This window comes from Coloeus monedula (genome assembly GCF_965178545.1).
Source record: "Coloeus monedula genome assembly, chromosome: 1".
Classification (NCBI taxonomy): Eukaryota; Metazoa; Chordata; class Aves; order Passeriformes; family Corvidae; genus Coloeus; species Coloeus monedula.
The window spans coordinates 83966465-84244161 of NC_138781.1; the positions used below are offsets into that span (position 1 = coordinate 83966465).

General features: G+C 38.3%; 1 protein-coding gene across 1 annotated transcript; it reads left to right on the top strand.

Moving 5' to 3' along the window:
* Positions 1 to 203: 203 nt before the first annotated feature.
* DNAH5 (dynein axonemal heavy chain 5) lies at positions 204 to 114026 on the top strand (the record flags this gene model as incomplete). The annotated part of the gene is made up of 79 exons (XM_082303292.1): positions 204 to 260; positions 4588 to 4722; positions 6504 to 6588; positions 7035 to 7198; positions 7641 to 7853; positions 8395 to 8532; positions 9116 to 9292; positions 10065 to 10178; positions 12113 to 12220; positions 12924 to 13046; positions 14931 to 15146; positions 17360 to 17467; positions 18159 to 18244; positions 19023 to 19344; positions 24425 to 24631; positions 26291 to 26462; positions 27807 to 27952; positions 30031 to 30193; positions 30678 to 30920; positions 31840 to 32030; positions 32111 to 32210; positions 33493 to 33629; positions 34990 to 35191; positions 36098 to 36333; positions 37542 to 37760; positions 38493 to 38555; positions 39440 to 39678; positions 40840 to 41080; positions 41550 to 41749; positions 42516 to 42669; positions 43341 to 43504; positions 44151 to 44307; positions 45296 to 45508; positions 46960 to 47184; positions 48476 to 48648; positions 49751 to 49929; positions 52352 to 52539; positions 53121 to 53315; positions 53982 to 54116; positions 54852 to 54959; positions 55696 to 55849; positions 57486 to 57632; positions 59956 to 60197; positions 63699 to 63875; positions 64281 to 64485; positions 64976 to 65118; positions 65844 to 65978; positions 67505 to 67627; positions 68623 to 68836; positions 69462 to 69685; positions 71675 to 71870; positions 74774 to 74946; positions 77529 to 77659; positions 78521 to 78674; positions 79345 to 79612; positions 80211 to 80442; positions 81939 to 82053; positions 82264 to 82440; positions 86173 to 86376; positions 87688 to 87867; positions 88729 to 88866; positions 89459 to 89594; positions 91027 to 91343; positions 92588 to 92743; positions 93174 to 93356; positions 98009 to 98252; positions 99263 to 99377; positions 99833 to 100023; positions 100865 to 100986; positions 101831 to 101980; positions 103608 to 103853; positions 105144 to 105363; positions 105989 to 106194; positions 106974 to 107177; positions 107783 to 107998; positions 108803 to 109015; positions 110415 to 110567; positions 112293 to 112527; positions 113875 to 114026. The coding sequence occupies 79 exons, from the start codon at positions 204 to 206 to the stop codon at positions 114024 to 114026; spliced, it is 13887 nt and encodes a 4628-aa protein (XP_082159418.1).
* Between the last annotated feature and the right edge of the window lie 163671 nt (positions 114027 to 277697).

A 277697-nucleotide genomic window follows, 5' to 3' on the forward strand; every position in this document is an offset into this window, starting at 1 on the left:
ATACAGAAATAAGGTTTATAGTTGCCTGTTTTTTTAGGTCCTTACTCTATTTTCTAGAGTTGGCGTTCCTAGTGAAAAGGAATGAAACAAATGCAAACAAAAGGTTGGGGGGAAGAGTGCAAAATGATGAATGTAGGAGCTTTCTCCATGGTTTAGGGCTTGTTCCTGAAAAACAGTACTTGATGCTTGTATTGAATAGTACAATGTTTAGAGCTGGAAGAAAGCAACTTTGGAAACGGAGCATTGGCAGAGTGATAAAGGTAAGGAAAACTGAATTTTGAACTTGGTTTTGGCTGATAATTATATAATTTGAATAAAGGTGTGTATTGAGGGGGGACGGCATAGAAAAATGTGTGTTCTAAAATAGGTATAAGTGGATGATGTTGGTTGCACAATTTGTTTTGAAAGGCAAATTTGCATTGGAGGTGTTTATGCATTTGGCTAGTGGTACTTGTATCTTGTCCAGATTGTTGCAATGGTCTGGTAATGGTCTAATTTCACAAATGCTACATTAGTACATTGAAGAGTTTGATGTTAGATCTGGCAACAAAACAAAGGTGGACTCTGCTACCAAGGAAAATAGAAATGTGACTTCACTTTTCCCATACTTCTAAGTTGGGAATAGAATTTTGAAGGCAATATTTACCATTGAGAAACAACAATAGAATATAGAAGTCATTAAGATATTTAGACTAATTTTAAAAGCTGGTTATTTAAGCGTACTGTTCCTGAGTTAATGCAGTGTGATAACACACGTGCTGAGCTCTGATACTCGAGATTTAAGAGTTAGCTAAGGGGACTGCCCTAATTCTTTAGGGTTTGTATTTTTTTGGAAAGAGGAAATTAAAACATTGAAACTTGAAAATTGAAAACTCAGGGTGCTTGAAAATGTGTAAAATAGTTTGCAGTTTACTTTTGCACGGAAATTCATCAGCAAGGATTTTGTAATATAAAACATATTAGCAAGTTAAAGGAGCTACAAAGGAATTCCATGTAGGTTAAATAAATTTTGGATAAGACAGTAAATTAACAATAGAACCATTCTCACTTTTTGACTCTTTCACTATTGAACTTTCCAGTAAAGCCTTTCTCATCCATAAGACTGATTTCAGCATGTCCAAATTCAGTGATGCACAGTATTCTGACAACAAAATGCGTCGTTTTCTGGATAAAGAGCGTTCAGAACAAGTTTTATCTTGTGTACATATGACTTGCATACTAAATAACATTCTTGCTAATTCTATTCAGGGCGTCTGCACCAGCAGCTACAGTCTGTAACAGAGAAGCTGGCATTAGTCAATAGCTGGCTTCTGAGCCTGTTGTTTCAAAAAAAGAATCCCTGGAATCTCTGACTTGTGCTATTTTAGTACCTTCTGCTTAAATATATATACTGTGTACCAGCTAGGAAACTTCTTTTAAATTTTAATCGAATCTCCATTTATTTCTTCAGACTGATGGTGAGATGTTTATGGGTTTAGGTATGTGTGAAGATAGATTTAGGAATCTCTCCCTTTTCTTCAGGAGATGATGTCTATTGAAATCAGTTTCCTGTGCCAAATTGTTAGTATTTAGGTATTAGGAATTTTAAGGTTTTATGTAAACATAAAACAAGCTGCTTGTTATAACTGGACTAACCATCAGAAAAGGACTTTTCAGTTAAGTAGTTTAGCTTTGGATATTCATCTGTTGTGGAACTCTGTCATACGACCTTTCTTACCATCGTAACCAAGAGTGGTAAAAGAAACTAAAACTAAACTTGGCTGTTTTACCTGTGTTGTTCTTCACATGAAAAACTGAGCTGAAGCTGTACCATAAAAAACTTGGACAATCATTCCAGGTATTTAAGTGACACAGAGTTTATATCTTGTAAATACTGCTCCTTCTGAATCTTCCTACATCATGGGGCCATTAGGAAGAGGCTTTGATGTATGACCTTGATCAGAGTTGCTGCTGCTATTTTTCAGGATTTGCATGTCAGTGTTACTGCATGGAACAGCGATTTGTCTCTTACCTACATAAATGATAGCATGTGTGTTTCAACATCCTTCCATATTCAAACCTTACCCTTTCAGTGCTCTAATTTTGAATTACACAGAGCTGTCTATTCTTGGGTAATTTTTTTGTAGAGATGCTATTTAGACCTATGTACTTCTGTAGTGAATCCTGCAGGATATAAAATTACAAAATCTCTTAGGCCGTGACCACAATGCTGGTTGAAGTGAGATGTGAGGGTAGCTAAAGGGGAAAGGGAAGAATGAGAGGTAGAAAGCTCAGCATTTTCTTGTAATTAACTCTCTGAGTTTCCTAATTCCAAGTAAAGAATATCTTAAAAATTTATTCTTCTAGTAGCATGCAAATGGAAGCTCAGAACCTAGACTGGAAGACAGTTTCCAGTGAAGCTTCTTAGTGTTTTTAAATACGTAAGTTAGTGACTTGCTATTAAAAGCACTGAAGTTAGGTTTCTTCTACTTTTCTGTGTACAACCTAATCCTAAAAGTGAGGTAGAAGTCTTTTCTAATGACTGCAACAACTAATGTGTGAGTTTGTGAGAGCAACACTTCATTTGGGGAGGAAGTTTGTAGACATGGTAACTCATCAAAATATAGAAGCATGACAGCTTGAATTTCATTGAGTGTTCTAGGATTGCAGCAACTATCAGGAAAAAAAATGTATGGAACTTGCGTTAGTTATAGAGATATCCAACATATCAATGAAAATGCCTTTCAGTGTGATGTGATAAATACAAGTCAATGTCCTAATCTTGATAAAACTATAGCTTTACCATTTAGTTAATAGTTTCCTGTTTCTCTAGGTATGGTTCATTAAGTAATTTAAGTTAATTTTTTGATACCTTAATGAACACTCTTGTTACTGGACTTAGACATCAAATAATTCCCCAATGCTGTATGAACAGCTATGCACAATAGCTTGTATATGTGTTATAGGGTTTGAGACACAGCACTTAAAAAAATTTAAAAACTGGAAACAAACATCAGGGCATGATTGCTCAGTTTGAGAAGAAGGTGCTCATGATTTCAGTCTACACAAACAGCAACTTGTAGAAGAAATGAAGGCTATGAACTTGTCAAGAGCATCTGTATAGGTGGAGCTGGTGACTAACAACCAGTGTAAGATGTAGTCTTGTATAGCAAAATATCTGGAGTTCTATGTTGGAAACACTGGCAGAATACAAAAGTAGTCTCTCTGTAGTTTAGGTAAAACAAAAGGCTTCTTGCTGTAATAAATAGAAACTAATTGGTAGAGTATTGGTTGTATTTTTTCTTTTTTTTGTTAAAGATGCCCTATCAGTCTGTTCAAATTACTGGAACAGTAGTTTCGAGGACTCTAGTGTTATCAACTAGTGTGAATGAAGCTGATTCAGACAAGGTGGTTGCTTTTTGCATGTCTAACTAGGAGGAAAAGTTCTGCTCATGTTTAAAAATATTTAGGAAAAGCCAATCCTGTCATGACACTTCACTCAGGAAACTGGAGACCATGTTAGGGTATGAGAAAGGTAAAATAGCATAAAGTACGTGTACTACTTAATCTGCTACTGTACTCTTCAGACACATCTGTGTAAAGAATAGGATTTGTATGTTTGTCTTTTATATGGAAAAATATTTCTAATGCATCCAGCATTTATGAAGGCATGGTAGTAGTTACAAGTTACCAAATATTTGAAAATTCCTTTAGAAAGTAGGAAAGATATTTACATAAGTGTATAAAGTATATTATGCAGGTCCTTTTGGCTCTGCAAAAGCTTGTGGATAAATCACTTATGCATACTTTATAAAGTTACTAGTTTTCTCCTAATCACTGGGGAAATAAGGATTGAATTTACCACCAATGAAACATTATTCTAAATTTCTTTTGAAAATGAAATGATATTGAATCTTGTAATCTGCAACCACAATAAAACCTGTAACTATTCCAGAAGGCTATTTTGTCTATAATGTAATGAGGTGTGTTACATATGGGAATTCAATTTAATTAGAAGAGTAGGCTTACTGCTTGAAGAATGGTATAATAGCTATAGTTAAGCACATTTGTAAACACTTGTGTACCTTGAGGCTTGTGGTTTGTTTTACTTCTCATTATATTAAAGAGATAATGTATAAAACCCTAGCTTCCTCCAGCAGTATCTGTCTTTATTAGAGAATGCTTACAATATCTTCCATGAATAACAAAGATCAGTCAGAATCCTGACTTGACTTGATGATCATACGTGACTAGACTGAAAAGCTGAGACAAAGGACTTAGGGAGTTGAAGATAACTTGCAGAATAATGGAGCTGTACATGCAAAATACATTTTTTTTCTACAAAACCTTTCAACAAATTAGCCTTCTGTACAACATTATTTATGATAGAAATGTTGTGATAAATCTGAAAAGAGAACACCAGAAACAAACTGTAAAATTATAACAAAGGCCACTTCTAAAATTTTTATTTGAGTGTCATAAAAGCATAAATCACAAGTGTGGAAGAATGTAATAGCCTTTACTTTTTAAAATAAATAAAATTTTTTTTGTTTTTGTTTTCAAATTAGATAGTGAATTTTTCATTGTCCACTTTGTGTTTTATAACAGCAAAAGCTCAAGGAAGAGAGGGAGGCTAAACGTGCTCATCTGGATGGCAGGCATGATTACTTACTGGATATCATTGCCTCTTGTGTGAATCTGGACAAAACAGAAGTAGAAGATGCTATTCTTGATGGTAACCAGGTAATCTGATGAATTTGAGAGTGAAGCTCATAGTATACTTTGTAACTAATATTACCATTACAATTCTTGGTGAGATAGTTGGCAGACTTCATGTCTGAGATTACTCAAGTCTTCTCCTCAAAAAAATATTTTTCAGCATGTTTTAATTAAGTTGAATGAAAGTGTCCTTAATTCCAGGACCTATTGTAACAATATTGATTTTTAAAGTGATTAAAATTTCTCCTTTACAGTGGTTATAGATAATATGGTAAAACCTGTGACTGTATTTCATAGTGAAACCACAGTGTGAAGTCTTCCAGTCCTTGAGTATGCGACACATAGAGGTTCAAGAATCCACAGCAGGTCCCACAATGTTTTTTCTGTAAGGCTACCACCAGTGTTTGTGAGACTACATTGAGACCTAGTTTAGCAAATTAAAATAGGTAGAAACTACTTGACAAAATAGAATGGCTTATGTGATCTGACTGACAGCATGAGGGCTAATTTATATATTGAGATATTGAAAAATATAACTTTTTAAAAATATCACTTTTTTCCAGGTAGACAGAAATAAATCTTCTTTTACTTCCTGACACTAAAGTAAACATGGCTGTGTTTGGGTTCTTTTGGTTTGTTTTCTCTCATATTCTCTTTCCATCTGTGTGCCTTCAATTTATGCATTCCCATTTCAGTGCTAATATTGTTGAGAAACTGAAGAAAGATCAGTGGAAGACCAGTAAGAGAGAGAGAGGGACACAGGGCACGAGAAGTATGAGATGAGGGAGAAGGTTGAGTGGCAGTCAAATAGTAGCCTCCAGTTGCATGAAGAGTGGTTGCAAACATGACAGAGCTGAACTACTCTGTGTTTGCAGATGAAAACTCCAAAGACAAAGCCACATCTGCAAAATTGCCACCAATGGCCACCCTTCTTCATCGGAAGGGTAATGCAGCATGGGAATATGTTACTTCAAGTCACTTGTGGAATTTCTGTCCTTGGGCTTTTTGAGACTCAGCCTAGGAAAAGCTCTAGATTATCTGAGCTGTTGTTGGTGATACAGAAGGCTGGCCTCAAGGCCTCCCAGAGGTCCCTTCCAACATTTCTGTGACTTTGGATGATAGCAAATGCACTGTGCAGAACACTGCCATGCACATTAAAAAGCGGAATTTGTTTCAGCCTTTGTGCATTCTATCTCTAAATGGGTTTCCTGGCAAACTATACAGCCTGAGAATAGCTGTCAGATGAGGAAAATATTGGCAATGGCTGTACTTGGAAAGAAAAAAGTGTAAGAGTTGTTTTGACCTCATCTTGGAGGGCTCAGCCAAGGTTTTCTGGAATAGAAGTTTGTTATCTTGGTGTAACTGAGGCTTGTTATTGATGGAAGAGGGATAATTGTGGCTTTCTTCCTGCTACTGGTGATCTTTTAGCCTTTTATTCTGCACGGGGAAGCACAAATGGTACCAGCTAATGTTTCTGAAAATAAACTTGAAGGAGCCTTTTCTGCTACAGATAGCTATGTAGTTAGAGACTACATGAAAGAGTGACTCACATCTAGAAAAATAATGGGTTAGGCCAGACTTTCAAGTACTGAGACATGGATCAGCATACAAGCATAAAGCAACTCAGTTTCTTCCTCAGCCTGTATGGCCTATACAAGAGACTTGTGGACTGCACTACCAATACATGCTTCAGTGATGTTTAATGGCAGCCTTGAACTGATGGAGAACTGTGAAATCAAATCAGTGATGTATCCTAATGATTAAATATCTTAATGTGTCAATGATCTTAACATGGTTTCAAACAGATAGAGCGCATTGACAGATTCTTGGCCCCTGGAGGTCTGCGTCATCTGATGTTCTACTATCAGGATGTGGAGGTAATGGATACAGGTAAAGCAACTTAAATTCTCCTGCAACATCTTATAGTTGTGCTAAGCAAATGTGCAAGGAAAAAGCAATAGTCCACTACATTTTCTGTTTTTTCTTTAATTTTCTTTTTCAAGTATTAGGGCAGTATCTACAACTGCATGATAGAGCCATATAAAAGGGCCTTAAGCCTGAACCATTATTTAGAAGGAATAGAAAAACAAGTAAATGCATAGAAATGAAAGGCTTTTGATGCAAGAATGGCAAAACTAGATGAAATATTTCTTACTGTGCCATGAAGAGACTGAATGCTGCATATTTTCTGTGGATAGTTCCGTGAGGTGCCTCCAGGATACTGGGAGATGAGATACTCAGAGATGCACAAATAGTGATTGAACTGTTTGTGCAGAAAACTTTTCTTTGAAAAATAATCAACGGGTCTTAATTGTCTCTTTTGTTTGAATCTGTAGAGTACTTTGGCCTTCCAGGAACAGGAATGAACACTCATTTGACCAAGAAGAAGAAACTTAAAGTATTTGTGACAGAGGGAAAAGGAGTTGCTTTAACTGGTGTATGTGTTTTCTTCATTAGATCTAATTTTTCTAAACCCATCACAACTGAGAATATCTATCAGGTAAGTCAGTGACTGCTCACCTCTGTACAGAATCTTGTGTAAAATTCATTTTTACCATGGGGTATTTGCTCTCAGCATATAATTTGACAGCTCTTGACGTGGAGGAATGAATAAAAGGACACAGATGGATTAAATTAAACAGGACAAAAAGGGAGTGGAATGGAAAAACAGACATTATCTTGTGGCAGCAACTTGAAGTATATCATAGATATGAAAAAATGATGCTAAGGAAGAAAATTTAAGACAATCCATAATGACAATATGTCAAAATTAGTCAATACCTAAATACTAAGGTGTTAAATTTCAATAAAATCTAGAAAATTAATTAGTAAAACAAAAATTATTAAATACTTTATATTTATTATATACTTTTGTATATGTAAACTGTATATAATTAAGTTTTCACTGGCCAAAGACCCCTTGTATTGTGTCTCTTTTACAGGAAGTAAATTTTAGTATGATGGATATAGGTCGAGATGGCTTATTAAGAAGTGTTGAGCAGTTGATATCAGAAATCTTCATTCCAGCCTTGCAGACTATGGACCATGGCTGGATTGCACCTCAACAAGTTCCCAATATTAAGCAGGACTTCCTTCGTGCCCTTGAAGCATTTGTTAGTGTCCTATCAGGAACTCAGCAAAGTCTGTTGGAAAAGGTAGTATGTTCATATGGTAAATAGAAAGTGAGCCAGCTGTAGAATGTCTCTATCTCTGAAGCTTTTGAATTAACTGCTGTTGTAGATTACTCATAAACATTGCTTTTGTTAAACTGGAGAATAACCCATCACTTCTGTTTGCTGTCATCAGTACCTTGTTATACTTTATTCTGTGGTTTTAACAATTCTGTACGTGCTTCTGTTCTTGTTTATTCTGGGGCAGTTCTTTAGACCTATCAGCTTATTGACACTCCAATGGCTTTGGTCACTCTTAAATATGGAATTTTTAATGTATGACAGACTGTTGCTTTAACTATTTGTTTCTACTCAGCTTTTGTGAAAGAAAGGGCACAGCTGCCTGGCTGGTGAATCCTCCAGATTCTGGAGTCCAGTGCTGGCTCAAACCAGTTTAATTTAGTCTGAGCTGGGGATAGGAAGTGAGATACCCCACGTAGGGCAAACAGTTAGTCTATAGAGTTCCTAGATTATTTGTCATGAACATTCAGCATTTCTTTGTTTTTTTTTTTCACTTGTGTTTTAGGTCAGCCTGAAGAAATGTGAAACATATGACCTAAAAACTCTAAGAGGACCTTCTGATTACTTGATGGCTGCTAACAGCATAGATGCTCTTGAAAAAATAGAAGTCTGCATTAAAGAATGGACCAAACAAATTGAACAGGTGATCCATGGGACAAATATGAAATATGACATCTGCACCTTGGGAGATGAGTTTAATCCTGTTGGTGTTATATCTACCTTTCTATAAATTTAGATGAGTTCAATCTCTTTATTTTAAAGTACTGTTGGTATGTTTTTTGTGCTTTTGCTTCTCAATGCGAATATTATTGAGAGTTTTTTCTATCCACTAGTAAATATAGGATACACAGTTTGAGAAGATTAGTCCCCTGTCTTTGATAATCATCTCTTGTTAAAGTACAAAACAGTTAGTGGTTCCCAGTGGATTTAATGAAAACAAAAAGAGCACAGTGAGTGAACACTATTCTCAGTACACATTTGTACTTTGAAACATGCTTTGCAGGTTATTTGCATAAAATGTAACTGTCTGTAACAGTGCTCACGGAACAGAAGGAACAGTATCTCTTCTTTAACTTTGAAATAAAAGGACCAAGAAATCATATGAGGTGGAGGCTAAGTTAGGTAATTTATCAGGAGAGGTTAATACCAGGTGTTAAATGTAGAATTAATCCATGTTATCTCTGCAGATATTAACACCACTCACTAATATTACTGTATGATGAAAGGTTCTTGCAGAAAACGACCAGTTGAGAAAAGAAGCAGATGACCTTGGACCACGAGTAGAGCTTGACTACTGGAAAAATAAATTGTCAAAATTCTACTATCTTATGGAGCAGCTGAAGAGCCCAGATGTGAAGGCAGTGCTGGGAGTACTCACTGCTGCTAAATCCAAACTGCTGAAGGTTTTTATTTTAAATTATGATGGATACAAAGAATAGAAATGCTCTTTATATCCAAGCTCATTTTGATAATGTATGTAACAGTGCTGGTGGGGAAAACATTGAAAAATTTTTGGCTTTTGTTTTCTTTTTCCTTCTCTATTCCTTAGCTTGAGTAGATAAAGTTTTAATCTAGTTCAATTTATTGAAAAAGACTGGGAATCCCCTCAGTCTAAAGCCTAACAATGTACTGCATTCACACGGCTCAAGAGAAATAAATACTTAAAAATATTTGAAAAGTTGATTATTAAATCAGAATATTGAATTAATGAACTGGATATTTAATGACGAAAAAACCCAATCCCCCCATGTTTTAGGCCTCCTCTTTATGTTGTTACAGTGCCTGTCAAAATTGTTTGTGGGATCATAACTTCTTACATTGGCATAACAAATTTAAAGTCCCATCACCAACAGAAAAATAATTAAATTAAACAAAAAATCTTGTCTCATCTAAATGAGATGTGGAACAAATACATAGTTATATATCCATCATTCATATATTTTAGAGCAGCTTGACTGGACACTGGCTGTTGAGCTGAGTGGTCTAAACTGTACGTTCACAGTCAAGTTACTGAAACAACAACAGGACCTCATCTTGGGTGAACACATACAATTCCAAAGTAACAGATCTGTGCTTTCAAATGTGTTTAGAAGCTAATGACCAACCAGAATGATTTCAAAACATTTTTTTCTGAAATGCATGGTTTTATTTGTTTTTTCAACCTTCTGCTCTTAGAAGTGGCGAGCATTGGATATTCGCATCACAGACGCAGCAAATGAAGCTAAAGATAATGTGAAGTATCTATATTCTCTGGAAAAACATTATGATCCATTATACAATAATGATCCCGTAAGCAAAACTTTCATATTCTTAACATAAATGTCTTGAGACAAGCAACATGAATATATTCTCTAGGATTGGTTTGGAAATGAAATAGAGAAAATTTTACATATGCAACTCCAGTTTGAGATTTTGTGCAGTTGTGGTAAAAGTGGCTTAATGGGAATCTGGCTACAGAATAAAGTACTTGTTATTTTCTTACCATGGTATCTGTAAAGCTTTTGATATGATGAAGAAACTGGATTCTATGCTATGGGAGAAAGTAAATTCCTTATAATTAAAAAAAAAAAAGGAAAAAAGGAAGAAAAAAGAAGTAAACCTAGTGCTATGCTAAAGACAAAATTTGATCTTTTGTCTTTTTGTTGGTGGCCAGGTCATGGTTAGACTAACATTTATAGGGCAATTTTCAGCTTCTTGGGTTGGGAAAGGATAAATAGGAATATGTAAATATTAAGACATAATTATAAATCACCTGCTCATACCGTAGTATGAGAATGCATAGGATGATGCAAGCATAACAAGTAATAAACAAAACCAGCCACCCCAAAGTACAGGATTGGATGAAAGAGTCTCCTTCTCCCATTATCTGCTAAAATAGGTGGCAAATCATTGCTTTTATTAAAACTGGTTTTGCAACTGACTGTATGTGTCTTGCTAGTCAAAGAAATACGACTAGTAGCCACGAAGACTCAAAACTTTGACCCATCCTAGCTTCCTCTCTCTCCCCTGAAATTTTTCCTAAAACCAAATTGCTTCCAAACAGTGCTCTGGGCAACCATGTTTGTTTGCGTTTACTGGGTGATATTAGAGCAGTGTGTTCTTTCAGTGTTTCCAGTCTGCTATTTGAGTTTCTCTATTGAAAGGTTGGCATGATACCCATAAAAACAGAGTAAAAGTGACTATGCTTGCTACTGGCACTGTGCAGAGTCTGTTGAATTGGCCTGCTTTGTGCTTCCAATGAGGGTTTTCACCAACAAGAAAGTGGTCCCCGCTTTGGATGTCTAGTTTTGCAATGGTGTAGCACTTGGGATGAAAGCCATAGAGGCATGGAGTGTACAGCCTTTCCCTTATTGATATTTACCTGTACAGTTTTGAGAATGAGTTTGTCAACAGAGTAAAACTGTTATTGCTTTGGAAATTTGGATGTGACAAAGAGCTGTCTGCAAAATCTTTGTCTGATCTGGATTGAAGGAATACTATGCTTTTGAAATTATACTTTTCTTAAAAGTATTTAGTAAAAGGCATTTCTCTTGTACACAAAACTTACTGAAGACCATGGGGGTGCGGAGAATTAAAATGGTGTGATGGTGTGACCTTGGCTATGCATCAAGCATTCTCTCAACCCCCATCCTCAACAGGATGAGATGAGAATATAGTATGAAAAAGCTGATGTATCTTTTCAAGACAGGAACACCACTTATTTTAATCATGGGCAAAACAGACTTAACTTGGGGAAAAATGTCTTTATTACAGTGAAAATACATTTGGGTAGTGACAAACAAAATTAGAAATTAAGACCGCATCTCTGCACCACCAGGCTCAGTTTCACCCCTCCAATCTCACTTCCTCTTCCTCCTCTCTCCAAGTGGCGAAGGGGTTCTCTTTATATGCAAGCTTACATCAGGTTTAGCAACTGAGCATATAAACATACTATTTGTGAAAAAAATAGTTCTTTTGAAGAGGCCTTTGCTTCTACCAAATGTCACTTACTGATCTAAATTCTTCCACGCAAGACTCTAGTGAAATTTTTTCCCCAAAATTAAATTGAACAGCTTGGGGAATTATGTAGGACAGGCAGCTCTGCAGGAGAGGCCCAGGTAGACAGGGACAGAACCATTCTGAAGACCATGTTCATAATTCTCCTGCATTCACTACTTAGGTGTTGTGCTAATGTGTGGTAACAGAGGTACAGAGCAGAGTTCAGACTGTGTGTTTCTTTCTAGGTATCCATGCTGGATGCTATTCCAGGACTCATAAATGCAATTAAAATGATTCAGAGTATCTCTCAGTATTACAACACTTCTGAAAAAATCTCCTCACTCTTTGTGAAGGTTGGTACTCAGTGGGAAAGGAAATCTTACCAGATTGTTTTCTGTGTTGTTCTTGAGTACAAGAGAAACACAAAGGAACCAAGCAATCGGAGAGGCAGCACTTCGGTCACTTTAATTCTGCTTTTTGAATGTATAGAGAATTGGAAATAGTGATAAACTACTTCAAATTTAGGACTTATTTTACTGCCTGTTATTTGGAGTTGTAGGAATATTTTCAGACTTAAATCTCACCCCTGATGTGAATAGAGTAACTTTTCTTTACGAGTTTTGCCTGTTATGAATGGGGTTTTTTGTACCTTAAATTCATATTGCCCTTAAACCTCCATGTTTGTATAAAGAAGGAAATGGAGCTGGAAGGACAATCTATTTTTTAATATATGTACTCTTGTGGGCTCTTGAGTTTATCTTTGTCTTCAGAAGAGACATAGTCTTATGACTTTGGTCGTAAGATGCTATTTCAAGGCTGGTACAAGATGTGTGGGTTTAGGATGAGCATAGTTAATCAACAACAGTTTTGTTATGTCATGTTCTGGAGGCTGGCTGCTGCAAGGAGGACAAGCTGTCGATGTGGCTGGTATTTGGTATTGCTATTTTTCAGGCTTTAGGCTAGTGGAGTCAGAGGAGTGGGATGAGACTGAGGGAATGGCAAGACCTGCTTCGTCTTGAAATGCTGTTTTATTCACAAAATTAAAACTGCTTTTAGGTGACCAATCAGATGATCACAGCATGTAAATCTTACATTGCAAACAATGGCACAGCCACCATCTGGAATCAACCGCAGGAGAGAGTTATGGAAAAGCTGCAAGCAGCTATTAGACTTAAACAGGTAGGTGGGGAGAATGTATGGAAAACAGATTATAAGGTGATATTTAGGAGGGCAGGAACAGGAAAACTTTATTTTATATGAGAAAGCAATATTATAGTGAAGAGAAATGAAGCAACAGAAAAATATCCTTTGGAACTGGAATGCTTGTATTAGAGCTAACAAGGAATTAGCTAACAACAGACAAGTCTGTTGTCTGTTGATCTTCTGGAAACAGAATTTTGATGCTTAGTCAATCTTAACGATGCTTATAAGAAAATTGCTTGGATTTTCATGCCTGTGTTTCTCTAGGTAGTTTCTTCTCACATGATGTGGAGGGATATGCAATAGAAATTAAAAGAAGGAGAGTTACTGAACTGGATATATTTCAAAGGTGTGTGGCCAAGCTATATATTTAGAAAGGACAATTTTGTGAACTCAGAAAAATTCAGTTGTTCAGTTTGCCTAGACTTGTTAGGAAGATAGCCTTTTTTTTTGTGAATACACTTCCATTAAAAGTTTTAAATTTCATTTTTATTTTTCCCTTTTTTTCCCCCCCTTAAAGCATAGCCTTATAGATAACTTATCTTAGAAGGCTTCTCAGCAGGTATCTTGTTCAGCCTTCTGCTCAAAGCCAAAGCAGGGGCAGCTAAGAGATCAAAATTGGTTTTCCAATCCTTTTCCAGTCCTGTCTTGAAGTTCTTTATGGATGGACACATTGCACAGCCGTTTTGGGCAGCCTCTTTCACTGTTGAACTGTCCTTGGGATGAAAGATTCTCTCCTTACATTCAATCAGAACCTCATCCATTTCAATTTTTGTCCTTTGCCTCTTGGCTTCTGTCCATGTGTTACTGTAAAGAAGAGCCTGACTGTGTCTTTTGTAACCTCTCTGTACATATGGGGAGCTTCATATAGGCTTTGTCCATTATTTTTTTTTTTTTTTATTCCTAATATGTGCATGGAAGACTAGAGCTTTATCCTAACACTCCATGAAGCAACAAATCTTGCTTAGTTCTAGGACAAATTAGTGTAAATTTGTGTGGCATCTTACCCTCAGCAATGAGTACTAAATTTGTATTTTTCTATAAAGATACAACAAATTGTCCAGTTGCTGCATGAAAATATGCTGAAAGATTAGGTTTTTATTTGAGTCTTATTAGTTCCAGAAGCATTCAGAAATTCAATAGATTAACACAATTTGAATCACTAACAACTTCAGAAAATCTGAACGCCAAGTAGAGTTAGGAAAATCTGGACCCTTTGTATTGATATCTCCAAGTGGGGTTATTCATACATAAATGTGATAAAGAGAATGAACATTTTATTATAAGGAAAACTACTATTGAAAGAAACCATTTAAAGCAAATCTGTTGATTATGTATTCTTACTTTAGGAAGAATTTAGCATGTTTGGAGTAAGGTTTGTTCCCAGTTATGAATGCAGAATGAAAAGTGGAAGCTGCTATGGAGCAGCATTAAAACTTCAGAAAGGGTTTTGTTCTTGAAAGTGATTTTTGAACTGTGATTATTCAGTAAATCTGCTCAGCATGTAAACATTTTCAGACTCTGGAAACTGAAATCTGGGTTGTCATCTTGGTTATTCAGTAAACACATCAAGCCCTGCTATGAAATGGAGGGAATAGAATTTCCCACTAGCTAAGTATATGTACAAATACATATATGTGCAGTTCAGTCATTTGATAAAGAGTGTAAGCCTTTATGTAATGGTGTGCTGGATTAGTTTTCAGAGGCAAATTCTGTTACTCTCTTATAGTGTTCATGATTGTTTATTAATGAAACTTCTACTTGCTATCAGGTTAGGATAATACCTGTCTGTAAATTTTGTTCTAGCTAAAGACAATGCTTCCTGTTATATGCTTGACATTCTTTTAAATGCTTTGTTTTAAGGAGTATCAAAATTGCTTCCACAAGATAAAAGAGAATTTGAAACAAAATCCAGCTGAAAGACAATTTGATTTTAGTGAGATGTATATATTCGGAAAATTTGAAGCCTTTCATCGTCGTCTGGTAAAGATAATAGATGTTTTCAATACTATGAAAACCTACTCAATTCTAGAGGAATCTAAGATAGAGGGATTGGAAGGAATGATCATAAAATATCAGGTACACATTAGATTTTGTATATTGTGTCAGTCTAACTTGAACCTTAAAAAGAAAACTGTGACAATCAGAGAAGTGTTTATTGAGAGAAAAATTAACTCTTTAATTGTGCTAAAATTACTGGATGATAGCAATCTAATTATGTAATTACTAGGGAAATGAGCAGACAAGATGAAAGAAAAGGTGTAAGTGGACATGTGAAAGAAGTATGCTAAAATCAAAGGTGGTTGAAAATAGCAACAAAGTGCGGGGGCTCTGTAACAGGAGTAATAGGAGCATGGTTTTGTGCTATGATCAGAAGGAAAAGTGAGAAGCGCTGCGTTTCTGTCTCTACAAATGTTGGGCTAGCTAGGAGTGTCCCTTTGCTTGTTAGTATTACTACGCAGTTTTCTTCCCTGATTTTTTAAAGAGAAGTGTGGCTTGAACAACAAGATGGAGTTCTAAGAATATAAATATGTTAAACCACATTCTTTTCCTTTGTTCTTTCTCAGATAGCTTTCTTTTCTACCAAGTGGAGTCTTCCCTCCTTTTACTGAGCCTGAGTTAGCTTACTTTTCGTGTAACTTTATTAGTGCAGTATCATAACTACGACACTTGTAAATGTTAAAATAAATCAGAAGTATTCAATGTGTTGACTTTGTAGACAGCTTTTTGAGATCACATATGATATAGTGGCTGTACAGGCAAATATGGTAGTCTGGTTTGCTTTACTCTGTCCTTTGCCTTTTTGTTATGGTCAGGAGTCACTAAGTTTGCTTTAGTGAAATAACTATAGTGTAAAATGTGAGCATCCCATGGTCCTTCCTGGTTCAATTTACTCCCTCTGCAGTCCGGGGTTTTGATTCCTTGAATACATCCTTCACAGTAGCCAGTTTTCTGCTTTGTTCTATTCGATAGTCTTCTGAGAGTTAGCCAGTTAGTACAGCTGGAAGGATAGCTTGGTCTGAGACTCTTCCATGTAGGCAGGACAGGTGTGGACTGCTCTAAGTTTTGCTTCCAAGAGCTGGTCTCCAAAGCTGTGCCACCAGGTTGCTGAGAATTTTCAGATCATGCAATGACAGTACTATTTTGGTAGGCTGGCACACAGGGACGTTTGTGTTTGGGACATTTGTGTTGGGAAATCTGCCTGTGACAATTAGTCCAGGCTATGATGCAAACTCCATACAGATACACCTCATTATCCATTGCAGCACCCAAATCCTTAAATAGAATTTTGTGTGAGACCCAGCTACTGTAAAGTCAATTGCATTTGGGATAAGGAATGCTTAGGTAAAAAATCCTACATGGAAGTTTCTGGATAGTTTGTATAAAGGGTAGAAAAGTGATCTCACTTCTTTCTAACAGTGACAAAACTGAGGTACTGAAGTATTTGATATGGACTATAGCTATAGTTAGTTATGTGACTGATTATATGTCTTGAAAATTTTTTGCAATAGGAACTTACTATTTTGCTGTTCTTTATGCTTTAACACTTAGTCCCTATCTAGGATTTGCTTGTTGTTAGAGGAAAAGATAGAATTTTTATTTACAGCAATGCAATGAAACTGAATTTCAGTTGACTTATGATAAAATGATGGAAGTCAGCTGAGCTGAAAATATGCTGAGTTTCACAGTTACACTGTGGCAAACTACTAGGATGTTGAACAGTAGTTTATCATTAGAAATCCTTCATCTGTGTGTACAGCTCAAGGGAGATGCTGATTAAGATATACTTTCATGTGTGTGGACAGCAGATGTGTAAGAGAAGCCAGGAATACTAAGTTGTGGGCTGGTGATGTGCTGCATTTTACTGTGCCTTTTGAATAGTCTGTTTACACATGGAATCAGTTGTTTAAAGGACACGGGAATAATAATGTGAAAATATTTTTCTATGTTGAACTTTAAGTTTTGAATAGAAATTAACATCTGCATGACAGAATGTCTAATGAGTAACAAATGTCCTTGATGAAAAGCAAGAGTCTGAATTTTCTCAGTTCTAATTGACTTCAAACAGAAATAAATAATATAAATGAAATTCGAATGGGCATTACACCAACTTAATTCCTGCAAATATTTCATTTAAGTGGTTTACTTATATTGCTCAGCAAGTACTGGGAACTAATAGCAAAGGTAAAATGTGAATGTGAACAGCCTGTTGTGCTAAATATTTGGTGTGATAGGTCTTTTTGATAAGACATTTTTTGGTAATAGTTTTCGTTTTCTGTGAAACTGTTTAGAGCATTGTTGACAACATGAAGAATAAGGATTACGATTTCTTGGAACAACGGAGAACTGATTTTGACCAAGATTATGAAGAGTTTTGCAGAGGCATAAATGATCTTCATGTAGGTTTTATGATACAAACAAGAATTTAATTTACTGATGAATCCTTATTATCCTCTCTGAGTTACCACCAAAAAAATTATGCAAATCTCAAAATTTGTTCCTGAAATTGAAAAATTATTCCAATATATTTCCACTTTAAAGCATCCATTTACTATCTTTCAGACCAGTTTCATGGAATAGGCCATTGAGGGCCTCCAACAAAAGGATTTTTCATTACTGTATTCTAGCAAGAAAAACACAAAAATGAGTGAGTTCATTGAGTGAGTGGGAGAGTAGTACAAATAAGTCAGATAATTAATTTTCCCATAGTTCTGAAATCACAAGCTGGTGAAAGGAAAGGGTATCTGCAGAAGAAAAAAAATTATAACAAATGTCTTGCTTTGGCTGCCAAAGAAGTAAGCAAGCATTCTTTGAGGCCTCTCAGCATGGTGAAATATTGGAGGGTACAGAAGGTTTTGTTGGTTGCACAGCTACAGGGGGATCTTGGAAAGAAAATGCCTTGAAAGTTGGCTGTGTTTTGTTTAATTATTGTGGGAAGGAAGAAAGGGAAAAATAATACTTATTGAGATAAGTTTCACATAAATTATCTTCTAATATATTGCATGATAAATACTGTCAAATAATACCTGGCATATTTGAGTTGTGTTCCTTATAGACTTCTCTGATGTAGAATTATTTACTCTTCTTCAGGATCAATTAAGGAGTTTCATGGACATCACCTTTGAAAGTATGATGAACACTGAAAGGGCACTGAGTATGTTGCAGAAGTTTGAAAGGTAGTATGTCCTATTTAGATTGCTAAAGCTCTCCCAGGCAATGGAAACAAGACATTGAGGCTGGTGGAAAGGGCAGTGGGGAGTGAGGGGGGAGGAGAGCAGGAGGCATTTTCTCAAATACGAGCAAAACCAACTCAACCTCTTCACACTCAACTGTTCAGCCCTGTTAAGGGTTGTCTTCTCAGTAGCTTGAATGAATGAAAGCCATATTTTTTTGTATCAGAAAATGCACAAAATAAGTGGACTTCGAACTTCATTTTTTGAAATCAGCATAAGTACAGGAATACTTTGTCTGCTAGCATATTTGCCTTAGCTTTGTGCTTTAACAATGACATTAATTTTTTACCACAATGCAGTTCGAAGAGAGTAAAATTCTTTTATTAAGAAACAGTGAAATTTGTCTTTATAAATTAACATTGTTCCAAAACAGCCTCATTCTTTATTGTCAGTTGTTGTATTATAATCTGTTTAAGAGAATAGACAGCTAGTGGTGAATCGGTTACAGTTTGCTGCACATAATTTCAGCCCAGTGTTTGAAAACAGTGACAAAACAGAAAATGTGTAGGCTTACTTGGAAACTTTTATCATCTGGTCTAAATCTTGGTTGCTTGGAATCAGGTTGTGACAGCATTTGTTCAAGCTGAAAACTCTACTGCTAAAGTAGCTATTTTCTAAAGCATGCAAGGGAATCTGGAATGACTGTATTTTCCAGCAATGCAACAGAGGGATTTCAGAAGTGTTGAAGGAATTTTTTCATGATTATTATTTTTCTAAGCAGATTGCGAATCCCGAACCTTGGCATTGATGAAAAGTATAAGAAAGTATTTCAAAACTATGGACATGACATAGAAACTGTCTCTAAGATCTACACTAGGCACAAGAAGGACCCTCCACTGGCTCGTAATCTGCCTCCAATAGCTGGTAAGATCTTGTGGGCACGCCACCTATTCCATAGGATCAAGGAGCCCATGGAGACTTTCCAGAGACACCCGACAGTTCTGCAAACACCAGATGGCAAGCGCATAATCCACAACTACAACAAAATAGCAAAAGTTCTTATGAAATTTGAGGTGATCTACCACAGGGAATGGCTTCATCAGGTAAACCAGCTGATTTTGATTAAGATATTCCTTAAAGAAAAAATTTAAAAACTGCAGAATCCCTGGTTTGTAGCAGTAGTCAGGTATGCTTTAACTACAGACTTCTGATGACGCTCAAGTGAAGGATAGAATAAGAAAAGGTACTTTAAAAGAAAGTGTTCCTGTTAAAAAACCAGGGCCTGTAGTACCTGCAGTTGAATTTAGGAACAACTGAAAGACCTTCATTATAACTAAGAAGTTAGAAAGAAAAATATTTCTTATGGAAACGTATAACAAATATCCAGTGGTAATCTTAGCTGCCCCTCTGTCTCTGCCATACTCTTCTTACTTGGGTGCAAGATCACCATGTGCGGGGAGAGGACCTTTGTCCGCTGGTTGGTTTAAGGTGAAAGCAGACACAAAGGTTTCCTCTGCCCTGGACAATAAGAATTTTATTTTGAGTGACAATCCATGGGTACACTTTGTAAATGTAAATGTAAAAAGCATCCAGTCAGAACAGATAATAGCATACTCAGTGCACTAGTGGGCTTTGAGCCTGTCGCAGGTTAACCCTGATAGGCAGCTAAGCACCACACAAATGATTCTTCACTTCACCCCATGCACCCTCAGTGAGACAGCGAAGAGGAAAGGAAAAGCAAAAGCAAGAAAACTTGTGGGTCAAGATAAGTTGTTTAGTTAGCGAAAGAGAAGTGGAGGAAGAGAGAAAAAGGGAGAAAGAAATAGAAAGAAAGAAAAGAAAATGCTGCAGAGGCAATCTCTCACCAGCTCCCATGGGTCAAACAATGTCTAACCAATTCCAGAGCAGAGGATGGCTAACCCCTTCAACCCCTGACTTTCCCTTTTTATTGGTGAGGATGATGCTGTATGGCATGGAATATCCCTTTGCTTATTTTGTAACATCCTTTTGTTATTTCATGACATCTGCCTGGTTTTGTCCCCTCACAGCCTCTTTTGCACCCTTCATCCCCACTGCCAGCCCCCAGTCTATTCATTGTGTGGACAGAGTGAGAATGAGAAAAGGCCTTGATGCTGTGTGAGCACTGTTCAACTGAAACATTAGTGTGTTATCAGCTTTGTTTTGATAACAAATCTGATGACACTATACAAGCTGCTATGAAGAAAATTAAATGCAGTCAGAGAAAATTAACCCAGTCAGAACCAGTACAAAGTAATTTCATTTCCTATTGAGCATTTTGGGAAGCATGTGTGTAGGGGAAGGGGCAGGTCAGGCCATGCCCTGGCGAGGCAGTGAATTGTCCCACACCCCACCCCTAGAGATGTATCCCAGCCCCACAGGGGCTGTCAATCTCTGGCACATCAGAGGCACTGATCCACACCCACCTCTGGAGCCCCTAACCTGGCTCTTGAGTGGCCAAATGACTGGAACTCCCACCTGGGGGTATGGCCTAGGAAGGCCAAGGGGTATTTAGGGCCAAACATGAAGCTGTCAGATGTCTTGACCCCACTTCCTCTTGGAATTTCTATCTGAACACTCCTGGAACCCAGGAGTTGCTATCTGTGTGTGTGCTTTTCTATATCTCTTCTGTCCTTCTCTCTTTATCTTTCTTCTTCTAATTCCTGCTTCTTGGAATTTTTTGAGTAACTTGAAATCGAGTGGGCTTAGAGTTTGCGAAGTTGAATGGGCCAAGGTAATGCTTTGAGAAGTGTTTTACGTTACTTGAATGTTGTAATAAACCTTTTGCCAAAGTTCTCTGATTTTCTAAAGTTGCCAGTTTTGTTGTTTTGATCTCTTGAGAATATCTGGTCAGTATTTCTCCCATGTGTCTGAGTACATGAATAACCATAAGCCCATTTTGTGTGCCTCGTTGAACAAGTTGTTTGAGGCCTTACAGGCAGAACACTTTGTAGCCTGAATATTCTGCAGAGAACATGGTTTACCTTAAATTCTAAATCTCATTTAACTCATTTTGCCCTCTTGGATTTTGTAAATAGAACCTCTGACTACCTTTATATTATCAGATGGCTTTTGCAGGGTCTACTTTAAAGCCTTGAAATCTCTGCAAGTTTCTACTATCCTTTTGGCATATTTTTTACCTCCAGTTTTTTTGTTGCCTTGTCAAAGAGCATCTTATAGAAGAATTGGCCTCAGCCTTGCAAAGCTGAAAAAGAAGGATCAGAATCTCCAGATTGCAGTTTTGAGGGTGGTGTCACACCTATCAATGCATCTGCCTGTTGTTTTTGGAACTCAGGCCCAGCTTTTGTACAACGTGGGAAACTCTGGCACTGATAAACATGAATCTTCACATGAATCTTCTCAAAGCTAGTCTTAGGCCAGATATGGGACCAGAGGTACCAGCTGCCTTTTCTCCAGTCTGAATATATTAAGTTTTCTGGACTCTTACTTCCTCTTTCACACTTGCATTTGACACGCAGTGTGAAATGTAGTCTAAAGAGTCACCAGATTTGATTGTCTGATACTGTAAGTGGGAATGTTTGTGTCAATTTGGTAAAGTAAGCCAGGAGAAATAACTGCAATATTAGAGTACATAAAATACGCTGTATTGAGACTTAGTGCAGAATATATATTATTGATGATTAATCCGGTGTTGAGTGCAAGTTGGGAATCAAGGAACCTGAGCTGTTGTACCTCAACTGTTTTTTCATTACAGATTGTTTCAGGTACATCAGATCCAAATTTGGCACCATTAACCTGTGTATAGTAGGTCCTGCTTCCAAGCAGTAATGAAAACTGCTGTTGTACTTAGAAAGATCTTTAACTTCAATGCTTATTCTGCTAACATGGGAAGTTCATATTTGTTTTCATGTGCTCTTCACAGAGAGCTGGTGCGTATCTCTCATATTTTATGGAACAAATTGTACTGAGCTGGATACCTGCATCATTCAAAGTATACTGATGATAGTTTTCACTGCATTGTCTCATCTATAAAGACTAAGGAGAATGTTTGATTCTTATGGGACTACATCTGTCCGTTCTGGCTAGATGATCTAGTGATCAGATTTTCTGACATGTACCCTGCCTTGATGGAGCAGCCAAACAGATTTGCCTTTCACTTTTTGTAAAATAACTATAACATCCCAGGCATCTCCCCTGAACCGGTGCCTACCTTTATGAGGTGTGAACGATCTGTGATCAGATTCTGATCTGTACTAAAACAACCTGTCTGGTTTCTGCTATAGCAGAGTCAAATCACACTTGGTGGCTGTATAAACTCACTGAACCCTCTCCAAACTTACTAGGTTGGAACAAAGGGAGGTGGATTTGAACAAAATTTCAAGTTTGAAACATACACACATGCCTTGAAAATACATGAAAAGTATATCCACTTTAACATACATGCACTCGTCTACCACGTACGGCAAAAAAATGTGACTTCTGCTCAGTAATCTCTTCTCTAGAGGCAAGAAGAGTGCACACAGGTGTGGACATGAGTGTCACAGAACACAAGGACACAAGGTGGAGCTCCTGCTCTACTCCTGAAGAAAAGAAAAACGAGAGGGGGGCAAGTGTCCTGTGGGGAATACAAATGGAACACAGTAGGGCTGTAGCTCCTACTACTTTTTATTCTTCTGTACAATGTATATGTTAAACTTACTGTCACTTTCTGAGATCTCCGAATATTTTTTCCCCTCTTTTTTCTACACGTTACTGGATGATTACTGTCTTATTAATCTCGTTATTTTTTTTAATAATGTGAGGGTTTTTTTTTTTTTTTTTTGCTATAGCAAATGATGTTAACTTGGACATATTAAAATAATAAATTACCTGGAACTGTAAAAGCTACTATAATTATCTGGCAGTGTAAGATTTGTGCCTTCAAAGTACCCCTCATTTCCATTACCAGTTTCTATTACCTTAACAATGAAAACTGCATGAGAAGAAAACATAAATGGGAGAGGAAGACTTGATAGTGGGAATAACGAGTATGAAGCTCAACAATTAGTGCAGATTTTCTGTTGAACTTTACAGAAAAAAATCAGCTTCTATTTAAGGCAGTTGTGCTTTTTTTTTTTTTTTTTGAAGACTGATGATAGTGGATAGAGCATGACAATGTCATTGACAAAACTTGATTAGATGATTTCTTGAAAAATGCTGTGTAAAATGTCTTGATAGTACATGATACTGCTGAAGCAAGCAGCATACTCCACTATATTTCAGACGTTGAAAGGTGGTGCAAATCTTCTCTGTGTTCCATTAAAAAAAACTGCACTGAAAGACATCAATGGGTTATGAAACTACTGCCTAGAAATAAGCTCCATCTCAATGTAATGTGATACATGAAATTTGAGGAGTGAATAAAGAGCAATAAAATTACGTCAACAAAAGGACAACTTGAAAACAGGAATAGCAGCAAAGTTTTTAATGTAGGAAAAATTTGCCTGTCTACGGCAGGATTGCTTCTTCGTGTCAGCCAAATTTTCAATGTGTGGTGGTCTATGGAATGCTCTCCTTTCTAATCACATACAGAATAAATGGTCTTCTAATATTTAAAGAAAGCAGTTAAATCAGTTGTGTGATTAGGCTTTCCTTTTAAGAATAATACAAAAAAAATCTCTAATAAACATTAATTTTAGTATTTTAAAAGATTTGCCTGGAAGTTGGATATAGCTTGCAGTACCATTAAGATTGGAATGTGGTATATATTTTATTACTGGAAAACACACGAAAGGAGAAACAGGGATAAGTTTATTCAAAAGATATATGAAGAGGTTATCCAAGAATATTTAAATTCATCAAGGTGGTTGTATGTGGCCTTATTGCAGAATGTGCCATAAGTTCTAAGGAGATGAGGGTTAAGATATAAGATGGTTGAAGCAAGAACATCTATGGCTCTGATTTGATTTTGGAATGTGAAATACAGCTTACAGCATCCAAGACCCAATAGAAAAATATCTGTCAGATGAATAGCAATTTGATTGTTAAGCATTTGGGTACATACAGATTGTGTTATTAAATTTTTGTTTTGGATTCGTATACCATATCAATCTTTGTCAGCAGTACTTTATTTTAGTATCTGCCAAAAGTGATATTTATATCCAAATCAAAGTATTTTGTTGTAGTGGCTTGTCTGATAAGGAATGATTACTTTGTTTCCTGCAGATTGAATTAACTAAAAGAGGACTTCGAGCAACTCTCTTGGTAAAAGATCCAGAAACAGGAGAATTATTTGTGAATTTTGACCCTCAAATACTAACTTTAATCAGAGAAACACATTGCATGGCTCACATGTGCCTTGAAATTCCACTATTTGCAAGTGTTATTCAACAGCAGAGAGACTGGTACAAGAAGATTGTCAACAATTTGCACGTGGGTTTACTTTAGTCATTTTAAGTATGTGTACTGTACATTAAGATGCCTGGGTTCTATCTGTATAGAAGAAAAAAATGAAGATCAATGATTATGCACTAAGAAAACATTTGCAAATCTATTTTTTTATTTGTATGACTGTCTTCACGCACTTAAAAAAAAAATTCTTGGCTTTATGTTTTCTGTGAAGTTACTTTGCAGATGCATGGGTTTGGGGAAGGTCTGCAGAGTCTGGGACAGAGACGAGGATGGGGAGGAAAGGAGGCTTACAAGACGCCTCGTGCTGTAGCTTGCTTTCTAAGTGATAAGCAATTTATCTCTCATCCAATAACAAAGTCAACATTGGACAGCATTTGTTTTGAGAGGATAACTGAGAGGGAGGAACAGGTAGTCTGCCTTTAAAAAGTGTAAAGCATGCAGCAGGTACCAGCTTTTTTTTCCAGTGCTGGTGTTTTACACAGACATCTGTGGAATAGTTTAAAAAAGAGAAGCTGAATCTTCCCTTTCTCTCATCTTTTAAATCCTTTGGATCATTTTATCTGCCTATGAACAGAGAAGATTCTTGATGACTCAAGATGGGGATTCAAAGATAGGTGTACAGAAACCTACAGCTTCAAAGGACTGCCTGGTTCTGAAATGACAAAAGAAAATCATATATCATAAAGCCTTTATGACTTTAAGTCATAATGTTATTGCCAAACGTGTGAGACTAGATCAGTGGGTTAAGGAGGCATTAGAAAGAAAATAGTATATTAAAGTTCTGGTAAGGCTGATCTTATTAGAACTGCTGGAAATTTCATTTAGATGTATTTTTTCCTTGGGTTTTTTGTATTCTCTAACTCTCACTTACAGACTGAAATTTGCAAGATTTTTCTGTCATGTGGTTTAAGCCCAGTAGGCAGCCAAGCATCACACAGTTGCTCCCTTACTCCCCTCCTTGGAATGTGGGAGAGAATCTGAAGGTTAAAATATAACACATGTGAGTTGAGATAAAGACAATTTAATAGGGAAGATTAAAACTGCATGCACAACGAAAATAAAATAAGGAATTAATCTGGGAAAACAAGGCAGTATCACAGCTACTTGGGAAGACAAACACCATAGCTCTGAGTGTCCCACTCCCTCCTTCTTCCTCCAGCTTTCATTTTTAAGCATGATGTCATAGGTATGAGATCACATTAATCAGTTGAGGTCCTGGCTGCCTTCCTTCCCAGCTTCTTGTGTGTCCCCAGTCACCACCAGGGTGGTGGGAGAAGCAGAAAAGGACTCAATGCTGTACGAGCAGTGTTTAGCAATACCCAAAATATCATTGTGTTAGCAACACAGTTGTGGTCGCAAATCTAAAACACGGCATCATGTGAGCCACTGAGAAAGAAATTAACTCCACCACAGCACCAGTGCAAAAAAGATTATTTTCTGTGTGAAGCAGTACTTCACAAAGAGCAACAAATACATATAGAGATATAAAGAGCAACAAATAGTGAACTTCTGCCAAAAATAATGAAAACCTTTCCCAAGCAATTGATTGTAACTTCTTAAGAATTTCAGAAATGTTCACACAGGTGAATTTTCTTAGTTTAAGTGATCATAAATATGTGTATATGAAGAGGTTAAAATCAGTGTATATTAACTAATGTTTTTGTTCTCTGGTTATTTCAGGTGATGTTGGCAGAATACAAAAGAATTAAACTGAAAATTCAACACCCTTTTGAACAACTGATGGCTCCTCGATTAATAAATGTAGATGATGCTATCCAGCCAGGTCTAATGATACTGAACTGGACATCCTTGAATATTGAGAAATATATTAATACAGTTTTTTCTAAACTAGGTAGGTTACTTGCTTCCTTCCATTAACTTGTGGTTATTTGTTTTATAAAAATGCAAGTTATACTATGAGATTACAATTCTTTACATGATTTGCACCTAAATGATTTATACATAAAAGATATGAGAATTTTCACCTGTGCTGTATTTCATGAAAGAGTTGTTTTATAACACCACCTTCTTTTTGTCTTGTATCTTCACCAAATTTTTACTAATGTATATGTTAGGCAGTTGGGATTACACCAAACATAAAGTACTGTGCAAAAAGGTCCAGTGTATTTTGAATTTAAGAAATGATAGCTACTTTTTAAAAGAGATCCCAGGTTTCAGACTTTTCCTAGTCCTACTTTTTTGTTTCTATACTGTAAAAACAACTGCTCAGGGAATAATTCACTGACTCAGTTGGCACTGTCATTGCTCAATAGCATTTCATATTAAGCTTTTTTTTTTAAACATCAATCTCTTTAAAACTAATGTACACACATCTTGGACAACAGCTTTAGAAAACAGATGAGCTTGTAGTCTTTTCAAAAGATTATCACAAGGTTGCACTGAGATGCGTTTTTTTTTCTGAAGATACCAAATTCTTTTTTCTTTAGCTTAATTAATACAGAAAACAGATTTTGTTTCTTGAAATTGTGTAAGTAGTTAGAGTGGAAATTTTCTTCAGTTGAAATGGCAAATTAAAGTGCATTTTGGATGGTAGCCTGACATTATGCTCAATTTAATTTTGAATAATACAAGAGTCTGGAACAGGCACCTTGCTGCTATTTCAGCTTCAGCATTGAGACCAGATTGCTATTAAACTTTGAAAATTCTAGTGATTGCTTTCTGTTAACTATTGTTTGGCTTCCAGCATTTGTTTGAAGCATAGAGATTTTATTTTCTGAAAGTTTATGTTGCTAGTAGGTTCTCCAAGTTGTTACTAGTTCAAGCTATAGGAGAAGGTGAAATATTGCTGGCCCTCAATTAAATATTAATGTCTTCATATTTGAAATATGTATCCTTTAAGTTAATCTTATATATATTTATAATATGTATTATATTTTATATAATAAGCTGCAAGATATATATTTGTACAGTAGATTATAGTTATATAATATTATAGCTATCTTTTAGCACATAGATAGCATATGCTAGGTAAGCATGTGTTATGCAAAAAGTTAATTAAGATTCTTATGGTGAAGCTTGCCATATAAGTTTAGATGTTTGAAGTAAATTGGTTAAGGTGTAAAATTCATATTAATTGAATATGATAGTTTGTTGAAGTAAAAATTTAAATGGGACTCTGAAAAGGCTATTGATTCAAACTTTAAGCTTGTCTTGAGTCTTCTGTTTTCTTCAAAAGCTGGGCTGGAGTTATTGCTTGACCGAGTGAATGACTTGGTTGAATTTCGTATTGATGCTGTCCTTCAAGAAATGAATAGAGTGGCACTCTGTATGTTGCCAGAAGATGAACCACAGAGCTGTGAGGAATTTCTTCAAAAGACTAAGGTTAGTAAATAAAAGTTTCATGAAGAAGAGATTGATGACTTTGAGTTGAGATATTTTTCTTTTTTATGAGATAAAAAATTCTGAATGCAGAATTTATGAAGCATGTATGGGATATGCACAGAAATCCCCACTTGCTTGGCTGGGACCTTAAAAAGGAACAAAAGTAGTAAATGCAAAGGGATCCGAGTTGAGATGCTCTTTTCTATTCATTATTAATGTCAAACCAGGTAGTGTATGATATTTTTTTTATGCTTTCATATCACTCAAAAATTTTACCTCTATGATAGTATCTTTTTTTTGTCATTATTCCAGTTTAAGTAAGGGAATTCTCCAGCAGTTGCCTGTGGAGAGCAAATACTATGGAAAGGATCATGTAATGAGTATCTCAAACTCTCCTGAGTTGGTAATGGGATGTGTAAAATATATGCAGAAGTACTTGGGTGAAGGTGGTCTGGGAAAAGCCCCTTCCTTCACCCCACCAAAATACTTTTATGTTGATGGTAACTAACCATAAACATGTAAATTTTTGGTTAGAAAGCTGATTAAGGTCATAATTAAATTGAACGTCAGAATAATTTTTTGAGGTAATAGTAAGGTATTCTTGCGTTTTAGGTTATAATGTCTAATGTGTTTTCTCCTTAAATAAACTTTGGTTTGATAAAGACTGTAAAAAATCAAGTAGATAATCCCCATTCCTTTTCTCTTGCAGCAATAAATATTACAAATGAAAGTTTTGATTACCTTGGTGTATTTTACTTTTTGGCCTTTTCTCTTTTGGCCATTGTAACAGCTCACCTTGTTGTTAAATACAGAGTAAAATTTAAAATAATATTATATGGAATGAGTAGTAGTTTGTAAGCTTCACAATCCATAGTTGTTTTTGTTCATCCTGCTGCTACCTTCCTGATTGGGCAGGTAATAAAATGTATATTTGCTAAGGTAAAAATATGTGAGAGTGAGCATGAAAACCTCTCTGCACTGTAAGATAACTTGAAAACTTGAACAGCTACATACCAATTACACACACACACATAGCAATTACAACAGCCAGTTGATTTGAGTTAGCAGAGTAAGTGGTATATGAACCCCAGCTACGGGTGCAATGAAAAGAGTAACAGTTTGTAAGCTTATTGTAATTCTTAATTAGAGGGGAGTAGAAATAACTTCTGTCATCTAACAGGTGTCTTTAAGTTTCTAAAGAAATTGCTGCAACAAAAATAATTAACTGGTGGAAAAATCCCAGAGTACTTTCTTTAGTGGTTGCTGTGATATTGCAAGTCATATTTGCCTTCTCTCTCAACTCAACAGAATCATTAAGAAGGCCAAAGATTATGTCCTAAAATTTGCAAATGGCTGAATATTTCCAATAATTTTTAATTAAACAAAGGCAGTCATGTTTGTTAAAGCTGAATGAAATATAAGACAACAAATAAGAAAAGAAATTAAAAGGCCATTATAGGTAAAAATTATAGTTAGCTGAAGCATACATGATTGATTTTTTTATAAGTATTGGAGAAAAATGATGCACAATACTGTAGTAGACCTCTGAATTTTATTTAATCTCATTCTTTGATTTCTTCTCTCTCCAGTTCATAATTTTTGTGTTTATTCTAATAATAAATACAACTTGTATAGGTTTTATCTTCTATTTAGCAGTAAATGGGAAATATGATTGGCTAATACTCATTATGGAATAGCCAATTAATGTAAAATGGCAATGATTAAAAGAAGTGTTGAATCTCCCATATCTACATTGGAAAGTTAAGAAAAATTAAGAAGTGCTTGCTTTTGGGAGTCTTTTGGTGGAACTAGGCTTTATAAACATTGATTCGTAACTTTAACTATGGATGAATCACGTGATTTGAGAAAGAAGGCAAAGCAACGTTGAAAGGCATTTGTGACGTCTTGTCAATACTGAATAGTTTGGAACAAATGAATTTCAAATTAATGTTGTATATAGATCTGGTTTTTCACAAATCTTAGGCCTTGACATTTGTGTTAATAAAGGCTGTTATGACTGTGAAATTGACACGAGAATTGTGACAATAAGAGCATACCTTTGTTTTGGTTTGACACAGGAGCTCTGTATAAAAGGTTCTCGGACTTTACACTTAAAAAGCTCACTGGTGGAAGCCGCTGCTAATGACCTGATTGACATGTTACTTGACACTGAGGAACAGGTCAGTAAAGAAGATGAGAAGTCAATTGTACCCAGTGGTGAAAAAAGGGCCAAAAATACAGGTAAGAAGATTGCTTTGCATTGTATTGCTTGGTGTTTGTTTCTTTTTCATGCTGATTATTTGTGTTGGGGGACACTGTAGCTTAGCTGATTGAAGTACAGAAGCGTACCTAATGTCTAAAGGCTTTTCTTTGAATTTGCCTGGATAATGAATAATCTAACAGTCATTTATAATCTACAAAATAGGTCAATGTTATTTATCCAGTTTGCATGTTGAAAATTAGTGCCATAGAACTACATAGTAGCCTTGGTTAGTTGCTGGACTTCCTAGAGAAAGAGAATAAGCAATAATATCTAAATTTTGATGATAATCATACTGAATAAGACAGCAGATAGGAATAAAAGGCATGTTACACTGAGGTGCAGATTACAAATGAATAATTCTGCACTTCTTTAAAGTTATTTCAGACACCTGTGGAGGTGTTGCTTCATTATATTTTCAAGTCCTATAAGTCAATTTGACTAACTAGATTTATGATGTTTTAGCAACAGAAGAGGAAAGAAGATCAAAAAGCTTGACTTCCTCAGGAAATTCCAGTGAGATGTGGGCTGGCCTGTCTCCTACAGCAAAGAGGAAGAGAATGGATTTAGAAAAGTTAGAGGAAGAAGCCAATGAACTGCTTTCTTACTTCAATAATCGTAACATTGATGCTCTTTTGAAAGTCACTCGAAACACCCTGGAGACCATCCGCAAGCGCATTCATGCATCTTCCACCATCAACTTCTCAGGTGGCTGCATTGTACTACATTGCTCTCTTAGGCTATATAAAGAAAAACGTAAATGTGATATCCATAACTGTATAAAGAAATCACAAGTGTAAAAGAGGGGAAAACAAAGGGATTTTGATTAAGCTGTCTTGTTAAGTTACAGTTGAAAACATTGTATATTTCCAAAGGTATTTTTTTCTTGTGACAGTAGGAAAGTGTCATTACAATGCTGTTTCTCTTAGGACTCTCACTGTACTGTTCTGAAGCCAATATTTTATTTGGAGCCTGACTTGGTAGAGAAGTTTCTGATAAGACCTTGATAACTTGATAAGTTATCACTCAAGTTATAAATTATCAATTACTAACTTGACAAGTTAAGACTGATAACTTGATAACCTGGCCTGTTTGACCTTGGCTTTTACATAAAACTGAATGAAAAAAATAGAGGTGTGTTTTTTCTCTTACTAGTTGCCTTCAGATATTTGCATGCATGGAACACTCCTTTGAAGGGTTTTATTGTTGCATGCCTTTAAGAAAAAAAAAAATAAGGGCAGTTGTCCTTGCTCTCTATAGTTTATAAGGCATACAGTACTATGAGACTCTAAGGAGGTTCTGTGCCTAATTTAATATGCTGACTGGGAGTACCAGCCAGTAACAAAATTGTCTGCTAAACAGAGTTTAGCTGCACAGAGCAAGTTGAAGAGGAGCTTCATGGAGAAGAATAGTTTTGCATTTACTTTTCCCTTGTGCTGCTGTAGAGTTTAGCAGCCTCTCTTATAAATTACTCAGGAATTCTTTTTCCCTTCAGAAATTACACTCAATACTCTACACTAGGAGATAGATTTATTTGTTTATATCAAAACAATGCCTAGCTTGATGTCTTGAAAAAAAATATGAACAAAGTTTTTGGTTTTGTCTTCTGTTTTTTTCTTTTATGTAGAAAATCGCAGTACTTCTAAGCAGAAAAAAGGTGTTCATCCTGTAATTAGGACTAATATTAACCTATCTATCCCTAATATCATCATGATACCCTCTTTGGATGAGGTACAGCAGACACTTATTAAAGCTGTAGACAGTATTGTGAAAGTAATGAAAGGAGTTCAACAGTGGAGTATGGAGAGAATATCCAAGGTTGGTGTCTTAACAGCCTTCTTTAGAACTAATGGTGCAAAACTGCTGCAAATAAAAAATAAATGCTACTCTCTCATCAGAAGAAAGTGTTCGAGAGAAGAGTTGTTTTGTTGCGGTGTGGGAGCAGAGAAAGTGATTCTGACGATGAAATGAAAGAGACTGGAAAGAAAAACATCCATGGTAATGATAAACTCTGACATCACTAAATTTGAATGTTAGGTAAATGTGATTTATACAGAATGTATTGGAAGATATTAATTACAAAATACATCAAAACCAGTAGACTTGATAGATTTTGAACTGCCTCATAGATTTTAAATTGCCTCAGAGAAGAAATCTCTTTCTCATTAGAAACCAGGTTTGCCACTTGTCCTGTGGATTTGAGTACGGGGATTTTTTTGTTCTTGAAGAGTTGCACTGCTTTGGATTATAGCACATATATTGGTTACAATTATAGTCACTTTTACTACGCAATAATCTTCCATGATTTGCCGGTGTCGATTGTAATTTGGTGTGTTCAAATGGCATCTTAAAACTTGTACTTACCCTTTAAGAAGGGTAAGTTGAACTTACACAATACCTGGTATTGAATAGAAATGTCTATGTAAATCACAGTATTGGTGAAGAGAGGATTGTGTAGAAGATTGAATAGACTAAAATTTCTAAAAGGATTTTCATTATTCTGTTTTGTGATCAGATATTAAGTTATTGAAGTTCAAGGAAATTTAAGATGGTATCTTTGGTTGCTGGGTTTTTCTTCTCTGAAATGATTTAAATCAAGCCAAGTTAATTGTTCTACATTGTACCTGAGATACTTAAAGAATACATTTTTAGGTTATCTCTCTCTTATGCACCTAAAAAGGAGGACAGTAATACTTGAACTGGTTAAGAAGTTAAATTAGTCTTTCAAAACTAAGAATTTTGCTTGCAAGAGATGAAATAAAAAATGATAGTAAAGTCAGACTTGTGGATATTTGCTAACTGATGGACTTTTTTTGTCTTTTACTCCTTTTTGGGGACTGGCTACAGTCATCTTCTCAGAGTTAATGTTAATTTGTATTTCAAATTGTCAGTTGTGGGGTATTTCAGAAAATAAAAATGCTCAGTGCTGACATATAAGTGAGTAAATGAGGATATATAAGTAAATCACTTAGGTGAAGTATACAGGAGAAACCTTGTGGAGGGGTGAGAGAAAAGGAAAGATTCTGTTTGAAAGGTTGGAGTGGAACTTGTTCCAAATTCGACAGGGTACTTCGATGGAGCAATTTTACTAAAATGGAGATGCTATGAATTTATGTTGGCCTCCTTGACATCTAGTTGCCTTTTCAATTAATAAGAACACCTAACTTTAAAATGCATGCTTATTGAAAAAATGTCATTCGTTTTTGTCTATAGGAATTTACTTGTCCTAAACAGTATGTCTGTCCTAAACCTGCTTTTATAATTGAATCTTCTTTTATAGATAGTGTATCAGATGAAGCATCACTCAGTTCATCTGATCCAGTGCAAAGCCAGAACTACTTCAAGAACGTTTCAGAGAACAAAGAAATTATTAAATTAGTATCTTTACTCAGTAGTGCCATCAATTCTACAAAAAGGGTAAGACAATTGAGATGTTAATTTAATATCACTATCCGAAGGATATTAATGTATTACTTTTAATATCCTTGGGTAATAAGGGTAGGCATTTAAAGCTGTGATTAAATGTAATAACGAAAAACTTTGGATGGTGGATGGAAAGCATGCGGCTAAAAATTTGCAAATATGCTTTAAAAGTGTAACATGGATTAAGTGTACTCTGTTCCAAAATTTGAGATTTTGAATATTGCATAAATTAAAACATCATAAGAAACTCTAGGTGTAGTAGAGTTGTGTGTAGCTAATGTAGCCAGCATGATTTCTGCCATATTATGAAGAGGTTATGAAGGTTTTTAGAAGAAAACTGGCTGTCAGATTGGTGTTTGTAAAGTGCTGCCTGGGATTTGCTAGTGTAGGTTAGGATTTAGCTTAAAGGATATGCATAACTTCTTTGCCTTGTTTTAATTCTGTGCTCTCTTGAGTAAACTGTAGGTGTGGAACTGTTATTTCTTTAGGGAGCTCTGCATCAGTTTCTTCTGGGGCTGGTCCAACCTTTTAAGAGTCTTATCATATGAAAATCTTTGACTCAAGGCCTTGTAACTTCAGTGGTACTAAGGCATGACTACCAGGCTGGTGCTGAGTAGTTAATAGTGGTGGATAGTTATCATAGTATTTTGGTACTTGATATTTTGTAATATTTTAAACTTTTATCATTTAGCCAGCTTTAAATGTCTGCATATACTATATTTACAGGAGGTCATGATGTGGATTATCTCTCGTAGCAGTCATCTCTCATTTACTTGTTTAATTGATGGATGCAGTGATGATTTAACTTTAATCTTCTCCTATTTTTCTGAACTCCTGAGAACCAGAAAAATAATTCTCTTGCACACTCATTAAATGATATTCAAATTAAAGGTACCTGAATTGAGTGTAGAAATTAATGTTAAAAATAAAAAATTGTCTCATAGCTTCATTATTTGAGAGTGAATTTTTCTTGTTATGTTGGGCCCTGCAGCTCAGGTTTCAGTTTCTAGCCCAATAAACAGCAGGGAAAGACAAGTATACTGTATCCTAGTTTTGAACTTTACTTCCCACTGATTCCAATGATTTTATTGACTGAAGATTCACCTAATTGGCAAATGTTTAAACTGACCTGATAAATTGGATGTGATTAACATAGAGATTCTGGCACAATGTGTGATCAGTATGGAACTTCTTTTAGCATAAATTAACCAGCAGCCTTTTGTCTAGTGAGGTGATTCAACCTGCTCCACTATGGAGTTCTTAGTGTACTCTAATGAACAGCTGCTAAGAACTTATATGTATCCTATATATGTGATGTTGAGAATCTTTCTTTGAACTTGTAAATGTCTTTCAGGAGGTTCTTACAGCTTTGGAGAGTTTTAGTTGTTACCACCATATATGGCAGAGGGACAAGGAGGAAACAATTGATAAACTGATGGTGGGAAACCCATTACTCTCTCAATTTGAATCTGAAATTCTGCATTTTCAAGACCTGGACATGAAAATCAATTCTGAGCCTGAATACATCTGCGTGGGAGCTATTGCACTGTACACTGGTAGAGTTCAGCTTCTCTCCAGAGACATGTACTTTCTGACTCCAGTAGGAAGGAGAGATGTGACCTAGTTTTGGATGGCTAAACCAGATTAAAATGGAAAAGAGAAAGGGAGAGAGAAGGACTATTTGCTGTTTTGGCTGTAAATGCATACAAACAAAACACTAACACAAGAATATCTGTGAGGCTCAGCTGGAGTTTATTACCCCACATGGATACTTCTGCTCACTTACAGGGTGGATGGTAGATGTTTGCCTATCCTTCTGTCACTGATTCCCAGGGGTACATGCTTCACGGGAGTAAGATGATAAGTTTACGTTACTTTTTTCCTTGCCTGGCTGCGTGCAGTGAGACAGCTGAATCCCCTTCTATTTAAGTTACTTTGTTCCACTGATGCTATAATCAAATTTTGTTTCTTCAGCTTTCATAATTAGACTCCTAATTTCCTTCCCACAGTATTTTTTTAAAGATTAATTTTTGAAAAGATTTTAGAATTAGATGAGAATATTAACCAATACATTAATGGTGTATAGGACAGAAGTTTGTATAATGGTAAAACGATCGAGATGACAGGTGTGGAGTCCAGCCTCATCTTTCTATTTTTTAGGTATATCCTAAAAAATACCTATGATATCTAATATCTATTAATTGTTCAACCTTTTTAGATGATCTTTCCAGTAGAAAAGATGATAAATTCTGAGAAGAAGAGGAGGAAAGCAATTGTGAATTGCAAGCAATTTTATAAACCACTTCAAGGTGTCCATGTGATTTCATCATCTCTGTATGTGAATGGTTAGACTGAAAAAACAGAACTGGCACTGAAGAGAACACATGTAATAAAAAAGATTAAATTGTATCTTTAAAAATATCTACAATATCTAATATCTATTAATTGTTTCATATTTTTAGCTGATCTGAAGCTAGCACTGAGATCAGAAACCAAAGCCTGGATAACTTTGCTGGGGTGTCATTGCAATAAGAAGTACAGAACACAGATGGAAGTGATTTTGACTTTTATAGAGGAAACTGGCAAGAAGTTAAATCGCAGCATCACGGACCTGGATGACATCAGAATAGCCATGTCAGCTTTAAAAGAGATCAGAGAACTGCAGATCTCTATTGACTCTCAAATTGGGCCCATTGAGGTAGCTAGTGGCAATGTTGCATGTATGGGTACTGTTTCAGAAAGCAGTTATTGTCTGGGTTAAAGCTTAATAGTGACCTTTGAAAATGTATGATTTAATATGTGTTAAATGTTGAGTGACAGACCTATTGGGCTCCTGTAAACCTTTTTGCGTGAATTTCTGATTTGAGCAAATGTAAACTTGCTGGGGTGAGAGGTGGTTTAGTGAGCAGTGGAGAAATTGAATGATGCAGGTAAGAGAAAGACAAGAATACAGATATTTAACGCAAGAAATCTTTTCATACTTTGTGGAAGAAGTCTGTATGAAAAGGAATGAGATTCTTAATTTTTTTATTTTAGCTAAGCCTGGAGTAAAAAAGCTAATGTTAAGCAGACTATACGAGATTGATTGCTTTAATCATCTATACCATAGGTTAAAATAAACAAAAGCAACTGACTTCCTTAAAGAAGGTAATATGATAGAATGCATTTACTGAACATCTGACAAATGGCAGAATTAAAAACAGATGGTAACTGTTTCTCTGCATTCCTGACCAGAGTATTTATTTAAGAATGCTATATTTTGGCAAAATGCACCATTGATTTTTCAGTAGAATTCTTTTTTCTAAGACATGTTCATGACTCCTGATTGCCCATAACTTCATTATAAGCTTCCAACTCTGCAAGCAGGAGCCTTGAGGCCCTAGGCACAAGAAGTGATGCTTCAGGTTTTTTAAAGGGAGGTTGACATATTTTCCACGTAGTGGTGTAGTAGACAGATAGCTACATTTCCATTTTTGTGATTTGATCAAACTGGAAAGCATGAATGGAAATAATTCCACTTCATACAAGAGTTTTCAAATGAAACTGCTATGCCATAGGTTCATTGCTACCCTACTCTGCTCTAATTTACAGAAAGTGAATTTCAGTTTTGTTTTTGTGAAAATTCACTTCGGGTTTTCAGTATGTGGACTGTTCATATGTTGGTGGTGCAAGTGAAAATCAATGCTCTGAGAAAAAAAAAATCTGATGTTTCTTCCAGTTTGGTATTGGTTTGCCAGATTTTGATAATGGCTGTTGTCAAAATCTGGCAACAGTTTCTTTTTCTAACAAATCATTCTCCATTCTTAAAAATTTAAAATGTTAGCATACATATATATGTATATGAAGTTATCATTTTATGTCAACTGAAGTTGCCACCTTATGAATCTTAATACAACATTCTGGCAGGAATCCTACGCTATGTTGAACAAATACGATCTACTTGTTGCCAAGGAAGAGACAGAGAAGGTGGACACTTTGCACTACACTTGGGAAAAACTGCTAATCCGTGCAAATGAAGTGCAGAATGAGCTTGTTGCTTTGCAGCCAAAATTCAGAGCAGAGCTCATTAGTGCTGTGAAGACTTTTACTGAAGACTGCGCACAGTTCTATTCAGATTATGATCAGGCAGGTGTTTCTATTTTATTGTTTTAGAGAAATTTTTAAGGAGCAGTGGGGGCATGGAAAAATTTTTGGATTTGACTAATTAATGGGATGGCCCTCTACTGCTGAGTAGGTCTATTCTTGTTAAGATGGTGTTTGAGTTCCAGTGCAGGGCAGGCTTTGATAAATGTTTTGTATGTGACTGAAGTGAGTAATGCTGGTATTCAGTTCTTAAAAATTAAGAACTGAGATATTTAAGGTTTATGAAACACATCTAGTTAGCATGAGCAAATGTGAAGACTAGGATTAAGGAGAAATTATGTTAGAAAGAAGAATTTTCTGATGCTGGATAAATTACAAGTGACTTAGGCTCTTATAACCTTTTTCATTAGAATATAAATAAATGAAGCTGAACTAATCTTGTATCATCTTTTAAGTAATGCTTTTACTCAAAAAAGGAGATATGATTGCTAATGATTGCCTAGCTTTTACAGTGTAATGAAAATTTTATGCATTAAAAGACAATTAGTTGCCTTCTTTGTTTTTTTGTTTTTTTGTTTTTTTTTCCTTTTAGTCCTTTTTAAAAGTGCTTGTTCAGTCTTGGTTCAGTTGTTATCTGATGTGGGGAGGGGATCTGGAAGCTGCAAAAGGGTTTGAAGTTAATATTTAGAAAATGCTGATTAGAAATAAGTCGTGGTTATTCTCACTCTCTAAATTAACCTCTTTGTTGTTGTTGTTGTTTTTTTTTTCTTTTAGAATGGACCAATGGTGGTTGGTTTAACACCTCAGGAAGCCAGTGACAGGCTTACTATATTCCAGGTACTGTTAATTCTAAGACAAAGCTCAATACTTATTACAAGTGAGCTAACACCTAAAGGGTCTGAGAATGAATCTCAGAAGTTGAATGAATTTTCATTGATAGATAGGGTTGCTGATTTGGCAAAGTCTGTTTTAACTTAGTGAAAACTAAGTTGGAATTTTTCTATGCATTTGCAAGGAATGCTGTTTAAATCTAATTTTTTTAGGAGTTAACAGAAAGCCTGCATAGATAATGAGTAATGATTACTAGATACAAATACCCTGATGAGAACCTTCCCACAAGTTTAGTGTATTTGGCTATAGGCTGTTCTTGTGTTCATTATTGTGTTTATTTTTTGGTTGAAATCTGCCTTTGTATCATGATTAACATCTATTCCTGCAATGACAACTTTTAATGCTTTTCCTTTTCCCATACTGCTATTCATTTGACTTCCTGCTATGTTCCCTGAGTTACATTGCAATTGACAATTAAATTATGCTTTTCTTTGCTGCTTTATTGGTAGTAATTCTTACTCCAATATTCAATACAGAATTTGCACAGCATACTTGAAGAGGTAGAATTTGCTGTATCCACCTTTTTTTGCTCTGTGTGTCATGCTTCACCTCTTTCAAGCGTAATCTTAGCATTTATTGTTCTGTCACTGTGCCACATGAAGTAAATGACTTTCCTGTCAGCTTCTAAAGATGTGCCTCCAAGCTAGATAAAAGTTACTTTTCTCAGGAAAATTGTTGACAAAACTGTTGACAGGGTAAGCTGTTATTATCTCTCTATATCTTTCCATTATTTCCTAGATTTTAGTTTAATGTAACTCTAATAATAATTTCAGATACTTAATATTTAATTATTTAATATTTTTAATATTTTTTTTCTTTTTCTCTCTTAGAATCGATGTGATAATCTCTTTCGGAAATATATTACTTGTACAGATGGAGAAAATCTTTTTGGTTTGCCAGTTACTCAGTATCCTCAACTACTTGAAATAAAGAAGCAACTGAATCTGTTGCAGAAACTCTATAATCTATATAACAGTGTCATTGATACAATCAGTGGCTACTATGATATTCTTTGGTCGGAATTAGACACTGAAAAAATTAACAGTGAACTTCTGGAGTTTCAGAATAGGTGAGAAACTACTGCTGTGTTAAAGCTGCCTAAAGTACTTCTTGAATATGATTATAATTGATTAGCACCAATAGTCATATAGGAGCATGTATTTATTTACTGAGGCATGAAAAATGTGAATTTAAGTTGAAAAATATATCCATTACCTATTACTGCAACCCTAGGGTATATCACCATGTCCTGCAGCATAGGGAGGAGAAGATCCAGCAGGCAGGAATTGTGCAGCAAGATTGATTTATTTATTTATTTTACAAACTCTTTTATAGACTTTTTTCTTCATAGTCTAATTGGACAAGGATCAGCCACCCCTTGGGGGTGATTGGCTAGAATCCTAAAACATCCATTGTCAAAATATTTTTCTACTATACCATAAACAAGACTTTCCAAGGCTGCAGGTGTTTGATTGTTTACATAACTCTGCTACCTCTTCTGTGAGAGAGAAAAGTCTCTCACGGGCTTAGAAAATAGCAAGAAAATCCTTGCTAGCAGCATTTTTGTATCCACAATTACCAATGTCATAAAATCAAAAAAAATTTAGATTCTAAATGTTGAGCATTCCTTAGACAGATTCTTGGCTAACATTTTTAATCAGCTTGGAATATATATTAAAATTGTTATTTATTTTGTCCATGAAGGGAAGTTTCACCTTTTTGTTGTACTATTGCTGTTCATGAGAGACAGACTTACACTAGATGTCAAAGGGAAGTTAGTGAATTGCTGAACAGTTTTTCTGCAAAATGGGTTATATTGCACGCATAGAAGCTGAACTATTCATCATACCAGGAATCAAACAATTTAAAGAATTAAACCCTGAGGAACAGGGTTTTTCTAGAGCTCAGAGCAGTGCGTAGCATCGGCCTCACCAAAAGATTAAATCAAGATGTAAAGCGTGTCAACTGGTTTTGAAGACTACTTGTGCAGAGTGTATTAGAATTATGCAGCTACACTCCTTAAGGGGAGCCTGTAGGTGCCTATGCAGCTATCAGTCATTGAAATAGACTGGAAACAGATTTTCTCATGTGGAGAATCACATACAGAAGCTCTAGATTAGAGGTAACCTGAATTTGGGAGGTATGTGTTCTGCTGTTAAATCCATATACTGTGGCTTTAAAGAAAGAATATTTGGAACTTTTCGAAAAAGCTTCCTTTATCTCAACGTAGGTGCCGTAAGCTCCCTCGTGCTGTAAAGGAATGGCAGTCTTTTTTTGACCTAATGAAGACCATAGAGGACTTCAGTGAATGTTGCCCATTGCTTGAGCACATGTCAAGTAAAGCAATGATGCCTCGGCACTGGAAACAGATTACAGATCTCACTGAACACAGATTTGATGTGGAGAGTGAAACATTCAAACTGAGGAATATAATGGAAGCTCCGCTATTAAGATATAAAGAGGAAATAGAGGTATTGTGAAGGAAGAAAAGTGGATACATGAAATCAAACAATCTGCTTGTATAGTATAGGAGTAACAGTAGCAAGAAGGAAATCAAAACATTTCTGTAGAAAGGACAGAGAAATGAACTATCACTTGAGGTTTTTGTATAAAATAATGACCCAAATATATTGTGGCATCAACTTCTCTTTTTGAAATCATGCAATTTGGCCTAGGAGTTAATTTGCGGGGGTGCCTTGCTTTGTGACATTAAACATATGAAAAGTAGTCACTATGTTATTATTTTATTCCCCCCAGAGTTGATTAAATTGTGATGTGTTTACAGATTATTAGCTGTGGTGTTTGTATATCTGTAGATCTTTTCACTAAATAGTTGCTCATGAGCCTAATGTTACCTACTGTTAAAGAAATAAGATCTAGATTTGTATATCAGAGATTTGAAGCATTCATAGCTTGTTTTGGCATCCTGTTTCTTTAAAGGATATCTGCATAAGTGCTGTGAAAGAGAGAGACATTGAGCAGAAGTTAAAACAAGTGATAGCTGAATGGGATAACAAAACGTTTATCTTCGCAAACTTTAAAACTCGTGGGGAACTTCTTTTAAAAGGTGACAGCACATCAGAAACAATTGCTACCCTGGAGGACAGCTTGATGATTCTTGGTTCTCTCATGAGTAACAGGTAACAGGAACGGGAGAGAAGGAATGGGGGGAGAGAGAAAAATATTAGCAAAAGGCTTTGTTTTAGTGAACAAATCTGTCACAGAAGAGAAGGTAAATAAACATCTAGATAAAACCTAAGAGCTCGCTTGTCCTTGGACTGTTTATGGGTTAGTTCTTATTGTATTTAATGTATCTCCCTCCCGTAAGTTCTTTTGAAAACATGTAGATGCAGCTCAGATTTCCCAAATAAACAACTGGACAGTTTTCATTAATTAAAGTGGGGACATAAGGGAGACCACTACCTGGCTGTGGCAGGCATGCCTCAGGCATTACAGCCACTGCTACTCTGCCCCTGTGATAGGCCATTGCCTCATGCCAAAGGTGCTGAAAATCCCAGTTAAAGCGAGCTTCAGTTTGTCTGGTTTCACATGCCAAAAGACACAGATAAAATAAGGAACACGGAACCCAATCATCAGGCAGATGCTCAAAAGCAGGAGTTTAGGGAGAGCTCAGGAACTCTGTGAGTTTACAGCTTTCAAGTCTGTTTTTGAAACCACTTTAGCTTAGAGTGAAATTGAAATCCTGTTCCCATTCCTCTTCTGTTGGATCAGAGCTGCCAACTAGCTGAGTTGAGTTTAGGTTTTTATACTGTCACTTGAAAAATTTTAAGCAGAAAAATTATTCTTTATCCTGTGACTTATAAGCTGCTTTTCAAAAGTCTTGTTTTCTTCTTGAAATAAAGAAATGTCTTTTTTTTTTTCTTTTTTTTTTTTTTTTAACTGTAGATACAATACCCCCTTCAAGGCACAGATTCAGAAATGGCTGCACTATCTTTCCAACACAACAGATATCATTGAGAACTGGCTGACTGTGCAGAACTTGTGGATTTATTTAGAAGCCGTTTTTATTGGTGGTGACATAGCAAAGCAGCTTCCAAAGGTTTCTAGACATGCAGTTTTTCAGTTTGCTTATCAACATTTTAAGAATAAAACTTAACTGTGATGTCATGATTGATGCAGTAACATAAACTTAATTTCTTTTGGTATTCAACAAAACTGGTCTTGCTAGGAAATTAGGCAAGCAGTGCCAATGGAAAGTATGCTGTGACAAAGAATAATAAAATTGTGTGATCTATTTGATCTTTTTATTTCTAGATTGAAAAGCTGTTAACAAATATGTATTTCAACATTGTGCCTAGTAGTAACTGAGCCTAGTAGTACCTACTACTAGCATACTAGTAGCTAGGAATCCCTATCTTAAACTTTCCTACATGGCTTTTAAAACTGAAAACAAACTAGTTTTAGAAAAAAACCCTTCATATTTGAAGCACTCAATTCAAGTATAACAAGTTTTCTGTCTTTTTCTTTAAAAATGACTGTAAGAGGAAGTACGCAGCAGGCTTGACAGCCAAGTATAAAATATGCTCTATTGTGTAAGCAGAAAGAAATGCGTTTTTCTAAGCTGAAAAATTTCTAGAAGACATGTGATTACTAGTGAGAAGACTGCTGTTGAGATTACTGGGTGCTGGTCCTGCAAGCAGGTGCCTTTTTCCTCTTCTCTCTTCCTGCCTCCATTTCTTCCATTCCACATTCACTGTTATGTTTCAACAGGAAGCAAAACGTTTCTCTAACATTGATAAATCCTGGGTAAGGATCATGACCCGAGCTCATGAAACACCTAACGTTGTTCAGTGCTGTGTTGGAGATGAAATAATGGGACAGCTATTGCCACATTTACTGGAACAGCTTGAAATCTGTCAGAAATCGCTCACAGGGTAAGATTACTACGAGACCACATTCTCGGCCGGATGGTTGTGCACTCTGTAACTAGGCAAAGAGCAATTGCTCAAGTACTGTCCCATGAACTTTGCAAAGATCATGTTCTTATTCTACTATGAATTCAGTTGAACAGGGCAAACAAGTTAGCAGGATAATACAACACCTCCAAAGAAATTTCTACCAATTCACTGATAATTTGTGGCTGTCACTCACTGTCTATTTCTGTTGAAAACAAAGCTGGTTTTAGCCTAGTTTCAATCCAGAAGACAGTCTAGATTTGTGTCCCATTCACACTTTCACAGATCTGGGAGAAATTCAGAATGAGAGATGTAAATAGCAAGTGAAAGAGTTCATGTAAAAACATTTTATTTCAGTTTAGTTTCTCTTCTTTTTACTGGTGTTTAGATTATAGCAAATAATAAAAGTTTTCCATGAAATGATTTCTGATACTAAGAGAGTAGCTTTAAAGCAGATGCTTAACATGAATGTATGATGGATAAAAATTGTCATCGCTACAGATAAAAATTGGAATAATAAACGGTGAGAAATACTGCTTTGAAAGAGGAAAGGATGTATACATTAACCTAAATCACTTACCATCTACCCCCTCCCGGCTTCTGTACCAATTTTTAAAAAATGCAGGTACCTGGAGAAAAAGCGCCTGCTATTTCCACGATTCTTCTTTGTGTCAGATCCTGCTCTCTTGGAAATTCTTGGCCAGGCATCAAATTCTCACAATATACAGGCACATCTGCTGAACATATTTGACAACATTAAAACTGTCAGGTTCCATGAACAGGTATGTGCTGCCCATACCTCAGTGTTATGTTCCCTCACATTGGCAATGTGCGATACTTGCTAAATTAGAGTGCTACTTGGTTGCACAAGGCATTCAACTGTTTTACCACGTTCACCAACTATTTGATCCTGAGTAGGTTTTCTTCATTTAAGATTTAGTTTCATATCTTCATTTATGTCATAGTGAAACTTCATGTAGAATAGCAAACCAAAAATTTGTGCAAGTGCTTAAATTTCAGAAAAACCCAACCCATGTACTGGTTTTGAGTTTTTATGAACTTTTGTCTTTACATTGACTGTATTTGTACTTTTCCATTCATTTTTTGATTGTAAGAAAAAATATATCTACTGTCTCTCCTGTTTCTGAGTTGTCCTTACTATGCCTTCAGACACAATGTTTGAAAAACACTTTTCTTATACCTTTTACAAGAACAGATAGCAAAATTTTTTCCTTACACATACATTTTCTTAGAAAATAATTACCTCCCCATGCTTTTGAAATTCCTTTGGTTGTCCATGTTCCTTAACTTTTCTGTTTCCATTATTTTTGATTCTAATGCTGTAAATTTTGGTAGGCTATTTACCCACCAGTGATGGGGGAAGGTTTCCTTTATTGTGTCTGGAAAGTGGATGTTGTCACAGAATCACAGAATGGGTCAGGTTGGAAGAGACCACAGCAGGTCATCTGGTCCAACCTCCCTGATGAAGCAGGGTCATCCTTGAGCACATGGCACAGGCTTGCCATTGAAACTTTAGTGAAATTCAGGATTGTCAATATATTGGGTTTTGTCTCCTTGGTCATGACAGTGTTTTGTTTAAAGCCTTTCTGCATAGCAAAGTAATGATTTAGTAGCCTTTACATTTCCTTGAGCAAGTTGATATAATTTATTAGTTACTTAAATCAGTTTAATGGAGTGATTGCAGAAAAATACAAATTATTGTAAAGACAAATAACATCTATAAACACAAGATATTTTTGCTTTCATTAGATATATGATCGTATATTGTCAATTAGTTCACGAGAGGGTGAGACTGTAGAGCTGACTAGACCTGTAATGGCTGAAGGTAATGTGGAAGTTTGGCTCAGTTCTCTCCTGAAGGAATCGCAGCAATCACTGCATCGAGTTATTCGCCAGGCAGCTATGGACATCCAGGAAACGAGTTTCCAGATTACTGAATTTCTTTCTACTTACCCAGCCCAGGTAATATCATTGTTAAATGAATGAAGAATTATTCACAGATATGTATCAGGTTTTTTTCTTGTCTTTGCATTCAAAGTTGCAGCCAGTGTTAAATGCAAAAATGGCATTTAATTTCATTTGAATCATCTCAGTCTTTTAAGTTACGCTTCACATAGGTGAAACCAAAATAAGATAACTTACCCTAAAGCTCTTGTTTAAAAAGGATGCTGAATGCAATAAATTAACGTAATGATGTTAACACTATTTCTTTACAAGCTTAATACTTGTCTAGTGGAGGAAAAGTAGTAAAATTGTATGTTTGTTCATATATTCAGGATAATGCTATGTATTGCTAAAGATTTGAAACTGAGGGTAGTGTTGAGGGAAAATGATTTTCTTTGTAGAAGCTTCACTTGTGAAGTGAATGTTGTTGCAGATGGAATAAAGAGTTTGTGAATTACCAGAAAAAAATTCCAAATTGAAGCACTAATTATTCACTGGTTAGTTAATATTTATATAAAGTCTATTTGTTACACATAGTATTTTTATATATATACTGTAAATTATATTGAGCAGTTGTATAAGCAGGGCACTGTAGGCAGTATCTACAAGACTGAAATACAGACTTAACCATGCATTTTTGGATGGAGTTGGGGCACACAAAACAAATGCCTGGGTTGAATGACCTCTGTATGAATGCATGAAAAGTAATTTTATACATATATGTAGGAACCCAGAGTGCTGAGAATATTTCTTTGCCTGTTTTGAAGGGTTTTTATCCCCCTGAACTACACTGCTTTAACCTCCAACCTTGGAAAAAACTGCCTACTATCAGAAAAGAACTAGAAAATACAATGGTGTGAATTAGGTTATAGACTACTATGTAAGATTGTCAAAGGGTGAAAAATTTAGAGGTTTTAGGCTTCTCTTTGTAGTAAATAGGTAAGAGCAAAAGACATCAAAATGGAGGATTGTTGTTGTTCTCCAAACCTTCTTCTTCTTCTTCTACTACTCCATATTCTACAGTAATTTGGGATGATTGGACAAAAAATTCCGCAGTTCCTGGCTGTGTTACTGAATAATTGGTAGGAAAATGAAAATAATATACGTTTTTAGTAACCATTGGTTAAATTATCTTTAAAAGGCTGTGTAAATCTTGATAATTGGGCTTTCTCCTGCATTCTCTATTCTGTGCTGTGTCTGGGTCATGCTAGTGACTCTGTTTCTCTGATAAGACTTAATAAACAACTATCTAGCAGCAGCAGCGAAAGCTGAAAGTCTCCCTTTGTCTCTCAAACTAACTACTAGCAAGGGCTTTAAAACTCTCTCCCATCAGGAGAGATTTGATTTACGGCACAGATCTGTGTCACATATAGTAGGAGAACCATTTCTTTAGTTTTTCTGTGTCTGCGAATGTACATTTTAGGTGAAAGAGAAAAGATTATGAAGCGTATACTTCTATGTTTCCTAAGGTCGGGCTATTGGGGATCCAAATGATTTGGACAAGAGACTCAGAAGAAGCTTTGACTCTTGCCAAGCACGATAAAAAGGTTATGCGTAAGACGAACCAGTTTTTCCTGGATCTTCTGAACATGTTGATAGATATGACAACAAAAGACCTTAGTCCAGTAGAGCGAGTTAAATATGAGACATTAATCACTATTCATGTGCATCAGAGGGACATTTTTGATGGTCTTGTAAGTATTAAAAAATTAACAATGGGTTATGAGGGGTTTTCCACATAAAACAATGTGAAATGATAAGAAAATATTATGATACCTATGAACTTTTGCCTCATAAGATAAACATTTAATTTCATGACTGTAATGATTATGTGTCCTGGAATATTATAAAAATGCGGATGTTGCTCCAACCATGTCTTAAGTTCCTTTTAAATAATTCAGTGAGTTTTCCTCTCCCCAAGCAGTAGCAGAATTTTGTTTCCTGTTGGTCCACTAAAGTTAAATGCCTCTGTTGCATGATCAGTTAGGGACTTCTTTTTCCTCATACATTTTGTTGCAAGTAATTGTCCTTTCTCTGGACTGCATTATGAATTTCCACAGGTAGATAAAATGAATATAGAGTTTTAATACAGGAAAAAGTTTGAAGCTGGTTGAAGCTGGTATCCTCTCTGATCTAGTTTCAATAGCATACTTAATTATTACTTAGGGATTTCTTTATTCACTTCACACCTTCTCATGCTGACACAGGATGTTAAAATAAGGAAAATGAAAGCATTTAGCTTAATCAAACTTAAAGCTAGCATACCCCTTTACCTATAGGAAGCCCTGGACCTAATTCTGAAATTAAGCTGTTCAAGAAAAGAACTATTGAGTTTTAGCCCATTGTTGATAGGCAGGCATTTATCTTTTCATTGTAGAATCATTTGGTTCTAGTTATAATCATTTTATGTAAAGTGTAATTTTTAGATACAAACTGAATGAGAATCTTTTAAATCCTCTTTTAATATTTGATAGAGCAACTTTGACTTATTCTCAGCTCTGTTGAATTTCTTAGATAGTATCAGCACCATGACACTGCCTTGAAATATCTTTTTTTCCAATACCTGTGTGGTTTCATACAATTATTATAGCAGTTTATAAAATCAAATATCACATTATATACTTTCTACTCATGTAAAACTAAAGTGGTAGAGATGACTAAAAGGAATGGCAATTTTAAGGGTAAACTGAACTTAATGACTCTTAATGGTTAGGGACTGTTCATTTGTACTTAGAATTTTGACACACTCATCTAAAGCCAGAAGTTCCTCTGCCTAAGTATGCGATTGAGCAATAATACATTAGCAATTTTTGTGGTAAAAATCCAGATAGGTTCTCCACTATTCTTTTGTTACTAGCTGTTATTTTATGCCTTTCACTATGTTTGCAGTGCTGCCTTTGCATCTACTACTTAGATGCCATAATGTAAAAGTGAAAGTAAATGTTAACCATGAATGCCGCAGCCTCGTCTTCCCTCTCTTCTTAGTGCTGCATGCATATCAAGAGCCCTACGGACTTTGAGTGGCTGAAACAATGTAGATTTTATTTTAATGAAGACTCTGATAAAATGGTGATTAAGATCACTGATGTGAGCTTCACGTACCAGAACGAATTCTTGGGCTGTACTGACAGGCTTGTCATAACACCTCTTACAGACAGGTGAAAAAGACTAATTTTTTACCTTTATTCTTTGCTGGCAAACCTTGGCTTTTATGAGAACAATTCAGTCATTCCTGTTGGATGCAAAATTGATCTCTGCAGAGTTTATCTTTCACAGTCTTGTCAAAGTCAGTAAATTCATATGGAATGCTTCAGTATTTTTGTTTCTGTGTCCTATAATGTGAATAATTTCCAAATTATTTTCTGCCACATACTTGCACTGGTCTCCACATACATGATGTATGTGGCTTTCATATTGAAGCCAATATATCTGAGGATCAGATATATCCAACAGATAAAATATGTAGAGATACAGGACAAAAGTAGGTGTTGACAGACAAGCTAATGGAAAGAGCTAAGGAAGAATAGACAGAAAAAACAATTTTATTCAACTGCAATAGTTTAGTGTTTAGATCTCTGATCTAAAAGGATGTTGAAAGAATTGCAGTCCTATTAACAGAGAGATCTACCTGTCTAACTCAGTGCAAAGAATGCTTTATAACCTATCATTGGCAAAATAAAGGCTTTGTTTGCTTTTTTTTTGTTTGCATTGTTGAGGGTTTTTTTGCTTTTTTTTTTCCTTAACTATTCCATACAAAAAATTTCTAAGGCTAATCTTTATATATAATTATTAGTTGGTGTTTTGCTCCATTATACATGGATGTTTCATTTATGAAAGGGGATGCACTGTGTGATCAAATTTTAAATATGGATGAGAAAGGAAAGGTTAGGTGTCTTTCATTATTGCACTCCACAGTATAACATATTTCAAAACTACTCCAGATAAAATAGATCAGTATCCAAGATAATCAAACTAGATTAAGCAGCATCTCTGTATCTGCTTTCTTCCCTTCTTTTGATCTTTCAGGTTGCTGATAACTGAGGATTATCTGTTCTTTCACTTTATGTATGATGAAACGAACCTTAATATTCCTTCCATCAGAGACTGAGTGAAGGGGTTTTGTCCTTACTGATCTAAATTTTAATTAGTGGAATATAATTTCAGCACTTCCCTTTTCTCCTTAAATCAGACCCTGTGTAAGCTCCCCTGGCACTATACAGAAAACTGTCTGCTGCAGCCTTATTGATTGCTGCCTTTTAGATGTTACATCACTTTGGCTCAAGCTCTGGGCATGAACATGGGTGGAGCACCTGTGGGACCTGCAGGAACTGGAAAAACTGAAACTGTGAAAGATATGGGACGGTGCCTTGGAAAATATGTAGTGGTCTTCAACTGTTCAGACCAGATGGATTTCCGAGGACTTGGGAGGATCTTCAAAGGTAAGATGTGGACCAAAGGTAAGCTGCTGGCCAAACAGTCAACTGTTTTCTTGGCTGCACTAAGCACAGTATAACTAACTGGGAAGAGAAAGTGATTGTTCCACTATACTCAGCTTTGGAATAGCCTCAGATCAAGTACTCTTTGCAGTTCTGGAGTCAACAATGTAACAGCATAAAAAAATACTTTAATGTATCCAAATGAGAGCAAAAAAGATGGTGAGAGCTAGAGGGCAAGACTTAAGAGGAACAGCTGAATATACTGTTTGTTTTGCTTTGAGAAAGGGAGACTGAGGGGAGGGAGCTGTTAGTAACTTCCTCATGAGGGGGAGTGGAGATGGAGGTGCTGATGTCTCTGGTGTCTGGTAATAGGGCATGGGGGAATGGCTTGAAGCTGCATCGGGTGAAATTCAATCTATTCACTGAGAGTGTGGTCAAGCACTGGAACAAACTTGCTAAGGAAGTCATTGGTGTCTCAAGCCCATTAGTGTCCATATAGTGCTTAGACAACTATCTTATATATATGGTTTAATTTTAGATACGCATTTGTGGAGTCAGGGCTTGTACTTGTTGATCCTTGTGAGTCCTTTATAAATCAGGATATCCTGAGATTATATGCTTTTATGAATTATATGAAAGTTTCAAATGCTAAGAGGACATCTTTTTAAAACAAGGTTGATGCATAACTGGCAGATGGTTTCAGCCTTTTAATAACTGCAAGTAATTAATATCTTGTTATGAATGTCAGTATTTTGTCTCCTTCAAATGTTGAAGTTCCTATCAGGAAATAAGAAATGGAAGGATAATGAATGAGAAGGAAATGCATGGATAGTGCTATATAGGTTAAAAACAGTTGGTAGAACTCACTGAAGTAAGGTGTAGATGACATTTTTTTAGGCATCTGAAATTGAACCTGTCAATCATGGCAGATGTTAAATTAGAGACCAAATGGAGATTCCTGACCATTGTACTATTGCAAGTGACTGTATCTATGATTTTGTTTTGTTTTCCCTAAAAAATCTGAGGAAATATGCAGTTCTGGTAGAGACTGACCTCCAACTTCTTTTCCAGTGAACGCAACTGTATTGTTCATTTTAATATGTGCAGTAAGTTATTGTCAACCTGTCATATTTTCATAGAATTACTGCAGGAATTTTTCTTGGGAGGTAAAGAGGGACAGGAAAACATTCAAGATATGAGAAAAGGAAAAGAAACCAAAGAACATAGTATCCTAGTGTTACGATCCGGTTTAAACCCAGAAAAGCAAAGCAAGCTAAGTCTCTGTGCATGAACTGGAAAGAACTTAGAAGGTTCTAAATATTCCCAGAAATGAGATTAAAACCAAATGAGGTTAGATGTTGATGCCAAAAAATTGATGTATTTTATTTAATAGTGAAAGAGGGAAAGAGAAGGGAAGAGAAAAGAAAGAGAGAAAGAAAAAGAAGTGTGCGTGGGGGGTGGGGGAACAGGGAGAGGTGACAGGGGTTAAGTGGAAGCATATCACCCATCCGAGGGTCCCAACGACGTCTCGTTGCTCCCCTCCATCCGGTCTGCTGGTGGTGAGGGTCCCCCGCCGCCACGGTGGCCACGCCGCTACATGCTGCCACACCACACGCCGCCACACGCCGAAGAGTGCAGAATTCCATGCATTAATATACACTTCGGGCCAGGTGGGAACGTCCATGTGCCTCTCTTGCAGGGGCTAGCTGGACACCCTGTCCCTTGCAACACTGAGGGTGTGTTGCGTCATCTCTGGTGCTCTGGTGCAGGGTCTGGGGACCCCTTGGCGGGGGGCGCCTGTGATGGGCCATGTCACCCCCTTCTGCTGTGGATAAGCTTCCTCCCCCCTGGTGAGGACCCCTCAGCTGGGCTCCTCTGCACAGTGGAGGATGGGCAGTCACGGCACCTCTGACCACAGGCTTTTCCCACATACCCAGAGCCTCTCCTCCCTCCACGCCTTGGTGCGAGGGTCTGTGTGAGCCTGGCAGCTGATAGCCCTGGGGCTGTGGTCCTCATCCTGGAGGTGTTAAGCCTGTGCTCAGTGAATGGCCCCAGCCCTGAGCTGTTACTTTGTCTTCTCTTCATCAGCGAGCAGTGTCAGGCCTCAGTCAGGGCCCCATCCAGGGTGCAGTAGTCTTCACTGCAGCTTTTGTAACACGGTTTAAAAGTCCTTCAAGAAAATGTCTAACTCATAGACTATAATATTTCAGTCTCTGACACCTGGACAATCTTAAGGACTTTGAGAACTTGTATATTCTTACTTGAAAAAAATTAAAATTCTCCTCTTTCTTCCTTTTCCACCCCTCAAAAATAAACATTTTTTTCCCCCCCTGAAGTAGATTAACCTAATTTTTGTCTTGTGAATTGTACCAAAAAGGTGTTAAAAACATAATGGTCATATGCTTAGTTGCTGTTTTCTTTGAAGGCCTTGCTCAGTCTGGCTCCTGGGGCTGCTTTGATGAATTCAATCGTATTGATTTACCAGTGCTATCAGTAGCTGCACAGCAAATAGCCATTGTGTTAACATGTAAGAAGAAACATAAAAAAAGGTTCATTTTTACTGATGGAGACAATGTGGAAATGAACCCAGAATTTGGCATCTTTCTTACTATGGTAAGTATTCAGTAAGTTTCTAATATGCCAGTGATGATTGTACAATAATCCAGTCTAACTTGGTATATTAAGTGTACTTGCTAACTCTTATGTCAGTCAGTTCTTAGAACTAACTCACTGATAGTTTGAGAACATTGAGCATTGCTGCAAAGACAGTTTTTGGGGTCTTGTTTCAATAACATCAAGCGCATGAAACTAACAAATGCAGGCAGCACCATAAATACAAGTTATCTCAGTTTCAGATTACTTCTGCATGCCAAATTCTGGCCCCCAAAGTACACTTTTTGCTACAATTACAAAAAAATTGCCATAGAGATATAGGTAGAAGTGGCCAGTAAAAATAGGACCTGTAAGACAAACTCAGATTTGAAATGCTTAGGTAGGACATTTTTCTTATCTCATGGATGTAAAAGAGACTAAAATTCTGTAGAGATATGGTGGCAAGTCTGTATGGCAATTCATTTTGACATGTGATTTAAAGCCAATGAACCATTTTTATCTACCAAAATGGCATATTCCTTTGCTGATTATTCTGTTTGTGCAAAGTGCACTCAACTTCAGTACTTGTTTTTCCTCTCCAGAATCCGGGATATGCTGGACGGCAAGAACTTCCTGAAAACTTGAAGATCAATTTCCGTTCAGTGGCTATGATGGTTCCTGATCGTCAAATCATAATTCGTGTTAAATTGGCTAGTTGTGGTTTCATTGATAATGTTGTGTTGGCAAGGAAATTCTTTACACTGTATAAGCTGTGTGAAGAGCAACTGTCAAAGCAGGTGATTATATTCATATGATGGAACCTGATTATTTTAGGGGAAAACTATATATGAAGTCACAAAATATTCATGTGAAGAAAATGGAGAGGTTCGTGTTCACGTTCACTAAGTAAGCTAAGTGACACTTGTAGTTTAGTAATGCACCCCTCTGCTGTCCTGGGAGATTAACTCCTGCTGCAGGTTGTCGGTGCAAGAATGGGCTTTCATTCAGAACACTGCTTATTATTAAGATTTAGCTTTAATGAATGGTGATGGCTGAGACAAACAAAGGCTTTATACATGGCCTTTGTTGGTCTTACAGAGTGTATTGAGAGGCATTTGGTTTGTGCTGCCTGTGCTTGTATAGATGTTTCTCAGTGTCCAAGGGCCACAGAGAATTCAAAATAATATTGATAAAGTATTTCTCAATAGTCCTTGGGAGCCCTGTCTTGATTCAATGACTTATGATTACATTTTTTTTCTGTCACACCTTAGATTTTAATAGATGGTAGCAGACTGGGAGAGTGAAGTCACCCATAGTCATACAGCCAAAGAATAGTTGATGGATGTTTGGAGGCATTGAAGCATGTGTCACTCCTCCTACATATCCACCCATATCTTGAATAGTAAACAAGAGTTGTTTAATCCCTGTTAAATTAGGGAAAATTTTCTTTACCTATCTTCTAGGTGCATTATGATTTTGGCTTGCGGAATATATTATCTGTGCTGCGTACACTGGGAGCAGCAAAAAGAGCAAATCCCACAGATACTGAATCTACCATTGTCATGCGTGTGCTGAGAGATATGAACCTGTCTAAACTAGTAAGTTCTGAGGGCCTGATGAATAATTTAAACTGCACTTTGGAGCTACGTGAAGATTGTATGTGACCTTTACACTGAAGCTAGCTTGGAAATGTTTCATTCTCTGAGTGGAACATTTTGGCTGGGATAGAGATAAATTTCTCATAGTACCCTGTGGACTCCCCTCCCCCTGAGGAAGGAGTGAGCGAGCGGTTGTCTGTTGCTTGGCTTCCTACCCAGGTTGAACCTTGAATTGTTCAGAATTTTCTTCCATATTTTCCCTGCTACCTCTGGAAATAAGTGACAAAATAGATGCCTATGCAGCAACTTCTTTAGAAACTTTGTCCTGAAGTATTTAGTCACTCTTTTGAAAGAATCTATTATTCATAGTAATGAGCACCATCTCACCTATCTAAAGAGCTAACAAACCTCTTCTGTTGCTGTGATACTTAACTAGTTTTTTTTTTTCACACCAAATAAAACAGACAATTTTCTAAATGTTATTGCTAAAATCTACTATAAGAAATTCAGTCTTCATGTTAGTGGTTTATTTTGACTAATAGAAGCACCACATGATCTCTTTCTGCTGTGTCCTTCTAGTGTTTAACACCTAGAGGATTACTGTAGATGGTTCCTTATGTTCTCAAGCATTTCTTTAGGTCTTCAGAACCTAGGGATTGTTCTTTTTAAAGATGATAAAATAAATAGAACAGGTTTTAATCTGTGTGGATTTTTGTTTCCCCTGATTTTCACTAGATTGATGAAGATGAACCCTTATTTCTGAGTCTAATTGAAGATCTGTTTCCCGATATTCAGCTTGATAAAGCCGGCTATCCTGAACTTGAAGCAGCCATTGATAAACAGGTGATGTTTCTTGTGATCCGTGGTGCTGTGGCATAACTACCATGATGTGACATCTAAGAAAATTATTGTTGTGGAGTCTATCCAGCTGGCAATACTATATTTTACTGTTTAGTGGAAGAGTAAGCTTTTCCATAAATCTTTATCACTGACATATTATTATTAAGCTCATTCTTCAGGAGGCCACAGAATTGGGATTATATAGTCCCGTGGTTTTCTCGAGTCCTGGTTACTGGGGTCCAGTTTGAAAAAATGCGTGTATACAAACTTGCCTCATGTGACCCAGGATTTAATATTTGTCTAAAGTCTTAACAATTGGAATATGAACTTGAGAAAAGATTTACCTACAAAGAGATTTTTTTCCATTTAATTTCCCATTAGATGTTTGTAACATTTCAGTAGGGCAAATTTAAGAATATCTGGTGTGTATATATATAAAAAATAGATGTATTATTGATCTACCTAATAGATAGATTATAATGTATATAGAGGCTGGTTTACCTTATTTTCTGAATACATATTTGAATACCAAATATATCTTCTTTTTCCAACAGGGTTTTGTTTTTTTTTTTTTTATACAAAAAGCCTTTACAAAGAGTGTAACAATCTGTTGAAGGTATATCTATATCAATCTATCAATCTATACCTGTATATAGGTATATCTATCTACCTACGGGCATCAAAATATATTTTGCACTCTAAAAAAATAGTAATTTGGTTTTCTGTCATTGTCTCTTAGGTGGAGGAATCTGGCCTTATTTGTCATCCTCCTTGGAAACTGAAAGTTATCCAGCTTTTTGAAACCCAGAGAGTAAGGCATGGATTGATGACACTAGGACCTAGTGGTGCAGGAAAAACTACTTGCATCCACACCTTAATGAAAGCAATGACAGGTATGCTAGTACTTATATTGTAAACTGTTACTGAAGTGTTACACTGTAAACTTTAAACCCCATTGTTTCTTCTCAGAAAACTTCAATTGCTTCCCTGTGAGAATATATTACTGGAAGAGTGAGGTTTTGTGTTGAGATACTAATTATTCTAGTAGAATCTTTTAAAAGCTTAAAAATAAAAATGTCTGACATTCAAAGCCATATACTTCATGTCCTTTTTTCCATATTATCATACTTTTATGAGAAGTTCTTATTCTGGAAGCATTAAGAAAGAGGAATACAGTCTAGGCAGGCAGCTCAGACAAGTGATTAAAGCATCCCCTGGGTTTTGCTGAGGTAATGCTGAAACCTTTTGCTAATCATAAGTAGTTTGGTATTTTTGAACACAATGCACAAGACAGGCTCTTTGCAATATAAAATAACTTGTTTTATAACCATAAATTCCTGGTTTAGGCAGTGATTAAGCCTTCAAGGGTGTTAATTTTGTGTCCTGGCTGGAGGCTTGAAGACTGTGTGTAGTTTTTTTGTCATCTGTATTTCTAAACAAAAATATTTGTTGAAGAATATCTGTTTGATCTTATTAAAATAAAAGGTCATATCCTGGGGAGAAAAACATCTCATTTGAGGTAAGGTTGTGTTACCCCATTTCACAGGCTGCTTATATGATTTTCCAGAAATGGGTAATTTCTGTAAAAAATAGTTCAGCAAGCCTCTCATACATGCAGTACTGTGCTGTGCTTAAGAAACACTGTAAGCTCTACATTGCAGTGGAAATGAATGTTCCCTTTAGGAAAAAAAGGAAGAACAAAGTTGCATTGCAGTGTTTTCCTATCCTTTCATGTAGTACTGAGATGTGAACTACTACCAAGATAAAGCCACCTCAATACTTTTTACAAAGCTGATCTTCTCACACAACCTCATGAAATGTTAAACTACATGATTTGTCAGGCTTCTATTACATGTTAGTGAAATATGATTACAATTAATATATTTTAAAATAATTTTTTCAGCTCTTTCTTTCAACATCTTGCTACTGGCTCCTGGTTAAGTTTTAATATTGGGTTTTCTAAAGATGTCTGGCACAGCAGTTTTTAAACTGTTGCTAATGAGATAGAAATAAAGGTTATATGATCATGGTATGGCTAGATAGAATTTATCTCTCTAAGAGAATTCACAGGAATATGCCAATATCATATACTTCACCTATTCTAAGATGTATGCAAGCACACAGAAGGGCAAAAAACCCCAAACCTCCAATCAATCATCTGTCTGGTATTTAGTCATTGGGTTTTAAAAATGTGCATCCAAATCAAAGATCTTAAAGCTCTATTTTTTAAAAGTCTTCAAAATATTAAACTAAACCTTGAATAAATGTCATCTTGCTGCTCTTCTGTTCCAAATGAAGCCAAGAAATGTGAATTTTACTTTCGAAAGTTCCAGAACTTCATTCTACTTTTTATGATGTCTCCAATTAATGAATTTTGTATAGCAAGAGAAGTTTTTCAAGTATATACGCAGGTTCTTATAATTGTGAATGCATATTAAAGCATACATTTGGGTGTAATGACTTTGAATTTGTCAAAGTTCTCTTATAGCTGAAAAGAAATGCAAAACTAATTGTGATCTGCCTTCATAGATTGTGGACAGCCACATCGTGAAATGAGAATGAATCCTAAAGCTATAACGGCTCCACAAATGTTTGGACGCCTTGATGTGGCAACAAATGATTGGACAGATGGAATATTTTCAGCGCTCTGGAGAAAAACGTTAAGAGCCAAGAAAGGTATTGTGCTGGGTTGAAGTTGGCTGGACTCCAGGTGCCCACCAAGTTTCACTACCACTCCTTTTCCCAGCTGAACAGGGGAGAGAAAATAAACAGAAAACAACTCACACATTGAGACAAGGCTGTTTACTAAAGTAAAAGCAAAAGTTTGTGTGAGCACAAGCAAAGAGAAAAGAAAGGTTTGTTCTCTACTTCCGATCAGCAAACAATGTCCAGCCACTTCCGGGGAAGCAGGGCTTCAGCACACATAGCTGTTGCTCCAGAAGGCAAACACTGTAAATAACAAGTGCTGCACCTGCCTCCTCCTTAGCTTTTATATCTGAGTTGATGTCATAAGGTATGGAATACCCCTTTGGTCAATTTGGGTCAGCTGGCCTGGTTGTGTCCCCTCCCAGGATCTTCCTCACCCGCAGCCCCTTGATGTGGGGAGTTTTAAGAGAGCACCGATGCTGTGCCAGAGCTGCTCAGAAGTAGCCAAAGCATTGGTGTGTTATCAACACCTTTCCAGCCACCAGTGCAGAGCACAGCACTGTGAGAGCTGCTGTGGGGAAATGAACTTCAGTTCAGCCACACCCAATACAGGTATAATGAAAATGACTTCCATTCAAAGCAATACAAGAAAAAGCCCCAAGCTTCAGGACATCTTTATAAAGCACACTAGCAGGAATTTTTTTTTTTTTTTTTTTTTTTTTTTTTCATGGAAGCATTGGGAAATTGCTGGAAGAACTTTTGTCCCTTTTACAGTCTCTATTCCAAATGCTTTGTGTTCAAACTGTGTAGTGTAACAAACACTATTTCACTGCATTTACTGAATTCTCTCTTTTGAATATTAGGCCCTGGTATGGAAGAAAAGTAGAAGGTAAAAGTCAGTTCCCCCAGTACTGCTATCCTATAAAAAATTTGGGTATTGTCAGGATTTCTACCTGTCCTCCAGTAGCCTTATTAAAAGGAAATAAATCTCATCAGTTTTGTCATACCAGCTAGCCTTGCACATACAGTGTGCATAATCCTTCTCAAATGGCACCAGATAATTCTATTTAGGCAACCAAATTCTGCCTAAAATTATGCTGAAATATATTCTTAGACTGCTATATTAACTAAAAGAGTAGCCTTGATAGTTTGATGCGAGATGGATTCTCTTTTTTGTCTGAAAATTGATATGCGATCTTATCATTATGTCTTAAAAGAAAAAATGAAATGCTAACACGTATTGCACTACTTTCATGCTAAAATTCATACTCTTCAAAAATACAGACACTTTCAAAATAGAAAATACTTTTCAATTTAGTTTTGGTAGGCTTGTTTCAAATCTAGAAATGTAGCACCCTTGAGAATGTAGCATAACATTAACTATTGATTTTTAAATCTTTTCCCTCAAGATGAAGTATATATTAGCACATTCACATGACTTCCTCAGATTTACTCTGTAAGGGTTCTGTAATATCTCTTTATGAGTCAGACTCCAGACCACCTCATGCTCGAGATGCCTGAACTGTAGCTATAAAAACCCTCTACATATAAAAAGTTTATAATCTGTTTCATATCTCTTTGGTTCAATGATAGCAATGCTCCAAGCCACCTAGGCCTTCACAATAAGGACTGACTCTGAAGGCAGATGGACCATCTCTAACTAAAGAGCTGTCTAGCAATGCACAGGGGGACTGTCTGCACCCTAAGGGGTGGGCAGCCAGAAGCAGAGATGGGATCTCTTTCCAGCCAGGATCTGTTGCTCAGTACGAAAGTGAGGCAAGCAGAACAGAGCCAGACCCTCCTAGGAAACAGAGGCAGGCTTTAAAATACATTTCTGTTACCAAATGGAAAGTGATGGAAAAACTTGAAAGGAAACTGGATCAAGTTTGGGAGCAGAAAAAATGAGAAGAATGCATAGCATTTGAAAGAGGGATTTTTCAAGTGTTCATTTAACTTCTCTACATTCATAAAACTCACTTGAAATAAATGGTGTTTGAATTTGAATATATCTATAGTTGTTATCTTCTTTATGTTGTTTTATGTAACTTGAAATAAACCTAATTTATTAGTGTCTTGACTGGATTCATGAAATTTTCAGAGTATTAAAAATGTGACTTATGCTAATGGCAATTTATATACTGAAGAATGGATAATTATTATCAATAGGGGATAAAACGAAGTACCCAATTGAAACTGAGTGATGGAAGTGGTAATTGTATTAAAAGCTGAGATCATAGCTTTGTGCCTAAACTCAGAATTAGGTAAAAATTTGTTTGCAGACATAAGAAACTGGTCCTTGAAAAAAGCTAGCACTTCATCCATAGGCCTTTTTATCTGTTATGTTGGATTATAGGTGACCACATCTGGATAGTTCTTGATGGTCCAGTTGATGCTATTTGGATTGAGAACCTTAATTCTGTCCTGGATGACAACAGAACTCTAACACTAGCAAACGGTGATCGGATACCTATGGTGCCAAATTGCAAAATAGTCTTTGAGCCTCATAATATTGATAATGCTTCTCCAGCAACAGTGTCAAGAAATGGGATGGTGTTCATGAGTTCATCAGTTCTCAGCTGGAGTCCTATTCTTGAGGTACAAGAGCTAAGTGTTTGTGTCTGTATTGAAAGTTTTACTGGTTACTTATTCAGCTCTTCACTGGTGTCTCTTTAGGACCTATTTTTGCACCTTTTACTATGAAATACCTTTTTTTCTGTATAACTTCTAGGTCAGTACTTAAAATAGCAATGTTTCTGGTAGTTTATACAAGAGTGAATAATTTTTTAAGGAACGTAGGTAACATATTACACTTTTAAAAACACGGCTATTTTGCTTTGGGATAAATTTGTAATTAAAAGTATTTTATGCAATTGAAGGTCGGTTGTTAAAATACTAACTACCTGGGAGTCCATAGTACAGCTTCAGACCAAGGAGGAAAAAAGAGTAAGCAAGTTGATTTGGGGAATTTGAAACCTCAAGAAAATATAAATCCTCTTGATATTTCTTAAAATTTATTGCAGTTGGGATTTAGAACCAGAAATAAAGTCAATGCAGCATCAAAGCACATAATTTTTAAATTGATGTTGTTACTTGGTTGTCTGTTAACACTCCTAGAAGCTAAGTATCTGAAGATCCAGGCAGTAGTTACTGTCTCTCTGGCATGGAATGAATAATTCAGAAAAACAGAACATATTTTAGGTGTGTTTTGGAGTCAAACCCCAGCATATAACATATTGAAATATCAGTGATTTATAGAGTCTTTTTTTTCTATGTCATCTTTCATCTTCCAAGATCCAGTAAAAATATATCCTAATCTTGACAGAATGCTTGTAACAATACAGTGAGTGACAAATTCTGAGACTTGAGCATACTATTTTTTTTCCATGTAGCAAAAATCTTGGTAAAGATGAAGTATGAGAGTTACCAAGAATCTACCTAATGCTCCACAATAATATATTTCAACAAAGCTTTCAGCACTTAAGTCCAGTGTTCTTCCATTTTAAGAAAACAATAGAGACAATAGCAGTTAAAAAAAAAAAGTTGGTTTCTGATTTTTTTTCTTCAGGCCTGTGTTGGAAGCACCCATGTCCTGTTTACTTGTTGCGAAGTTGGAGGTTTGCTGCTTGTGAAGAACTAAGGGTTGCTGCAGAGGGCTGATACGATGTTTTTCTAGTAGTGTTTAAAGCTCTTTCTTTTTAGAATGATATTAAATCACATGGAACTGTCTGTTCAGTCACAGGCCTCTGCAACACTCGAGAATCATTGCTAATTCATTTGATAAGTTCCTTTGCAAAGTCCAAAATATTTGTATTCTTATTATGAAAAAAGTGCTTAACAACTTTCCTAAAAAAATTGGCTGGTAAAACTTCAGTTTTATCAATGCAAATACATGCAGTCAACACAAGTGCCTTATGTATGTTACTGCCAAGTTTTACTCTTAAAATTTTTTTTAAACAAATATGGATACTTGGGAAAGTGTAAGTGTAAATTATGCATCTAGGACAGTGGCTCCCCTGAGATTCCACTTGTGTTGTTCCTTTCTGTGCTTACAACACTGTATAGGGCCTACTGATGTTAGGTTCTCACAGCTCTGCCTCCTTGCATTGCTTAGTTTGCAGACAACCACTTCTTGGATATTTAAATTGCGCTAAAGATTCAGCTGCAAAGTCAGCAGAAAAAAAAACATTATATTTTGCATTATCACTCATGATTTACCTTCTCACTTTAAAGTGAGATGTAGGCTAAATTTATTTGTGTTCAAGTGTTGTATGAAACTAGTTTTTCTTAATCCATAAACTTATGATTTTAGTATATTTTGGTGATAGCAGCAGTATAAAGAAAAACCTTTTTTTTTTTTTTCAGTTTTGGATAACATAAACCAAATTATGTTAATTTCACAATGAAGTAACCTTTCCAACTTCCCTTCCTTTCCCCCTTGAAAAAATTGGCTCTAAAATTTCAGCCTATAGTTATTTATAACTTGATCCAATAGGATTTTTTTTGTTTGTTTGTTTGGTCTTACTTCATAAATAAAATATATTGACGGCTTGTCATCATGCGTCCCTTTAAATCTATTTTGTAATTCAATATTCTACATATTCCAGCAGGTCAGGGTAGATGTTAACCTTGTTAATTCTCAGATGCTGAATGAAACATAGTATTTGTTGATATTTCAGAAGAACTTTAAAAATAATTAAAGAAAAATATGGATAACTCAGGAAGTTGTTGTATACATTTATATTTTCAATCCTTACCATTTCCAAATAACTAAATATAGCTGCCTACTGGGATGCACTATTATGACATATGCAACTTACAAGTTCAGTGAAATAGTTCTCAAGCTTTTCCTGTTGCTGTTCTTGTGTAATGTGCTTCTTAAGCAGATTTTGCAGTGATCAGAGGTATTTGATCCATTACTCATCAACCTTCTCCAAAGCAAAAGCATCTCATCAGCTTTTCTACTTACCCCTAATATTTTTTGAACAATCAGTGAATTTTTGGATATCTGTTTTAAGTACATCTGCCTTTTAATTTTTATCACTTTCTCTTCTACCTATGCATTTCTAGAAAGGTTCTTCATATATATACCTATTTGTAATCAGTCCCAAAGTTTATTAGCTTTGGGAAGTAAAAGAAGAATTTTAAAATATTATTACGGTAGTAGAAAAAATCATAGAAGCACAATACAGTTGAGCTTGGAAGGGGCCTCTAGAGATGTTGTTGAAGACAACCTTACTCAAGTCAGCCTAGAGGGGGCTGCAGAGGTCTGTGTCCTGTTGAGTTTTGAGCTAGAGACTCCAGGAGCTCCAGTTCAATTTTTAACTACTCTCACAAAAGAAAAGCTTCCTCTGTTTAAAGCAAATTTATTTTATTTCAGTTTGTTCCAAATTTTATTTTGAGGTTTGGGGAAGAATCTGCAAGTGGTTTTGCTGGTGATTGTCTTTTATGTAGGAAATAAATTTATGGGACATAAATGAGAAGTATTCTTCCATGCAGATGAGAGAAAACTTCAAGGTAACTCCAAGAATCGTGTTATTACTTTGAATTAAAGGCATCAAAGAATAAATCTTGTTCCATGATCTTAAGAAATGGGTAGTTTTACTTAGGTTTTGTTTATCCACCATTACAGATACCGAGATACACAATAAAAATGCTACACTCACCAGCAGACCTCCCCCTGATAGCCTGACTTGTTTTGTACATCTGCCAGATCTTTTGGGTTTCCCTCTATCCATATTAGACATAACAAGCAGAATAAATCAAATTTGTGTTCAATACATATTATGTAGTTTCTTTGCAGAGTTTTTGAATACCTTTCACAGCTGTTGCAATTAAAAAATATTTGAAAAGAACGATTTTTGTACTGTTGAACACAGCTTTTTCTCTTCAGTTCTCTTAATCTTTAACATCTAGTAGGAATTATGCATACTTGGGTAAAATTTGACCTTCTGCTAATTACCCCAATCCCCATACTCCCACTCTCCCCCCCAAGAAATCAACACTGCATGTTTCCTGAACCTTTTGAATTACTATACTTGAACTTTCTGAGACTTGCATTTGGAACTCAATTTGTTCTCTTGATGTGCTTTGCAACAGGGATTTTTGAAAAGATATTCCTTGCAAGAGGCTGAAATTCTACGTCAGCTGTATTCTTCAACATTCCCAGACTTGTACCACTTCAGCATTCAGTCTCTGCACTGCAAGACTGAGATGTTGGAAGCCTTTGTGATTATGCAGAGTATTAATATGCTTCAGGGCCTTATCCTGCCTAAGGTAGGTAGTGTGAATGTTTTTACCTATACTTAATGTATTGGAGATAATTTTAAGTAAAAAGTTTTGTTGAGAGGGATTCTTTGATGACTTGAAATGTCAACGGATATGCAGGTTAGTAAGGAATATATGCTATTTCTTTAGAAAGTAATAGCTGGGATGTAACTTCTCTCACAATCTCACATTTGGACTTGATGTTAAGTACTGGTTTACATTAAGCACATGGAGCATGCATTGGCAGTTTTCCTGGTTTTATTTTTGGATGATTTGTTATCAGTTTATATTGACTCTGTCTGATCATTGAAGACATCTCTAAATATGACTGAAGACTTCTACCCTGATGTAACTAATGATTATCAAATGGAGTTTTCAGGCTGCTGAAAATTAAAACCTAACTCAATCCTTCAGGAGCAAGGTGGGGAACTGACTCCAAAGTACTTGGAAAGGCTGTACATCTTCTCTCTCATGTGGAGTGTAGGAGCATTGCTAGAGCTGGAGGACAGATGCAAAATGGAATACTGGCTTCGAAACCATGCAACAGTAAAGCTTGATCTTCCCTGTATCCCAGAAGGCAGTGAAGATACTATGTTTGATTATTATGTGGCATCTGATGGTTAGTAACTCAGCAGGGTGATATGGGGTAAAATTTAAAATGTATTTTTAAACTGTGTTTTTTTTAGAGAATTACTTCAGAAGTATTTTGTAGCTTACCTTCTTTTGTGTCCCTTAGCAAGCTTTGTTTTACAGCTATACTTTACTGGTGGTATGTGTTCAGCTTTTTCACTGTTCCCAGTGAGAAGTCAGAATGTGGATATATTGCTACAAAAAGCTGCATGGACTTTGTGGTGATGAATTGTCAAGTGAACAAAACCCGATAATCCTTGTCTTTGTCATAATTTACGTAGGAAGGAGGAGTAAGCCTCTTAGATACAACTTGAGGGATTCTACGATTGTATGATTCTATAAATTTTAGTCTGAATACACAGAGAGGGACTGCTGTACATGAGACAGAAGCACAGACAGATGAGTCAACTCAATTGACAATAAAGGAAGCAATGATGCCTGGTATTTCTAAAACATTAACTTAATTTCTTTCTTATTAGGTACATGGATGCACTGGAATACACACGTTGAAGAGTATGTATATCCCAGTAGTGGTACACCAGAGTATGGCTCAATTCTTGTGCCTAATGTTGACAATGTGAGAATGGATTTCCTTATTGAAACCATAGCAAAACAGGGCAAGGTACTTTTTCTGTATTTCATATCAAAGCAGTGCCAACAGTACACAGGATAGAAGTTTTAGATTAGCAGTGAAATAATATGTTATTGAAAAGGAAGAACTTAATTTTTTTTTAGATATGAAATGGTGTTTCCAGAAGCCACATTCATGCAAATATTCTTGAAGTCTTGAATAGTCACTGCTTCCAGACTTTTTTGTCTTCCCCTCACTCCTTCTTTCTGTAGAGGAAATAACTGTAATTACAGCTAAGATCAGGTCAGAACAGAACCAGTATTTTCATGTACGGATGGGAGAGGGAGAAGCACATAGGTCAGGAGGCTCGTATCAGACTCTGTTGATTGAACTCTGCCAGCATGGGGCAGTTACGCAATTTATGTAGTTTTAGGTTATGCAACCCTATTCATCACCAAAACTGTGTCACATAAACAATTGAAATTTTACAGATACTGAGTCTCTAGGTGATTAAACCCTTTTTCAAGTAATTAACTCCTTCTCTTGTTAGTTTGATTGTGCTGATTGTCATGACCATTAACTGCAAATATTTTTAACAGGCCAGCAAAAATCTATGAGACATTAACTGTTTTACTTCTACATGTCTCTTGTTAAGAATTCACTTTACATAACTTTTCTAGTTTCTTTTCTGTTTAAAAGATAAATGGGATTGCTGAGCCTTTGCCAAGACACACAGCTCTTGTGTTTCATTTTATTTCAACGCTGTCTTTGTCTAGGCTGTCCTACTAATTGGTGAGCAAGGAACTGCAAAGACTGTTATTGTCAAAGGTTTTATGTCAAAATATAACCCTGAAAGCCACATGACTAAGAGTTTGAATTTTTCATCTGCAACTACCCCATTAATTTTCCAGGTATAGTAGTGATTAATCTTCTCATACAAGATGGCTGGATTCAGAAAATGTTCTGATAATTTGCCAGGAGGATACTTCTGGAAGTGATTCTGAACAATAAAAAAGCACCTGTTCAAATGATCCAAGCGTCCTAACACATGATTTAAGACTTCTGTAAATAAATTGTTCCTTTCAACTTTTTCAGTAGTTATTGAGCTATTCTTGAACTTCTACAATACCATGCATATTATTTTCTTCATCATATGTTATGTTTTGTCTCAAATATATCAGTTCTCACTAACTGGGAAGATCTGTTAGACTTCACTAAACACTATGGGTAAAATAAGTGCTACCCACAACAATCTGTCATTAAAAGTGTGCTGTCCGCAATTTAGCTTTCAGTCATTTCAATTACTTATCAAAAAAGTAGCACATGCAGTGCAGCTGGTCTACAAAAAACTATGAATGCTTAAATTCTGAACTGTATTATCTGTCCAAATTTCTACCAAACTAATTGGAATTATTTCAAGTGTCTTTAACCTCCTGGCAATATATTTGGGAAATATTTTCAATGCAGTCTGGTATGCCAGGCCAAAGCACTGGGCTGTAAGTGCTGTCTATAAGCTTGATGAATCACCTATCATCTGCCTCTATAGCCTAGCAGAAACTACTAACATGTTATATAATATACTGTAATGTAATTTTGGTCTAAATTTCCTAGGATCTTTCCTTCTATTTATTGGGCTATAAACAAAAAGCAATGTATTTTTATAAAATATATGTAGATTAAATTGACGATAGATGACAGTCTGATGATCAGGACACCTGAAATAGATATGCTAGACTAAGTCAATTCTCTGTTAACAATCTAGATCAAAACATTCTGTTGCAACACATGCTTTAAAATTACTTTAACTTCTTAAAATCTTGGTCTAACTGATACCACTTGTGTCAGAAGACAGGAGCCTAGGCATACTGTAAGAATGCAGATATTTAGGTTTACACTGAAGATAAACTATGAATGGTTAAGTGAGCTTTCACTTGGTATAGAGTAAATAAAAACTGGACCTTAAGAAGAACAAAGAAATGGAGAGATGATGAGAAGAACAGTAGTGGTAAGTCTACTATTGGGCAAAATTATCAAGTATATTTATGTATGTTCAATTATCAATGGATGCTTTTATGAAGTACACTGATACCTGCTGGAAAGGTCTTCCAGAATTTCATCTTCAATTTAATCTTTATTGCTAGCAATCATCAGTTTTGCTGATAAATGAATAAAATGAAAGAAAAGTTTGAAACTTATTCAGATTTATGAAACTGTTAGGCATGTTTTTCTACTGTAGACATCAGCCTCAGCCTAGTGCTGTGTAGCTTGGGATTTCAGACATTCTAGTTGAACTAGTGCAACTACCTCCAGCAGATGCCTTGCCTAAACCTCACTTAGTAAAATTCTATGTAACAGATCCATCAATATGTTTAAGTGATTGAATAATGTATGAAGTGAAGTGCTCTTTGTAACTATGCTGCTAATTGCTTTCTAACAGCGTACAATAGAAAGTTATGTGGATAAGCGCATGGGCACAACTTATGGTCCACCTGCAGGCAAAAAGATGACAGTCTTCATTGATGATGTGAACATGCCCATAATCAATGAATGGGGAGATCAGGTTAGTTTGTAAAAGAAGAAAAAAGAACACAGAAGTTTTTTTTTCTTTTCTTGCTATACTGTAAAATTGGCTTCTCAATCATTCAGAAGGGGGTAAATTTGATATGTAGTACTTTAGTTTTAAACAGTTTTTTTAAAGAACCCATCTACATTACTTTGTCAGGAATTAACTGAGAATAAATATGCTGACTGCAAGAAGCAGTTTAAGTACTCCTTAAAACATGTCTGTATAATTTTAATAATGTTTTTTAACAGCATTCATTTTATAATTAAAAATAAGTTCTCTTTGGCACATAAACTGTGATAGCAAACTGACATTATGGGCAATAATTAAAATACTATGAAACCTGAGAGGTAAGAAGTGTGTTCTCTGCTTTAGATAAAATGGAGGTAATCTTTATGTGCAAGGTTGTTCTGAAGTATATTGCTTTGGAAACTCATGTTAGAATTTCTATAGAAGTATAGCTGTAGGATGTACAATCTGTGGAGTGTTTTCAGCTTGTCAAACAGAAACGTAGCATATCCATTTATGGCTAAAGAAAACAATCTTGCACTCTTTCATATGGAAGTAATTCTATGTTTTCAGCTTGAAAACCATGCTTGTGTCCGTTACATAGGAAACTTAAATATTTTTTAAATATTTGAAACATGCAAAGATGCATTAGTTTGAGCTTGATTAGAACAAACTGGAAATTTTGTGTTAAAAGGGAGATGTTTTTCCAACAGTAATGGAAATCATGCAGCATACAAGTGAGAATAAATTGTAGTATGAATGATTAGTTCTCAACTAATTGCTCCCACAATTTTTATCCATAGATATTACCAAATGTGCTTATTCCTACCAGTGCATTTTTATCCTGCAGCAAATAAACAGAAGGTTAGGGGACAAAATAATGTTATACTCTTTGTTAGGTCTTTCAAATATATAAGTATGTTTTGTATTTCATTCAGTTGTATGTATAATATTCTGTTATATAAAACCTGGTTATTTTACAGGTCACTAATGAGATACTTAGGCAACTGATGGAACAGAAAGGACTGTATAACCTGGAAAAACCTGGTGAATTTACCAATATTGTGGACATTCAGTTTTTGGCTGCCATGATCCACCCTGGGGGAGGTCGCAATGACATTCCACAGAGGCTGAAGAGACAATTTTCGGTGTTCAACTGTACTCTGCCTTCTAATTCTTCCATTGACAAAATTTTTGGTAACAGGAAATTAGCTTTGTATCCATCCCATTTTTGAAAATAGTGGTTGATTTTTCCTTGTCCTTCTATTTACACACATTATTGTTGAAAACGAGGCTTAACTCCCCTCTGACTTGTTTGCCAGCACATTTTCCTTCAGTAATCACTCCCCACTTGCAACATCATCAGTCTGTAAGTTTTTCAGGTCCAGTCACATCTGAAACTCTCAGTATGCTCAGATTTAGTAAGAATGACATGAAGGTATAATTTTAGTGACAATGCTGGACAGTTGCTCAGGTGCCACTGCTGCTAAGAATGAATGACTAAAGACTAGACTTTCACAAAGGATGAGATCATACTGATTTCAGACAGAAGGTTAGCTATTCAAAACCAGCGGAAGCTATTTTGGGAGAAAAAAGAACATTTTAATGGGCAGTTAATTAAAAGCTAAATAACTATTGAGCTGGTGGCAGAATAGTGTTAAGAATGGCTGAATCAACATTTGAATAAAGACTGGAAAGCCATTTCAACAAATTGGAAAAGGTTTTGGGATTGAAAAAAAAAAAAGAAACAAAAACTTCAGATGATCATTGCTCTTGGTGTTGTGCTGACGTGTCTTTGATTTGGCAATCTTCTTTTCCACAGGTGTAATTGGAGAAGGGCACTACTGTAGTGAGCGGGGATTTTCAGATGATGTGAAGAAAACAGTAGCCAAATTGGTTCCATTGACACGCAGACTGTGGCAGATTACCAAGCTAAAAATGTTGCCCACACCAGCCAAGTTTCATTATGTCTTCAACCTTCGAGACCTCTCAAGGATTTGGCAAGGAATGCTGAACAGTACATCAGAAGTAATCAATGAACCACAGGTAAGGGCAGCACATCAGTGGCCTTGTTATAATTAGCGCAGGAAAGAGGATGAAGAGTCTATCTTGGCATTGGAGTTTGCTTTAAAAAAATGCAACTTTAGTGGTTTTTGAGGCAAAGGTGTTTTAGTGCAGCTTTTACAGTACCAACTGAAATGACAACTTTGTTTCAAAACAAAAAAACCCACTTCTTTTGTCACAACAGTTTTCTTCTATCTGCTTTTCCTATTACTGAAAAATGCTAGCTTATTTGAAAGAAGTGAGAAAATAAGTGAGAAGCAATTAACTTACTTTAACCCAATGAAAATGCTCATATATTGATAAAAAAATTGAATAGTTCCTCCTCTCCATTACTGTCTTGACACTTTCAGTCACTACGTAATTTCTGTCTAACAAAAGGTTTCTGGCTTATGGTTTAAAAGGAAGAAGAAGTAACAAGTTTAGTAATATTTTTTTCCATAATCCATCTTTCTTCCAGTAAACATAATTTCTTTTCTAATTGTTTTAAGGAAACTAATTTAGAGTTTTAAGCTCTGAAACATGTAGTGCTGGAAAAGCAATGTTTATGGTAAATATGGAAAATTTGTTAAATATTTGGGTTATATACTCACCTCATGTACAAGGTTCATCTCTGATTGTTGAATAAGCTCCTGAATTCTACTACATCTAAAATTTAAACTTCAGAATGGATTTTAATTTCCACAGCTAAAAATACTGAGCACTTAGATAATTATATATGTATGTATACACACACTCAATTAATGTCTTTTGAAGTGTAAAAACTAATTGGTCAAAATACTATTATATAAATTTACATATTAGTTCTGAGACTTGACATAGTATGTGTCATTTGTACAAAGTGCTGTAGGCTGAAACAAAAGATTCTCAAGGAGTACATGGAATTTTTTTCTATTACTGTATAGCAATAGTATAAGATTAAAACCAGTGCTGTTAGTATTAACAGCCTGACAGGTTTTCCTTTTTCATCCTATGACCAAACTTTAAAGGGACTTTAAAGGTATATTGAATTTGGAGAAGGAATAATATAAACACTTGAACATTTTTCCTTATTGTTATTCTAACTACTTTGGCAGTAGTATTGGGAGTGACATCTGTGTTTGACATGACATTATTTGTGCCATGATGCTTGTATTTCCACCATTTTCTACTTAATGATCAGTTAGAAAACTGGTTTATCAATGCATAAACGTGTTAACTTGTATGGATATGGTTTTAGGGTTGGGGAAATGAAATCTTTGTACACTTCAGCTTGGAATGCTAGATTAATCTAAGGCTTCTTCCATAGTTAATTGAATATAATCTTAAATTGCTATTGGGCAGAATAAGAAGCTCAAGGTATCTTTTCTGAAGAACTCCCAAATATTATTTTTTTTCTAATGTTAATGGGATTTCAAAATAAAGAAATAAAGGCAAAGCTTTTAAGTTGGTATAGTTTCTTCGCAAGCCAAATGAGTTTCTCAGTACAAGCAAGACACACAGCTCCTGGAGCCTGTCTGTCAGAAAGCTACAAAGGTGGCTAAGGGACTGGAGCACCTCTTTTAAGAGCGGAGGCTGAGGGAGCTGGGCCTGTTCAGTCTCAAGATGAGAAGACTGAGAGGAGACCTCACCAATGTCTGTAAGTATCTGAAAGGAGAATGTCAGAAGGAGAGAGCCAGGGTCTGCTTGGTGGTGGCAAGCAATGGGACAAAAGGCAGGAACTGATTCACAGGAAGTTCCACCTGAACATGAGGAAGAACTTCTTTACTGGGCTGGTGATGGAGCACTGGAACAGATTGTCCAGAGAAGTTGTGGGGTCTCCCTCACTGGAGATATTCAAGGACCATCTGGGTGCAATTCTGTGCAATGTGCTCTAGGATGATTCTGCTCAAGCAGGGAGGTTGGACCAGACAACCTTGTGACTATGGTCCCTTCCAACCTGACCCATTCTCCTTCCGTGATTCTGTGAAAAGCACTTTTTTTTTTTGTATGTAGGTGCTGATAAAGCTGTGGAAGCATGAATGTAAATGTGTTATTGCTGATCGTTTCACAACCTCAGAAGATGTTAATTGGTTTCACACAGCTGTGGCAAAACTCATTGAGGAGGAATTTGAAGATACAAAAGTTTTGCTGAATCATGATACAGATGCATTCTTTGTTGACTTCTTAAGGGATGCACCTGCAAGAACTGGTAAATTTTGTTTTATTTGTCCATATAAAGGCATTTAGTGTTTCCCATTATGGTGGAATTTTAACAGCAGGACGTGGATTTCTGAGCTTTTAAATATATAAAACATGACATCTATTTCAAAGAGTCCTATGCTCAGATAAGTAATATGTTTACTAGTATGATGTACTCTTTTTGTCTCTGGGTTGCAAAATCACAATATGTTTGTCCCTGAGAGAAACAAATGATGACTTGAGATGAAATAGCTCAAACATCAACTTTTAGATCTTAGCTTCAAAGGAATTGTTAGTGATGCTAGTGATCTCAAGACCCTCAACCTATTCAAAGGTGTTTTTATCAGCTGGTTTTGACATTGCTATTCAGTACTTATGATTGTGAATCTTGAGACTAAACAAGAGTTTAAAATAATACATTTTGTTAGCTGTCTCTCTAAATAATGGAAAAGTCTGCCCTTTCTTAGGTTTTGTACTTAATTATACTATCCTTGGACTTCAATAATAAAACTGTAGGAACAGAATTAAGATGATATAATTCTTTTCAATGGTTCGAAACTGTAAAAATATCACTGCAGTTTAACTCCTTGAAGTATTTCTTATTAGCTCCTTATCAACTTCTAAGTTGTTTAAATGTCTTATTCAGATTGCAAGAAATTTATTTCCACCTGGAAAATTCATTTTGTTTAACTAGTGCTTTTACATGTTAAGATAAGAAGTCAATTGATTTAATTAGGTCTTAATCTAGAGGAGTGTTCATACGCAGAAGCAATACACAGCTAAAAATTCTGAAATTAAGGTGACTTCAGGCATACAGTAAATCCTATATAAAGGACAGCTGAAAGAGAATTAATAATCCCTGTATTTTGAGAGATTAGATTCTGTGGTAAAATGTGATTTTCTTAAGCTATGCTTTTACTGAGGTATTTTTGTGTTTTAGTTTTGTTATGTTTTTCTGTTGTTGTTTTTCCTTGGAAACTGCTTGAGTATTGGAATGGTGCAACAGAAAGGAAATGCAGAAAAAATTTGAAACAAGAAAAATGTTAGACACTATTCTAAATACAGTACACTGTGGTTGGGGTTTTTCCCCCACCTTTCTGTCCCTTCCCTTCACACTGGCTTCTAGTACTTTACTAAGCATTAGGGAATACTTATTTTACTGGAATAACTTATTTAATTGATTTTAATTCTACCAATTAGAGATAATGTTCTGAATTATATATTTCTTCAGTAAGTTAGAAGAGGTTTTAGCAAAACTGATTGATCTAGGATAACTGGAAAAATACATCCTTTAGCATATATAGATCATGAAATCCTGTAACTAAATGAGCTAAATGTATGTAAATAAGAGAAAAATTGTACTGGTATTGTACTAGTATTATTTTTGAGGAAATCCAAACCACCAACCAAAAACCCTATTACGTCTGCCTGCTGGCACTGTTCCAATGAAATTTGTCAGTTGCTTATTGATGAAATATGGGCTGGATGAGAAGTGAGATGGATTGAAATTGGCTGAATGGTCAAGCCCAGACAGCGGTGATTAGTGGCTCAAAGTCTAATTGGAGACCATTAACTAGTGGTGTATCCCAGGAGTCAATAAAGGGTCCAGTCATCCTCAACATTATCTTTACTGGTCTGGGTGATGGGGCAGAGTGCACCCTCAAGCCAGTTCCCAGATGACACAAAACTAGGAGGAGTGGTTGATATGGCAGAGGTTGTGCTGCCACCCAGATGGACCTTAACAGGAACAAAAGGTTCAACAAAAGGAAGTGAAAAGTACTGGACCTGGGGAGGAAAAGTACCATGCACCAGTATATACTGGTGGTCACCCATCTGCAAGTCAACTTTGCAGAAATGGACCTCAAGGTTCTGGTTGACACTAACCTGAGCATGAACCAGCAGTGTGCCCTTGCAGGAAAAAAAAATGAGTGACATCCTGGGCTACATTAGAAGAAATGTAGCCAGCAGGTCAAGATAGGTGGTCCTTTCCCTTTTTTCAGCAGTGGTAAGGACACACCTGGAGTGCTGTGCCCAGGTCTGGGCTCCCCAAAATGAGAAAGACTTGATATACTGGATAAAATCTAATGAAGAACATCAGGAAATGCTTTTTTTTACTGTGACAGTGCTCGTACTGTGACAGTGCTCGTACAATTGTCCAGAGATGTTGTGGAGTCTGTGCCCTTAGAGACATTCATAAGCCACCTGAGCATGGTCTTGGGTTAGAGCCAGCTCTAGGGTGCCCATCTTGAGCAGAGGGTTGGATCAGATGACCTTCAGAGATCCCTGCTGATGTCAACCTTTCCGTGATTTTGTTTGTTGTAAGAATTTTTATGAATGAAGGCATGCGACCTTTAAGCATGGTTAAGCTGATGAATGGAAAGATGAGGCAGCAGCACTGTTACCTCCTTTTTTGGTGGTTGACTTGTGGCTTTCAGATCACCTAATGAAACAAATGTATGCTAATTCACAGTGTATATATTTTCTTGTTGTGGCAGTTATTCATTTCAAGAGTATTTTTTTTTCTAGTGCAATTATTTAATCAATTTAGACTGTGTTACAGAAAAGATTATTTGCAATTTTTAACTGCAGTATTTATTTACCTTCATTCTCTGGTGCTATTTTTTTTCTGGGACCTAAATAAGTATCACTTTTCATCATTCAAGTTTCAGATATAGAGAAAGGCGGCTATTTAGGTTTTTTTTCATTTTGTTTTAAAACTTAAGTAGCTGAAATTACCATTTCTTGCAGGTAGGGTGTACTCAGCACTCTCATATGTACATCTAATAAATAATATTATGTATAATAAACCTGTTTCTGGGTGATGAAACTTCTAGTTATCTTCACTTATCCCCTCATTGAACCTTTGTCAATTACTCAAACTGCTAAGGTTTTCTTACTTGCTTTTTGTTCTAGATGAAAAACCTGAGGAAGTTAATTTAGATATTCCCAAAATCTACGAACCAATCTCCTCATTTCACCAGCTACGGAATCGTTTAGATAAGTTTTTACAAACATACAATGAGAATGTTCGTGGTACTGGAATGGACATGGTTTTCTTTGAGGATGCTATGGTTCATTTAGTCAAGGTACAGTCTTGTTGGATTGCCATTTGTTGCTGTTCATTTGCCCTCACCTCTTTTGAGGAGAGGTATGCATGAATCAAGGTAAATTAATTCTAAAACTGAAGGCAACTAATTTATTGCTAGCAAATATTTGATCTGTCACTCTGTGACTAGGTATTAAAACCTATTAAAAACTTTTCAGAAAATGCACCAGATGGAACTATTCTTTTATACCTATCTTTTATGTTCAGTGGGATCATGGTGCTAGCTATTCTAACTGTATTTCAACCTTCCTTCTTCTTAATTCTTCTGGGAGCTCTTCCTGTCTTTGTAATGAGTCAAATGAAATTCCGTTTAAGACATAATTGGTTGCTTCTGAAGGAGTATGGGCAGCAGAGCAGGAATTAATGTAGTCCAAAATTCTTTTGTAGATCCACAGTATGCTCACTACTTTTAAAGTTCTTTTGAATATGGATTGGAACTGACCATAACTTTTAGCACAGCACAGCTTGATACGATTGTTCACACAGAATAGGCCTCATACAAAGGAGAGCCTTTTTTTTTTACACTAGAACCCCTGTTGTCTCAGTTGAATTCTGAGGTTTTCAGTCTTTCTTAAAGTAAGTTATTAAGAACTAAATATAGAATTGCACTATCCCCCAAAATAATATATTAAATATCAAAACCATTTAAATTTAATTGTAGTTGACGAACACATTGCATCTGCAGTTTCCAAAATTTTGGGGGGAATTCTTGTAATTTCACAAAATTAGTCCCTTTCTAAGGTTCTCTCTGCAAAATGGATGATGGTCTGCTATGGATTTCTTTAGGGCAATTGTAAATCATCATCATACTTAATAACAAGTTTCTCATTTATTCCTAATAAAAAAACTATAGAAATTCAGGATCTAGTAAAAAAAAAATTTTTTCACTGAACACCCACTTGTCATCAGGAATATCTTCTTTGGGTATCTAGATGGTAAATACCTAAAATATTTTATTAGTCTTTGCTTGGATGAAATGAGTATGTAGCACTCCTAGGATTCTAAACGCCTGAAAACACCAACAACTCTGTAGACCTGAGATAGCTTGTAAGAGAAAGTGAGATAGGCACAGTCGAGGTAATGCCTAATCTGAGCTGACATAATATGACTTGAATGAGTTAAAGCTGAGGGATATGTTAAACAGAGAACAAAGTTTCCAATTAATGGCTTGTGTGCCTCTGCCTGGAAAAGATCTAAAAGCCATTATTGAAGTGATCAGTGATATTCCAGGGAGGGCGTGCAAATTAAATTTTTTTCTCTGGTTAAATACTAGATTTTATCTTTCTCATGAAACATTAGCCTACGGAAAATAAAAAGTACATTGCACTCAATGCGTAAAATAAAGAGGTTTAAAAAAAGAGGAAAATTAAAGAGGAATTAAAGAGGAAATTAGCATGACTATTTTAATAGCTTGGAAAGAAGTAATTTAGAGGAAAGGCAAATAAATAGGTATCCCAGATTGCTTCTTGACATGATGGAATTCCAGGGTCATCAAAGAAATGTTCAAGATAATAAAGAGAACAGAAGCCAATACCGTGCATCATTGCTCATACAGAGGAGACCAGCTGCTAGCCACCTGGCTGGTATTATCATGTCTTTGAGAGGGAATTGGCTCTGTGCTGCTCTGGGTATTAATGTCGGCTCTTCTGAGTACTGTGAGGGTCTGTCCACTTGCAACTGATAGGCTGCAGAGCAAGTTTGTCTCCTGTACTTAAAGACATGTTTTCTCAGCATCAGGTAATGTCTTCTACCTGCATCCAATGTTTCATGGCATTGTTTTTTGGCTGTGGGCAGTGGAACAAGTATGAAGGTCACAGTTAATGCTGAAATTTTTTTTTCTCTGAATTCTAAAGGGTCTATTTGTTGCACGGTCCTGAATTGAAGGGAAATGTGGAGCAGTAGTAAGCTGCTGCCTTTTGATTTAAAAGATAAATAATGAAGTGGGAAAGAAACATAGATCTAATTGGGAGATGTTTCACTGTGATCAAATATTCATACTGATACTGTGCATTTTTACAGTCAAGTAAATGAGAAGCTTAACAAGTTTCATTACAAAGGCAGTATTATTACCTGCTGCAGAGAATACTGAAGAGTCTTTGTCCTGAATTTTACATGCCCAGGAGATCCTGTCTCTCTGGTCACAGTGAAAGGACCTGGTGACATGTGTCTTACTAAAGTTATCCAGAGGTCATGGCATTGGGGAAATTATTATTTCCTTCCCAATTCTGATAATCTGTCATGCTGTGATAGCACATCACTAATAAATCACAGCTGAGATTTACTTGTACTTTGTGGAAGTGAGAGGTGTAATTTTACTGATAACTGAACATACACAGTGATGGAATCAAATGGTTGCTATACTATTTGACAAGTTAACAGAAAATACTGCAAAGTACAAATGTCCATAGAATATATTAATAGTAATATAGAATGCCTTAATTAAACCTTGAAATTTTCATTTGTTCTTCATTTCTAATATAACTTTATTATTGCAGTAGCATAGAATTTTTGGATGTGTAACTTTTACACATTGTAGCAATAAATGACTGGTATATTACACAGATTTCTCGTGTGATTCGCACTCCTCGTGGAAATGCTCTCTTAGTTGGAGTTGGTGGCTCAGGAAAGCAGAGCTTGACAAGACTGGCATCCTTCATAGCTGGCTATGACACATTCCAGATAATGTTGACAAGGTGAGCATAAGCTGAAATTTAACTAAATAAATAACTTGTGTTTTAACTCTTCCTATAAATAAAACAGGCTTACATTCTCCACTTAACATAGTCTGATCATCATCATATAGAGTGGAAAGACATGAAAATCCTTTGAGACTTACTAGATTTGCTTGATTTTCTACAATAATTGTGAATTTTTACCATCTTTGGAGTAGTAAATTATTTTGTGTGTTTCACAGAATGAGAAGGAATACTGGTAGTGTCAAGTTATCTTTGAGTCTTTACACAGTGCATTAAATTGTACTGAAAATACTTTTAGGTGGTTATATAGCCAAAATGCCTTCATGAGTTTATCTTGTAATATTTGAAATGCTGTCATATGAGGAGGTTGAATCCTTATCCCTGCCCATTAATTTGGTAGGTCTTTTGTGTATGTCAAGTATTTTGACAATCTTTTCAAGGATATTTTGCCTTATTTCATATTGTTCAGCACAACGTGGTTTCTTTTGAAATGACTCACAAAAGATAAAAAACAAATTATAAATCTTTCTCTGAATGCCTTAGAATGAATGCCTCCCAAACTGTCTGTAGGACAGGTCAGTTTTGGCACTCAAATAAGATATAATTTTAGAAAAGTAAAATTATTTTAAATCTTTTGGATGTGTGTTGGCTGCAGAAGAAATTGTAGATTCACATGTGGGAATGTCCCTTGGTGAGGGTCTCATCACAGGATCTATCTGGAATAAGCACCTTTTGCCTTAAGTTCCAAGACATTGTTTCTAACTTAAATTTCCTTGGGTTTTTTACTCTTTTGGGAAAAAGACATTTTTAAAAACAGAATGAATATTTGTTCAACTAACCCCTTTTTTTTTTTTTAAGATCATACAACAGTTTAAACTTGATGGAAGATCTGAAACTCTTATACAGAACAGCAGGACTGCAAGGCAAAGGCACCTGTTTTCTTTTTACAGACAATGAGATCAAAGATGAGTCTTTCTTGGAATACTTGAACAATGTTTTGTCATCAGGAGAGGTAAGATGCCCCCTCATGATGGACGCTCAATAAAATTTATAATTCTGAAGTAAAATAACAGAAATTATTTGAATATTCTATTGTAAGTCAAGGAGTACACTTTCAAGAACTAAAATTCAAGTGCTCCTTATCACTAGAGTATTATTAAAAATGGAGGCAGTCTACAAAATCTACAAAATCCTAGGTTAGAGTGAGACAAGCTATCTCAAGGGACATGAGAATAGCTTTAAAAAAATAAAATTGAGACTTGGGAAATATCACAGACGTTTTAAAAAGCTCCCTGCTAAATTAACTATTAGTGTATGGTTAGTTTTTGAATGGTAAATTTATGTCCAGAATGGATGGGATGGATTTTATTCATTTTATTTACTTATATACTATTTCAGGGTTATGTTTCAGAGTAATTGCTACTAGTTATTGGAATATAAAGAGAAGGAATCAAAGCCATTGGAGAGTGGGGTTTAAATTTTTAGAGCAAGTTAGATTTCAGTCTGTTTAATAGAATCCCTTTAGTAAAAGTTCTTGTTTAAAAGAGTTGGTTGGTCCTAATAACTGCAGTGTCCAAGATGTATGTTCCTTCCTGCAATGCTGTGTATTAAGAGAACCCTGTGCTATATACTCTATTTTGGATCACCTCAAAAAGCATGAAAAATCTTCCTTTTTCCCAAAGGTGTCAAACTTATTTGCCCGTGATGAAGTAGATGAGATCATTAGTGACCTCATTCCCTCCTTCAAAAAGGAACATCCACGAAGACCTCCAACCAGTGAGGCTCTGTATGACTACTTCATGACCAGAGTCCGGCAGAACCTTCACATAGTTCTTTGCTTTTCACCAGTAGGTGCAAAATTCCGAAATAGGGCCCTGAAGTTCCCTGCTCTCATTTCTGGATGCACTATAGATTGGTTTAGCCGGTGGCCTAAGGATGCTCTGGTGGCAGGTACATGTAGGTTTTATTTTTGCAGAGATATAATTTTCTGATCAGTGATCATGTAGCTGTTTTAATTGTGTTGAATTTTGCCAGAAGAAACTTACTTGATTCTAAAATTTGATGTAGATATTTTCTTCTTTAAAGCTTGCCTGTATTAAGCTGTTGAAATATTTCTAACAGAGGAAAGGTTTTGAACACAGTTTGAAGAAAAATACCCTGTGAAGATGTCTTAAAGTATTAGTAAAGAAGGCAAAGATGCTACTAAAGAAAGAGATTATTTGTTACAGTGTGTGTGATAGGGCATACAGAGGAATGCTGTGATTACCCAGTCCCTGGTAGGTAGCAGGTTCAGAGTGAAAAAGCAGTTACACACTTTGAAGATGAAAGAATGCTGGATCCTTGCCTGTATTTTTTACTGAGAATAATAATACTGAGAATAATGCTCAGAACCTGATGGTGAAGAGTAAAGAAGACTGGGGTTTCAGAAGCTGGGTGAAAGCCAAGATAATACATGCTGGCCTGTTTTATAGTGACTTGGTTATAAGCTAAGATATTTTCTTAAATATTTACTTACATTTAGGCTTTCTTTCTTTCTTTCCTTCCTAAGTATCTGAACACTTCCTGTCCTCATTTGATATGGACTGCACTGCTGATACAAAGAGGGAAATTGTGCAGTGTATGGGCTCATTCCAGGATGGAGTGGCAGAAAAGTGTTCTGATTACTTTCAAAGATACAGACGTTCTACACATGTGACTCCCAAATCCTACCTGACCTTTATTCAGGGATATAAAACCACATACAAAGAAAAGCATGCTGAAGTGCAAACATTATCAAACAGGTAAACTACTCAGGTAACTTCTGTTTTTCTGTAGTTTTCTTCCACAGGTAGGTATATTCTGATATGCTTCATTTCAGTGCATGGCTTGTCTCCTTGCACAGCAAAAAAAGTTATTTTTAATTCCTAGAATTGTGTAAAGGTGTGACTTATTCAAACACTGTAGTTGCTCTTGTCATATAAGCTAAAGACTATATATATTTGGAGGGGAAAAAAGAGTAGTCATGCATGAAAAATAGAGCTAGAGGGAAATACAAGGTGAATATAAATGATACCTGTGTGTTTTTAAAGAGTGAAAGAAAACATCTACATGTAATTTCATAATATATTCATAGTAGCATTTAGTTTGCCAGGAAGCAACTTTTGTTTTCTTGATGAACACTTGTATCCTCCTGTTATGAACATGTAAGAAATACGCTTGATGGTTTTGTGAACACAGATCCTCACCTAGAGTGCTGAGTTTTTTACTTGTAGATTATTAAAATGGTTTTGATATACTTTTTCCTATTTTCAGATGCTTTATTAAATTAATGAGATCTATTTGCAGATACATCCTCATGTCAGGAACACTCAAATATAATGGAGAATTAGCAGTTAGTGTATCATTTGGTATCACCCTTAAGAAAAACTGCCTTCTCAGTTTTGAAAAACTGTCAAAAAGAGCTGGACACATTTAAGAAAGACTTAAACTAGTTTATTTCGCTTTGAAATTGACTTTGAAATCAGTAGTTACATTATGGGTGAAGGCTTGTAAAACAGAAAGGTCTGGTCCTGTTATCTACCTTCAGATTTAGCAAGTTAGTTCATGCATTCCAAATCGTTTTACTTCACCCTAGTATCTTAGTTGAATTGTCTGAATTGCTCTGGCGGATATTTCACTTCGTCTGTTCTCCTACATTTGTTCAGCCGTCCAAGTACTCTGTAGCCTTCGCAACAGCAGCCTTGGTAGACGCCACTTAAACTTGTATGAAAAGTCCCAAGTGAAGACTTTTTGAAAGAAAAAAAGCACTGTTGAAGGGGCATTTTAGTGCTAAATCAGAGAATTCTTACCTCAATATTTGTTTTCTGTTACCCTCTTTTGCTTGGTCTTGATTTCTTTTCAGTGTCCACTTCAAGTAAGAAATATTGATTGGTTATAATTCTCAGAATTTTAGTAATCCAAAAATGCTTTCTGCTGTATAGAACTCAGTTCTTTGAGTATTGGCTCAAGAGAACAGTGACAAATATGGAGCCAACATATAGGATTTTTATGCAAAGACACAGACATACTGTTAGATTAGAAGTGGGTAAAATTTCAAGCCACAAACTTTGTTCATGTATTTTATTGTCCACTTTATTGATTCAGACTTGGGTGAAAGTTCTTGTCCAAGTTTTATTTTTGGTGTAAAACATCATCTGCAATTGTTCATTCTGATTGATGTGATTCATTCTACAGATGGAAAGTAGAGTGTAAATTACTAAGTGAATGAGATGCTTTTTATTTTGCTTTTTAACTTCAGAATAAATACTGGTCTGCAAAAATTGAAAGAGGCCTCCGAGTCAGTGGCTGCTCTAAGCAGAGAACTGGAGGTAAAAGAAAAGGAACTTCAAATTGCCAATGAAAAAGCTGACATGGTATGTACAGCCTTCAAAGTTTACTGCTGTTTGATTTTTTTTTTTTCCTTTTATTCCTTCTATTTTGAAAAGATTGATCAATTAAAATGAAGTGTTGGAAAGAAAGGATCTTGGAGAAAATGATCTTATTTGAGTTTTCTGGAATTGGAAATATATGACTTTACAACAAAATTCTTTTAACTATGGCATGTGGGTTTTCTCCCATTCTAGGTATTGAAAGAAGTTACTGTAAAAGCACAGGCTGCTGAGAATGTGAAGGGTGATGTTCAGAAAGTGAAAGACAAAGCCCAAGCTATTGTAGACAGTATCACGGCAGACAAAGCCATTGCTGAAGAGAAGTTGGAAGCTGCCAAGCCTGCTTTGGAAGAGGCAGAAACAGCCTTACAGGTTAGTATTTGGACCATGTATAACATTAGCACTAAGAAATACAAAATTGCAGGTGCACTGCATACCTCTTCATTTGGCAGAAAATAAATATACGTATTTTGAGGCTTTTTAGGTTCTGTTTTGTTCTTCTTTTTTCACGTGAGTACCAAACCTCAAATAGTCAGCTTTCAGAAAAGGGCAAGTTTTAACTTTCTTTGAAACTGTAATTGATATATCATGTGCTGCAGGTTGATGATAGACCAGTAACTGAATACTTATACTGTTACTAAACAGGTTTTTTGCAATGAGTGAAGCGCTTCCCATGTAAAATCAGTTGTAATTCCATCCAAATCCAAACCTCCTATTTTATGTTTTCACAAAGAAATTGCATTTTCAATGAGTTTTCTGGTCCACTATTTTATGTCTTCTTAAAAAAAATTTTTTTCTTAGGAGTTGTGGCATTACCAAGACTTCATTTCCTTCACCATACTTTTCTTGTAAAGCTTTTTTAATAGAATAGAATAGAACCCTTTGCCCATATATTTAAGATTTTAAAAATCAATATTAGTTGATCTTGCATAATATTTATCTTTATGTCTGTTCAGTTGACTTTATAGGAGGATGTACCTCAAGACATTTTGCTGTGAGCAGTAGTAGAGGAATCTGCAATAGACTTGTTAAATGCTAGCAGGGAGCTCACATCCCAAGAAACAATAAATTATGAAGAAAACACCTGAAGGGTAGACAAACCTCAAAGAGTTTTTATGTAGATTTACTGGAAAGTTAGCCTTTCCATTTGAGAGGCTGCCAGCAGTTGTGATGGTTAAAGACTGATTTGAAGGAATGCCATGATTTTCTTTTAAATCTAGTATAGCAAAATTTTCATGGATCTTCTAAATGTAAGACTTCACTTCGAGTGAGAGACATTTAACAGTCTCCAACTGCCATGATTCTTAAAGCACAGTGTGAAAAAGTCTAAATGAAGGTTGATGACCTGACAGCTGGGGAGAGTGGAATAAGGGAGAAGATTTGTATTATAATACCCTGATATACTCTGATACATAGCCACAGGAAAAAGGTTAAAGAACTAGCAACAACAAGAACAACTAACCCAGTAGTCAGCAAGCATTCTGACAAGTGAAAAAATAAACAATGTTAACTGGTCAGCATCTCCAGTATAAAGAGAGCATCAGTGCTGTGTGTCTGGACCGGTCTCTTATTAAAGCTTATTTTCTGCTTTTGACTAAAATGGCTGAGCCAAAACAATACTGCTCTTCTTGACATGTAGGGTGATAATAAATGAAACACTGATTTCAAGAAAAAGCAATGCTAGCATTATTGTAAGATTTCACAATGGGAAAAAGCAGTTTGGCTTAATCTTGAAATTCTTGAATTTTCTTGGAGGGGTTTTCAGCTACTGGGAGCTGGCAGAAGGGGGTTTTACCCCTCGTGTGCCGACACAAAGAAGCCCGGAGGTGAACGCTGAAACCCCTCTGGAAGGCGGCACTCAGTGCCCATCACACAACAAAAAGGGGTAGAGCCCCTCACCCAAAGGGGCTGTATCCTTCTGTCGCTGTTAAGCAGGCACGCAGGCGAAGGCAAAGAAGCAAAGAGAGGGAACTCTCCATGTGGGTTCCACGCAGGTTAATTCCTGCGAAATGACAGACACCAAGAGGCAAATTGGTGGGAGGGTCCAAGGACCTTATATTGGGTACAAAATAGGTGGGGAAAGGGATCTCAGCCAAAGGGATAGAGACAAGTAGGCGGGGTTGACAGGAAGGGAACCAATGGGAACAACATATAGGAGGGACTCAGGGGAGGATATGAGGCGTCGAGGAACAAGGAACTTTCTAGAACTAATACATATTAAAGAAGAGAAATGAATATACATAACTTCATACATAAAACAGAACGGACAAACTATTAACCAGTCAGGGGAAAACATGCAAAAGACAAAACAAGGGACTCGTGGGTTCTCACCATGACCAAAAGTTGTGTGCTAAACTCGAGTTGCTGACCACCACGGTTGTCCGAGTCCTCCGCAGGAGACAGAGTGGTTGGAGCCAACTGCATTGCCACATTTTCTATAATAATTTGCTTTGTGTATGCCAAGGAAAGGCAAACTAGCATAAAAATAGGCCTGTGAGCATGAGTATATTTATTCTCAGAATTCATTCATTCATTCACTCACTCCCTTAAGCAAGAATTTTCTCTGTATGGGTCTGCATCTTTCAAAAAATGAATCTCATTACAGGTTTGCAAATTCTAGCTGGGATTCTTACAGTAGAATTTTGCTTGAATAGTAGATAAATGCCTATTAAAATATTTAATAAATAGAAAGGTCATTACCCAGATGAAAAAAAAAAAGTGATTAGCTATTTCACTCAGGTTTTTTACATATTTTAGGAATGATAAATGCCGCATTAAGAGAAATGTAGGTATAAAACATCTTATAAGCATTTCTAAACATATAGTGAGATTAGTTTTTAAAAGTTTGAGTAAGAATTGTCAAAGTTCAATGAAACTTTGTTGCACTTTGCCCTGTAATAAAAGTAGCTCATTAAGTGTACAACTATAACAGAGTAAATAAATAAATAAAAATTAAATGTAACAATTTTGCCACAATTTATATGTTAGGGAAAAAAGTCTGAGCTGAATTTCCTAACAGTCACTAGGAAACACTGGTTAAAGTTTTCACACAGATAAGTGGAAAAACTGTGGTGAATTATTTAGTGCACACTGGACCCAAATAGCAGCAAAATATTGAAGGGAAACAAAGGCCTCGCAGAGAGAAGGCGATCTGGATAGTCTGCAGCACTTTGCAGTCCCTTTATTGAAGTACAGACACAAATAATTAAAATCTGACTTCATGAATTCCCAGTGAGGCGCGTGCTAGGCTAGAAGCAAGGTGACGTAACACTCACAGTAATCTGTTGCTTACTGTTTGGGCTGTCATGTGCTCGGACTGATTAAACTGCCTTTGAATAAGCCAAGCTTCTGCTCAGAGTTGTGTGTGTTATAGGAGTGGGTCTGCCCATCAGCAGTTCCCATTGTTCAGTGCTGGTTTTGCTCTGTATGTGGTGCAGCAGCTGCTCAAATCAATTCTTCTCTAAGGAGGTATCTTCAGCAGACTTTTCTGATAGTCCTTTCTGATTCATGATGTAGAGTTATGAGTTACAGTGTTAGACTTGGCACCCTGGGCTTACTTTGCCGTTCTTAATAGGGCCTAGGTTTTCATACATTACTCTAATTTATTTTTCTCATAGGCCTGCTTCTACATCAGAAAGGTAAGTGGTGTAGATGTATTAGAAGATGTAAACTGGTAAGATGTATTAGAAGGTGCAAACACTTAACAAGCTTGCTCACTGGTTTCCTTAATTTACCTTCATTTGCCAGATGTCAATAGAAAGTATTTCCTTTCTAGGCTCAGTTGCTGGTCAATATGTTTGCATTTAAAAAAACAAGTAAAATTCTGAGATATTTCTGGTTTGCTCTTTTTTTTGTCAAGACAGTTCATGGTAGTTTTAAGTTTTAAGGTGCTGCTGTGGAGGTGCTGTGCTGAGGTTTCCTAGTAGTTGATAGGAGTTAGTAATGAAAATCTGACTTGGGGGCTCCTTCTAGCTTCATGCTTTTCAGAGGTAAAAATAACATAAATTTTTTTTCTCCCATTAATACTTTTGGTGAGCTTATGCTTCATGTTTCATTAAATAGACAATAACAGTATTTGATTTCCCCTTTGTTTTAAATTCCTAGACAATAAAACCTGCAGATATTGCCACTGTCCGCACACTGGGTCGACCTCCTCACCTCATCATGCGTATCATGGACTGTGTGTTGCTGCTCTTCCAGCGTAAAGTCAACCATGTGAAAATTGATCAGGAAAGATGCTGTACCATCCCATCATGGCAAGAATCTTTGAAACTGATGACAACAGGGAACTTCTTGCAGAGTCTACAGGTGCTTGTGCAACCTTTTTTTTTTTTTTTTTTGTAATGCAAGAAAATAAGGGACAACGTTTTCTCTGGTGTTCAGAGGAGAACAGATGTGCAAGTGGAATCACACAACAGATTTGAAATGTTAAGGGCTTAAGAATAAGTATGTCAGTATGAAATAAGCTTGACTCCTTCTTGCAAAGTCATGTCATAAATAAATTATAATTTTTCCTAAGTAAGGCAATGAAATTGTTTTCAGTGACAAATGACTCAAAGCTTTAAGCATTTGGTTGGGATAGCTATTAAAGCTGTTTCATTAAAGCTGATAACAAACATATTTTTTTCTGGTATTTAAGTTTTCATTAATTTTCAACATCACAACTTGTGCACTGGCTTGCAAAAGCATAGATGATTATTAGGATGAACACAATCAGAACTTTTTAAAATTTGGGATTTTTTGGTTCATAGCATTTGTCTAGGGAAATTGAAAGAGTAACTAACTGGTGAACAAATTCCTTTTCATAACTTAAACTAATAATATTATGATTTATCTAGTTGGAATAAATGGTATATTGTCCTGCTCCAGTGAGTTTTATCATCCCTGATTTCTGCATTTTGAGTTTACTTAATTTGTCACTGGTCTAGTAGGAGGCTTGACCAGCTTTGTATGCTTGGTAGTGGCATGGATGTAATTTATGTAGTATTCATATTGCGTCTACTTGTAAGAGTTTTTAATTTACTAAAGGACTTCAGCATTTCATTTTCCTTGTGCATAATTAAACCTATTCATGCTTCAGGAAATAGCTACATTTCAAGTTCTTCAGTGATAGACTTTCATTATACTTTGTAAATAAATTTGAGGGAGAAAACTGAGAGCTTCTCGGGTGGAAAAATGAAAAATATGCTTTTTGGGGAAAAGAGAGGGTAAAAATAAATTCTTTAAAAATGAAATACGTTCCACTAATTAGATAAGGTAATCTAAGGATAAGATAGCTGGCTTTCCCTTTCAAAGGACTGTCTTGTAAAATGTATGTGTATGAACCAGAACTAAGCTGTTCCTTTTCTTTTTGAAGATTGTTAAAACACTTATACTCTCTTAAGCAAAATGAAATTTCAAGCAGGATCAGTGATATTTTGAATCAACAATTAGCTGTGTAACAGTAATAGTAAGATAGCAAAGATCATAAATGAAGACAAACTTTTTTCCATTGTGTAAGAATATATAACAGTGGAATAACTTTTTAAAGTCTCAAAGATGCATGACAGAAATAATTTAGGTATAATTTACACTTATTACATACCTTATAGATATTGCACTTTTAAATTTTTTTTCCAGCAATTTCAGAAGGACACAATTAATGAAGAAGTGGTAGAACTTTTGAGCCCTTATTTTGAAATGGCGGACTACAACATTGAGACAGCTAGGAGAGTGTGTGGGAATGTTGCTGGCCTTTGTTCATGGACCAAAGCTATGGCTGTATTTTTTTCCATCAACAAAGAAGTATTACCTTTAAAGGTACATCTGTTAGTCACAAACACCCTTTGCTCCTTCTCATCCTCACCTGTTTGCACATGAGGATTTAATCTATGGGAAACTTCATCTGCCTTATTTGAACTGGTGCTTCCCTCTCCAAAAATTTGTTATCTTGAACACTCCAATTCTACAATAAAATATATTTCAAATGTACTTCCACTTGTAAGTTGTCAAAATTATGAAAGAGATGGCGCAGTTTTATGCCTCTAGACTCCTACTGAATGGGGTTAAAGCATCTGTCATCTAGTTAAATACACTACTGCAATTGCTCTACCTTAATTTAGAATTAAGTAGAAAAAAGCCTCGAGATTTGGTTAATATTCCAAATCTCAGTTCATAAGAAGATTATACAGAGACTCTTTATCAGTGTTATGTAGAGAAAAAAACAGGCCTAAGTGGTTAGAATGAATGTCAGGAAGAAGATGGTCGAGCAGGTTTAACAGAGAATAGCTTGTATTTATAATAGGAATGGCTGAGAGGGAAGCAAGTTTTGTATTTAGACATAGCATATTGGTTGGACAAATCAAGTAGGCTTCTAGAGGCATCATTCTCTTCTGCAAGCCATGTAAGACTAACTTCTGTGTCAGACGAAGAATGACTGGCATTCCTGGAAGTGTTTTTAATTATTTTTTTCTAATTGACATTAAACCAACTGCTTAAGTGCAGTTATCTGAAGTAAGAATTTAGTTTGTTGTAAAATTCAAATAAAAGTTTTACTGAGTAGTGAAATCTCTACTGAACAGTTTGATTTGGAAATGTAGTACAGGAAAACTTTCTGAAATATAGCGAATTCTTTTAAATTCTCTGTGTATGAATACACTTTTATGTTTTTATGCTCTGTAGGCTAATTTAGCAATTCAGGAGAAACGCCTAACCAGTGCTATGCTGGATCTGCAGAAAGCTCAAGAAGAACTGGGAGCCAAGCAAGAAGAATTAGAAATTGTGCAGGCAGAGTATGAAAATGCAATGAGAGAGAAACAGGTGAACTGCTCTTCACAGAAAAGTTTTTACCCTTACTTTAAGGAACACTTAACGTGTTCTTTCAATTTCACTATTATTCCTTGAAAAAGATGTTGATGGACAGTGGATAAGAGACAGATAGGATTTGTATGCTGCCTCTTTGGTTTCTATCTCTCCTTTGCCTCTGACCCTCTCCCCTCTTCCCTCCCACCCCACCAAAAACTATTTTATTTGTATTCTTTATTTAGTGCCTACTACTGTAACTTCAAGTTTCATGTATGCTATATGTATAATGTATTTCAAATTCTGGGTAGAATTCCCCAGAATTAATAAGTATCAGGAATTTTGCATGCTATTCAACAACTACACCAAAATGAAAGTTAAGAACAGAAATATTAAAAAGAAATACTGAATCAAGTTTCTGACAGATGTTGATAGTTTGTCCCGATATAATTTTTTCATCTCACTGTCCCTGCTCTGCATGGTGATAGAGATGTTTGAGAATACATTTTTAAGCTCTTGTTTATCTACTGGTTTAATGAGTTGTAGAGATTTTTCTGGCCTATCAGATATATGACTGTAAACAATTTCCCTTGTGTATGGTTTTCTCTAGACTTTGCTGGAAGATGCCGAGCGTTGCCGACATAAAATGCAAACTGCCTCAAGTCTTATAAGTGGTTTAGCAGGTGAAAAAGAGAGGTGGACAGAACAGAGTAAAGAATTTGCCATGCAAACCAAGAGGCTAGTTGGTAAGTTTTTATGCACATCTTTAAACTTGGAGGCAAGCTGCTTGAGTTGTAATGGGTAGTGAAACTGAGAACATTTGAAATGTCATACTTTTCCTTTGTATCTTAGATCCCTGTCTCAAAAATGAGGGTAATTGTTTTAATTCCTTTGCTAAAGCACTTTTAGGTGAAAAATAAATGTAAGGCTAAAGTTCATATTTAAAAAGAAAAGATAATGGACATTGTGAATGTGGTGGGACATATTTGGGACACTAATGGTTTAACTTGACTGATGTTTGTAGGCAACAGTCCAAAGAGAGGGATATGTTAGCAAGGGCCAATAAAATGTGTATAACTGAGAATATATATAGAAGAGAGGAAGACTGATACTCAGGCGCTGACATTTATATGTAGAAATCAATATTTTTAACTGCAGTTACTAATGTTCATAAAAACTTGCTTCTTAGAAGATGATTAAAATTTTTAAAATTTGCACTTGTAAACTAAAGTACTTTGTAATAAATAATTTCTTCATTAAATGAACCAATCAATAAATGAAATTTATCTCATCATTTACTATGGGCTGAAGTTTCTTCTCTGACTTTTACCTTGAAAGGCTGCAAAAAGCAGGTATCGCTGTATAGGTTGTATTATAGTAAATAGATTGTCTTTTATTTGCTGGTAAAATACATATAAGTGTATTAACTTATTAAAAATGTGGGATACCTTCCCCAAAAATTTATCCTATTTCTTTTATAGATAACTTGAAAGTGTCCAAAAAGTTTTAGGGCTGAGTATAAAAGTATATCTTCTCCAGTTTAAATTTTGCATTCTTATTTCAGAGGTATGAAACCCCCTCGAACTATGGTGTCATGAAATTTAGAGGGAAAATTTTGAATCTGAACAGAAGACTAAAAGTTGTCACAGTTAATATCTCCATAATGATGTCTGTGACAGTTTTTATTACTAGTACTCCTAATTGATTTACAAAAATTTAATTGAATTAGTACTTATAAGGGGTTTTTCTCCCCCATCCCCCAAATACTGTTTAAGCATGTTCTCATGATTGCACAAGGAAATGATGGAATTGAAAGTTTATGAGTAAGTTCATTCCTCCATGTCATGCTTGTGCAGGATCTGGTGTTTGGAATAGCATTACATATGTGCTGAGTTGACCTTGGTGAGCTGCCGGATGCTGATCTCTTGATTCCTACAATTACACTGTAGGGACAAAGTAAATGTGGTCTCTACTGATATGTAGCATTGTCATGCCATGCAATGAGCCTTGGGAAAAAGACTGGTTTGCCTTCTTTATGGGTCAAAGTGTGTTCTTCAGTTACCAGCCAAAATGCGTACCAATTATTGAAGGAAACACCTTGTTTATTAATAGAATTGGCAGAGTTGCAATGCTTTGGTTTGTTTAGGGTTTTTTTTTTTCCTCCTTTTTCTCTTTGAGGTGATGTACTTTTGGCTACAGCTTTTCTGTCCTATTCTGGTCCTTTTAACCAAGAGTTCCGCAGTCTGCTGTTAAGTGACTGGCAAAAGGAAATGAAAAGCCGAAAAATTCCTTTTTGTGACAACTTGAACCTCATAGAAATGTTGACTGATGCTCCAACTATCAGTGAATGGAACCTGCAAGGATTGCCAAATGATGACTTATCCTTACAGAATGGAATCATTGTCACTAAAGCATCTCGTTATCCTTTATTAATTGATCCACAGGCACAGGGTAAAATTTGGATTAAAAATAAGGAAGGCAGAAATGACCTTCAGGTAATAGAAGTGCTTGTGTTTTCATAATCCCTAAAAACTCTTAGCTTACAAAGCATTACAATTCAGTGATTCACATAATGATTAGGAAATGCCATTTGTATGAAAAGTCTGGTTTGAATATAAAGAATATCTCTGATATATTTTAGTAGATTTGAGATTTGGCTAGATGTGGAGGTGTATCCTTTAGCACCGGTGACTTCATTTGTTTAATGAATTTATTTTAATGAAACATAAACTGTTGGAAAACAGGCCGGATGGGCAATGCCTGGTAATAACCATGTTTTCAGAATAATATAAGTGGTAGGAAAAAAACAACTAGTTGATTAATACAATTTCGTGTAAGTGTTTATAAATTAAGATTCACAGCATGATTTTGTTCATCTTTTAATCAGAAATTATTGTTAATTTCTGTTGTCTTAGTATGGATGTCAGGAGCTAAGTTCTCTGCAAATATACAGGGAAGATGTATTGCAAGAATGTACAGAGGCAAGATACACAAATTCAATGCAAACAACAAAATAAGAGAAAGGAAGTCATTACTGGCTACAAGTATGATTACAGCAATAAACCATCTTTGAAAAGAAAAATCCCTGAAAGCCATAAAAAGTAGTCTGAGTGGCTCTGAGAATATTACTACCACTTTCATGTTGATTGTTATCTAGGTGTGGAAACCTTTAATGGTTGCTTAGTTATGTTAAAAACTATTATTTTGTTTATAGTTTTATTGAAGTCTAAGCTGAATGTGCTTAGAAAATGTTGAAAATCACAGTTATACTGGAGACTACTTTGTAAATCAAAGATTATTTGAGGTCCTGTTCTATGTAAAGCTCTAATTTTCAAGGGTGAAAAAACCCCAGAAGAACACTTTATCTTGGCATTGACCCTGCTGAAGTTTTACTTGGAGATGTTATCCTAGATAAAATTGAAGGTGCTAAAAGGTTCCTGTGAATTTTCCTGTGAAATTCTTGGGTAGTTGCACTCATAGGACATCAAAACTGAAAGTGCTCGGTGCTGCTTTGCTTCTACTTTTGCAGTTGAAAAATAGAACTTTGCATTCCTTGAGATCTGGCAATAGGGTATGCTGATGTTACCTTTTCTTGTGGTCCCAATCTTTGCCTTAATACTAGTCTACTCCCAGGATCATTGTTTTTGGCTGTAATTCAAAGAAAATGAAATAATTTATAAATATAAAACTAACAAGTAGCTTGGTAAATGGGCATAAGATACTGCATCTGTGTTTTTAGATCACTTCTTTGAATCACAAGTATTTTAGAAACCACTTAGAAGACAGCCTTTCTTTGGGAAGACCTCTTTTAGTAGAAGATGTTGGAGAAGAGCTTGACCCAGCACTTGATAATGTTTTGGAAAGAAACATCATTAAAACAGGTTCAGCCAACAAGGTAAAACAAAAGAGCAAACGTGGAATTTCCCCTTTCTTCCCTTTCCCTCCCCATGCCCTTCTATTTAGCAAAATAACTCCTGATAAATTTAGGACGATAAAAAATTAAACTCATTTAAACTTGATTAATGCTAATACAAGAAAGAAAAAAGGTAGGGTTTAAGTTCACAAATGCTTAATATATTTAATGCATAGAGTTCCTTATTCCTTTGCTTATGACAACTTTAAAAAGTTTAAATAATCTGTGAACGGGCCATTTAAAGTGGTCCTTGTCTATTCTCAACAAATTGTTTGCATCAGATGTATGATTTAAAACTGGATTTTTATGTCTTTAAGCAGAAAAATGTAACCCTTTTTCCTATATGTAGTATCTGAAAAAGCATGTATTGGTTCTTGATATTTCAAGACTTCTTTTTAATATTTTTCTTAAGGTGAAAGTTGGTGATAAGGAAATAGATGTTATGAATGGCTTCAGGCTTTACATTACTACAAAACTGTCAAATCCATGCTACTCTCCTGAAATTAGTGCTCGAACCTCCATCATTGACTTTACTGTAACCATGAAAGGTCTTGAAAATCAACTCTTAGGCAGAGTCATTCTCACAGAGAAACAGGTAAAAGAATTGATTATATCTATTTTCCTGGCTGTACTTCTTATGTTTACCTGTAGAACGTTTTATTTTATTTTAATTTATTACTCTCTATTCTCATATCAAGGTAACTTTCTGGCTCTCTCTATTATGATTATTCTTAATATAGTCTATTTGCAATGGTTTAAAAACTGACACAGAAGCAATTGACTCATTCATGTGGAAGTTTCTCTGTCTCTTTATTGTTGCAACTCTAACATATTCACCTTATTTTTCCTGCCTCAATGAGTTATAACCTCATGAGAATGGCCTGTGAAAAGCAAAATGGCCTGAAATCAAAACTGATGTTCTTCTGTCTACACACTCTGGAGCTCATGGCAACATAACCTAGTGCAAAAATTCAGACATAGTTTCTTCCTTGCTCCAAGAGAAAATGGGCTACCTACTTATTTTGACATTGAAGATGTATTAGTTGTGGAAGTCCAGGTTTGGGATGCCAGTCCCAATCAACATGCCACCAGCAGCTCTGGAGGGAGGCTGATCTTTTAAACTGCAGAACAGCTAATCCCTGTAACTATAAGGTCAGGCAATGTTGATGTCATGAGACACTATGCAGCTATGAGAGCGTAGCTAAGATTTTGGCAATAGTTCCAGTTTACCTTCCCTAGGGACAAATGACAGGAATGTCTTTGTTTCTTTACTGTGGCATCTGTTGAGTTTCTCCTGTCCTTCCAACACCTGCCGCTGCCCCGCCAATGTAAGATTTTTCTCGTTAATAGCCTCAGTCATCTTATTCACGTCGAGTAGTTGCATTTCATTTCCAAACAGTGCATGGATCTCATGAGAGAAATCACGCTCAATCTGTTAAAGTCTGTCTTTTGTCAGACAGCTTCATTGCACCATCAGCTTCTCTTCAACCACTGACAACCCACTATGTAATGAAATTATCACTGTCCATCTAAAACACACTGTGATGTGTATATTCACAAAGCCTTGTTCCTAACTGTACTTCTTGGGCCTTGAAATACAGTACTTTCCTCCAGGAGACAGTCAGTTTATCAATTTCCTGCAGTCAATGCCACTGCTGTGTGCTTGGAGGACACAGAAAAGGAGCCTAGCTTTTCTCAGGGGAGCCAAAAAATAGATGGAGAAGTAACAGACTCAAGTTGGACCATGGGGAATTCTGATTAGATATTAGGAAAAAAATAATTACATAGAGGGTGGTCAAACCCAGGAACAGATTACCCAGGGATTTTGTGGACTTTCAGTTCTTGGAAGGGTTCAAGATTCACCTGGACATTGCCCTGAGCAACTGAGCTATTTTGATCTAAACAGGGGTTGAACTAGTTAATTTCTGTAGGTGCCTTCCAACTTAAAATTATTCTACTATTCAATGGCCTCTTTGTCACTGAGGGGGAATGTCTAATAGGTGGATATATGGTACACTCTGCACCAGCTTCTCAGAGTGTTATACTCACTACTGGTTTTTTTAAAACCACCTGGGGATATTTCCTCTAGATAAATGACAACTGGATCACTTGACAGGCAGGGGGACTTCCATGGAGTATACTTACCCCTTTACAGCTTTCTTGGCCTCTGTTTATACACCTTGTGGTTCAAGGTTTCCTGAGGGGTCAATTGGAACATATCCCACCATCCAAATACTTTTTAATGATGTCTAATTATGCATCTTTGGGAATTTGGGGATTTCCCTTTGAAGTGTCTGGATTCTTACTACCTTTTGTAGCCTCTGGTAGGAAGGTGGTGGAATTATTTTACTGTGAGAGAGTTTGTCAAGTGATTTGAGCAGTATGACTGCTTGGTGATATCCAGTGTTACAATGAACGTGCGGAACTTCTGTCCCAAAAAGAGAAGAGATTATTTATTTGAAATCAGTGTTCTTCAAGATTTTTATTCACATTTCTATCCTTCTTCCCATTCCACCATCTCTTATATGGTTCCAGTCTTAGAATGAATGAGGTTTAGACCTCCAACAAGCAGAAGGAGCATTTACAGCATGTCATTTAAAGTTTCTGCAAAGTCTGACTCTCTGTTGTCTGGTATGCCCATTAGTAGAATCTTTGTCACATACATCTCACAGAATTAATTGTTTCCTGATAAGAATGCTGGTACTGATTTCTTATTTTCCAGCAGAATGTTAAACCAATCGCAAGATACAGGCGAAGCATAAGGTGGTCAACAGGCAGCTGGTATAGCTGTATAAATTTGATTCTACTGTATTTCTTGTAATAATAGGATTTGAGAGTTTTGATATATATCTGAATGTAGTATAACTTACGATATTTTAATGATATCATTATTTTGATACATTGACTGTTATGTAATTTGACAAAAAACTTGTTTATTTAGTGTCATAGATAATTCAGATTATTGGTGGAGTTATACTATGCAACAGCTCTTTATGGCCTTTTGAATTTTCACATTCATATATCAAGATTTTTGCTGGAAAAAGGCTCAAGTTTTTTGAGGAACAGTTGATGCAAATTCTTGTACTTGTGAATCATTTTGTGACAGAATGATAGAAGCTATGTAGCAGCTTTCATATTTTATGAATATTAACAAGAAATCGCATTCTTTGGTACAGTATGTAAAATGTCATCTGCCTGTGAAAGGAATTCCATAAAACTGGATTTGAAATAGCCTCTTCGGTGCAAGTTCCTTGAATTTATGTACATGGTAGCTTGGCTCATTTTTTCTGCATTTTTGGTGTTATGACTGGAAAATTTTAAGATACGAAGAAAGCTTTCAACTGTGTAGGTTTTCTGATCTGCAAAAAGCATTTTAAGAGCTTAATAGATGGACTTTTTTCACTAAGGTTTTTATCTAGGGTTACTTCACTTTAGTTTGGTAACTGCTTCCAACTTGTTTCTCTTTCTGTTTTTATAATGCATTGAACTCTAAAGTATGTTTAACTTTTCAAAATTAACTCAGCAAAACATGAAGTTTAATTTGGTTCAGTATGTTAATTATTATATTTAATTGAATGCTTACTTTATTTTAATACTATTCTTTTAAAATAATGTTTCTATTTCATCAAACTTGCATGAAAAAAATGCTTCATGAAACTGTTACCCACTTTTCTTTAGTTCCATGAAGCATCAGTTGATTGAAATGCAGATAACTGTAGATTTCGTGTCTATTTTCATCAGTTTTTGTCAGTATATTTTGAGTAAGTAAGCACATCTTCTAAGTTATGTTGCACTTGCATTATTCTATAATGAGTACCCCACTAAATATTTTCTACCTGATGATGATGATGATGTTTCAATACACCAAGAAAAAACTCTAAATCTTATAATAATAATATGATTTTTCTTAATTTCCTTCCTAAGGTAAAAGGGCATTTTTTAAAAGAAATAAATGCTTAAATTGGAAATGTAGGAGGAGAATGTAGGGTGAGAAGACCAGAAGTTTAGAATGTGGAAAAACAAAAAAAGCAATTTCAAAAGCTGTAACAGTTTTTCGATGCTGTAGAAATGAAGACTCCTCAAATGGGAGGGTAAAACCTTTCCTTAAGCCTTGCTAAGGGCTCAGGTCCATTTTATCTCTAGTGCTATATGAAAGGTTGTGTATTTCTTAGAGTTGTCCCTGTTTCTTTGGAATATTAGCAGCCAGTAAGCAAAGTGGAAATGGACTTGGCAATGATGGCGTCAACATGGAACTTCCAAGTTTGGAGAGACATTGTTAAAATTATTCACCAGACCTTTGTAAACTTTGTGAAGTACTTCTCTAGACACAGCAAATATTCCTATCAACTGGCTCACTAACTGTTCATTCATTAGATTCATATTAACCTTATGAAAAACTCTTAACCCATCCTCTCCCACTTCTTTCTTTTTACTTCAACATATTGAAACATTTTATGATATTTCAGTAGAGGATTTTTATCTCTGAGGCACTAATATATATAAAGTTTTTAAAGGTTAATTTTAAGAATTAACTGAAAGGACTATTATCTCTGAAAAATATTTTTCCAGAGATTTCAAATAGTTGTTTTTTAAATGTAAAACTCTTGATTAAGAGTTACCCATCTTCTATATTTGGACACTGGAAAAGAAACTAGTTACATAAACCACCCAGTTTGTGTTACTAAAAGTATAAAATAAATACTTATAGTGAAGTAACTGAAGTTCTACATACTTTCTTAATCAGTGAAGCATTTTAGTGCAAGGCTGAAATTATCCCTGTTTGATGGAGGAGTATTGGAACTTTTTGAAATACTTGGTGCTTGATTTGATGGCTAAGGGTGGCCATCGAGACTAGATTTTCAATATGGTGATTGTAAAACAAGGCATAAATGAGGATGAGATTACATGGAGGGAAGTAAAACTCTATGCCTGAAATTGTGTTTGCATTTCGTTTCTGAAACAAAAAGAGAAGAAAAAGAATTACTATTCTGAACTTCTTTTAGGGCATGATATGAGCATCTTCCATAATATTTGTAGAAATTATTTGTTAATGCCTACTTACACAGCAGGTCCAGAACCTGGCAATAGATCTTGTGTCAGAAATATCACTGGAATTCTTTCCCCAGTTTCATGCATCTAGTCTTGACCTACACTGTTTTAGTAGGATCAGTATTTTTTAAGCTAAATGTATTATTTTTGTTTTTGATTGCTCTGCTGTTTCCCAAATATTACCATGTAATCCAATAGGAATTAGAGAAAGAAAGAACTGAGCTTATTGAAGATGTGACTATGAACAAAAGGAGGATTAAGGACCTAGAAGACAACCTTTTGTTTCGACTTACAAGCACTAAGAGTTCTTTGGCAGATGATGAGAGTCTACTAATTGTATTGAGTAACACTAAGAAGACTGCTGAAGAAGTAACACAGAAACTGCAAACTTCTGCTGAAACTGAAGTACAGATCAATTCAGCCCGCGAAGAGTACAGACCCGGTGAGTGAAGGTAGTGATGGAAGACAAATGGCTAGACCATATATTTAAATTGTCAATACTTAGAGTAGGAGAAATAGTATGATGAGATCAGGAAGACCAAAATTGTTGGGGGAGATCTGTGTTTTCCTGTAAGTAAACTGTATTTAGGAGATGTCATATTGAGCTATAATGGAGAAAACAGTCAGTGTTATGCCTCATGTGGAATTTATAAAATTGAGTGAACTGTTCTCTTTGTAGACTTCCCATTGCTCTATAAACAAGCGTATCAGTCATTAGGGTGTTTAGGTAAGTATGTGTTCGAGTTCAACATGTTGACATTCTTTTACAGGGCCTATATAACATTAAATACTCTATATCTGTTCTGATAAAAACTTCACCATTTATCCATGGGTTATTATATTCAGCACATTTCATGAGTCTTTTGACTTTTAACTGGCAGGTAAAAATGTGAAAAAAACAGGGGAAAAAATAGCTCTCTGTAATTGCCTACATTCTAGGAAATGTGTAAAATGGTACAGTTAGTGTACCAGAAAGCATTGCAGATATTGTAAAACCTTTATATTTAAAACTGAACAACTACTGCAAAGAAGTTAATCAGTACTGGGTAAGTTAAATCAATGTAGTTCATTTGACTTTTATATGACTCTTGTAAAAATCTGTAAAGAGAAATTTGTTTGGATACTTAAACAGTATTTCAAACAGCCATAATTTTTACATGTTCTGCTGATGATCTCAATATTGCAGTATACTATTGAGCTGCTCTCCAGATATGCTCATATTTGAAAACTGGGCTCTACATAGTATGCATTAATAACAGCAAATATCTTTTTTTTCTGATGTATAAATGAGGATTAAATGAATGATCTTATTATTCTTCTGGCAGTAAAAATAGAGAAACCCAAGGATCTTCATGTATCATTAGTTTTAAGCTCACTGTACATGTTTTAAAAAGTTAATGTTTTCTTTTCTGCATTTCTACTTTGAATACATTTTTGTTTCCTGTTCTTCAGTTGCAACTCGAGGTAGCATCTTGTACTTCCTTATCACTGAGATGAGCATGGTCAATGTCATGTATCAGACATCCCTTCGGCAGTTTCTGGGACTTTTTGACTGCTCCCTAGCCAGGTATTTTAGTGAACAATAAGTATCATTTGTATTTACCCAGTCCTGGTGGTGCCTGTAGGATAGTAAAGATTTATTGTAAACTAATATCAGAAAAAAGACTGTTGCTTCTTACAGTCTTGACCAGGATTTGTCAGCTTAAATACCTATAAAATTTTGTCAGTTGGCAAGGCAAAGATCCCTCTAATGTACTTACAGTCCTTCAAAATTTGCCATTAGGTAATTAAAAACCATTATACAGCTGGACAAAAAGGCATGATTAGAAAGGATTTTTTTGTTGTTGTTGCTCCTTCAATCTGAAAGTCATTGCTAGCTTGCTGTCTGATATTCTGTGTTTGTGATCCATTATTTTTCATGTTTTCAAAATACTGAACTTTGGCTTTTTTCCTTCTGCATAGTATTCCCTCTTATAAAGCCTAAGCAAATCAACATTCAACTGCAGACCTTTCTTCCAACAGGTCTACCAAGAGCCCTATAACCAGCAAGAGGGTTACTAATATTATTGAACATATGACATATGAAGTATTCAAATATACTGCCCGAGGGTTCTATGAGGAGCACAAATTTCTTTTCACATTACTGCTTACTTTGAAGATTGATATACAGAGAAACAGAGTGAAGCATGAAGAATTTCTGACACTTATTAAAGGTTGGAACAATGAATAACTTTTAAGGAGATCATGTTATTATTGTAGAAAATTTATGTATTTGTATCTCCTAGGTAGCATGCTCCTTTTGCACATGAGAAACCAGGCAATTGTAAGAATACATGCTTATCATTCTTATCTGGTGACAGACAATGTTGTATGGTAGTTCTAATTTATAGCAGCACATTGAATATTGATGAATATGCCTTTGGAATCGTGAGGATTTAAAAGGAATATTGTTAGGTGTCCTTTATGTCTGCTGCTCAAATACCATCAGGTATGTGTTTAACTTAGAAAAGTTATTATTGTACTAAACATGTTATAGTTTCTTTAGTAAGTGCAGCAAATAGGAACAGAAAATGACACTAAGTTTGAAAGAATATTAGTCTTAGCTGAATGTGACAAGTTCATGGCTTTGGTCTTAATTGCACACACCACTGAGTTCACTTGAAAGTTTGGATCCATTTTGTATTACTTTTCCGAAAGACTTGATTTACCAAGCAACATTTATTTATGGGTTATATCTGAGAATTTTTCCAAGCTGAATCTTCAGAATATCTTTACCCAGAAAGGATTTATTTCCAAGCACATTGCACAAAAACACCAGTAAAACCTCAAAATATAAATTGGTTAAGGCTTCTGTTTAAGGTACATAATAGAAAAAAAAAATTAAACTAACAAAATTGCAAGCTCAGCTTAATCAAATATGGCATGTTTTTTTTAACGTAGAAAACTCCTGGAACATCATGATTAAAAAAATGGATTCTTGTATTAGTTTTTTCCCTTTTATTTTGTTTATTTTTCATTGTCTCTCTAATTATAACTAATTTCAATTTCTTGCAGGTGGTGCTTCCCTAGACCTTAAAGCTTGTCCTCCTAAGCCAGCTAAATGGATTCTGGATATGACTTGGTTGAACTTGGTGGAGCTCAGTAAGCTTAAGCAGTTTTCAGATATTCTTCATCAAGTACGTAAGAGCTTTTTAAAATTGATCTCTTGTTTAAGAAGTGATTGTCTGGTAGAGATCAAGCCATGTGTTGGGAAACTGGTTTATTTTATAGAGAAGAAACAAAACTGACAGCATATAGCCACAGTTGTGGCCCTGACTGTTTAGCAACCTATGTTGATATAAAGACTCAATCCCCCACAGGAAAATAAGAAGAGCGTAGATTTTTCACACTTTATATAGTTATAATATTTTCAGATTGGGATTACACTTGCCATTATTCAATTCACATATTGCAACTTTAATCTTATTCTGGTTGTTAGATTTTCTTGCATCCCTGTTGTGCTTTCTTACACTAGGTTTTATGATGCTTGTTGCAATATTTCTGTGGTTACATGGAGTAAAAGTTAGGGAAAGGGTGTTCGGTAAATTCAATACTTGTATGAATAGTCTTATCAGAAACTAAGTGTATTGTAGCTAATGGTAAATAGCATTTGGTATAGGTGAAGAAAACTTTCTGTATGTTCGTGTGTGGAGCAATTATGTACTTGCTGTTCTCAAAGCTATGTCCATGCCTAGCTATCCATGTTCTGACACAGCTATAATAGAAAATACTGATTAGTAGCTCCTGTTTTCAGAATATGAACACTCAAGGTTGTTGTTGCATTCTACAATTCTACACTTAAAATCTGAAAATTTATCCTATAATTTTTAATAGCCTTATCAAATCTGTGGACTAATATTGCTAAACAAATGCCTGTGTGTGGATTACATGTCTCTGACTCTTATTAAAAGTTTGCGACCTGGTGGCAGTGAAAATATAACCTGTTTCGTGATGTTTTCTTCTTTGATGGTATAATTGCAGATTTCCAGAGAAGAGAAACAGTGGAAAATCTGGTTTGATAGTAAAAATCCTGAAGAAGAATTGGTTCCTGGTGGCTATGGTCAATCTCTGGACTGCTTCAGACATCTTCTTCTTATCAGGTCTTGGTGTCCTGACAGGACCATAGCTCAGGTATATTTAAATATCTTACGTGGTCTATTTAGGTATCACTAGAATAATAGTTTCCAGGTTGCAGTTTAGTACTATTTTATGTAATGCTAAACACCTTTTTGCAATGGACCTTTATATTGTATTTTCTGAAATTCTTTTCAGACCATTTATGTATTTGTTACAAGTACAGTGATAGCAAAATTATTGCAATATATTGAAGAAATATTATCCAATGATTTCGCTGTGGTGATTTCTACTCAAATCATATGTGTTTATCCAGATCTGCTTTATCAGTTCAGAAGGGTACTTTTAGCTGTCCTTACCTACTCACTGGCATTTTAGAAGTGTCCCCTTGTTAGGCTGAAGTAAAATATTTTAATGAACTCGGTTGGCTGAAAGAAAAGAAAATTGTAAACAATTTAATTGAGAAACTATTTCTTGCATGGAAAAATTAGACCCACTTTAGAAAAATCTATATTAAAGTCTGTTCAAAGCTCTCAATTTACAGCCGTTTATTAGGAAAAGTATAAAATTGAAGTTTATTAAATAGACCTTTTTTAAAGAAAAATCAGCTTCTAGGAGCCTATTTTTAATCTTTATGTTCTTCTCCAGTGCAAAAGAACAAAAAATTGTAAAATTGATGACAATTCAGAGAAATTAAGGACAATTTGCTGAAACTGGAATACATCACTAAAAGTGGGGTATTAATTTTATTGATACACATCTTTAGACGTGTTTGGATTCAGAGACAAGCTCAGCAGTTATTGGTAAAACTGCAGTCAGTAGGTTAAGCAGTACTGTATAAAGAGTATCTCTATGATATGTGCTATGTGTCTGAAACACATAATGCAAAATTAGTTCATCTGCTGTTAATGGGGCAATGTAAACTTTCATCTTTCAATGGTTTTATGAAAACTGATAGTTTATCAAATGTTTAACACTGAATGTCTTTTATCTCTGAGAAGTAACCCAGAGGTATGAAGGAGAAGATTTATCTTTTTGTGGTGGGAAAGAGTACAAGAAAGGTCATCTCTGACTGTTTGAAAGAGCGTTTTCTATTTCTTTGTGAAAAAGAACAATAATCTAGAATTTTTAAAGATAAATAAAGAAGGGATAAAAGAGATGGTTGTCACCTGTTCCTCTAGATCTTCTACTTAATGATAGTTATTTTAATAATTACTACTGTTAATTCATTTCTTGTCTAACTGTTAAAGTGGGAAAGGCCTAAGAGCTCTGAAGCCTGTCTTTAATCCTTTCCTCCTCTTTTTCTAGATCTTAAAGATAGGAGTAACACTATCTAATGGAGATACCATCTTTAAATAATGAAAACTTTTCTAAAGTTTTAGACAGGTTATTATTTTTATTATACTCTAGTTATAGGTATTATATATAGCAATACATACAGATATATGTCATATAATAGTTATTTTAAAAATTTTAACTGATCTTATAAGGCTATAAGAAATAATAACTTCAAAGACAGTATGATGTGTTGACATGTAAAAATAAACTTGTTGCATATTTATATTTCTGATAAAAATTTTTTGCAGCCTTTGGTCTTCGGTTGACTTATTGGTTGTATTCACCCTCAGAAGAAAACAGTATTAAATGGTTAGGTCATGAGTTAAATTTACCCTTTTTAATATAGGCAAGAAAATATATCACTGACACTATGGGGGAGAAATATGCAGAGGGAGTCATCTTGGACTTGGAGAAAACATGGGAAGAGTCAGATCCACGTACTCCTCTCATATGCTTTCTTTCCATGGGTTCTGATCCTACGGACTCAATTATTGCTTTGGGAAAAAGACTGAAGACAGAAACGTGTTGTGTTTCCATGGGCCAGGGGCAAGGAATCCACGCTCGTAAACTTCTGCAGCGGACAATGGCTCATGTAAGTGACAAAAATCTGAGCGCTTTTCTCTCTGAATTAAACATTTAGAAATAAAAATCCTCTCATGAGATAGTGTTTTTTGGTGGGTAGTTAATGCTGATGCAAACCACTATATTTATTTATATAAGTGTCCTAAGCAAGAGAACTGTCTTTTCACAGTCCTTCAATTTGCCATAAACAAGCATTTTGATGCTGTGCAGATGTTTTTAATTGAAAATGGAGTGGTTTTCATGTGAAATGGAGTTTTTATAGTAGATTGCTGACTGATGAACATAGCTGAATTGATTTTTTTTTTTTCGTTACATCACCAGTAAATATTCTTCTGTAAGCATTTCAGATTGTTTTTTCAATTTTTTATTTTTAGTAATATGGCTGTATTTTGTTAAATGAAGAAAATTAATTCCAAATATGATATTGATAGTTACATAAACTTGAGAAAAACAAGGTTGTATAGCAAAATAGTTTGTATTGCTGTAGTCTGAATTTGGACTTGGGAGGGACAATCTGGTAGCACAGGCATTTTACAGGAAGAGGAATTAAAAGAACAAAACTATCTGTATGAGAAAGGTGAGATGTTCCAATTTGGCATGCTTTGCACATCACATGATACTATTGCTATGCCTGCTGAAGTGAAAAGATTGAGCTTCTTACTCTCCTGTGTTATGAGCTTCTTTTTATAACCTGTTTCAGTCTGACTTTTGCTTCAGATTCTTGTTTGATAACTTTATATAAGGAACTAATTAGCAGATCAAATCAGAAGAAACTCATTCAAAAATAGGGGAGAGGAGCACCTTTTTTTTAGTTAAGGGAAATGCAGTTACTTTCCCTCACTGTCTCACAAGCCCTCTTAGTGATGAGGTATATGAGATGTTTATAATGAAATATGGTAATTCATATAGGGAAGTTTGACATCTATTGATTGATAGCAATAGATTAATTGAGTATGTTTATTTGGTTATTTTCCAAGCCTGGAACCCTTGGAAGGAACAAGGTTTAGCAGCTTGCTCTATGGAGCTACTCCTGAGCTCCCTTATGTAAGTCAAAATTTATCCGTTTCTATCAGCACTGTAGTCATGACGATGGATGTTTTAAATGTATTGAAATGGAAAAGGTAGAGACTACTTATAAAGACCAGATGAGACAAGTGAGGATCACTTGTTGAGGTGAAAAAAACCAAATAAGCTAACACCACCTTCAGAAGGAACAGCGCACAGCTTAGCTCTCCTCAAGGAGTGACTTCAGTTTGTGAACAATGTTGATAACTTTTTATATTCTATTGTTTTAAACTAGGGAGGTTGGGCACTTCTGCAAAACTGCCACCTTGGACTTGACTTTCTGGATGAGTTGATGGACACTATAATAGAGACCGAGACTGTTCATGAAAGTTTTCGACTGTGGATGACAACTGACATTCACAAACAGTTCCCCATCACCCTTCTTCAAATGTCAATTAAGTTTACCAATGAACCACCACAAGGCCTCAGAGCTGGACTAAAGAGAACATACAGTGGTGAGTGCTAGAATGGTAATAATTTAAAATTAATGCTTGGACTGTGATGCTATTGTGTGGTCATGTTAAACTGGTAGGAGGTGTAAGATAGTCTGAGGAACTGATCACAATGATGCCAGGACACATCTTGGTTTTTGTTTTGAAAATTAAAAGGAAGAGAAGAGATGCTGAAGTTCTGTTGCCAGAAGTAATTGGACAGCAAAAAAGGAGATGCCTTTTCTTTTGTCACATGCTGGCTTCTAATACCTCAGTTCAAAGTGTTTGAATTTTTAATCTTCTGTCTTTTGGGAGAAAAATGACATGTTAATCTTTGTTGGCAATCAAGTGCTCTTTACACTACATAAAATAAAGGACAAAGATTCTGTGCAGGAAGCAACTTGATGTGAATTCAGCTATTAGTAAATTGTGAGTTTTTTCCCCTGAAGTTTACTCTTTTAATTTGAGCAACTTAATAACATGCTATAAAATGTCTCCAGCACAGAACACTTTGTGGGACAATAATTTGCCCTTGGGAGATGCAAAGAGCCAAGTGAATATTTCTAGAGTGATATTTTAGCACTGATTTTAAGTAGTTTTGAAAAAGACGATTACTGTGATTCTCATTAAGCCCGTTTGCAATCAATAGGTGTCAGCCAGGATTTATTAGATGCCAGTAAAATGGTGCAATGGAAACCACTCTTGTATGCTGTAGCCTTTCTACACTCCACTGTTCAAGAAAGACGCAAATTTGGATCTCTGGGTTGGAATATACCCTATGAGTTTAATCAAGCTGATTTCAATGCTACTGTGCAGTTTGTTCAAAATCACTTGAATCGCATGGATACCAAGAAGGTAATTAATGATTTTGTGGGGAAGGTGGATTAAGGTGGTGGATCTTTCTAGTAGTGGAATGTATATAAAGGCTTCCTAATAACTGAACTACAAGAATGATTTTAACTTACTGTTTTTTCCACAAGCATTCAATATTTCAGGTATACCTCTCTCTACAGGAGCAGACTTAGACTTCTAATCTGGTGCATGTTTAATTTCTGTATTAACCTGTACATTAAAAAAAAAAAAGCCTTCCCCAGCCATCTCAGAAATATAAACCTTAGAAGTACAGACCTTTTTTTCAATTCTAATTAAGTCAATTATTTAAAAATGGATGACTGTATTTAAAATACTCTTTTGTTTAAATCTGTTTTGAGTACAACTAATAAGATTTGGTCCCTCCAACCTATCTTTGCAGCATGAAGCAATCGAAAGTGGTTCTCAATAACTCTGCGAGAATTTATCCTATGTTTCTCACTTCTGTATGGTTTATTGTCATACAGAGAAGTCTGTGGCAGGGGAATTTGCAGCTGGCATTTTAAGAGAAAGGAGGATTCAAATATACCTATAACTTTCTTGCTGCCTTCAAGATGCTGTTGAATTTGTTGTCAATGAATTATATTTTGAGAAATCCTTGCAGGTGTTCTGGAAATGCAAGACTATAATAAAAAAAGCAGTAATAGGAAAATAATTTTCTTCCAAATGGGACAGACATGGTACATCAGCTGTTTTTTCTAAGGCAGATCTAGAGTAAATGAGAAAAGGATTAGCTAAAGTCACTGCTTTCTTCTTGGTTTTAGGGGATCTCCTGGAGTACTGTTTGTTACATGATAGGTGAGATCCAGTATGGTGGTCGTGTGACAGATGACTTTGACAAAAGACTCATGAACACCTTTGTAAAGGTTTGGTTCAGTGAAAATATATTCAGTCCTGAATTCAGCTTCTACAAAGGTTACAGCATACCCAAATGTAGTGTGGTGGATCAATACCTTCAGTACATACAGGTTGGTGAATAAGAACTAATCGCTTGTTTCTCATAAGTTCCTAATTCCTTATAATTTTTCTTTTTTTCTGAGTACCTGTATTTTGTCTTTTAATCACAGATTTTTTTACTGATTTCTAGTAGTCTGCATATCTATTAGTGACAACTACTTATTGTTATCAATGTTATCATCTTCATGACAGCAATGTATGTTTTCTTTTTCATGCGGTTTTCTTGCAGGATGTACCTAAAGGCACAAAGTTATTAAAGAGGGCAAAGAATGGAGTCCAGACATTGGGTACAACCTCTTGGAAATAAAAGGTTTAGATATATGAGAGTACAAGTTTACTATTAAAATCACACATAGATATTAAAACTCTATTTTTTGGTGTGATTTGGGCTGTAACATGACTAATAGACCACAGCAAGTTATTTGGCCTAAGACTATTTATTTGAAGAAATCTAGCTTCTTACTTTACAGTAATTGAGACGGTTTTTTTCTATTTTTTATTTGGTTTTGTTTTGTGTTGGGTTTTATGTTTGTTTGGGGATATTTTTTGGTGGTTTTTTCCTTAATGATTTGCTTCTAAGTCTCCAGTTATACTCTTTTCATATTTTACTATGTAGAGCCTTCCTGCTTATGATATGCCAGAGGTGTTTGGTTTGCACCCCAATGCGGATATCACCTACCAAAGTAAAGTTTCCAAAGATGTATTGGACACCATCCTCAGTATTCAGCCTAAAGATAGCTCTGGTGGAGGAGGTGAAACTCGAGAGGCAGTTGTAGCCAGACTGGCTGATGATATGCTGGAAAAACTTCCTGCTGATTATGTACCATTTGAAGTGAGTTAACGAAATTTTGGCAAAAACGTTTGCTCCATCTTGCCTTTTATGGATTAAAAAAAACCAACCCAACAACTTTTCTAAAACCATATTGGAATTCATTCATACAGGCAATACTTCCCATTTTGAAGAAATGTGACCAAACAATTAAAGTTTATAATGAAATCATGAAATGTGTGCTGAAGGGCTTTTGTGAGGACTTTAAAAAAAAATATTAAATCCATTAATGCTTAAGCTGTCATTTGCACTGTGGGGGAGGTAGGATCATCAACTTTTAACTGAGGTTGTTGATACTATAAAATTTCTAGTTATGTTCATGCAGTTGTTTACTTGTCAATTTTACACTTTTGATTAAAATTGTACCTGTAAGTTTGGTTAGAATACAAGGCTGCCTGGTATTGTGATAGTTCCAGGCATTGCTACTATGTTGAAGTAAAGTAGCTGGGGCAATTACTCTTGATTGGTTTGTGCAAAGAGAACCATGAAATTGCTTGCTAGAATTAAAGCTGAATTCCTTGATCTAAGGTAACCAGTTTACAAATCCCTTTAAATGGCATTAGCTCATAGAATTATATACAGACTAAATCATGACAGACTAAAAACATAGCCAGTCTTAGCATCATAGATTTCTCATGGAGCAAATCCCGTGTTTCTGTCTCCCCTCAAGGGAGGTGCCAAACTCACCACTTAAGTTAATAAATGAATTATATTATGTATTAAAGATCATATTGTGGCTTAACTTTGACATAAAGGCAACTTTGTTTTTTCACTTCTCTTGAAGGATCTTTGGTTTTCTACCTACAGGTAAATGAAAAACTAAAAAACATGGGACCTTTTGAACCTATGCATATATTTTTGCGACAGGAGATTGAACAAATGCAGAGAGTAATTTCTTTAGTGAGAAGCACTCTGACTGATCTAAAACTTGCCATTGATGGGACAATAGTTATGAGTGAAAATCTGAGGGATGCTTTAGACTGCATGTATGATGGAAGGATTCCTGCTAGCTGGAAAAAAGTAGGTGTACATAACTTGTTATGGAGAGAAATAAAAAACCTATTTCTGAAGAGACTAGATTAAACTGCTAGACTTATAGCAAACAGTTTTTCAAACTTTGTTTCAGAAGTGTTAACCAGAGCTGTCCAACTTCTGGAATAGATTTTATGCTAAAATAAACATAGTCAAATCAAGCCTTCTTTCATTTATTGAAATTGAAATGAATGTGGGGGATGCAGATATTTCCCAATTTAACAGCCTGTTGCACATTGGCAGGATAAAAAAGCTTGAGACAGGAGAGTAATTTAAAATGTGATGATGGATTTTAAAAAATAGCACCCACATTAGTGGACTACAGTGGTGCTATTTATTGAACATATATAATTGACATATATTCCTTTTCTGGGTTAAGTAGAGGTGGCCTGTCCACCTTGGTCAAAATTGGTGTTCTTTGAGTTTGACTTAACAGCCACATAATTACAGAACAGTAGATGCTGGAAAGAACCTATGGAGGCAGTCTAGTTTAATCACACTTCTGAAAGCAGGGTACATTAAAGCAGGTTTCTCAGGAGGCTCCAGAATCAGAGAGGTGCAACCCATTCCACTGTTTGATCACCTTCACAGTAAAACTCAACTAATCAGCAACCACCAGCCAACCAAACAAAAAGCCCCTTAAGCTGAAACTGAATTTCTGGTATTTTGTCTTGTTCCCATTGTTTTCTCTCCTGTTGCTGACAAGGATCAGGGTCCATCTTCTGTTCTCTACACGAGGTATAAACATAATATCTTCTTTGAGCCCTCTCTTCTCCAGGCTAAACAATCCCAGCTCTCAGCCTCTCCCCATTGAAACTGCTTTCAAGGACAATTAGAGCTGTTAACAGCAACTGATGGAACGAAAAGTGGGGATTTTTTTTTGTTGTTTGCTTATTTTGTTTCTACTGACAAAGTGTTTTCATGGTACAAAACCTAGATCTAAACAGATACTTCACAACACAACTATATCTCCACATAACCCAAGTTCAGTTTGCCTTAGCTTTTATTCAGAAGAAGAAAAAATGCATAGCAGTTTTACAGAAATCACGTTATCTTGATATATTGACCTTAGAATTAGAAAGACACGTATGCAATTTTTCTTCTTAGTTTATACAGCTATCTAACCTTACAAAAATGTCATAAAATGGACAATTACCACAGACAGCATTAAGCATGTGTAAATGGAATAGTAGACATGAATTTGAACAGAGAAAGAATTGGCTTCAGATTTCAGTGGAATGCAAAGTTCAAGCATCAAATTAAAGTTAAGATATGATAGATGATCTTCAAATATGCTTTGCTAATATTATGTTGTTTATTACCATGGGAGGAGTTAGCTTTTCTTGACAGCAGTATGCTATTTTAAAACATGTTTACCCCTTTTTAGGCATCTTGGCCTTCCAGTACACTTGGTTTCTGGTTTACTGAGCTTCTAGAAAGAAACCACCAGTTTTACAAGTGGATTTTTGAAAGTCGACCAAACTGTTTCTGGATGACAGGGTTTTTTAATCCTCAAGGATTTTTAACTGCGGTGAGGCAGGTAAATTGTGTTTGAAGTCTTATTCTGCTTATTTTTTGACATGCTTTTAAAAATAAAATATATTGTCTGATGAAGGATGGGTTTATACACATGGGAAGATCTGTGACTGTCTAACATTGCCTGAGTGAACTGCTCTTCCTTCGCATATACCTTTTCAGCATATCAGCCACTAGTATGTTAAAATATATTTCCTGTGTTGACCAAGGCCCAAATAAGTAGAGGCTGCCTCACAACTAAGGTAGACTAGAAAAAATATAGTCTCGTTTTTCCATTGTGATATCTCTGAGAATGGTCATTAAGTCCGTGAATTTATTTGTCTTTTTTCCCCTCTCTTTTGTTCTGTGTTCAGTATTCACCTGACTGGAGACTGGGCAGAAAAGCTCTCCAGAATTAGTCCTATATGTCACTTCTGATTAACTCTTTCTTCATGAAGTGGGAAAGACTTTCCTTTATTAATGCATATAAATATGATATTTGATGTATTTGTTAATGTGTGTGTGTGTTGACTTGGTGATTATGTTGGTTGCTTAGCAACATTTTTACTTTAAAAGGAAGCAATAAATGCCTGTGTTGGTCAGCTTAAAGGGACATACTGGAGACAGTAAGTGTCTGGAATGTGTAAAATTTGAAAAGAATAGTTGGGTAAAAATACAATGGGACCTCAGGAAAAAAAGCCTGAACTTTTGGAGAAGACAATGAAGATTTGTGGTGTAGAAAAAATGTCCCCTCTTACTCTGAGGTCTGGGCAATGTAATCTAAAATGTCAGGCATATAGGCTTGGAATTATGTAACAAAATATTTCTTTTGAGTGAACAGTCTTAAATTGGGACTATATTTTGCATCCAAGCTTGTGGAAAAGGTTTACTAGCAGGATCTGAAACAGTTGGAAACTACAGTACTTTCTGGTTCTGTAAAAAGGAGCTGTGGATACATAACAACCTAGTATCCCAAGTAAATACCAAAGTGATTTTCTTGCTATGTGGTAAAACAAATAGAAACGAGAAAGAGGAAGAGCCAGAATGATCACTGAACTATAAACCTTGTGTTCTGTTGGATCATCTCAGTAAATGCAGTATGGGGCAAGCATTAATTCCAATTACTTCAACCAAGGATCTTTGAAAGCCATTGCAAGACCAGGATAAAACTTTGGTTTGCCATAAATCAGTTGTATGGGATAGTAAGGAACTGGGCAACTGAGAACTGAGTGTTGTCCAATGCATTAACTAACAGGTTTTTTTGCAGTCTCTTTACATAGCTTTAGAGCTGAGTGAGTTCTTACTCATTAAGAATACAGTTACTGAAGAGTAGAGGTGCAGAAAAAGGAAGGTAAACCGAAAATATATGTTTCACTTACCACATGCAGGTAATGTTTTCTCATCTCATCAAATCTGTGAAATTTTCGTGTTCACAAGAGCTGGCTGCCATTGGCCTTCAGTGGATGTGTTACTTGGTATGGTCTTTAGATATTGTATATAATAGAAAGATTGAACATCGAATATAGTGGATAAAGTACTGAAAGCTTTCTTGCAGCTCCATGCCATCACTCCCTTAGAGAGAAGCCAAACTGCTGTAAACTTGGATATCATAGAGAATTAGAGGGGGTGTTTTTTTGTACTGAAGAGGATATGTTACAACCATACAGATTAATTTCTAATAACTGCTGGGAAAAAGGGTTCTGTGCTCATGTGAAATTGTAACCTCCTAACTTTTGTCTGGTTTGGGCAGGAAATAACTAGAGCTAACAAAGGATGGGCTCTTGACAGTGTAGTGCTATGCAATGAAGTCACTAAATGGATGAAAGATGATATCACAAGCCCTCCTTCAGAAGGTGTCTACGTGTATGGGCTGTATTTGGAAGGAGCCGGTTGGGACAGAAGAAACATGAGACTGACAGAATCCAAGCCCAAGGTGCTCTTCGAGATGATGCCGGTTATAAGGATATATGCAGAGAACAACAGCAGTAAGTAATGGTATTGTAAAGGATGTAATGTCCATAGAATTCAATGTAACTGCATGGAAATCTTTTGGGCTGTAGGGATTTCATGAGGCTGTTGCTAATCGTTGTATACATACCAAATCCCCTTCAACAGGGGAGACTTCCGAGTCTTCCATTGAAAATGTGCTTTCAAACTTGCTTCATAATTGATAATAGGCACTTTTCCTAATATTTAGATAGGTCTCTACACATGGTCTTAATGGTGTTAAGAACTTTTTAACCCATTTACAGGTAAGCTGTACATATTGACAATAAGTATCCTGGATTAAAAACACCAGCTTTCTTATATATAAACTCTGTGATCTTTGTAACCTAAACCTAAATAATCTCTTTCACGTATGCAAAAAATGAATGTAATTTATATATGTATATATAGAACATATATGTATGCACAACGTACAAGATATACATGGATTATATATATACACACACATATGCATATACATAATTTTGTATACATCATGTTTATAGATAACATGTTATATATATGTGTATATAATGTGTAGATTTATAAAAATGTATTTTTTTTCCGGGACAAGTCTGGTTTTGAGCTTATGGAAGCAAGCAAGAGGTGGAGTGAGGGGGTGGAAGGTGTTTTGTCTTTGAGGCAGAAAGGGAATGTAGGAATGGAAAGGAAACTTATGGGGCTGAAGGACAGTGCTGTGAAAATGCGTAATTTGTGTTAATGTGCTGGTTTTTTGCATACAGAATAGGACGTGCTGTTGAATAGGGATGTAGAACAGAATAGAACAATTCACTGCAGAACATAAAATTGGAAAAATCTGTTGAAAAGCATTCCTCCTCTAAAAGCAAACTTGCTAACATGCTATTTTACATAGCTAATATTTTATAAAAGGCGTGATCAGCAGCCAAGATACTAGATAATGAACACTGAAGTATTGAGCATGACTAGACTACTGTTCTAATTCTGCAGTGAAGTAGTTGATTACTGGTACTCTTAAATACTAACTGCATTTCAAACCAGGTTGTTCAAAGTGGGATAATTTTATTTTGACATAATACATTGATAAGAAGTAATGTTCAATGGGCAGATTGAACAAATAAGAACACTATTTCCTCTAGAGTGTCCATTTACATATCTTGCTTTGCATCAGTTCCTAGGTGCTCATATTAAGTCTTAAACCTACAGATATTTCATGGTGTATGTGGCCTTCAGTTGGCAGTAGCAAATAAAGAGCAGTGTACTACTGAACTTTGATTCAGTTTTCCTTTTGCCTTATGACCAGTCCCTTAGGGCCCCATTTTTTCAACTTAGTTTAATTGCTCTTTATGTCTCTTCTGTCTTTTCAGCTGCAAAAGATCCACGTCTGTATTCCTGTCCTGTCTACAAGAAGAGCAGTCGAACAGATCTGAATTACATTGCTGCTATGGATCTTAAAACCCGTCAGCCTCCAGAGCACTGGGTACTCCGTGGAGTAGCACTTCTGTGTGATGTCAAGTAATGTTAAAAAAAAAAAGTTTTCCAGGAGTTCTTTTCTGATTTTAAATGTAAACATTAATATGTAGCTAGATACATGGTGGAACACTCCTAAAAATAATATTTCTAAATCATAGATTCCATTATGATATTTTTATAAAATAGTTGTCAATAAGCTTCTACAATAGGCTTATAAATTCTACAATTTAGAGTGGCATTAAGTTTGGTGTCTTTGAAAACCCATGACAAATATTAAGTGCTCCTATCACTTAGGTGTGCATAAGCACTCCTCCTGTGTGTTTAATTTAACCTTGAATAAAGATTAATTGATTTGAACGTTGTTAATTTTGTTAGTAAATATTCTTTTATCAGGACTTACCTTCAAGAAGCCAAATGCAAAGCTGATTTTTTGTGTGCGTGTATCTTTTTGGTGTCTCAGCTAGATAGAAAACTTTTCATGTAGGAATTCATCTTAAAAGAGAAATGTTAGCAGCTCTATTTAGTTGGACATTCTTGGCCTCACGCATCAAGCACACTTATTTAATCATCAAAAAGTCAGTGTTTTTCTGAGTTCAGTAGGTCATGTACTTTAGTGGTCCACTAGTCATTCCCAAAAACGGTTACTTCAGAAGAGGAAGCCAAGAGAATCAGTATTCCTGGTGCATCTGTCATTCATAAATGCTGCAATAGAGACACTGTTTTCAATTTTATGTCAAATCAATGCAGGGAAACTTCAACATTCATTTCTACAGTGTAGTGGTTTGGTCTAAAATACTCATTACTGTTTATCTGCTGTGAGATAAGAATTAGGAGAAATGCAAAGCAGGCACCAAACTTGAAAGAATATAAAGTTTATTAACAGACCTAAAAGAGGGAAGAAAAAAATTATACCACCTTCAGAACTCTCCTCCTCCCCCCACCTTCCTCCCTTCTCCCACTGACAATGTAAAAAGACAACCCTTAAGATGTTCAGTCTGTTTACCACTTCCATAATAACCTTGTTTAGTCCATTTAGAAAGAGAAGTCTCTTCTTGCTCATGCTATGAAAACATTATCACAACGAGACAGCCGCCCACTTCCAAATATTGTTCAGTCCATTTAGGAAGAGGAGTCTCTCTGCCTGCGTGTGAGTCCTTTCCCCCGACTTGCAGCTTTTCCCGCAACTGCTTTTGAGGGTCCACTCTTGAAGTTTTTTGGGGTACAATTTTAAGGTTGAGCTGTTTAGAAACAAAAACAGAGGCCCTTCTCCTTCCCTGGGAGCAAAGGGTCTTCATCATCTTCATCGTTAAGACTATCTCTGGGAGCATCTCTAGGTACTGAGGTTTTCTCCTTTCCCGTTTGGAGCAAAAGTCCTCATCTGGTTCATTTCTAGGGACTGAGGTTTTCTCCTTTTCCATTTGGAGCAAAAGTCCTCATCTCTCCCTGTCCAAACTTCTCATGAAATTACAGCTGCGTCAGCATCTGCCTATCTCAGCGCAGGTGCTTTTGCTTACGAGTTGAACACTCCACCCCCCCATATCTTCATGAAATTACAACAGGATACTCTGATATATCATAGCTTCACAACAGAATTTCAGCTTTAAGCATCTCCTCTCTCTCTTCCCTCAGGTTTTCAGCTCTTCACAGCAATAAAAAGGGTTAATCTCACCTCGGCCTTGCAGCTTTGCAGCTGGAATGTTGAATTTTTCTTATCGCAGTGGAGAGGGGGGAGAGCCGAGCCGCTCCGGCTGCCCACGGCAAGGCAGTGGGGGGGTTCCATGGCTGGAACAGGTCCATGGCTCCAGGATGGCCGTGGCCCGGCCCAGCCTGGCCCAAGCAAGGCCTGGCCGGGCCCGCTGGCCCCCACATGGGGCCCGCAGCCACCTGTGCCAGCGCCGGAAACGAGAGAGAGCTTGGAGGGGGAGTTTGTCTATTCTTAAATGTGGATCACAGAGGTGTTCACAACTTTAAGTGGCTTAGAGAATTGTCCATATTCAAACTGGCCAGCTGATAGGTTCTATCAGTTCCCAGAGGAAACTGTAAGCACCCCTTAGCAAGGACGTCCCTTCCGGGACTATGCTTGCTAACCTATGACATACAGTCAAACCAGTTATAAAACTTAGGTGGAACATTGATTCTGTCAAACATATTCTGGTTATAGAGGTCTTTCCACCTTGGAATAACTATTATTTTTTTTATTTTAAATAACTCACAGTGAAACAAATTAAGTGTGTGAAAATCTTTTTTAGGAAATACTTTTAATTTAGACATGGCAATAAATAAATAAAGTTAGAAGGGTTGAACTGTTCTTTATTGAATCTTGAAACACCATGTTCCAATTTCGAGATGTCCGGATACTCACTGGAGTTCTAAGTTGTTGTGCCTTTCACCAAGACCTTCCTCTCTGAAGGAGATGCACATATTTCATTCTTGTGCAAATCATTCATACTGAGAATTTACAAGCCACATGCACTTCAAATACCACCTTTCCAACAAGGTATTTGTTTTACCATCATTGCTGTGGATACAGTGAACACATCAAACTCAATAGTAATTCTTAGTGAGGGGACTGTCCACATTTTTTTCAGTGTTGTTTTCTATGAGAATAGTAGGGAAAAGGATAGTTCCCCACACAGGTGATCCCAGTTATTCCAAAGGCTGTTAGGTCAATGAAACAACTGATGCTGGCCATCACTGCTATTTCTGTTGTTGTAGCTCTCTTTTTGTAAGAGGTTTGGCATCTGCTCTTTAGGTGTCTGCAGAACCACCACCAGGGATGGAAAAATGAGGCATGGGAAAGTTTAATGAAAAGCATGTTTGAAATGCAGTATTATGTCAGGGGCCAGAGTGCATAACCCTGCTCTCCCAGAGGTGTTGCTGCCTGGGCTGGGAGAACATTTGGTGCAGCTTGACTTGGACCTGCCTCATTTACTACAGCCTTGCCTTGATCTGTGGGGCAGTGTCTGGTTAACCTCTTCAGCTCTTCAGGCCCTGCCTTGCTGACCCATCTTTCTGGCTTGACCTCAGATCTGCCCTGTTATTACAGCCTCATCTGGCAGTCATTGATATGTTAGCTGGCCCTGGTTGCTGTCATGGACCTGCTTTGCTTTTTTGTTCAGGTGCCGTGGGACTGTGTCCTTGTCAGAGACAGCTTTGCCCTGACCACCCTGCTGTGGGTCTTGGCTTCCAGCTCCACTGTCCTTTCCAAGCAGCCTGCCTTTGCTGTTGCCTGACATATGCCTTAAAACAGAGGAAAAATGAACTGTTTCTTGTTAATCTTCATAGCAGAAATGGGTAATAAAATCCTTCAATGGAAAGGAATATCAATAAAACAACCAAACCTGATGTATTGTAGAACTGTATGTCTAGAACTGTTTGGCTCTGCTATTGGTACTGAATGGATTAGTCAAGAAGCACCATTCACAGACTTCAGTTATGCTGCTCTTAAGCATGCAGCACTATAAATTCGACGGTCTGGAAGAGTTCATGATTACAGAAGGTATTCACTATATGAATTTCTCATATTTGCCATGATAAATACATGTATTTTGGAGAATATTTAAAAACAAATGTTATACAAATTTATCTTGGAAATTAATAGCAAAATAATGTTCTGAACAAGGTGCAGATATTAGAGTTTCATCATAGTGCTTTGAAATGCCTCATAAATCTTAGAGTATTTAAAATAAGCAACCTAATCTTTCAAATATATGCTATGCTGTGTAGGCTATATTACTACTATATGAGCTTCTCTTCAGAAAAGCTTTTTCCTTTGAGTTCTGTGCCTACACTCATACCTCTTAGTTCCTAGGTCACTTTTCTCACTGTGATTGATTCAAATCAGCTGTGATTTGTTGCACTCTAGAGATTATAATGAAAAAGAAAAATTCAAGTTTATACCACAGTAGGCAATGCGATTCCAAAGTGTGGTTGTCATCACTGAAAAGGGTTTTTTTTTTTTAATCAAAAATAGATTGCTATGGTATATGTGCAAAAATTTGATTAATAAGAAATTCTTATTCTGAAATATCCTTCATTAAATTATTTTCTTAATTAAATCAATATTGAAGAAAATTCACTTTTCCTTTATTATGTGGGGTTCTTTTTTTCATTCCTTGCTTGGACAGTTATCCTATTTTAATTAGCCAGAGCTGGATGTACTAAGTGGCTTCCTAACAAATCTTGAAATAAAACTTGACTAATGTTCAAACTACCACATTTTAATTTTTAGCTTTCACATTCCCAAGCATTATAGGTGTATACAAATATCTGAAGGCTTTTGGAACACATGCAACACTTAAAAAAACAATGCTGCAGAGGTGGTTGCATGTGAGCCAAGCTGCTAATCAGTTGTGTAGGACTAAAGGTCTATTAAGCAGGTGAAATAAAAAGTTCTTGACATGTCTGTGTATCCCAAGATGTACCATTTACTGGAGCTTCTGGCTTTTAATTTGCACTATGCAGCTTTTCCAAGGACTATACTACTCTATAACTTTTGTTCTTATAATAAAATTAAAGCATCCAGTGTAAATATATTATGAGTCTGTACATTAATATAGAAAAATGTAATTAAAATCTGAGCTTTTAAAATTGAAAAGCAAATATATGTTACCAATCTCACTTTGCCTGTGAAGGCTACACACAAAATTAGAGATGTCTTGGTATTTACTTGCACATTCAATCTTTTAAACAAATATCCAAAACAAAGAACTATTGAACCAACACTGGAAAATCCGGCAGAAGAAAAAGAGGGAAGAAGAGCATGGTTAAAATATTTTTCACTTGGAGCTGTTATTTAAAATGGATGCTAGCCTTTAACTTTTTAGTAGGGTTATTATTTATATTGCAATCTCTTGGAGAGCTGAAGGAGTTATTTTAGTTTTTGCTGTCAGAGGTTATGAGCTATCCTATTTTGGTAAGAAAAACAACAGATGTTTGCTGATGTAAAAACATGCTTTTTTTTCCAAAGGTGTTATCTTAGAACAAGAAAATCTACATACAGAAAAAGAAGAGTTAGGAAACTCTGTGAACCGTCTGTGAAAAGAGGTTAACATGATTGAACAGAAGGGAAAGTAACTTGTTAAGACACTGTTTTTACATGAGTTGCCTGCAAATAACAAAGTTCTCAGTTTCCCTGTTAAACTGTCACAAGAATAGCAGCCAATATATATAGCTTCTGCAAAGTGACTCCCCCACCACCTTCCATTTCTTGAGTACAAAAGGTGTAATTTTTGCAGAAAAATTGAACCTGGAATCTCTTGTTAACTGACCTATTTAATTTACTATATTAAATGTCACATTATGCTTTCATCTCTTTAAGCTGAATTAGTTCTCTCTCTTGCTCTGAGTGAACTGCAATTCCAGCAAAATAATAGTAGCTTAGTTTGGGAAGAGCATTGTAAGTGATTCATTTTATCTTTCAGTGTCTTTTCTAATCTGATTAATGGATGCCTAGGAAGGAAATGTTAACCGATGATGAAGCTCATAAGCACTCTAGATTGTGACAAGAGTGTGTATGAAAAGAATATCTAGAAATGCTTTGTGAAGTAAGATGTGCTCAACACAAGCCCCTTCTGTGGGCCATCATTTTCACAAATCAATTTTTTTTGTGTTAATTTTCAGTACTTAAAATGGGCTTATAAGAAAGATGGAGAAAAACATGTTAGTAGGGCTGTTGTGGTAAGACAAGGGATAATGGTTTTAAACTAGGAGAGAGAGTAGACAGAGACTAGATATAGGAAGAATTTTTTTTAGAATAAAAGTGGTGAAATACTAAAGCAGGTTTCTCAGGTAGGTGGCAGGTGCCTCATCCTGGAAACATTCAAGGCCAGGTTGGATGGGGCTCTGAGCAGCCTCATCTAGTTTAAGATTACAGGGAAGTTGTAAATGACCTTTGAAGGTTCCTTCCAACCCAAGCCATTCTATGATTTTATTACTTGTATAAATCAGTATTTTTTCAATTAAAATACTTTGTATAAAATGTGAAGATGAGACAAAATAATAGTCATTGCAACCAAAGCTCAAATGACTGTGCCTTCCCGATAAAATGTTTACTTCATTTTACCCATTAAATAAATTGTTCTTCATTTCTTCTTGACACTGCATTGTGGGGTAGAAAAGCTCAAGAATGCTTGTAGTATGATTTCCTTTCTGCATTTTGGTCTCCAAATTCTGCATAGTAATCCTTACTTCTCAAAGGCAAATAAAACTGTTCTACATTCTTTCAAAGCAAGCTGTTTCAGGTGAGTTATGTTTGACAAACAATAAGTCTGTTACTTGGATAAAAGGAGAAGCTAATTAAGAAATGCATGATCTATGCAAAACAGAAGAAATTTCACAATAGGAGGAGGTATGTCAGGACACAATGGGAGTGAAATCCTTATGAAGATACATGCTGATCTGTGATCTTTGGATTCCAAAAATTTGGTCAGTTGGCATTAGTGTTATACTGTGTCCTGTCAGCACAATAAAAGTTCTGCTTGAGCCTAACATGCTAAGTGAGAAATTAAATACTGAGTTGAGCTTTGTTTTTAGGCAGATTTCAGTGAGTCTTTTCTTGTTTTATCATTTTGAAAATCAAAAAGGCAATAATAATGCTACTGGAGTTATCTGTATTCACTGGATGAGCAGTAGTTTCTGGTCTTTGCTTTACTAAAATCTTCAGATGAGAAGCCAGGCACTGGAAATATCCAACCCATGTGTTTGGTGAATGAAGTCTTACACAGCCAGAGATCTCAGAATACTACTTCATGAATAGGACACTCTTTTGCACTGTGTTGAGTCCTTGCATTTGAAAAGAAGGAAAAACCTGGGGCAAAAGAGAAAGGGGAGGACCATGAATGCAAGCTGGGATGAATGAGAATCACTTCAATATTTTAGTGAATGGTCTACTTATTGAAATAGTTTTAAGGAAAATACTCTCTGGGTTTATTACTTGTAAGGGATGTTGTGGTATCACAGAATTGTTGAGGTTGGCAGGGAGCTCTAGAGATCATCTCGTCCAATCCCCTGCTCAAGTAGGGTCTCCTAGACCTGGCTGCCTAGGACAATGTCCAGGTAGATTTTGAATTTCCCCAAAGGGTGGAAACTTCACAGCTGCTCTGGACAACTTCTGCCAGTGCTCAGTTACCCTCACAGTAACTTCATGAAATACCTCCTGTGTTTCAGTTTGTGCTCTTTACTTCTTGTCCTATCACTGGGTGCCACTGAAAAGAACTTGGATCTGTGCCCTTTACACCTTCCCTTCATGTATTTACATATGTTAATAAGATTACCCTTGAGCCTTCTCTTCTCCAGGCTGAACGGTCCTGCTTTCAGCCTTACCGGAGAGATGCTCCAGTCTCTTTTTTATACTAGTGGCCTTTAGCTGGAGTATCTCCTGTATCTCTCTAGATTTTATGGCAGATTTCTTTTACAAGAGTTGGCGTATGTCTGGTTCCTAACAATGCATATGTTATAGGAGGATATTTTATAGGTACAATAGGGCAACTCCTTTGTTATTCCTCGTTTTGTACTGTTGTACTTTTACTAGAAGCATTTATTCAAATGAATCAAAAAATGTATTCTCTATAAAGAGGTGGTGTGCCTGCCTCTTCAGTCTGGTTAATGTGCTGTTGATTGGCTGCATTGTAATGAAAACTGGTAATATTTAAAATGTCTTCCTTTGATATAAAACTAAAATACCTTGCTTTGTTTGTAATGCCACCTGTGTATTGAACTGCAACACAGTTACAGAGACCACCAGTATGTTGTGCAGGTGTTGGAAATTAGACATGCATAATGTACTTGTGCTTTTCTCACACTAGATAGGAAAATTTCAGGAATACATTGTGGTTCCAATTATTGTACCAAAGCTTTGAGAATTCTGTTACCATTCCAAATTGTCCTAACAGCTTGACTGCGTGGTAGTTTCGCATTGCCTGTGACTGTACTGAAAGCAGCAGTATTTGACAGTTTGTGTTGAGGAATTGGACCTGTCTGGAATTTGGATGTTGTCAGAGAATAAAGTCATACAAGGTTTTTCCGTTTTCTTGTATTGGTGCAGTGAATATCTGGAAATCAGGTATTTTCCAAGGATTATATTGTAGGTATTTGCAAAAGGCTCTGACACTTAAAAGCATCAAAACACTACAAATGTCTTTATTTTTAGCAGTTCAGGGCTTTGTTGAAGCTACTGTATCTTATACCTGATGGGTTCACAAGCCAAGCTATGGCAATGAGACAGGCAATAAAAACCATGCTCCTGCTTTCTCTTAAGAAGAAATTGTTCCCTGCATTAAGTGGAGATAAGAGAGATCTGGGGTGGGATCAAGACAACTGAAATGGGAACAAAGAAGTTTCTGCCATTCATCTAAACAAGGTTAAGGCTAAGGAGTGAAAGCTTTTGAAATAAAAGCAGCTCTGCTCCTGAACTTGTTGGATAAAATGATCTTGTCTGATTTGTTTCCCTTCTCACTTTTTTTTTTAACAGTGGGAATATATTTCCTTGATTATTATTTAAACTCCATAATTATTGTTACAAATGGTAAGTGTAGAAGTAATAATTTTGGATATATAAAGTACAATTAATACAGGTCTAGTAAAAGACATAGTAAATTATTCACTTTTTTTATTAACTAATAATAATAATATTTAGCATCTCAGGCCAAAACAGATAAGTTATGAAAGATACTAAATGAGTATAGGACAAAACCATTCTTTTAGTAATAAGAATTTTCTTCTTACAAGATGAAAATCTTAATTTACTTTTGATGATAGAGAATTTATTTGAACTTTAGCAGCAGAAAAAAAACCCACTTAGGAACTTAAAAGTAATTTTTTGTTAAGTTGTGTAATAGTTTGAGCCTGAAATTTATCATAGATAGAGGTAAAATGTATCAAGTGGCAGTCTCTGACCAATATATCAAAAAGTTCAGTGAATCACACTTCAATGTAGTTATATAGCAAAATGTCTCTTACACTTATAGATAGTTAATTGCAGTTATCAGGAAGCTGCTTAAACACTGAGGCTTTGATTAAGGTCTGTATCTGAATGCTTAATTACACTACTCCTAATATAGTTGCAAGGCAAAAATATATAAATCCCTGATGTTTCGTCTGAACAATTTTATCTTCCCCTGATAACTGGTAATCTTACATGCATAAAATAAAAATCATAGACATATGGGTATTTTGGACATAATCAGCTTTTTAGTCTCAAGAGATCCAGCACCCAGAATGTGAGAGTTAAGATGATAATCCCAGAGCATTCTTAAATGAGATATCCTCTGGTCTATCTGGAAATATTAGTTTTGATTATTGTGCCATGGAGAAAGAAATGAGGGACTGAACTTCCCATTTAAATGCAGGATTAAGTTCTGACTGACTGAAGTGTCAAAGCCAAGAAAACAGGCTGAAGAGGAAGGGAAGTTGCAGTGGCTTTTGGTACCACAGTGAACAGCTTGAGCGGTGTCTGAGAGCAGAAGCCCAGTCACTGTCATGAACATTATAAGAAAAGCACACACAAGTAGGCACTAGCTAATTTCTTTCACTAACAGAATTGTGTATTCTCTCATGTGTTGTGGTCATTTTCATCTTAAGCAATCTTTAATATCTTGGTTGTATTTATGATGCAAAGAACTACATAGTGTTTGTTTTAGTGGCTTCTTTTATATTGCTGAAGTTTAGTTGCCATAAATTTTTTACACTACAATTTTGGAGAAGCCTAGCTCTCTCTGTGTAGGTGTTTTTTTAGGCATCCAAACACCTGTGAATTTTGTAAGATTTTAGACAGATAAACCATTTCAGAAAGGCTGATATGAAATTCGCTTCGGGAAATCTAAAAATTCCTGACCAGCAGCTGTCAAGAGGCCAACTTAATGACAGTTGGGGGCAGTATGTGTTCTCACATTTTTTATGCAGCAGTAATGACTGTGACCTCTTGGAACCATTTTTAAGGGAAGTAAAATGTGATCTTATTCATCTTTGTTATCAGAGGTCAGCACTTGTGTTCATTTGTTCAATTTCTATTGAAAAGAGGAAGTTTGATTTTTATTTTTAAATTGCTTTTGTGTCCATTGAAAGTTGCAGAATTCCTTGACATCAGAAAACCTTGCCATCTCACCTAACTGATACCTGTTTCCCAGGAAATATTAAGTCAACTTCATTGAAGCTGAGAATCTCATGTGAAATTGCCGTTCTCCCAAACAAATCCAAGGATTAAATGACATGAATATACTATTGTAAAAGTAGGATTGTACTGCAATTAATTTTAAGAAACTAATGAGTTGCTTGTTTATATTTTACATTAAAAACAAACAAAAAAGTAGTCATTAACTTGAAGTTACAGAGATATCCCAGTTAAACATGAAGCACAGAAAGCAAAAGATGTAAGTCACAACTAGTGGCAAATTTTATTCATCCTTTTTAAAGGTGTTTATTCTGTGAGGGAAAGACTTTGACCATCACTTCTTTTCTTTATGCTTCTTTTTCCTTTCTCCTCTTTGCCATCTTTCTACATTTTCCTCTCACTGGCATTACAGTGTTCTCTGAGTTGATATATGATTCAGCACTTCTGAATCACAGACATGGCCATATAAAACATTTTACTGGGAGTGGAGTGAAAAGAACAGCTGCTCTGATAGCGCCTCACTTTTTCTGAAGCTGTTGGAGCCAAGGATCGCTAGGTGTCAGCAGAGTAGTCCAGAAAATAAGCTTTTCTTTTTTCCCGAGAATTCATAAAGGAAATAGCAGGTAACAGTTAAAAGTTCATGCATGTAGCAGAAATTTTAAAGCATATTAGGTGGTTGTTCTAGCTCATGTTAACCTAACCTAGAAAACCAGTGTTATTGTGCTTCCCATGCCATCAGCTCTGTTTTTATTTCATTGTCAAACTGCTTTTCATATGTACAAAGTCTCATTGTGTGTCTAGGGAATAGTGACTACGTGCTGCATTTCAGGCAGTAAATGAGAAAGACTGTAAGCTAGAAAAATGATCACTCGGTGAACTTTTCAAAATACCCAATCTGCTCAGACATGAGGTATGCAGACTCATGAATAACTTTTTCTTGCATTTCCTGTGTGTTCTGTCGTTTATTCTGAAGACATGCAGAAATTCTGCCTTTTAAAAATTATTGCTTTTATTCTTCATTCTACTAATTGATAAAAATTTATATATTTTCTGTGGCTTTCAGCTAGGTCTGACACAGAAGATAGCATCTGCCTTCACACTCAAGGGAGTTATGCTTGCCAGCCATTCAGATGTCATCTTCCCCTGGCACGCTTCATTCTGGCTAATGCTGGGCTCAACAGTGGGAGTTTATTTTATTCTTTGACAAACACTAGCTGATAGATCAGCTTCCCTCAGAACCTTGCCTTCCTTTCCCACTGTGTTTTAAACAATTACTCTTAGAGTGGTTTGCAAAGGCTTGCCTTGCCTCTCAAACAGTGTGGAACCAAACAGCTCAGAAAGTCTTTTTAGAATCAAAAATTAGCTCCACCTGGAAGTTCTGTAACACGAGCCATAGCTTGCTCCTGGAGAACAAGCAGTTTCTACTACATGATATGCAATGAAAATGTAACTGATGCAATCCATATATAGGGTGCATAATTGTATACATTTCAGTAAATACACATTTCTGTGGATATTAAAAGTATGGCATTGTAAGTTTTTAAAATACTTGATATATGATGCTTCCTTGAATAGCTCTTTTTTCTTTATTTTTCACACTGGGTGCTTGGTATCCACGTAGAAGCAATTGCTAAGTGACTTAGGGAACTGTCTGTGGAAAGTGGAGCTTATTTCTGTATTTATTCCTGGAACTGATTCAGCCTCTAAGCAGGAAAGCATAGGTATTGGCTTATTGAGGAAGCTGAAAAGTTCATCCTTTGTGTCTGATGAAATTGTTGAGTTAGAGATGAGTGATGCTATAAGGCAAGAAATAATGACCTCTGAGGCTCAAGGAAGAGTATCAATTAAAATGAGTAGGCTGAATCTAAGGCTATGCAGTATTAAATGTGTGAAACTGCTGGTTAATATTTAGCTACTGAAAATATTCACAAGGATGCATCCTCTAAAGAAGAAAAACACTGAATATAATCATTTTTACCTTTATATATTTCGTGGCATTTATGGCTTTGAAGATAATGCTCAACAAGACTACTGCAACATTCAACTTCTGCATTAGAGGGAACTGCCCTATTTAAAAGCTATGGATCACAAAGAAAACAAGCATCTTTTGCCTTTGCCATATCTGGAACATTTGTCCAGAGACAAAAGAAACCCAAGACCCAAAAATTACTTTGATGGTAATTCAATAAAGAAGCAGTATGTGTTTTCCATTTACACAAGTTTATAATGATTTAAACTTTTTTCATCTCTCTTTTTTTTAACACGAGGGAAATAGCTTATTATTTATTAAAAAAAAAATCCATGCTAAAAATAACCAAAATAGTATGAAAAGTTAGTGAATGTAATTTTCAGAATGTAAAAAATGGTGTGAACATCACTGTCAATAGTACAAGAGAGGGAATCTTCCATGTCTTAAACTGTGAATAAGTGCATGTGAAAGAACTGTAGCAATTCATATAAATTCATGGCTTTAAATGTGCATAACAATACAGGAATAATGGCAGTAGTAGCAGTAATAATATTAATAATAATAATAACAGCAGTAATAATAATTGTCCACCCATATATTTTTCAAAAATAGTATTTAAATATCCTGAAAGCCATCATAACTGACTGCATGCTTGCTTTCTTGTTTAGAAGCTTGTGCTAAGAAAAGGTATGTTTTCATGTTATGTTAGCTTTTGATAAAGTTCTTTTCTCATATTGGGCATTCGTGTATGGCCACTCCTTGCTTTAAACTTAATGAGTAAGATCAAGTAGCTCCATGTAGCATGTTGCATTCTGAGGAGTGGATCCTGCACAGTATGTCAATCAAGTGCACCTACTATCAGGATCCTTCAAATTGTTCTCCGTGAGATTTTAATGAGTTGTGCTAGGGATAAAGATCATTAACAGTCTCATCTGTAAATCTCTCAAGTGCTGTAAGTGTTTCTTGTGGCCTATAGTAGGGTTTGGCTGTATGAGTTGGATTTCAAGTCATGTTAGCACTGGTTATTTTACAACAAAGAAGTTATTTTAAATCTGGCTTTGATGCAAGTACCCTGAATAATAGCAGTGACAGTGCAATTGCTTTATCTTTCCATAGTTAGCTTTGGAACACCGTATGTTCATATGGAACACCATATGAAAAAAATTTCTAATATTGTAATAAATGTTCTAGGGCTTATTGCAGAAGTCTGAAATCGATTTTGCTGGCAAATGGAAAAAACCCCAACAGATTGCAGGTGTAACATGATTGCTATGTGATGTCTATTTGGCTGTCGATGCATAGAAACACTGTGGTGTCAGAGTTAATATCATTATTATAGAGAAGGTGCAGGAGTTCCCAAGCAAGAGAACAGCTGTCACTGAGATCAGGCATACCAAGCTAGGCAAGTTTCTGGGGACCTACAGGTTCAGTGCATTGATGCATGCATTCTGTGAAGCAGTCTATCTTTAGTTTCAGGAATATGACAAATAAAGGGACATCCCATACAAAATGTGTTGTGGGTTTTTTTTGAGGTGGGAAGCTTTCCCTCATCTCTCAGGGATTTTGTACTTCCAAAGGTACTCCATTTTGGTTTCATGAGTATAACTTTGTAGCAGGCAGGCTTTAAAAATAAGGAAAAATCTTGCAGAAGGTAAACTGACTGCAATAAAGAATCATAAAGCTTTGACTTGTTTTAAATAACCTTGATTTCTTTAATTGTTTCAATTTTAATTTTGTATGCAAAATATGTCTTAAATGCTGCAGGTTCTGGGTTCCTGAGCTCTTAAAATTTATTTTGCTATTATAGCTAAAGAGTCATAATGGAGAACTACAATAGTAGAATAAAATCTTGGGGTTTGTGTTCCAAGTATGCCTCTGCTCATAAAAGCATTTATTGAGGTGAATTAAGAGCATGGCTCAGGCCTCTGCTTCTAATTTCTGGAATTGTTTGTAAGAGTTCAGAGAAAAAAAAAGTGAAAAAGTTTTTAAAAAATAAGCTAGATAATTAGGGCAGAAGTGTCTTAACATTGCAGATTGCTTCCTTGGCATAATAAAAGTTATATTGACATAATTTTTATAGACACTCTTCTGAGCCAAAAATGAAAACCAAAAATAAGAGGTCAGAAAAGTCATGCATACCTTTGAATACAGCAGAACGTTCTGGAGAAAAAAAGGATCAAAACTCTCTTGCACTGAAGATACTGGCCTAAAAGGTTTCATTTTGAAACTACTGGTTTTTAAAACCTTTGGGTACATTGTTATTTTGCACATAGTTTGTTTAGTATCCTGAGTTGGAAGCGATCCACAAGGATCATCGAAGTCCAGCTCCTGGCCCTACATGGAACACCCCAATAGCCCCACTTGTCCAAACACTTCACGAACTCTGTCAGGCTTGGAGCTGTGACCACTGCCCTGGGGAGCCTGTTCCACTGCCCAACCACTTTCTGGGTGAAGAACCTTTTCCTATTATCCAACCTAAACCTTCCCTGACACCACTTCAGGCCATTCCCTTGAGTCCTGTCCCTGGTCACCACAGAGAAGAGATCAGTGCCTGCCCCTCCCGTTCCCCTCATGGGGAAGTTGTAACTGCAGAGAGGTCTCCCCTCAGTCTCCTCCAGGCTGAACAGACCCAGTGACTTCAACTGCTCCTCATACGGCTTCCCCTCAATGCCCTTCACCACCTTTGTACCCCTGCTTTGGATTCTCTCTAAGAGCTTAATGTCATATTTGTGGCATCCAAAACTGCCCCCAGCACTCGAGGTGAGGCTGCCCCAGTGCAGAGCAGAGCGGGACAATCCCCTTCCTTGCCCGGCTGGCGATGCTGTGCCTGATGCCCCACAGGACACGGTTGGCCCTTCTGGCTGCCCGGGAACTGCTGACTCAGATTCAACTTTCTGTTGACCAGGACCCCCAGGGCCCTTTCCACAGCTCTGCTCTCCAGCCTCTCATTCCCCAGTATATACAGACATCCAGGGTTGCCCTGTTTCAGGTGCAGAATCTGGCACTTTCAGCGTTCCCTTGTTGAACTTCATATAGTAGGTGATTGCCCAGCTCTTGTTTGTTGAGGTCTCTCTATGGGGCCTCTCTGCCTTTGAGGCGGTCAGTAACACCTCTGAGCTTAGTATCATTGACAAACTTAGTATTCCTTTGTGTATGAAATCTTAATTTTAAATCAAAGTTTCAGAGTTCCATGTTTCTATCATTTTCCTTTCTTTAGTGATAAGAATGCAAGAGTGTGACAGGAAATATAGTAAGAGAAACAGAGAAATTCTGAATGTTTTAAGGCTGCTATGTAAAATAAAAGAAAAAGGACAACCCCCTTGATATAACCTCTCTTGAATGCATGCTTAAAGGCACATACTGAAGTGTTTATAAACATGAATGTACTTAATTTTGATATGTTTGAAAAGGATAATTTTTCCAGTAAGCCAGTATGGAAGCATGCATCTTTTATTTTCTGGGGATACATAAAAACACATCCAACCTCTGTTTTGATAGTCTCCAATCAAGCAACATGTACTTGAATAAATAAAAAATATATGGTTTTTAACTCAGTCTACTACAGCTTAGCTTCAGCTTATCTTTGAGAGGCATATAGTGCTACTGTACTGGCTAAAAGGAAATTTTATGGACACTGGCAACTTAACTATAGAAAACCTGAAAGATAGAATTATTCTTTTACTATTTTTAATGAAAATTAAAAGCAGCATTAAGAAATATAAAGCAGTTAGGGCAGTACTTAAAATGATTATATCCGGAATGGACACGAGCTGGAAGCTCTATGATTTAAGCCACAGTGTGTTGAATATTATGTGCTGAAAACTACAATTAACAGCAGGAAATTTGTATTTTATTCAAAGAAGATGTATGGGCTCCTTAAGAAACACTGCATAAGATGATAACACATTGTAAGGGAGTACAGAAATTGAGTGCAGCTGACCACACAAGACATGGGGAATGTTTGAGTAGAAGCTGGTTATTTGAGTGTATGCAGGCCATACAGCATGTATTTAGCTTGATAGAAGATCTTGGAACTACCTTGCCTGAGAAAGCAATGTAGCAATTAAACACATTTCTTTCCAGCTGGTCCCACTTATAATTGGAAAGTAAGTCATAACTGACAGTGAAATTTATTTGATACTTCATGCAGTTTACTATTTTTGCAATTGAGGATATCTTGGCCAAATTATTACTGTTGAGATGTAACTGTGTTTTATATATGTAGTGCAGAGTTGTCAGGGCTATTATTAGCATTTGCAGATAATTTAGTCTTCAGGTTTCCTCTGTTCCAGTATGCTGACTGGAGACTCTTTATCCACAATGGTTTCTTGTGACTCCTTGAGGTGGAGAAAAATTTCCTTGGCATCCTGCTTCCTTGTCCTGGCCACGTGCAGGAGGACAAAGGTATCAATTGAGAGAGGAACATCTGAGAATGTCAAGGAAGAGAAGAACAAAGGACTGGGGAATAAAGACAAGACTGGCACATGGAAGAGGTAGGGGACAACATAAGGAGAACCCAGGATATGGTTAAAAGCAGGTGGGAGTAGGGGAAGAAGGAAGAGATATGAGCTGATTGGGGAACATAAAAGTTTAAGACTTGAAAACAGGGAGGAAGATAACTAACAGATGAAGCAGGGGGAGAGGAGGAGCAGGGGGAGAGGGGAGCTCCTCAGCAGAGGAGCCTAGAAACAAGAAGAGCCTTTTGCAACAGCTAGGGGGTTTTTTTGCAAGGCTTGTCTTTCCACCAATGAGTCCTGCATCTTGATACTAATTTATTGGAAGAAGAGAGGAAGTGAAACTTAGCAGTTATAAGCGTATTCCCCCATATGTTGGCATTACTGCGGAATTCCCTAAAGGTAATTTCTGGGCAGTTAATTACCCTGAAGTGTTTGCTGCTGTTCTGTAGTCTCAATTGGGAGCCAGTAATGAGCTCTGTGCCTCTTTGTTTCTTTCAGACAACCTATCCCTGGCCAGTTTCCCAATCTGTTATCAGTGTTAAGCTTTACGATGTTAAGTTTTCTACAAAAAAATAAGTAGCTTTAAACATTTTTATACAAATAATGTATTTATTCTTTCAGCCAAAACAGAACTGCTTTTTTTTTTTCCTAGAATCTCTTTTGCTGAGCGATAAAACCCATGGCAGTGAAATGACCAAATGTTGGCATTTAAAATGTTTCTGTGGATTTCCTTTTTTCCCTGTTGTTTCTATGGAGCAGCCGCTGTTGCTATGTATTTTTTCTCTTTGTGTTTGCCAGAACATGACTAGATGGGTCAACACATTCATGGTTTTAGTGGGGAGTAACATAATTGCTGCTTGATTACAGGAGGCATTTTAGAAACAGATTTCTGAGACAGAAAAATCCCTATAATATTTAAATTTCCCTAGCAATGGCATAATCATGAGTAATTAGCTAAACAAGCCATGGTTAATTGTGAACAGGTAACAACCTTTATATAGGCAAAAAAAGGCCAATAAAAAAAATGGATGGAAGTAAATCTAAACAGTATTTGATATTGTAGTATCCTGAACTTTGCTGCAACTAAGTGTGCACTTATGCATATCAATCTAAAGTCTCTAGTGCAATGGAGCAGTGAACCTTTAATTATTTTAATCAATATTATACAGTCAGACAGGTTAAGTAGCTACCTGCCATAGCTCACTAAACTTGATGAAAAGAACCTCCTTTCAGTCTGTTTTCTCACGGGTGCACTCAGATGGATGCACTTTCACCTAAAAGGCATGCAGATGCCTGACAGCAAGCTTTTGGGAAGTGCTTTGAGTAATGAAAATTTTAACAGTTAATGGGCTGTTTTTCAAAGATGTGAGAGAAAGGGAAATGAAGAATGCATCACCAGCAAAACCTAGCGTGTTGTATCTTCTTGTCCCACTTTCTGTGTTATATTTAACTACTGAATTTTGGCCACATGCATTGCCTTTTATTTTTCTGAGAAATGTTGAATGTAATTTATAAACTAAGAAAATAACAAAATCATGCCTCTTGGTTTTTTTATTCACAGACTGCAGTATTTCCAAATCAGTCAGATCCCACAACCTTGCAGTTTTGAATGTGCTTCAACATGAAACTAAATTTTGTCATCTCAAATATCATGTTGATGGAGAAAATGCCTCCAGAAAATTCCTAATGAAACCAAGACAGAATGTAGTACAGAGATGAAGCAGCTCAGAGGTGAGAGGAGCTGATTTGCACCATCAAGTGCCACTGTGGCTGAATTCTAACCCCTGCACAGGCACAGTTTCAGCCCAATGAAACCTCACGGATGCCAAGAATTTCCTGTCAGCATAAAAAATTCACACTTCCAGCGTTCATTTTAATGAAGGCTTCTGCATATACAGATTTGCCTCTGAATTACTGGAGATCACCATCTCTGAAGGGAATACATAAAATAAAAATGTACCTCAGTGCAGGAAATAAAGCTCTGAAAGCATGTCCAAGTGCTTGCAGCCTGGACTGTTTTAGTTTTACATCAGGAGCAAAACTCAACTGTTTGCACAAAGTCAAAGATTTACAATAGAAATGACTGTGCATGATCAGCTAGGAATAACAGGGTTGAGGAGTATCAGCAAAGGAGTTGAAACAAATGCTCACTGCCAGCCTTGCCAGTGTGCCATCCTGTGCCAAATGTATAATGAACTTCTGGCAATACAGTGGCCACATAGTGCTGAGACCATGGACATCTGAGGATCCTTATTAAACTGTGGATACTCCAGATCCACTGTTTATTAGATGCCATTTGCTTTAGGCTTAGAAGCTCATTAAAAATCTACAATGTGACCTTTAGAATTTTGAGAGCTATAATTTGCTACATACATATTGTAGCAAATATATATGTATTCAATATTTTGATAGTTTTTCTCAAATGAGTTCTAAGATTGGAAGAAACTGTAATATGGACAAGCCTGTTATGATGCATGTTAAAAAATGTGTTGCCAACAGCAGGTTTAAGAATGTGCTATAGTTTTATAGACCTGGTAAACACACAGAGTAAAAAGTCTTGTCTTCATTAAAGGACAAATTGGGGAAAGAAACTTGCATGGAGTGATCATTAGATGCATCTTTTAAGGGAAAGAAAATTAGCATAAAATTTCAGTTTCACAGACATTTAGTCTTCTTGTTGATGTATCCTTATGTTGTGAAAGGGATCAAAGACATCACTGGTGATGTTTCATGGTAAGATGATGAATGATAGAAAGCTGCTGGAAAAAGCAAGATTAAAATTATGTAATGAGATGGTTCATTTGGATTGATGCAGTTTTGACCTTTGAGTTGAGAGACAGAGAAATAAAGGACCTGCTGTGAGTTGAAGATTCAGTATAGTCATACGTTTGATAACTCCATCTTTAAACTTAAGAAACACAAAGAGCTCCCAGGCTGTTGGTAGGGACAACATTTGGTAGCAAATATTTCTCATAATTAATATCACTTGAGTCTGCCCTTACCTAGGTTTTACAGAGCTAAAGTTATAATAGCTGAAGATCAGGCTGGCACAAATTTAAACCTAAAAATACTTAAATAAACAGATGGTTTTTCTCTCTGTTCAGGGTCAGACCAAGACAAATAAATTGTCTTGTGAAGATCTTTGTAACAGAAGCAAGTTGAAGGTATATTTTGACAAGACTGCTACCACAGAAGTAGGGTTATGACTAAGAAATGACAGCAAGGAAGGAAGCTGTGCAATGAATTCAGCTTTTGGGTAGACATGTGACTGGTACATCCTCTTATCGGAACTAAGATGCACGTATTCCTAACAACTAAAAAGATGCCTGACTGTAAGCAGGTAAAGTTTTCATTTCAAAAGCTTACAGTAAGGCTGTAAGCAAGTGAAGTTTTAATTTCAACTGATCCTGCAAATTTATGGGTGTTCTCTTTATTGTAACCTGTCTCACTGAAATAAAAAGCAAGAGGCAAAAGGTACACAGTGTGAATCTGCTTCTGAAAATACACAGTCTCATGTAACATAAAATTTTTGTCTATTTACATATAGGAAGGCTTACCAGACAGAGGCTGTGCCTGAGGAATCAGAAGCACATTGTTTGATGTTCCTGAAAACTTTTCTTTATGAAGCCCTTGTGCAATTTGAAGGCAAGAGGCATGCAGTTACTCTTAGAGATAAAGATGATGAAGACATCATGAGTACATTTTATTCTTTATGCCTTAAAATGTCACAAGGAATGAAGTGTGTAGGGAACGCTAATGCTGTAATGCTGCACTTTAACATTATGCAGTGAAACTGTCAGTGTATAACATACCTCCCTACCTCCCTTCAATTCTTTTGGGATATTTGAAAAATACAGCTGGTGGATTTTTCCCCATGGATGTGTCTAGTTTTTGGAAATGTATCAGTGGGAAGAAAAGCATGAATTCTTTCTTAAAGCAGACCAGATGATTTTTAGTATAATTTTTTTCCCATTCAAAGTACTTAAGGAATATTAACATTTCTTTTCCCTCACAGGCAATGTAGACTTGTTTAGCAAGGACTAGGGATAATATGGGAATTTTTAACTTTCTGAAACTTCGACAATGAACATGAAAGAAAATATCTCTTGGTTCCCTATCCACTTATCCTATCTGTAATATTACTTTGCAGCTAAGAAATACCTCATGCCCCAGCATTCTTGCCATCCCCAGACATCTGGAAGATGGAGAAATTGTGATGGTTGCACTGATAGCCAGAGGGGCTACAGGTTTATAGTGTTGATGTTCCATGCAAAGGCTTTCAGAGTATCATTGCTGTGTATTTCCTTACAGAGAGGGAGTAATGTTCTTTTGTGTTTTATTTTACTAACAATTTGTGGAGCCATTTGAAACCTCTGGAGACAAATATGTTCCTCTCTTAGAAGATGTCCCACTGTCTTGAATATGGTAGCAGGATTTGAAATGTTAGGAAATTTCCTGCATCATTAACAGAGAACAAGTATGTCTGGATCTATGTTACTTGGAACCCCATTCAGATTTTATCATGAAAATGGTATTGCTTCCAGTTACCCTAACTCATCATTGCTAGCCAGAAATGCTAATTACAGTACCATGACGTATGATAACAGCTTTGACAGGTATAGAATACTTTTCCTTATTTTGTGAAGGGGCTGGTGAAAGTATTTTGGAATTTCCTGAACTGTGCTTTACATCCTGTGAAATCATAACAACCATATTGCTCATCAGTCTGTAGGTTTGTTTTCAACAGTTTAGAGATTCACTCATTCTTTAGATGTTTCTGTATTGATGGAAAACAATGCAATGAGTATTTATGGACAACATATGGGATGAAGCAGGGTGAGGAAGGAAAAACAGTAAGGCCAACTTCTATTCTACTTGAATGTGTTTTATCTAACAAATCCAAGAGAGACAAAATTTTTACTGAAGGTATGGATTAAAAGTTTATGTAAACTTACTGGTCAACTCAAAAATAATAGAGACTTCTTTTATATAGATAATTAAACTAATGCTTAGCAACACAGTTTTCATAAGTATCTTAAAATATGTGTTGTAGGATTGAGATTTCTTTAGGCAGGTTTCTTTTAGGTTTTTTCTAAAAGATAAACAGTCTGGCCATGGGCAATCATGCAGAGCAATCAGTATATATGAGGTAAATTTTTGTTGTTTTTCAGGTAGCCTCTGACTGTATAAAGCAAAATACAGATATGTCGTAAGTCTAAAATCAAGCTTTCTTGGACAAAATCAGTACACAGGGATTTGCTTTATTTACAACTGCAATATTTAATCTCTCTACACACTATGGTCTTTGCTAGAAGATACACTTCTTTATGGTTGGACTTTGATGGTTCTTGACTTACTGAGGGAAACATTTCTTAGACTATGACATTTTAATATTAGATGGTGAGTTGGGTTTTCCAGTATTATATGGGAAGTGCACCCTCATTATATGTATATAGTGATGAGTACCTTCGCTTTCTATATGCCAGGCTGTCAGAAACTTGTATGTGGATATTTCATGCTTAGTCTGGGAAAGTGCAATGTTCAAAATGTCAGTGTCTAGGCTAACATGAACAGAGAAGCAGCACTGTGCATTTTCGGGGGGGAAGGAGGTTGAGGATTAAGTCCCAGTGTCTGGTGAAGTCGTCCTTCTGTGTGAGGGCTACTGACAGTGTTATCTTGTAGTATTTGCAAATTTGCACTCTTAAAAATTTAACTGATGTCCAAATTCAGTTTAAATTGGGATATGCTGGTTAGTTATCAGACTGAAAAGCCTTGTTTATGGCCTGCAGCCAAGTCTAACAGTGGAGCAAAGATGAAAATTTATTGTGTCACTAGTTATTCAATCTATTAAAATTTCTAGAGCTTCTACTTCTCCTTCAGTGGACTATGTATTTAACAGCTTCAGGAAATTCCTTTGTTGATAACCAGATGTTAAACATGTGGGACACTCTTCTGAGGAACTTTCTGGATAAAGGGAGTTGTACGTCTTTTGTGTTCAACCTAGCCTGCAGCAGGAGAATGCAACGCTCTGTCACCCCATTTTCTCAGCTTCCTCAACAGTGTGCTGTTGACTTCCAAGCCCTAATCCTCTGCTGACAGATGCACAGAACCTGTGCCAAAAGAATATAAAATGACGTAATCAGGTTGTGGCATTATGTGTGAGGACAAGAGCCTGGAAATAGCACTCTGTCAGCCTTCTTAGATGTTACAGTTCCTCTCTCCTGTAAGTTTGTGATAATGTTATGTCACATGCATGCATAAATTATTTGGCAACAGGAAAAGAGCCAATATTTTAGGAAGTAGATACTACTTCCTTAGGTCTGCACCAGAATATATAAAAAGCATGTTACACATTAAAGGTGCTTCTTTCTGCACCACAAATGTCTTCTTGGTCACTGTCTTTATCCTTCCAAAGCCTATGTGAAATAATAAAGCATTAATATGCAATACAGGAAGAAACAAAGGAACATTGAAGATCACATACCTATGTCTCTGCAGTAAAAGCATCATTAGGATGGTGTATGACCCAAGATCTGAGTTGCCATGCAATATACTTAGACTATTGAGAAAAGTCATGGTGGCTACAGTTTTACCAGGTAAAGTGTTGTACTGCTGCTTAGTTAAAAAAAAAAAAAGATATTTGTAATTGTCTGTCTTTATACATATATATATGTATATGTATGTATATTACACATATATAAAATTTTCTCCATTGTTTGAGCTCTTTCAAGCCAGGATGAAAGGTAGAGAAGAGGCACCCTATTAACATGCATTGACACATTAATTATAGCAATAGAAGTACAGGGGATAAGGTTTGGATACAAACCCTAAATGTTCTTTGCTGCATATCTGGAGATAGTTGTGTTACAGGAAAAATCAAGTCCAAGTTCTAATCAATCAGAATGATCTAACCAACAAAATGCCCACTGTGAGTGGGCAAGGGGAAACATAGGCAGTCTGATGGATTTCAAATCAGACATATTTGAGGCTCTGGAAGGGAAAATAGTGAGAAATGACAGGTTTTATCCCAATTATTGGGATGTCAGTAACAGCCCTGTTTTATCAAATGGTCTAGCAGAAGTATCTTGTATTATGATTGAAAACTGTTTGTGGAGGAAATAGAAGGTTTTAAAGCAAGTTGGAGTACTATGCAAATAAAGAACCTGCAGAGACTGTGAAGTAAAACATTTTAGTATTTAGGGCTGTTTCTCACCCAAATGATTCCTCTTGCAGTGAAGGACTGTTGAGAGGGCCTAGTAAAGGAGCAAATAAAGCAAAGACTTTAAGAAATATTATCTTAAGAACCTGTCATAGGTTAGCAAGCATAGTCCCGGAAGGGATGTCCTTGCTAAGGGGTGCTTACAGTTTCCTCTGGGACCTGATAGAACCTATCAGCTGGCCAGTTTGAATATGGACAATTCTCTAAGCCACTTAAAGTTGTGAACACCTCTGTGATCCACATTTAAGAATAGGCAAACTCCCCCTCCAAGCTCTCTCTCGTTTCCGGCGCTGGCACAGGTGGCTGCGGGCCCCGTGTGGGGGCCAGCGGGCCCGGCCAGGCCCTGCTTGGGCCAGGCTGGGCCGGGCCACGGCCATCCTGGAGCCATGGACCTGTTCCAGCCATGGAACCCCCCCACTGCCTTGCCGTGGGCAGCCGGAGCGGCTCGGCTCTCCCCCCTCTCCACTGCGATAAGAAAAATTCAACATTCCAGCTGCAAAGCTGCAAGGCCGAGGTGAGATTAACCCTTTTTATTGCTGTGAAGAGCTGAAAACCTGAGGGAAGAGAGAGAGAGGAGATGCTTAAAGCTGAAATTCTGTTGTGAAGCTGTGATATATCAGAGTATCCTGTTGTAATTTCATGAAGATATGGGGGGTGGAGTGTTCAACTCGTGAGCAAAAGCACCTGCGCTGAGATAGGCAGATGCTGACGCAGCTGTAATTTCATGAGAAGTTTGGACAGGGAGAGATGGACCAGATGAGGACTTTTGCTCCAAATGGAAGAGGAGAAAACCTCAGTTCCTAGAGATGCTCCCAGAGATAGTCCTAACAATGAAGATGAGGAAGACCCTTTGCTCCCAGGGAAGGAGAAGGGCCTCTGTTTTTGTTTCTGAACGGCTCAACCTTAAAATTGTACCCCAAAAAACTTCAAGAGTGGACCCTCGAAAGCAGTTGCGGGAAAAGCTGCAAGTCGGGGGGGAAAGGACTCACACGCAGGCAGAGAGACTCCTCTTCCTAAAGGGACTGAACAATATTTGGAAGTGGGCGGCTGTCTCGCTGTGATAATGTTTTCATAGCATGAGCAAGAAGAGACTTCTCTTTCTAAATGGACTGAACAAGGTTATTATGGCAGTGGTAAACAGACTGAACATCTTAAGGGTTGTCTTTTTACATTGTCAGAGGGAGAAGGGAGGAAGGTGGGGGGAGGAGGAGAGTTCTGAAGGTGGTATAATTTTTTTTCTTTCCTCTTTTAGGTCTGTTAATAAACTTCTTTATATTCTTTCAAGTTTGGTGCCTGCTTTGCATTTCTCCTAATTCTTATCTCACAGAAGATAAACAGTAATGAGTATTTTAGACCAAACCACTACAGAACCTTTGACTTCTTTTTAACTAAATTCAAAGATGCAGAAGTAGTCATTCATAAAGAATTATCCTCAAGAGGAATACACCAGAATGTCAAGCTCAAAGTTAGAAAAGTTTGTGTACTACTTCCTTAATATGACTTTTTTCACTGCTTACTGGAGAAAAATGTCCTATCATTTAGTTAACAGAGATACGATGCTTCATAAATCCGTTCAAGCAATGTTTTCTATGGAAGGGAATTAATTATTATCCTTTTATTTAGAAAATATTTCCATTATAAAAAAAAAAGCTAAACATAACTGTGCTTGAAAGAGATATATTTCAACAATAGTAGAGAAGATTAAAATGTGATGAATATGAAAGCAATTTGACAAAAAGTTCTCTAAACTGATAAATTTCAGGCTGATGCTGATTCTTTTTCATCATTTCCACTTGTCCTTGAAAAACATGAAGTTGCTGTATTAATTCATCACCTACTAGTTTCAGATTGATTAGGTAATAACAACTTTGGATCCTACTGGTGCATTGTTTAGACTATCTGTAAATAAGTAATTCATCTCACTTGAGCACTTCTCCTTCTGGTTTAGTAAATAAATACTGGCAAAAACAGTACAGTGTTTCAAAGCACAAGGTTTTAATCAGAACTGTGACGCTGATAATATCTAGAAGGGGTTTAATTGGAGTGTGTTGTGATGATTTAATTTTGGTTGCATGTTGCACAACAAAAGCAGTTCTTTATAGAGTCATAATAGTGGAATGGTTTAGTTCACCCAGCCAAGGGTTTCACAACTGCAAGCTTGGGGGAGGAAAGTAAGAGACTTAGCACTGGCTTGTTACTCCAATAAGGCTGGATTTAGAAGCTTCTCCAGTATAGGCACTTATTCCTGTCTCCATATCTTGCTGCTATCAACCACATGCATGATATAAACACTTCACAGGGCTCCCCATCTTGACAGCAATCTTTTGGCCATATCTTTTGGAGATTTATTGCAAAACAGAAACACAAATAACACAAATTACACTTAAAAAAATTTATAGAGATAGTAGCAATAACTGTAGAGTGAGACATTTATGTCTGAAATAATGGTATAGTTTAGAAATATACAGGCCTGCCATGATAGCAGAGACCTTAAGAAGGGAGGCAACCAAGATCAGTGATGATAAGACACGGGGCATAGGCTGGAACTGCTTATGGCTACAACCAAGTTACCAGTGGTCAGCTAAAACAATGCCAACCCATGGTGGGACAAAACATCTCTGAGGGGTGACAGAGAGAACAAAGAAATAGAACCTAAAAAATGTAAAATGTATTTATTATGATTGTAACATGGAATTTCAGATCAGTAAAGGAAAAGATGTAAAAAAAGTCTTAATAAACACATAGAAGTGACTGTAAATGGATTCTAGGTAAGGAAGAAGTAATCATATTTATTTAAGAGATGGAAATGATGTTTCTACCTGTGAATTGTACCAGATGTTGACATCTTGCCATACAGTCCCCAATCCCCATCAGACTGAAGTGCCCAAATTTAGAACCCAGAGAAGCAGTGGAAGGGTGAACATAACACTAGGAAGAGAGGAAATTGTAAGATGTGTGTGTGTAACTGTCTCAAGTGATTTCTGAAGTTAGGAGAGTGTGCTATTGTACTTCACTTCATGGAACACATTACATACAAGTCTGATTTGGTATGGCAAACTGCTGGGGGGAAAAAAACAGCATGAAGGAAACAAGCAACTCTACTCCTCAAGAAGGCTTCGATTTGAGCAGGATTCTACATAAAGGGGTAAAAATTCCATTTGCTCTGAATTTTGGAGCTATTATCTTTTCTACTGTAAATTTTTCAATGCTGTAACTGACTGCTCTTCCACCTTTGTCTCCGTGAAGATAACTGCTAAAACTCACGTTCATTGTTCTTGAGGGTGGGAATCCTTTTTCAGCACTGTTAAGTGCTCTTAAGGGAGCAAAAATATCTTGAAGCACTCATAAAAGGCAGCAGTTTCTGACTGTTTCTTACTTCCAAACACTGGGGAAACAGTTTGGTATCTGCTCAGTAGCAGCAGCCTTACTTTTTGTGAAGCTTCATAAATTTCCAGGATTTAGACTAGTGTTGTTATTAAACATAAAGAAGAATGGAATCATAATTTTTTTTTTTTTTTTTTAATGTTTGTATGTTTCAGATTATGGACACAATATTATTTTCTTCACTTGATTTAGAGGGATTCCTTGTGGAGCAGGGGCATATGATACCCCAGGACAGTCTGGACAACCCAGGGCTGCTGTGGAAAAACCCCTGAACTGGCCCCAGGCTGCAGGCAGGCCTGGAAGACACCTGGCAGCAGGCAGCCTTGAAAATCCTTGGCAAAGTTATACACTGGTCGGCTCCCCCACTGCTTAGAGGCTGTCTCGTGGGAATAGGGCGTGAATCTTTGCAAAGTAGATATAAGTTGGTGTACATAAACAATAAAGGGAGCACGATCCTCAAATCGTATCGGTGTTCGTGTCGTGACTCTGGCCGGCTCCCCTGCACTCAGAACCCCTCCCCCCTGAAAAAAACTTGACTTGCTCAGCCAGTGAGTTCCAGAAAGAGTCAAACCTTAGCACCAAACACAAGGCAAGGTGAAAAATCATAGTCACTATAATGCTAGCACATATTGGTGACAAATAATGTTGAGGTCCCATCTTGAAATATTTGGCATATTCCATTAAATAAGCTTGTACTGATTTTGGCTGGGGTACAGTAAATTTTCTTCAGAGCAGCTAATGTGGGGCTGTGTTTAGGATTTTTGCTGAACACAGTGATGATAATAGAGATGTTTTTGTTATCACTGAGCATGGCTTGCACAGACCCAAGGCTTTTTCTGCTTTTCACACTGCCGTGCTGGTGAGGGGGCCAGGGGTGCGTGGGAAGCTGGGAGGAGACAAAACAAGGGCAGATGGTTCAAACTGACCAAAGGGATATTCCATACCATATGACATCATTTTGGAGTGATGGCATTTGTCTTCCCAAGTCACCGTTACATCTGATGGGTCTTTGCTGTCCTGGAGATGGCTGAATACCAGTCTGGTCATGGGAAGTAATGAATTAATTCCTTTTTGTTTGCTTTGCTAGCATGCACTTTTTTGTTTTGCTTTTCCTATTAATCTGTCTTTATCTCAACCCATGAGTCTCCTATCTTTCATGCTTTCAATTCTCTTCCTGATCCTGCTGGTGGAGGAGTGGGCCAGTGGCTGCCTGGGGCTTGGCTGCTGGTGGGGTTAAACCACGACAATGTTTCACTGATGAAATGGAACTGTCTGTACACTTGTACATACATGAAGTCACCGTAACACAGATAAGTCAAATTAGGTGAATTAATTCCAAAATTCATATGGGATAATTAGAAAACTTTTATGACTCCTAAATGAGCAGCAAGGGGAAAGCAAGGATCATCTCCTTTGGAGACTATAGGGAGCATTTTAATTAAAACAATAAACTTTAGATTGGAGATAGCACTTTAACATACTAATACCAAAGTGTGAAGGCTGCACGATAATTTAAAGGTGGCAGTTTCGATTTAGTATACCTCTTTGCACAAAGAGATAGTGAAGAGAGTAATCAATTATCTAGTGCTGAGGGTTACCAAACAAGGCTGAAGTGACAGCAAAAGGCAATGAATGCACAGCAGAAAAGGCAAGTTTGCAAATTTAAAGGCTTAGATGCAAGAGCAACAAACTGAGTGAGTAATGGTGCATGCAGTAACAAAAATCAGATGCTGCTGACATAAAGCCTCTTGCTGTTTGTGCCACTGAACATTGATACTGATGCTGAGTGCTTATTTGTAATGATGGCCTCAACTGCCACAAGGAGGAAGGGAAGGTTTGGTATAGTTACATTGCTCTTTATAACATGTGCATTACATAATCTTTCTAACACGTGCATTACATACTCTTTATAACACGTACATTAAGTTATCATGAACATCACTAATTATTAAATCAGGTGTGAGAAAGGGATTTTAAAAGGCTGGTGATTATTGCTGTGATTGAGTATAATATGCAGTGGTTGATTAGGTGCCATGTATGCGAGAGGCTGAGTTGTTATATTGAAAAATTGGAAATAGCTACACAAACTCCTTTTTAGTACAAGGTTGGGGAAAGCATGCAATCTTTGTTGTAGACTAATCACAGAAAAACCTTGAATGGAACAGTATCAGAAAAAAACCCAAGCTTGATATTGTTTACATTTCTCTGATGAAGAAAAAAGCAAGTGAAGGGTGGGAGAAAGACTGAAAATTGTCTGCACTTAAAATCAAGGCAGAGTGTGAGGAAACAGTCTTTGCAAGTTGACTTTACTCTTCAGTAGCCTAATGCTCTTCCTCACATATTGATGTTTTGATTTCATCAGAACTGGCCTTGGGGCCTTGTATTTTGCAAGGTTTCATCTTTTTGCTTTTCAGCATCAGTAGATTATGAAGAAACCAGCATGACTGGGGTAAAAGCAGATGGTTTATTTATTTCTAAGACAGACATAGTTGCATGATAGAGATTCTGAAGAAGAGAAGCAAGTGTATTTTGCAAGCTTACTGCATCAAGAAGGAGCATTTATATGTGGAGGGTATATTTATGCTTGAGTGTCACCAGTGGCTCCTGTTGTTACCCCAGAAGAATGGGTGGGGACTGAGTTTCTGATGATTTGTGCGACACAGATTTAGAGACAAAGTATGGAGGCTCATGTGGTTCTCAGAGCTGCACCATCACTTCAGATGGATGGAGATTTAGTCAGTTACATTTGGAAAGAGGAACCTACAATGAAGAATGAGCATCTTCATTCAGTAGTAATAAAACATTCTAAAAAGGAAAAGGACGTTATGTATTGATGATATTGCTCACACGACTTTAACAGGCACAGTATTGTCTGCTGAGTCATGTGGAGCTCCATTTCAAGATTCTTTAACCTCAGATCTTGCATATACCTAGCTCAACAAGCTAATCTAAGTGGGTGAAATCCCTCTATAAGCATTAAGCTCCTGATTTAACTTTTCTGCTCATAGCACAGGTGCATGTTCACACATCCAGAACACTCAGGCTGCTTTAAATAGCCTATCTTTCAATCAGGAGAATCTGCCTCTGTCATTTGGTTGCATTGTAGAAGCTAAAGAAAAGTACTTCTGTCAGAATTAAGGGTGTCACACTTTTGAATGTGTTGGAGATTATCCTTTTGTATTGCTTCTACACACTGTTGCAGAAGAAAAATAGCTTTAGCTGAGGCTTAAGCAAAATTCTTTCATTCCCTCAGAGTACATGTTTAGCTAGACCTTTTAAAAAATGACATACTGACTCTTTGCACTTCTCATGTAACAATAAAAATGAGGCATATGTATTTTAAAATGAAACCCAAACACTAGAGTTAAAAATAAAAGGACGTTATAATTCCCTAATAGGCTGTATATAAATAGAAAAGAAATGGGCAGTAATAAATATTTTAAAATTATGTAGCTAGCAATAAACAGTTAAGGAAAAAGGTCTGTGCTTTGCACTATTCTTATATTAGCTCTTCAGTCCTACTGTATTTTTTAAAGTGTTGTTTTTATACATATGCAGATATGAGTGTCTCAGAATACGTGTACAACACAAAGAATACATTGACTGGATAAATGTTATGTTGGAGAGCTAAATCTAGTGAAGCAATTCCAATTTGCTGTTATCTGGATGACCATTGCTTACACCAATGTAGGTAGTTTCTACATGAAGAATGAAGAATTTGTTTGGATTTTTTTTTCTACCACTGATAATGATACCAATAATGAGGCAAATGTTTAAAATGTCAAACAAAGCAAGAGTATAACCTGAAGCCAGGCATATATAGATGGATAATGACTGTTGCCAAATTTACACCTTTTATTAGCATTATTGGATTTTGACACTATTTAAAACAAAATGCCTGCAGGTTATGAGTAACAAGGCTGAGAAAGACTGAATCCATATTATATTCCTCCAATACTCAGCATCAAGAGAGATTTTGCTGAATGTGAGGAAAAGTCATTTCACATAGTAATGCTGGCACGAAGCCTAGTTTCTTTATGGAGGTAAGATAAATGAAAATCAAGGTAGAGATATATTTATTTGATCATACAACTTTTTTTTTTCCTTTTCCCCCCTCTATATCGGCTTCTAAATAAAGTTATTAAAGATAATTCCAGCCCCTTTAGTAAACCAGATTGTATTTGAAGGAAAAGTGGTCTGTGCTCCTGGGAGCAATTTGCTACTCTAAAATGGCTTTCTCTGAGGCGTTTATTGAAATGGAGAAATTATTCCCCATATTCTCTCCATTTGGAATGGAAAGCTACTCTAATACAGTGAATGATCCAAGGAAATGAAGAGTGCAGGGCAAAAGAGTTTTTGATGAAAGCGTGGGAGAGACAGGCTCAGGAAGCAGAGAGTAAAATCGTTTGAGGAAATGGGAACATGAAGTGCAAGTGTGTGAAGAGAGTGATGACCACATTTTTCATTGGCAGAGTAATGATGACAATTTGAGAGTTATTTAGGCAAGTGCCATGCCATGTTTTAGGCACTTTTATGTTGACCTTTTTGTGGATCAACTTCTTGGAGAGAGAATCAGGTTCATCGATTTCTTGAGAAACTTAAGGGAGTGAGACTTGAATTCTGTAGTAGGGGAGTGAGACTTAAGTTCTGCTGGATGAGTTCAGGAGAATTTGTAAACAACAAAGTATTATTAATGGAATATTTTGAGATCTGTGACATTTTCAGATATCTTCTTTATTATGGAAAATGCTTAATCCTATGTGAGATTCCATTTACTTTCAGTTTTCCAACTTTGAAGTTGGGACCAGGACTAGGTGAGCAAGGTCTCCTGGAACTGCTGAGGTGCAGGACAACAGTGGTGGTTGTACCCTAAGACTATGCTCTACTTGGTATCTTTTCTATCCACAGTATTTGTCCTCTGGTAAATGATAATTTCCTGCTTATGGAGTACTTCACATATGAAAGAACTGTAGGATCAAGAACATTATAATCTTGGGGATTTCTTTGTATTACCTTTCTTCAAAACTTAACTGGGAGCAACAAAGGATAGGAACAGATTTTGGATGTCTCTATAAATAAACACAGTTTTGCACTCATACTCAGCATCCCAGGAAAGCTGAAACATTGTAAGACACTGGCAAGATAATCTCTCCTCATCTCCACCTCCAAAAGGAAAATCAAATAACTCAATAGACATCTTCTTTTTTCTTTTTTTTTTCCTTCCCAATACATCTAGCAGGAAGATAAAGAAGCTAGTGAATATTCTCTTTCCAAAGTATATTTAAAATTCTCTATGGCTCATCTTCAAGGCCAGCTCTCACTCAAACTTTGTGTCTGTCATGCCCTATATCCTCTGACTGGCCCTACCTTTTATCCAAGGTATCAGCTGCACCAAGAGGCAGCTGGTCACTCATGCTCATCTCGCTTCTGCTCTTTAATCTCAATTTATCACCATATGTCTGTGGCCAAGCCCAGCTCCCTGCTTGGACAGCCTTCACAGTCCTGTTCTGCAGTTATTCTGTTTTAGTAACACCTGCTGTAATGTATAAGATCAAAATAACATGCCCCTACCAAAGAAAACCCTAACTGAAAGAAACCTCAGTTCCTCCAAATTATGTCTCTTAAACAGGCTGCTTTTCAGTTTGATTTTTTGTCTTCCATGTCTGCAACACTGTCAGGGTTTGATGCTGGCTAAGTGCCAGGTACCCCCAAAAAACCTACTCACTCATTTTCCTCTGCTATAGCTAAGCAGAGGAGGGGAAATTAAAACGAAAACTTCATGAGTTGAGATAAGGATTAGGGGAAAAACATTTTAAGGGCAAAACAGGTTCAAAACTTAAACAGTATAAAGAAAATTTATTATTAACAGAATTAAAAGTAAAAAGGGCAATAAGATCTAAAATAAACCTTTAGAACACTTACCTTTTTCCCAGCCCCTCCCTCTTTCCCACTGACAGTGCAAGGAGACAAAACATGGGGTTTTGGTCAGTCGTTCACTTTCTAAGAATCTTTCTTCAGTTCATTCAGGGAAAGGAGTTCTTTCTTCTGTTGTGCCATGGGTTCCTTCCCATGGGAGACAGTTCTCTGTGAATTTCTCTAGCGTGGTTCAAATTCTCATGAAATAGCACTCCCACCCAACCTGCTGTAACATGAGTCCCTCCCACAGGCCACGCAGTCTTCCCAAAACTGCCCAGCGTGGGTCATTTTAGCACATGGGGATTAGTATTTTAAGAATAAGCTGTTCTAGTTTGGAAGCAAGGATTCTCTGTCTCTGGAAGCAAGGGTCCTTTCTCTCTGTTCGAGTTTCTCTCTAGATCACAGCTTTTTTAGCATCCACTCGCTACAGTGTGAGCATTTGTTCTCATGGGCTGCGAGTGGATCTTGGCATCCCCCCATGCAGCACATGAATTACATGGAAATAGTTTATTATAGTCCTCCACCTTGACTTGTAGAAACATCTCAGCTCTGATGCCTGGACCACCTCCTCCCTCTCCTGTTTTTCACTGACCTTGGTGCCGCCATGTTGGTTCTCCTCTCGTGTCCTCACTTCTTCTTTTCCTCTGACTCGGAAGAAAATTGTTGTGTGTAAGTATTATTGTTCTCAAGTTCTATCAATGCAAAAGTTCTTATAGAGCTTCTCTGTGCTGAAAAGATTGCTCTCATCTGTGCTCTGTGTCTGGGAATTATTCACCATGTTTTCATCATTGGCCACGTGGTCCCCTCCAGCATTGCATGGGCAGCCCTGGCCTCGGGAGGGCCCCAGCCACGCTGGGATGGGCCCTGGAGCCTGCGCCAGGATCGCCCCGGGCAGCCGCCTCACCATCCCTTGGGAGAAGAAAGAGAATTTGCCATGGTTTTTCCTTCCTTAAATATATCACCACAGAGGCATTACCAACTTGTCTAATTGGGCTAGTAACCTGCCCATTGTCAGAGCCTTCAGCGATTGGCTCTGTGCCAGACATAGAAGTTTTGAGCAGCTTTTCTTCCTCCCCCACCAAAAACCAGGCTGTGTTAAACCAATGCAAATACACACTGTAGATTAGGGCAAATATTAATCCTAGGCATATTTGGGCATACTTAGTTGGCTCAGATGTTCATGTAGCTTTACAGTCATAAACGTTAGTGACAATTTCCTTTTAATTTAAGCTGTTAGGACTGAAATTCCCTCAAACTCTGTAAACAAAACTCTAATTGCATGTTTCAGATCTGTTCATTAGTCTTATTCCTTTCCCTTTCACATCACTACCACCTCAATTGATTTTCTTCCCTGTGACTCTGTATAGGACTTCTTTTTCTCTCCCAGGACTCTGTTAACAGGCTTATATAAGAAATTTTTGAATGTATTTCAGGAAAACAAATAAGGTTGTGTCTCAACTTTTAAGAAGACTAGTGATGTAGCAATGGATGTTTTTAAGGTATGATCACCACTTTTAGAACAGGATCATATCCTATTGGAGAAAAATGTTTAAAAGGAAAACAAAAAATAAGGAGATAGGCAAGGGCTTGCTTTTAGCAGTAGATTAATGAAGGTAAAAGATATTTTAGAAATAAGGCTGAACAAAATGACATCAGACACTGGCTTTTGTCCTTATGGAAATTAAATAAATTCTTTGCAATTTTACAGGACAAGAATGCCTTATCAATTGCTTTAGTTTTTTTCCTGGATTAAAACTTGACTATTTCTACCTTAACAGATTTTTTTGAGGGGGGAATATGACTGAAATGTAAGGGTTACATTAACTTTATGTTTTGCCTAATGCAAACTGTAATGGAAGGAACACGTAAGACAACTTTTAAATATTGGGCTGCTGTTGGCATGATTTTAATGATATTCAAGAGATAATAGGTCTGTTTTTTTCATGTTTAAGTTCATATACTTTTTATATATGGTTAAGGTTGCTGCTTTCTTGATTATTTCATTGATTTAAGCATTATCTGGACAATAAATTGTGTTAGGAATTACTTCAGGTGAAGGGAAAAAAGCATTGTTAAACTTGAATGGAAAAGATGTTTCTTTAGAAATGCAAAATTAATTTCCTCTTTTTTAGTTAAAAAAAAAAAAGAGCAGATTTTGAGATGTCTCAGAATAGTAAGGAAAACCCAGGGAAAGAGTGTGGAAAACTTTGTTGTTCCTGGGAAATAATTAAGCCAGAAGTCATAATAAAAGATGTCATTAAAGACCCCAATGCTTTAGATTTAGGCAGTTTTTAATGACATTTGGACAGCATCAATTGTTGTTATGCATGACTGCAGCATCAGTAACACACAGTTAGTTGTATATTTTGCCTAAAATACAAGTGGTTAATAAGGTTATTGAGCAAAATCAGGAAAATTTAAGTAACCCCAAGTGCGTTTATGTGTCTGTGTGTCAAGGCTCAGTGAAAGTCAGCTGAAGACAGCTGTGTCCTCATGCCGTCTCTTTCAGTCAGTATCTTGTTGTTCACTGTCACAGTGACAAATGAAAACATTTCATGGCAGCAACTGTCAAAAGCCCTCTTGTGAGCCCTGCATTTTCTTTCTCTTTCTCAGTCAAGAGCTGCCATGAAATATGACTTCATATCAGTAAGCTACAACTTCATGATCAAATAGGCTAGCTGTTAGTCACTGGCTGGTGGCCATTTAGGTGGTGAATAATGGGCTTTACTTATCCATTTTTCACTGAAAGAGGAAATAAGTCTCTCTTTATACGCTACCTCATATTACAAACATGGAATATTTATCTGGGACATAAGAGCCTATTCAAACACTGCAGTGTCAAACTTGCTATAAATGGATGTGCTGGCTGATACATAAAAAAGTGCTTGGCCTGTATCCTGCTGGCTATGAAGGTTCCAGCAACTTTTTATTTCCTGGCATCCAGGTTACTTAGAAAAGGAAGGTATGCACATTTATTACTGTATATGGTACTGCTCTTAATAATTAGCAGCTGCCTGATATCCAAGAGTGTTTCCTCTATTTCTTTCACCTGATCCTCCATCTTATCTTACCTGGCTATACAGGACCTTCATTTAATGGAAAATAAGTAAATGCATTTCTGGTCATAAGTAAGCAGTGCTGTTGGGTTGGAAATATAAATTTGAAGTTGGGCATAAAATTCTTCAGGGAATGAAAGATGTATGTCCAGCATTAGTGAGAGTGGTAGTACTTAAAAGAAATCACTGATGAAACTTCCTGGGAAGTCAATTGGTAGGTTGTTGTCACCGTTTGACACTGGCCCAACGCCAGGCACCCATGAGAGCTGCTCACTCACCCTCCTCTGCCACAGCTGGGCAGAGGAGGGAGAAGGGAAAAAAAAACAAAACAAAGGCTTCATGAGTGAGATAAGGACCGGGAGAAAACACTTCAAGGGCGAAACAGGCTCAGCTTATGTTGTGAAGTGGATTTATTACTAACAGCATCAGAGGAGGATAATGAGAAGCAAAATAAGCCCTTAGAACACTCTTCCACCCCCCAGCCCCTCCTTCCTTCCCACTGAGAGCACAGGGAGACAGGGCATGGGGGTTTGGTCAGTTCATCTCTGAGATTTCCTTCTGCTGCTCCAGGAGAGGAGTCTTCCTGTGAGGCCGTGGGATCCCTTCCCACGGGAGACAGTTCTCCGTGAACCTCCCCAATGTGGATCCACTCTCACGAGCAGCAGCCGCACCGCACCCACTGCAGCATGAGCCTCTCCCATGGGCAAACAGTGCTCCCAAAACTGCCACACCGTGGGCCTCTCTTTCCACGGGGTGCAGTCCTCCAAGGAAAGGCTGCTCCAGCCTGGAAGCAGGGCCCTCTCTCTCCACCAGGTCTCCCACTGGACACAGCCTCCTCCAGGCATCCACCCGCTCCGGCATGGGCACCTTCCCCGTGGGCTGCAGGTGGATCTCTGCATCCCCCGTGGATCCCCATGAGCTGCAGGGGCACAGCTGCTTCACCATAGTCCTCACCATGGCCTGCAGAGAAATCTCGGCTCTGGCACCTGGAGCACCTCCTCCCCCTCCTTCACTGACCTCAGTGTCACCATGTTGTTTCCCTCACATGTTCTCACCTCCTCCTCTTCTCTGACTACAATCCAAAATCTTGTGACTTTGTTTTGATTTTCTTCTTAAATATTTCATCACAGAGACAGTACCAACCTCTCTCATTGGCCCAGTTTTGGCCAGTAGCATGTCTATCTTCAGAGCCATCAGCCATTGGCTCTGCCAGACATGGTGGGAAGCTTCCAGCAGCTTCCTCACAGGAGCCATCTTTGTGGCCCCCCTGCTACCTAAAACCAGGCTGTGCCAAACCAATACAGTTGTCCAGAACAGAAAATAAGAAATTAGTATATAAAAAACCACAAAGAAAGAAAGAAAAAAAAGTCTGGAAATTGTGCAGCTTATTTTTTTGTAATATCACTTTTCTCTCCTAATAAACACCCAGTGAAAATCCATGTATGTTGTATTTTCTTGATGGTCACCAAAGTGAGCAAATGATTCTAATGAATGAAGAGTAATTTGATATCAGCTGGTGTTGTTAGGTCCTTATTGATCATCCACTTTCAAGGCTAAGAAATTTTGAGGCAGAATTCACACTGTCACATTTGTCCCTCTGCTCTCCCTTGCTAGTTCCTGTTCTTAGCCATGCAAAAGTTGAATATTCAGCAGAGGGTGACAAAGTTGGTAAAGGAAGTGGAGGATCTCTTTTAAGAAGACAAGGTGGAAAGGTTTTGCCTGTTCAAACTCAAGAAAATATGACTGAGAATCATATAAGTACTTGAAGGGACAGTGTCAAGAGGATGCATCCAGGCTCTTCTCAGTGGTGCCGAACAATAAGAAAAGAAGCAATGGGCAGAAACTGATTCACAGGAAGTTCCACTTGAATATGAGGAAGAACTTCTTTATTGTGCAGGTACCTGAGCACTGGAACAGATTGCCCAGAGAGGTTGCAGAGTCTCCCTTACTGGAGGTATTCCAGGACTGTCTGGATGCAATCCTGTGCAGTGCTCTAGGACGACCCTGCTTGAGCAGGGAGGCTGGACCAGATGATCCATTGTGGTCTCTTCCAACCTGACCCATTCTGTAATTCTGTGTCTATGACAGCAAAGTCTTTTCAGTTTTAGAAATATAATTATAAGAGGGAGAGTGCATCTTTCAATAATAATGCAAAATAAATCTGCTAGTAGTTCTCTGCCCTTTAAATTAATATTTGGAGTTTTGTATTTTATTTGCTTGTAGATTTATTTGCATTATGTAATACTTGCCAAAAGCTGATTTCTGGAAAATGGACCAAACATAATATTGTATCTGACCTTGTTTCAATTTTGACTCAAGTCTTGGGAGTCTTCAAATCACTATTTCCATGACCTTGGTATTTCCTTTCAACAGCAGGGTTGGGACCTTATTTGTGCTTGTATCCTCCCACAAAGAGGTTCAGCATTTATTTCATATCCCAATCTGCCTTGTCAATGGAAAGGGATATATGCTAGCCAAACTATCAAACCAAAATTTTATAGCTGGATAATTTTAATCAATTTTCAATACTTCTTATATCCTGTGTATAAAATTAACATTATCTCCTTTCTTCTTATCTTCTATTAACCCCAAGTGAAAAGCTGCTCATGAATCTCATACAGTACAGCAAGCTAGTTTTAGCCACTTTGAGATAAATTCAAAATCTTCAAGTTTCAGACTCTAATTCCTGTGAAAAATGAACACAATATATATTACCTTTGTTCCTGCTTATGCCATAATTTCAGCAAGTATAATTTCTACAAACCTTTGCCATTCAGAGTATACTAGTCCTGTGATACAGTGCTAAAGCAATCTCTAATTAACAGTACAGACCCCAAACTTATCAGCAAAACCAGAATGGCAGCAGACAAGACAGCATGACCTGGAGCTCTGCTGTACATCCTTAGTCTCTAGGATGTGGGTGGTTACTTCAAACCTGACTAAATCATCAGACCTCAGCTGTCAAGAGCCTCACTGCCTTCATGGACACTCACCACAAACCCTGGAGACAAAAAGCCTTGCATATTTATGCAAATTTGTAAAGACAGTGCTTAGTCATGTTGCCAGGTTGAATCCAGATAAGTGAGAAAAGAAGTCTCTGGTGGATAAATCATGGTGATACTGCAGCATATAAAACCCTTCAGTGTTCATTCAGGCTGGGAATGGGATTTGTGGAATGAAAAATACAATACTGACCTTGGTATTAAAGTTAGAAAAGCTTGAAACAGGCCCTGGAGTTGTGTGAACTGCTTCTAAACCCTTTTTTTCCTGTGTCAGAGGTAAACTGACTCACGGCACTCATTGTTTTCCTTCTTAGTGGTGCAAGGAGAGGTGTCTTTGCTTCAGTGAAACAAAAGGCTTGATACCTTTTGCTATTTACAGTGAGGAATGGGCACAAAGGAAGAGAGAAAAGGGACAGGCATACAAATTAATCTTCACAATTGATAGCCAAAATTATACATTCAGTAATACTCTGGCATTCCTTTGCTTCAAGCTGTAGTGCAGTTTGTGTATCTCAAACACCGCCTGTTTAAATTCATATACATGACGACATATATACAACTTGCAGAACACATCAAAGTTTTGTAGGATACTCTTGTGCGGACTGATGTGGCACAGAACTTTCACAAAGAGCTTTCACTTACCAGAAATCTTGGGAAGAAGGGAGGAGTCTCACATCTGTCTTACATATGAAGTTTCTCAGACATTTTGAGTATTGCGCCTGGTGCCTGTTTTGGTCATGCTCTTAATTGCATCGTTATCTCATGGGCTAATTGCAAGCAGCTCACTACCAGTGCAACTGAAACCTTCTTCAGATAAGTGAGTATGAGGCATATTCTTAAGGAGTTACACCATTACACCACGGTTAAGTTTGTTATGCTTTAAACCTGCTTTACTGATGTGCCTCATGAAGCATCAGTCTTGAACTTTTTATTATTGCTTGTCTTTAGGCCTTATCAGTGAAGACAGTATATAGGATATGAATATGAATAAGAAATGAAGTCACCTATTTGCATGATCTGAGTGTGTGCAGTATTCAGTGATGCAGATTTAGAAATTTCTGTTCTTATTAGTTTTTGTATAAGATATTGAGAATAGTATATTGTGCCATGAAGTGCATTAAACAAATTTTGGTCTTCAGGGTACATATGTATGAAGGAGTTTCTCATATGCCCTCGTGTAACATTAGGATATGCATTAGTTATGAAGCCATTGTAAATCTTTTTAGCATATGCTAATTGCAGCATGGACTAATGTTTATTCATAATAATTTATTTTTATTAGCTTGGAAAAACAAATGAAAACCTCCTACCTCAAAAATCTTAACAATTTAAATTCATACCTTTGATTTTTGGTTAAATCCCCGACCTTTCGTTTCAAGGTTTGAAATACCAGTCTCTGACAGCAAATCATTTTAAAAATGCCTTTGCCAGAAATTTAAAATTTTGTAGAGACAGAGATGAAAGATATTATTTATCTCTGTGGGAAGTCAACTTTTATGCTGTAAACAAGATGCAGAGATAGTACACTGATCTTGTCAGCTACACTTTAGAAATGCAGTTTTACCTGGTATGGAAATTTCAAAGTTTAGCTTAAAAATATTGCAATAGAATACCTTACTTAATCTCCAGTGGGATACTTTTCATAGTGATTTTGTAATCATTGCAATATTTAACTAAGATGATGATGAATCACAAAAGAGTCCTTCTAAGGTTACTAAAAGCAGAAACAAACTCCAAATAATATTCTGCTGTTTCTGAAATATAGAACGTACTGTTGCATAATGAAAGAAGAATAAGGCTACATTTGGCAGAGTGGCTGTTATGTATATGCATTGAAGAGCACACTCTATTTTGAGATATCATGAGCATTTTCAGGTGCTACTGTTTTATAACTCTATAATTGCCACTTTTAAGTTTTGATTCTCAGTCAGTCATGTCATAGCTGAAAAAGGTCTATACAGACTCCATCACTTAAGCAATGATTTATACTAGCTTTATCTTCAGTCAGTCAACTTCAAAAAGTTGAACTCCAATAACAAATTCTCATCTTCACCTACCTTTGATGAAAAAGACATGGTCCACAAAATGAACTAAAGTAGCCATATTCACAAAATAGATTCTACACTCTTAAGGATGTGTGAGGTTGAGGGCACATTTAGTTAGACTTAAACTAATAAAAGGAGGGGGTAGGTAAATAAAGTGCTGAAAAACAGCTTTATTTTCCATGGTAACAGCACAGTGCAGCTTCTGAGAATAGAATGCTGGAAGAAGAATGAAACACAGAAAAGAGAAAATGAGCAGCCAGGGTGAGGGTACTGGTATAGCAGTAACTCCTTGACATTTTTATTCATCTTGTCATCTTGAATCATGGAATTATAGGTATATAATTTTATGATGTTAATTTAAAAAAAGTCTTTTTGTTTGAACTTTGCAAAGATTTGTAGGAATGTCAGTGTTATTCAAAAAACACAGCGAATTTTTATCTATCACTGCTTCACAATATACAGTGACAGAACATATTTTTTGACAAATATCCAGGATCTTTGAACTCAAACTCTCAAGTGTGATGATGTCATCACACAGTATCTTTTACTGGGTGAAGAATCAGAAGAATCAAGAATTTTTTTTTCTTCTCTCTCTCTCTTTTTTTCTTCAAATACAGCTAAAATGTCTTCAGAAATGTTTTAATAAATGTAAGAAGTATCAAAGTTTCCACGGAGTGGAACAACTGGTAGGTTTCACTAAAGATTGCTGGCACAAGCAAAGTGCTGAGATTGAAGAGGAGGCTGTGACTCAGGAGGACCTGGTAAGTTGTATGTCCCCTCTTATCTGTTCTCTTGTCTCACTAATTTACAGTTCGCTTAACTCACAATGGAAACCCCATTTTCCCTCATCCCCATCACCTTTAGATTCATGGATATTCCTTCTGTGTTCATCCTTGCCAACTCCCCATAACTTTTCACAGAGGTTTAGCACTTTCTGTTTCTAATGGAAGCTTTGTATGTGTTATTTTGGTTTCAGCAGCGCACTGTTGAGAGGGCCAGGTAACCTGCTAAAATCTGTCTGATACAGACAGAAATTTTGGAGTGTGTGTTTTTAAAGGTCATCAGGATGTGCAAGTTTGACAAACTGCAAGCAACTGAAGACTGACACCTGTCCTAATAATACCATATTTGAGTTGTGACCAATACATTATGAGATTCTGCGCTGAACTTCATCTGTAGTCTATGTAAGAATGTAGTTAACTATATAGCTCAAATTGACCAGCTGGCATCTCTAAGTTATTCCCAAATGCTTCCTTAAATGCTTTATTGTACCTGAGAAGGAGACTTTTATTTTTTTGGATGTGGGGGGGAGACTTTCCACAGATAAATCAGTCTTTATCATCAGAGAGGAGATCAGTGATCACACATCAGAGATCAAAGAGAAAACACATGGTTAGGGCATTTCTGTCATACTGAAGACGATACTGCTGCTGGTTTTAGTTTCACTGTCTGCAGCACATTTTTTCTTCACCTGTGACACAGGAAATGGCCAAGTACCTACTTATAAATTATTAAATCAATGACCTACAATGAGATAAACCTAACAGCACATTCGTTAGGAAAGGTCACCCAGTCTGTTATGATGAGCTGACTGGAAATAATAACTTCCTTAGTTATAGCTATTTTGACCTTTCAATTTTTCTCTCCATAACTATAGTTGCAAACAAATAAAATTTTAGACAAAATACTTTCAGGTGCTGATCCCTCTTATGATGAAGCCAATATCCGTATGAATATGACACTGATAATTTTCCACATCTGATTTCATTCTAATACTGCAGGATTTAGGGCGGTGAAAAAGTAGCCTGAGGCTTCCTAGATGAGAAGCTACTGTCCTTTTCTAAGAATTACTATCATGTTAATATTAAGACTGCATTGTAATCCCATATCCACTAATAACACTTCAGTTAGAAATTTGGTTCTGGAAACGCCTGCGAGGGAGGGAGCTACCAGGTGCCTCTGAAACAGTTGTTTCCTGAATGTCCTCATTCTTTACCAAATCATCTGAAAATGAGATTTGGAGGTGTTTTCCTCAGTGCTCAGGCAACCTAGAGATGCAGGTACTGTTGAGACTGAAGGAAACATATTCACGTTTCCATGCTTAAATACTTTTGGTTCTGGTCCTACATCTCTGTCTCTGGTCAGTTTTATCTGGGTTTTGTTTGTTGTTATGCTACCACTGACTGAAAAAAATAACATTGCTTCCCTATTTCCTAAATGTAACCACTCATAAGCCTTTTCCTTTTTATTACTGTAATTATTTGTGTTTTACATAATTCTATAATGATAGCTGACTTTGTGTCTGATGTGTGATGTATTTTAATAGAAGTTGAGATTAATTGATGCAATGAATTTGAACAGCTAACAGTAGTTTCAAATTAAAAATTATGAGAAATTGTGACAAATGCTTATAGTAATATCTTCTTATAATTGATACATTTATGGGTGATGCCCCTATTATGAGTGCTGAAGTGCATTGCAGGTGAATGTATTATCTTTTTCTTGAGCATCTGGTATCATAAGTTAATATTTCACAGAAGAAGATTAAAGATATTACAGCTGCTGAAACTAGTTTGGTTTTAAAACTTCAGGGCCTTTTTTTTTTTTTAATTTGGCGTCATTCTGTTTTGGAACAATTCTTTGAAAAAGTCATTCTCTTTTCTTCTTTTAAATTTTTTTTCCCATGGTATATTAACCTCACTTTGAAAAGTAAACTATATGGGAAACTTATTTTTCTGGCTCTGAAATGGCTTTCTCCAGCAAAGAAGAAAGCTGAATTGCTGCTACCTCAATTGTATTCCTAACAGTATTTGATCTCAGATGATTTTTTAAGCACTTTGTAAATGAGATTCCTAGCAATGGTGTCCTCAACTACATTTCAAACTGTGCAGTGTGTAGGGGGAAATAGGTAATTGTTTTGTGAAAAAAGAAATGAAGAAGACTTTTTACAAGCATTGACAGTGAAAGGGATTTATTAGTGATCATTACTGACTGGGCCTGCTGAGATAAAAAGTGTGAAAAACCTTTATTATCTGCTAATTGTCTCACTTGGTTTTACATTGCAAAACCGTCATTTTACTTTTACATTGCATAAGATCAAATTCTAGGCATTCAGTTGCAAGATGTCCAGGCACTGTGTACATCAACATAGAGCTCTTTAAATTCCAACAGAACAACAGGGTTTTATTAAAATTCTCTTCAATATACAGAAATAACAGAGAAAGGAAAAAAGAAACTCATTTCCCTGGTCAAAAAGAAGGCAAGACTCCCTGAATCAAGAGCTTTATGGTTCTTCACATCTACTTAATAACAGCATTTTATGATTGTTTGAAAATAAGAGGAGGCTTTTCTGAGTAATGAGTCTAACTTTGGGTTGCTATTGAATAGAGTAATATGAAAAAATAATAGATTACTATCTTGTAAGTTTTAATATTTCAAAGTTCAATAAATGCACAGTCCAGTCCTACTGTATGCAAAAAAAGTATTTTCTACGGGCTTAGAAACACTGATCGTATAAATTCAGAAAAAATAAAAATGCATGCAATCTGCAAATATGTCTGTATAATGTAATGTACAAGAAACATCATCTGCTCTACTTAAGATGCATGTGGTTGCAACTATTTCTTAGGTCTTTGGTGGAAAAACCCTTGTGGATAAGAACTCAGCTGCAGAGAAGAACAATAGGACATGTTTGTATAACCCAGTGTTTTAATTTGCTTATTTAATTCCTTGTTTCTGTGTGATATCAAAGGGTTTATGTGTAGTTAGTTTATAAATAGAAAAGGGAAGTTATCAATTTAATAAACTATTTGAAACTAAGAATTTCTTTTAAAAACTTCCTTTACAATGAAGCAGGTACTTCAGTGATACCCATTTGGCATCCAAGGCCAGAAAGGTGGGCTTTGTTCCTGTAGTGCTGACTCAGGGTTTAATGACAAAAACCGAATAGCTTATAGCTAGGAAGTTCCATAAATTTAATCTGAAATATTAGTAGAGAGTTTTTAAGGATAAAAATTCCTTCTTTTTGCCACAAGTCATACTCTGCCTCTTCAGTGGGGCAGAGATCGGTATAGTGTAGTATAGTGGTTTGGACCAAAATACTCATTACTTACTTATTTACCTTCTGTGAGATAAGAATTAGGAGAAAGCAAAGCAGGCACGAAACTTAAAAGAATATAAAGAAGTTTATTAACAGACCTAAAGGAAGGAAAAAAAAATCAGACCACACCTTCAGAACACTTCTCCTCCCCCCACCTTTATCCATTCACCCACTGACAATGTAAAAAGACAACCCTTGAGATGTTCAGTCAGTTTACCACTTCTATAATAACCTTGTTCAGTTCACTTAGGGAGAGGAGTCTCTCTTGCTCATGCTATGGAGACATCTCCACAAGAAGTTCTCTCATGGCTCAGTCTCACACCGAGCCAGCCGCCCGGGTTGGTTCTCTTGTCACATGTGAGAGTCCCTTCCCCTGACTTGCAGCTTTCCCCACAACTGCTTTCAAGGGTCCAATCTTGAGCTACTGGGGTACCATTTTAAAGTTGAGCTGTTCAGAAACAAAAGTTCTCTTCACCCATCTCTGGGAGCATTTTCATCTCTAGGAATAGAGGCCCTCTCCCTTCCCTGGGAGAAAAAGGGTCCTCATCATCTTCATCTCTAGGACTATCTCTGGGAGCATCTCTAGGAATAGATGTCTTCTCCTTCCTATTTGGAGCAAGAGTCCTCATCACTTCCATCTCTCCCTGTTCAAACTTCATATCAAATTACAGCTGCTTCAGCATTTGCTTATTTCAGCACAGGTGCTTTTGCTCACAAGTACAGTTTGAACGCTCCAAACCCCCGTGCTTTCATGAAATTACAACGGGTAATAACAACTCTGATATATCATAGTCCATCACCACCATAGCTTTACAACAGAATTTCAGCTTTAAGCATCTCCTCTTTCTCCTCCCTCAGGGTTTCAGCTCTTCTTTCTTTACTTAATGTCTGCAGGCTTCATCTGTTCTGGAGGAAACTTACAGCACTAAAAGGGTTAATCTCACCTGGGCCCCGGAGCTGGAATTCGCTTATCACTGTTGGTCACATCATCTTTGCCAGGCAGCGGTGCAGCTTCAGCTGAATCTTTGGCCGCACTGGATGGGTGGGGAGCAGGGCCGTGCCGTCTGCATGTAGCAGGGCTGTGGGGGTCCACGGGTGGAACAGCGCTGCATGGCTCCAGGATGACTGTGTCCCGGCCCGGCCCCACTGGGCTGCACAGGCCCCCCCCACCCAGTTACCTGTCCCAAGGCCGGAAGCAAGAGAGAGCTTTCCCAGGGTTTGTTCATTCTTAAATGTGGACCACAGAGGCGTGTCGAAATTTTTAAGTGGCTTAAAAAATTGTCAATATTCAAACTAGCCAGTTGATAGGTTCTGTTAGATCATAGAGGAAACTGTAAGCACCTCTTTGCAAGAGAATCACTTCCATAGCTATGTTAATCCATGACACTGAGTGATACCTAGGACTTACGGCATTATACTTTAATTACTAGTCGCCATGCCAAGTCAGCGGAAGTCAACTCTGCTGATGGTGTGCCGTAATTCTTGTTGCCTCTGAGAAATGATATTGTAATGATCATTACCGGGTTGAAAAAAATTATCTGAGTGACTTTAATGGGGTGTTCCTACAGCTAAAAACTATTGGTCATTCATGCACTTGGAATGAGAATGACAGCTGGTCTTCACCCTTTATGTTTTGTAGCCGTTTCAGTCCTTTAAATGACAAATAATTGCAGGTTTGGGATATTTTTTTTTTCCCCCCAAATACTGCATCATATGAGCTTTTGGGATAATTGTACTCTTAATATGCAATTGTGACTGTTGAAAAATGAAAGGGAATTAAATGCAATTTCTAGTGAACAAAAGCAAAGAGTAAGAAATTAAGCAAAGAGAATGGTAGGAATGAAAATTTTTTTTTTCTTGCAGGGACTTAGAGTGATATAACTGAATACACCTTTTGAACAAGTTTGTGTAAATGAGAGTGAACTTAGAAATCTCTTTTAATTGATGATCTGTACATCTGGAATCCACTCCTGAAGAATAAACGTGCTGAAAAAATAATCGAAGTCTAATTCTGTACTGTTAGTTACGACTCCTCTTCGTCTTTATGGACAGTTACAGTGTATTGGGTAAGTTATATAGAGGATTTTCCTGCTTATTTTTAAGCTTGTTTGAAGTGTCATATTTATAAGTTTTTCTTTAAAGACTGAAATTTTAGTTGGTTTTTCTATGGCAGTAACTCTAATAGTAACCAATGCTTCAGAGATACCAACAAACATATATTTGAAGCACCTCACTCTGTGAGGTGGCATTTAATTTTTACCCTTCCCAATTTAATAGGACGTTAAGTTAAAATTATTGCAGTTTCTTGGAATACTCAACAGAAGAGTCTGGAACCTGATTTGGGAAAGTATTTAGTGTTCTGTGTCACTTCACATTGAAAGTACATCCCAAATGCCCTTTGGCAGACTACAGCTTTCTAGCAACCACCCACATCAGCTGCCAGTCATCTGTGGAAAGCCTAATTAAAGTCTTGATGGCAAAAGTCAGAACAGCCAAATCCTGACTGCACTGTTTACTGTAAAAAGTTTCTTTATTCCTCAAATATTCTTCTCTGTCAGGATGACTGCACAACCCCCCACAGCTGAGGAAATAGGGCTTTTGGTAAGAAGGAAGTTCTGTCATTGTCGTCCTCATGTAACTATCTTGTGACTTGTTTCTCTCTTTTGCGCTTAATACTTTGTCCAAATCAAGTCACTTTTCTAGGAAATCACAGAGGTTATTCTCTTTGCTGAAGCAATAATATTCCTCATTCACTTCATTTATTTTTTTCCACCTGTCTCATGCCATTTCTGTGGAAAAGCCTGTCTGATCTATTTTTACCTTGCTTTTGGATCCCACTCAATTCTGTTCCCTTTTTCTCCCTCTTCATTTTTCAAGATTATTGTCTGTCTACCTTGTTGCAGGATCCTTTCTTTGTTATATCCTTTTTTTGTGAATTAAGTTAATCCATTTTTTGAAGTGTAATGAACACATTTGTGATAAGAGTTTATGCACAGGGAGCTGATCAAAGACAAAATTAACTGTCTCTGAAGGACAATCCTTATTACAGTCCTTAGCCAAATACCAATTTTCAGGTTTTTACGTCCGCATGTAAAACCTGGCTTTAGTTATTTAATGCCAGTTTCACTTCTGGCATGCTTAAAAGTAGCATTATGGTGGACTGCACTAAGCTGTGGTCTAAAACTTTTGTTAATAGCTGGTAACTGTTGGTACATAGGGAAGAAGAAACATGAAAATAAACCTCAGCAAACAATTTAAGATGGAATTCTTGAATTGCCACACCTCTATGTGGCTTAAGAGGAGTTGAGTAGATCCATTTGTATTTAGCTTGAAAAGAGCAAAATGACTCCTGAGATGTCATATCCTCGAGGGCTGCTCCTGTACTTCTCATGAAGTTACAGAAAAGCTGGCAAGGTATCAGATAAGGGCTGTTCTTGCTTCAGTGTTCTCTTATTGTGGGTGATAACAAAGTCCTTTTTGAGCAGAGATTCTTTTTAAAGCACTTCTCTGACTTCTGATTTTTGGAGACCCCTTTCATTTTTACCTTGGTTTGTTTCTCATTTAAGACTGTGAATCATAAGAGTAGCATTAGTCACCATTGGCTCTAATACCTGGAGGTTATTCGTGTAAAGTGTATGACTTAACTGTCAAGACTCTAATGGAGCTGTGTAGTTCGAGGCTGTATTTCATAGAGTCATAGAATTGCTATGGTTGGAAGGGACTTCTGGGGATCACCTTGTCCAAACCCCAAGCTCACCTAGAGTGGGTTACACAGGAACATATCCAGGTGGATTTTGAATGTCTCCAGAGAGGGAGACTCCACGACCTCCCTGGGCAGCCTGTTCCAGTGTTTTGCCAACCTCAATGTAAAGAAGCTCTTCCTCATGTTGAGATGGAACTTCTTGTATTTTAATTTATGGTCATTCCTCCTTATCCTGTGGCTGGGCATCACCAAAAAGAGTCTGGAAACATTCTCTTGGCACCAGCTTTTGAGATATTTGTATGCATTAATGGGATCCTCTCTCAATCTTCTCTTCTCCAGACTAAACAGGCCAAGCTCCCTCAGTTTCTCCTCATAAGTGATGCTCCAGACCCCAACTCATCTTTGTGGCCTCTGCTGGACCCTTTCCAGTAACTCCTTGTATTTCTTGTGCTGAGGGGCCCAGAACCAGACACAGTATTCCAGATGTGGACTCACTAGGGCTGAGTAGAGGGGCAGGATCACCTCCCTCCAGCTGCTGGCCACACTCTTCCCAATGCACCCTGGGATACCATTGGCCCTCCTGGCCACAAGGATGCTGCTGGCTCATGGCCAACTTGTCATCCACCAAGACCCCCAGATCCTTCTCCACAGAGCTGCTCTCCAGTAGGTCAGCCCCCAGCTTGTGCTGGTACTTGGGGTCATTCCTCCCCAGGTGCAGGACCTGCACAACTTCATTAAGTTTCTGTGTGTCCAATTCTCCAGCATATTCTGTCTGTCTCCATCCTATTTCTGCCTGTCTGGTTTGTTCAAGGATACTATCAAACAGCAGTCTCCCTGGCTACCAACACAGCTTACAGTTCTGGGATTTTTCCCTTTCTTTCAAACAGCTTCATGCTTTGGATTTACGAAAATTTATAACCTAAGGGAACAATACTTCAAGGTTAATTCAGTCAGCCTTGACAATCCTCCTCCAGAAAAATTGTACATTAACCTGTACAGGAACAGCTGTGATACGGCAGAAACATAAAATGCTGCACGTATTTCAGATACTGTATAAAATACTTGTGTTTTTATTTTCTCTGCACCTTCCCACCTTCCTTGGGTGAACTGGTTCCCTTTGAACTTTTTTTGGTTTTGGCATATTTGTTTTGGGGGTTTTTTTACCACACTGAAATTTAGCACCTGTAGGTATAGCATGATGGTGTGAAAACAAATTATTTAACGTATCTGGAATCATGCACACGCACAGGGAGAAATGAACTACTGTCAAATGACACTGACAGGATCTTGTGCCTTTTTTCTACTTAAAATGTGCTTGAACAGACTGTATTAATATCTGAGTTAATTGATAACACAAACTAGAAAGAATATTATCAACTCACAATTAATTTGTCTTCTAAGATGCCAGATACTGTAGCTAACTCTGCTCCTGATTCTGGGACTCGCTGAATTAACAGAGTTGTAAAGAGTTAGGAATGCAGTGTCCAAAATTACTTCCTTATTGCAATTTTTAGACAAGGGTGGAAAAATAATTAACATAGGTGCCTGTTTATGCCTATGAGTACAGAAAGCAGAGACAGAAAAAGCCTCAGAATACAACCTCTTAGGCTCAGGATATAAAATTTGCTTTCTAACAAATTCTTTCTCCAAGTTGTTACATGAAAAATTGGGTGATTTAGGTATAGGAATTTGCAGCTCTTTGAAATATGGCAAAAACAATCTTGTTGTTCAAAAGAGAAGACACCCATTGAAATGCCAGTGGCATGCAGAAGTAGGATTATATCAATCCTTAAACTTCTGACTAACATCTCTGAAGCCCTCTGCTTGTACAAATGGCAACTAGTGCAGTGGAGAATAAAATGTCTTCAATCCTTAAACTAAAATATAGCAATATCTCTGTGTAACCGGTGCTTTTAAAAGAAGACTTATTTTGCTTTACATTGCTGCTCTAAGCACTCAAACTATGGCAAGGTAGTAACAATAATTTTTCAGAACACTTAAATTTTTTATATGTTTTCATCTGATTATATACTAAAATCATGTATTAGATGAAGCAGATCAACTTTAGCATAATTGTAGAATAGACTCACCTTGACATCTACTCATACTTTTTTTTTGGACTGGGTATCTACAGTGGTATTGTACAATGTAATGTATGAATCATTAGAACAGTGTGCATTATGACAAAAAAAAAGGGATGCATATTTGTATGATATTTCTCACCACAGTACTTCAGGTCTTCTTTAGAACTTGTTCAGAATCTTGGTTGAGGAAATATATCACAGATTGCTACAGCTGATGAAGTTATTATTAGTCATTTACAGTTTCTTTGACCAATTAACAGAAATATTAAAGTGACTTTCCTTTTGTCTTTATTCTGTTCTGTATATGAAGGGGAAAAAAACATTTATAATTCTATAAAATGAGTATTTTATTTCGGTTATGGATAGTTTCCATGAGCCTTATTCTGCATGAAGGATAAATTTGAATATTCTTCACCTCTTGGTCAAAAACCTTGTTGTACATGAACATTATCCATTCAGTGAAGGGGTTAAGCTGTCAGCCAGATTGTATTTTGGATGTTTGCAGAGTCAGTGCTATAAAGGAGAACAAAATAAATCACATAGGCTTAAATAGCAAAAATGTATTAGTGAGATGCAGAACTACTGACCTAAGTGAGCCTTTAATCAGACATCACAGAGTGCAGTATTATGGAAGAGAGTGTTGATTAGGGTGAACTGAAGTTAGGCATGGAGATTAAAGCTGGTCAAAAAAATTTTAGAATCTCAGAGATTGTGTGATAAGATGAAATGCAGTGGTTTCTAAGAGATGCATGTTCATGCCTCTGAGTTCCTGATTTTCTGTGACAAGGCCTCCCAGACCTGCATTTACGCCCCTACTCATTTAAATTTCATAGTGCAGTCCCACCTACTGAGAGAGCCAGCCCTACAGCTCCATCCAATCCACTGTTTCAACAGCTCAGGCTGTCAACCCTATCATATCCCCACAGTTTTTCCATTTCCTCCCTTGATACATCAGAAAGTGCATAGCTTCAGGCTCTTGATGTCATGCATGTTTTCCACCTTCCATTTTTCTATTTGTACAGCCTGTCAGCTTTTTTCATCCTTTCACTGAAGTGCAGTCACTGTTGATACCTTTGGGACCCTCTAGCACACACCCAAGTTTTGTGCTTTTTTGGGCTGATATCTGCCTCTGGATGTTGAAACCAACCCCATACTAATCAGTCTTTGCATTCTATAAAGCTGTTTTACTCAGGCTGTTGGTAGTTTGAATTTCTAGTGAAATCTATTTTGGGAATGTGTGACAGGCTTGATGTAATTTAAAGCTTAGAAATGTCTCCTACTCATTGAGAGTTCTGTCTGAACTTGCATGTTCATGTGTGCACTTGAAAATTATTAAAATCTTGGAGGTGGTTGTCCTCTACCATGACTCACTGCTGACTGGAGCTTTGAGCTGGTTCCCCTGTCCTCTTTCCTTCATGTATTTTTTACTTGTTGCAATGGTTGCCCCTGTTGCAGACGAGATGTGCTTTTAGATATGATGCCCTCTTGATGTTTCATGCTGAGTCTAAGAAACAGCAGTGCCACTAATTGTAATTTCTCTTTCTCTCCTACTGACTCCTCCTGATGATAAAAAAAAAATGTTTCTTGGAGGTAGGCCAGTAGTGAAGCTGACAGTCCCAGAAGCCTCTTATTAATACTCCTTCAATGAATTTCCAGGCGCGGTGACCGCAATGCAGTAGAGCAGATTCTTTAGACAAGGTCAGACTGGTATTCAGCAGAATGCAAATGGAAATTGTAACTCAGCACAGACATATCTCACTCTGTCACATGTGCAGCCTGCTGACAAATTAAAAACTCTTTCAGGATTTAAATGCAGATGTATTTCAAGGCTGTTCACTACTTTGGTGGCAACTATAATGTTCTTGGATATACCTACCATATACATTTTTTTTTCTTTATGAGGGGAATCACTGAGCAGGGAACAATTATAGCCTAACTTCTCATATCCCACTGAGTATTACAGCGGGTTGATGTTAGTTCACAGTGCTCTCTGCAAGCTGTCCATACATCAGTTGTTTGAAAGGGATCTCATGAGCTGCTGCATGCATGGGCAAAAGCTGTGTTTTCTTTCTACCTGTCTTACAAAGATGAGGTCACCATACCAGTGCCTGAAGCAGAAGAGTCATACTGAAGCATTCCATTCTGCCATCAGTTACCACTTCCGTCAGTTTTAGGAAGTTGTACTGGTGTTACTTCTGTCTGTCTCTGCTTCGATTCTATGAATCACAGTACCACAATACCCCATACCGTGGATCATATGTGTTTGTCGGGAGGTAGCATATGAGCCCGTGGCATGTATCAGATGCTGACTTAGAAATATTCTTACAATTCTTACAATTCTTAATGTGAAAAAAAGCTTCTTCAAGGAGATCTGGATGAGGGCTTACAGGTGGAAAAGAGGAAGATTTCCCAGTGTTGCTTGTGCCTCCCTTTATCTGTGGCAAAGATCTGCCTTCAGGGGCTGATCCAGAGAAGAAAGTGCAAAAATATGTATGTAGAGGGACTTGTTCAAGATCTCTCAAGTGCAGGCATGTGCTCTGCAGCATCCACACATATATCTCCAATTACGTGTTGCAGGAGAGAGGGCTTTGCAGTAAAACTTGTAGTAGGGGGCCAGAGACTTGTCCAGGACAAAGGCTGGAAAGGAGACCCTTCACCCAGGTAGTTGCAGACATAGTTCTTTGTCTGATGGGGGTGATGGGGTAGCTACTCAAGATGAAGGGGGAAGCTAAGGAATTAGAAAAAGCCTGAACATGTCTGAAAAAACCTTGCTTTGGTGTTTGGCCCAGTGCTAGATTTCATTTTATCAAATGTGGAAAGTTTTTCAAGGCTTGCAGAGCAAGATGTGGGTAGTGACTTCATGGTGTTGTCTACTACAAAATTTACCCAGCAGCAAAACAGAGGCCTCCAACTGAACACGGTCTGACCTGTTGAAGAGCTTGTTGCAGTACTCAGGGACTGGGCCAGGCACACCTGGTGCTCCAGGGGACAAGGGAGAATGAGGGAAGAAAATGTTGAGAAGACCAAGGACATACAAAAGTAAGAAGAAGCAGCTGAAGAGGAGAAAGATCTGAAAAGGTAAAAATGACAACTAGCCAGTAGCATGGCAAAAAATGAAATTAAACAGCAGAAAGAGGCACACGAGTCTTGGGCTTGGAAACATGCACTGAATCTCATGATTCTTGAGAGTTCTGTTAATCTCCTTTTACACTAGATAAGGATGGGAAGGATTCAGCCTGGTACAAGGCAGGATTGGAAGGCAATGGATTGTTCCACTCTCCTCTCTCCTTGTATCTGGGGAAATCTTGGAGTGAAATTTCTTATTTTCCATATGAAAACTTTATGTACAATGGATTTCTTTTTTTAATTTCAACTATATGTCAAGGAGTGATGTAGCATGTGTCTCAAGTGAAGAAATTCTGAAATTAATCAGGTCCAATAAAAAACTGTAAGGGTAAATACTTACCTGTTAAACATGTTCTACAAGAGATGAGACACAGATGTATGCCTGTGTCATGAGTTTCACATGTTGCAAAGGTGCACAAAATTACGTTCCTGATTCCAAATGATCTGAACTGATATTCATACTGTTGCAGTAGTAATGTTTTAATTTACTGTTGCATTATATGCCCAGAGATAGTAGGAGCATATTTCAGCAAACAATAATATATAATAGATTGAAAATTATAGGACAGACATGACCTGCCTTGTTCATCTTCAAGTCAAAAATTATGCAGCTGTGAATTGATTAATTTGTCTTTATGACTATAGAAGTAATTTTGAGTGAGTGAGAAGTCTACACATACATGAGATCCCAATATAAGCATTTCTTAGAAGAAATCACAGAATCATGGAATATTTTGCTTTGGAAGGTACCCACAAAGGTCATCTAGTCCAACCATCCTGCAAGCAGCAGGGATATCTTCAACTGGATCAGGTTGCTCAGAGCCCAGTCCAACCTGGCCTTAAATGTTTCCAGGGATGGGACCTCCACCAGCTTCCTGGGCAACATTTTCCAGTACTTCACCACCCTCAATATGAAAGATTTCTTCCTAATATCTAGCCTGAAGTGACACCAAAGTTCTCGCTAAAATTTGACAATTTCAAGAAATGAAAAATGACTGTAAAAATTATGAACTGTATAAATATATAATGTAAGTTCAATATGCTAAAGTGCACTTCGGTTTTTACAGCTATGAAAGTTAAAAAAAAATTACACTGAAATGTCTAAAGTGTGCTTCTAGTCTTTGAGAAGATGTTTGTCTGCAAGTCACATTTGGAGTATGTCTTATATTCAAGGTGAGTAATATTGAAAAATGAGGAGGTAGATTCTTAGTGAAAGAATACAAAAATCAGAATGCTGCTCAGTTCTCATGTCAATAGCTTTAACCATCTAGTTGAAACAAGCCTAATGGCACTGGTGTATTTTTCTTAGATTAAAATGTAAGAATAAGCCAGGAAAAATAATTTTCTGTGTCTGCAGGATATTTTGTTCAGTTTGAAAATGACAATAATAAAATGAAAGCACACATAAATATCATTTACATAAAAAAGGCACAGTATTGTCTTTTCTTAAAATTTATGCATTCAAGTCCATTTTGCATGGAGTAAGTCTTATCTTGCTCTTACTGTTTTAGACTAGCATAGTTATCCAGGTCTATCAGTAATGTCATAAGTTTTGACAATGAACATAACTGTTGTCTTCTAAATTTTGAAGAGCTGTCAAATCTTCCTTATCTTTTATTTTAAGAAACTAAGTCTTTATCAGTTAACAGAAGATAGCAAAGACCTTCATGTTTTTTAGCTAGATTTCTACCACTCTTACAAGTTATATAGATTGAAAAGAAGTAATCTGATTTATTCTACTGAAGCAACACAATGTGAAATAATACCTTTTTTAAAAAGTTTTTCTTCACTCTGTCATGAAGAATGGTAGGGGGAAGGTGTAAATAAATAAAAAAAATAAAAAGACCAAAATAAGAAACAATGTCTCAATTGCTACTCATTCTTGCAGTCATTGTAGAGAGATATTATATTAAGAAATAGGAAGCTTGACAATGTTGATTAACTCTGTGAGTGCATATATAAGCACTATATATTGTTTACAAAATCACATTAGCAGTTCACTTTACACAAATTAAACTTTGCTTTCCAGCTAACTAATTATATGTATTATTTTGGCACCTTTGTAAGAAGAGAAGTGGAATATATGATGCTTCAAAAACTTTATTACTGAGTAATTTTGTGCCAAAACTAAAATGCACAACCATTCTTCTGAAAGTAAATTAGATGTGCTTTAACAAGAGAAAAATTCAGATAGGTCAATAATTATGGTCACATTTTTAGAGATTTTGGGAATTTTCTGGCCTAGAAAAGATATTGAAATTACAGATTTGGTGGGAGGGAATGGGAGTGGATCCTGCTTTTCACTTGAACAGCAAAACAGATTCTGTGCAAAAGTTAAATTAAAATGCATCCTACGTGTTTTGGGGAGGGGAGGCTTAAATGTGAGTGGAGAGAAATATGTAATCTAGTGTGGTAAAGAATAGGACACATTTTCATTTCTAAATTGTTTTTGCACTTCACAATGCTTAGCTAATATGCTGTCAATCAGAAAGATGTATTTTTTTCTGGAATTTTTTCACAGTTGCTGAAAAGTAAAGCATATATGTTCACCTTTAAGGTTTCTCTCCTTAAAGGGTCTAAGTGAACTCCTTTCCTCACAACACAGTAGGTCATAAAGTATTCCTAACAGAATATGTTACATGCTGCTTTTGTTCATCTTTCCATCTCTTCACATGAGATGCAGGGCAGGGTTTTCAACATGGCTGGTTAGCCTAAATTGTCCTTGCTGTACTCTTAAGATTTGTATAGCAATTCACCTTAATTGTTTCCTTTTTTTAATAACTGAAGACATATTTGAAGGGGATTCTCTGCTATGAATAATGTATACTAGAACAAGATTTTGCTTTGTCATTATATACATCTGACGTTTGTTGACTATTTAATTTCTGTCTTTTAAAAATTTATCCAACACTTCAGAATAAATAAAAGCATTGAACAGATTCGATTTGATTCTTGCTTCCTCCTTTTGTGTCCTAGACTTCATGTTTAAAATTGAGCTTTTATTAGAGATTTTTAGAGCATCCAATAGAAATCAAGGCTTTAAACACATCAAATGTCCTTTGACTTCACATTCCACTTCACATTTCACTTCATTTAATTTTGGGGAGAAAACAGAAAACAACTTTGTACCTCAATTGGCACTATGACAATAAAATCTTAAATTATTTGGGAGAGTATTGGTCAGGATCTACATGATATGTCAGAACCCTATTGAAAACATTTGAAACAAAAAATGATTTTATTATGTGGTATATATTTTTACGTCTTTTCACTTATCAACTGATTTTAAAGACCTGCTCAGTGATTGGGTTAAAAATTCTTTTGGTTTTAAAATATTGTTATGTGAAGTGATGTATTTGCAGAACTCTTGTTTGAAAGGTATAATTTAACCAAAAACTATATATAAAAAAATAAGTAGAAAGACCTGCAAAACTTTACCTCGTAAGAATCTTGGCACTATTTTTGGCTGAGTTCATGTATGTTTTTCACTGTTCAGTACTTGTACCTGACAATAACTGTGTGCTTTATTTGCTTCTACCAATTATTTCAACTATTCAAAACTTTCTCTTTGCTTGGAACTAGTGAAGACTAGATAAGTCTCTTCCTGGCCAAGAAAATTCTCCTTTTGGGGGGCATTATGTCAATTATCCTTGGATTAAATGACATGTTCTGGGCTGTGAGGGAAATAAGACTGTAAATGAAGTACTATTCCTTACTCCTGCTCAATACCTTATTAGCATTTCAATTAAAAAAAGAAAATTCACCAGTTTATCATGGTCTGGTTCTGACTTTGAGTATTAGTGTTATGTTCTTATCAAACCTGTATCTTGTGAGAAAAGCAAGAGCACTTTTTTCACTTAACAGAAAAGCTTTTTCAAAATTAAGAGTAGGTAATACGAATTCTTTTTTCTTTATTCAGGTAATGAGATGTCATTCTCAAAACCTGTACTATCTGTGAGAATTTGATGTTCAAGAACAATTAAAATTTATGAATCTGTGGTGTGATTCACTATGCAGTCTGTCTTTGGTGTGGTAAATGAAAAGCTTTTTCATAGATTTCAATTTTACTGTTGAATCTGACACTGTTGGATTTGTCTCTGTTTCTTTGGTCTTCTAGATCTATTAGCACTCCATGTTCTCACTCAAAATCTTGTGGTGCTCTGCTGTCTTCACAAGACAGTACCTTCAGTTTCCCAATAAGCACCTTTCAATCTGTAGTAATGACATCTTTTCTGGAGCTAGGACTCCAAAAGTTCTTTTTTTTTGTCATGGGCCAAGGTGATTGACTCAAATGCATGTTCAGTTTTCGGGTTTTGTCTTTCCCTTCATGAACTGATCTCTTTGATTCTAAAATCAATGAGGGACAATAACACTTAAAGGCAATTAAATTTTGTTAGTTTGATTGGGTTTTGGGTTTTGGTGGGGTTTTTTTTTTGTTTGGTTTGGTTTTTGTTTTGTTTTGTTTTTCCGTGTAACATGCATAAATACAGTATCTCTGGCATGTTCAGCATTCTTTTGCTAGCTGGAATGAGAGTTTCAAGGAAAGCATCACCACCCACTACTAGATTGTTTCTGTCTGGTTTTCCTCTGCTGAGGATTTATTTTAATTTTAATACCATATGGTAAATTTCTACCCTGATTACTGGTACCAATCAATGTAGAACTTCATATCCTGATTTCTGCCTTGAAGACAGCCATAGTTTTCCTCCATGTCTTTGTTGTCTACCTTGGAAAGAGTCACAAAATCTTGACATCTACTCCTGAGACTTTATTCTGGAGTATTAATGACTGGGAGAAAAAGCAAGTCTATTTAGCAGGTGGAATATGTTGAGAGGAAGTGAAGCAGCCTGCTGACCAATCTGATCTATATTCCTCTGAAGAGACTTTTCTCAAAAATTTGCTTTTCTGGGCTTCCTTCACCTCATTCCAGACAACAAAAGTTGATTTATAGCACTTAAAATTTTTATTTTCATTTAGAGCTGGAGTTGATGTGCTTTATAGACTCATAAAGTAAGCAAAGCCAGGACAATTACTGGAAGTAATGGCAGTTATAAATTGACTTATTTGGGACTAGTGTAATAGTGGATTACTTTTATGTCACTGTTTAACAGTTAGGACAGCATGATAGACTTAACTATTTCTAAGCATATGTAGTGAGACAGAAGGTGAATACGTACAAGGTTTTATGATAGCCATTAAAGGTTATGAGATTTTGCACATTATATTTGTGACTTCAGTAATTCTCTTTACATTTGACTTGATTGCTGCATTTCTTGTTGCACAATATAAAGTGCAGGAAGCCAATGTAAGTTGTTGGTTTTGTTGTTTTTTTTTTTAATGTGAATAACAGTAAAAATGTACCTAGACATTTTCTTTTAAAAGGTTGGATTAAATGAAAGTGATGGAAGAAAATTTCCTTATAAGAATTTATTTTGTATGGTTTTGAAACTATCTGACAGTGAGAAAATGTAGAATCTCATCCCCCAGCACTAGGGTACTGAAATGTATATACTTCTGAAATATGATTATGTAGTCCAGTTGGTTTTCTAGAAAACCTGAGGACATTTGTTGCTTAAGCTTCTTTGTGCATATGTGGATATGAACATATTACAAAATATAAGATAATATGTTAACAAATATGATATCTCTTTGTGTTTTACAGAAAGTAGTAAAAATAAACCATAGTGCTTGTGTCAGGCTCAAATAATAATAAATTTGAACACCCAAAAAAAATATACTGAAGAACACTTGCTAGTCACCCATTTATAGGTTTGGGTTTCCATGATAGCTTTTCTGTGCTTTGTTTTGATGCTAATGAAATAAGTATGATGCTCTCAAGTGAGAGGGCATCCAAGTGAGAGGTGATAAAAGAGATTCAGCTGCACTGCAACATGAGTATAATTAAACATTAAGTTAGTATTTCAAAATATTTCCATAGGCATGTTTCTAATCTTCAATTTTGTGTAAATATTTGACTACACATTTATATTGAACTTAAAATTAGAGCATAAATAACAGTTGATGCTTCTCCTTTAAAGTATTACAGGCCTAGATACTTTTCTTAACACCATAAATATTTAAAACATATTTAATTATAGATATTATGTGAAAACCATGTAGCATTTAGATAAAATTTATTTTTATACTTTTGGTAATTTGAATTTTACTACCTGCTGAGGGAAGAGAGCAGAAATCAAAATAACATAAATTTGCCTTAGGCATTTGAAGTGGAATACACTCTATGCGGATTTTAAATAGAAATATTATCTGTGAAGGTGTGTGTGTTCAGTTAACAAAGGTTTACGAATGAAAAGGAATAAGCTTTATTCCAAGATCAAAATGTCTTGGATGTCTAATATACCATTATGAAATGTAATGCACTACTTAGGAGCTAAGCTCTCACACTACAGTGCTACGAATTAGAAAAGCTGACTACATGACTCTATGGCATGTATTCTGAGATGACAGGTAATCACTTATTTCAAAATAAAGCAGATTGGTTTTGACAATATTCTGTTGTAAACTTGCCCTATTCTGTGTTGTAATGAATCCCGAGGAATGCTGGGTCTTGCGTGGCAAGTTGCTCCTTGGAGAACTGTTTTCCAAGGTCTTTGAGAAAGAAGTAGCAGCTGTCAAACATCTCAAATGCCATTGTATTAGGTGCAGGGGCCAAGGTTTTGGTAGCAGTGGGAGCCTGTGGGAGCAGTGCATTGTTTCCCTCCATGGAACTTGAAGTGGTTCTTTTCTCTAACCTGTTGAGGTCCCATGAATGGCTACAAACCCATGTGATGTGTTGGCAGCTTCTCCCAGTTCTGTGTCATCTGCAAAAGTGCTGAGGGTGCACTCTCTTCCCATCACGTGTGTCATTAATGAGGAGATTAAACTGCGCTGGGCCCATTAAGGACTCCTGGAGCACATAACTAGTGACTGGCCTCCCGCTGGACTTTGTGCCACTGATCATCCCCTTCTGGGCCTGGCAGTTCAGCCAGTTTCCTCACCATTCACTAATCTAATTTGTATTTGAATATTTTTTCAGTGAGCGCTTTATAAGAGGCAGTGCTGCATGCCTTGCTGAAGTCAGGATAAACAATAGCAACTGCTCTACCCTCATGCACCAGGCCAGGCCACCATTTGTTACACTGAAGAAAGCTAGGAGGCTGATCAAGCATCCTCTTCAGTTTTATTATTAATCTGTTGTGTCTGCTAGTGCAACTTCCTTCAATTTCTTTCTTCACATACATGGTTGTTTTGGGGTTTTTTTTTGGTGGAGGTAGGGAGCCTTCTGAAACTGTTTTTTATATTAGTACTGTTTTCTTGAGTCTTGGCTGCAATGGTAGATTTCATTTTAAAAATAAAAATATTGAACACATAAAGGTTAACATAATTTTACTTTGCTAAAGCTAATGGAAATCAATGAAACTATGTAAACACCACTATACAGAGTCATAAATACCATTGAGTAAAAGTATGAATTCATAGACCTAATGGAAATAAATGAATGGATGGCAGCTTTAGTATTTTCCTGATAAAAGAAGGGATGGAGAGAGACATGCTTTGAAATCAAGTTTTGTAGCTGTTTTGGTGCAATGTGGAGGTTGCAAGACAGTCACTTTATTTACTCTATTTTCCAATGTATGGCTTCTTTGAAGTAAAGGAAAATAACTAAAATTGAAATGGGTGAATAGCAAAATAAGAGATAATATTGGTCTCTTCAGGCTAGGACTGTTATCTAAATTTTTACTTTACTTTAACAAGGAAATTGTTCAGAAAAACATGAAAAAATAATATGCTAATCAATCTAATGATTCATTCATAGATTTAAAAAAAGAGAGAAAAAAGAAATGTTTGGCAAGTAACTGTTGCATGTTGTATAAATATAGAAGTGTTTCATCATAGCTGAAATATTTGTTATGATAGTTGGCCTTTCTGTCTCAAAATTATTTGCTTCTATCAGAACAAAATGGACAGGAAATGAATACAATCAATCTTCCTCCGTTGTGTGTGGAAAACAACAAGAACAGATAGGGAATGAAAAGTCACTCTTATAATATTATCAATACACAGGACTTGCTGCTTGTTATGTGTCTGATAGAAATACAGAAATGTGAGCAATTATCAAGTCCTACATTTTCTGTGATGAACCACAAGACTTTATTTTGAAGGGTTTTATAAGGATATATTCAAGTTAAAATTACCTGGAGTATTATTTCCTGCAAAATGGTGACGAGTCATTTGAAACAATTAAGTCTTAAAGAATGTGTAGGAGTATACTGTCCTGTTAAGAATGACTGGAGACTGGATCAGAAATTTAGAATGAGAATAAACTGAATCATCTGCTCCAGCAGTGAAATGACCTTGCAATCAATAAGCTACTTATATGCCATTTTGCAACTAATCTTAAGGTGTAACAGATTTTTGCTCACTATGAACTTGAGCTGCCAAAATTATTTTCTAAAAATATTTTAATTTTTTTTTGTGCAGTGTATGTAGAATTTAGTAAATATATTTGAAAACAAATTCTTCAGATTTAAATTTGTCCATTTCATTTATCATCTTCCCAACTGCTGACTGGTTTTGTGTTACTTGCTGCTCCCTCATATGAGTTTATCCACTGGCCACTGTAATTAGCACAATAACAAGAGTTCCCTCAACTGATCATAAATATATTGTGAAGTTCTTTAAAGGAGATGCATCCATCCAATAATGGATGGCTTCCTTTTACTATATATTTTTTTAATACAGAACATAGAAAAAAACCCTGTGGCATATATGAAATTAATACATTGCAGAAAAATATGGTAATCTATGTAAAATTAAATTTTAGGGTTGTCTTTCAACATTCAGACATGAGTGTTATAAAATCAAAGGGTCTCACAGATGGCCCTGAAAATTGCAAATTGTTGCTTGAATATTGTGCTTCCCAGCTTTGGCCTTAAAATGATCACTGAATTCACTACAATGGAGATAACAGGTTGTGATGAGACTGAAAGTAAAATTTGTTTATGATTTTGGGAATAATTTACTCTCTTGGAAGGAAAAGAGACTAATAATTAATAAACTAGTATTTCATAGAAAAGGAAGTAGATTTTATGATGTATTGGAATAATAGAAGGGATGAAACTGCACAGTATATAAAGTTTGAGCTCTCACGGTGCACATTACCAAGTGTGGAAGCTCATCAGTTTTTAATAAGATAAATGAATTGAACTATAGGTGTAATATTAAATCCTAGGGTGGTGTTTGATTAGTTTGTGAAGGTGATTCTTTGATCTGCTCACCTGGAACCACAGGGGACTGAGAGAGAATTGCTTAGAGTGTTTTTTAAAAAATGAGGGATCATTTGATGATTTTGATGATAGTCTTTCTACTATGTCCTAACACTTCAAATTGGTCACCTTAGGAGAACTGAGCTTTTTTTAATCCAGATAAAATGATTGTGTGGGTTTTTTAAACTTTTAAAAAAAATATTTATTTTTTATTTAGATGTTTTTGGAGTCACAAAGTAAACTCTGGGGGAAACTGAGAGATCAATTGACCCTGTGAAAGTGAAAGCCACATAAAAGAAAATTTCTCATTCTTCCATGCAGCTAACAAAAGAAAACATGGAATACCAAAAACTCCTGCCCAACAGGATGTTGAAGACATGTGGTCTACCTCAATACTCCTGGCAGAATTTATCTACTATGTTTAAAAAGCTGTAGCATTTGGAGATATTACATTGCTATCTGATACCCAGGAATATCTTTCAGTGTTCCATATACTTTAGAGTTAGTGTAAATACACATACATATATATATATATATATATAATTTTATGCTAAATCCTGAAGAATTAACATCTAATCTTGACTGTCTTTTGTCTTCTTGACTAAAGAAGATGCTTACATAGTTTTGGGGTTTTTTTGACAGTTTAAAATTTCTGAACTTTTTCTTACATGCCCATCTTTTCCATGTAATGCACAGAGCAGGACACAGTACTTCAGCTGGAAACTTACCTATAGTAAGCAGTACGAAAGATTATGCAAGAGTTGAGGCATTCATACACTTCATCTGAAGCTTTTTCTCATTGAAGGAAAAGCATAGTAATCTGGGTAGGTTTTAAACATGTTTGTTTAAGGCAAAGCCATCATTAAAGTGTCATTGATGAAAATGTTGTTATGTTTTAAAATTAGTTTTATGTTAAAAAGAAATCACTTTTCAAAAGTTTCTATTCTATTTGCTTTCAGAATTGGGTTGGTTTTTAGTTACTAGGAAAAATGTGTTGATAAAATGAAGAAAAGTAGAAAGGAGAATAAAGAACCTGCATGTACTATAAAAAAAGTTCTAATTATTGAGTAATAAAAATGTCTTGTGCTTGTCTACTTCATTACTGTAGTCTCTAAGTAGGACTAGACATGTGGATTTTGGTAGCTTAAGCAGTAATGTTTGCTCATGGTGGTCAAGTATAAGAAAGGAGGATTAAATCATCCAGATTCTTATGTCATTCATACTTGTCATTAACTTGAAAGCTTAGGAATTATTTAACCTAGGATTGGAAAGTAATTTTTCCAAATGAATGCACAAGACCTTTGTATGGCAAAGAAGTACAAAAAAGGTTAGTATGATTAGAGCACATGTTTCTGAGATGGAAGCCATAGGCCTCTTCAGGTACACCTTGCAGTCCATCCAAAGTATCTATGGAATGCCAATAGTTCTCCTGAAAGATCAGGTAAAGGAATTTCTCCTGACAAGTGTACTTGAGTTCCAACCCCACAATTTAAAGGCTGGTGATACAAAAATGTACTTACTTTTGTGTCGTGTTCATGTGTAAATTGTGGAAGAGCAGGGTAGGACAATGTGGTAGAAGGAATGGTAATTTGCGTGATGGCATCTAGGAAAAAATGCTCATTTCTCTTCCAGAAAGCTCATAGTAAGTCCCTTTTTCCAAAGTTTCTTACAATACGCTGTTAAAAAGTATAGAGGAAAATCTTTAAGAAATTTATAAATGTTTCCTTTTTTCTTTATTTGGAGAGGGTTTTGAGAAGACAAGAGATTGCGATGTGGACAGGGGATCTTGTTGCAGTCTTTTGGGAGAAAAAATGTCCAAAAGCACACTTTACATTTCAGAATCTGGTTCAGACTAGTTATCCATTTCCTTCTGCATTTGAAAAGTTGAATTAGAAGTACTTATTTGAATAGTGTCATTTTTATATTTGATTGCTATAAAATTTAGTAGACTACTGCTGATGAGTCATTTAAATGGTGGCAATTACATTAAATGTGTGTGTTAGAATCAGTAAAGCAACTGATTGCATTATTATTGTCTAAATTTGTAAATAATGTTATCCTCACAATTGAATTTTTAATGGTAATTTCTGTTATCTTTCTGATTTCCCCGTGTAATTTGGAGTCTCTGCTACAGGCAAAAAATACAAATCTAAATGTCTAACTGTCCCGGTTTGAGACAAGTTTGGAGGAACATCCAAATTTGAATGTCCTCTGATAGAAGCCAGGTTACAGCCCCCCCCTCCTCCACCAGGTTCGGGAAAAATTTTCCTCTGAGGAAAGTGAAGGAAAAAACCTATTTATTTAACAAACACACCGGAAAAGAATACTAATGCTAAATAATAAAACCTCTTGCTGTGGAGAGAAACCTGGGAAGATTTTAGAGTCCTTTCTTTGGGTATGGTCTCTCTCTCTCTCCTTTCGGAGCTGGGTTGGCCTGGGACCCCTCTGGGCCTCAGTGGAAAGTTCTGAACAGTTCCAGAAGAGAAGAAGTCGAAGTCCCAGGGGAAAAAACATTAGCTCTCCATCTCTGTCTGGAGAAACGGAGCTGAAAGCTGGCTGAAAAGCAGCAAAGGGCGCTTCCTCCGTGCTTGCCGCCTCAGAAGCATGCAGAGTGATAGAGTGACCTTGGAGCACAAACTGCTTTGAAAAATTTGTCTGTGTCTTTAACACCCAGTTTTAAAGACACAGAAAGGCACAGGAATCATGTCTGGACATACAGCAGCAATAAGGGATACACATCATAAAGTCACCCCAAGACGCTAACACTCATCAGAGTAGCAATTGATAAAATTTGTTTTATTCTTGACTGACCATTACTTTAGTCAGATGGTAGAATGTACATATTTTCATGTGTTTCTCTTCTTCAGAAGGAGCTGCAGCGTATGGCTCTTTACAGGAGGCTTCTTCTTTTTACCAACAAACAATGAAACTTTCCTATTGCGCCTTGTCTTGGGGTGACTTTATGATGTGTATCCCCTATCGCCTGCTCTATGCCCAGACATGAGTTCTGTGCCTTTAAAGCTAGCTAAGGGAGAGTGGGGAGAGCTGGTGGAATTCCTTCGGCACTGTGTTCAAAACACAGATACGCTCGCTGGCTTCCTCTGTCCGGCTGCTCCGCTTCTGCAGCAGGGAAGAGAGTTACATTCCTTTTGCTTTTTAGCTAGTTTCTTGTTTGTTAGCCAAAGTACGAAGCCCTAGGACTTCGGCTTCTTCTTCTTCTTCTCTTCTGGACTGTTCAACAGCACCAGAACATCGGCCGGGAGACCTTACACCTCGGCCCGGAGGGGCCCACGCCCAACCCCAGCTCCGGAGAGGAGAGAGCCACACCCACACAGGACTCTGAAATCTACTGAGGTTCTCTCCACAGCGAGAGGTTTTATTATTTAGCATTATTCTTTTTCCATACCTGTGTGCACTCTGCTTGTTAAATAAACAACTTTTTTTTTCCTTTTTTCACTTTCCTCCGAGGAATTTTCTTTCCGAACCTGGTGGGGGAGGGGCAGCTGAAACCTGCCTTCTTTGGAGGGAATATTCCTGCCAGAGCAATTCCCTTAATTTGTCTCAAACTGGGACACCACTCTTTCACTTACATTTTTATTTGCTTCCTTGTCTTTAGAAAGAACACAAACATTTGAAAGGTCTTTTCTGACTCTGGACTATTTTTTTTCTCAAACCTTTTTATCACATCTTACTTGAGTTTTATTTGTCATTCTTCATCCCTCTGCTCCTCTTACACCTCTTTTTTTTTTTCTTTCTATGCCAGTTTGTTCACAGGAACATCTTGTAGCATCACTGTGACTGGAATGCCAAAGATTTGTTCAGTGAAACTGTATGTTTAAATACTCAGAGATAGTGATTAGAAAAATGAATGAACTTCTTGATTTCTTAAAAAAACTCCACCCCAAACTATCCATTTTGACATGTAGAACTTTCCTCTTAAATGAGTATAAACCTGAAAGTTAAAGGTTAAGCAGTGGTATATTTTCATACATTTTAGAAGATAAAATGTACAAATTCTTCTGAGATACAATATCTTCCTGCTCCCCTAAACTCCCAGCACCTATTTTGCAAAGTTTCTTTTAGTGCTAGGAATTTCTTGCATCAAAAAAAATTCTCATGGTTTCTCTCATTTGCTAACAAAGAAAAAAAGTCTGTAATTCTGAAAATTATTCGGGAAGAATATCAGCAAAACCAAGGGTCTGCCATAAGGCCTTTATTGTCTAAGTGTTACGAATTCTCCTTCTGGCACTGAGCACGCTGCTGTTCTGCTGCTGTTGCTACTGTCATGTGTGTTTTGACCAGGGCGGCCTTGCCATGTAGTCACTTAAACTCATATTGCTTATACCTGAAGATTTAGGGATTTTAACTCTACTAAAGGTTTGATGCATGATTGTTCTCTTCCACATCTGCTCACACTGTGGTGAATCTGTTGTTATTCTCTAATGAGAAAAATATATTTTTTATTTCAATAGTTTTGTTTTCCTGTAGAAAAGGTGGGTGTCAGTTTTGTATTAATGTAGTTCCCCTGCACTACAGTTCTTTGTTCTATTCTTTTTCACTTTGCTTCATGTTTGTGTTCTGAAAGCTGTCACTCTTAATTCAAAACGGTCACCCAAAATTTTGCCCAGTTCTACTGCTTAAAAGGATGTTAACTCCAGAGAGTTATACCAATGGGGTGTAGAGAAGTGTGTGCATAACCAGAATAATAGCTAAGCTGTTTGTAAAGTAACTCATAACTGCAGTTATGAGGGAGATCACCTTATTCTATAATATAATCCTAGCCATATGTGTCACTTATGGAACACTGCAAAAAATGAAGATGCTTCAGGTGAAATCAGGTGGAATGGTTCACTGTGAAATCAGAGTAAAATCTCTGGAATGGTCTATGCAGCTGCATAAGCAAGCAAGTTTTGTGTTCATAGTCAGGAAGGTTAGTAAAGCTGTACTTGAACACCTGCTTTCTAATTGTTGCTCATTAACTTCACTGCTGTAGGAGAAATGGTAGCCTTACCAGGTAGACTACCTAGTTTAAGGTGAAAATACCTTTTCATGTAGAAGAATATGAATGCAATCATATGACATAATTTTATCTGGGAATGGCAGCAAAGGTGCTTGAAAAATTTTCCTTCCATACAGCTTTATGTGTGAAACTTGGTTTAAAAAGAGAGTTTTATGTTGAAAACATTCATTTGAGCTTATAATTAATGCTAGCAGTAAATGGTTCTGATTCTAAGCTGGGTGATGGAGTTAGCATGAGTAAGTACCTGTGATAGCAAATGCTCTTCCTTCTTGTAACGGAGCCATGAGTCATTAGAATTATGGTGTGCTATAAAACTTAATTAGCATTAAAGTATTCTCTCAGGTGATATACATTTTAACAATCCTGTATTAATAGTCACATCCCACAAGTCCATTACAGATTTCATGGTTTAATTATCTCTTCCCAGTGTTTAGTACCTGTCTGGATTTGTCCATTCTTTGGCAATGAATGGCAAATTTGTCCAAGTTTTAGTAAGTTTCTGCATGAAGTAGTTTTGCATCCTGTAATATCTGTCTAAATTTTGTCTGTCTGGGCAAACAGATAGTCAGGAACAGCCAGCATGGACTTATGAAGGCTAAATCATGCTTAACATAATTACTTTCTACATTGAAATGAGGAAGAGGAAGCAGAAAGAGTGGTGCATGCAATATACCTTAATTTTAGTTAGATTTCTTATGCCATCTGCCACATTATTTTCACTTGGAAGATCATTAAGTATGTACTGGAAATAAGGATAATTAAGTGGATTGAACATTGGCTTGATCCTCATATTTAAAATGTAGCAATCATTGGTTGAACATCTATTTGGTTCCTGGTAAGAAGCAGAGTGCTCTTCAGCTTAGTACTGGAGCCCAGGTAATTGAATATCTTTATCACTGGCCTGTGTCATCACACAGACTGCACTTTTATCAGATCTGTTGATGACAGCAAATGACACGAAATGACTGTCATACTAAACTCTAAAACTTCAATCCAGAGAGAACTTGGAAAACTTGAGGCTTGGGAAAACAGAAATGTATTAATTTCAGCACAAAAGAAATGCAAGGGTCTGTACCAGCAGTAGAATAATCCATGCATTACAGGCTGATAACTGACTGTCAGAGAAACAGGGCTGTTAGAAAGGAACTGGATATCCTTGCAGGTGTCGAGAGGAATATGAAGTCAGCAAGGTATGACTTCTCATCCTAAGGAAGGTAAACCATGCACTTAGGGTGGCATGGCTAGTGCCTTTGAAGGAAGTCACTCTCTGCTTAATGCTGATGAAGACACACAGGGACTGCTGTGTCCAGGTGTGGCTCCCTGCTTTAAGCACAGTGTTGAGCACCTGGAGAGGGTCCATTGGAGGGCTACTACTGTGATTTGGGGTACACATGTCCCACGAGGAGAGGTTGAGGAAAGTGGGCTTGTTTATTCTACTGAAGAGAAGCATACAGGGGTGGCCTATAGCTACTTGAAAGTGTGACAAAGGTGGTGGACATAAACTCTCCCCTTCAGAGACAATGCTCTTAGGTTGCATCTTGGGAGGTTCATGTTGGGCATCAGGAGAAAACATTTACATAGTAGACTAGTGCTGCTGTGGAACAGGTATCAAGTGGTATCTTGATCCTAGAGCTTTTCAAGACTGATAGATAAAGCAACTGTTGAATTGTTGATGGACTAACTGAGCAGGAGAGTGGAATAAAGGTGCCTTCGAAATAATACTTTTATGATTACAGGATTTTTATTTCCATTACTACTAATACAGCCAATGACAAAAAATATTTTAAAATTTTATGATAAGAGAGAGCTCTGCCCACAGTATTCCTAGGCAAAGCTGTCTCTGTTAATGGGTTATTGATTCATCAGATGAAGAAGTCTGGAAATATTGGTCATAGTTATGATTCGAGATCTCTTACATCAGTTATAATTTTAAAGACCTTTTCAAAACCAGAATTTCTATTAGTAGAACATAGTTCTGCAGCTGAAATCAGTGGAATCCCTCCCCATTTTACTTTTTTTCCCTCCTCCTACTTCCGTCAGTTTTAGGTCACATTAAATCTGAAACACTCCCTAATGCCATAATTTTGGCAGAAGCTCCTCAACATATCATAGAAAATAAAGTAAAACCTAAACATTTAAAAGGTTGTATATGTTTATTTTTAACTGAAAGTTTGATGCAGAGAATGAATTATTAAAGACTGAGATAAAACACAGAATCATTCCATATGAATAGAGGTGGTTTTACCCTACATGTCCAACAAGGAAAAAAAAGTCCTGCAGGCTTCTTTAGGGAAGTTTCAATGCATGAGAGAGAAAGGTGAAGGAGAGCTAGGTGACAGTCTTAGACCCTAGGGCAATGTAAAAATTCTCCCACTGATCTCTACTGCTGCTGGTCAGGGTACAGCACATGCCTTGCCCAGCTCCCCAACAGTAGAGTTTACTGAGATAAGACTATAGCTGGGCTACAACAATTTTGTGCTGGTTTAACAAAATGTCTTAGGACATTTCTTCAGAGTAGAATGAGGCCTCTGCTTGTCCAAATAAACAGCTGCTAAATTTCATTGCCTCTATGCTATTTTCTCTGTATCGAAGTTTTTCAATGAACCTCCTTCTGGTGTGTCACTAGAAGAACAGAGTGACACCTTTTGAACTTGATATTCACTTTCTTACTCTAATGTGCAGAGCACGTAAAAGTAAGTGCTATTTGTTCCTTGGAAAGACTGTGTGCTGGAAAAACAACTACTTTACTATTTGTGTCAATCATAACACCTATGAATGTGAGCGAGCTGCAGTATTGATCAGTTCAGACTACTTCCATCAATACAATATTAAAATGTATTGCAAGCACTCAATGTAATATTAATGACAATCAATAATAAACAGGTTTCAGAATGCATTTGAAAAGTCTTTTTGAGCTGTAATCACCTCTATTGTGTGGCCAGCCATTGGAAAATATGGAAGAGGGCTTTGGAAGGCCTTAAGGTGTCTTTCTGCACATGGAAATTGTCAAGAAATATGAGATACACATGCTACTATTGTATGTTTACTGTTCCACACTGATTCCTAATTATTTTCCACTACAAAACAGTTGTAAAATATATTATAATTTTCCCATAAATATAATATTTACTTCATTGCAATTTTCAGTTTTCTTCAAGCTGCGGTAGCTTCTACAATTCAGGTAATGTTTCTTATGACATCATTTTCAGCTTCAGAAACCATATTTTTGCATTTATACAGAGATAGTTCATTCATATCTTAGCCTCATTTCAGAATGTGTATGGGCAGAATGCAGAAAAAATGCATTAAATAGTGATGGCCAAATAACTCCATTTAACAGTCATTTCCAAAAAGAAAAATTCCAATCTTCTTCAGAACCTGTATTTCCACTTTAAATCCCTTCTCATCACTAAATAAAGATAACTGGAATTAGCTACTTTGCTGGAAATCAAATATTCTTTTGGTTCTTGTCATACTTTGTACACTGCTCTTTAGAGGTGGGGAATAGGAATAATTGCTTCCAAATCTCAGTAATCCATTTTTCTTTTCTTCAGAATAACTTGTCTTGATTTTTTTCACTGTTGTTCTTCATGATGTTAATTCCATTCTCTTATGCAGTGCCCTAGGTGGTTATTCATATGAGAAAAAGAGGGGAAAATATAGATTTGTATTAGGAACAGGTGTTTCATGAATCCTGTGGTTCATTTTCCTTGTTTTTCTGAGTGAATTAAATCTGTTGAAATCTTTGAAAAATTATGGGTTTAGCTTCATTCAACATAGGAAGAAATGAAACTTACAAAGAGAATTTTTGAATTTGGTATTTTCTTCCTGTGTTCTGATTGACTTTAGCTACGACTTTTGCAGGTCTGTGTGTTATAAAGCAGAGAAAGCAAGTGACTTTTTCCTTCAAGTACTTTAATTGCCATTGAGGTAGGCAGCTTGGTAGACCTTAACATCTGGAAACAGTCATGTGAGTTGAAAAGTTGCTTAGAACACGTTCTATTAAAGAAGTTGAATAATAAATGACCCAGTGCTCTGTTATACAGTCATCACTATTGCAAGTGATACTGGACAGGACCAACCACACTGATCACAGTGTAATGTGATACAAAGTAAGTGATAGTGCTGCTAGGACACGAGTTTTCTGTCATCCCGAAACTAAATGTAAGCTAAGACTGAATTTTCTGAAAGATTTTGAATATGAGACAAAACATTTTTAGAGATGTCATGCCACTTGTCAATTAAATTCTCAGAATTTTTAGCATTAATTCCAGGATATAAGAGTTTTTATTTCAATGTCATTCTTTCTTTAAGTAGTATAACTCCCTTTAAAAGAGTATCCCAGTCTGTCTTGAATTTGGATCTTTTGGTTGTACAATGGAATTCTCTCAACCTGTCCCATTAGATTTCTGCCTCATCTCATAAAGTGCTTATATCTGAACAGTAAAAATTAGTATGATCTAGCTTCATGGCTAGGGGATCATGTAGGGAAGAGGGAGATTTGTATATCCAGTTACTTATTGGTTAGACATTCAAAGAAAATTGAACCCTACCAATAGGAAAGATGACATGAAAATTTCCTGAGAGGGAGAAAATGAAGATTCTAGTAATTTTTGGCAGTGGGAGAAACCAATGTGAATCATGTGTGCTTTTATTGACCCAGTGTCATTAAGCTTTTATGTGAGTCAACCTTTCACTACCCTTTTAAAAAAAAAATGTTGAAAACTTAAAAAAAAAAATCAGTAGATCTTTTCTTTAGATCCAACCAATTTTCTAGAAAACTGAAGCAAAATTAAAATAAATCCAGATCTGTCAGAAACTTTAAGGATGTGCTTGCTATAGGGAGAGTTGTGCTTAATCTTGATTTGCATGCTTTTTGAATCTAAATCTAACTTTCTGTGAAACTGATGTTTGTTAGTACATGTAAAACTGCTCAGAGTCCACTCTGCCTCTTTCCTACAAATTCTTATTATGTGTAAAAATTAACCATGCTTGTGCCAAGATAGACACCTAACTTGTATAGATATACAAAATCTGTATCAAGTAGGTCTTTCCTGTGTGTCACGTTTTCCCACCTGGGTAGTTGTAGCTTCTTTTGCCATGTCTGCAGAGTAGAGGAAAACAACAAACAAAGAGCCCTGTCCCTTGGAGGCTTGGCTAGTGTTTGTTCTGCTTAATAACTTTGAGCTGTTTTCAGAAACCATTCTATCAAAGGGTTGTCAAACAACTCTTCTCAAAAGAGCAATTATCCAGATGTAGTGCTGCAGATTCTCTCTAGGCATCGTCAGGCTTGTTTCCAGTCTAATAATTTGACATCAATATGTCCTATTCTGTCATTTAGTGTAATACTGCCACTAAACTAGCTACCAGCTTGAGGAAACAAATAAACTGCAAGTTACGCACACCCATTATGTACTTAAAACCTTTGTGGAAAAATGGAGAGCATGTAAGAAATCAGCCATTAGGAACTACTGCTTTAGAACATAAAATATTTATAATTGGATATCCAGTTACTTACTGGTTAGACATTCAAAGAAAATTGAACCATACCAATAGGAAAGATGAGATGAACATTTTCTTGAGAGGGAGAAAATGAAGATTCTAATAATTTTTGGCAGTGGAAGAAACCAATGTGAATCATGTGCTTTTATTGACCCAGTGTCATTAAGTTTTTATGTGAATCAACCTTACAATATATAAGAACATATAAGTTCTTATAATAATACATAAGAACTATAAAATAGTTCTTAATGTCATGAAAATGCTGTCAGGAAAAATTAAATTTTAGTAAAAATTTATTTTTACTGGCATTCATACAGATGTAAAACTAAGTCTTTAACACCTGGGATAACAAAAACTTTGGTTCATAATTTAGGATAGAGAGACTACAAATAAGACGAATAAATATTTGAACAGCTTTGCTGTATAGAATACTCATGTATTCATTTAGTCATTCCTCCAATTCAGTTGAATATTCAGATTTCAGGTTTGCATACTGTATCAGTGAGACTAAAAAATTAAACTAGTACAAAAAACACATTGAAAATCTTTTGCTGGAAACAATTCATAGGTAAACCCTTGTAAAAGCAACGTTAGAGAGAAGGTCTAGTTTATTTCTCATGAGTTAAAGTGGTTGAAGTGTCGGAGTTTATGGTCCCACTCATCTTTTTGCTAAAGGAAAACCCTTTCTTCCTAGAAAGGTTTGTTATCATGGTATAGATAAACTATTTAGCTCTGCAGTACATGTATGTATGTAATATACCTATTTATAAAATATTTAGGGAAGGTAAAATTTTATTTCTGTACCAAACTTTTGTTCTATGTTATCATTGAAATAATTCTGAGTGAAATAGAGGTTAATAAGTAAAACAATTTGGTGTACTAGAATACAATACAGGCATTAATATCTTTAACAGCAAAAAAATATTTTGACCAGCAGATACAGAGATTTGGATATCTGTGCAAATAAATCCCCTGGTTTATTTGGAAAATGGTCTGTGTTTTATTTCTGAAACTTTTTTTAGACTGATTTTATCTAGTCTAGAAGGTGGAATCTGAAATATGCATGTTAATATTAGAATCAATAAATGGACAGGTTCAATGTTCCACAAAGGAAAAGAAGGAAAAGCCTCTTCTTGTGACTTTTAATTTTGAGAAGAAAGAACACTTCGGTATCAATAGGGGACCAGACACTGTTTTCTTAAGTAAACCTCAAAGAATTTTAGATACAACAACATTCTTTGAATTGCTCCATTAACTTCTTTCTTTCGGTTTATCATTATCTTTGTGTTGGTTCTTTCAAGGTTTTCTTCATTACTGAAGCATGTTTTAGCATATAAGCATGCAGGAATTCATAGTTTTTATAGTGGAAGTAGCAAAATACAGCTGTATTTTTTCTTATATATTTCTGGTTTTGTTTCAATTAATATTTTAGTTTTTTCCTTCTAGTTTTATTGCCTCTCCTTTTGGGGAGGATGACTATTGGACTGCTTCAAACTAGATACCTGAGAGGGACTTACGGTTTCAGATGTTATTTTATGTTTTGCTTCTGCCAGTGTAGGTGGTATTCTTGTCCCTTTAGAGATGATCTCTGCAATTGTTGAAGCTATTGTACAGATGGAGTTTTATTAAAATGATTGAAAAAAAAAGGCATGCTAGTGGCTTTCTAATACAGTTCCTGCCTTTTCTTCAGGGTTGTGTGCAGCTGGATTGAAGCTTGTAGTCCCTTTCCTGCATCATCAGATGGCACTTACAGCCTGTTGTTCTGTGAAAAATATCTTCTGTTTATTTCAATGAAAAACAAATTTTTTCATTATCTTTGGATTTTTCATTTTTTTATAGGGATGCATTGAAAGCATCGTGCACAGTGATGAACCACAAAATAAATCAGTTGGTCATCTAATTCCCTTCCCTAAAAGCCCCTAAAATCACTTAATTAGATAGTGATACACATTGTGTGGTTGTCATTTGCAGTATTTAAAGCAAAAATAATAACAGAGAAAAAGAATTCACCTGTACTGAGCCTTGTGTAATTGTACAGTGCAGTTCTTTCCATGTTGATTAATAACCTTGACAGCAACAATTTGGCCAGACAGTAAAATCTAGTCATAATGGAGCAATTTTCAAACTTAATATTTGCGTTCTTAAAAAAATGACACTTCAGGCTTTACAGTACAGAAGTATGTAGGTTCTTTTGAAATATCCTATTAATTATATTATAAATCTAAAATGCATAATCAAAGCTGGTTTGTCTCTATAAGACTTGGGAAATGCTGATCAACAGAGCAGGTGAATGAACAATACTCTTCTAGGGTGGCAGAATATGAGCAAAACAATGTAAAAATTAGATTTCATACAAAGTATTTAGAGTTGAATGCAATGTCAGAGGCTGTATTTCTGTGAATGATGTGGTGAGGTTTACTAGCGCAGAAATGCTTGCAGTAGTTATGGATCTTCACTGAACCATAAGCAATGTCATTTTGAACTAGAAAGACCCAAGAATTTATAGAAGCTGGTAGTTACCAAACGTGCCTCCATGCCTTTTTCTGAAGCTATAAAGCAAAACTCCACCCACCATGACGAAGTTTCCAAAATTAAAAACCTTGAGAAACTTTCCATGTAGAGCTTAAAGATAAAAATTTCAAAAAAGCAGGTACAGGAAAAAACTCCACAGACACTATGGGTGATTGTCTGAGTGCCCAGGATGATGTCATAGGCTTCCTTTTAGGTACTCATCATCTTTGATAGAATTTTCCAGAATTAATTAGCCTTTTCTAAAGTATTAGACACGCTGCTAAGTCAAAGATTTTACACCATTACATTGGAAAAATGATGAACTAGTTGCCTACTCAGTAACTAGCATCTTTGGAATCACTTTCTGTGGAAACTGTTGGGAAATGGTTAGGTTCTTGCACACTAAAACAATAGTATGTGACAGCTGCACTAGAGAGAAGGGTGCAGCAACTGAACAATCAGGTCGATGTAAAGTATACAAGCTTCTGCTAGTGCTGTGTAGCCTTCCTTACTTGGGCTAACACCATCTGTCCTTTCTTCTCTCCCTGCTTCCTCAATCTGTTCTCTCAAGACACCTTGCAATTACCTGTGCTCAGTCATCTCAAGCAAGTTACCGTCTTCTCCTTTTACAGAAGTTTTAACCCGATTCAGAGCACAGGATCTAGAGCAAAGATAACAGGTAGCTTCCCTCCTGCTGCAAGGCTACAACCTTCTAACATCACATTAATAATGTTACAGTACACTAGAGCACAGTAAATGTTTATATAATTCACTTTATCACATTAGGAAAATTAAAAATGTTTATCAAGGTAAGTATAGGTACAAGAAATATGTGTGATGTGTGACCAGCTGATTCCTATGGGTATGTCTAAAAATACCTAAGTATCTAAAAGAACCTGATCAGAGAAACTTGGACTATGATGGTAAGGAAGGGTAGAGGGGAAGGCATCTAATAAAGCTACACAAAAATATCCAACCATAAAAAAAGCCTATTAGAAGAGTCACTTAGCAGCCTTATCTGCACTTTTCCAAGATGAATAAAGCAGATATTTTCCCCCTTTCATTCATGTGTGTTTTGAAAAATTGAATGCAATAATGTGAATGTTCTAAACTTGGCATTTTTGTGGACTAAGATGTCAGATACTGTCTCTTTGAGAGTTCAAGAACTCGATGATTTGGTGAAATGTCTATAACACCAACATTCTTTGTGGACAACTATTTGGTGGACTTCACTTGTTTCACTTTCAGCCTTCCTGAGTATCAAGGGCTGGAGTGATTTGCCAAAGCTGAGGAACTTGTGTTATCCCAAGTCTCAGACCTTGAAACTTAAGCAAAATATATATTGAAGGAACGAAAGATACACTTCAAAAGAAGAAATTCATGTATTCAGTCCCTGCAACAATAGTAGCTGTTATGACAGTGTCATGGGTTATCATAGCTACGGAAGTGATTCTCTCGCAAAGAGGTGCTTACAGTTTCCTCTATGACCTGACAGAACCTATTAACTGGCTAGTTTGAATATTGACAACTTTTTAAGCCACTTAAAGAGCTTGACACACCTCTGTGGTCCACATTTAAGAATGAGCAAACCCTGGGAAAGCTCTCTCTTGCTTCTGGCCTTGGGACAGGTAACTGCAGGGGAGACCGTGCAGCCCAGTGGGGATGGGCCGGGCCCTGCTCTGCCCGGGCCGGGCCGGGACACAGCCATCCTGGAGCTGTACGTCCCTGTTCCATCCGTGGCCCCGCCCATAGCTCTGTTACGTGCAGACGGCGTGGCCTGGCTCTACACCCCACCCATCCAGTGCGGCCGAAGATTCAGCTGAAGCTGCCCCGCTGCCTGGCAAAGATGATGTGACCAACAGTGATAAGCGAATTCCAGCTGCAAGGACTGGGTGAGATTAACCCTTTTAGCGCTGTAAATTTCGTCCAGAACAGATGAAGCCTGCAGATATTAATCCTCTTCCGAGTCTGAGGAAGAGGGAAGGTGAAGAAAACACCATAGAGACACCGAAGTCAGTGAAGAAGGAAGAGCTGAAACCCTGAGGGAGGAGAAAGAGGAGATGCTTAAAGCTGAAATTCTGTTGTAAAGCTATGGTGGTGATGGACTATGATATATCAGGGTACCCGTTGTAATTTCATGAGAGCACGGGGGGTTGGAGCGTTCAAACTGTACTTGTGAGCAAAAGCACCTGTGCTGAAATAAGCAAATGCTGAAGCAGCTGTAATTTGATGAGGCCCCTTTGCTCCCAGGGGAGGAGGAAAGCCTCTATTCCTAGAGATGAAGATGATGAGGACCCTTTTTCTCCCAGGGAAGGGAGAGGGCCTCTATTCCTAGAGATGAAGATGCTCCCAGAGATGGGTGAAGAGAACTTTTGTTTCTGAACAGCTCAACTTTAAAATGGTACCCCAGTAGCTCAAGATTGGACCCTTGAAAGCAGTTGTGGGGAAAGCTGCAAGTCAGGGGAAGGGACACTCACATGTGACAAGAGAACCAACCTGGGCGGCTGGCTCGGTGTGAGACTGAGCCATGAGAGAACTTCTTGTGGAGATGTCTCCATAGCATGAGCAAGAGAGACTCCTCTCCCTAAGTGAACTGAACAAGGTTATTATAGAAGTGGTAAACTGACTGAAAATCTCAAGGGTTGTCTTTTTACATTGTCAGTGGGTGAAGGGATAAAGGTGGGGGGAGGAGAAGTGTTCTGAAGGTGTGGTCTGATTTTTTTTTTTCCTTCCTTTTAGGTCTGTTAATAAGCATCTTTATATTCTTTTAAGTTTCGTGCCTGCTTTGCTTTCTCCTAATTCTTATCTCACAGAAGGTAAATAAGTAAGTAATGAGTATTTTGGTCCAAACCACTACACTCTAATCGGTGTTTCTGCCCGGTTTACGACCCGCTAGAGACAGTTTGCATAGGATTTGATAGGTATGGTGTATGTATCCAGATAATTCTTCTTCTTCTTCTTGCCCAGAGTGACAACAGCAGTTGACTGATACTTCCTGCCAACCACAGTTAAAAATAAGATAAAATAAAAAAAATACAGTAATGGAAATCCTGATTAGGAATTATTTATGTACACTTTCTATTGGTGAGGCCTGTAGGTAATAACAGCTTCCTACTACTATCAAATGGAAAAAATTTAACTGAGAGATGTAAAAAGGAATGATCTGTAATGCATTGCTTAATGTGTTATATATTACTTTTCAATATGGAGTGAATTAACAAAATGGGCGGAAGTAACTCCTTATTTCTCACAAGTTTTGGCTAAATTGCAATATTCTTAGGACATTGAAATGATAATATACTCATGCTCCATGGAGTTCTTATACATTTGCACAAATAGTAATGAGAATTAACAGAGAAAAAGAGATCTAAGCAGGTCCTGAGGTGGGTTTTTCAAATAGATTTTATTTTGATGCTATAGGAGGATGAGTCTTTCAGAAATCTAAACAGATGTCCATTGATTTAATTTGGGTTGTTTGTTATCAAATTTGTTGAAGGTGCATAAATACTGGATCATGCTAGAAAGTCAATCAAACTAGAGCCACCGGAAAAAGGAGAAATGGGTATGTTCTGTATTTGGGAAGGGATGGAGGTGATACAGGGAAATAATTTGAGAGGTAGGATGAAAAGTACTATAGAGTTAAACAAACCTTTTGATAAGGATGGTTTAAGAGTCTCTTGTTGAAAGTTCTATATGTGATAAATGTATTCTGGAACATGATGATACATCTGGTTTTTTTCCAACCACACTTGTGTATGACTTCCAAGGTTGGAGGGGCCTGGTATGCTTTCCCCAGTGCTGGCAAGGGAACACCTAGAGAGTATTTCTTGCCATCCTAACACTTATTCATTTTAAAATACCTTGTAGTTTCCCCAAACTTCAGCTTAGACTTCATTGTTCCCCAGGCGACTGTGTACCCATCTGTCTAATGTGCTAAGAATCTTATAGGTTCCCTTACTAGTTCCCTTACTCCTCTCTTTCCTGCTGGTACAAGTAATCTTTTCTCTCACCTTAATTAATATAATCAAATTAAGCTCTGAGCAGTTCTTTGCAATGTATATATTGATATATTCACATATTCATCCATTTCTATATTTCTATATTTATATCGATATATTTAATATATTAATATAGAAATAAATGGTGTAGTAATATAATTTTACTTTATATATCTATCTAATAATATACAAATATAATAGAAACCATATTTATTAATATATTCAGTGTAAGATGTGTCTGGTTTTATTTGAGATTTTCTAAAGGATTTGTGCATTGAAGAGAAATCTTTAAAATTTTTTTTTGGTCTTACAAGAGTACCTCTTTTAATGTGTCTTGAGACACATATCCTAATTTAGACATAATATTTTAAATATTCATATACTCAGCCTAAGCCAATTGAATTTTTTGTGGTTTAACCCCAGCCAGCAAATAAGTACTGTGCAGCTGCTTAGTCACAATTCCTGCCACCAATATAATATATATAAAAATCATATATAATAATAATAATAATAATAGCAACAATAACAACAACAGCAGCAATAATGTAATGAAAAAAGATATAACAAAACCAGAGAGTAATAAAACCCCAGAAAGATGAGTGATGCACAAAACCATTGCTCACCACCTACTGAACAATACCTGGCCTGCCCCTGAGCAGTGATTGAGCCTTCCCAGTTTATATACTGGACGTGACATTCTATGGTGTGGAATATCCCTTTGACCAGTTCAGGTCAGCTGTCCTGGCCATACTCCCTCCTGGCTACTTGCACACCTCCTGGTTGCCAGAGCATGGGAAGCTGAAAAGTCCTTGACTTAGAGTAAGCGCTGCCAAGCAACAACAAAAACATCAGTGTGTTATCAACATCATGCTCTACTAAATCCAAAACACAGCACTGTACCAGTTGCTAGGAAGAAAATTAACTTTATCCCAGCTGAAATGAGGACAGTGAACTGTTTTCTTCTTTTAAATTGCTTAATATGTTAAGACAACATAACAGGCTTCCTGTTCCTTAAGGGGACTCCTATTAAGAATCTTTCTTTCCTCCTTTCAAGTCTGCCTCCACTTTTGGACAGTGTAGTTGAGAACTGGGATTTACAAAGATGGGAAATAAAGAACAGAGGTGTTAAATTTTTTGCTGTTGATTGAATTTGTGTTTTCACAGCTTATGAAGTGTTATGTAAGTAACATGCAGATAAGAGGGCTCAGTGTGAGAGACTACAAACTTTTTGGGTCTGGTTTGCCTGGAAATTTTGGATTCAGCATTTTTTCCTGTTTTGCCCTCACATTGTGGTATGAGTTACACTACTCTATGAAACAAATTCTAGAAATTCAAATCTCGAGAAAGTACGGGAAAGTTTGGTGCATAGTGTGAAGCACTTGAATTTTCAAAATACTTGTTCTGTAAAAAAAAATAATGGATTTTTTATCTCATTCTATTAGCACAGATGTGCAGTCTGTATGATGGAAGCTATATTTCTCATTGTAAGTCTTTAATTTGTATTTATGGCCACAGAAAGGAAAACCACTTCATATTCACCTTTAGGTGGATAAACTTTGGGCTTTGTGTGCAAGGCTTCACTTGCATTTGCTGCATGAAAAGAAGCTCAGTATTCAGTTTCAAATTGTGCCATCAAGTAGAGTGGTAAGTGGTAATTTACGCAGTACTGATGGTTAAAGGTTGAATGCATTTCCTACTCAGAAAATCTGAAATTTTCAGTCAGTCTGAGCATGCAAGTAGGTGAAAACTTGAGGGTATGTTATTAGTTGAGTCAAATTCAAAGGAAGCTTAAATCAGGCTGTAAAACTATGAGGAATTTTGTGGGGTAGGGGTGGGGTAAGTGGTGTTCATATTTTGGTTTTGGTAGAGTGCATTGAAGGCTGTGTATGTTAGAAAACTTGCTGCTGAAATTCCACAGGTGCTATCATGAATATTTTTTAGCCTCAGTTTTCAAAAACTTAGTAAAATGATGTATATTGGATTAAAAGAAATAAAAGACATTAAAAAGCAAACCTCAATGGTTTTTAGGGATACTAGTTTCTTTGGTTAATTATTATTTGGGATAATTCTGGTTATATATACAAAACCTTACTGCACATTTCTGAACATTAGAAATCTACAACAAAAAGGTGTTCAGACAGAAGCAGAACAAATTTAGTAGGGAAAGGAGGATTACTGAAGTAATTTTTCCATTCATTTTGCCTAATGAAATAATATTAAATGATTTTAGAAGCAAAACAAACCAACCCACAACATCTTCAAAAATTGTTTTGTTTACAAAAATCATTAATTATAATAACCTTAATAATGAAAACAAATCCAATAACTTCAGTTGATCTAATATAGGACTGTCTGAGTGAGTTAATTATGTTGAATACTAGTGTTGAAAATGTGCTTAGTCCTCAGACATGCTAGTCACAGCCTACCTGATGTAGTTTGCCTGCAGATGTTGGGCTGAACAAAATAACCCTGTTGGTGTGACAGCGTCCGTACAGAGTCATTTGCATACAGCAAACACAGAGTATTTGCAGAGAACACATTAGAGAATAAAAGTATCCTGCTGTAGTAATTCCCTCCATCTAAGCCAGCTGAGTATATGTAGCTTTGTTCATGTTGAGAGTTAAATAAAATTTTACAGGAAATAATTTCTTTTTGCACCTGTTCTTGAAAATAGCCAACAGAAGTGCCTGCTCTTTCCTGATCACCATCTAATATGCAATATTTCCTCCTTCCTCTGGCTTTTAGTCTGTTTTAACAGGAAGGAATGCTTACAGTCTGTTTAATGAAATAGTCCATTAACCCATTAACCCATGTTAGTACAAAGCAGGAGAGCATCCTCATTGGTTTTCTTACAGGTGTTGGCTCCTGTCAAGGTAAGGAGGGAAAAGCCTGGATGCTTAATCAGGGTATGAATACTGGTGTCCTCAGATATTCTGGGTGATCCATGACAATGTACATTAGAAGAGCCATTTTCATCACTGCACAAAATTAGCTATGTAATAATATTGTCTATTGTTCTCTAATTTCTCACTCATCACTCTAGAAATGTAATCCCAGGTGTCTCATTCCTATGCAAGCAGATGTGGAAGCTCATAAACAGAATTGCAACCTGAAGGAATGAGTTCTCAGATCTTTTGGTTGCCAGGGAAACTACCTTCTCAGTCCGTGTATGTTTACAATAGCTTCCTTTCCAAAGCTATCTAAATTTCATGTTTTGGCACTTAGTACCAGACTATGATAGAGAAATAGTAATATATGTCTACTAAATGTTATAATTGATTTTTAAAATAATATTTGCAAAAATAGGTCATACATTCTGTCTCAGAGTATGTATGATTTTAACAGATATGTGACAAATCTGGGAAGTATTTAATATATGTTTTGATCCTTCTGGCTACTTTTCTGTGCTTCACTTATAAATCAGTCTCCAACACTTTTTTTTTGTTTGTTTTAATTAGTCAATGAATTAATTTTCAGAATCTTATCTCTAAAATGTATATGATAGTGACATAGTATTAAATTTGTGCTTGTTCTCCATGGAGGCAGCTTGTGTGACCCACTGCCTTTCTTGTGCACCACTTGTGAATCAATGCAGTTCTCCAGATTCAATACAGCAAAAGCATCTGTCCTGTGCTGGTACATGGTGTGCATGCAGCCTATTTCTAACTAATTTTCTTCACAGCAGCAGCAGTCTTACTCACATTATTTCCTCCTGGGCAATGAAATACAGAAACATTTGCTTTTTCTTCTTCTGTGAAGGACTATTGTCACTAAGGTTTATTATTTTTTAGGTTTGATAATATAAAAAATCATAATTGTGCATTTTATCTATAAAGGCAGCTTGTAGGAAGCTATCTGGAAGATTCTGTTGTGCAGAGGCTTAAAATGATCAGTCAAATCCAGACAGCATAGAAGATCCATCAGATTTCTTGTCTCTGAATTATTTCTGAACAGAACGTATTATCAATAATAGGATAAATGAAGTAAATATCTTAAGCAAAATAATATAATTTTCAAAAGTCCCATAGTAACATTAATTCTCTTTAAATGTGAATCAAAACTGACGTAGGGTTTAAAACCAACAGGCACCAGTGGGAAGGAAAATCGTCATAATGTGAATTAGTGACAAGAGCTAGGATTTGAAGCACTTGAGTTTGAATAATGTCATGTAGCTCATTAAGAGAAACTATTACTGAACTGAAGGTAATTGCTATGGCCATTGCAAAAATGGAACATGTATTCCATGTTTGTAAAATTAATATAAAACATGATGTCATATATATTAAAAGACTGAAACCTGAAGGGTTTTAACAGCCTGGACGCCAGCTGGAGTTCAAGTTATTTTAGCCTCTTGTATAAAATTATGTGGACATTGAAAAGACCATAATTAATCAGTGGCAAATAGGTGAAATTGCCAATAAATGGTTCTTCCATTAGTAAAGTAAATGCAAAATGTTACGGTAAAATATTATTAAATGAGAGATTCAAAGCAAAATATAGCAGTTCAGAGTCTGGATGAAAAGGTAGTATGTGGAGATGTATGTGGCCATGTTTGTCATGTTTTATGTTTCCTGGTGTTTGATGGGAAAAGAAAAAAAGCAACATTTAATTATTCTTCGAGTGCCTGTTGAGGTGGGCAGTATTTGTATTGCATGAGCTGGTGTAACTGTGATGCCACTCTGTCAGCACAGAGGAAGATCTTGGGTGAGGGAATCAGTAGACCTGTGCATCAGAAAATGAATGAATTATAAACTTACCAAGTGATCTGAATCTGTCATTTGTTCATTTGAATTTGGAACCCAGTATCCAGTAAACTGATTTATTTGAAAATAAGCATGAATAATTATTATGAGATTAATGGCTAGATAATAATAAAGCTGATTCTTTCCTATTTTTTTTTGCCTGACAGAACATATAAATAATTATTTCAAAGAATTCTTTGATACAGTGGTCTCAGAATTTACAATATGTGCCTAAGTCAGTGACCTTGGAGGACTATTAAACAAATGCATCTTACTGCAATGTTGTGCTAATGTCTTTAAGATATTTGAGAAACTGGAACAGTTTATGTAGGAGTCCTGTAGTGTGGGAGGTATTTTAATACATATTTGAAGCTTTACATTATGTGAATATTGACTTGAATAGGTGAAGAAGCTCACACGGGAGCTGAGAACAGCAGCTGGGGTGCTGTGCAGAAACTGCTGACAAACAGTCATTAGACTGGCTCTGTGGTGGCTACGAAGAGTGTTGCAGTGAGTCACAGTTGAATGAAACATTATTGTATATTTTAGCTCATATTTTAAGGAAATTAACAAGGTGATTTGAGAGAAGAAAAACATAGGCCTGTTGATATCAGAACTATAAACCTGCTCTTGTGGCTTGCGCTGATGAAGGAACAGGGTATTTATATTTCGGTAATCTAAACTGATGGTGGGAAAGAAAATCTTCATGCACCAAATGGTTCATACTGAGCAATATTCAGTACTTTGACTGTTGAGTAGTTGAGCCCATATCACTCCCTACTTTTGTGCCGTGTGCTCCATCCTGTGTGTCCAGATAAGAGACTTAGTTTTCTGAATTTCAACTCGACTAACTCCCTGAATATCTGGCCTGTTTGAAATAAAAAACATAAATTCCAATTTTGCATTATGTTTATCCATCTTTTAAAGACTGATTTACAGAATTTCATTTTCACTTCTCAATAGTGTCTCCCTACAACATCCCTCAAAATCAAAAGTGTCGTGCACCAATAAATTTGCTGCCCTTCATTGAAAGTCATCTTTTCAAATCACGTTGTATTGCTTTTCTCTGTCGCCTTCTGTGGGAACCCAGAGTGCAGAGAATATTTCTCTGCCTGTTTTGAAGAACTTTACCCCCCTGAACTACACTGGTTTTGACCTCTGTCCTTGGAAAAAACTGCCTATTCTTAGAGAAGAACTAGAAACTACACTAGTGTAAATTAGGAGATAGACTACTATGTAAGATTGTCACAGGGTGAAAAATTTAGAGGTTTTGGGTTTGTTAATGTAGTAAATAGATAAAAACAAAAAACATCAAAATGGAGGATTGTTGTTTTTCTCCAAACCTTCTTATTCTTCTTCTTCTTCTTCTTCTTCTTCTTCTTCTACTCCATATTCTGCAGTAAAAGTAGTTTGGGGTGACTGGACAAAGAATTCCACAGTTCCTGGCTGTGTTACTAAATAATTGGCAGAAAAATAAAAATAATGTACGTTTTTAGTAACCATTGGTTAATTTACCCTTTAAAAGGCCATGTAATCTTGATAGTTTGGCTTTCTCCTGCATTCTCTGCTTTGTGCTGTGTCTGGATCACACTAGTGATTCTTTTTCACTGATAGACTTAATAAACAACTATCAAGAAGCAGCAAAGGCTGAGAGTCCTGTTTGTCTCTCAAACTCCTGGCAAGGACTTTAAAAGATCTCTCCCATCAGGTGACGTATAATTATGGCATGATCTGTGTCACCCTTCCTCCCTTTAAAGTGGTCATGATACAGTTATTTGAGATAAGTAAAGCTCCTTACTAAAGGGAATATTTATTTCCAGTCCCATCCAGTAACAGCTTAAAATCTGTCATAGCTTTGTAGATTTGTAGGTATCTACAAACTTGCCATTCTGTTTTTAATTACCATGTAAGTTTTCTTGAACTGCTTCATGTATTCTACACAGGAGATGAGTGGTGAGAGCTTGAAAGAAGCAAAATGGAGAAATGCCTCCAGGAATCTTGATCTAGTAAAAAAAATGTTTTTGAAGACTTCAAGTTCACAGAACTTGAGTGCACCTAATTCCTAGCCAAAATACACACTTTTTATTTGGAGAGGAATTGCACAGGCCAGCTGCTGGTTTGTCTCATCACCTTATCTTCTGCTTAAATGAAACACATACTTCCCTTACATGCACTCTGCTGCTGTCAACACAGACATCAGTGATTCTACTATACTCAATAGTGAATCTCTTCTGGCTTGTTCTTTAGTGTCTTTGACTGAGGCTAGAGGGATATTTTTGTTGTTTGGGATTTTTTTAAGTAAATAGCATTATTTTAGAGTGGACTACATCCTTACAGTAAGAAAATTACTGTACACTGGCCTGTGCCATTGCGGTCTATTGAGGCAAAACTGTCTATGGCTTCTATTATTTGGCAAACAAACCTTATTTATTTCAAATTTGTCAATTCATTGTTCATCTTCTCAAGTCATGTCTTATTAGAAGCAATCTGAGTTTGTTACCAGAATGAGATGTTTCCCCATTAATTCAATGTTCCCCCACCTGGAATTCAAAAGGATTTTGAGGCTTATTCATTCTTAAATGAATTCCTGGGTGTGAACTTTGGAAAGGAACATATTGTTTGTTACAGTGCGGATACTGCAACGCGTGTATCAGACAATGAGGCCCGTGGAAAAGAAATATCTATGGACCAATTCTTGATAGATGTTTCAGAGATGTTTATTTCTCCAGCTGCATGGCTGAGGATCTGCCAAGGAACTACTCAATCACGGGACCCGAGGGTCCTTGCTGGGCAGGGGAACACAAACCAACCAATGGGGAATGAGGCTGACCAGGGGCAGGGAAACCCCGTGTCTCCCTCCTAGGGCCCCTTTCCCAGGACCACATGGCAGGGGGGGAGGGCCCCAACATTTCATCCATTTATTTTTAACAAAAAGAGATTTAAAACTTAACATTGAAAACAACTGGATAAACATAACAAGAACAGTTTTAAAACAATACAAGCCACCCTCCTGAGTCTTTAAATGTCCAAACAGATTCTCTGGAACGTCTTAAGGCTGACAGAAGGGAGACAGAACTCTCTGAGCATGCTTTGTGGGGAAACTGAGGCAGGAGAGGGTTTCTTCCGTTTGTGCCTGTTGGAACGCTAAACAAAAATAGTTAATTTCTTCCCTCCCCCTCTTCATCCCCCACTTGGCATTGGAAAGGGATTTTTGGGGAAACAATTGCTAAAGTCATGGTTTTGTGAGGGAAACCATGGGTGAAAAAACAGATTTGGAATACACTGGGGGTAATGGGATATAGGGTAAAAGAGAAAGGTGGGATTAGGGAAGGGAGACTGTAGGGGGGGCTTATAATGGAGATATTCTCTAACATGACTACGATTTTTTGCATATATACTGCCTTTTACAGGAACACCATCAGGCCCAGTGACCTGCGATGCTTGTAACCCTTTTCTACCTTGCACAATTTTGGACCCCACCACCTCTCTATCTCCCAGGGTAGAAAAGGGTTACAAGCAGCAATTGTTTCCAGAGAAAATGAGAGTGGAAAAGACAATGAGCAAAGTTTGTCATAAACTGTACTTTAATGGAATATTAGAAACAAGGTGAGGTACCAACATTGTGTTCTGTCCCTTAGCTATAGTGTAGCACTGCCCTTGCGGATTTTTTTTTACCATTCAGTAACTGCAAGGCCATTTGCCTTCAAATTAATGACAGATAAGCTTCTGCATACTTTCAGCAGGACAAGTGCACTCCAATACTAAATCACCACTAAAAGGCTAAAACCATTAACTACCACACCAATCTTTCCCTGCAGAACTGGTGGGTCTGCAGTTGGTAGTAAGTGGGAGATGACTGAGCAACTGGTCATGTTTCTGAGAACTCTACCTTCTGGTCTGTTCTTTTCTGCTGCTTCAATAGCAGCTGTTGCAGTATTTGCCATTATTAGCAGAGTCAGTCCTAGATATCTAGGTTTCAATTTGATCGTATGAATAATCGGCTTTTCAAGTAGGGCTTTATATCAAAATACTGCTTTAGGCAAATAAGATGTGAAAAATGGCTCTATTTGCTCTCTGATTACAGAGGATTTAAACTTCTTTAAAAGTATCAGAAGTTATTAGTTGTCACTGCAGAATATTCTTCCGTGAAATAGCCACAGATGCTTATGGGTATTAGAAAACTGATTTCAGTGGGATGTAGAACGATGTTTTAACTTTGAGCCAGACAGGAAAATGTTACCACAGTGAAAATGCCCTTTGCAATGCAGGGATTCTTTTTATTAATACTTCATTCTTTATGGAAACTGCATTGCAAGGTCATGGTTTGAAAAAGGAAAATAGAGTAAGATATTGCCTTGTTGCAGTATCAATGTATTGTGTTCATAGAGTAAATGTGCATTTTTTAGTGATTTTTTTCTGTCTTGCATTGTTACATTTGGGTGAAAGGTAACTATGGAGATACTGAAATAGAAGGTTTTTGTAGTAGTGGAACTCAAAGATGCATGGAGACCTCAAAAATGTTAGTGGTTCAGAGTGATTCTAAAGCTAAACCTAAAATTATGGTGGGAGTTTTTCTGCTTGAGGTGATTTTTTTCTGTAAAGTTGTTTTGGGTTTTTTTACATTAATTTCTATTTCTTCTGGCATATTGTCAAGAATAAAGAGAATACGTCCAACTTTTCTAACTATTCTACTGCTCAGCTTATGGACAAAGTATTCAACTCTAGTGAGACTTGGCAGAATGAAATTGGAACCAAGAGCTCACTCCCTGAAATTCTTGTAGATTAAGATGGTCTAAGTAACCTGACAGTTTCAATGTTTCACACTGCATTCAAGAGAGGAAAAAAAAATCTGCATAAAAATCATTATCATGGTTTCTATAAGATAGAACTGTATTTTTCTCAAATACCAAGTTCTAAGAAAATTAAATTAACAGATTTTATGTTCAGAATACTGAGTAAAGTTTGCCTTCTTTACCTTTTGTGTAGGTTAGCTCAAGTACAGAAAGATGTCCAGGGAAGATAGGCTTTTATTTTTTTCCCCCTTATTTTTTTGTTTACTCCCTTAACTTGCTGCATTAATTAGGTGGATAGGTATTAAGTATCCCAGAAGTGTTGGAACTGGAACTGCCATAATAAAATTATGTTGGTAGTGCATTTTCTTCCTATTATATCCTGTGGGAATAAGATGGAAAAATTACACTTCTATCTCAAGGTGTTTTCTCTCCCAATGCACATTTTAAAGGCCAACATCAACATTGCCTGGGAACAGACAGATTTGACATAGATCTGGAGTGGGTAGTTTTGGGAGTCAGTTTGAATTTAGCTAAATATTAAGAATCTTTTATACATTTGGGGTCATAACATGGAAGGTAAGGTGCTAGGAACAAATGTCTGCTGATATAAGCACATTTACATTGAGGACTAATTAATCCTAAATTAGTCTGCTTAATTCCAGTTTCTTCTCTGAGTAATAAGAAGGACTGTATGCAAAATGTAAATAGTCCTTGCATGCTATGTCTAAGCTATTATCTTTTCAAACACATAGAACTTCTCTAGTCAGAAGAAACCATTAAAAAGTCCTATCCTAAGATCATCCCTATTCTGTCATCCTAAAGTCACATTATCAACTTGTGAACTTGAATTAACTGGTTTGAGATAATCTGATTTGAACTGACTGCATTTGCATCAGATGCATCAGATATTAACAGATGAAGAAATATATTATAAGATGACTGTCAATGCTGAAAAGATAATTTTTAGTTTTTAAATGTGAAAAACTAACAAGAAAACAAACCAACTATGCAACCTTTCCCTTAATATCCCCTCTTTTCTTTGGAAAATTTTGTAAGACATAGGAGTTACACTTAAGCTTTGAAAAGATAGTTTTGGAAAGAAAATATGGAGTCTGGTCTCAGTGGAAATGCAAACTATGAGCGTAGATAGCATGTGCTATTGCAGAGCGACTGGATTTTCAGCCTGAATGCTTGAGAGTTGTCTGTTTACAGTAGCATAACAAGCTGCCAGTTGTCCTTCCGTTATTTTTTCCTTAAAATCATCCATGCTTTTCATTCTTTCTCTTTGCCTCTGTGTCCTTGGTTTTTTTTTCCTCCTTTCTGGCAAGTGTCTTAATACTGTATCTTCTTCACCCGTGCCTTTCTTTCAGTATTTTCTGTCAGCAAACTATGACATTGTAAATCTTCGGTGCATATTGCTACCAGAAATACCTCTTACCTTCTGGTCTAGAAATTAATATAATGCCACCTACAAATAGAAGAGTTTCCTAAGTTGATCTTTATTCACTAGTGAGACAAAGTGTAGAAACAGACCTCTTTCAGGATGACTCTGTCTGATGTGCCATGCCCTTTCTTCCCTAACTGTGCATCATAACATGTTCTCTGCAAATTAATTTCCCGATGCAAACAGGGTTCTTGTGTGTGGCAATGTAAATGAGCATAATTTTCTATGTACAGTCACAAAAAGGATGACTCCTCTATAGGACTGAATTGTTTTTCTTAGGATGAGGAGAGTGAGTGCTTCCTAACTGTAGCTATGACCTGGCCTGATGGATAAGAATTTGAGTGAGAATAGTGTTTAATGAGTAAAAAAAAAATAGTTTCTTGTGCTTTAACTCTTTTCTTTTACTACTGAAGATTTCCAAAATAGCACTATTAATAAAGTAAATGAAAATAGAATTTTGTATTTCTTCCGCTGCTTTGTTCTATAGGCTTTCTGATACTGTTTTTCTTTTCCAGGATATTGGTAAAGATTTTCTTCTGATTGACTGTGTATAAAGGGATATAAATCCACTATTTAATAGGTTTTGTAATGGAAATGTGTGGTGGTCCCTGCCAAATACACTTTCAATATTTTCCTAACTATTGGACATCATTGTGTTTTCATGAGCATCTACGTAAAATTTTTTTTCTCTTAGCAAAAAACCACACCTTGATATTGAAGAGACCATTTTTCCTGGTATAAGGTTTTTATTCAATATTAAAAAACTGCAAAGACAACACATTTTGACATTCATTTATTTTTGCTGCAATACTTATGAAAATTAATTATAACTTTAACAACTTATAATAATAATGTAATGAAATGATTTAATTTCCCATAAAATAGATCCTTCTCTAAGCAGTCATTAACTGTGCTCTCCTTCCCCATGTATTTCCTTTGATTAATATTTATGAATCATTTTATACAGAGTGGTGTTCAAGATCCAGGAAGGGAGGGCAAAAACAGGAGAGAAGGGAATAACTACAATAAAGGCTTTTTGGATTTTTTTTTTTTTTTCTGTGGGAATATTGAGGGGACACTTGACAAATTTAATAGTCTGGCACTGTAGGAAGAACCACTGAAAACCTTCCATAAGAAATACACTTTCAGATTCTGAGGAAATGTTTTGATGGGAACATACTGATTTTCGCTCTGCTCTCGGGAGATACTGTCCAGCCTGCTTATTTCTCAGTTTTCATGCCATGCTGCTCCCTTGTGCTGTCAGGGGAGCAGGAGGGTCCTGCCAAAGCTCTCTGTTTCTGTTTGAACCTAACTACACAGGGATCCAGTTCCTGACTTCTAGGCAGCTTTCTCTTCAGCCTGCTCAGTTTCCCAAAGAAATGTCTCTTTAACAAGTTGGAGAGTCCTGAGCAGCTACGTCCATCATTCAGTCACCCCATAAATCACTTGTGTCCCATTTTATCTAGTTTCACGATGAAACTAGCAATTAGCTGAATTTCATATCACTGATGTGTTTGTATAACTATTTCTAGAGTTTTATGACATGAAAAATGTATGTACTGAGACTCATAAACTCAGAGGTGATTAATGTCTCCTTTTCACACCAGTTTGTCCAGAAGGAATACATCTGCCCCAAAAGTGCCCTGGCAAGCTAATTCATAGTAGAGGCCAGTTACCCAAGCAGTTAGTACTTCAAAAATGTTTCTGTGTGTCACCAGTATTTTGTTAGGTGGCTTTACTCTAGCATGAGTCGATATCCTGATTGCACTGATCAAGGGTAATCTGGATTATAGGAAATGTGGAAAGATATACTCACATTAAGGAGAATTCCAGCAAAGATTCTTCAAGTTGCAATCTCGGAATCAGTTCCAGAGGGATGTATGCTTTCTGATGAATGAGACTTCAGATCTAAGAAACACAGAATCCCTCTTGTCATCTCATAGCTAAATGAAGCACAGAAAAAACTTTGGAATTGAAACCCAAAGCGGCTGATGATGTGTGTTCCTTCTTGACTATTTCATCTCCAGTTTTTCCAATTAAGGGAGTGAGTTTTTTGATTTCATGTTTTAGAGAATCGAACACCTTCATTATTTTCTTTTGCATCTTCTCTGATATGACAGTAATTTCTAGAAAATTGTAAAATAACACAAAATTCTTCTCCTGGGAAAATGATGAGAAATACAGTCCTGCCCTTGGTCTTTCAATGTCTAGCTGTGACAAGATCCTGACTGTGTCCTCTCCTGCAGTTCCCAGGGTAGCTGAAGAGAGCAGGTAGCTGAGAAAGCCTCCTTGGTCTTTCTTCTCCAGATTGATCTAAGCCAGCTCTGTAAGCATCTCCCCATGGGTTCTGTGCTCCGCCTGCCCACGTGGCAGGGCACTCATTGCAGCTTGGTAATTAGTGCCCGTGCTGTCATGGAGAGCCCCAGCAGGGACCTGGGCCAAAGACTGTGGCTGTCCCTGTGCTGTGGTGCTGGGGGTTAAGGTGTTAACCTCCAGGGCGTCTCTGTTGGTCCCAAGCCCTTAGTCTTCCCTGATGTTCCACAGCCTGCTCACTTACTCCTGGAGCCCCATACTGAGAACTGTTGAGCAGGAGCTGCTGGCCTGGTTCTCTCATTGACCCTTGTTTGTTCTTCATTTGCTGGGACTCACAGCCTCTTCTTCATCTGAATTTTTTCAGGTGAAGGGTGGGCTGTTGCCAAACAGAGGCAATTGTCTCTAATCAGGTTCTTTTAGATGTTACACAAGGAGGTTTTAATCCTTACTATCAAATTTACTAATGTGATATATTTTGCATTACATGGAATTTTTTTTTTGCAGAGGCATACAGCAATGCGCTCCATAATACAGCAATTACAGTAAATAATGATGATACAAGTGTGATTCCTATTACTAGTCTCTGGGTCCTGATGCTGGCACTGGCAAGGAGTATGTGGTTGAAGTCAGCACAAATTTGGGTTTTTTCAAAGATTGTATTATTAGTTGTCCACTTTTATACTTTATGCTGGGCTGAGCCATATACACACTTTCCCCTGCACACACCAGGTTGGTCAAACACCAGAAAGACATTTCTCTCTACTCGTTATCTCAGAGGAGGCTGTTTATAGAAACTGATGACTCATTGGAGTAGCCAAATACCCAAAACAAAGGGGATCCTCCAGATCCCCCTTGTTTTGAGATAAGCTGGTTTATATAACCCTGGTTTATAATTGCAGGTCATTCTTGACATTTTTCCTTTTGCCCATAAAAAAGACTTTGAGCCTATCACTCAGCAAAAGCAATAACTGCTAGGTAGCAGTGCAAGTATTTTAGTGTTTTGCATGTATTTAACTTCTATCCAGTTCCAGTGACAAAAAAAAAAAAGGTTTCTGTTACCTTGCTGTAGATTTGGCAGATCCAAAATAAATGGCCACGAAAGATACGTTCTTCCTTTCTCTTTCTGTAGGCCTTTTCTTCTTTATGTGTCTTGGATTTTTTTTCCATTTTATTTTTGGATTATGTGTGCAATATTCAATGCGTACTTTTTATTGTCACAGCAGTTGTAGTCTGTGAAGCAGTGAGGACTTCATGAATTGTAGATGACTGTTACATCCAAGAATCTTAGATGAATAACAGTATTATTGGATAAAATTCAAGTCAGAAATGTGTTCTAATAAATGAACTTAAGTCTTGTATCTGCCAAGAATATGAAATACAGTCCAAATACCAACTACAATAACCGAACGTTGAGAAATCAGCATACAAGAAAGTTTGCAAAGAAAGGAAGGGGCACTTACTAGACGGAAGATGTTTTGCAGCTGTTATTTTGTCTGTTACTTTTGGCAGTGGTGGCAGTGCAGTTGAAATGACTGTAACTAGTATAGTCACATAATTGTTATTCCTGTGTATTTCAGCCTGAGATGAGGCTGTTCACTGCCCTAGAAGTATGTTGTACTCATGGCTCCAGTGCCAGGCCTATTCTCACACACACCCTCATATACAAATAGCTCTTTTGAGAAATATATTACAGAGCTCACTGAGTTTAGGGTTCTTTGTGTTTGTTTTAGTCAAATCCTAGCCATGAAAAATTAGTAATTAGATGTAGGTTACCACTGGGATTTTTAGCTGCACAGTTTGTGCAGGATTAAAAAAGTGTGTAAACTGTGATGGGCTGTTGATTGCGTGGGACCATGAGAAGGGGGGACTGTTTGAATTAATCTGTGGCTCAAATGATGAGACATAATAGGTGTGACCTATTATTAGTGATTTCTGAGTAAAATTGTAAACAATAATATACTAACATCAAAACTAAGACACAGGGCTTCTAAGTGATTTCCCTCCTGCTGGATATTTGTAGGAAATATATAATCAAAGCTGAAAATTTTATATGTTTATTTTATTATTCTCTACAATTTTAGTTATGATGTTGAAAGAAGCGGAACAGAATAAAAAAGTTGAAACCAAACATATTTCTAGGGAAATTAGAAAAATCTCAAAACAATATTTATTATACAACCATATGTATGTCAGTTTCTAGGGAAATAGGTAGACTGAAATGAATGAATGAATGAAAGTTTTCTGGATTCTGTTAATGCTGGTCTGATCCCATATTTAATGCTTTCATGAACTTTGAATGTTTTCTGTGGGAGGACTTGCCTTAAGGCTGGTTCACTCACCAAAGTGGCAACATGGTGTGTGAAATGACCTCTTGCCCAAGGCTGGTTGCAGGAACAACAGCACTTTGAAATTATGCCTCTGGGGAAGTTACAATGGTTTTTCAGAGGATTTGTAGAAGCAAATTTTACTCAGCTTCCTGGCCTGATCATCCTCAGGTGGTATCACCCAATTCGTTTTAAACTGGCCTGCTGGAAGCCCACATGTATGTCACTTACTCAGTTTTTGTTCTACTACCCTCTTTATCTGGGAGCTCTTTGCAGAAGGCTAAACTGGGTGAATTTTTGCATGTTATACCCTGTGTTTGTATAGCTGAGAAATGACTCACACCTCTCAGCTGCACCAGCTGTTAGCTGGCTGTAAAAGCTTAAATGTGTCTTGCTGCATTGGCATCTTAACATGTGCAAATTCATAACTGCAGTTGCCAACAGAGTGCTGTGCAATAATGGCAGCACAGACTGCTTGTTCCAAAATGCCCTCTTGACTGTAGCTTTCCTTCCAACACAGAGCTGCCTTCTATGCTTCTGCCATTCTTGGGCATCTTTAAAGTTGGTCAAATACTGCATCTGAACTGCCCTGTGTGAGCATTTTTACAACTCCCTGATGTATCACCAATTTCCTGGTGGAGGTCTTGAACTCTTGGTGCATTTTTGTTGTCATTTTCACAAAAAAATTAGCAGACCCTAGACAAAACTATCTATGTGTGCTTGGTGCTTGAAGCACAATCCTGTGCTAAACAATCTGACTGCATGCACATTTTAACATTACCAGTAATTTTTATGGTTTTTTTGCAAGACAAGCAAGTTACCTTGGTAGAAGATTGAATGCCTCAAGAATCTGAGTACATGTGCATTTGTTGAAATCTCTGCAGTCAGAATAGTTTTATTGACATTTTCCCAAATCACATCTCAGAAGTTTTACGCTTTTTATAGTTAAAACATTGTAGTAGTTAAAACACTGAAACACAAAAACTTTCAGTTAGCTGATTACTTAAATGCTGGATGGAGCATTTATTTTTAATGTTCTTTTTTAAACTGTGGTACTGCTTCTGTTTCTATAGGGAGGAATAAAATTCTCTACAGTTTTACAAGTGTGTCTTCAACAGCATTAGTGAAATGTAGAATGGAAAGCAAGGTCTCTCTCTCTTTTTTATACACATGCAGTTTATTTTTGGTGAGGAAAACTGCTACAGATGTACAAGAAATAGGAGCCTCTAAAAGAAACATTTGAAAAGAGTAAGTACAGAGATTAATTTTTAATTCTTGATTACATGAAAATTCCAACAACTGGTTTTGAAAAGTGTAGTTGTGTATGCCTACTCAAGTATCATTCCCATTCAGAATGACCATTTATACTATTGTTATTTTATAGGCAATGTAGCTGTGAACAAAATGTGGTGGCTACTTTGTTTGGAAAAACAGGTCTTGAGCTACCTGCATTTATAACACAGACCTAAATATGAAATTGAACCCCAGTATTAGTGTCTTTCAGGGATTCATTTTTTTCTTTTTCTTCCCCCCGCCCCCACCCCCCCTGAATTGGGAAATTTTATAATCTTAAAATTATTATTAAGCTACTATTGTATCTTTTTAATATTTTCTGGATGTCTGTAGAATGCTATATCAAGTGAGTTAGACAGGATGTTACTTGAATGAATCACACATTTTATATGTAATTCTAACCACAGTTATTTAAATTTTTTTTGGTAAAGATAATAAATACTGAAACACTAATTTATAGCACTTAATCTCATTTTTATAGCACTAATTTTTAAAAATCCACCATAATAAAAATATATGTAAAATAGGTAGTTAATTTGCTTTTGCAGATTCATTTTGAAGAAATATTTTCAAGCCAAAATCCCTGTCTGCACTAGATAGATATAGCAGTAATTTATTCCAGGATGTGTTAATGAAAATAAATGTAAAAGACCTTCTCACAATGTCTTTTTCAACCTTGGAATAAGTTAAATAAAGTTCCTTAGTTGATCATAAACCATAAACTTGTGTAGCTTTGGTGATATATGTTCTGTCAATGAGTCAGACTCCTCAGCAATGAAATAATTATCCTGATCAATAAAGTAAATTAGGAATAAAAGACAGAGTGTAAGAGGAAGATGCTGGGTAGGACAGTGAATAGGGTGTTGGTATTTAAGTTGTTTGATCTTGCTTTTATACAAAACCTGACAAAACTGAAAACAAAAATGCCAAGATTAGCTTCTGTTGAACAAATTTTATTTCTAATCTTAAATAAATAGTCATGGTCAGTCATACCAGAAAGGCTGCACTCAAAAGACCTCCTGAAGTTTAATGGGACTTAATGTTGTGATTTTTAAATGCTGCAGCTGGCACTGACATCCTTTGTAAGCTCACCCCTAACTTGAAGATAAAGTGCTGTGGTGTATCAGGTATGTCAGAGGTAAGAAGCCTGTGCTAGAGGAGCCCTATGGATTAGTGTGGAGTTTTTCCCTGCTCAGTATCTGATCTTTAGAATTAAGGAGCCTGGAAGAAAAAAAAGTCTATTGAGTAATCTGCGCCCGCTGTAGCAGCAGCACATGAAGAACGAACAGCTGTGTCTCAGTCTGCCCCAAGCTTGTCCACCAGTTGCAAGCTCGACGTAATTGTATTTAAAGCTGGTGTGATTGTGTGGAAAAAGTTGTGTAGTTTAGTGGCAGTAGGATATTTTAAGTTATTTGACCATTCACTAAGCAAATTAAACACAGACACATGGGAAGTATCAAAGGCACAGCACCACCTTACTAGAGAGGACAAAAAATGTTCAGTTGGCTCCTCCTACAGCCAACCAAAGAAAGCAAAAGGTGTAAAACCCCCCAGGACGACAAAAGGACAGAAATGCTCTCCCTAGAGAACCATTTAAACTGACAGCTTAGAGACAAATAGGATTTGCTATGGGATGCAGGGGAAAGAACAATTTGCAATGGGTCAGTCATAAATCCAGGGATTTTATGGAAGGGGATTTTGGTGTGTTTAGTGTATTATGGGATGCATAGAGGAAAGAGCAAAGGCTTGGAAAAGGAAGGATCCAGGTGGGCTGGGATGAACTGGCATGGGAAAAGAGAGGGGCAAGGGCTAAAAAGGTCTGGTCTTGTTTGAACACCTTGCTGCTCAGTAAACTTGTGTGACAGCTCTTGTGCTTGAACTGCAGTTTGTCCTGTGTTCTCATTAAATCCTAATTCTGTATTCTGTGACTTTCTCAAGGGGAGCAGTGAAGGGGGAAGAGCTGATCTCTGCTTTCTGGTGAGAAGCAACAGGACACAAAGAAATGAAACAAAATTGTGTCAGGGAAAGTTCAGACTGGACGTTAGGAAAAGGTTCTTCACTGAAAGGGTGGTTGGTTACTGGAACAGGCTTGCCAGGGAAGTGGTCATGGCACCAAAGTTGCCAGAATTCAAGGAGTGTCTGGATTATGTTCTTTGTCATATGGTGTAGCGTTAGGTGGTTCTGCAAGGAGCAGGGAGTTGTACCCAATGATCTGCATGTGTCCCTTCCAACTTCTGCTATTCTATGAATTTGTGATTCTAATTAATAATTCGTTCAAATTATATAATAAAAAGACAAAGATTACCTTGCAAGTTAATATCAAGCCATTATAATAGGGAAGGATTTCAAAATGTGCTCTGATGATTTATTGTAAAAATGTTTCCATCATGACCTACCCTTCCAAATTTAGAAGTCTTGAGGCTTAGGATCCCATCCTGTGGAGAAAGCAGAACTTTCAAAGTGCTTCATTCCATCCTAAAATTAATCTCCATTTGGAGGTGTGTTTCTCTCTAGCAGACAGGGGAGTCTGGATGACTGATATTAGGAAATTAATCTCACTCAACTAAAAGTAGGTAAAATGAATCCCATCTAAATGACAACTTGATAGTTTAGAACAGGACTGGAAATGTTATCAGTTCAGTGAAAAACAGGCTGGCTGTCACAGTATAGAGAAAATAATCTTAATGGGACATTGACATTAGATGAAGCATTTCAAAGGCAGATTGTGTTTACCATTTTAGATCAGTTCACAATTGTGCAGTTGAAACAAATCTTTTGATTGTCCCCACTTTCTGTGCTTTGGTTCAGACTGTGGAGCAGCATTTCTTTCTCATGGGGCTGAACAAGATGCAGTCCAATTTGGACTGCAGACCAGACCAGAGTTAGTCTAGAGTAAGTCCCCTTAATGCGTGTAAGCGGGGGTTTCTAGTCCTCAGCTTCAGCTGCTTTGTTTTATTAAGCACCAGTAGGTTTACTTTATAAATACAGTCCTATAAAGATGCATTAATGCTAAGTAATGCCTCTTCATCTCAGCCTGAAGGGAGGGGCTCCTCACAGGGTGCAGAGGTACAAAAAAAGTCCTTGCTGCTGCCTTCACTTTTTGTATAGTAGACTTAGGTTAATATCAAAAGTGACAAGACACAGTAACACTACAAAAGGAAAATCCATCAAAATGTTTACTTCAGCTGTCTCATACATTACTTATGCCTAAGAAATAAGACATAGAAATGCTTCCATCTGCTCTTACCTCTTTTTTCAGCTAACAGCAACTTTTCTATAGAGCCAGAAAGATTTAAGTCATTATGAATGAGCTGTTTTGCCCAAAACAGATTTTTAAGACCTAAAATTTTCACTATAAAACACTGTGCTCAGGCAGTCAATTTACTTTGCACACTGTTAAAAATGGTTAAATCTGGCAAATCTATATTCCATACTTAATATTCAATACCAGTTTATAGTATATTGCTCAGTCAACATTCCAAGGTTTTGGAAAAAGTATTCTTTATTCATATTCCTGAATACAGTAGAAAGGATTAGATGAAATGAAACATACACACATTTTTAAGTGACTGTAAGAAACCCATGTATTTAGAAACAGACTGGTTTTTTCTACATATTTGCCCAAGTACTTGAACACTGATTTTCTACATGTTAATATATGTCTCAGGATGACTCCTGGTGCACACACCCAGCCCAATCTCTCTGACTCCAGCTCCAAACCACATTTCAGAAGATTTTTCAAGCTGCAAGTTGCTAATATCTTGTAAGGAAGAAGCAAATGGCATTGTTATGCAGCTGGTTTGGGTAAATGAAGATTTTTTCACTGCCAGTTTTATGCAAGATGAAGCTGCTTGCCTGCACTATGCACTTCCAAATTTTAGCAATGTTGTCACAGAACTGTTCTAGCTGTTCTATAAAATATATTTAATCATGACTCCATTCATCTCTATATTCTGCCTTTTCTCATCTGTCTTAGATTCTGTTAGAGGTAACTAGCCCACAAGGGTCTGGGCTTAGAGAATGTCTCCTGTATCAACAAGGCTCGTGCAGCTCTGTCTCTTCAGGCTGTAGTGAGGCTGAGCACATATTCCCCAGCAGGTGCAAACACACACCCCGCCCGCACTATAAACTGTACCTATGACCAGGCACACAGACTGAAACAGAGAGAGAACAGTGCTTTTATCTGCACGCTCATAAACACAGGACTCACATAAACATGCATCCATGTTAGATGACTTTTTCTGCTTCTCAGTTCCAGCCGAGCAATATTGGAGTTTGCTATCTGCAACAGGCACAAACATACACATGATGGCTCTCTCAGGTAGCTGGTGTTAGAAGCAGTTGACCCAGTGGCTGGCACCTACACCCAGGTGTCGTGGAGTTGTTGTCCCCTAGAAACTCAAACCCCTCACACCCATGATCCAGCTTTTGAAGGCCCTTTGATGCTACTCCAACCTATCACCCTTCTCTGCTGTCCAACTGGACATGAGCTACTGTTCACACAGACATGCAGAGAGGAAAGGGAGTAGAGTGTCACTGTATGAGGATGTTGTCAGCCTTCTCTTCTCTTGGCTGAGCAAGCTGAGAGACCTCAGACACTTCTCATAAGTCTTGTGCCCGAGACCTTTCTCCACCTTGTCTCTGCTGCCCTGGACACACTCTAATACTTTGGTGTCCTCCTTATATTGATGTACCCAAAACTGCAGACATCCTTCATGGGTTTGGGAGTGGGTTTAAAGTGTGGCTGCAATTCCTTGCATCATAACCAGATCTTGCTTAATGATGAATGTGCTTCCTAGTCTTCCATCCTCACCCTAACCCCAGAATTACTGCTGCTCTAGGGCTTTTTTGCATGTTGCTGAAATCAGTCTCTTCAGAAAAATGCATTGCACCACATTAATTTTCTTCCATAGCCATTTTGTCTAGTTTGGAATATGCTTGCTTAGTGAGGGAATTGGAAGAGTGTTTCCCACATATGCTCATATATTGTATCTTGTTCATACTAAGTGCTTTTTTAAAAACAATATATAACCCCATTAAATACAACCTGTGGTAAAATATGGATTATCTCAAAGATGGAAATGTTTTTTCTGTTATTTCAGTGATATACCACATGTCCTCTTTTGTTATCTCCAGCTCTTAAAGTGAAACTGCAACTACTGTCCACAAAAAAAGGAAAGCTATGGTTTTGCAAAATGCTGAGGAGTGCTATGGCAGTGACTCTTAAAGGACTTGAATGACAGGAGAAAAGTCACATATTTACTATTTATCTGTGTGGTTAACCAGGGAAATATTGTGGAACTGCAGTATTTCAGTTGTGTGGGTAACTGTACACGGGGAGCAAGGCTGTGCAAGAACATAGCTAGATGTCTAAAACACCTGTAGAATCCATTACAGATGACATAATTTGAGGGGGCATCCCTGAGGTATGGGTACACTCAGCACACATAACATAAGTTATCAGAATGTTTTAAAACTGTTTAGTTATTGATTATAGCTTTAATGAGGTTTTACATGATAAATTCTCTGGACATTATGTCTTTGAGTATTTCATCTACCTCCTTCCTTTTATTTTTCAAAATTATGTATATTTTGACCTTTTTTTTTTCTCCTTGTGTTGAAGTGTTTCCGAGAATGCCTCACTTCAGAAGCCTAATGGTGATACTGGTTATATTCCTTCCGGTGACATACCACTTATACAGAACATGCAGGATACAAGCACTTTTCTGAGCTATATGCAATCTCAACAAAATGACTACATTTTTCATCTGTGATCAAAATGACCTAATTAAACATGTGAGCAGTCACAGGGGGTTTGAATGGCTAGTAGAACAGTTTTATGCTTGCTTGCAGTAATTTCACTGGAATAATTATTTGTCTGATCAGTAGAATGGATCCATGGAGGGAAAGTAAATGTCAAGTGTTGTTCTATTTTTTCCATGTATTTCCACAGTCAAAGTATGCTGCATTTTTAAAAACATCTTTGGCTGTATCACAATAAGCAGCCACATGGCAGTTGGTCCATGTTAACTTGAGAGGAGAGCAGCAGAGATCAGATTTCAATGACTGAAATCTTCATTTCTGAGTAAAAAGAAAAAGGGAGGGAGGGAGGGAGGGAGGGAGGGAGGGAGGAAGGAAGGAAGGAAGGAAGGAAGGAAGGAAGGAAGGAAGGAAGGAAGGAAGGAAGGAAGGAAGGAAGGAAGGAAGGAAGGAAGGAAGGAAGGAAGGAAGGAAGGAAGGAAGGAAGGAAGGAAGGAAGGAAGGAAGGAAGGAAGGAAGGAAGGAAGGAAGGAAGGAAGGAAGGAAGGAAGGAAGGAAGGAAGGAAGGAAGGAAGGAAGGAAGGAAGGAAGGAAGGAAGGAAGGAAGGAAGGAAGGAAGGAAGGAAGGAAGGAAAAAAGTATCAACTAGTTATTATTTTAAAACAGGCTTACACAGTATTGCTAATGCTTGTTTTGCTGGCAATGGTAAATAAAAAAAAAAAGGAAATGGGAAGATGCTTGGACTATGGGAACCATGACATGCAAACGACATGCAAACTAAGCTTTGGCATTGTTCCTGTGAGTGTTTCTAAAGAATTGTATAGGAGAGTGCAGAAAAGAGATTTTTTAAATTACAATTTCAAACAAATGTTTAGAAAAAATGTTCACATAGAAGTTCAGTACGGGCATGTTCATAAAAATCATTTTGTGTCAGAGAAAGAGAAACTGTTATGTACTTCTTTTTGTTCTCTCACTATTGATACTTTTCTCTTGAACAATAGGAGATATCTCTTTTTCTTTCCTGAATGACTTCTGGGATTCTACCATATATTGTTTGCACATTGCTTTTACAGACATGGTTGTCTTTGCTTTTACAGACATGATTGTCTTTCCTGGGGAGCTTAGTCATAATAATTGAACCTGAACTGAGGGAATGTATGGACTTGTACAGTTCAGTTACAATGACTGCTGAAATTTGTACAGGACAAGCCCTCTCTGATGTAGAGAGCTGATTTACTAATGGTGCCAAACCTCTCATTCACAGCAGTTCTTGTACTCTGTGTCATTCATTAGTGATACAGGGCTTTTTTACATTAATCAAAGCAAAGTTAACGGTGTGCTTATTTACATATACATGTGTATGTGAGTGTGTGTGTGTGACAAACTCTTTCCCAGCCTTAGGCTTTTCCTTGCTTTTTTGATAATTCTTCATTTACAGTATGCTTGGTAATTGTTAAGATGATTTCAGGACTGAGATGCACAAGTGTGGGGTGGTTTTTTTTTAGTGAAGGAGTGGGACAAGTAATCAGTTTGGGTTCTATTTAATTTTTTTCCAGTGGTGTATTCAAGTAACAAACTTTTCTTTTTACATAGTGCAATATAGCAATAACCTGGAATTTTCTCTATGGCTGTTAGGAGGTAGCTATTAAAAGTATAACAGTTATACAAAAGCATTTTTTTTCCCAGATTTCTTTGTAATCTTTGTACCAGCTAATATTTTCTCAGCTTGACTTGCTGGTGTTCCCAGTGAGAACATCTTCCACAAATGGAACCAGGCATCTCACTGCCACTCAGTTTGATAAGAGAACAAAATGATCTACTCATGACAGCAGTCATCTCTGGAAAAATGAAGCAAGGAGACATGGCTCCTTGGCTGGTACAACCTTGCAATTTCATCTCTTGTCAAGAGCTTACATCACTGTGTCAGCTTTAGATTTGGACCTTAATAAGGTACAGAAACAGATATTCTCTCTACGGCTGCTGTCATTTCATTCCTGAAATTGCAGCAAATGTCCTGAATTTCATGTCCTTTCTGAGGGGTTTGCATGTTAAGAAAGCTACTGAAGTTTGATAAAATGAGCACCCTGGTTTTGTCAGTTGCCCACAAGAGTAATTCATGTTGGCTTTTTCATCTTTCTTTCTAAATGTGGAAAGGTCACTGAAATTAACCATTTTGATGTGAAATGCTGCTTTTTAATCTATCAACATCTAGGGAAGGCTGAATGCCACTTTTTGTATTTCACAAGGTAAAAACACATCTGTCATATCTTCTGCAGTAACACTCCTTTCCTTACTTTCTACAAAAATTATCAGAATATCTTGGAAGGAGTTTAATGGTTTTCATTTTGGTTTGTTTTGTTTTTTTTTTTTCTATTTAATATGATATAATTTGATATATTATTGAATCTCTTTCATGCAGAGGTTTAAGAACTCATTGTCCTTGAGAAATCATGCCCTATGTAGGCCATACATGTGTATTGCTTTGACTTTGGTGACTCTGGATGGGAAACAGTGAATAAAAACTTCAACTTGCTGTTACATGAACTATTCATCCACTTGAAATGTGGGAGCCTTCTTTCACAAGGCAAGCAGTCAAGACAAGATGGCAAGCAAAAAAACTAGAGACAGTACTCTGATCCTCTCAATTCAGAGGAATAAGCCTGCACTTACTCTATGAATTGTTGATGAGGCAGTAGATGGAAGAGTTAGGAGAACTGGATGATGATGCACAGTTTTTGAAGAACTTTGCAAACAAAGAGCCGCACTATTTCCATGCGCTAACTATGCACCTGGAAGTTACATCAAAAGGCATTAGTTGACTCCAGAAAACTCTCTGTTTCTATCTTTTAGGATGCTAAAAGATGACTTCTAAGATGTATTCTAATGGGATTTAGTTATCTCCTAAAATACCACTATAAATTTTACAATAGGGTGGTTTTTACAGGATAGGTGAAGACTTTCTGTCTTCTGAGTTGGATGCATTCTGAGATTTTCTGTATGTGACTTTTAGGAAGGTGACTTGTTGTTTGTGCTTGTTGTGTTTATGAGTGAAAGCTTTGAGGTAACCTTGAAAATGGTATGTGAAAGGACTGTCTAATACAAGCAAGGATGCTTGACTCATTTGAGATTTTAATTTCTCAAGAATTTAATAGAAACTCCAGAAAAGTACAATGTGTATGGATAATATATCACTGTGTACCTAGAAGGGCTCACTTGAAAAGAATTTTTTTCTCAAAAATTTACCTAGTTTCTAACAATTCTAGTAATCTGCAGAACTCAAAAGCTTTCTGCATGTATCTGACTGGAAATTACTTCATTTGGCATATTTGATGTCAAAAAATGTTTTGCCAGGGAGAATTTTCTGTGAAATTCTTTAATCTTTGAAGTAAATTCACACACATCTTGCTAGATGAATCTCCTTATACAGTGTTTGCTCTTTTGTCACCTACTATCAAAGTCTCTAAAAGAAAAAAAAAAAAGAAAAGAAAATACAAGGATAGACAACTGATTGGTAAATGCAGTTGGAAATCATCCTGGGTTTCCTTCACATGTACATACATGCAGAAACTTGCATATAATAAAGAGGTGTTTCTTAAAGATGCATAGTCATTCTCAGTTTTTGTTCCTCTACTGACAAGCAATGATTTGTTATTCTACCAGACCTAGTTTTAACTCTTTTTTTTTCCATTTGACTAGCAGCCTTGCAGTAATATAAATATTGCAAGACTGCTTCATAACTACAGAGCTTTTGAATGAAAAGATTTTGACAAAAACTCTTTAATTGCCCAGGACTAAATGGTAGACTGGTAATCTTTACTCAAACTTTATTTTAGTGGTTCCCAAGGAAGGTTGTACATAAAAGCCTTTGTCTCTCTGCTTAAAGTAAATATAAAACTGGGCATAGTGTCCTGTATTCCAAAGTGGTGGAACACCAGAGGTGGCATTCCCATACCAGGGGATTGTGTAGATGACCTTTGCACATATTTTGACATGAGTAGAGGGCTGGGGTTTTTATTTGTTTCTTTCTTTCTTGGGCTCTTGTGCCATACTGTTGTAAAATTTATAGTGGCAGTTTAGGAGATAACTAAATGTTTAATTTTTGTCTTCTCACCAAGGACTTCTTTTCTTGCTGTTGTAAAAGCCACTGGCATGTAAAGATACAGCTTATGATATGGAGAAAGGCATGTTCCTTCCACTGGCAGAAGAAGGGTGTATTTTCACAGGAAATTTTTTGTCAGTAATAGTGCTGTAATTCTTTACTGACTCAGACATGAACCATAGTCAATTACACTACAATGTTTATATCTCTGTACATTGCGAAAACACTGACATTTAAAAATAATTTCTTTTAGGAAAATATAAGGGACTATGTATTACACAGTAGTTTCCCTGAAATGTGAGGAATATTAAGTACAATTTCATGGAAGAGGTTTAGTTCTTTGGTTACATGGATTATTCTGCCTAAGACAAAGTAATTTCTGTTCAGTTTCTTTCATTTCTTATGTCCTCCTGTTTTTCTCTGCTCTACACTGGAGACAATATCCTTTCAATGTTTTTTGCTTTCCTGTCTTTAACCTTTGTCTACCAGTTCTCAGTTTCATTTCTCTGAAATAAACTGATTTTAAGAAAAAAAACAAACCATGAAAGAGACTTCTGTCAAGAGAATGGTGAAACTGATATGATGGAGCAGCAACCACCAGTGTCATGGAGAGCCAGCCAGGGTGATAATAGTTTAACACAGATCTGCTGTAACCACAGTCCAGGCAACCGTGCCCTTGGGCAGGATTATCCATTTAGTTTAAAGTGGCTGGAAGCTAACTTTCCAGAGATACTTCGGCAGCATTACTCTTGCTGTGAGGCCCTTTGCTCCCCAGTGGCGTCATCTGCTTCTTAAATGTCAGTGCAGTGTTTGACTGCTGCCTGTACATTGATTCTGTACAGCATTACTCTATAAAAGCTAAAGGTTACTGTTCTACTGGTGGAAAGTGTGGGAATGATTTGCAAGAGCAAAGCTAAAATCATAAAAGGAAGGAACTCAATAGATCAGGGCATGCCCTAAAACATGCTGGTATAAAATTAATCAAAAAAGCTGTTCCAGCTCCTGCTCCCCCTGTCTACCAACTTAAAGGTTGGGAAAAATAGAGGAAACCATAAAAAAAACATTTCTGCAGGAGACAGATGGTATCTTAAATGTTTTGAAGATACAATTAAGCGTTCTTATGGTAGGATATCACTTTCTGCAACTCTTCCAAGTCTTATAGTTAAATTACTGAATATTAGTTTTTGGGGGGTGTGTGATTGTTTATTAGAATGAGTCCTTTAGGTCATTGCACAGGGAATGCAAGTCCTTTGTATCTGGTCAACTAGCTATTTTCAGAACTGAGCAGCAAACTTTATTGCAAAAATTTGCTGAGGTACTGAAAACAGTTTTAGCAGTAATTTTAGTGCATGCATGTCTGATTATGGAGCAAGCAACCATATGGATTAATAGCTGTAGGGGTCTGCAAGAGAAACGGCGTTACATATCTGAAGTTTTCTTTTAAGATTTTCAGCTCATTTATATATGCAATTCCCTGAGGAGCTGGGAACTAGAGCTGAGATGTCTGGTATAGAACTGAGGCAAGGCTTCTGGAGGCCTCAGGGAAGAACAGTTGTTCCTTGAGTATCAATATTGAATATTCAAATTTCAATATTGGATGAATGGAAAGAAGTTGGCTTCCTTGCCTCTGGTCATCTGTGACAGTAGCAGTTAAGATATTATACTAACTTGTATTAATATAAATACTAGCTTCAAAAGCTTTCCTTGGCAGCCATTTTTTAACCCCCAAATTATTGAAAGAAGAATAAAAGAAACCCTTTAACTACTTGAGTTTAGAATAATTTAATTGGCAGCTTCAAACGCATGAGATATTTTCTGTATATACACTTGGGATTAAATAAGAAAAGAAAGAAAATAGAGATACCCTTTGGATTGCCCCATTATCTTCCACTGATTTAATTTGTAAGCAAATGTTTGCATCATACAAAAGTGCTATATCACCTTTCATTCTGTAAACGTATAAATGGATGTGGACTGTCAGGTATTGGGATCACTAATACAAGAAATTACATATAAGCAACAATTTTTGATTCCAAATTCTCTGTTCTACTGAGGATTTAGGTGGCATTTTTTTCAGGTAGTGTGTGCAGATTGTCTGTCAAACTCTGTTTCCTTCCACCAAGTCCCCCACATACTTTAATGAATACTTAATAAGGCAAATCATCCCGTGTCTGACAGGCTATGTGTGCTGTGGTAATCTGTGCAAGCCAGTTCCATGTTTCCCTTCTTTTGCTCATTTACTATTCTGTCTCAGTGGCTGAACACAAACCTCCTCTATCACTGCAGCTTAAATGCAGCCAGTCACTTTGACGATCTGACTAATGCTCAAGTACAACAAACATGAAGATAAACATCTTCTGCCAAGAGAACCTCCATTAGCAGCTATTGTGCACGGATGTGGGCTAAGCAGCAGCTGATTTCTTTGTTGCCCAGCACTCTGCACCAGCAGAATCATGCTTGTGACAGTTAATGTGTGCCCTATGACTTTCAATGCAGTCCTAAAATCAGAGGCAAGACCATTTAGACTGATTATCACACAGTCTTCTGATATTTTAAGATGGTTTCATCCTTTCCCTTCCTTTTGAATTGTAGACTTCCTGGAAACATCCTTGCAGCAGCAACTGTACCAGTATCAGGCTGACAGCTAAAGATGAAATGTAGTGTTTGATTTCTCCCAACATCTGACATGCTGTGCAAATGCCAGTGTGTCTGTTTCAGTTCACTTCAGAGTGTAAATTCTTTTTCCCCCTTCCCCCATAGAATAACCAGGATGATATTTAAGAAAACATAGTTCTGATATTAAATGAAGTACAGGTGATTAAGAGCAAACAGAATGTCAAGAAAAGGTTATAGGTTAAAATGTTCCTCATTGTAATTCCAAATCTTTTCAGTGAACTCCTTCATCATATCCTAATAAAACCAGCTTGCTGCATGAAAATTGGTTTCTGAAAATCTTTGTGCCAGTTCTTCCCTGAAAACAATAAAAGTATTAGTATTCATTCTTGGTTTATCTGGAGCCTACTATTCATCTTTTAGATAAATTAATAGCATTGCTCTTGCCCTAGATCTTGAACCTCAGCATCAGTCAGAGCAATGGGTTTTAGCTTCAGTTTCTGTCACCAGGCTGAAAACCTCTGTTAGAATCATAGAATATCTTGGACTGGAAGGGAGCCACAAGGATTGTTGAGTTTAACTTGGGGCCCTGCACAGGACATCCCCAAGAGCCACACTGTGTGTCTTGAGAGCATTGTCCAAATACTTCTTGAACACTACCAGGCTTGGTGCTGTGACCACTTTCGTGGTGGGCTTGATCTAGTGCCCAATCACCCTCTGGGAGAAGAAACTTTTCCTAATGCTCAACTTAAATCTCCCATCTCAGCTTCATGCTGTTCCCTCAGATCCTGTCCCTGGTCACCACAGAGAAGAGATCCATGTTAAACTCATTCTTGGCTTGCCCCTCCCGTTCCCCTCATGGGGAAGTTGTAACTGCAGAGAGGTCTCCCCTCAGTCTCCTCCAGGCTGAACAGACCCAGTGACTTCAACTGCTCCTCATACGGCTTCCCCTCAATGCCCTTCACCACCTTTGTACCCCTGCTTTGGATTCTCTCTAAGAGCTTAATGTCATATTTGTGGCATCCAAAACTGCCCCCAGCACTCGAGGTGAGGCTGCCCCAGTGCAGAGCAGAGTGGGACAATCCCCTCCCTTGCCCGGCTGGCAATGCTGTGCCTGATGCCCCCCAGGACAGGGCTGGCCCTCCTGGCTGCCAGGGCACTGCTGACTTATTTTTCTCTTTTTTTTTTGTATTTCGAGTTCTTTTACTCAGAGTTTGGGTTAAAAGGCTTTTCTTCTAATTGATGTTTATTATTTTCTTATCTGTAGCACAGCTGCACGGTATGTGCCTCTTAGTTGGCAGGGTGGAAAATGGCTGTGAGTTTTAACTTTCAAGGCTTTTAAAAGTCTAAATTAACCAATTATGAAATACAACTAATATGTTTTTACTTACAACCCAATTGCTAAATTTTCATGTCCTGCAGTGTGGGACTTTTGACCCAATGACAGATCATTCAGATTTGTGAAGCAGAAGGAGAAAGAAGAAGACATAAATCCACACCCCAAATCCTCCATATTGTTACACTTATATATAATTATATCCCAGAAACCTAAGTTCTCTAAACCCAGGGTTCCAACACTGACTCATGTTCAACTTGCTATCGACCAGGACCCCCAGGTCCCTTTCTGCAGCACTGCTCTCCAGTTTCTTGTTGTCCAGTCTGTCCATACATCCTCCCCATCCCAGGTGCAGAATCTGGCACTTTGTTAAACTTCATAGAGTTGGTGATTGCCCATCTCTAATTTGTTGAGGTCTCTCTGAAGAGCTTCTCTGCCTGTGAGGGAATCAACAGCTTCTCCCAAATTAGAATTTTTGGCAAACTCTGCATTGTGACCAGTTGTTGTGTTTACCTTCAGGTATTTTTCAGTGACTCCCAGAGCAATCTTCTCCATAATCTTACCGGGCACTGAAGTGAGACTGACACAGGCTTGTATTTTCCAGGGTCATCCTTCTTGCTTTTCTTGAAAACTGGGACAACATTTGCCAGCTTCCAGACAACTGGGACCTGTCCATACTCCTAAGCCCTTTGAGAAATCATGTGATCACCTGGAATAATCTTTCCAGTAGTTAAAAAGGCAATCTGTAGAATGTAACCATTATTTTCTGAAGAGAAGAGATTGTTTCTGAGATTGTTTGTGCTTTTGGTTTTTTGTTTTCTCTTTAAGGTTAGTTTTTCATCATTTAGCTCCTAGGATTGCCTTGCCATACAATCAATTTGATACCCATGTAAGTATGAAGAAAATTGGGTGATTTCCTGGTCGGAGTGTGGGACAGTGAGGGGGCAGGACCACCCCTTCACACTGAAGCTGCCTGCTAGATTGGTTTAATTGTCCTGTGAGACAACACCTCCATGTTGAGCCTTTCTTCTGACATTTTTTGATGACAATAACTTTCAGCATAAATTTCCTTTGATTGATCAAAACAAGTTATGTTTGGTTTTTTTTCTTAATGTTTTGCTATTGCAGTACTCATAAGTTGTTAATTTAATGTGGATAAATCAATGCAGTTATCTGGGTTGATGCATGAAGAGTTTTCCTCAACAGTGAAATTTAAGAAGTTACATCTCCCAAAGTTAATCAGACTACTAAGCAGAAGAGTAGCAGCATTTCCATTTCATTTTCTTCCCTAGGTAAATCAACATAGCTTGAGTTTTGTTTTCAAACTGAAAAATATCCTTTTAGCAGTGGTACTGTATCTTGTCTGCCTCACTTTTCATGTAAAATCCTAGTTAAAACACAGGAATTCAAACTGGTGAGGGTAATATCCAGGCAGGAAAAAAACAAGTACATAAAACTCCAGAGTAATAGTATGGAAAATCGTGTATTTTAATAAACCATATCTGGAGACTAAAAATTAAAAAAGAAACTAACTATACACTACTTATTGCCAGAAAAGAATAATAAATATAAAGATAGCACTAGAGAGGAAATTTAATTACCTGATGACCACATGTTGAAACCTATCATAGAGGAGAATTCGAATGAGAATCTCAATAGATGACATGGAAATTACAGGATGCACAGGCTTAGAGATTGTAATGAACTCCTCTGCCATATTCACGGACCTAAATTCCCATGTATTATGCTGCTGACATAAGATCACAGTATATTATTCTGTCTGCTGCTCTACCAATGATCCTTTTAAAACATTTTTGGAAGACACTGCCCAGGGAAGTTCTTGAGTCACCATCCCTGGAGGTAGTTAAAAGATGAGTAGATGAATGAGAGACGTAGTTTAGTGCTGGACTTGGCAGTACTGGATTCGTGGTTGGACTTGATGATTTTAGAGGTCCTTCCCAACCTAAATAATTCCATGATCTATGTCAATTTTGTTGTCTCTGCTCTCAGAGCAGTGATTCTCTCCTATATTTGTATAACTTTTGCCATGTGTTAAACTCTGACTTAAAAGGCAGAGATCCTAATACATCTAGAATGCAATTGGTGTTCAAGGGGTTTAGGTATGGAATTGGATGCTCGGACTTTCACACAGTTCTATTGTTAAACATGAAAATTCTGGGAACATCATAACAACAAAAACTGTAGGCAGATGTCCAGACCTGCACAAATTATATACATGAACACATGCTTTTATCCAATGGCTTCTACATCAGCTGAGAAAAAGAACTTCCCAGAACCTCAGTAGAGAGACACAAACATAAATTTTTTCTTTATTAGTTACAAAAAGACTTGCTAAAGCTTGACATAAGGCACTGGATTTTTTTTTTTAATTGAAAAATCTCAGCACTTATTCTAACTTCCCCATTTTGCAGATATCTAGCTTACTTCTTGGCAAACAATAATTACCCACAGCAAAAATACTCTGTGCTACTCCAAAAAAAAAGAAGTCTTAAAAATCCCCCTCAAATATCAGATTCTAATGAACTACAAATCACAGAGATTTTTATCTCTTGCTCCTTGTTTTTAAAATAATTAAAATATGTGTTTGCTTACTTCAATGTTTACTTTAAATTCTCAATAATCAAGGTAAAGGAAGCAAGTTTGTGTTTCTTTTACTTTGATCAAATGTTAGACTTAATTGCTTGCTGAGTTGACTGATATAACATTACGATTTAAAAGGAAGATTACGAATGTGGCTTTGCCTGATGACTTCTGGGAAATGTTCTGAAAAAGTAAGCCTCACAGTTTGTGTCAAATGTTAATGATTTGTTTTTAAGAGTGACTTTTGTTAACACTTGTGATTAAAGTAGGGCTAGATAGAGGCAATACCACTAATAGAGAGCAGCTGGGCTTGCTATAAATGTGGTTTTCTTCTTGTGGATTGGTTAGAAACTTTGCCCTGTGGCTGGTTCTGCTCCAGTAAATGCAGATACTTCAGTTAGAAATGGAGTTTTCATCTTCTTTTTAGATCCCAGCTGAAGCCCATATATTCTGATGAGAGGAGGAACTTGTTTTGTTGCTGTATATTGCATAAAACAGTTGGAGTTTTATGCAAAAGATAATGGTAAATTTTCCCAAGGGAAGAGAGGGAAGCAGAGGAATAGGGAAGGAGAGGAGATGCTCCTTTACAGCCGTCTGGCATTGCACAGTTTGCTTGATGATGTAATTATCCTGTCCTGTATTCTTTTCCAATATTGCAGGTGCACAACATCTCAGAATCCTGTGACACGCGTGCTGCAATACAACTTTGTGTCCCCACTGCTTTTTTCAGCACTTGTTGGCTCTCAAACTTTTTATGGCAGCATATGGCTGTCTGATGTTAGCATTTCACTGTGGACAGCATGATGAAGTTCCAACAGTCTATTGCTCCCCTAAGCCTTGTGCCAGCTAAGTGGGGGTGAATTTGTCTGGCAGATGTAGTGCTGCTTCAGGAGAGCTTGACATGAATGTCTGGAATGTGAACAAGGACTCTCTCCACCTTCCCATCCCTAATTAAAATTGTACAATCTTAGGTTGTGCTCCAACCCTACTTAGGTGCTGGCTTCTTTTGATTTTGAAAATACTATTATTTTTTAAATATGTAGAGTTTGGTTGTTTTGCTGTCCCTTCATGACGTCTCCATGGTTTTGGTCTCTATTAGCTCAGCCAGTGAGGAATAGGACCACAAATGGAAATCTTGAAATTGTGGTCCAAAGCCTTAATAGTAACTAGCCCTTTTACCTCTTTATTTAGTTTTAGTCCTATGTTGTTACAAATTTTTACTAGCTTTTGTGTGAAAGGATAAACTGTTCTTACTTTTTTTCTCTTCTGCTTCCACAGCTTCCAATATTTATGGTCTAAATATTTAGACAAATTAATAGTGTTTTAAATTGTTGACAGATATAGGCAAACACTAAATATTTTGAAAGTTTAATAAAATACCATGTGACCTGCATACCTACAGGTATTTCTTAGGGGGGAAAATACTGCAGTGTTTAGGACTATAATTTTTGTACTTCATCATCTATTTTTGGCGAAAGGAACAGAAAGTTCAGTGGAGGAATGGTGATATATCTAAGCGGAAATGTTAATATAGGTTTTGTAAAAATGTATCTATTTATGGAAATAGGCTGGAACATACACATTACTTATCTCATTTAAACAACTGGTGATTTGGAGGAAGGTTGTTAAGTACTGCCTGGGTTAGGAAACTGGCCTAAAATTCTCAGTATTTTGGAGTTGCTGTCATACTTTAAATCCCACTGTGCTGTGGTGATATGTTTTTTGATAGTATTAGAGCCAAGGGTAATTCACAGTTGCTCTCACATTGACCTACAATTTTCAGCCATTTGTTTAATACTTTAGAAATTTTCAAATGAGGCTGTTACATGTATTCTAATGCATGCAAGAGGAAGGGTCAACATTAGCCACTTAGATGGAATATTAAGAGGACAAGCCCCTCACTCCTTGCCTGGAGTTTTCTTAGGACTCAATCTTCCAGTACAATTGTCAGAAATTTGGTATAGTGTTGTTTGATATTTTAGTAAGATAGCAACTCAAATATTTCACCTGTCAGTTAAGCCCAGTATTTATTATGCAGTCATCATGTTTTATATATTTGTTTAAATAAATTCACTGATGATCTTCTCAAAAGTAATGGGGTATTTTGTTATTGCCTCTTCCTCGGCAAGTTTGTTCTGGTACATGAGTGCTCTGTTAGCAGTATGACATTTTCCATGTTAAATTCATTGTTTGCTGGTTTTGTTTGTTTGTTGTTTGATGGAGTAGCTTATCTCAAGATGCATTTAGAGACAATATTTACATCCTATTTCAGTTCATAATTTGTAGTGCTTATAAAGCTTACATGGCATTGAGGTTTTTTTCTGTGGCACAAATTTAAACCCAGGGAAAAAAAAAGTCTATTCAGACTGCAAAGATTGAATCAAACCAAATCCTTGATAGCAGGCTTCAGCTGTATAGCTCTGAATCCATGAAAATCACTAAGTGCCATATGAATGCTGGAGGAAATCTAAGGCTGCAGTCCAGTGATGTCAAAATTTTAAAGCATAACAGCCTATGTAGCTCCTATGTAAAGGTCAAAAAGCTGCAAGCAGTATGAGTGAACAGATTACCAGGACCACTCTGGACAACTTATACTGTGTAGGTAACAAAAACACAGTGGAAACTACCACTCATGAGGAGCTTCTTAGGTTGACTGAATCCCTACTCAAGGGACAACATTAATATTTATTCCAGTGGCAGAAAAAGAATCAAAGTAAGTGTTTTGCCATCTTGCTATCTTGTGACATCTTGTGGGAGTGGTTTCTACTGTAATAAAAAGTATTTTGTTTTATGTTAATTGCATGCTAATATTGACTATTAGTAGTGCTGGTCTGAGGAGCAATTGAGAAACCACAGTTGCTGGTCTCGCTTTCTAGTGTCTTGAAGTGCTGAATAGAACATTTGAATCAAGCCTGCAGATCAGTTATGTTTCTTGTTTCTGTTAGGTAAATGGTCACTGGAATGACTAGGAAATACAGTGGCCTGCCAAATCTGAGCTAGATAGAGCAGATATTTCTCAGCAGATAGTCTAGGGGTTTTTAAGAAAGACCAGGGTGATGGAAAAACTTTGTTGTAACTTCTGCCCTATAGCAAAAGCAGTTTATAAAAGACAAAGATATTTTAAATGGATAATGTACTATAATATTTAGACTATTGCCATAGTCTGTTTAGCTTAAAAGAGAGACAACTGGGAATATAATGGCACTATGTTATTCTTGACTGTACCTGTCAGGACAGCAAACACCCTCCCAAATATCCTTCTGTTCTGACTGCCAGGTCTACAGAACAAATTTGATGTGGCACCTGTCTGGCTTTGAGTTAGCTACATGTCTGAGCAAGAGGTTCCCAAAGCCTTGATAGGCATGTGTCCCCTTCACTTGGGTGATGTTTTTAAATGCAGGCTTTTTCCACTGGGATCTGTCAGAGCAATGCTGCAGCTGTGCCTTTGCCTGGCTGTGTCTTGCTGCACCTTGGCTTGCTGGCTGGCCTTAGACTTACCTCATCACCATGGGCTTCTCTGGAGATCACTGGTCTTCAGGCTCACTCTGTTCAGCTTTTGTGGGTACCGTGAGTCTTTGCTCATGCACAGGTACTGCCCTTTCAGGCTTGCTGTCACACTCAGGTGCCAGGTCACCTCCCTTTACTGAGCAACTCACTCTTGATACTCCCTACTGATAGCTGCCAACATAGTTTTTAGCATAAAGATCCCCATTTTGTGGTCATGTTGGGGTGATTTGCAAAACGAAGGATTTTCTTATAGCATAGCTTTTCTTCAGTTACATGGCAGAATTTTTATGATAAAACAAATCTGTTCCATCCCCTGATATTCAAGGTTAAAGTGTATGGTGTTTGATTCTCTTCCAGTTTTTGAATCAGGGTGTTTGATGGATATAGCACTGTTCTTTTTTTCAAATGTTCTGAAGAATATTTCTATAGTGTAAGAATGCACTCTAGAATATGGATGTGCTTCCAATTATCCTGATGGACTACAGCGCTCCACAAAATCATTAAGGTAATGTTGATGACTGTGCCCTTGAAACAGACATAGCAAAACATGCATCTGATTAGGAATAATTTGGTATAACCTGGAGATAGCCAGCACTCAATTTATACACTGGCCTTCGTGAAATACATTATATAGAGATCCATACCTGTAGCTGGACCATAGAGGGTAAAGGCACCTGCAGATTAGCCCCTTTTTTCAACACCATATTCAGCACTACGCTCTCATATAAGGCAAATATGGAACCAGTGCCCTTTTAGTTAATGGTCAGACAAAATCTGGATTCAGTGTTACCTGAAAATGAGTCCTCTGTTTGGGTGCCAATACTGCCTTTGGTGTTGATGAATATATGTGGCTTCTGGCTGTGTTTAGATGTATGCTGTCTTATGTGTAATGCAGCAAGGTATAATCTGTAACAGTAACATTAGTGCTGCAGGATCCTCAGGATCGAAACCCTGACAGTCACAGGATACTTTTGTTTTGCTAGGAATGTGTTGGGAATGAAAGACAGTAAAATGAGGAAGCAACCTTTCTCACGCTGAGACTGAAGTTTTGCACTGAGTAGCATGAGACTGAAATCAATAGCTGGGAAACTGTAGAGAGCAAAGGAACACAGAGTTGTTTTGGTTAGAGGGCTCAGCTGAGGAAGCAGAAGATGGGTAAGGTTACAGTAAGGGAATCAGAGTTTTCTGGGTATGGAATTAGAATCGGTGTTTTCATGTTTAGTTACTAAAAGTTCTCCTTTACCTGTTTGCAAATTGGACATGAGATTGGGTTAGTCACATTTCTTATATGAAAGAGAGAGAGTAGTCTGAGCCAGGTCATTTCTGATTAATGAAATGCTACAGCAACAATCTCTACACTAAGTGGTACAGAGACAGTAAAACATGAGACTGATTACAGGCCTGCAGAGAGTCTTCAATGGCAGTGATAGTAGTACAGCCCTGTAATCCGCTGCATAGTTCTGAGCCTGTTTTAATTAGACTTAATTCATGGCTTTCTCTAGCATTCAACCCAACGGCATCTTGGTTTAGCTACTTCCCTCTGTTTTGGCATGTATGCTTCTTGCCCATGCTTAAAGCAAACCTTACTGCTTTGTACTATCTCCATGTCTTGTTTCACATCCTTGTACAAAACACTGTGCTAGTGCAGAAGATGCCTGTAAAAAGAATGTTATAGCATTGTAAGTCAGCAGGCCATATCAAATCACAGACTTTGAGCTCACAAAGGCCTAGGAAAACTTCATGGCATCTGAAAACAAACCTGGAATGGGTACTTAAAGATTATGTGTCAAACTTCAGATGTCACCAGAGTGAGAGATGTTACCAAAGGTTGCTTAGTGTTAAGTACATTTTCCAGGTGACAGTAGGAAGCTTATGGATAGGCAGAATATACAGGATGTGTAGATGCTTGGAATGTAAGGACATCTAGTTTATGGGCATATATAGTTAATAGGTATTAAAGATAAAAACAAGAGACAGAAAGAGTAATAAACCCCACCTAAATACACAAACACTAAGGCACAGGAGATAACAGAGACCAAAGAGCATATCTCAGATGAGGGATTGAGCAAATGCCACTGAGGGAACAACTCAAAGTTGTGGAGATTAATATTTTGTAAATGATAAGTGGGGGATGTTTATATCTGAGATATTTGAGAAGGCTTGTGGGATTATGTGAAACTTATAGTGGGATGTTATAGGGGCAATGTGGGAATGTACAAAATTATTCCATGATGTTAGGGATGGAGCCAAAGGCAGGGAAAGGGTTGGAGGTGGATTGGAGGAGAAATAAGCATGGGAAAATGGAAATAAGGAGGACAAAAGGAGACAGTCCCATTTTAACTTGCTTGCTGGTTGCCATGTATGTTTGTCTGAGCTCTGTCCCCCATCACTGTAGTTCTTAAACACGTTGTGCTTCTTAAGGATGTTCTTAAACTCCATTCCTAAGTCTTCCTAACTCTTTTCTGTGAGATCTTGTGGTGATGTCTCACTAGCATACTTTAAAGAGGACTAACTGACAAGTGGGAGAATACCAGAACCTTGAAAGACCCAAGGTTAGACTTGGTCAGGGACCAGGTTTGCAACCAAATTTAAACGAGGCCATGGGCTTGGGCTCAGACTCTGACTGCTACCCTTTTCCCAAACTTCCATTTGTCTTTAGCATACCAGAAGCCTCAAAGGTGAGAAGAACCCTCTATGGTCCAGAAAGCACTTTAAAAAATCTAAATATATGGTCTGAGCTATGAATTACTCCAAATATTCAGGGTTAATGGTAACACACAAGGGAGACATCAAATGCCTTCAAAAGTAAGGAAAACTCACTAATACTGCAGTTGTAACAGGCTGTTGCAATATCATTAGCAGGTAGCACTTGTCATTAGCACTGGTCATTAGCGGTGGTCTTAAACATTGGCTGCCCTCACAAATGCAGGCATAGAAAAATAAAAGAAAATAAAACAAAAATCACCACTTCCCTCCCCCCATAATAATCATCGAGAGAAAAAAATAGGCTTGAATTTATCTATCCAGTCAGTTTGCTTTCTCTTCCATAGTGTACACACATTTAAGGAATTCAAAAGTTTTGTAAACCAGTCAAGACTTCCTGGGGATCACCTAGCATTTAATGAGCTCCACAAACTCTTGCAGTTATTATTTTTTTTCTAAAGAACAGGTAATTAGTCCATTTTCTTGTACTATCAGTGATACAAGACAGTGGACATTCCATATTTCCTCATTTATACCGTCAAAACATGACTTATGCCATTAGTTTCTGTCATTTTATGTTTACTAGTAGATTCTCATGCCATGAACCATCAGCATACTCATGTTAATTACCAAGCCTCTTCTCCAGGTCACTCTTACGTGTTCAAGCTTTGTGGTTGTAGTTTTTGTTCTGAGAGCAATGTGCTTTCTTTCCATTACTGGAAATGGGGAAGAAAAGCATCTTCTAGATGAGTTGATGAGCAGAAGTAGGGATAAAAAAAAAAAGTCACTTGAACTGTCAAGGACCTCTGTGCCTCCTGACCCCTAAGTAAAGCTCTTTTAGTGCCTTGCTGTGTTGAGAATCAAGGTCCTTTTCCTTTCTGCAAATTGAAGTGCTGTAACTCTCTGTTGCTAAATGATCCATGTCAATTATATTTTGCTTGAATACATATTTTCCCTCAGTTCAATTGCAGGATACTGTAGCTTTTATGGTTTGAAATTCAGCTTTTGACTGGATAAATAAGTCTGACTTACTTGCAGTCAATATTGTCAATAAGTAACAGCTATCTACCTTGCCTTATTTGACAGAGTTTTCTCCATTATTTCCCTTTCATGAAATATTCTTGTGGAATAAAACTAAAGTTAAATGAAGAAGAGAGAAATATTTTTAAATTGCCTTATATATGCAGACCAAGGTGACAGTATGGCCTTCTGGTTTTTTATGCAAGTGGTTTGAAAACAAATTTTACTTGTGCTATTGACAGTATCATTCAAATAGTCTAAAAACATTATGGTCACAGTTTCTATGCTAAAAAACTTCACTATGGCTATAATCTACTTATTGACTAATATATTACATGTATAGTGTAGCCACAGCTGCAAACAATAATGCAGGGAAAATTCCTTTCTCCTTTGAGATATTATTTCTTGCAACTGAAAAGGAGAACTGTAGGGTGTTTTGAATCAGTTGCTTCACCTATATCCAGATGACATGTTACAGATCAGATAAACAAATGTAACCTGTGAGTGATGCAGCAGTTCGTGAAATTTTGAAGGAAGTAGAAATTCTGCTTAGTACATGTTCATATTAGTCTGAAGTTCAGAGATTTGGGTAGAGTATTTTTTTCAGTGATCATTTCACTAGTGATTTCTGTAAAAAAATTCTAAGGTTTTTTTGTTTGTTTGTTTGTTGCTTTTAATATTATGTAGAACATAGAAAAGTCTCATTCCATATCCCAAGTTATTCCCAGAATGAAAATTATTTATGGATCAGTATTTCTGATATATTTTTGTAACCAAAGGCTGTCACTGGGCATTTTAATAATTTGTAAATGTAGGGAACTTTGGCAATACAAATAACATAATGTTTCTTGGGTTTTTTTAATAATTTGTATATACCCTTTGTATAGGAATAGATAATGCATTAAATAAAACATTTAAAGTTAGGTTGTTTTATTTGGGGTTTTTTTATGTATTTGTAAGTGCCCAGGCGTAGTTCTGATCATCAGTCTAAAAGCAACCAATCTTGCAGAAATGTCATGTCTTGTATAAATAACAGAATTATTTGCTTTCTTGAAAACTACAGTAAATGATTTCTTGTCTCTCTGAATGTGTTTTCTTTTCAAATCAACCTCATAGACTGGCAATACTTGTCTACCATACTCAAGAATAGCTGTTTGAAGAACAGACCAGATTGCATTATGTATCAGCATCTTTGATTGTTGTTCTTTTATTTTATTTTACCGCAGGCCTGGGCCCTATGGTATATCACCATGTCCTGCAGTCACAGGGAGGAGGAGGAGAGAAGATCCAGCAGGCAGGAATCGTGCAGCAAGATTGATTTATTTAATTATTTTACAAACTCTATTATAGACTTTTTTCTTCATAGTCTAATTGGACAAAGGACCAGCCACCCCTTGGGGTGATTGGCTAAAATCCTAAAACATCCATTGTCAAAATATGTTCTACTATACCATAAACAAGACTTTTCAAGGTTGCAGGTGTCTTGATTGTTTGCATAACTCTGCTACCTCTTCTGTGGGAGAGAAAAGTCTCTCACGGACTTAGAAAATAGCAAGAAAATCCTTGCTAGCAGCATGTTTGTAACTACAATTTTATATCATGATCAGTCGTTTCCTTAAAAATATTAACTTTTAGGGTTTTTTTAACCATCATTCTTCCCCATTAGTCTGCCTGGGTCCTACTTTTTAGGACTGATGTTCTTCCTTTTCTGCTTTAGGTAGTTAGACACTGCACAGCTTTTTACCTGTGTTATCTAGCAATAAAATAATGCTATTTCTTTATATACCATCAATATTGAGCATATAGTAGCGACTCTTAGTGCAATGGGATGCTACTGGATAAAAGACAGTATAGAAAAGTAAAAAAATATTCTTCTGGTCTTTGTCTCTTTCTTGTGACAAAACCAAATGTAGTGGTGGGATGGGAGTTTCTTAAACAACAAGGTGGCAAAACCAAAATTTTGAAGCCCATCAGAATGAAGGGAAGAGTTTCACACTTCAGAAAAGTAAGTTGTATATATGAGACCTGCATGACAACAGGAAATCCAGACTATGTGGCTGAGGTTTGAAAAAAGAGCAATTTGAAAAAGAAAGAGAAACTAGAGTTTCATCAGATACAAAAAAATATTACAATATCAGCACGATAATGAAAATTCTTTGTTTTAAACTGCTCTTTGTTGGAATAAATAAGGTTGTTCTGATTTTCCTGCAGGCCAATCATCCTCACATATGTAGAACAAACATCTATTGGGAATACTTTTTTATTGCCATCCAGGTTAGTAGAGTAAAGCACCATTGTTCACTGCTCAAGAGGCAAGTACATGTGTTGCTGTCCAAAGTTAAGAAAATCTGGATATTAGCACACAGTGCTGTACAAAATCTATTTTCTTCAAGCAAGTAAAGTATTAATGCATCCTTTGTAAATGTCTGCTCTTGTGAATGGACACACTGTATAGACAGTCACAGAATCACAGAATTGGTCAACCTCCCTGCTTGTGGTTGGGAGGGACTACCGTGGGCATCTGGTCCAACGTCCATGCTCAGACAGGATCATCTTAGAGCACATTGCACTGAAATACATCCAGATGGTTCTTGAATATCTCCAGTGAGGGAGACTCTACAGCCTCCCTGGGGATTCTTTTCCAGTGCTCGGTCACTTACACAGTAAAGTTCTTCCTCAAGTTCAGGTGGAACTTCCTGTGAATCTGTTTCTGCCTATTGCCTCTTGTTCTATTGGTCAGCAGCACTGAGAAGAGCCTGGATTCATCCTCTTGACACCCCTGCTTTAGATATTTATACACATGATGAGGTTCCCTCTCAGTCATCTCTCCTCAAGGCTGAAAAGTATTGTATTTTCATATGAAAATAGTTAAAAAGAGGAGGAGTGCCCAAGACACATCAGAATTTAGTCTCTCAACTAAGGAATTCATTTTTTGTGCTATGATATGCGTTATATGTGGAGTCAAAAGAGCTGCATGTATCTTCTTGCAAAATTTGACTTTACTGTGGAGATTAAGGACTAGAGGAATCTATGAATAGTTTATGATTTCATAAAAATATTGTATAAAACATACAATCAAAAGTCTTGAGAAGAACTGTAAACACACAGAATTTCAGACTTGAGAAAAGTTGGAGAATATGTATTTAACTTCTTGTGGCAATGAAAACCATTGTGGAAAAGGAAGGAGCATTAATCAAAATTTGAGAAATAGATTATTGTAGGTGAGGAAGTGTCTTCGCCCATTTAGGACTACAGCTCTGTGTATCTGATTGTCAAGACGATGAAGACATTTCAAATAGATGTGTCCTGAGAGTGCAGGCAGAGCTGTGACCAAGAGTAAACTCCAGGATATGTTTCAGAGAAAGGGAGTGTACTGTAGAGAGTCATGTTAACATACTTTTTCTCCCTGTTAATCTGGCCTTAATAACAACTATTTTAAGAATCTCTGTGCAAAAACCTGCCTTGTTATGCTCATTTGTAGTCCTTGAAGAAGGAAAAAAATGAAGAACTGAGGCAGTGATTTTCAGAATAGGCGGCATCAATCATGAAACATGGTCTGCCCACCCTCTTCTCTCCTTGGCATTGTGCATTATTCCACAGTAATTTGAGACTGCCATAATAATAGCTCAAAGATAGGCAGTGTTCACTAACTGCAAATTTTGTTATTGTAATATTATAAGGCATGGACATCACATAGACAATCTTAGGAATACATAATCAGTGGATGCTGGGCTTGGGGAGTGAACAAGTGGCTCTGTGGGACTTACTTGCTGTCTAGGATTAAACAATGACAGAGGGTTAGTTAGAATAAACATATTTCCTTGCTTGGAATAAAATAATTTAGTATTAGTTTCATTAAAATCTAATTTTGTGACAGTCACTGCTTGAATACAGTGTGGATCTTTTTGAGTAAAATGAGTTTGGACAGTCAAAGGAATACATGGTTAACAAAGTAAATGTTGTCCTCAGAATTTCCTCAGTTACTGGAATGTATTTATTCAAAATACTTTGCTTGGATAAGCCTGGGAAGAGTTGGAAATGTGGTGTAGCTAAGTTTCAGAAGATGATTAGGGATCCAAGATACATCTAACATGTAAAGTTTGTGTCCAATATAATTTGAAAGGCTGGCTACAACATTACCATACTAGAAATTGAGTACAACTATTTCTATTAAAGACTATTTGAAATGAATAATACAGTTCCTCTGTTTTGTAAGAGGCTATTTCATAGTTTTTTACTTAATGCACAGCACCAAGTGGTGAAAAATGACAGCTGGAAACCATAACTGCAGTTCCTTATATGTTTGCTTCATTTTTCTTTCAGCTCACATCCTGAAAGAGGGAAAAAATGCAGATTCTTTTTCTCCAAGATTAGATTTCAAGCAGAAAATTCATGACTTGCTAAAAAGGCTTTGGTTAGATCACCATTTCTGTGGATTCATGTCAACATTTGATCTATCAAATTTATTTGCACAAAGGATGATGAAAGTAAACTCTGAACTTGAAAACCCATGCTATTAGGAAGTGATTATATTAATTAGACCATCAGATGTCATGTTTTTCTGCTTCACTTATAATGAATAAATTAGATCAGCTTTGAAGATAATAGAAGACTGTATAATGTGCAAAAAGACTCCTGCTTTCTTTCTTTGCTAAAATTGAAATGTACATATCATGTAAAGCACAAGGTTTTAGAGAGAGAAAGGACCTGCCTGTTATTCAAAGAGCCACATGCTGTCCAGAAGAAGAGGATTTATTCCTAATTTTTCTGTAGCTAATGGTCCTGTTTGTGTCAGATTTATGATATGAGTAAGATGCAGCTATACTGGCTGAACTGAATGCCTAAAATTGTAATCAAATATACAACCAGTGAGAATAAGACATACGAAAAATAGAGAAAGAGCAAAATATCAAGGCCGACATGTTAATCCTGGAAACAACTTATGAGAGGTACCCGTTCTGCAAACACTAGCCTAAAGTATCTATGCTTTGTTCCTGTTAGTGAATTGTTTATGACTTTTGCTTGTCTGTACTTTGGAGGTGGAAAATAAAAAAACCCAAAGAATAATTGCTTAATATATATATGCATTACAGGTATGGTAAGAGAAAAAAACTCACCCAAACCCTGCAAACCCCGAAATAAAACCACTCCCCTCACATTCAGTGCAATATTCAGTACATATAATGAAAGATGATAATACTGCAAAAGAGCAGAACACCACATAATTATTTTCTCAGTGTGGTGGTTATTCTGAGTTAAAAGCAACACTTGATAATCTTACTACTGTGTTGTGAGGGTTTTTTTAAAAGTTCTAATAAAAAGCCACTTAGGTAGGAGGCTTACTTCACCTCTGTAATTATAAATCTCATGAAAGAGTTTAATATTCCTATTCTAAATTTTGAAACCATAACCCTTGCAAACTTGCTGATTGGTAGCAATCAACTAACGTCTTAAGAGATGTTTAGTCATGAATGTGTAAGGACTGTTCAAGATTATTGACAATAATCTGCATCTTATAAAATTAAACAATAAAGCCTTAACAAGGCTGTGTAGTTTTAAGAGGTGGATGCACTTGATTGGATTTCTTTTTCACATACCGCAAAAATTTTTGCTGAAACTGTAGGCCAAGCCTAAGCCTACCTAAAAATTTATTAGGTCAAGACACCTGAAACACAACCATTGCCCTGAGCATACATCAGATGAATTAAATAACACATGCAACATAAACCGAGTTGGCCTAAATATCTTTTCAACCTCTGCCTCCAGCTAGTTCTGGATAGCCTGGGAAAGCAAGGTGTAGGGAGGAAGGTGCTGATGCATACTGAAGTGTGGTAGGGCTGGATTACACGTATACTTCAAGCAAAGGTAAATGCTATACCTATTGAGAGACAGAGAAATGGCCTAATCTGCAGTTAGAATAAGTGCTATCTAACTTCCAGTGCTTCAAGAACAGGTATTCATCCATACTCTTGTTAACTGGTGTTGATATCTTTTCCCATTCTGTTTATTTTCTAAATGACATATATGTTCCTCTTCTGGTCAGGCTCTGACACTTGTATCAGTTGATGCTCAACATCCTGGTGAGTTGATGAAGAGAAGCTTGGTACTGCTCTTTCAGCAAATGCTCTGACCCTTTTGGAGAAGTGTTTGTGAAAAGGAAATCTTTGAGTAACAGAGAAAACAGAAAGTCTGAGACTTTTTTTTCTTATATAATTCTTCATTTGCCTCCCATAATTTATTTAAATTTCATATTTTTCCCAGTTTGACATAATCCATGGGATTCTTTCCATCATTCACCACTTCAGTGAAATGTAATTTTTTTTAGTGAAGTGTTGCCTTTGGCCTTAATTCTGTTCATGTTTTTAATAATATATATTCATTCAATTTCCATGTTTTCATTCACAAGCTCAGTTCTATGAAGCAGTTTGCAACATGTGCGTATTCCTCTATTCGCCCCTTACAGAAGTATCTATTCAGCTAGATTTACTTTCTTTCTTCATATATTGAATAGGAATGGATTTCTGAATTCTTGCTGTTTCATGCTCACCATTTCAACTTTTGCAGCAGTACATATAATTCTTTTCTGTTTGTAGTTATTCAAACTTCTATTTCAGATATAGCTGTTATCAATGGGGTTATTTTTGGTATTTAAACACACTTTTTCCATTGGAAATTAAGAATGAAAATTTTTGCTTTGCACACATACATACTTTTCCACATAGAGTTCATTTCTTCGATTTATTGCTTTATTTTATTTTAAAACTTGTTCAGTATTTTTCAGTAGAAAAGTAGATCATAGGACTCAAAGTAAGAAAAAAAGTGAGTGAGATCTCAGCAGGTCATCTTTACCAATCCCCTGCTCAAACCAGGGCTAGCTTCACAGTTGGATCAATCATGCGAGGTGTCATCCAGTTGAGCTTTGAAAATACTCCTGGGCAGAGGTTTCAGAGCCTCTCACAGCAACCCCTTCCTGTGCTTGACCTATGTCACTGTGAAGAATTATATTCTATTGGAATTCTACTGATGTCTTTTTTTTTTTGTTAAAACTTGTTGCTATTCATAGTGGAGATTAGTGAATCATCATTATTTATGATCATTATCTTCTGCACTTCCAGGAGCTCCTTGCATCTCAGAATCGGTACAGATGTAGAAAGCCTTTTGAGTGAATGCATCACTTGCTGCAACACATTGACCTACCAAAAGATTCAAGGGTTTGCTGGTTCAGTAACTGGAATTCATATTAATTTGAGTTTTCCTTTAGAAAGTCCTTAGCAGTTTTATGTGAGTGAATTTAACATTAGTCAAATTTCTAATGTGGCATACACAAAGCCTGTGCATTTATCAGGTTAGTTTTCTTGAATGTTAATGTGCAGGTATTAATGTCAGTGGGAAGATGAAGGTGTGATAAAAATGAATGAATTCTGAATGATGGAGGGCTGTCACTTGGACATGAATCAAGACTGATCAAAGAGACTCTAAGTTTTCCCTAGTCTTAAGGGAATCAAAAAGGGAAAAGTGCTGCATATCGCCACCCACTCTCATGCCAAACAGTCTCCCAAAAGAGTTGTAATAGGAGAAAACATCAATGTAGAGCAGTATGAATCGGTTACTGTGGCAGAGTCCTCACTAGGGAAGGTTTAAGTAAGGCTTCCCCTTTTTTTTTTTTTTTTTTTTAATTATTCCTTTTTTTATTTCTTATTACCAGCAAACCTGCTACTCAAAGCCAAATTTGCCTTTAATTTTCTATTGGAAGAGATAGATACTAAATTCAATTGTAGTTATTCATAAGAACATTTTTTTCTGAATGCTTGATATTTGATTTTTACATACATGTCTACTTTTTATTTGCTTGTTTTTTAAGTAGCTTATTAGATAATCTAGATATATCATTTAGCAGATAATTCAGATAAATGCCATTTACATGATCTTGTGATTACTGCTGCAGTTGCTGTGACTAAACTGAAAACTTTCTGCAACAGGACAAAGTAGTTGGTGCTATTTTTGCCATCTCCATGGTGAACAAATAAGTCTACCCTCGAAGAGGTCATCACTCTTGTTGGGAGGTTATTGCATTTTTTGTTCTTTGCAGAAAAGGGTTGTGTCTGAGCAAATGCTACCTCAGGCTACTGTGTAAAGCCAACACCAATGGGGCTCTGAGTCACAGAATTTTCTTTACTGTTTTTATAAACTCTCTAATGATGATGGCATGACAAGTTTCCAGCTAATGGAGCTTTAATTGCTAGCACTATTTTGGGCTCATTTCTCCATTTGTAAATAGCTATCTCTGCCACACTTACTGCTGGATTCTTCTCTGTGAAAAATCACCTTCAGAAATCCAAACTAATTTAGGGATCAAAACTGAGTTTTGTGGCTGCAGCACTGAAGCATACTAACTACAGAAAAGAAACTGAATATATAATTTCTTTCAGATGTCTGCAATCCTGAAAATACTATTAAAGGTGAGTTCAGAACATTTAAAGTAATTTTACAGGTAATATATCAGTTCTAGTAGTCCATGAGATTTATTCATATATAAAGTTACTGTAGTAAGTGCTATTCATTTGTATTGAAGGAATGATATTTTATTACATGAGATGTTTTTCTTAGAAAAGGAAAAATGAAGTTTGATATAAATGTGTATATGAGCTTATGAAATACAGTTATAGAATGGTGGTTAGCTTGTTTTTTTAGATTTATGAAAGAAATAAAGAAAAATATTTGTATGTAAAATTAAACAGTATGAAGAGTTTTAACTCAAATTATTTGTGTACAAATTTAAAGTAGATTAGCTAAACAACTAATTCAGGAATGGATGCTTCTAAGAAGAAGTAAAGAGGTTCAAATTTTGTCCACACTGAGTGGCATTGTATGTAAATAAACCTAAACACCATTTTAACTCTTAGTGGAAGTTCAAACAAGATTGTAATGCAGTTTAAAGATTCAATGATCTTATTTTTCCATGTAGCTGAAGTGTTTGAGTGTTTGGTTTCCTGTACTTGGCTAAATATACTGGAGCTATGGTATTGAAAAATTATAAAAATAATCCAGCCTCAGAATGGAATAACTTTATGTCACAATTTGCTTGTACTATGACCATATACTGTCAGGTCTGTATGATGCCATTCTAGTAAACCTTGAAGAAAAGGAGTTGAGCTGTTTGATGGGTGATCATGAATTGCTTGTAAATATGATGATATTTGTGCTAGCCTGAGCCAAGAGTCATAGTTCTTCACCTTGAATTCAGTCATAGAATATTTATGCACATTTCATCCTTTAGAAATGGACACCAAAAATTGCTGTGAAAGCATCAGATTGAAACTGAGTTCATTATTTCATAGAACTACTGTAAAGAAGACAATAAGAGCTTCCTGTAGCATGGACCTGATAAACTAGTAGAAGTTTCTGGAGATTTATATATGCCAACTGACTTAATAACTGTACTCTTGTCATCAGTTGTCAAAGGGTGACAGCTCCCAGTAGACGTCTTGGCTGTAATGAGCTCTTGGCTAAAGTTTGATTTTTGAGTTGGGAGTACAACTGTGCAGCTTGCTGCTCTGATGCTTGGAAATCTTTCCATTTCTTCTCTACACGCATTTGTCCCTCCACAACCATTTGCTCACAAGCCAGCGAAGTCTTCTGTCTCAGTTCTTCGTTTCTCTGTTTTATTTTTCATCCACACTTCTTTCAGCATTTGTGCTGTCAGCCTGGATAAGCTCTGCTGCTTTCAGTCATTCCTCTATGGTAGCAAGGAGAAGCACAGAGTAGTGACATCTGAGTCAATGCCAAGCAAAGGACTCTGGCACAGTACATCATTGGCAGGAGGCTACTAGTACTAAATACTAGAAGGTACATCTTTATGCTGCTGTGACTATTTTGCTTCTGGTTTGAGGTTTCATAATTTGGACTTCACACTGCAAGAAACTAAAGATTTATGATTCATCTTATCTGCTGCTAAGCTTACCCAAACTTTTTCTGAATAACACTGCCTTATCATAATCTATTTTGCCCAGGAAAAAAAAAGGGATTCTGCAGTATGTTACACTGGCCAAAGAACAGTTCTGCATGGACTGTTTGTTCACACTTTGTTACCTACCTAAGCTCTGCCTTCAGTGAGGTCAAACATTCTGGGAAGAACACAAAATTGATGTTGCAAAATTATTAGCTTTTCAGTTGTACTCCAAAGCTTTTAAATCATGGGTAAATCAGTCGTCTTTTCATGAATTTAGATTACTGATTTATGAAAGTGACAAGAGCTGGAGTTGAGTAATAAAATTCTGTTAAACTCTTCATAATACATGGGAAGGAAATTATATACCTTCATGCATCTCATCCTTTGAAAGGAAACACTTTTTACTTTGTGTAGTCTCTCATTCAGACAGAAGATAAATGTGTTACTTCATTTTCCAAGAATTAATCATTCATTACATTTGTTGGACTTACATGGCAGTATTAAACACAACAACTCATAACTTATGAGGATTGCTGCGGTTTCCTAGATAAAATAGGTTAATTAATTCCCTGAGGGGATTAATGAGGCTGTGCTTTTTGTATAATCATGTTAATTTTCGATTGTAAAGGTACAAACAAGCAGAAAAATAAAATAATAGATCCTCTTAAAAAGCTCTTTGATTCTGCAAAGTGCTATGTTTGTTAATTACATGGTTAATTTCATGCTAGCATTCTCTATTCAGAATGTAACAAAATTAGTTTACCTGGGTGAATTCATATCAGTACTGACACCTGTTCAAAAGAATCTGCTGACACTGCTTAATGAGAAAGGAATACTCTATTTTCATGGAAAGTTTGAATTAATCCATTTTGTTTCCATATACTATTAAATTATCTGACTTTTTCTGATGGACTAATAGAAGCCACCTGCAGAAACTCATTAGTTCACACTGACAGACCTAAGAAAATATATCCTGATTGGTTTTACCTTCCAGTGTTGTCTTACAAAGTTAACTGAGATTTAGTGGTATTATATCGAAGTTCTCTAACATTTAAGTCTTTTTGCATCTACAACAATCAAACAAGTTAAATTTTTCTCAGAAGAAGTAAATCCTGTAGAACACCCTTCCAAAGATTGGGACACATCTAGTAAGTTTTTTTTCAGACTGACTAGATATTTAGGTACCTTGAGTACTTTGATGAAGAACTTAATTTAAAGCAGCCTCCAGTACTTTAAGTGCTCCCTGACTTGAGAAGCACACCACTACATTTTCAATTCTTGTAATTCTGAATAAGATCATAGTTTTCATTTATTCATAGAACATAAAATAAAGAAATAAAACATCTACCTTAAAATCAATGCTGTAACACAGCTCATTTCCTAAAGAGTCAGCTTGTGCTAAATAACACATAATAAATATTAAAATGAAATATATTCTGACCAAAACTCATATTCTGTCCTGCAGATAACAGATGTTCACAAATTAATTTTTTTTCTAAGATACTCCACAAAAGCAGGAGGATATTTTAGCATTTTAAATTAAGATATAATTTCTGTCTAGGTTGTGGTTTTTTACCCCTGTAGCCTCAGTCTCTTGCTTCTGGTGGCACTTTTGGAACTACAAGCATCAGTTTTAACACTATTGCAGTTGCTGCTTCAATTGAGATGAAAACAAGTGGAAACATCATAGGTTAAGGAGTACTCTAGTCTTTAGAAAGAAAGGGGTATTTTAATCTGGACAACTGTAATCCTGCATGAAATTAACATAAATTTAAAATAGAAAAAAATCTTGAAACCTCAACTAAAATAACATATCAAGTTTTAAACCACAAGGTATTATAATACAGTTTTTCTTCTCTATTGGTTAAAGAACAACAAACCCCATTGCCTTTCAGGTCCCTTACTCTGACATATATCCTTGCAAAGTACATCACTTAATATTACAAAGTTTTCCCATAGCTGGTATTTATATGCACTTTGCTGATATCATAAACACTCTCATATTCTTATTCAAGATGCTCTTTGGTTGCAGAATTGAACAGATTTCACAGGCTTACTGTGTTCGTATTTTCTTGGAACACAATTACCCAAGATAAGACTTTGCTTCTTCTTTTCATTTTGTTTAGTAAAAGACCAGTTTGTTTCTTGTAGGATTTTTTGGTTTGAAAAGAAAGTTCTTGCACTATCTGAATTATAAATAGAAATTCAGTGAAATCTCAGAGTAAATAGTGTGAAAGCCTGATAAAATAGTACCCTACTGTTTTAGGGAGGTAGAAAATTAAATGGCTCCTAAGTGAATCTCAAGAGGCAGAATCATGCAAGAAGTATTTGTGCATACTTACAAAAGCCCCAGTTCATATACTCAGGAGAAAGCTGAAGAAAAACAAGGCACTTCCTGCTAAGACAGTTGCTTGTACTTCTACAAGGAAGGACTCTGAAAGAGCTGACTGGGTTCCCACTCAGGGTGGAGACAGAGGTTTACCTCTCTGACTGCAGTGCTTTGCACCCTCTGGATGTGACATCTTAAAAGCTCAATCAGCTTTGGCTCATCAGGGTGAATACTCTAAAGTGCTCTATGAAGCTGAAGCCCTTGAAATCCCATTGTTTTCTTTTTCTGTGTCTTTTTGTGATCCACGACTGTCTCTTTCAGTTGTGTGAAATTCACATTTATTAAGCTTTGTTTACTTTGTGTCTCCAAAGAAGAATATTTAATTTTCTTAATATGAGGTTGATAGAATAGTCTTACAAGTGTGCTCATATGATTAACTTTTAATTCTTACCCATATAAACTTAGACATATTATGTATTCTTCAAATTTAACCTACTTTAACCTACTGCTCTAAAATTTCATACTGTTCTTTCAAGTGAAAGATAAGAATCTGAACTTCTTGTATCAATTATATGTATGTGTTGCAATGTCCCTTTAATTTCTTATTCTGCTGTATTATTGTCCACTGCATCAAGATTTCCCACAGCAATAAATGAATATGAATAAATTTCATGAATAAATTTTCATTTCCATATTTATTCTTTCATAATCTTTTGATTTGTGACAGGCATTTCTTTTTATGAATAGGTATCTTCTGTTTGAATATTTCATATTTCACCTATACTACATTAATTAAATTGAGTCCTGTGTAAATGTCTGAATTTCAAATATAATGCAAGTTTATTATTGTTTGCTTCAACATTGTTACAGCTTAATACTGCTGCAGCCAGTTAAATCTCCTGTTAATTTGAAATGACAGGCAATTTTCATATTGATGAACTTAATAGGACATATGGTGTAAGAAGTCTTTTGAAAGTTCTTGTTCATGAAAAATGTTCAGCATATGATTGGCTGTTTTTCTTAATGGTTTATGTCATTACCTGGTTATTCCGCTGTAAAATCATAGATTCTCTTGGAAATCCTGAAGCAAATATCTTTATGTCTGACAACAGCAAATTTTGTTGGATTACATTTGGAGATGTTAGACTATGATTTCAGAGTACTATTTAGTGTCATTTCTGCATTACTTGCCTATTAGTTTCCTAATCAATTATAGGGTTCATGTAAAAGGATAGGAAAAAAATTCTCCTAGAACAGGAGGGATCTCAGTTTTAACCTCTATACCTTTGTAACATGCCATTTTATAACAAGTTTTCATTCTAATGTTAACTTCTTGGAATATGGCTGTTATAGTTGTGTCTCATGATAGAGAAGAAGGCTTTGGCATCACCACTTGGATTTTAATGGCAGATAAATAAATTCTGGAATAAAAAGAGAAGTCAAATTGAAAATGTCTAGGCTATGTCTTTAAGTTTGATGTTTCCAGCAAAGCTTCTTCAATTCCTTAGCAAAGAGAAAAGCCACATATTTACACCAGAAAGAAAATAAGAGCAACAACAATTTCCACCCTCAAGATGGAGTGTAATATTTTGTAAAAATTTAATTAGGCTCTTGGCAATTCTTGTTAAAGTGCAACAGAAGAATTTTGGGGTTTTGGAGATATCACAATGGGTTTGAACTTCCCAGCTGACTTTTTAATATGAAAAATAATATTCCTTTTCCTACATGGATCACTTCATTCAACTTACCATTGTAGTGCTGTGAAATAAACAATTCTTTATTGTATGTATGGATCTTAAATTACTTGCTTGTTTCACTATAGCAAAAACCACTATCCATTCCTGGAAAAAAAAGAAATCAGGAAATCCTAGAAAATCATGAAACTTTGAAGCAAAACCCTGACTTACATTATGTGACAATTTAAGGGTCAATAATATCTGAGTGTGGAATTACCCAGAATGGTGACAACAGTTATTCCAAGAACCAGGCAAAATAGCAGTATCAGATTTGGATCGTTGTCTCATGAGCAAAGGAATTTATGCTTTCCTAAGTTCTTTTGAAAATTGATTATGTAAGTGTAAAGCTAAGAGTCTTGATGCTGAAATTTATCAAGCGGAATTATGTGATTATATCTAAACAAAGCTTCCTAAGCACAATTTGAACTTATGGTCTTTCATTAGTCAAATGGAAGAATGTTCAAACCTGATGTTCTATAAATCAATAGCACTTCTTTTGTAAAATGACATAGATTTAATTAAAAATTGCACATTTTTAGTACCACTTCAGATATTCTGATATTCACAAATGTATGGAATGTCATGGCTTCTGTTCTTTTTTATTCTTTGGAGAAAAATAGTGGTGTTTGTTAATAAAGTGGAAAGATACTTTGTTCTCAGGGAGAAACATTTTTTAGCTCACTGAAGATAATTGCAAGACATGCTATCAGGATTTATTGACTTGAGTTCCACAGAAAATACAGGTTTGAATTATCTCTGCTGGGAATTTCTTTAAAGGGATATTATTGTTACTAAAAGTTGTCAGATTTAGTCTGAGAACTGTACCCAAACAGAAAATTGCAGAATTACATTGTTCAGACTTGCTGAGGGCTATTCAGTTGTGATGACACTGATTATTAGAACTGCCTGTTCCTTTTTCTATGGTAAACTGCACACCCTAAATTATACTGCAGGAAATTTTTAATGTTTTTCAAGATATCCAAATTACTGTTAAAATTATATATAATTTGCTGTATGAATTGTGGAGTTATCTTCCAGATTACTTGTTTCTACTGCAGAATGAAAGTGTCTTGCTCACTTTTACTCCTGAAATCCCAAATTTCACATCTTTTATTGTTTAATATAAAATTGCAGGCCTAAATCAATTAAACTTTTTTTAGAAAAGGAGACTAGATAGAGTAACTAGTGGTTGTATTTTGTTCTCAAGGTTGAATTCAGTTGAAAGTAATATATTTTTATGAAAAAGAAAAAAACAAAAAATATATCCATCAGAATCCTTCAGCATGTTCTATTGTGCTGCAATAATACTACATCAAATTGCTTTGCAGAAAAATGCAAAATAAGTATATTTGAAAAATATTTCAAAAATGGTTAACCTACAGAATTGCAAATATATACACTCCAGTTATTATTAATGAAAAATATGTCTCATTGCAAAGATAATAATTTATCTAAACTCAGGGTTCATTAAAAATAAAGAAGAGGATTGAGGATTTAGACTACTTTTTTCATTAATTAAGAGGGATACAGTTATAACTACTACAGGGCTTCAAAAGTATCAGTGGTTGTGGTCAGCTAGAATGAGAGCAAAAATGAAATGATTCCCAGAAAGGAAAAAAAAAAAAAATGTTGTTGCTAAGAAATGATGAAGACCCCTGCAATATCCACAAGATTAAAAATAACAGAAGGGGTCTTACTAAAAGAACTATTATACTGTGAAATTAGTTTTTCATATAGATCATCCAATCATAATAGCAAATTAAATAGTGTTTTCTGAGATTATTTGATGAGTAATTGATGGAATGTGTTTAACAGAGAAATGTTATCTTCTGCTGCAGCTCAGAAAATGAAATTTTGGATGAAAATTGTGTATCTGGGGCTTCCAATACCTCAGAAGAACCAACAAAATAAGAAGAATATTTTGCCTCAATGTCCAGATGGAGATCAGTCACAAGTACTGTCCCTCAGAGGTCTGTATTGGGACCAGTCCTGTTTAATGTCTTCATCAGTGACATAGGCAATGGGATTAAAAGCACCCTCAGCAAGTTTGGAGGTGACATCAAGCTGAGTCGTACAGTTGACATACCTGAGGGACTGGATGCCATCCACAGAGACCTTGGCAAGTTTGAGAGATGGACCTTGTGGAATTAATGGGGTTCAACAACCCCAACTCTCACAGCCTGTACTCACAGGAGAGGGGCTTCATCCCTCTGATCATCTTCATGGTCCTCCTCTGGACTCCAACAGCTCCGTGTCCTTCTCATGTTGGGGCTCCCAGAGCCGGATGCAGCACTGCAGGTGGGGTCTCACCAGAGCAGAGCAGAGGGGCAGAATCCCCTCTCTCACCCTGCTGCCTGCGCTGCTTTGGATGCAGCCCAGGACACGTTTGGCTTTCTGGGCTGTGAGTGCACAGTCCTGGGTCACGTCCAGCCTCTCACCCACCAGCACCCCCAATTCCTTCTGGGCAGGGCTGCTCTGATTTGTTCATCCCCCAACCTCTCTTGATATCAGCGGTTGTCCCAACCCAGGTGCAGCACCTTGCACTTGGTCTGGTTAAACCTCGTAATATTCCCACAGACCCACTCATCAAGCTTGTAAATGTGGTCAGTAATGAGTTAGAAAAGGAGAACAAAACATGCCCTGTTAAGGCAAATGATGTATCTCTGGGAAATACTTATTAAAAATACCACACAGGTCCTTTTTAACATGAGTGTTGCGTATGTTGGGGCTTTATCTGGGGCACAGAAGAATCATAATAATAATATAATATAATATAATATAATATAATATAATATAATATAATATAATATAATATAATATAATGTGATGTAATATAATATAATATAATATAATATAAATGACTTTATTAAAGGAAAACTAAACCCCGGTATCTTTTGAGTTAAAAAATCAAGGTCACAGGTAATGCTCATGTTTCCCTTTGCTCCTCTGTTACCTGTGTCATGGTTTCAGGACAGAACTTGAAGAGAAAATACAAGACCATGCTCTGGTCATGTGTTCACTCTCAGTGGTCTATTTATGACTCATTAACATTATATATTGAAAGCACTTAAGAAAGAACCACAAGCACTGGAAATTAGAAAAAAATAAAACAACATATGACACATTTGCCATTGTAAAACTGATTATTGAACACTATCTTCAACAACTGCCCCACGCACATCCCCCTGGATTTACCCTTGCTGGTACCCTTCAAGCAAGGAAGCATCTACAACTCGTGAATTCCTGAAGCATATGTTTCAAAAAGCACATAACCCAGAAAGAGACGCAATTTTTATCTTTGTTTAGAAAGAGCCGGTTATCATATTTGTTTGTTGTACTTCACATAAGACTCATTATCAACATCAAATGCCTGTAAAAGCAAGATGAAAGGAACAGACAAGCATTTTTCTTTTTTCCATGAAAACCTGGTATTTAACTTTATGTACCAAATCTTTATTGGATAGAAATCAACAGAGTCCTGTTATGAACTGTTGAACTATATGCCTTTCAAAAATTAAAGCTTTGAGACCATATCTCTGAATTAAATATTTTTGTGTCTTTCCTTAATTTCAGTTTATATTCTATTAATATTTTCTTCCAGGTGCAAAGAATGCCACTCCAGAATCAGTTTTCTTTTAAAATGTCATCTTCATTTTAATATTTAATACCTTGCTAGAAACTTATTTATTACATTGTATAAATGAAATAGCACCTTCAGGATTTCTCTTCCTCTAACTTTTAAATGTAGCAATAAAACAAGTTTCTTACAGCTTGGCTAGATATTTGTATGCTTACTACTTAAAATTCTATTACACTCCCAAAATGTGATGTACACAAACTCTCCTCTTAGCAGTAATCTACTTATCTGTTACTACAGTCCTTGTTGCAGTCACTCATCTAGTGTACATTTTTTTTTTGCATTGCCAATATAAAAACCAGGAAAATATGTGAGTTAAAATCACTAAGCAATATATTAATTTGCCATAGCTGTCTTTATTTATGTTTTTCAGCAGTTTGATGAGCAATCAGCTACTTAACAGTAAACTCTAAGCACTTCAACATGCATGTGACAGTTTTCTGACTTAAAATTTTAATGCAGCATCTTAAAATCAATTATCTGCTGTGCTCAGATTTCAAGATTTTTTTAGAAGAGTGGATAAGAACTCGCTAGATGTAATATGGTGGTGAGTGTTTAGTAATTACCATAACAGCAAGATGCTAGTGAGCCAAAATACGTTTTTATCTGCTGCAGCTTGTTTATTCCAAATTCTCTAGTTACACCTACGTTAAGGTGGGTCTTGTAAGGACTGGATGTTTTCCTCTGGATTTTTTTTGTCTGTCTGTATTCTCATGCATAACTGATAGTCAGCTATGGCATTTATTGAAAGAAATTCTTACTCTTATCTCTTAAGAAGAATAATTTCCATTCCTGGAGTTTTGTGCATCTACCTAAAGGTGATTTTTCTTTTCCTCACATAAAACCTTTAAAATGTATATTGAGTTATAAAATTAAAATAGATTCTGAGGATATGTACAGAAGTGGGAAAAAAAAACAAACAAAACCAAACACCTGAAGGATGTCTAATTTACCTATCCTTTTACTGATGTCTATTTTCATTTCCATGTCTGATGAAGAAGGAAAATACACATGGCATGTAGCTAAGCAGTTTCTCTTTTCCATCTAGAGATGGGTTTTGCAACTTTTAAATTCATCACATAAAAATAACTGCAGAAAAAAAAGTCCTTTGACTTGTCTGAATTCAGAAGACAACTGAGAACTAAGCTCATCTGAAGTGAAAAAGACAGAGTTAATATCACTTTGCTTTCAATGCTGAATATATCTCTGTCTGTCTATCTGTTTTATTTACTTTTGTGCTACTCTAAAGTATTCTGTACTAAAGATTATTTGATATAGGGAAAGAGAGGGACAGAAGACCCACATAAAGTCATTGGTCACATAGTAACAAATATCTTTGTGACTGATGGACATGAAATCTAGCAGGTAGAAGGAAACTTACACAATAGCATGCCAGTGGAGTAGCTGGTACCTTGGTATCCCTGGGTATACTATACATTTCGAATGGGCAGCATTGTACTTCTGCCATATTGTGCTCCTAACAGAAGAAAGCAGTAAGGGTTTGTCGTGTGTCTTGAAGTGTGGTCCCATTCAGAACTGAATTGTCAGTCCTGAAAATTTGGATTACACATACCTACTGTGACAAATAAAAATGTTGGGGGTTTTTTGTTTCTTTGTTTCTTTGTTTTCCTTTTCTTCCCTTTTTTTTTTTTTTTTTAAGATAGGAAATTTTGATGTGCTTAAAAAAGAAAGTAGTCCACAAAAAACTATTACATGATATATGAAAAAATTTGGAAAATACAGTGACAACGTGTTATGATCCAGATTAAACACAGAAAAGAAAAGAAAGCTAAGTCTCTGTGCATAAACCAGAAAGAACTTAGAAGGTTCAAAATGTCCCCAGAAATGAGATTAAAACCAAGCAAGGTTAGGCGTTGTTGCCAAAAAATGGATGTATTCTATTTAATAGTAAAAGAGGCAAAGAGAAGGGAAGAGAAAAGCAAGAGAGAAAGAAAAAGAAGTGTGCGTGGGGGGTGGGGGAACAGGGAGAGGTGACAGGGGTTAAGTGGAAGCATATCACCCATCCGAGGGTCCCAACGACGTCTCGTTGCTCCCCTCCATCCGGTCTGCTGGTGGTGAGGGTCCCCCGCCGCCACGGTGGCCACGCCGCTACATGCTGCCACACCACACGCCGCCACACGCCGAAGAGTGCAGAATTCCATGCATTAATATACACTTCGGGCCAGGTGGGAACGTCCGTGTGCCTCTCTTGCAGGGGCTAGCTGGACACCCTGTCCCTTGCAACACTGAGGGTGTGTTGCGTCATCTCTGGTGCTCTGGTGCAGGGTCTGGGGACCCCTTGGCGGGGGGCGCCTGTGATGGGCCATGTCACCCCCTTCTGCTGTGGATAAGCTTCCTCCCCCCTGGTGAGGACCCCTCAGCTGGGCTCCTCTGCACAGTGGAGGATGGGCAGTCACGGCACCTCTGACCACAGGCTTTTCCCACATACCCAGAGCCTCTCCTCCCTCCACGCCTTGGTGCGAGGGTCTGTGCGAGCCTGGCAGCTGATAGCCCTGGGGCTGTGGTCCTCATCCTGGAGGTGTTAAGCCTGTGCTCAGTGAATGGCCCCAGCCCTGAGCTGTTACTTTGTCTTCTCTTCATCAGCGAGCAGTGTCAGGCCTCAGTCAGGGCCCCATCCAGGGTGCAGTAGTCTTCTCTGCAGCTTTTGTAATACAGTTTTAAAAGTCCTTCAAGAACATGTTTAAGTCAGAAAAGAGAGTATTTCAGTCTCTGACACCATGGTTCTAAAGTTTCCTGTTCCTAGAGTTAAGTTGTTAAGTTGTGCCTGCAGCATACCACTTTGAGAGTTTGTATCGCTGGTAATCCCATTTGACAGCTTTTGGATACGATTGTTACATCGCCAATGATACAATGGGATACATCTCTGGCTGAAAGGGCCTCGGCCTGTTGGGCCCTGTTTGTAACCCTGTCTCCAAGGGCCCTGCAGACAGGATGACAGATGCTGCTTTCATATTTTAAAAAAAAAAGGGGGAATTATTGTGGTGGCCAGCAGCTGGCCTGAAGGCCTCACAATAAGAATTAATCCCATTTTATAACTCCCTGTTTTATAACTGAAATAATTAAGACAGAACTGAAATTATAGGAGTACCCTGACCGGTAGGTTATGCCGTCTGACCAGCGCGGACCGTTGGAGAGCAGGCCCAGGCCGCTGGGGACGCAAGCAGCGGTGGCCTGGATGGCCAGGTGGCAACTGGTTCAGCCCATAGGGATCGACCGCGCGCACCTTTCGCTAAGGAAAGGACGACTCCATAAAAGTTGGCTGCTGTGCACGAAGCCAGTGTGTCTTGTCGCTTGCCTGTCTCCGAAACTGCGACACTTAGCCACTGCAATATTTCTTTCTTTCTTTTTCTTGCAAGTTGTGCTGATTGTCTCTTGCCCATCACTGGACAGCCCTGAGAAGAGCCTGGTTCTCAGCTCCCTCGCCCTGCCGGCCAAATTCCTCCTAAGGCAGCCCAGGCAATCTTTGCCCTGCGTCGCTGCAAGTGCACCTTGCTGTCTCACGTCCATCTTGTCAAGCGTGACCCCCCAATGGTTTTCCGCGAAGCTGCTGTTCCTTTGAGCAGCGCACAGCCTGAATTGGTGCATGGGGGAAGGGAAGGGAAGGGAAGGGAAGGGAAGGGAAGGGAAGGGAAGGGAAGGGAAGGGAAGGGAAGGGAAGGGAAGGGAAGGGAAGGGAAGGGAAGGGAAGGGAAGGGAAGGGAAGGGAAGGGAAGGGAAGGGAAGGGAAGGGAAGGGAAGGGAAGGGAAGGGAAGGGAAGGGAAGGGAAGGGAAGGGAAGGGAAGGGAAGGGAAGGGAAGGGAAGGGAAGGGAAGGGAAGGGAAGGGAAGGGAAGGGAAGGGAAGGGAAGGGAAGGGAAGGGAAGGAAGCACGGCAGGTTCTCTGTCCGCCACTCCCCTTTAGGGCGGCTGTGTGGTTACCGTGCTCCTCCATTATGGGGGCACTTGGGGGGGAGGGGGGAGGGTCACCATCCTCCTCTCCCCTATGGGGAAGGCCTGGGTGTCTCCGTTCTCCTCTCCCCTGTGGGGGACTGTAGCGGGTTGAGTTTGAAACTGGGCAGAAAACACCAATTAAATGTAGTGGTTTTGGTTCAAAATATTCATTACTTACTTATTTTCCTTCTGTGAGATAAGAATTAGGAGAAAAGCAAAGCAGGCACAAACCTTAAACAGTTGCAGTACAATGAAAGAGTTTTATTACTAATAGAATTAAAAGTAAAGAGACAATAACAAAACAAAATTAAAGCAAATTCCGCCCCCCCAGCACTTCTCTCCTTTTACCTAGCTCACACAAGGGGTAACAGAACATGGGATGTTAGTCAGTGTTCCAGTTCTTGAAAAGTCTCTCTCTTATGCTTAAGGGAAAAAAAAGGTTTTTCCTTCAGTTGCACGTGGTTCCCAAACTGCCACCAACAGCAGATCCGCCCGGAAACAAACAATCTGCTGTGTGTAGAACATCTCTCCCATGAAAAATCTCACAGTTCCTTCACACTGCAAAACATGGGCCATCACATGGGGTTATTCATCTTTTTAAGGATAAGTTCTTTTGGCCTGCACACAAAGGCTCTTCTTCGCCACAAGTCTCTAGCAGCCTCTTACTACTATATAGCCTGGCATCGGCATTCTTCACAATCTTCACAGGCACACGAAGATACTCCATCCCCCCATGTTCTTCAAATGGATTAAAGAGACAAACAGTTTGTGGTATTACACTTTCTTACCACGGCATGCAAGAAGGTTTCTTTTAAGCTGCGCGCCAGAATCGCGGCACCGCCCTCTTTTCTCCTGTCGCCATTTCCAGCTCCGTCCCACGGGACTCACTTCTCTTTCTCTCTGACTCTGACGCCGCCATGTTGAAGGCTGTTCTTGTTCGGCCTTTACGGTGGGGAAAAGCCTCGCTCCCTTTGTGCTGCTGGCTGCGTGGTGTCTTCTTCAGTTCAGCACGAAGTGTGCTGGCTGCAGACAGGAGGCTCTGCCGGCTCCCGTTGACTCCGCCGGCTCCGCATGGAGAGGAGAGGGACCCGCCGGTCCCAAGAAGCCGTGCTGGATGGGTTTAGCTGTGAGCAGTCCATGGCTGGTTTTAGCTGCCTGTGGCTCTGAGGCAGTCCCCCCCCAGCCACCCAGGGTCCGTGCCGCAGCATTGGGAAAGGGGGAAAGGGGCAGTGGCCCCGGCCCGGCCCGGCGGGGCCGGGAGGCTCTGAGCTGCCCCCACCTCCCAGCAAGCGAGCTCCGACCAAAAAGGGGAAGTCCCGCCTTTCTGTGCGGTTTAAATATGTAAATTGTGAGAAGCGTAATTGGTCTTAAAGACTGTCCATCAACTCAGGGTCAACCCAATACAGGGACCAGGGAACCTTCATCCGCTCTCCCCTTTCGCATGGCTTGGGGGTCTCCGCCTTCCTCCCATTTTGGATGGGGAGTGGGGAGGGAGGACTATGGGGGTCCCTAACTTTGGCCGAGGGGTGGGAGATTCTCCGTCCTCCTCTCTTTTGCGGGGGCCGGAGGCTTTGCCATCCTCATCTCGCCTTTGCGGTTGCAAGGAGGTCTCATCCTCCTCTCGCCTAGGGAGAGGGCTCAGGGCTCTCCATGCTCCTTTGCCCTGTCGGGGACCAGGGGACCTCTGTCTTCGTCTCCCCTGTGGCAAGGCCAACCTTGTCTCTGTCCTCCTGTCTCGTGGGGAGGGCCGGGGCTTTGTGATTTGGTTTCATTTTCAGCACTTTCATCATTTTCATCAAGTGACTCATTGAGATAGCAAATACCAGTCAAAGCACTTCATGCATGGTTAAGTTTGAGATATGCCAATTTTTTAATGTGTTTATTTATTTTTAGGGGGGGGTGCTCGAGGGGTCTGCATCCCTCTCGCCCCAGGGGATGCTTGGCAGGGACCCTGGGCTGGGGAGGAATGTCCCTGTCCCTCTCACCCCGCAGGATGATCGGGAGTTTGTCCACCCTACTTGCTTTTGCCGAGCCGGGGTTGGTCTCTGTCCCCCTGCGCTTCTGGGGGGGCCCTCTCTGTCCGTCTCCCTCCAATTTCTGCCGGCGTTGTGTCTGTGCCCCTCTGATTTGGGGGGGCAGGGGATAGTGGCTGCCCCCATGCCACTTTTGGGGTGGCCGGCACGGCCTCTCTTTCTTTCTTAGATTTTGGGGGAGCGGAGCGGAAGGCGGGCGGCGCAGGCTCTCCGACCCCCTCCGATTTTGGGGTGCCGGCACGGCCTCCATCCTCCTCTGATTGTGGGGGGGTGGGGGTAGTCTCTGCCCCCCTCCGATTTTGTGGGCGCGGCACTGCGACCATCCTCGCAGCTCCCGGCCCTTCTCTGTCCTACTTACCACTGCCGGGCCGGGGCTGCTGTCTGTCCCCCTCCGAGTTGGGGGGCCGAAGCGGGCTCCATCCCCCTCCTATTTTGGGGGGCCCGGCACTCTCTCCTTCCCGCTCTGATTAGGGGGTGCGGGGGTGCTCTCCAATCCCCTCCGATTTGGGGGGGAGCGGCTCTTCGTTCCCCTTTAATTCGGGGCTGTCGGCGTGGCCTCAGTCCCCCTCCGATTCGGGGCGGCCGGCGCAGGGACCCGGCGGCCAGAAGGGGCTCCCCGGCTGTGAGACAGACGGGGCAGCGGGAAGAGCTGCCCGCAGCCTTTGAGCTGCGAAGAACAGCGGGATAGCCGAACTTGGTCCGGACCTTCCCTTCTATTTCTTTTTTTTTTTTTTTGGGGTGGGCCTCTCGGCCCTTACTTTCTTTTACCTTTGGTGGGCTGCGGGTGGTGTCCGAACTCTTCTGATTTTGTCCCTCGTTGCCCCGGCGCTGCTGGCGCCCTACCTTTGCCGAGCCGGGGTTGCTGTCCCTCGTTGCCCCGGCGCTGCTTGAGCCCTACCTTTGCCGAGCCGGGGTTGCTGTCCCTCGTTGCCCCGGCGCTGCTTGAGCCCTACCTTTGCCGAGCCGGGGTTGCTGTCCCTCGTTGCCCCGGCGCTGCTTGAGCCCTACCTTTGCCGAGCCGGGGGTGCTGGCGCTGCCCCTCCCATTTGGAGGGGCCGGCGCAACTACCCGAGAAGGGCGGCGGCGAGAAAAGGCGCAACGGCGGCGAGAAGCGGCGCATCCCATCTCCCTCCCGGCCACCCCCACACACCCGCCCCGGCCCGGGGCTCCAGGGCCGCGGCGCTGAGGGCCGGGCCGCTCCCGGGGCTCCGGCCCCGGGGCTTCTGCTCCTCTTCCGCTCCTCTGCTCCTCTGCTCCGCTGCTGCCACCTCCGCGCCGAGACCGCAACTGAGGCCCCGCCGCCGCCGCTGCCGCCTTATATAGGCAGCCTAAGCCCCGCCCCCTGGGCGGCAGCCAATGGGAATCGAGCGCCGAGGTTCCACCTTGTGAGGAAACAGTGAGGGGCGGGGCCAGAACGTAGCGGAGCGGTCTGATTGGTCGAGAGGTGGCAGGTCAATGACATCACACCCCGGGCATTACCAAAGCTCAGCAAAAATGAAACCCTATAAAATAGGAAAATTAAATAAAAAACGCCACCGGAGTGTGGCATTCAGCAGTGGCCGCTCTTGACTTGGGCCGGGTGCACCAGGGGATTTCTCCTCCGAAATATCTTGCCTGCCCAGAGCACCAAAGCTCCTGTTCACACGCGGTGGTTTGCATCCTTTTGCCTTGCTATCACTCGATTCAACGCTGCCCTTAACTCCCCGCTGGACGCTGCAAAGAGCGGTCTCAGAGCTCCGACAGCCCTCGGCTCTCGAGTGCTTATTCGGAAGCGTTGTCACCCAAGGAGAACCTCACGGAACCGAGCGTCCGTTGTGACACAGCGGGGCCTCGACAAAGCAAATATCAGCCAAGGCATTTCGTGTGCTGTTAAGTTTGATTTCTGCCACTTTTATTGCGTTCAGGCGCCCGGGGGACGCTCGAGGGGTCTCCGTCCCTCTCGCCCCGGCAAATGTGTCTGGGGGCTGGGGGCCAGGGGGGCTCCGTCCCTCTCAGCCCCGGGGGTGACCGCCCCCAGCATCCCCTGGCGTGACAGGGACGGAGATCCCCCCACTCCCAATCGTTCCCCAACAGGAGAGGCCTGAAGACCCCCCAGGACCCCCCAGGACTCCCCAGGATGGAGAGGAACGGAGACAGTCCCGGGCCATCCGTGCTCCTCACCCCAGCTGAGGCCGGGGGGGCTCCAGCCTCCTCTCCCATGCGCGGAGGGTGGGGGCTTTGGGATTTGTTTGCATTGCAAGCGTCTCGCTGGGAAAGCAAAGATCAGTCAAGGCATTTGATGCGATTTTTGCCAATTTCATTTTCTTTTACTTTTGGCGGGCTGTGGGTGCTGTCCAAACTCTTCCGATTTGGTCCCTCGTTGCCCCGGCGCTGCTGGGGCCCTACCTTTGCCCCCGGAAAGTGCTGCCACCAAACCAAACGGGGGAGGTGTCCCACCCGGCCGCGCTGCGTTAAACAAGTGTCCTCCAGCCCCTCCGTGCCCTGCCGCCCACAGCTGCAGAGCAGCGCTTAGCACTGGCCACCGCAGGACCATGTCCAGCTGCTGCCAAGTCTCTGGCCACTGCTGAGCCGCTACTAGCAGGCATTCTGTGACCATGCCGGACAGTGCTGGCCACAAAGTTTCTGTGGAAACAGAGCGTCCTGCAGCTGTATCGAACGCGCCTGCACAGCCATCACAAAAACGCTCGCCCAAGACAGACACGCTATCAGAGGCGGCCGATCCACGCTTAAGTGTCATGCCTGGAAAGAACGGTGGACCAGGAAGTCCTAATGTCGCCGCTGCCGCAGCAGCAGCAGCAGCAGCAGCAGCAGCAGCAGCAGCAGCAGCAGACACGCGGCTATTACCGGAGCTGGAGCTGTCCCCAGGATGTATAGCAACAAAGGACGTGAGAGAGACCAGAAGAGAGACCCAGGGCCATCGCTCCCCTTCGGAACACCGCAACATCGTCACCGTCGCTACCCTGCTGACCGCCCCGCCTGGGCAGCACCACAACCAGACGCACTTGCACAAGCAAAAGCCTCGCATGCCTTCTTCCATCAAGGTGTTTGAGCTCTAAGTTTCCCATGTGTTACAATGCGGTTTAGACCCAGGAAAGCAAAGCAAGCTAAGTCTCTGAGCATAAACCAGAAAGAACTTAGAAGGTTCAAAATGTCCCCAGAAATGAGATTAAAACCAAGCAAGGTTAGGCGTTGTTGCCAAAAAATGGATGTATTCTATTTAATAGTAAAAGAGGCAAAGAGAAGGGAAGAGAAAAGCAAGAGAGAAAGAAAAAGAAGTGTGCGTGGGGGGTGGGGGAACAGGGAGAGGTGACAGGGGTTAAGTGGAAGCATATCACCCATCCGAGGGTCCCAACGACGTCTTGTTGCTCCCCTCCATCCGGTCTGCTGGTGGTGAGGGTCCCCCGCCGCCACGGTGGCCACGCCGCTACATGCTGCCACACCACACGCCGCCACACGCCGAAGAGTGCAGAATTCCATGCATTAATATACACTTCGGGCCAGGTGGGAACGTCCATGTGCCTCTCTTGCAGGGGCTAGCTGGACACCCTGTCCCTTGCAACACTGAGGGTGTGTTGCGTCATCTCTGGTGCTCTGGTGCAGGGTCTGGGGACCCCTTGGCGGGGGGCGCCTGTGATGGGCCATGTCACCCCCTTCTGCTGTGGATAAGCTTCCTCCCCCCTGGTGAGGACCCCTCAGCTGGGCTCCTCTGCACAGTGGAGGATGGGCAGTCACGGCACCTCTGACCACAGGCTTTTCCCACATACCCAGAGCCTCTCCTCCCTCCACGCCTTGGTGCGAGGGTCTGTGCGAGCCTGGCAGCTGATAGCCCTGGGGCTGTGGTCCTCATCCTGGAGGTGTTAAGCCTGTGCTCAGTGAATGGCCCCAGCCCTGAGCTGTTACTTTGTCTTCTCTTCATCAGCGAGCAGTGTCAGGCCTCAGTCAGGGCCCCATCCAGGGTGCAGTAGTCTTCTCTGCAGCTTTTGTAATACAGTTTTAAAAGTCCTTCAAGAACATGTTTAAGTCAGAAAAGAGAGTATTTCAGTCTCTGACACCATGGTTCTAAAGTTTCCTGTTCCTAGAGTTAAGTTGTTAAGTTGTGCCTGCAGCATACCACTTTGAGAGTTTGTATCGCTGGTAATCCCATTTGACAGCTTTTGGATACGATTGTTACATCGCCAATGATACAATGGGATACATCTCTGGCTGAAAGGGCCTCGGCCTGTTGGGCCCTGTTTGTAACCCTGTCTCCAAGGGCCCTGCAGACAGGATGACAGATGCTGCTTTCATATTTTTTAAAAAAAAGGGGGAATTATTGTGGTGGCCAGCAGCTGGCCTGAAGGCCTCACAATAAGAATTAATCCCATTTTATAACTCCCTGTTTTATAACTGAAATAATTAAGACAGAACTGAAATTATAGGAGTACCCTGACCGGTAGGTTATGCCGTCTGACCAGCGCGGACCGTTGGAGAGCAGGCCCAGGCCGCTGGGGACGCAAGCAGCGGTGGCCTGGATGGCCGGGTGGCAACTGGTTCAGCCCATAGGGATCGACCGCGCGCACCTTTCGCTAAGGAAAGGACGACTCCATAAAAGTTGGCTGCTGTGCACGAAGCCAGTGTGTCTTGTCGCTTGCCTGTCTCCGAAACTGCGACACTTAGCCACTGCAATATTTCTTTCTTTCTTTTTCTTGCAAGTTGTGCTGATTGTCTCTTGCCCATCACTGGACAGCCCTGAGAAGAGCCTGGTTCTCAGCTCCCTCGCCCTGCCGGCCAAATTCCTCCTAAGGCAGCCCAGGCAATCTTTGCCCTGCGTCGCTGCAAGTGCACCTTGCTGTCTCACGTCCATCTTGTCAAGCGTGACCCCCCAATGGTTTTCCGCGAAGCCGCTGTTCCTTTGAGCAGCGCACAGCCTGAATTGGTGCATGGGGGAAGGGAAGGGAAGGGAAGGGAAGGGAAGGGAAGGGAAGGGAAGGGAAGGGAAGGGAAGGGAAGGGAAGGGAAGGGAAGGGAAGGGAAGGGAAGGGAAGGGAAGGGAAGGGAAGGGAAGGGAAGGGAAGGGAAGGGAAGGGAAGGGAAGGGAAGGGAAGGGAAGGGAAGGGAAGGGAAGGGAAGGGAAGGGAAGGGAAGGGAAGGGAAGGGAAGGGAAGGGAAGGGAAGGGAAGGGAAGGGAAGGGAAGGGAAGGGAAGGGAAGGGAAGGGAAGGGAAGGGAAGGGAAGGGAAGGGAAGGGAAGGGAAGGGAAGGGAAGGGAAGGGAAGGAAGCACGGCAGGTTCTCTGTCCGCCACTCCCCTTTAGGGCGGCTGTGTGGTTACCGTGCTCCTCCATTATGGGGGCACTTGGGGGGGAGGGGGGAGGGTCACCATCCTCCTCTCCCCTATGGGGAAGGCCTGGGTGTCTCCGTTCTCCTCTCCCTTGTGGGGGACTGTAGCGGGTTGAGTTCGAAACCGGGCAGAAAACACCAATTAAATGTAGTGGTTTTGGTTCAAAATATTCATTACTTACTTATTTTCCTTCTGTGAGATAAGAATTAGGAGAAAAGCAAAGCAGGCACAAACCTTAAACAGTTGCAGTACAATGAAAGAGTTTTATTACTAATAGAATTAAAAGTAAAGAGACAATAACAAAACAAAATTAAAGCAAATCCCCCCCCCCCCCCCCCCCCAGCACTTCTCTCCTTTTACCTAGCTCACACAAGGGATAACAGAACATGGGATGTTAGTCAGTGTTCCAGTTCTTGAAAAGTCTCTCTCTTATGCTTAAGGGAAAAAAAAGGTTTTTCCTTCAGTTGCACGTGGTTCCCAAACTGCCACCAACAGCAGATCCGCCCGGAAACAAACAATCTGCTGTGCGTAGAACATCTCTCCCATGAAAAATCTCACAGTTCCTTCACACTGCAAAACATGGGCCATCACATGGGGTTATTCATCTTTTTAAGGATAAGTTCTTTTGGCCTGCACACAAAGGCTCTTCTTCGCCACAAGTCTCTAGCAGCCTCTTACTACTATATAGCCTGGCATCGGCATTCTTCACAATCTTCACAGGCACACGAAGATACTCCATCCCCCCATGTTCTTCAAATGGATTAAAGAGACAAACAGTTTGTGGTATTACACTTTCTTACCACGGCATGCAAGAAGGTTTCTTTTAAGCTGCGCGCCAGAATCGCGGCACCGCCCTCTTTTCTCCTGTCGCCATTTCCAGCTCCGTCCCACGGGACTCACTTCTCTTTCTCTCTGACTCTGACGCCGCCATGTTGAAGGCTGTTCTTGTTCGGCCTTTACGGTGGGGAAAAGCCTCGCTCCCTTTGTGCTGCTGGCTGCGTGGTGTCTTCTTCAGTTCAGCACGAAGTGTGCTGGCTGCAGACAGGAGGCTCTGCCGGCTCCCGTTGACTCCGCCGGCTCCGCATGGAGAGGAGAGGGACCCGCCGGTCCCAAGAAGCCGTGCTGGATGGGTTTAGCTGTGAGCAGTCTATGGCTGGTTTTAGCTGCCTGTGGCTCTGAGGCAGTCCCCCCCCAGCCACCCAGGGTCCGTGCCGCAGCATTGGGAAAGGGGGAAAGGGGCAGTGGCCCCGGCCCGGCCCGGCGGGGCCGGGAGGCTCCGAGCTGCCCCCACCTCCCAGCAAGCGAGCTCCGACCAAAAAGGGGAAGTCCCGCCTTTCTGTGCGGTTTAAATATGTAAATTGTGAGAAGCGTAATTGGTCTTAAAGACTGTCCATCAACTCAGGGTCAACCCAATACAGGGACCAGGGAACCTTCATCCGCTCTCCCCTTTCGCATGGCTTGGGGGTCTCCGCCTTCCTCCCATTTTGGATGGGGAGTGGGGAGGGAGGACTATGGGGGTCCCTAACTTTGGCCGAGGGGTGGGAGATTCTCCGTCCTCCTCTCTTTTGCGGGGGCCGGAGGCTTTGCCATCCTCATCTCGCCTTTGCGGTTGCAAGGAGGTCTCATCCTCCTCTCGCCTAGGGAGAGGGCTCAGGGCTCTCCATGCTCCTTTGCCCTGTCGGGGACCAGGGGACCTCTGTCTTCGTCTCCCCTGTGGCAAGGCCAACCTTGTCTCTGTCCTCCTGTCTCGTGGGGAGGGCCGGGGCTTTGTGATTTGGTTTCATTTTCAGCACTTTCATCATTTTCATCAAGTGACTCATTGAGATAGCAAATACCAGTCAAAGCACTTCATGCATGGTTAAGTTTGAGATATGCCAATTTTTTAATGTGTTTATTTATTTTTAGGGGGGGGTGCTCGAGGGGTCTGCATCCCTCTCGCCCCAGGGGATGCTTGGCAGGGACCCTGGGCTGGGGAGGAATGTCCCTGTCCCTCTCACCCCGCAGGATGATCGGGAGTTTGTCCACCCTACTTGCTTTTGCCGAGCCGGGGTTGGTCTCTGTCCCCCTGCGCTTCTGGGGGGGCCCTCTCTGTCCGTCTCCCTCCAATTTCTGCCGGCGTTGTGTCTGTGCCCCTCTGATTTGGGGGGGCAGGGGATAGTGGCTGCCCCCATGCCACTTTTGGGGTGGCCGGCACGGCCTCTCTTTCTTTCTTAGATTTTGGGGGAGCGGAGCGGAAGGCGGGCGGCGCAGGCTCTCCGACCCCCTCCGATTTTGGGGTGCCGGCACGGCCTCCATCCTCCTCTGATTGTGGGGGGGTGGGGGTAGTCTCTGCCCCCCTCCGATTTTGTGGGCGCGGCACTGCGACCATCCTCGCAGCTCCCGGCCCTTCTCTGTCCTACTTACCACTGCCGGGCCGGGGCTGCTGTCTGTCCCCCTCCGAGTTGGGGGGCCGAAGCGGGCTCCATCCCCCTCCTATTTTGGGGGGCCCGGCACTCTCTCCTTCCCGCTCTGATTAGGGGGTGCAGGGGTGCTCTCCAATCCCCTCCGATTTGGGGGGGAGCGGCTCTTCGTTCCCCTTTAATTCGGGGCTGTCGGCGTGGCCTCAGTCCCCCTCCGATTCGGGGCGGCCGGCGCAGGGACCCGGCGGCCAGAAGGGGCTCCCCGGCTGTGAGACAGACGGGGCAGCGGGAAGAGCTGCCCGCAGCCTTTGAGCTGCAAAGAACAGCGGGATAGCCGAACTTGGTCCGGACCTTCCCTTCTATTTCTTTTTTTTTTTTTTTGGGGTGGGCCTCTCGGCCCTTACTTTCTTTTACCTTTGGTGGGCTGCGGGTGGTGTCCGAACTCTTCTGATTTTGTCCCTCGTTGCCCCGGCGCTGCTGGCGCCCTACCTTTGCCGAGCCGGGGTTGCTGTCCCTCGTTGCCCCGGCGCTGCTTGAGCCCTACCTTTGCCGAGCCGGGGTTGCTGTCCCTCGTTGCCCCGGCGCTGCTTGAGCCCTACCTTTGCCGAGCCGGGGTTGCTGTCCCTCGTTGCCCCGGCGCTGCTTGAGCCCTACCTTTGCCGAGCCGGGGGTGCTGGCGCTGCCCCTCCCATTTGGAGGGGCCGGCGCAACTACCCGAGAAGGGCGGCGGCGAGAAAAGGCGCAACGGCGGCGAGAAGCGGCGCATCCCATCTCCCTCCCGGCCACCCCCACACACCCGCCCCGGCCCGGGGCTCCAGGGCCGCGGCGCTGAGGGCCGGGCCGCTCCCGGGGCTCCGGCCCCGGGGCTTCTGCTCCTCTGCTCCTCTGCTCCGCTGCTGCCACCTCCGCGCCGAGACCGCAACTGAGGCCCCGCCGTCGCCGCTGCCGCCTTATATAGGCAGCCTAAGCCCCGCCCCCTGGGCGGCAGCCAATGGGAATCGAGCGCCGAGGTTCCACCTTGTGAGGAAACAGTGAGGGGCGGGGCCAGAACGTAGCGGAGCGGTCTGATTGGTCGAGAGGTGGCAGGTCAATGACATCACACCCCGGGCATTACCAAAGCTCAGCAAAAATGAAACCCTATAAAATAGGAAAATTAAATAAAAAACGCCACCGGAGTGTGGCATTCAGCAGTGGCCGCTCTTGACTTGGGCCGGGTGCACCAGGGGATTTCTCCTCCGAAATATCTTGCCTGCCCAGAGCACCAAAGCTCCTGTTCACACGCGGTGGTTTGCATCCTTTTGCCTTGCTATCACTCGATTCAACGCTGCCCTTAACTCCCCGCTGGACGCTGCAAAGAGCGGTCTCAGAGCTCCGACAGCCCTCGGCTCTCGAGTGCTTATTCGGAAGCGTTGTCACCCAAGGAGAACCTCACGGAACCGAGCGTCCGTTGTGACACAGCGGGGCCTCGACAAAGCAAATATCAGCCAAGGCATTTCGTGTGCTGTTAAGTTTGATTTCTGCCACTTTTATTGCGTTCAGGCGCCCGGGGGACGCTCGAGGGGTCTCCGTCCCTCTCGCCCCGGCAAATGTGTCTGGGGGCTGGGGGCCAGGGGGGCTCCGTCCCTCTCAGCCCCGGGGGTGACCGCCCCCAGCATCCCCTGGCGTGACAGGGACGGAGATCCCCCCACTCCCAATCGTTCCCCAACAGGAGAGGCCTGAAGACCCCCCAGGACCCCCCAGGACTCCCCAGGATGGAGAGGAACGGAGACAGTCCCGGGCCATCCGTGCTCCTCACCCCAGCTGAGGCCGGGGGGGCTCCAGCCTCCTCTCCCATGCGCGGAGGGTGAGGGCTTTGGGATTTGTTTGCATTGCAAGCGTCTCGCTGGGAAAGCAAAGATCAGTCAAGGCATTTGATGCGATTTTTGCCAATTTCATTTTCTTTTACTTTTGGCGGGCTGTGGGTGCTGTCCAAACTCTTCCGATTTGGTCCCTCGTTGCCCCGGCGCTGCTGGGGCCCTACCTTTGCCCCCGGAAAGTGCTGCCACCAAACCAAACGGGGGAGGTGTCCCACCCGGCCGCGCTGCGTTAAACAAGTGTCCTCCAGCCCCTCCGTGCCCTGCCGCCCACAGCTGCAGAGCAGCGCTTAGCACTGGCCACCGCAGGACCATGTCCAGCTGCTGCCAAGTCTCTGGCCACTGCTGAGCCGCTACTAGCAGGCATTCTGTGACCATGCCGGACAGTGCTGGCCACAAAGTTTCTGTGGAAACAGAGCGTCCTGCAGCTGTATCGAACGCGCCTGCACAGCCATCACAAAAACGCTCGCCCAAGACAGACACGCTATCAGAGGCGGCCGATCCACGCTTAAGTGTCATGCCTGGAAAGAACGGTGGACCAGGAAGTCCTAATGTCGCCGCTGCCGCAGCAGCAGCAGCAGCAGCAGCAGCAGCAGCAGCAGCAGCAGCAGCAGCAGACACGCGGCTATTACCGGAGCTGGAGCTGTCCCCAGGATGTATAGCAACAAAGGACGCGAGAGAGACCAGAAGAGAGACCCAGGGCCATCGCTCCCCTTCGGAACACCGCAACATCGTCACCGTCGCTACCCTGCTGACCGCCCCGCCTGGGCAGCACCACAACCAGACGCACTTGCACAAGCAAAAGCCTCGCATGCCTTCTTCCATCAAGGTGTTTGAGCTCTAAGTTTCCCATGTGTTACAATGCGGTTTAGACCCAGGAAAGCAAAGCAAGCTAAGTCTCTGAGCATAAACCAGAAAGAACTTAGAAGGTTCAAAATGTCCCCAGAAATGAGATTAAAACCAAGCAAGGTTAGGCGTTGTTGCCAAAAAATGGATGTATTCTATTTAATAGTAAAAGAGGCAAAGAGAAGGGAAGAGAAAAGCAAGAGAGAAAGAAAAAGAAGTGTGCGTGGGGGGTGGGGGAACAGGGAGAGGTGACAGGGGTTAAGTGGAAGCATATCACCCATCCGAGGGTCCCAACGACGTCTCGTTGCTCCCCTCCATCCGGTCTGCTGGTGGTGAGGGTCCCCCGCCGCCACGGTGGCCACGCCGCTACATGCTGCCACACCACACGCCGCCACACGCCGAAGAGTGCAGAATTCCATGCATTAATATACACTTCGGGCCAGGTGGGAACGTCCATGTGCCTCTCTTGCAGGGGCTAGCTGGACACCCTGTCCCTTGCAACACTGAGGGTGTGTTGCGTCATCTCTGGTGCTCTGGTGCAGGGTCTGGGGACCCCTTGGCGGGGGGCGCCTGTGATGGGCCATGTCACCCCCTTCTGCTGTGGATAAGCTTCCTCCCCCCTGGTGAGGACCCCTCAGCTGGGCTCCTCTGCACAGTGGAGGATGGGCAGTCACGGCACCTCTGACCACAGGCTTTTCCCACATACCCAGAGCCTCTCCTCCCTCCACGCCTTGGTGCGAGGGTCTGTGCGAGCCTGGCAGCTGATAGCCCTGGGGCTGTGGTCCTCATCCTGGAGGTGTTAAGCCTGTGCTCAGTGAATGGCCCCAGCCCTGAGCTGTTACTTTGTCTTCTCTTCATCAGCGAGCAGTGTCAGGCCTCAGTCAGGGCCCCATCCAGGGTGCAGTAGTCTTCTCTGCAGCTTTTGTAATACAGTTTTAAAAGTCCTTCAAGAACATGTTTAAGTCAGAAAAGAGAGTATTTCAGTCTCTGACACCATGGTTCTAAAGTTTCCTGTTCCTAGAGTTAAGTTGTTAAGTTGTGCCTGCAGCATACCACTTTGAGAGTTTGTATCGCTGGTAATCCCATTTGACAGCTTTTGGATACGATTGTTACATCGCCAATGATACAATGGGATACATCTCTGGCTGAAAGGGCCTCGGCCTGTTGGGCCCTGTTTGTAACCCTGTCTCCAAGGGCCCTGCAGACAGGATGACAGATGCTGCTTTCATATTTTTTAAAAAAAAGGGGGAATTATTGTGGTGGCCAGCAGCTGGCCTGAAGGCCTCACAATAAGAATTAATCCCATTTTATAACTCCCTGTTTTATAACTGAAATAATTAAGACAGAACTGAAATTATAGGAGTACCCTGACCGGTAGGTTATGCCGTCTGACCAGCGCGGACCGTTGGAGAGCAGGCCCAGGCCGCTGGGGACGCAAGCAGCGGTGGCCTGGATGGCCGGGTGGCAACTGGTTCAGCCCATAGGGATCGACCGCGCGCACCTTTCGCTAAGGAAAGGACGACTCCATAAAAGTTGGCTGCTGTGCACGAAGCCAGTGTGTCTTGTCGCTTGCCTGTCTCCGAAACTGCGACACTTAGCCACTGCAATATTTCTTTCTTTCTTTTTCTTGCAAGTTGTGCTGATTGTCTCTTGCCCATCACTGGACAGCCCTGAGAAGAGCCTGGTTCTCAGCTCCCTCGCCCTGCCGGCCAAATTCCTCCTAAGGCAGCCCAGGCAATCTTTGCCCTGCGTCGCTGCAAGTGCACCTTGCTGTCTCACGTCCATCTTGTCAAGCGTGACCCCCCAATGGTTTTCCGCGAAGCCGCTGTTCCTTTGAGCAGCGCACAGCCTGAATTGGTGCATGGGGGAAGGGAAGGGAAGGGAAGGGAAGGGAAGGGAAGGGAAGGGAAGGGAAGGGAAGGGAAGGGAAGGGAAGGGAAGGGAAGGGAAGGGAAGGGAAGGGAAGGGAAGGGAAGGGAAGGGAAGGGAAGGGAAGGGAAGGGAAGGGAAGGGAAGGGAAGGGAAGGGAAGGGAAGGGAAGGGAAGGGAAGGGAAGGGAAGGGAAGGGAAGGGAAGGGAAGGGAAGGGAAGGGAAGGGAAGGGAAGGGAAGGGAAGGGAAGGGAAGGGAAGGGAAGGGAAGGAAGCACGGCAGGTTCTCTGTCCGCCACTCCCCTTTAGGGCGGCTGTGTGGTTACCGTGCTCCTCCATTATGGGGGCACTTGGGGGGGAGGGGGGAGGGTCACCATCCTCCTCTCCCCTATGGGGAAGGCCTGGGTGTCTCCGTTCTCCTCTCCCCTGTGGGGGACTGTAGCGGGTTGAGTTCGAAACCGGGCAGAAAACACCAATTAAATGTAGTGGTTTTGGTTCAAAATATTCACTACTTACTTATTTTCCTTCTGTGAGATAAGAATTAGGAGAAAAGCAAAGCAGGCACAAACCTTAAACAGTTGCAGTACAATGAAAGAGTTTTATTACTAATAGAATTAAAAGTAAAGAGACAATAACAAAACAAAATTAAAGCAAATCCCCCCCCCCCCCCCCCCCGGCACTTCTCTCCTTTTACCTAGCTCACACAAGGGATAACAGAACATGGGATGTTAGTCAGTGTTCCAGTTCTTGAAAAGTCTCTCTCTTATGCTTAAGGGAAAAAAAAGGTTTTTCCTTCAGTTGCACGTGGTTCCCAAACTGCCACCAACAGCAGATCCGCCCGGAAACAAACAATCTGCTGTGCGTAGAACATCTCTCCCATGAAAAATCTCACAGTTCCTTCACACTGCAAAACATGGGCCATCACATGGGGTTATTCATCTTTTTAAGGATAAGTTCTTTTGGCCTGCACACAAAGGCTCTTCTTCGCCACAAGTCTCTAGCAGCCTCTTACTACTATATAGCCTGGCATCGGCATTCTTCACAATCTTCACAGGCACACGAAGATACTCCATCCCCCCATGTTCTTCAAATGGATTAAAGAGACAAACAGTTTGTGGTATTACACTTTCTTACCACGGCATGCAAGAAGGTTTCTTTTAAGCTGCGCGCCAGAATCGCGGCACCGCCCTCTTTTCTCCTGTCGCCATTTCCAGCTCCGTCCCACGGGACTCACTTCTCTTTCTCTCTGACTCTGACGCCGCCATGTTGAAGGCTGTTCTTGTTCGGCCTTTACGGTGGGGAAAAGCCTCGCTCCCTTTGTGCTGCTGGCTGCGTGGTGTCTTCTTCAGTTCAGCACGAAGTGTGCTGGCTGCAGACAGGAGGCTCTGCCGGCTCCCGTTGACTCCGCCGGCTCCGCATGGAGAGGAGAGGGACCCGCCGGTCCCAAGAAGCCGTGCTGGATGGGTTTAGCTGTGAGCAGTCTATGGCTGGTTTTAGCTGCCTGTGGCTCTGAGGCAGTCCCCCCCCAGCCACCCAGGGTCCGTGCCGCAGCATTGGGAAAGGGGGAAAGGGGCAGTGGCCCCGGCCCGGCCCGGCGGGGCCGGGAGGCTCCGAGCTGCCCCCACCTCCCAGCAAGCGAGCTCCGACCAAAAAGGGGAAGTCCCGCCTTTCTGTGCGGTTTAAATATGTAAATTGTGAGAAGCGTAATTGGTCTTAAAGACTGTCCATCAACTCAGGGTCAACCCAATACAGGGACCAGGGAACCTTCATCCGCTCTCCCCTTTCGCATGGCTTGGGGGTCTCCGCCTTCCTCCCATTTTGGATGGGGAGTGGGGAGGGAGGACTATGGGGGTCCCTAACTTTGGCCGAGGGGTGGGAGATTCTCCGTCCTCCTCTCTTTTGCGGGGGCCGGAGGCTTTGCCATCCTCATCTCGCCTTTGCGGTTGCAAGGAGGTCTCATCCTCCTCTCGCCTAGGGAGAGGGCTCAGGGCTCTCCATGCTCCTTTGCCCTGTCGGGGACCAGGGGACCTCTGTCTTCGTCTCCCCTGTGGCAAGGCCAACCTTGTCTCTGTCCTCCTGTCTCGTGGGGAGGGCCGGGGCTTTGTGATTTGGTTTCATTTTCAGCACTTTCATCATTTTCATCAAGTGACTCATTGAGATAGCAAATACCAGTCAAAGCACTTCATGCATGGTTAAGTTTGAGATATGCCAATTTTTTAATGTGTTTATTTATTTTTAGGGGGGGGTGCTCGAGGGGTCTGCATCCCTCTCGCCCCAGGGGATGCTTGGCAGGGACCCTGGGCTGGGGAGGAATGTCCCTGTCCCTCTCACCCCGCAGGATGATCGGGAGTTTGTCCACCCTACTTGCTTTTGCCGAGCCGGGGTTGGTCTCTGTCCCCCTGCGCTTCTGGGGGGGCCCTCTCTGTCCGTCTCCCTCCAATTTCTGCCGGCGTTGTGTCTGTGCCCCTCTGATTTGGGGGGGCAGGGGATAGTGGCTGCCCCCATGCCACTTTTGGGGTGGCCGGCACGGCCTCTCTTTCTTTCTTAGATTTTGGGGGAGCGGAGCGGAAGGCGGGCGGCGCAGGCTCTCCGACCCCCTCCGATTTTGGGGTGCCGGCACGGCCTCCATCCTCCTCTGATTGTGGGGGGGTGGGGGTAGTCTCTGCCCCCCTCCGATTTTGTGGGCGCGGCACTGCGACCATCCTCGCAGCTCCCGGCCCTTCTCTGTCCTACTTACCACTGCCGGGCCGGGGCTGCTGTCTGTCCCCCTCCGAGTTGGGGGGCCGAAGCGGGCTCCATCCCCCTCCTATTTTGGGGGGCCCGGCACTCTCTCCTTCCCGCTCTGATTAGGGGGTGCGGGGGTGCTCTCCAATCCCCTCCGATTTGGGGGGGAGCGGCTCTTCGTTCCCCTTTAATTCGGGGCTGTCGGCGTGGCCTCAGTCCCCCTCCGATTCGGGGCGGCCGGCGCAGGGACCCGGCGGCCAGAAGGGGCTCCCCGGCTGTGAGACAGACGGGGCAGCGGGAAGAGCTGCCCGCAGCCTTTGAGCTGCGAAGAACAGCGGGATAGCCGAACTTGGTCCGGACCTTCCCTTCTATTTCTTTTTTTTTTTTTTTGGGGTGGGCCTCTCGGCCCTTACTTTCTTTTACCTTTGGTGGGCTGCGGGTGGTGTCCGAACTCTTCTGATTTTGTCCCTCGTTGCCCCGGCGCTGCTGGCGCCCTACCTTTGCCGAGCCGGGGTTGCTGTCCCTCGTTGCCCCGGCGCTGCTTGAGCCCTACCTTTGCCGAGCCGGGGTTGCTGTCCCTCGTTGCCCCGGCGCTGCTTGAGCCCTACCTTTGCCGAGCCGGGGTTGCTGTCCCTCGTTGCCCCGGCGCTGCTTGAGCCCTACCTTTGCCGAGCCGGGGGTGCTGGCGCTGCCCCTCCCATTTGGAGGGGCCGGCGCAACTACCCGAGAAGGGCGGCGGCGAGAAAAGGCGCAACGGCGGCGAGAAGCGGCGCATCCCATCTCCCTCCCGGCCACCCCCACACACCCGCCCCGGCCCGGGGCTCCAGGGCCGCGGCGCTGAGGGCCGGGCCGCTCCCGGGGCTCCGGCCCCGGGGCTTCTGCTCCTCTGCTCCTCTGCTCCGCTGCTGCCACCTCCGCGCCGAGACCGCAACTGAGGCCCCGCCGTCGCCGCTGCCGCCTTATATAGGCAGCCTAAGCCCCGCCCCCTGGGCGGCAGCCAATGGGAATCGAGCGCCGAGGTTCCACCTTGTGAGGAAACAGTGAGGGGCGGGGCCAGAACGTAGCGGAGCGGTCTGATTGGTCGAGAGGTGGCAGGTCAATGACATCACACCCCGGGCATTACCAAAGCTCAGCAAAAATGAAACCCTATAAAATAGGAAAATTAAATAAAAAACGCCACCGGAGTGTGGCATTCAGCAGTGGCCGCTCTTGACTTGGGCCGGGTGCACCAGGGGATTTCTCCTCCGAAATATCTTGCCTGCCCAGAGCACCAAAGCTCCTGTTCACACGCGGTGGTTTGCATCCTTTTGCCTTGCTATCACTCGATTCAACGCTGCCCTTAACTCCCCGCTGGACGCTGCAAAGAGCGGTCTCAGAGCTCCGACAGCCCTCGGCTCTCGAGTGCTTATTCGGAAGCGTTGTCACCCAAGGAGAACCTCACGGAACCGAGCGTCCGTTGTGACACAGCGGGGCCTCGACAAAGCAAATATCAGCCAAGGCATTTCGTGTGCTGTTAAGTTTGATTTCTGCCACTTTTATTGCGTTCAGGCGCCCGGGGGACGCTCGAGGGGTCTCCGTCCCTCTCGCCCCGGCAAATGTGTCTGGGGGCTGGGGGCCAGGGGGGCTCCGTCCCTCTCAGCCCCGGGGGTGACCGCCCCCAGCATCCCCTGGCGTGACAGGGACGGAGATCCCCCCACTCCCAATCGTTCCCCAACAGGAGAGGCCTGAAGACCCCCCAGGACCCCCCAGGACTCCCCAGGATGGAGAGGAACGGAGACAGTCCCGGGCCATCCGTGCTCCTCACCCCAGCTGAGGCCGGGGGGGCTCCAGCCTCCTCTCCCATGCGCGGAGGGTGAGGGCTTTGGGATTTGTTTGCATTGCAAGCGTCTCGCTGGGAAAGCAAAGATCAGTCAAGGCATTTGATGCGATTTTTGCCAATTTCATTTTCTTTTACTTTTGGCGGGCTGTGGGTGCTGTCCAAACTCTTCCGATTTGGTCCCTCGTTGCCCCGGCGCTGCTGGGGCCCTACCTTTGCCCCCGGAAAGTGCTGCCACCAAACCAAACGGGGGAGGTGTCCCACCCGGCCGCGCTGCGTTAAACAAGTGTCCTCCAGCCCCTCCGTGCCCTGCCGCCCACAGCTGCAGAGCAGCGCTTAGCACTGGCCACCGCAGGACCATGTCCAGCTGCTGCCAAGTCTCTGGCCACTGCTGAGCCGCTACTAGCAGGCATTCTGTGACCATGCCGGACAGTGCTGGCCACAAAGTTTCTGTGGAAACAGAGCGTCCTGCAGCTGTATCGAACGCGCCTGCACAGCCATCACAAAAACGCTCGCCCAAGACAGACACGCTATCAGAGGCGGCCGATCCACGCTTAAGTGTCATGCCTGGAAAGAACGGTGGACCAGGAAGTCCTAATGTCGCCGCTGCCGCAGCAGCAGCAGCAGCAGCAGCAGCAGCAGCAGCAGCAGCAGCAGCAGCAGCAGACACGCGGCTATTACCGGAGCTGGAGCTGTCCCCAGGATGTATAGCAACAAAGGACGCGAGAGAGACCAGAAGAGAGACCCAGGGCCATCGCTCCCCTTCGGAACACCGCAACATCGTCACCGTCGCTACCCTGCTGACCGCCCCGCCTGGGCAGCACCACAACCAGACGCACTTGCACAAGCAAAAGCCTCGCATGCCTTCTTCCATCAAGGTGTTTGAGCTCTAAGTTTCCCATGTGTTACAATGCGGTTTAGACCCAGGAAAGCAAAGCAAGCTAAGTCTCTGAGCATAAACCAGAAAGAACTTAGAAGGTTCAAAATGTCCCCAGAAATGAGATTAAAACCAAGCAAGGTTAGGCGTTGTTGCCAAAAAATGGATGTATTCTATTTAATAGTAAAAGAGGCAAAGAGAAGGGAAGAGAAAAGCAAGAGAGAAAGAAAAAGAAGTGTGCGTGGGGGGTGGGGAACAGGGAGAGGTGACAGGGGTTAAGTGGAAGCATATCACCCATCCGAGGGTCCCAACGACGTCTCGTTGCTCCCCTCCATCCGGTCTGCTGGTGGTGAGGGTCCCCCGCCGCCACGGTGGCCACGCCGCTACATGCTGCCACACCACACGCCGCCACACGCCGAAGAGTGCAGAATTCCATGCATTAATATACACTTCGGGCCAGGTGGGAACGTCCATGTGCCTCTCTTGCAGGGGCTAGCTGGACACCCTGTCCCTTGCAACACTGAGGGTGTGTTGCGTCATCTCTGGTGCTCTGGTGCAGGGTCTGGGGACCCCTTGGCGGGGGGCGCCTGTGATGGGCCATGTCACCCCCTTCTGCTGTGGATAAGCTTCCTCCCCCCTGGTGAGGACCCCTCAGCTGGGCTCCTCTGCACAGTGGAGGATGGGCAGTCACGGCACCTCTGACCACAGGCTTTTCCCACATACCCAGAGCCTCTCCTCCCTCCACGCCTTGGTGCGAGGGTCTGTGCGAGCCTGGCAGCTGATAGCCCTGGGGCTGTGGTCCTCATCCTGGAGGTGTTAAGCCTGTGCTCAGTGAATGGCCCCAGCCCTGAGCTGTTACTTTGTCTTCTCTTCATCAGCGAGCAGTGTCAGGCCTCAGTCAGGGCCCCATCCAGGGTGCAGTAGTCTTCTCTGCAGCTTTTGTAATACAGTTTTAAAAGTCCTTCAAGAACATGTTTAAGTCAGAAAAGAGAGTATTTCAGTCTCTGACACCATGGTTCTAAAGTTTCCTGTTCCTAGAGTTAAGTTGTTAAGTTGTGCCTGCAGCATACCACTTTGAGAGTTTGTATCGCTGGTAATCCCATTTGACAGCTTTTGGATACGATTGTTACATCGCCAATGATACAATGGGATACATCTCTGGCTGAAAGGGCCTCGGCCTGTTGGGCCCTGTTTGTAACCCTGTCTCCAAGGGCCCTGCAGACAGGATGACAGATGCTGCTTTCATATTTTTTAAAAAAAAGGGGGAATTATTGTGGTGGCCAGCAGCTGGCCTGAAGGCCTCACAATAAGAATTAATCCCATTTTATAACTCCCTGTTTTATAACTGAAATAATTAAGACAGAAC